We start from the raw sequence: 288,358 nt of genomic DNA, 5'->3' as shown, positions 1-288,358 counted from the left end.
AGTGAACACTGTGAAGAGAACGGACTTCTCTGTGTTATTGACTAAGTTCAGTGCAAGACTTCAGGAAGAGTGTACTGCAAGTGCTTCAGGAAATCGTTCTTACTGTCAGAGTCCGAGAGGAGGTGGTTATTCATTGAGGTGGCCAGGCACTTGCTGTAAGTAGCCAGAATGTTTCATACTGTACTTTTTTCCATACTATACTTACCAGAATGTTTCATACTGTACTTTTTTCCATACTATACTTACCTCATGCATGTGCAGTAGGAATGTGTTTTTCTGAGTTAGGCTAGGTTAGGGTCCATAAGTACCAGAATGATTATTAATGTATGAACATACTTCTAAACCTTCATTTTATGTTTCTTTTGCATTTATTTCAGTCATTTATGTGCCTTGTTGATGTGATTTGGGTGTTAAATAAGTGCTATGCATGTCCAGAGGGAGTTGTATAGGTGTTTCTCTGAGTTAGGGTCCGTAAGTACAAGTCCATAAGCTGGGGCCCAATATCCGGACAAAACCAATAACCGGACCTACCAATGGCTCTATTACGTCAGATATTGGAGTGATTACTGTACTCTCATACTACATATACATTCGTACCAAGTAAATAAATAAATACCGTTTATGAGTGGATAAAATAGTTACCCTCCCATAGAGCTCGTTTTCTTTGGTGCCAGCATGTTAGAAAACCCAGTCAGGTAAGGAGGAACTCCGACCTGGATTGGGTATTTTAAACCTCAGGTGAGCGATTTCTCTATGAATTTTCGATGTTTCTCACCAAAAGCGAAGGTTTTAGCCAAAAAAATTTTTTTCGAAAATACCTCGGGATTGAGGGATGTCGGAGGTGCGGAAAACCTCGGGACGTGACGGGTTAACCATACAATTTATCATTTTGACGGTTGTATTCAGTGTGTAACATTAAACAGCCGGAAGCTAAAAGCAGATGTTTGTAGTGGTCGGTGGTGTGTGGGGGGTGGGTAGCTGGCCGTCACACGTTGTGGTGGGGTCATGGGGAGAGGAAAATGGGCCCTGGGTCGACAGCTGTGCCCGGGGTGGAAAAGCGTGTGTTCTTACCTAATTGTTCTTACCTAATTGTATCTTTACAGGAATGAGTCAAGTTCGTACTGTCCTGTGTCTTAAACCATATTTATCGTACATATCCTTAAATTTGTGAATTGTTTTGGCACACACTATTTCATTCGATAGTGCATTCCATTGATCAATTGCTCTGTTTGGGAAACTGAATTTCCTTACGTCTTTATCGCCTCTCTTCTTATGCAGTTTTTTGCAGTGTCCTCTTGCTGATGCTTCTCCATATGTTAAGTAATCATTTATGTCTATTTTCTCCTTCCCTGATATGCACTTATATAGCATTATCATGTCACCTCTTTTCCTTCTCTCCTGTAGTGTTGGTAGATTCAGTTTATTTAGTCTTTCTTCGTAGCTTAGGTCCCTTAAGCTTGGTAACCATCTTGTAGCGGCCCTTTGAACTTTTTCAATCTTGTCTATGTGCTTTTTGAGATGAGGACTCAAGACTACTGATGCATATTCCAGGGTTGGTCTAATGAATGATGTTATTATCCTTCTTAGCATGTCTTCATTTATGTATGTGAATGCTATTCTCATATTTGCAAGCAGTGTATACATGTTCCGTACCTTCTCGGTGATGTGGTCAGCCGGAGATAGTCTGTTATTGATGATCACACCTAGGTCTTTCTCTCTTTCTGATGTGTATAGGGTTTTATTTCCTAACTTATAATCCCAATCAGGTCTTTCTCCACTTTTACCAAACTTGATTACATGACACTTGTCCACATTGAATTCTATTTGCCATGTACTACTCCATTCATGAAGTTTATTTAATTCTTCTTGTAGCTCTTTACAAGAGTCTGTGTTAGTAATTCTCCTTTGTATTTTTGCATCATCTGCAAACATATTCAGATAGCTCTCATTTCCAGTGTTACTGTTTATATCATTTATATACACTAAAAACATGATTGGTGCCAGCACTGAACCCTGTGGTACTCCACTAGTCACTTCTTTCCATGATGAGTAGTTTCCTCTTAGTACTGTTCTCATTTCTCTTTTTATGAGAAAGTCTTGCATCCAACAAAACAGTTTGCCTCGAATTCCTCCTTGATGGTACAGTTTCCATAAAAGTCTTTGGTGTGGTACTGTGTCAAAAGCTTTCTTGAAATCTAAATAGATACTGTCCACCCATCCTTCCCTTACCTGTATTGTGTTTGTTACTCTGTCATAGTAGCTCAACAGATTAGTAACACATGATTTTCCTTTTCTAAAACCAAACTGTCTTTCTGTTATCATACTGTGTTCTAGATGATTTACCCAAGCTTTTCTTATAAGCTTTTCTAATACCTTGCTTACAACACTGGTCAGTGATACTGGTCGGTGTTGAGTGGATTTTGTCTATTTCCTTTCTTGAATAAGGGGACAATATTTGCTTCTTTTTTTTTTTTTTCCAAATATCAGGTAGTTTACCTTCATTCATGGATTTCTTGAAAATTAAAAATAATGGTTTACTTAACTCCTTTGCACATTCTCGTAGTACCCAACATGAAATTTCATCAGGACCACTTGCTTTTCCTCTGTCTAATCTACTTCACTCCTCCTGTATTACTTTTTCTGCTATTTGTATATCTGGTAGTATGTGTGGACATACATGTTCCACATAGCCCCTCTCAAAATTTTTTTCTTCTGTAAAAACTAATTGGAAATGCTTATTTAGTGCTTCACAAATATCTTTCTCTTGTGTATAAGTGATTCCTTCGTCCGTAATTGTTTGTATTATATCTTTTACTTTGGTTTTGCTTCTGATATAGCTGTAAAACAGCTTTGGTTGATCACTACTTTTATTTATTATATCCTCCTCAAACTGTTTTTGGGCTTCCCTCCTTATTGTTATATAATTGTTTCTTGCCTGTTTGTAATTATTATACGCCCTTTCACTATTATGTCTTCTGTATCTATTCCACAACAAATCTCTTCTTTCTTTTGATTTTTTACATTCTGTATTGAACCATTTCTGTATTTTCTTATCTGCTTCTTTGTGCTGTGGGATGTACTTCTGGACTCCTATTTCATAAAATTCACAGAACTTTTTATATACAGCATTTAAATCTTGTCCTCTAAGCTCATTTTCCCAATCAACTTCTAAGAAATACTTCTTTAGGTCTTGATAATTTCCCTTTTTATAGTTTAGGCTCTTTTTGTAACTATCATTGCTGTTTACTAAGTCATATGCTATCCTGAAGTTATAATTTAGTACTGCATGATCGCTTTTGCCGAGTGGAGGGTGATATATTAAACTGTCAATATCATTTTCTTGCCTAGTAAATATTAGAAATAGCACTGAAGGTACATCAAGTCCTCTTTTTCTGGTGGTTTCCCGTCATATGTTGCGTTAGGAAGAACTCTTGTACGAGATCCAGGAGCTTTTGGTCCCAACAGCTTTCTTGGCTAATTATATCTAGAGTATTCCAATTTATATTTGTATTGAAATCCCCAGTTAGTATAATTCTTTCTTATTTCTCTTCCATTTTATGTAGTAATGATCTTAAACTCTGAATTGTGCTCTCTGCCAGGTCCTCATATTCCTCTCTTTCCCATGTGTTTGATCTGGGTGGCATGTACAAATTGGCTACAATTACTTTACCTTCGGATGTGTTGATCTCTACTGCAATCAGTTCTACTTGTGATGGTATATCTAGTTTTATTTCATTGGCTTTTAGATTTTTCATAGTTAATATTATAATTCCTACTCCTTTTTTTAAATTTCTGTCTCTTCTCCATATATTGTATTCCTCTAGGTTTAGTATGTCATTGGATATCCTTGGTGTTAATTTTGTTTCAGTTATGCATATTATTTGTGGTTCATTTTCTCTGACATAATCATTCATCTCTAGTAATTTAGATACCATTCCATCCACATTTGAGTACATCAACTTTATCATCTTGTTTATATACTTGTCATGACATGGTTCTACTACCTTCCTCCTTTTTATTCCATCCTGTTTGTGTACCACTTTCGTACCTGGAACCCTATTACTTTGTAAAAAAAAAATTCTTCTTCTCCTCTTCTGATCTTCCCTCATTTTTTGTTTTTGCTTCCTCCCTTTTCTCTTTCAGTAATTCCAGTTCCTCTTGTGTTAGGCATCTTTTTATCCATACATTTTTGAACTCCTCTTTTTCCATAAGATTCTTTGCATTTTTTAGTATTTCTTCCACAGTGTTTACACTCTGGAAAGTCACCTTTAGAGGTCTTGTCTTGCTTTTCTCATATTTCCCTAACCTTTTGTGTTCCTCTAAGTCTTTACTACAGATTTCCTCTGATACATCTTTCAGTAAGCTCATTACAGTTGCCATCTCCTTTTTGTCTCTTGTGATCTTGTTTTTTACTTCTTCCTCTTCTATACCAGTGATTACTATTGATTTGTTTATATCTACTGAATCTCTGACTAACTTTGGATTGTTTTGGATTATTCTTTTCACTTCCTTTTTAATGTTTTTTTCCTCCACCTTTGTTTCTAAGTCTTTCTTTACTTTCACCATTTCAGCATACGTGGTTTCCACATCATTTTTGTAGCTTTGCACAGCTTCATTCACCTGTGTTATCTTCTCCTCAATATCACTGCTCTGGTCAATAAGACTGCTTACTTGCCTAATTGTCTCTGTGTCATTTTTGAACTCTTCCATAGCACTCTCGTGATTGACTACTGTACTTGCCATTTCACTCATTTTCTTCCTAAGTGTACTCAATTCCACTGTTAGTTCACTGATGGTTGTGTCTTTCTTATTGGCCTCCCTTCCTAGTTGTTCTATTTCTTCCTTTTGCAAGTGCATCTGCTTCTTTAATTCATCAATTTCATTTTTGAAAGCCATTTCTAGTTTGTGTACACATTCAACCAGTCTATTGTGGGTCTCCACTTCAACCAGTTCTTGGTAGAAATCATCATTTTGCTTTTTAACTTTATCCCTTTTCTTTTCCAAATTTGCTTTACTAAAGTATCTATCCATTTTGCAATACTAAAAGTGCAGAATATGTACTTACAATCCCCGTGTTGTTGTAGTCTAAACAAACCTCAGATGACTCAGTGTATTCTTTTGTCTTGCTTCTCTTTCCTGTTTGAACAAGTCTTGTTTAAACTTATTATTTTTTTCCTTTTAAGAATGAAAAATCATTTAGTCTAATCTGGTACAGAGCTTGACTTATACAAAGATACTAATTTAGGTAATGCCACTGGCCAGTGTTGGTTCGGTACGGAGCGCCGATGTCGCACGTCCGTCTCGGTTGAATTCCTCTGTGTGTAATTCACCGGGTCGGTCAGGATCACTTGATGGTAGTGATCGCCAGCTTTTACCCTCCCGGAAGGGAGTTGACAGCTCATGTAGTCCGATCTAAGGGCAAGGCTGTGACCTTCACACATGCACACACCCGTCCCCTTGCTCGAGGGGGACAGTAACCACCCACTTCGTCAGCGAAATTTTTCGCAACCTGAGCGAGGCGCGAACTCCCGTCCACCAGTTGGCAAGCGAGAACGTTACCACTGCACCAGCGAGCGGTGTGTGTGTGTGTGTTTTCAACCAATGCTCATAAACACGTCTTTATTATCACCATGAAGTGTGCATTACAATATTGTCCACAGCGCCATATAACAGTGATATAGTTTAACAATATGGCAAATAATCATTATTTTTTTAATGCGAGGAAGAAGGAACCAAAGGCCATGAGCCCGCAATAACAGTTCCCTGCAAGAGAAAAACAAAATACAATAGAAAGCCAAATTCAAGATCCGATCATTTTGAGATGCCTGGACACACTGCGTTTGAAAGACTGGAGATCGTAGGTATAAAACCAAGGTTTGGGTGGGGTCTGGCGCTGGGTGCACCCATGCCATACTTCCCAAACGAGCGATGAGTAGATTCTGTTATATATGTAATAGGCATCACAGATAGGTACACACATACTAATACAATTTAAACGTAAGTATTCTAGCATATCAAAGGAAGGTAAACTTGTAATGCATATGGCTCTTGTACATCAATAAAGAAACGTGGCATACATATTTTACAGTGGTGCTAAAAAAAAAATTAGTTACTTTTACCGACTTTCACGGTAGTTCTAAGTTGGGTAAGTAATGTAACAATTACTTTTATAATATAATTTGAAGGAATCAGTAGAACATACGCTATTTTCTTAACAGAAATAATTAAGTTAAAACACTCACGAGCGGCAACATCCAGATCCACTGGAGGGAGATTTAAGCTTCTGTCACGTGCTTCCACTGTTCACTTTGTTATATATATAGCTTAAATTATATTTATAACTTAAATTAGTTTGTCTTTACACACACACACACACACACACACACACACACACACACAGAAGTGGGTGAAGTCATGTCAGGCCAGGTGGCGAGGTGTGAGCGGACGAACTCTAACGGTGTCAGGTCAGCCACTAGCCAGAGTATAGGAAACAAGGCATCGCTGTACGCCGGGAAATCCCCAGCTGGACTCCACCCAAACCTTGGTTTTAGATTGGTGAGACTATAGCAGGAAATACAGACAGAGGGAGACAGTTCCAGAGTTGACCTGTTGCATAAATGAAGGACTAGGAGTAATGGTTAACTCTTGCATTAGAGAGTTGGGCAGAAAAGGGATGAGAGTTTGCTGTTAGATGGGTGCTACGTGCCCGTCATAGAGGTGGAGGAATGCATGCAGACAGTTCAGAGAAGCAGTGACCATTGAAGTAGCGATAGAAAAGAGATAAAGATGCAACAGTGTGGCGAAGAGACAGAGGTTGAAGGGAGTCAGTAAGAGGAAGAGAGTTAATGAGACGAAAAGCCTTTGACCCCACCCTATTGAGAAGAGCTGTATGTGGGGAGCCTCCCCACACATGAGAGTTGTACTCCACACAGGGGTGGATAAAACCCCCGTATAGAGTCAACAATTGTGCAGGGGTAAAGAAAGAATGGAGTCGGCTTACCACACCCAATCTCTTGGAAGCAGATTTTACAAAAGATGTAATATGATCTTTCCACGATAAGTCCCGTGTAAACGAAACCCCAAGCATGTTCAACGATGATGCAGGATTAAGCTGAATATTATTAAACATTAGTGGGTATACCTGTGGAAGATTTTGTCGGGTTGATAGGTGTAAGAACTGACGGCCGTATGCTTAAACACATATGGAGAGGTCCTACTTTGGTCCCTACTTTACACACTAAGGAAAGCACATGCAAGCCCTTAATTTTTACATGGTATGCTAAGAGAACATTAAGGAAAAGGGGGTGGTTGGTAGCCCTGCGTGACCAGTTGGTACGTCGGAAGTGCTCCCGTGGGAGTCGCCGTGACTATTCTTTGTCCAGACGATGTCAATCAGCACCAAAATAAAATAATTTTCCGTCATTTTTTTATATGTCAGCACTTATTTGTACGTATACTTTATATACTATTACAGTAATAAACTTTTCAATCAATACTTATGTTGTAAATGTGATAGCGCTGGAGATGGGTCAGGTTAGGTTAGGATAAATTTGGTTAGGTTACCTTAAAACTGGTTAGGTTAGCTTAAAACAAGTTAGGGTAAATAAGGCAGGGTTGAATTACGAAAATTTATGTTAGGTTTGGGTAAATGAGCACTGATAAAGGGCAATTTCGCTGAAAAATAGCGTTCTAAGATGGCGTTTGTCAGTCTTCGCGCACAGATTAGGATAAGTTTGGTTGGGTTAGCATAAAATTGGTTAGGTTAGTCTCAAATAGGTTAGGTAACGTTAAGAAAAATAAAGTTGGGTTTTTACGAAAGTTTAGGTTAGGTTTGTTTAATTAGGCCTGCAAGGGTAAGTTCGATCGTATATGGCGTTCTAAGATGGCGTCCATCGGTCTTCATGCACAGCAAGATAGTGGCTGTCCATGAACAAACACCGCTTTTTAAAGCACTTTTTACCATATTTAAAAGAAATGAAAAACACTGTAACTTGAAAACACAATTCGAGAGTACATGAAGAATTCCATAAAGGGCTAAAGCAAGGAAAAAATGCAAAATAAGGTGGTCTTATGTCTCCTTAACGATTACCAAGAAGTATGAATAGAATGCTGCTGAAATATAACAAAAAATGGTATAAGAAAATAAAAAACAGTTTGCAGTGCCTGAGATTAAAACGCAATGATGATCCAATGCTGGCACGACGCTTCATAGTTTGGCCTATGCGAAGAACAGCACCTTTCTCGTTACATATATTAACGTATATTATTATCTTTACCATTGACTGAACGTTCTATATTCAGTTAAATCACATGCGTAACGTATAAAAGTGGTTTACACATGTCAGTTTTAGGATCTCGCCTACTGTCAACTACTCTTAAAAAAATATAAATGACAGTGCGTGTCTCCGCCATGGCAGAGACGGGCCCGAGTTTGACCTACTACTCGGTAAGGTACAGCCCACGTGTTTTAATAACCAACGGTTCAGTTCCCGTGTATGTTTGCATTGCACTTTTAGCAAGTTAAAATATTTTTTACATAAACTATTTACATTATTCTATGCCTTCTGGAGGTACAAAGTTACTTTGTTACGAATAATTAAATATAGGGTTTGTGAAAGCCAAGCATTCCTCCCCTTTAAAAAATGTTGGAACAACCCTACATATTGAGTGAAGTCTTTCCCTACTTAAACTTTTAGCATACCGTTTTGATATAGGACCCTTAGGAAAGGCCCTACATTAGCTTTAAGCATACGGCCGTGAGTTTTAGGTGCATTAAAAACAACCAGATTATTTTTACCCCAGTCAGAGATACGAGCCAAGTCAGACATTAGGTGTGCCATAGCCTCATCCCTTGTTTGTTGAAGTAACTGCTGAGATGGACCTTGCGGGAACTGAATGGAAAGGTGAAGGGTGGAGTCATCAGCTTATGAGTGGATAGGGTTAGATGTACAGCTTAGAAGGTCATTGATGAATAAAAAGAAGAGAGTTGGTGATAGGACAGAGCCCTGAGGAACACCACTGTTGATAGATCTAGGAGAAGAACGATGGCCATCTACAACAGCGGCTATAGAACGACCAGAAGGGAAACTAGCGATGAAGGCACAGATAGAAGGATAGAAACCGTAAGAGGGCAGTTTGGAAATTAAAGATTTATGCCAGACTTGATCGAAAGCCTTTGAGATGTCAAGTGCAATGACAAAGTTTTCGCCAAAGTCCCGAAAGGAGGATGATCAGGAGTCTGAAAGGTAGGTGAGAAGATCGCCAGCGCAGCATCCCTGACGGAACCCGTACTGACGATCAGAAAAAAGGTTGTGATAGGAAAGATGCCTTAAAATTTTTCTATTGAGAATTGACTAGAAAACTTTTGAAATACAGGACATTAAAGCAATTGGACGATAGCTGGAGGGTTGGGAGTGGTCACCCTTCTTTGGGACTGGCAAAATGAGAGCAAACTTTCAGCAAGAAGGAAAGGTACTAGTTGACAGACAAAGGCAAAAGAGTTTGCCTAGGCAGGGTGTAAGCACAGAAGCACAGTTCTTGAGAACAACAGGAGGGACTCCATCAGGCCCATATGCCTTTTAGTATTGAGGCCAGTGATAGCAGAAAATACATCAGCTGAAGAAATTTTAATGTCAGCCATGAGGAAGTCAGAGAGGGGAAGTGATGGAGAAACAGCACCGGAATCGTCTAAGGTGGAATTGGAGGAGAAAGTCTGTGCAAAGAGATCTGCTTTATCAGTAGAAGAAGTAGCTACAGAACCATCAGAGTAGAAAAGAGGAGGGAAGGACGATGAGGTAAAGTTGTTAGAAAGGTTTTTGGCAAGGTGCCAGAAGGAGCGGGAAGATTTCGAGTTGGAGAGTTGAGTGCACTTAGTACGGATGAAATTATTTTTAGCAGAGCGAAGAACAGACTTAGCACGATTCCGGGCAGAAACGTAAAGATGATGTGATTCAGAGTTGGGTTGGCTCTGGTACCTTTTGTAGGCCCTCTCCTTGTTGCGGACAGCATTAGAACAAACGTGATTAAACCAAGGCTTTCTTGCGTTAGTCAGAGGATATGAGAGAGGAATGTATGCTTCCATACCCGAGAGAATAACCTCTGTAATGCACAAGGCACACTCAGATGGCTCCCGGCCATGGAAGCAATAATCATTCCAGGGAAAATCAAAGAAGTACTGCCTGAGGGCCTCCCAATCCGTGGCTCCAAAATGCCACAGACGACATTTCCCTGGAGGGTCCACAGGCCCTACCGGAGTGATAGGACAGGTTAAGGTGATAAGGTTGTGATCAGAGGAGCCAAACGGAGAAAAAAGATTAACAGTGTAAACAGAAGAATTAGTTGTAAGGAAGACGTCAAGTATGTTGGAGCTCTCTCCAAGGCGGTCTGGGATAACAGGTAGGGCGATGTACAAGCTGCTTTAGGTCATTAAGGATAGAAAAGATGTAGGCTTGTTCACCAGGTGGATCATTGTTCACCAGGTGGATCAGTGAAAGGAGAGGAGAGCCAGAAGTGGTGGTGAACATTGAAATCTAGAATGGAGATTTCAGAGACAGGAGCAATGGATAGAATGTGTTCCATCGTTGAAGTAAGATAGTCGAAGAATTTTTGATAGTCAGTAGAATTAGGGAATACGTAAACAGCAAAGATATATTTAGTAAGAGAATGACACGAAAGCCGAAGCCAGAGTGTATAGAATTCAAAAGAATCGAGTTCAGGAACACGAGAGCAAGATAAGTCGTTGCTTATATATACACAACAGCCACCTTTGGCTTTGAAATGAGTATAGAGAAAGTTGGAGGATACAGAAAAGGGTTTGCTGTCAGTTGCCTCAGACAGCTGAGTCTCCATTAGAAAAAGAAGGTGAGGTTTAGAGGAGGAGAGGTGGTGCTCAACAGAGCGAAAGTTAGAGGAAAGGCCGCGAATGTTGCAGAAATGAAGAAGAAGAGAGTCAGACAGTGGTTCCAGGCATCTCAAGTCGTCACCGGGAGAGGGGCGGAAGGTGGGGGCATTTATGGTCCCCCTCCCTGGGGACTTCGAGGCTGGGTGATGAGACGCCATGATTTTTTCTTTGAATTTCGGAAAAGGAAGAGTAGTGTGTACTGTGCATGTAGTTTGGTGCAGATAGTTAAAGAGATTTGCGTTGGAGAGCATGCTGGCCTACTCTCTGTGTAAATGAGACACTGAAAAAGTTCAGCAAAGGAGGATGGTCAGGAACTAGTCCTGAGGGCTGATGAAACGGGAGCTCCAGCACTCCCTGTCATCAGCTTTCCATCCACCTCGGGAGTACTGCCCTGCTCGACTGGTGCTACAGTAAGACCTTATTTTCTAAATGTTATTCGATCAGATATGCAGGGCAATAGCGGATTATAATACATTAGTTTGAACGCAGCCTTTAACTCTGCTGGGTAAGTCAGGCTAAGACACCACATCTCTAGTAAAACATTCACTATTGTCACTATACCACATGTTACTGTAGGGCAACTGGAACAGGTCGATAGCAAAGGTGGTCCTACTCGGCGTTGACAGGGTTACCTTATCACTTCCTAAGTTACCCACAACATTCCATTATCATATAAATCCGATGTCTGACCCCATTGTGTTTAAATTCACCGGTAGTCAGTTAGTCTTCCTTTTTAAATATTTGCATAACCAAAACCGTGTGTCCATGCTAACATCCTTCCCTCTCTGAGGCAATTGACGTTTCAGCTCACGATAGCTAATGGGAAAAACCATGGCCACACAGAAATAAAGGAAAGTAGTAACAGACATGGGACACAAGTTGAAGAGCAAATAATCATAAGGTTAACCTGACCGCTACGTCTATTACGTTGCTATAAGTAACACTGACCAGTGTGAACTATAACTCATCAAACCTTTTTTGAAAACGTTGGGAGTAGGTTTTTTTTTTTTTTTTTTACAAGAATACTACCCCAGTATCCCTGTTGTAAAAGGCGACTAAAAGGGTTGGTGGAGGGTTAGTGCCCCTCCCCAGAAAACAACTAACTAAAAAGACAAACAATAAGCCTCGGACAAGGACTGACCAAAAGATAACAACCAAGGACCGGACAAAGGACTTGGTAATCGGAACGTGGACTGTATGGGGGGCGAATGATGAGATGAATGAGAGAGAGATTGTCCAGGTGCCTGAGAGTGCGAAAGTTGATGTATGCGGAATAACTGAAACAAAATGGAGAGGTGAGAGTGTGAGAGAATGGGAGTATGGATGGGGTATATGTGCAGGAGTAGGTGAGAATGAGAGGGCAAAAGAAGGAGTATGTATAGTCGTGAGTAAAAGATGGAAGAAGAGCATAAGAGAGTTTGGATCAGTTGGGTCCAGGATTGTGTGGGTAAGATTGAAAGTTAGAATACAAATGTGGGCGATTGTGTGTGTGTGTGCGCCAACGCAAGATCGTCCAAGCAGAGTGAGAGAAGAGTTCTGGACAATTGTGGAAGTGTGCACGGAAAAGTTTGCAAGGAATGAGAGAGTGTTTTTGATCGGTGATATGAATGGTAAAGTAGGGAATGTGAAGGTGGATGGAATAGTTGGTGAGTGGGGTGTGCCTGCTGTGATAGATGAGATTGGCAGTGTGTTAGTGGACATTTGTACTGGGAGGGGGTTGGTGATGGCCAATACCCTCTTCAGGCACAAAATGATCCACAGGTATACGTGGCGAGTGATGAGAAGGGTGGATGGTGAACTGAATGAAAGGAAGGCAATGATTGATTATGTGTGTGTGGATGAAAGGATACTAAAATGTGTAATGGATGCAAGAGCTTATAGAGGTTGGGGGAGTGGACTTTCTGACCACTACTTGGTGGTGGCCAGAATCAAGGTCCATTTAGGATGGAGAAATAGAAGAAGGGAAGGACGGGAAGAAGGAGTATTTGTAAGGAGAGTGGAAAGGTTACAAGAGGATGAGAAAGAGGCAGAGTATAAGAGAGAAGTGGAGGAACGATTGGGCAATTATGAATTGGAGCAGATGGGGGACATGAAAGGTGTGTGCAGGATATTTACAAAAGAAATATGTGCAGCATGTGATGTGGTGTGTGGGATGAAGAGAAGATGGAGGGGTATGCAAGAAACAGCGTGGTGGATTGAAGAGGTGAGACAGGCCATGGCACAAAAGAAGAAAGCATACAATGAATGGATGAGAAATAGGGGCGTGGAAGAAGTTCAGAGGCGGAAGAGAGAGTTATATGTAGAAAGAAAGAGAGAGGTGAAAAGATTAGTAAGAGAGAGTAAGAAGAGAGTGGATGAGGAATTTGGAAGGAACTTGAGTGTAAAGTGGAGGGACTATAAGAAAATGTTCTGGAAAGAGGTGAAAAGAGTAAGACAGGGTGGAAGTGAAGTTAGTAGGGGAGTGAAAGATAAAAATGGTGGATTACTAGTGGAGAAGGGCGAAAGAGTAAGCAGATGGAGAGAACACTTTAAGAATTGTTGAACATAGAGGATGGAACTAATGCGAGTATAAGTGGCTGGGGAATGGCTGGGAGAAGGAGGGAGGTGAGAAGGCAGGAAGAAATCAGTAGGATAGAAGTTGTGAAAGCAATGAAGAAAGTGAAATTGGGGAAAGCCCCAGGAATTGATCGAGTGTGTGGTGAAATGCTGAACTATGGGGGAGAGATAGTAGTAGAATGGATGTGGAAAATGTGCAGATTGGCCTGGGAGGAAGGTAGAGTCCCGGAGGATTGGAAGTCAGGTATAATTATTCCCTTGTACAAAGGAAAAGGGGAAAAAGAAGTGTGTGGTAATCATAGGGACATCTGTCTTCTAAGTATAATAGGAAAAGTGTATGGTAGGATATTTATTGACAGAGTTAGAGAAAGAACAGAGGAATTAGTTGGAGAAGAACAGGGAGGCTTTAGGAAGGGAAGAGGTTGTGTAGATCAGATATTCATTCTTAGACCTTTAGTGGAAAAGTTTCTAGAGAAGGGAAAGAAATTGTATGCGGCTTTCATGGATTTGGAGAAAGCATATGACAGGGTGGATAGACAAGGATTGTGGAAAGTATTAAGAATATATCGAGTAGATGGGAAGTTGTTGAATGCTGTGAAGAGTATGTATGATGGTGCTAAGGCTGCAGTGCGTGTGGATGGTGAACTGAGTGAATTTTTCTCTTTGAAAGTTGGGTTGAAACAGGGATGTGTCATGTCTCCATGGTTATTCAATCTGTACATGGATGGGGTAATAAAAGAGGTACAAGGTAGGGTAGTGGATGTTGGAGTGGCCCTGGTGAGAGAGGATAGTGTTTGGAACTCCCTGTACTGTTGTTTGCAGATGATACTGTGTTGTCAAGTAAAGACAAGGAGAGCTGCAAGGCTTGGTGGATGAGTTTCGGAGAGTATGTATGAAACGGAATCTAAAGGTGAATGTAGGGAAGAGTAAAGTGACGGTCTTTGAGAGAGGTGAAGTCAGTGAATGTACAGCGAGGTTGGATGGTGAGGAACTGGAAAATGAGAATACGTTTAAGTACTTGGGTAGTGTGATGAGTAAGAATGGAGATTTGGAGGGTGAAGCACTTGAAAGGGTACAGCAGGGAAGAAAGGTTGCTGGTTCCTTGAAAGCAGTGATAAGAAGCAGGGAAGTGAGCATGGAAGTGAAAAAGTTACTACATGACAGTATGGTGATACCAGCTCTAACATATGGAAGTGAAGCTTGGACGTTGCTGGAAGGACACAAGTCAAGAGTGAGAGCAGTGGAAATGAGTTACTTAAGAGGAGCCTGTGGAGTCACATGGAGAGACAGGCTGACAAATGAGGATATAAAGGAGCATTGTGGTTCTTACCAAATTCTTCTTACCTAATTATATCTTTATAGGAATGAGTCAAGCTCGTACTGTCCCGTGTCTTAAACCATATTTATCGTACATATCCTTAAATTTGTGAATTGTTTTGGTACACACTATTTCATTCGGTAGTGCATTCCATTGATCAATTGCTCTGTTTGGGAAACTGAATTTCCTTATGTCTTTATCATTTGTTGAACGAAAGGCAATGATAGACTACGTGTGTGTGGATGAGCGAATGAGATGACAAGTGTTGGATGCAAGAGTGTGGAGAGGGTGGGGGAATGGAGTCTCGGACCATCACTTAGTGATGGCCAAGGTAGAGCTGCAAAGAAAGTGGTTGAGGAGACGAAGGGGAAGACAGGAGGAAGCAACTCCTATGAGAAGAGTGGAGAAATTGCAAGATAGTGAGAAAATGACAGAGTATAAGAGCATAGTGGAAGAAAGATTGGGAAGGTATGAGCTAGCGCAGATGAAAGGAGTGGAAGACGTATGTAAGATATTCATGGAAGAGATAGGCGCAGCGTGTGAGGCGGTTTGTGGACTGAGGAGGAGATGCAAGGGTGTGCAAGGGACAGCATGGTGGAATGATGAGGTGAAACGAGCTGTGGAACAAAAGAAGAAGGCATATAGTGAATGGTTAGCGAGTAGAGGTAGGGGAGAAGATGAGAGAGAGAAGAGAGAGGTATATGTGAGCAGGAGAAGGGAGGTTAAGAGACTGGTGAAGGAGAGTAAAAAGAACGTGGATGAAGAGTTTGGGAGGAATCTGAGTGTGAAATGGAGGGAGAGTAAGAAATTGTTTTGGAAGGAGGTAAAGAAAGTAAGGCAGTGTGAAAGGGGAAATAGCAGGGGAGTGAAAGATAGGAATAATAGATTGTTGGTGGAGAAGAGAGAGAAACTGAGGAGATGGAAGGAGCACTTTGAGGATTTGTTGAATGTAAAGAGTGAGAGCAGTGCGAGTATAAGTGGTTGGGGAATGGCTGGGAGAAGAAGAGATGAGAGGAGGGAAGAAGAGATCAGTAGGGCGGAAGTAGTGGAAGCGATGAAGAAGATTAAGTTGGGAAAGGCCCCAGGAATTGATGGAGTGTGTGGTGAAATGCTTAGGTATGGGGGTGAGATTGTTGTGGAGTGGATATGGAAGTTGTGTAGATTGGCTTGGGAAGAGGGAAGGGTTCCAGAGGACTGGAAATCAGGTATAATTTTCCTTTATACAAAGGAAAAGGGGAGAGAGAATTATGTGGTAACCATAGGGGTATTTGTCTACTTAGTGTGACTGGTAAAATATATGGTAGAATACGCATTGATAGGGTTAGGGATATGACAGAGGAGCTAGTTGGAGAAGAACAAGGGCGATTTAGGAAGGGAAAAGGGTGTGTAGATCAGATATTTGTTCTAAGATGTTTAGTGGAGACGTATCTGGAGAAGGGAAGGAAAGTGTATGCTGCTTTCATGGACTTGGAGAAAGCTTATGACAGAATAGATAGGCAAGGTATGTGGAAGGTATTAAGAATATATGGAGTGGAGGGGAAATTGTTGAGTGTTGTGAAGAGTATGTACGAGGAAGCTAGGGCTACGGTGCGAGTGGATGGTGAGCTGAGTGAGTTCTTTGATCTCAATGTGAGACTGAAACAGGGTTGTGTGATGTCTCCATGGCTGTTTAATATATACATGGATGGGGTTGTAAAGGAGGTGCAGGGTAGGGCAGTGGATGTGGGAGTGGCTCTAATGAATGAGGGTGAGATTTGGAAGCTTCCGGTGTTGCTGTTTGCTGATGATACAGTACTGTTGAGTGAAGGTGAATGGGAGTTGCAAGGTTTGGTGAATGAATTTGGGACACTGTGTAGGAGGAGGAAGCTGAAAGTTAATGTAAACAAAAGTAAAGTTATGGTGTTTAAGAGGAATGAAGTCACAGAGTGTGCAGTGAGGTTGGATGGTGAGGATATGGATAATGTGAGAGCATTCAAGTACTTGGGTAGTGTGATGAGTAGGAATGGAGCTTTGAGGGATGAAGTGCGTGAAAGGGTACAGCAGGGAAGGAAGGTTGTTGGTACTGAAAGCAGTGATGAGAAATAGGGAGGTGAGTATGGAAGTTAAGAAGTCACTGCATAATAGTATTGTGATCCCTACCCTGACGTATGGAAGCGAGGCATGGACCTTGCAAGAGGGGAACAAATGAAGAGTGAGAGCAATGGAAATGAGTTACTTGAGAGGAGCATGTGGAGTGACGTGAAGGGACAGGTTGACGAATGAAGAAGTGAAGGAACGCTGTGGGGTGGATGTGGATGTGGTTGAGAAGATTAGGAGAAATACACTGAGGTGGTTTGGGCATGTGAAAAGAATGGAGAATGATAGACTGACTAAGAGGATGTATGTAGGTGAGGTGGAGGGAGGGAGAGGGAGAGGTAGACCGAGGATGAGGTGGAGGGATGGAGTTGAGAGGTATATGAGGGAGGGGGGTTGAGTTGGGGGGAGGGTAGTCAAATGGTGGGTGACAGAGCGACTTGGAGGCGTTTTGTCTGCGGCCACCCTTTGCGGGATTAGGGTGTCGGGCTATTGATAGATAGATAGACTTTATCACCTCTCTTCTTATGCAGTTTTTTGCAGTGTCCTCTTGCTGATGCTTCTCCATATGTTAAGTAATCATTTATGTCTATTTTCTCCTTCCCTGATATGCACTTATATAGCATTATCATGTCACCTCTTTTCCTTCTCTCCTGTAGTGTTGGTAGATTCAGTTTATTAAGTCTTTCTTCGTAGCTTAGGTCCCTTAAGATTGGTATCCATCTTGTAGCGGCCCTTTGAACTTTTTCTACCTTGTCTATGTGTTTTATTAGATGAGGACTCCAGACTACTGATGCATATTCCAGGGTTGGTCTAATGAATGATGTTATTATCCTTCTTAGCATGTTTTCATTTATGTATGTGAATGCTATTCTCATATTTGCAAGCAGTGTATACATGTTCCGTACCTTCTCACTGATGTGGTCAGCCGGAGATAGTTTGTTATTGATAATCACACCTAGGTCCTTCTCGCTTTCTGATGTGTGTAGGGTTTTATTTCCTAACTTATAATCCCAATCAGGTCTTTTTCCACTTTTACCAAACTTGATTACATGACACTTGTCCACATTGAATTACATTTGCCATGTATTACTCCATTCATGAAGTTTATTTAATTCTTCCTGTAGCTCTTTACAAGAGTTTGTGTTTGTAATTCTCCTTTCTATTTTTGCATCATCTGCAAACATATTCAGATACCTCTCATTTCCAGTGTTACTGTTTATATCATTTATATACACTAAAAACATGATTGGTGCCAGCACTGAACCCTGTGGTACTCCACTAGTCACTTCTTTCCATGATGAGTAGTTTCCTCTTAGTACTGTTCTCATTTCTCTTTTTATGAGAAAATCATGCATCCAACAAAACAGTTTGCCTCGAATTCCTCCTTGATGGTACAGTTTCCATAAAAGTCTTTGGTGTGGTACTGTGTCAAAAGCATTCTTGAAATCTAAATAGATACTGTCCACCCATCCTTCCCTTTCCTGTATTGTGTTTGTTACTCTGTCATAGTAACTCAACAGATTAGTAACACATGATTTTCCTTTTCTGAAACCAAACTGTCTTTCTGTTACCATACTGTGTTCTTCTAGATGATTTACCCAAGCTTTTCTTATAACCTTTTCTAATACCTTGCTTACAACACTGGTCAGTGATACTGGTCGGTAGTTGAGTGGATTTTGTCTATTTCCTTTCTTGAATAAAGGGACAATATTTGCTTTCTTCCAAGTATCAGGTAGTTTACCTTGACTCAAGGATTTCTTGAAAATTATAAATAATGGTTTACTTAACTCCTTTGCACATTCTCGTAGTACCCAACATGAAATTTCATCAGGACCACTTGCTTTTCCTCTGTCTAATTTACTTAACTCCTCCTGTATTACTTTTTATGCTATTTGTATATCTGGTAGTATGTGTGGACATGCATGTTCCACATAGTCCCTATCAAAAATTTTTTTCTTTTGTAAAAACTAATTGGAAATTCTTATTTAGTGCTTCACAAATATCTTTCTCTTGTGTAATGGATTGTATTATATCTTTTACTTTGGTTTAGCTTCTGATGTAGCTGTAAAACAGCTTTGGTTGATCACTACTTTTATTTATTATATCCTCCTCAAACTGTTTTTGGGCTTCCCTCCTTATTGTTGTATAATCGTTTCTTGTCTGTTTGTAATTATTATACGCCCTTTCACTATTGTGTCTTCTGTATCTATTCCACAACAAATCTCTTCTTTCTTTTGATTTTTACATTCTGTATTGAACCATTTCTGTATTTTCTTATCTGCTTCTTTGTGCTGTGGGATGTACTTCTGGACTCCTATTTCATAAAATTCACAGAATTTTTTATATACAGCATTTAAATCTTGTCCTCTAAGCTAATTTTCCCAATCAACTTCTAAGAAATACTTCTTTAGGTCTTGATAATTTCCCTTTTTATAGTTTAGGCTCTTTTTGTAACTTTCATTGCTGTTAACTATGTCATATGCTATCCTGAAGTTGTAATTTAGTACTGCATGATCGCTTTTGCCGAGTGGAGGGTGATATATTAAACTGTCAATATCATTTTCTTGCCTAGTAAATATTTGATCTAGCACTGAAGGTACATCGAGTTCTCTTTTTCTGGTGGTTTCCCTCACATGTTGCGTTAGGAAAAACTCTTGCACGAGATCCAGGAGCTTTCTTGGCTAATTATATCTAGAGTTTTCCAATTTATATTTGTATTAAAATCTCCAGTTAGTATAATTCTTTCCGATTTCTCTTCCATTTTATGTAGTAATGATCTTAAACTCTGAATTGTACTCTCTGCCAGGTCCTCATATTCGTCTCTTTCCCATGTGTTTGATCTGGGTGGCATGTACAAATTGGCTACAATTACTTTCCCTTCAGATGTGTTGATCTCTGCTGCAATCAGTTCTACTTGTGATGGTATATCTAGTTTTATTTCATTGACTTTTAGATTTTTCTTAGTTAATATTATAATTCCTCCTCCTTTTTTAAAATTTCTGTCTCTTCTCCATATATTGTATTTCTCTAAGTTTAGTATGTCACTGAATATCCTTGGTGCTGATTTTGTTTCAGTTAGCCATATTATTTGTGGTTCATTTTCTCTGACATAATCATTCATCTCTAGTAATTTAGATACCATTCCATCCACATTTGAGTACATCAACTTTATCATCTTGTTTATATACTTGTCATGACATGGTTTTACTACCTTCCTCCTTTTTATTCCATCCTATTTATGTACCACTTTCGTACCTGCAATCCTATTACTTTGTAAAAAAAAATTTGTTCTTCTCCTCTTCTGATCTTCCCTCATTTTTTGTTTTTGCTTCCTCCCTCTTCTCTTTCAGTAATTCCAGTTCCTCTTGTGTTAGGCATCTTTTTATCCATACATTTTTGAACTCCTCTTTTTCCATAAGATTCTTTGCATTTTTTAGTATCTCCTCCACAGTGTTTACACTCTGGAAAGTCACCTTTAGAGGTCTTGTCTTGCTTTTCTCGTATTTCCCTAACCTTTTGTGTTCCTCTATGTCTTTACTACAGATTTCCTCTGATACTTCTTTCAGTAAGCTCATTACATTTGCCATCTCCTTTTTGTTTCTTGTGATCTTGTTTTTTACTTCTTCCTCTTCTATACCAGTGATTACTATAGATTTGTTTATATCTACTGAATCTCTGACTAACTTTGGATTGTTTTGGATTATTCTTTTCACTTCCTGTTTAATGCTTTTTTCCTTCACCCTTGTTTCTAAGTCTTTCTTTACCTTCACCATTTCAGCATACGTGGTTTCCACATCATTTTTATAGCTTTGCACAGCTTCATTCACCTGTGTTATCTTCTCCTCAGTATCACTGCTTTGGTCTATCAGACTGCTTACTTGCCTAATTGTCTCTGTATCATTTTTGAACTCTTCCATAACACTCTCGTGATTGACTACTGTACTTGCCATTTCACTCATTTTCTTCCTAAGTGTACTCAATTCCACTGTTAGTTCACTGATGGCTGTGTCTTTCTTGTTGGCCTCCCTTCCTAGTTTTTCTATTTCTTCTTTTTGCAAGTGCATCTGCTTCTTTATTTCATCAATTTCATTTTTGAAAGCCATTTCTAGTTTGTGTACACGTCTGCTATCTGTGACTCCCACTGTGTGTGTGGATGTGGATGTGATAGGAAGCGTTAGGAGGAATACACTGAGGTGGTTTGGCCATGTGGAGAGGATGGTGGGTGAAAGACTGATGAAGAGAGTGTATATGAGTGAGGTGGAGGGGAGAAGAGGGAGGGGGAGGCCGAGGATGAGATGGAGGGATGGGGTGGAGAGGTATATGAGAGAGGGGGGTGTGGGTTGGTAGCAGGGCAGTGAAGTGGCGGGGGACAGGGCTACGTGGAGGCGATTTGTTTGTGGCCAACCCGAACGGGATTGAGGCGTCTGGCAATAGATAGATAGATAGATAGATCTCTTGTATGGCACGACAATGTTGATTAGCGTAAGCTGCAATCGAGGCAAGTTTGTTTGGCTACTATGTAGATCACCCATTTGGCCAATTTAGTTACTGGTTACCTTTTTCGACATACGTCGTGTTATAATCGTGTGATTCGCAAATTACACCCTATTGCAGTTATAACTATATAAGGCAAGGTTATATTCCTGATAGTTATCACGTAGTGGCGGGTCTCTTGCTGGAGTGAGTGGCGATAAGTGGCTGAGGCAAGGGGTGGAGGGGGTTGGTTGTATGCAGCGCTGGATTAACCATGCTGTGGCTTGGTAGCCAGTGCAGACTGTTGGCCTACAACATATAGATCTCTTTTTTCCGTTATTTCCAGTGAACTGTTGGCATGGCCTAAATGGCCCTTTTTGATGGCCAGATGGATGATGGCACTTATGTGGATGCCCAAAGCGTATATTTATTCCGCTCTGGAAGTCTGGATGGCCTGTGATAGGCCGTGGCCCGGTAGGCAGTTGCCCAATTTGCCTATACCTGGGTCGGTAGTATGGTGTGCACGGGGTCATCACACCACGCGGCTCACTCCACAGTTGGCTGTCCTGTGTATGAAACTGACCTTGATACTTATAATACTGTCAGGAGCAATAAATGGCGTCTAAATAGTGACTGACCTTTAGTAATGCCAGCAACCACGTCATGGCCTCGGCTTGACCAGTTTAATCAGTTTAACCACCAGACAAGCTGTCATCCAGTCCCTATTGCCCAGCGCTATCCGATATCATGTATTAAGACATCAATAACAAAGATAATACTGATCATGTGTTTTACTTATCAGCAACACTTTGCTATTATCACACATGGAGTATTAGTAGTAAATAATGGTAATGACCTATGATAGAGTTTGTAAAATAACAGTGATTACGTCGAGTAAAGGGACGAGCACACCACCGACAACTACAAATATCTGCTTATAGCTTCCGGCTGTTTAATGTTACACACTGACTGGAGACAACCGTCAAAATGATAAATTGTATAATTACAGAGCTCACTATCATACGAATATACTACTATTTTATATCACCCAGCATTCAGATGGTGGTGTATAAATAAGTATACCATGGAGTAAAACACTGTGTAATGTGTTTTTATTCATTTATCATAACAAAGCAGCTCCTGTGGGAAGAGTGGAGAAATTGCAAGATAGTGAGAAAATGACAGAGTGTAAGAGCATAGTGGAAGAAAGATTGGGAAGGTATGAGCTAGAGCAGATGGAAAGGGGTGGAAGACGTATGTAAGATATTCATGGAAGAGATAGGCGCAGCGTGTGAGGCGGTTTGCGAACTGAGGAGGAGATGCAAGGGTGTGCAAGGGACAGCATGGTAGAATGATGAGGTGAAACGAGCTGTGGAACAAAAGAAGAAGGCTTATAGTGAATGGCTAGCGAGTAGAGGTAGGGGAGAATATGAGAGAGAGAAGAGAAAGGTATATGTGAGCAGGAGAAGGGAGATTAAGAGACTGGTGAAGGAGAGTAAGAAGAAAGTGGATGATGAGTTTGGGAGGAATCTGAGTGTGAAATGGAAGGAGAGTAAGAAATTGTTTTGGAAGGAGGTAAAGAAAGTAAGGCAGTGTGAAAGGGGAAATAGTAGGGGAGTGAAAGATAGGAATAATAGATTGTTGGTGGAGAAGAGAGAGAAATTGAGGAGATGGAAGGAGCACTTTGAGGATTTGTTGAATGTAAAGAGTGAGAGCAGTGCGAGTATAAGTGGTTGGGGAATGGCTGGGAGAAGAGGAGATGAGAGGAGGGAGGAAGAGATCAGTAGGGCGGAAGTAGTGGAAGCGATGAAGAAGATTAAGTTGAGAAAGGCCCCAGGAATGGATAAAGTGTGTGGTGAAATGCTTAGGTATGGGGGTGAGATTGTTGTGGAGTGGATATGGAAGTTGTGTAGATTGGCTTGGGAGGAGGGAAGGGTTCCAGAGGACTGGAAATCAGGTATAATTGTTTCTTTATACAAAGGAAAAGGGGAGAGAGAAGTATATGGTAACCATAGGGGTATTTGCCTTCTTAGTGTGACTGGTAAAGTATATGGTAGAATACTCATTGATAGGGTTAGGCATATGACAGAGGAGCTAGTTGGAGAAGAACAAGGGGGATTTAGGAAGAGTAAAGGGTGTGTAGATCAGATATTTGTTCTAAGATGTTTAGTGAAGAAGTATCTGGAGAAGGGAAGGAAAGTGTATGCTGCCTTCACGGACTTGGAGAAAGATTATTACAGAATAGATAGGCAAGGTATGTGGAAGGTTTTAAGAATATATGGAGTGGAAGGGAAATTGGTGACTGCTGTGAAGAGTATGTACGAGGGAGCTAGGGCTACGGTGCGAGTGGATGGTGAGCTGAGTGAGTTCTTTGATCTCAATGTGGGACTGAAACAGGGTTGTGTGATGTCTCCATGGCTGTTTAATATATACATGAATGGGGTTGTAAAGGAGGTGCAAGGTAGGGCAGTAGATGTGGGGGTGGCTCTAATGAATGAGGGTGAGATTTGGAAGATTCCAGTGTTGCTGTTTGCTGATGATACAGTATTGTTGAGTGAAGATGAATGGGAGTTGCAAGGTTTGGTGAATGAATTTGAGACAGTGTGTAGAAGGAGGAAGCTGAAAGTTAATGTAAACAAAAGTAAAGTTATGGTGTTTGAGAGGAATGAAGTCACAGAGTGTGCAGTCAGGTTGGATGGTGAGGATATGGAGAATGTCAGAGCATTCAAGTACTTGGGTAGTGTGATGAGTAAGGATGGAACTTTGAGGGATGAAGTGCGTGAAAGGGTACAGCAGGGAAGGAAGGTTGTTGGTACACTGAAAGCAGTGATGAGAAATAGGGAGGTGAGTATGGAAGTTAAGAAGTCACTGCATGATAGTATTGTGATCCCTACCCTGACGTATGGAAGCGAGGCGTGGACCTTGCAAGAGGGGAACAAGTCAAGTGTGAGAGCAGTGGAAATGAGTTACTTGAGAGGAGCATGTGGAGTGACGAGGAGGGACAGGTTGACGAATGAGGAAGTGAAGGAATGTTGTGGGGTGGATGTGGATGTGGTTGAGAAGATTAGGAGAAATACACTGGGGTGGTTTGAACATGTGAAGAGAATGGAGAAAGAAAGACTGACTAAGAGGGTGTATGTAGGTGACATGGAGGGAGGGAGAGGAAGGGGTAGACCGAGGATGAGGTGGAGGGATGGAGTTGAGAGGTATATGAGGGAGGGGAGGGTTGAGTTGGGGGGAGGGTAGTCGAATGGTGGGTGACAGAGCGACCTGGAGACGTTTTGTCTGCAGCCACCCTTTGCGGGATTAGGGCGTTGGGCTATAGATAGATAGATAAAAGAACCATTATTTCCCAAGACAAATGGATGACGGAAGAGTGATTGAGACGATGCGACAAGGCCTTACTCTTATACCTTTGAATGTGGGGAGGGTGAAGGGTAGACGAATGAATGGGAACGAGGGAGGGGGTGGGAGGGGTTGAAACTGGGGGTGCGGCAGTGCCACATATACCAACCTGCTTGTCGAGCAGGTCGCCCGACTTTTGCTGGAGACTGTACAAGAGTTGTAAACAGAAATTCAGCTTCTTTTCATTTTTCCTATTACTCTTCAGTAAAATGTATATAATTAAATGATGTATCTAATTTAATTATTGCTGCTCTTCAGAAGTTTGTCACTAATTTTGGTCATTATTTGCAAAAATAATTATGTTTTAAGTGAACAAATTTCCAGGTACTTAACCCGCCGCATACCGGCTATTTTTAGCCCTATGGGTCACCTTAGTGCCGGCCATTTTTCAACCTTTTTTTGGGGGGGGCCAAATTATAGATTTTGATGTAGAAACAACGAATTTCACCATTAAAATGCTCACCAAGGCTCGGAAATGGGTTTTATTCAGTCCGGCACACTCATATATAGGTATAGCCACTCTCTCACGCTCACTATGTACGTGAAAGCCGTTTTCTATGTAGGGTATACTCAGGTATTTATGCTGGGAAGGTATAGCAATGTTCAGTATACTTTTCTGATTACTTATTACTGCAGCATCTATCACAATTTGCATGTCTTTCTTACTGTGAATACATTATCTTACACTTACTTGGAGATAGGTACAACTTGACTTCATTACGTACAGTCCTGGCACTTACAAGAAGGTATTTACAACTTAACTTCACAATATAGTCCTTACACTTACAAGAAAATATTTACAACTTACACTTACATGAAAACATTTACAAAATGTAGAGCACTGGGTGAGGCACACAGGCAGAATGAGGCAGAGCGAGCGTGAGCAGGGAAGCGAGTGAGTGTATGGCCTTGACAGCCTGGGGGATGGTAGAGGAGCAGTTACCTTACATGCCTGCTAATTTTTACTCGCGAATCTTGAAAAATGTGGTCACAGTGAAGTTTGTTATTTTAGACCATTTTAAAACGGCACTGGCACTGAGCACACATTTACGTCAGACCGTTTTGAAACTGCACTGGCACGGGGTGGGTTAAAATATACATGGTATATTAATCAAAATGCAGTGCAGTCTCGCAGAGGACAGCCCAACATCCCCAGAAGGAGCCTACGGAGAGGCAAATAGAGCGCGACCTGACTCTGGGCAACAGGGACATAAGTCCGCCCGGGCTGTGAGCCCCTATGACCCGGAGCTCACCCGCCGCCACCATAGCAGGAAAACAAGACTACCTTCCAGGCAAGCCGACCACCGACAACCACGGGGTGGGGTTATTACTTTAACTCCAGGCAGCATCCCTGAGACAGCCAGTACCTGCTCAACTCTCCTACAGGAGACAGCCTGCAACTGCTTTGGAGGCAATAAGGAGACGGCCGGTAGCCTCTCCCACCTTCGTCAGGAGATGGCCAGAAACCACTCTGAAGGTGCCCTTAAAGAGACGGCCTGTAGCTGCTCGGCCCTCCTACAGGAGATGGCTGGTAGCCGCTCTTGAGGTAATAAGGAGACGGCCAGTAGCCACTCTGAAGGTGCCCTAATGGAAACAGCCTGTAGCCGCTCAACCCTCCTGCAGGAGACAGCCGGTAGCTATTCCAGAGGTAATAAGGAGACAGCCTGTAGCCGCTCAACCCTCCTGCAGGAGACAGCCGGTAGCCACTCCAGAGGTAATAAGGAGACAGCCTGTAGCCACTCAACCCTCCTGCAGGAGACGGCCAGTAGCTGCTCTGGAGGTATTAAGGAGACAGCCGGTAGCTGCTCCTGCCTTCATCAGGAGATGGCCGGTAGCCGCTCCGAAGGTGTCCTCAAGTCGGCCTGTAGCCGCTTCCTCCCCCAAGCCATGGCCAGTAGCTGGGCTTTAGTGATGGCCAGTAGCTGCGCCCCTAGAAGGCCACAACCAGTAGCCAGGCCCTACAGCAGGAGACAGCCAGTAGCCGCTCCTCCGTCAGGTGCTGACTCCTACCCACGAGACTACGATACAGAGGGAGACCCCAGCCTGGAGAACTACTGGAGAGGCCCTGTGACCACCACTGGGCTCTTCTCACTACAGCCGGTTCCTAAGAGGACTCACCTGACGGACCCCCAACGTAGGCTGATGTCGCAGCCCACTCCTGATGGCATCCCAGAGCACTGGAGCCTGCAGCCCACGGGACCTCCAGACCACCTCCAGGACCCCCGGGTGGCACATCCCTACACCCCGATGCTGGAGACCCTCGTCCTCTGTCAGGAGCCTGAGTGAGAGGTTCAGGCAGCTGTTTGGCCCCGGCCCAGAGGGCCAGACTCCCGCCCCAAGCCCCAAGAGTGCGGGACCCTTGCCACCAGTAGCCCCAGATGAGAGACAACACCCCTATGCATGATCCCTTGGCCCCTGAATATGGAGGCCTCTGGTGGAACTCAGCCCCATCAGTAGTGAGGCTGAGTCGTCCCGGCCGTCCTTGTACCTGACCGTCATTACACCCAGTCCCAAAAGTGAGTGACAGTGAAAGCACAGTGTCAGTGATATAGTCAAGCAAGGGCAGAACAGTGAATTATCAGAATATGGGAAGTCAGTGAGAAAGCATCAGTAGTGATGTAAAAGAAAGGTGGAATAAATAAGATAACAGTGAGACAGTGAATACAGCAGGGCAGTGGAATCAATGTCTGTCTAAGTGAACACACTATCATATAGTGATTTAGCCTCACATTAAGATCATACGGAGGCCCCAGTGTAAGAACAATAATTAACAACACGACGGACAAACCAGTTAGACTGCCAACAGTGAAAACAGTGCCACGAACTCCACCCGATAGACAAAACCTAGACTTCCCCAAGTAATAGCGTTTGGCTTCACTGCCCTAAGACTCCTGATTATAGTGCTGTTCACTTTACCCAATCTTATCCCAAGTAGTATCCTGCGTGATGCTAACATCCATAACCTAGGCCTAAGGATTATAATTGTTCAGTATAATTACCCTTGTGACATCTACCCATTCCACTATAGAATTTAGCAATACACTCGTAAGGTTGTTGCCCTGAGTTTTTGTGTCCTGCCTCTCTTATTTGTCTAAGCTCCAGTCTAGAAAAGAGAACCCAGCTACGCGCTAGGCGGTAGAGGGACGGGAAGCCAACCCTAAAACACCTAGCATTACACTGGTGGCAGCGGTGGGATCTTGACCCAGGCATATGAGAGAGGTAATCAGGAAATACCGGCAAAATGGCAACCAAACCTCATGTGCAATTGCCTAAATTCGACCCTGAACAGTATGATGTTCACACATACCTGGCAATTATTAAACATTTGATAGACATTGGGTTCGAAGATGACAAGCAAAAAATCATGGTTACACTCCCGCTACTGGGTAAAGCGGCAGCCAATATTGCACCCAAAGATCGTTCCGGGGCTCACCTGGCAGAATTTCACAAAACTAGTGATTCAGGCCATCACCTCATCACTAGGTAAAGTGGTGGCGCTATCCCAATTGGATAGCCTAACTTTTGATGGCAATTTGGATGACACTCTAATCCAGGTCAGACACCTGGTCACTGCTGCCTACTCGGAGGCAGATGATGAAACCCGGGAGCAACACACTTTCAATACTCTCTTCAGAGTGCTCCTCAGCATGGTCAAGGAGCATTTTACAATCCATGACCCTACCGGAGACATGGATAAGGACATCCAACTTATACGCCGCCTCCTGACCTTCTGCCCTACACCCCAGCAAATCAACATGGTGTAAAAGTCCCCCACGAACATCCCGGCTCCTCCAGTCAAGCCACGTCCACCTATGCCCCACACCAGCCCCACACCAGCCCCACACCAGCATCCAGCATGCCTAGGGCACACTTCACCCACCGACCCCCCAGTCACAAGAAGAATCCCAACCTCATTCTGATGAATCCCTGTGAGTTCTCTTCTTGCAGCTCCAGATGCCCACTACATGATATCAAGGACCAGTTAAAAACTGCCACGAGAAAAACAACCACCCCAGGCCAACGCAAAGTCTCCTCCTTGGAGAACGAGGAGCCGCATGACGAGCCCGCACCCACGGAGGATACTGAACCCGGGGAACAGGAGCTAGAGGAAGAAGAGGGAGGCCCTGGCATTTGGATTTTTAAGACCGCCCCCGCACCTTCCCATGGTGGCGGGGGCCACTTCCCCCAAATACCTCAAGTTGAAGCTGAACGGGGTGAAAGCAAGACTTCTGGATGACACGGAAGCGGCCAGATCCTGCCTGTATAGCCACTACTTCTCCCGTCACAAGTTGACCTTTGGCCCACTATTCCCGATGGCTACTCATCTTGTGGACGTGGGGAATGGTCCCCTGCCGATCTGTGGGGATACACGTCCCTGTGTGTCGAACTGTCGACAACCATCAACTGGCATCAACAAACCACAAGTTCATTGTGTTCGACTCTTTCTGCCGCAATTACGATGGATATCTGGGGCTGGACCTGCTACAGAAGTTAGGATCCACCATTGATTGCTGCAACAGACAGCTCCAGTTCCAGAAATCACTCGATCCCCCCTCCCCCTCAAGTCATTTGCACCTGCACGCCACGGCCCCGGCTGGAAGACTCCATCCCCCCACTTCCTTTTTCCCCCCTCCCCCCTTGTTCCCCACCACCATTTCCTCCACTGTCACCATTCATTCCCACCACGAAGCCTGGGTGCCGCTCAACTGGCCCTCAGGTACATCTGTCCTGTTATCCCCACACCTGCCACCCGGAACCCTCTCGACCTGCCTCCTGCCCCCAACCTTCCTTCCCCCTCATCACATGGCAGTCTGGATTGCCAACCTTGCCCCCTCTCCCCTCACCCTCCCTAAAGGGCTCATAATCGGAGCGATGGAGGAAGCCGGGCCCCTGTGCCCAATTACTTCCGGCTCCCCCACCCCTCTGCCCCCAATTACCGACCATCTCTCCACCCACCAATCAGACACCCTCCGCCGCCGCCTCCTGGATTTCCAGGACCTTTTCGTGGTGGGACCTGCCGATATTGGACTTATACCACCTACCTGGTTCACGAGATCTACATGACGGGCCCACCTATCTGACAACCATCCTGGCGGAAGAACCTCAAACAGCGGGTAGAGGAAGACCGCCAGGTTCAAGAGATGACTGAAGCTGGAGTCATCTCCCCCTCCACCAGCCCCTGGTCCTCCCCCTTTGTCCTAGTGAAGAAGAAGGATGGCACGACGCAGTTCTGAGTAAATTACCGCCGGCTTAATGATGCAACCACCAAGGACGCTATCCACTCCAGCACATAGATGACTCCCTAGATTCCCTGTATGGCGCCTCTTGGTTCTCCACCCTCGACCTCCAGTCAGGGTATTGGCAGGTCCCGGTGCGACTGGAGGACTGAAGCAAAACTGCTTTCTCGACCAGCAATTGGAAACATTATGAATTTATTGTTCCACCCTTCGGCCTCTGTAGCACCCCCGGCACCTTCTCAAGACTAATGGAATCTGTCCTCAGCAGCCTCACATGGGAGATATGTCTAGCCTGCTTGGACAACGTCAACATCTTTAGCAAGACCTGGGCCAACCACCTTCAGCGCTTTCGTCTGGTCTTCACCCAAATCCAACAAGCAGGCCTCAAACTCCGGCCCTCCAAGTGCGTCCTGCCTGCCAGAACTGTCTCATTCCTGGGACATGTCATCTCCCAGGCTGGCATATCTCCCAACCCAGACAAGCTCTGCGCCATCGTGGACATACCTCCACCACAAGACATTCACGGAATTCAAGCCTTCCTTGGCCTAACGTCCTATTACCGACATTTCATGAAAGAGTTTGCTCACATCGCTATACCACTCCACGACCTGACCCTAAAGGGAGAACCATTTGTCTGGACGGACAAGAGATGAGCCGCCTTCCAACAACTTAAGGACAAGCTCATTTCCGCCCCAGTTGTGGCCTTTCCTGACTATGCCCTCCCATTCCGGCTCTACACCGACATCTCCTTGATTGCGATTGGCGCTGTCCTGGCCCAAGTCCAAGAGGGCCACGAGCACATCATCGCAAGCACCAGCCATTCCCTCAACCAGGTGGAAAAGAATTACACCACCACGAAGAGGGAATGCCTAGGCATCATCTGGCCACTGGAGCACTTCTGGGTATACTTATAAGCGACTCAATTTACCATCATTACTGATCACCAGTCCCTCCAATGGCTGAGGCAGTCTGACACTGACAACGCCCAGCTCATCAGATGGCGCAAGACAATGGAGGAGTTCAACTATGAAATCTCGTACTGCCCCGGCAAACTCCACACCAGCACGGATGCTCTCTCCCGGCTTCACATCAATGCCATCCAGCTGAAGACAGATCTCCAACAGTGGCATCATAAGGAATAACCTCACTGGATTCCCCAGCATCTCTTCAAGAAGCTATATCATCAGGGCAACCACCTGCTCACTCCGTCCAGGCATATCATCCTAGCCCCTGACACCGCCCTTGACACCCACTGACACCTGCATACCCACAACGGAATTCACCTGGGCACAAAAAAACTCCTGCAGGTCTTTAACAACACCTACTGGGCACCCAGTCCCTCCACCCTTGCCAAGGAGATTATCCAATCTTGCCGAGCTTGCGCCTTGGGTAAGGACATCACCCGCACCGCTGGTCCATCAGGGCGCATTACTGCCCACAAACCTTGGCAGTTATTGGTGATCGACATAGTGGGACCTCTACCCCCGAAATCAGGCTATCGGTACGTGATTATGTTCACTGATACGTATTCATAATTCGTCGTGGCCTGCCCAGCAAAAGAACACCATGCTGTTGCAGTAGCTGATGCTGATTCTGCACGTTTTTCCATACTTTGGTATCTCACAGGCAATCCACTCCGATAACACACCAGACGTTCACCAGCAAAATCTGGGAAGAGCTAGCCCACATCTTCCGCTACATCTCTCACTCATCCCCTTACTGGCCCCAAGGAAATGCCATCTGCGAACAAAGCCATTGTACATTGATGAATCAACTCTGTACCCAGATAGAAGCCACAAAAGACGACGACTGGCCCACCCATATAAAAATTGTGCAATGGGGCATCAACTCCTGCCCCAAAGAGGACAGAATTTCACTGTACGAGTGAGTGTTTGGGGAAACACCTCTCCTCCTACCCCTACGACAACACTTACAGCCCCCACCTCTTCTCCCACATCTGATCCCCTACACCACCTCAAACGGCAGCTATCCCACTTCAGAACAACCTGGCCCTTCGCCCCAACACTGCTTCCAACCCCTACAAACCGGGTGACACCGTCATGATAGCACAGCTCCCCACCCCCCACAAGCTTGTGCCATGGTTCAAGGGGGCCCCATACCATCATTCGCGTCCCTAACCCCTACCAAGTGATGGTTGAATATCACGGCACCTCTCACACTCTCAGAAACTGTCAGTTACGCCCTTTTCATGCTCCCACCTTCCCCTCCCCTGCCTCGCGCCCCGCCTCACCCGCTACCCCTGCTCCACTCCCCTCTACCTCCTATGACTGCTACTTCTCCCCCTCACTGTCTCTCTCTCTTTCCCCTTCTCCCACTGCCTCTACCTCACCCCCCGCCATCCCGCCTCACACCTCACCTGAGGGTTCACTAACACCACCAACTCCAGACCTCTCCCCCACCTCCTCGCCACCAACTACTCAATCCCCCACGCCCAGCACCACATGCCCCACCCCACATGCCGGCACCTCCTCCACCCACCACACCCCCGCTCCAACCATCGCCCACCCCTGGCCCCGAATCTCCCCATCCATCGCCCACCCCCGGCCCCGAATCTCCCCATCCATCGCCCACATGCCCCCCTCGGCCATGCCAGCCCCATCCCCCACACTGGAACCCACCTGCGCCATCCATGTACCCACTACACCACCACCCACTAGGCCTACACCCCACTCAATGCCCTGTGCCACCCCCTCTCCTACCAGCTCACATCTGCCCTCACACACCCCGCATACCTCACACACACATGCCGACACCACACCCACATCACCGCCCACACCCACCCTTAGAACAACCATCACACGCTCCAGCTGCCTCTCATGCCCACCTGCCCAATACACCAACACTCCCACCCCCACCCACCTCCACCTCCTTCCCTAAGTCATCTCACATTCATGCTACACCAGGCCCAAATCCCAGCCAACTACACTCCCCAGACTTCTTGCCACATCACTCCGGCACAAAACCCCACACTCGACGTCCATCTCCAGCATTCAGCACAGCCCTCTGCCAGAGACAACACCTGCCATCATGAGGATTTGCCGAGCCATATGGGTGCCGCCTTTCGGAAGAAAACATCGAGTCCGTGGACACCTCCACCTCCTATGACTCCTGTGCTCCTCCACCAACCCATCCACCCTCTTCATCACCTGACACTCAGCCAGACGAGAATCCTGCCACCACAGCCTGGCATGCCCTCCCTCAACACCTGCAGCCAGTCTACCACATCTACGACACAAAAGTTTAAAACCTCCAGTCACAGGGACGTGACTTTTTCCCACAAGATGGTCGTAAAAAGCAGTGCACTCTCACAGAGGACAGCCCAACACCCCCAGAAAGAGCCTACGGATGGGCAAATAGAATGTGACATGACTCTGGGTGACAGGAACTTAAGTCTGCCCAGGCCGCGTGCCCCTATGACCCGGAGCTCGTCCGCCACCACCATACCAGGAAAACGAGACTACCTTCCGGGCGAGCCAACCACCGACATCCATGAAGTGAGGCTATTACTCTAGCTCCAGTCAGCACCCCTGAGACGGCCGGTAGCCGCTCAACCCTCCTATAGGAGATGGCCTGCAGTCGCTCTGGAGGTAATAAGGAGACAGCCAGTAGCCGCTCCCGCCTTTGACAGGAAATGGCCAGAACCCGCTCTGAAGGTGCCCTTAAAAGGACAGCCTGTAGCCACTCAACCCTCCTACGGGAGACGGCTGGTAGCCTCTCTTGAGGTAATAAGGAGATGGCTGGTAGCAGCTCCCGCCTTTATCAGGATACGGCTGGTAGCCGCTCTGAAGGTGCCTTTAAAGAGACTGCCTGTAGCCGTTCGACCCTCCTACAGGAGACAGCTGGTAGCCACTCTGGAGGTAATAAGGAGACAGCCGGTAGCCGCTCCCGCCTTTGTCAGGAGACGGCTGTCAGCTGCTCTGAAGGTGTCCTGACAGAGATGGCCTGTAGCCGCTCGACCCTCCCGCAGAAGAGAGCCGGTAGCCGCTCCGGAGGTAATAAGGAGACGGCCGGTATCTGTTCTGAAGGTGCCCTCGAGTCGGCCTGTAGCCGCTCCCTCCCCCAGGCCACAGCCATTAGCTGAGCCTTAGCAACGGCCAGTAGCCACACCCCTAGAAGGCCACGGCCAGTAGCTGCGCCCCTAGAAGGCCACAGCCGGTAGTCGGGCCCTACGGCAGAAGACGACCAGTAGCCGCTCCTTCGTCAGGTGCTGACTCCTACCCACGAGACTACGATCCAGAGGGAGATCCCAGCCTGGAGGACTACTGGAGAGGCCCTGTGACCACCACCGGGCTCTTCTCACTACAGCTGGTTCCTGAGAGGACTTGCCTGACAGACCCCAATGTAGGCCGACGCCACAGCCCACTCCTGAAGTCGCCCCTGACCACCACAGACCGCAGCCCACGGGACCTCCAGACCGCCCTCGGGACCCCTGGGTGGGACATTCCTAAACCCCGATGTCGGAGACCCTTGTCCTCCGTCAGGAGCCTGTGCAAGAGGTTCAGGCAGCTGTTCGGCCCCAGGGCCAGACTCCCGCCCCAAGCCCCAAGAGTGCGGGACCCTTTGCCACCAGCAACCCCGGACGAGAGAGGACGCCCCTATGTGTGATCCCATGGCCCCTGAATATGGAGGCCTCTGGCAGAACTCAGCCCCCTCAGTAGTGAGGCTGAGTTGTCCCTGCCGTACTCGTACCTGACCGTCATTACGCCCAGTCCCAAAAGTGAGTGACAGTGAAAGGACAATGTCAGTGATATAGTGAAGCAAGGGCAGAGCAGTGAATTATCAGAATATGGGAAGTCAGTGAGAAAGCATCAGTAGTGATGTAAAAGAAAGGTGGAATAAATAAGATAACAGTGAGACAGTGAATACGGCAGGGCAATGGAATCAATGTCTAAGTGAACATGCTACCATATAGTGATATAGCCTCACATTAAGATCATACAGAGGCCCCAGTGTAAGAACAATAATTAGTGACACGATGGACAAACCAGTTAGACTGCCAACAGTGAAAACAGTGTCATGAACTCCACCCGATAGACAAAACCTAGACTTCCCCAAGTAATAGCGTTTGGCCTCACTGCCGTAAGACTTCTGATTATAGTGCTATTCACTTTACCCGATCTTGTCCCACGTAGTATCCTGCGTGATACTAACACCCATAATCTAGGCCTAAGGATTATAATTGTTCAGTATAATTACTCTTGTGACATCTACCTGTTCCACTGTAAAATTTAGCAATACACGTGTAAAGTCGTTGCCTTGAGTTTTTGTGTCCTGCCTTTCTTATTTGTCTAAGCTCCAGTCTAGAAAAGAGAACCCAGCTACACACTAGGAGGTACAGGGACGGGAAGCCGACCCTAAAACACCTAGCATTACGTTAATATTAAACTACAACGAAATATCACTGTTCCTTTAGCTTATTTTTTTTTTGGATTTTTATTTTAAATAAGTGTAATGAAACTTCGACCATCCTTAAAAGTATACACCACTCAAACATTAGACAATAGTAACCACATAACACTGTAGCTTCTAAACCTAAGCCAAATCTTGGTAAATAATAATATGAAACACAACGTATGTAAACTTCTGGTCATTACCCCAAAAATAAAATACAGCATTTGTACCTGAAAGTGCTGTACGTAAAATCTTGGCAAGCCGACAGTTACTCATAAAATGCAACAATATTTGTACTTAACTGAAATACCCACCCGATGAAGCAACCCCAGGGAAAGCGTGACACCCACCCCAAGAGAAGACCACGGGGAGGCGCACAGGGGCTTCGAGCCACACTGGTCCACGTCCCCAGTTACCTTATGCCTCTCTTCCACCCAGCAAGACAAGTGGGAAGTGCATCGCCCAGGTGCATTACCCTCCAACCAGGACAGCACTCACCAGACTCAGAGTGGGACTTGTTTTCACGCGATCCCACATAGGCCCTTGGCAGTAGAGTCTACCGGACCTGCCACCACAAGAGGAGGAACGACCACCGGTCTTCCCAGACCTGCATACCCCAAGGGGAGCAGTGGTGCAGTAGAGTCCACCGGACCTACTGTAGAGGAAGAGTCAATCGGACCTCCCTCTTCTGCCATCCACCTTCAGGAGCAAGGGCATCAGAACGTCCATTGGACTTCCCCCACATGTAGTCCCAGGGGAGGGAGCAGAGCCTTTGTTGAGTCCACCAGACCTGCCATAGAGGGGGAATCCACAGGATACCCATTGGCTGCGACTTTCCCCTGGGAGCAGGACAGTGGTAGAGTCCACCAGACCAGCTGCAGGAGTCGGAATGTCCATCAGACTTCCTCCTCCTGCTGTCCCCGGGACGGGTGGTGCCCCACCAAAGTCCACCGGACTTCCTTCCTCCACTACCCCGGGAGGGAGCCTTGGTAGAGTCCACCAGACCTACCAGGCGGAAGTAGAATCCACCAGATCTCTTTCCACTGCCCCAGAGTGGAGTTCTGGCACAGTCCACCGGACCTGCCAAGCCGAGGGAAAGACCACTGGACTTCCCTCCTCCGCTACTCCGGAGGCTCCCGTCGAGGGCGACTTCCTTGGCTCGGCCCGCCCTTCCAGGGGCTGAACGAGACACCTCTCACGCTCCCCCTGTACCACTGAAGGTGGAGATTGCTTCCCTACAGGATTCCTGCTGGAGAGTGCCTGGAGCAGACCTGTAGTAAGCCTGGGAGTCCTGTCTCTGCAGCCGAGCCCTCGACGCCCCCAGCAGTCGTCGGACTCTCCAGGAGCGAGCGGCCACAGACGACCCCTGACAGCCTCACCCTCCCAACGAGACTGCAGCCCCTGGCCCTTGAGAGGCACCCTGACAACCCCGGGCCCGGACCACCCTGGACCCTCCACCAGGACTCTCACCACAGCCAAGTGCAGGTGCCGAGCAGTGCACCTACTGGCCCTATTTGGCCCCAGTCCCGAGGGCCACCATGCCCCTAAGGCCCCCACCAGGAAAGGACCTCCAACGATGCCGCCCTTCAGCCTACACCGGATGCCCAAGTATGTAGCCCAAGACCAGCACCTCTCCTGAGAGCCCACCCCTGACGGCCCCCCTCCCACACCTGGCCATTACCTCCACCTACCTGTGACCTAGACTCTGTGCTTCACTTGTGTACCATATATAGTAGTGCTGTATTGTGTTCTGTGTATTGTGCAAGTCCACTGTATTTTTTTAAGTTAATATACGTTTAAGACTGGTTAGCCTGTATTTGAGCCCTAATCTTTTGTTGCATGCTCTCTCCCGGTCCTGAACAAACGAACCCAAGTCGATGCCTGTATGCTGAGTTCAAGAAGTTTAACCCAGAATATGCTGCATAACATTAACATTTTGATCATTAACCAACTCAGGTGAAACTGACATAAAGTTAATGCATCTTTACACACACACACACACACACACACACATCATATATATATATATATATATATATGAAATATCCACGAGGCGAGATGAGCTGGACACCACCACGCCAGGAGGAGAGTACGGGGGGGTAATACCCATCCCAATAAGAGATGACAGGGAGGCTGGTTTACCTGTCACGTCTTCCAGTCAAGAGCGTCATATCGCCCTCGCGCCCCGATGCCCCTCTTCTCCGCAGCCAGATCACACGGCAGTGTGCAGGGACAAGCTTCCAAGCAGACCCTCAGAAGCCAAGCCTCTGGATCAGCCTCCTTCTTGAAAGAGGACTCAGGAGGAGCCTCAAGGGCTGCTATCCACACCAAGGAGCAGCGGACGTGCCTGAACCGTCCACCAAAGTTGTCTCCAGGGAAGGAGACCCAAACCCAAAGGCAGGAGAGCAGTCTCCATCAGCACTGTGGCGATAGCTGGGCGAATCCATCGGGGACTTCTCCCTGCCTCCAAAACAAGGGCCGTAGAGCACTCTCCATCGGCGTTGTGGCAATAGCCAGGCATATCCATCGGGCACCTTCTCCCTACCCTTGAAACGATGGTTGGAGAGCAGTCTCCATTGGCACTGTGGCAATAACCGGGCGTATCCATCGAGTGCCTTCTCCCCGTCGTCAGGGCCTGTAGCAGCAGGCGGGTTGGCTCCAGGCTGCTCTCCCCATGCCCATAACTGGGCTCCTGCAGAAGGCGGCGCATCCCGCCCCGACCACCACCGAGTGCTTCTCACCCTGCCCCTCAGTATCCAAGGGCGACTCTTGCTCCTTTTCAGGGGGACCTCCAGAGACCAGAGTGGGCAAAACATCCCTGAGGGCCGGTGTCTTGTCGGTGCAGCCCAAGGTGTTGTCAGACTCCCCCTGGATGAGAGGCCACAAGTCACCCCTGACGGCATCCTCCCGACGGCAAGACCACAACCCCCAGAGACGGCAGGCCTCCCCCAGTGTCTGTCGCAGCAGCCGAGCCTCCTCAGACGTTAGCAGCCACAGCCCCTCCCTGATGGCCGCCCCCGAGGGGCGTGATCGCTGTGCGTCCAGGACGCCACCCCCTCCATGCCCGACCCCAGCCCTGGGCCTCCCCGGGTCCTCTCCCAGAACCCTGACAATGATGAAGGGCTGGCGCTGAGCTGCATGCCTGGTGGCCCTCTTCAGCCCCACCCCCGAGAGCCCAGCCCCCTGTCTGGCCGTAGCAGCTAGGGATCCTCCCCACACACCACCGGCCCATTCTTCCCGGACTTGTGGCAACCCGATTGACCACCTGCCTCTAAACTACTCACCGGGCAGCCCTCCTACGCCAGGCTGCCACTTATAACTCCCGTCGTAGTGGGCCCTGTCCTCCCCTCTGTCAGAAAACTGTGAGTAATAGATCCTCCCTTTATATTCCCCAGTGTCACCATCCCTGCCCCACAGTGGACCCTCCCCGTGACCCCTCCCCAAAGAATGTGTAACTCTTCCCCAGTATGCTCACCTTCCCCTTGTGAATTCTAGTGTACCATATTACTCAAAGTGCTGTTACGTGGCGTGCTCAACATACCTGCATGGGTCAGTTACCCCCCCTACCTCGACTGATATCTCCCCAGTGTCACCTTCCCCACAGAATAGCAGACGTCAGTGTAACTTGCACCCGTGGACTCCCACTAACTCCCCTCCCTCCCTCCCTCCCCATGAGAGTACGCCCACCCTAGCCTCATTAACCCCCCCCCCCAAGTGACTGCCAATGTGAGACCATATATATATATATATATATTTCCCCTTACATGTGACGCAGTATGGACTAAGTTAGCCAGGGCTTCATTTATGTGACGTGAACATCTTGTATTAGCTAGGCTTTCGTCTCTGTGACGCGGACACCTAGGCTTAAGGTTGAGTATATGTATATTGTCATCTCTATTGTGCTGGAGACACTGAGCTCTGTTGTGTATGTATGGTCACGTGTTATGTGCCTAAACATTTCTGTGGAATATTCATTGTGATACTGTGGGGACATATTGTATAATTACTCAAGTGCGATCCCATATTAGACAAGCTGAACTAAGAATTGAGAGTGATCCTTGTAACTTCTATATTGTACCATTGTATCCTTCTGGCTTTGATCACGGAACAGTGTATGTATGCGTTCTAAGATAATAGATAAGTGTACTGTTTGACCCAAGATGTTTGTGTTTTTCCCTTCCTGGCTGATCCTGACCCGGTCTGGAACAAAGAACCGCACATTGCACTGTACCTATGACCGAGAAATCGGAACCTAGAATTAACTGCATAACACTGGTGGCTAGTGGTGGTTCTTGACCCGGTGGTGGAACAGCAGGGAACAGAAAATCCGCAGACATGGTGGCCAAACCGCATGTACAACTCCCTAAGTTCGATTCTGAACTGTATGACATACATACATTTATGCCTATGTTCAAGGCCATACTTGATATATGTTTCGAAAATGACCAAGAAAATATAGCAGTCACACTCCCCCACCTTGGCAAAGTCGTCTCCAGTATAGCCACGAAAATAGTCCCAAATTTAAAATGGGACCAGTTTCATCAAATTGTGACCGAAGCTGTCACACCCTCGTTAGGGAAAGTAGTTGTTTTCTCCCAGTTAGATGCACATACGTACGATGGGAACTTAGATGATACCCTCATCCAGACGCGATGCCTCGTCGCAGCTGCCTACCTGGAGGCAGATGTACAAACCCGGGACCAGCATGTATTTAATACCCTGTTGCGGATACTCCCCAGTGTTGTCAGGGAACACTTTACTATCCACGACCCAACTGGGGATATTGACAGATACCCAGCTGGTGAGGTGCCTCCTCACTGCCCACACCACTCCCCAGCAAATAGGGGCAGTAAGCAGAGTTCCCACCTGCAAGCCACCCCCCAGCATGCCTTGGACGCCCACCCCGAACCCTCTGCCCCAGGAACCGCCAGCCCTACCATGAGCCATCCCCACCAAGAAACAACACAACACCAAGGAAACGTCCAATTTGACCTCTATCAATCCCTGGGAATTCACAGCATGTAGCCATTGCTGCCCCATACACGACATTAGGGAGCAGCTGAAAGCCACTCGGTGGAGGGCCGCCAACTCAGGGCGCTGCAAGGTGTCGGCCATCAAGGACAACCCCCCTGATGAACCTACCCCTCTCACCGACACCCCTGACACCGAGGAAGTTGGCGTGGGCGACGAAGGGGAAGGCTCCTCACCGCACCTGGATTTTTAGGACCTCCCCTGCACCTTCCCACGGTGGCGGGGGCCACTTCGCACAAATACCGCCCCCCAATCTATGATAAGGCCAGACTGAATGGGGTAAAGGCACGGCTACTAGTCGATACGGGAGCAGCCAGGTCCTGCCTACAGTATATCATCACTTCTATTCCCACCATGCCAGAGCCTTCGGGCCCCTCCTCCCACTTAGGCCCACCTCATAGACGTGGGGGATGACCCCCTGCCTATCCATGGGGAGACACAGGCCCTCTGTGTCCAAACACATCAACAAGCAATCGCCCCACACCAGTTCATTATATTTTATTCTACCTGCCGTGCATATGATGGTTACTTGGGGCTGGATCTGTTGCAAAAACTCCAGGCCAACATTGATTGCCATGGAAGGTGGTTGCACTTTAACAAGGCACCAGATCCACCCCCCCAGTCTCTCTGCACGTGCCATGCTATGATACCCACCCCTTACTCTCCCTCCCCTCCCTCACCTCTCCCCCCTTCCTCCATCACCCCTCCCACCCCACCCCCCCCACTTTCCCCACCACACTCTCGTCTGCCGTCACCATTCCTCCCCACCATGAGGCCTGGCTCCCCTTGCACCGACCCACTGGCACCCAAGTAGTATTCTCCCCAGTCCCACCAGCGGGCACCACCACCTCCTGCCTTCTGTCTCCCACCTTCCTTTCCCCCCACCTCGCCGCAGTCTGCGCAGCTAATCTTTCCACCTTGCCCCTTACGCTCCCTAAGGGCCTAGTAGTGGGCGAGATTAAGCAAGCTGAGCCCTGCACAAATCACCTCCCCCCACTTCCCCCACCCCCCCAACCACCTCTCCCCACAACAAACCACCGATCTGCGAGTCCCCCTCCTGGACTTCCAGGACATCTTCTCGTCGGGACCCACGGACATCGGCCATACCTCCCTTCTGTCCCACGAGATACACACGACGGGCCTTCCCATCCAGCAACCGGCATGCCGGAAGAATCCCATGCAACTGGAAGAAGAAGATCGGCAGGTCCAGGACAAGCTTGATGCTGGCGTTGTGTCACCATCAACCAGCCCATGGTCGTCCCCCGACGTCCTCGTCAAAAAGAAAGATGGGACGTTGCGGTTCTGCGTGGGCTACCGTCGCCTTAACGATGTCACCACAAAAGACGCCACCCCCCTGCCGAGGGTCGATGACTCCCTGGACTCCCTGTATGGGGCATCTTGGTTCTCTACCCTGGACCTACAGTCAGGATACTGGCAGGTCTCTGTGCACCTAGAAGATCAAGTGAAAACTGCCTTCTCAACCAGTAATGAGAAGCACTACAAGTTTAACGTACTTCCCTTTGGCCTGTGCAATCCCCCAGCTACATTTTCCTGCCTGATGGAGTCTGTACATATTGGCCTCACATGGGAGATTTGCCTTGCCTACCTCGATGATGTAATCATTTTTAGTAGGACCTGGGCAGACCACCTCCATCGCCTACACCAGGGCTTCTCCAGGATACGCCAAGCCGGACTCAAACTCCACCCATCCAAGGGCGTCCTGGCTCAGAAATCTGTCTCTTTCCTAGAACACATCATATCGAAGGAAGGCATCGCTCTCAACCCCGAAAAACTGAAGGCTATAGCCGAACTCCCCCTGCCTAGGAACGTGCATGAGATACGTGCATTCATGGGCCTCGCCTCCTACTACTGGCACTTTGTAAAGGGGTTCGTGACTATTGCCAAGCCACTACACGGCCTCATTAAAAAAGGTGAGCCTTCAACTGGACAGAAAAACGCCTCCAAGCCTTTCAGACTCTCAAGGATAAGCTCATCACGGCTCCCATGGTGGCATTCCCCGACTACACCCTGCCATTCCGCCTATACACTGACGACTCACTAGTGGCCATCGGAGCTGTACTAGCTCAGGAACAAGACGGCAGGGAGCACATCATCGCCTGCACCAGCCGCACCCTCAACCAAGCAGAATGCAACTACGTGGCCACAAAACGGGAGTGCTTCGGAATCATTTGGGGCCTTGAATACTTCTGTGCTTACCTGACGGCCACCCACGTTACCATCATCACAGATCATCAGTGCCTCCAATGGCTCCGCCAATCCAACATCAAGAATGTGCAGATGATCTGATGGCAAGAAACCCTGGAAGAATTCAACTCGATATCTCCTACCAGCCAGGAAAACTCCACACAAGTGCCAACGCCCTTTCCTGGCTCCCCGTGAATGCCATCCAAGCCGTACCTACCCTCATGCAACACTGGCAATCCAAGGACCACCCCGATTGGATGCCTGCCCATATTTTCTCCAACTGCAATGGCACGGTGACCTGCTGTACTCCCACTCTGGCCACATCGCCCTTGACCCTGATGCCGCCCTGGACACCCTCACCATCTCCACGCCGACAACGGAATACATCTGGGCACAAAAAAATTGCTTCAGACTTTTAGTGACACTTTCTGGGCCCCGCACCCCCCCAAATTCGTGCAACAAGTCATCCAGGCCTGCCAAGCGTGCGCCCTTGGAAAGGACACCACCCGCACACCGGGCCCCACTGGCCACCTAGTGGCCAGCAAATTGTGGCAGCTACTATCATTTGACGTTGTCCGTCCCCTTCCACCAAAATCAGGCTACCGCTACATCATTACGTTCGTTGACACATATTCCAAATTCCTGATAGCTTGCCCGGCAAAAGAACACCATGCCCTTGCCGTCGTGGACGCCCTAACTTGCCATGTGTTCCCTTACTTCGGCATCCCCCACGTCCTCCACTCCAACAGTGCGCCCGAATTCGCAGGAAAAATTTGGACTGAACTTTCCAATCTTTTCAGATACAATATTTCCCACTCTTCCCCCTACTGGCCACAAGAGAACAGCATCTGTGAGCACAGCCACCGCACACTACTCAACCAGGTGAGGACTCACATACAAGCCACATAGAGCGATGACTGGCCTCCACACGTCAAGGTAGTCCAGTGGGGCATGAATACCTGCCCACATGAGGACGGCATTACACCCCACGAGTGAGTGTTCGGGGAACCGCCCATATTGCTCCCCCCCTGCCAACACCTCCAGGCCCCCACAAACCCTACTCCTTCTGACCCCCTCCACCACCTCAAGTGGAAACTCCAATACCTGCAAGACAAGCAAGAGCTGGTCCCAGACACCCCACGTGCTAACCCCTACAGACCTGGCGACCTCGTCATGGTTGCCACCCTATCCACCCCTCACAAACTCACTCCGAGCTACACCAGTCCCTACGAAATAATAAGCATCCCTAACCCCTATCAAGTCACCGTCAGATACCACCACACCACTTGCACCTATAGAAAAAGACACGTGTGCCGCTCCCCCGCATCAGGTGCACCACCCCCTCAACCATGCCACCCGCCGACCCCTTCCCCCGCCGCCTCCCCCTCACCAGATAACTCCTACGCCTGCTACCTTTCCCCCTCCTCCTCCACCCCCACCCCAGACACCACCCCACCGTCATTCACACCTAGTCCCACAACATCCTCCCCCTCTCCAACCTCCATCCCCACCCCGCCCCCTCGCTCTCCCTCCACCCCCTCTCTGCCTCCGTCATCCCCTCCAACTACCGCAGCCCGTCCAGCCCCAAACCCCACCTCCACAACCATCTGCCCCATACCTTCCCAACCCCCATCACCACAACCGCAACCTATGCCCCCACCTCCCGCACATCCATCCTCCACCCCACCCTCACCCTTTTCCACTACCACACCCTCTCCTCCTTCGTCCCCTTCAACCACCTCCACCCACACCACCCCTCATCCCCCACCACCACTGCAACCACCCACCACACCGCCCCTGCACCACCCCCCAATCCCCACCCCCACCGATGCTGACCACCACCCGCACCTGTTCAGGCCGCCCGTCCCGCCTGCCAGCCCGCTGCACCCAAACACCCTCCCCGCCCTCCACCCCTACCCCTAACCTTGCCGGCCTCACCTTTGCACCACACCACCCCGTGGATAATATCCCAGTGGCCCAACCCACTAAGCCGATTTACCACAGGCGCCCTCATAAAAGCACAACAGTGTCATCACTTTCCAGACTCCGACTCGACTCCATTACAATCGCCCCACCACCATCACCCGACATGAAGATCACAGCCGTATTTTGGACCTCTCACCAAGGGCACAGACACTGCATCCAGGGCACCAACCAACTTACAACTCCTTCGTCACATCCCGGACTCGTCATCCCTCACCGTATATTACTCCCAGAACCTCCAGCCCAACCCACGAACCACATACTGGAAAAACCTCCTCAGCCACTTCACCCCCTCCCACCACACCGCCAACACCAAAACGTTCCGGCTCCAGTCACAGGGACGTGACTTTCACCCCCAACAGGGTGGTGAAATATCCACACGGCGAGGTGAGCCGGACACCACCACCCAGGGAGGAGAGTACAGGGGGGCAATACCCACCCCACTAGGAGGTGATGAGGAGGCTGGTTTATCTGTCATGTCTTCCAGTCAAGAGCATCATATCGCCCTCGCGCCCCGATGCCCCTCTTCTCCGCAGCCAGACCGCACAGCAGTGTGCAGAAAAAGCACACTACACTCCGGCAGAGGGAACTCTTGTCAGAATCGGGGTGGGACTTGTATTAACAAGCTCCCAAGCAGACCCTCGGATGCCTAGTCCCCTGGATTGGCCTCCTTATTGAAAGAGGACTCAGGAGGAGCCTCAAGGGCTGCTATCCCCACCAAGGAGCAGCGGACGTGCTGCCGTCATCCACCAAAACTGTCTCCAGGGCAGGAGCTCCAGACCCAAAGGCCGGAGAGCACTCTCCGTTGGCGTTGTGGCAATAGCTGGGCGTATCCATTCTTCCTGCCCTTGAAATGACGGTTGGAGAGCAGTCTCCATTGGCACTGTGGCAATAGCTGGGCATATCCATTGGGCACCTTCTCCCTGTCGTCAGGGTCTTTAGCAGCAGGCGGGTCAGCTCCAGCCCGCTCTCCCCCTGCCCATAACCGGGCTTCTGCAGAAGGCGGTGCCTCCCGCCCCGACCACCACCTCGGTGGCGAACTGAGGTGCCCCTCACCCTGCCCCTCAGTATCCGAGGGTGACTCTTGCTCCTTTTCAGGGAAAACTCCAGAAATCAGAGCGGGTGAGACATCCCCAAGGGCTGGTGTCCTGTCGGTGCAGCCCCAGGTGTTGTCGGACTCCCCCAGGATGAGAGGCCGCAACCCCCGGAGACGGCAGGCCTTCCCTCGTGTCTGTCGCAGCAGCTGAGCCTCCTCAGATGTTGGCGGCTGCAGCCCCTCCCTGACGGCCGCCTCCGAAGGGTGTGATAGCTGTGCGTCCAGGGTGCCATCCCCTCCACGTCCGACCCCAGCCTTGGGCCTCCCCAGCTCCTCTCCCAGAACCCTGACAATGACGAAGGACCAGCACCAACCTGCGCGCCTGTTGGCCCTCTTCAACCCCACCCCCGAGAGCCTGGCCCCCTGTCGGGCCATAGTGGCTTGGGAGCTGCCCCACACTCCATCGGCCCATTCTTCTCAGACTTGTGGCAACCAGACGGACCACCTGCCTCTATGCTACTCACCAGGCAGCCCTCCTTCTACACCAGGCTGCCACTTGGAACTCCCGTTGTAGCAGGCCCTGTCCTTCCCTCCATCAGAAAACTGTGAGTAATAGATCCTACCTTTATATTTGCCCAGTGTGACCACCCCTGCCCCACAGTGGACCCTCCCCGTGACCCCTCCCCAAAGAATGTGTAACTCTTCCCCAGTATGCTCACCCTCCCCTTGTGAATTCTAGTGTACCATATAACTCAAACTGCTGCTACGTGGAGCGCTCGACATACCCGCACGAGTCAGTTCCTCCCCCCTCCCTACCGCAACCGATATCTCCCCAGTGTCACCTTTCCCACAGAATAGCAGACGTCAGTGTAATCCGCACCCGTTGACTCCCACTAACTCCCCTCCCTCTCTCCCTCCCCAAGAGAGTACGCCCACCCTAGCCTCATTAACCCCTCTCCACAGTGACTGCCAGTGTGAGACCATATATATATATATATATATACTGTATATATTCCCTTAGATGTGACGCAGCATGGACAAAGGTAGCTAGGGCTTCGTCTATGTGACGTGAACATATTATACCACCCAGGCTTTCGTCTCTGTGACACGGACACTTAAGCTTAAGGTCGAGTACATATATATTGTCATCTCTACTGTGCTGGAGACACCGAGCTCTGTTGTGTACGTCCCCACCGAACAGTAGACGTTAGTGTAACCCACACCCATGGACTCCCACTAATTCCCCTCCCACTCTCCATTCCCACGAGAGTACACCTACCCTAGTCTCATTAAACACCCCCCTCCCCCCAGTGACTGTCAGTGTGAGACCATACTGTATATCTATCTATCTATCTATCTATCTATCTATATATATATATATATATATATATATATATATATATTCTCTATATATATATATATATATATATATATATATATATATATATATATATATATATATATATATATATATATATAATATATATATATTCCCTTATATGTGACGCGGTATGGACTAAGTTAGCTAGGGCTTCGTTTGTGTGACGCGAACAGCTTGTATTAGCTAGGCTTTCATCTCTGACGCGGACACCTAGGTTTAAGGTTGAGTATATATTTATTGTCATCTCTACTGTGCTGGAGACACTGAGCTCTGTTGTGTACGTATGGTCACGTGTCATGTGCCTGAACATTTCTGTGGAATATTCATTGTGATACTGTAGAGACATATTGTAAAATTACTCAGGTGCGATCCCATATTAGACAAGCTGAACTAAGAATTGAGAGTGATCCTTGCAACTTCTATATTGTACTGTACCATTGTATCCTTCTGGCTTTGATCACAGAATAGTGTATGTATGCATTCTAAGTTAATAGATAAGTGTACTGTTTGACCCAAGATGTTTGTGTTTTTCCCTTCCTGGCTGACACTGACCCGGTCTGGAACAAAGAACCCCACACTGCACCGATAGGACCGAGAAGTCGGAACCTAGAATACGCTGCATAGCAATATATATATATATATATATATATATATATATATATATATATATATATGGGGGGGGAACACAGTTTGGCTGCACTATGGGGTGGTACTACTACTCTGCGGCCAGGTTGTGTGAGGAAGAATTCTGCCACCATAGTCCCTGCGTGTCGTAAAAGGCGACTAAAAGGAGCGGGGTGAGGGAACTAGGGACCCCCTCCTCTTTTTTTTTTTTTTTTTTTTTTTTTTTTTTAGTTCCTACGATGCGAGAGGGAATAGAAAGGCATGGGGAATTAAGTTATCCCACTACCCTGATGATTGGGTCTATGGATGTGCGTGGATGTAGTACGATTGAGGCTAAAAGGGAGGAGATTGGGAGAATGTTTGTGAGAAGAAAGTTGAATGTGTCAGCTTTAAGTGAAACAAAGATGAAAGGGAAAGGTGAGTCTAAGTTTGGAACTGTGAATGGAAGATTGTCAGGTGTTGATAGAGGACGGACAAGAGAAGATGTGGCCCTGTTCGTGAGCCCAGAAGTGCAGCAATGTGTGACTGAATGAAAGAAGGCTTTATCGAGACTGATGTGGGTGAAGGCGAAATTTGAATGTGAGTTGTGGGTATTTGTGAGTGCATATGGGCCTGGTAGCAAAAGGGACACAGAAGAGAAGGAGTCTTTCTGGAATGATGTTGATCAATGTCTGCAGAGCTTTGGAGGGAATGTGAATGTGGTAATGATTGGAGATGTGAATGCTATTGTGGGAAATGTAGCAGCTGAAGATGTAGTTGGTATGCACGATGTGCCTGGAAGAAATGAAAATGGGGAACGAATGATAAGGATGTGTGTTGAGCGAGAGATGGTGATTGGAAATACCTTGTTTGAGAAGAATGATATAAGTATACATGGGTGAGACAGGAGGGTGGTAGGGTTCTTGATGGAGCATTGATGGACTATGTGGTTGTGCCCATGAATGTAATAAGATTGTTGGATGTGAGTGTTTTGAGAGGGCAGGGTGGAGGTATGTCTGACCTCTACCTGGTGGAGGGAAAGTTGAGAGCAGGTGAGTGATGGATGAGAGCTAGGAGAGTTAAGTGTGGCAGGGAGGTTTTGAAGGTGAGTGAGTTGGATAAAAGTGAGAAAATGGTAGAGAATCAGGAGATATTGAAAAACGAGTGGAACGTGGTGAAAGATCAGGAGAATGGCAATGTGGAGGAGGAAAGTCAGTTGTTCAAGAGTGCTGTGTTGGGGCATATTGTAGAGGTGTGTGGTGTGAGACGGTTGGGTGGTAGTGTAAGAAAGGGACGTGAATGGTGGTGCGAGGAAGTGAGTATGGCTGTGGCTGAGAAAAGACGTGCTATGAAGAGTGCCTGCAGAGGACGGATGACGTGTCATATGAGAGGTATAAGGAAACGAGGAATAGAGCGAGAAGGGAGGTGCGTGATGCTAAAGTGGCAGCAGATGAGAGGTGAGGTAGGCGGTTGACTGAGAATTTTCAACAGAATAAAAAAACAAAAAATTTGGAAGGAGGTGAGAAGAGTGAAAAAGGGAGAGTCTGGGAAGGAAGAGTGAGTAAAAGCAGAGGATAGAAGGATGTTAACTGAGATGGATGCAGTAAGGAAGAGATTGACGGAGTTTTTTGAAAGACTGTTAAATGTAGAGGAGGAAAGGGAAGCTGAGATTGTAGCAGATGGAAGGGTGCAAGGAATAAATGTTTTGAGAGAGCTGAATGATTCTTTGATCACAATGGAGGAAGTGCAAGAGGCAGTAAAGAAGATGAAAACAAGGAAAGCTGCAGGTATGGATGGGTGTGCTGTGGAATGCCTGAAAAGTGTTGGAGCGACTATTGTTGAGTGGTTAGTTGGGTGTGCTGTGGAATGCCTGAAAGGTGGTGGAGCGACTATTGTTGAGTGGTTAGTAAGATTGTTGAATATTTGTTTTGTGAGAGGTTTATTGCCAATTGACTGGGCAGTGTTAAGAGAGTCAGAGAGGGTAAAGAGGAAGTGATTGGTGATGAGCAGTGTAGCTTTAGGAGAGGGAGGGGATGCATGGATCAGGTGTTTGATGTGAGACAGGTGTGTAAAAAGTATTTAGCGAAAGGTAAGGATGTGTTTTGGGCGATCATGGATTTAGAGAAACCGGATGATAGAACTGATAGGGAGGCTTTGTGGACTGTTTTAAGACTGTATGAACTTGATGGTAGGTTGCTAAAAGTTTTGAAAAATTTTTATGTAAATAGTAGAGCGTGTGTAAGAGTCGGAAATACTGTGAGTGATTGGTTTCCCGTGGGACTGGGGCTGAGGCAAGGATGTGTGATGTCCCCTTGATAGTTTAATATTTATATGGATGGGGTTGTAAGGGAGGTGAATGCAAGAATCTTGGGTGAGGTTTGAGTCCGGTGAATGCTGATGGTACAGAGTGGATTCTGAATCAGCTGCTGTTTGTGAATGATACTGCATTGGTGGCTGATTCAGAGGAGAGACTGAGACAGTTGGTAGAGAAGCTTGGAAAGGTGTGCGGAAGGAGGAAATTGAGAGTAAATGAGAATAAGAGTAAAGTGATGAAGTGTATGAGATTGGTAGATGGTAGGAGGATGAACATAGTTTTGAATAATGAGTTGCTTGCGGCGGTAGAGTGTTTTAAGTATTTAGGGTCACATGTTGCTGTGGATGGAAAAATAGATGCAGAAGTGAAGTTTAGAATGAATGAAGTAGGAAGGGTGCTGGGAGGAATGAAAACGTGTTTAGATGTCGTTCACTTAGAATGGATGTAAAAAGAAGGCTGTTTGAGGGTGCTGTGGTACCGACTACGTTATATGGGGCTGAAGCATGGAATATGGGTGTAGCAGGGAGGAAAAGTTTGCAGGTAACTGAGATGAGGTTTCTGAGGAGTATGTGAGGAGTGATGCGTATGGATCGAGTGAGAAATGATGAAGTGCAAAGGAGAACAGGAGTTGTGTGGGAGATGGCTGATCGAGTTGAGCAGAGGGTGCTGTGATGGTTGGGGCATATAGAGAGAATGGATGATAAGCGATTGGTGAAAAAGATAACTGAATCGGATGTGAGAGGTGTAAAGCTGAGAGGAAGACCATGAATAGAATGGATGGACAGTGAAGAGAGCGTTGGATACGAGAGGAAAGTCTGTTTGGCAAGGATGAGTGGCTGCGTGTAATAGAAATGATTGGAGAGAAATTGTGAATGAATAAATGATGATGCGGCCCTGAGATGATATTCTTCCACTGTTGGTCTGATCAGCTATCAGGTCAGGTGCGGGTGAGGGGATGAGTCTATTATGACGTGGCAGGGGTAAACCGGCTCTACTGTCGGGCCCTGCTGCGGATGTCACTGATTCCACTGCGCAGCTGACCCTCAAGCGGTGTGTTTCGGTGAGGATCTGTCCTTTCTGCCCTTGGGGCTAAGATGCGGATGAATGTGTTTGTGTGAATGAGTAAATTGGGAGTGTGTCGTCCTGTCTCGGCTACCTCCCTTCTTGGGTGAAGCAGCCTAAGTATATATATATATATATATATATATATATATATATATATATATATATATATGTGTGTGTGTGTGTGTGTGTATATATATATATATATATATATATATATATATATATATATATATATATATATATATATATATATGTATATATAATATATATATATATACTATATATATATTGAAATACCCATTGCGATGAAACACCACCAAGACATCGTGACACCCACTCCAGGAGGAGACCACGGAGGGGCTCTGAGGGCGTATGCAATACCCAGGCAGTATGGGCCTATGTCCCCTACTACCTTGCGCCCTTATTCCCCGCAACGGACCTGACCAGAACTACACAGTGCTGGTGCATTACCCTCCAGCCGGACCAGCCTTTGCCAGGTTCAGTCCCAGACAGCACCCGAGTGACGGCCACTAGCTGCAATAGGCTCGAGACAGCCACTAGCTGCATCCTCCCCCTCTGCAGAAACCAGTGACAGCCACTAGCCACACTAGGGGAGAAACGGCCACCGACTGCTCTCCTACTGCAGCTGCCTCCAGGAGCTGGACCTCGGTGATGGCCACAAGCCGCACCAGCAGGCACGTGACACCTACTAGCCTCACTTTGCCTTCCATTCCCTCCCTTCCCTGGACTTTGGTGACAGCCACCAGCTGTGCTCAGCCCACAGTCCATTCAGAGAACAAGGCCCCGGTGACGGCAACTAACCGTGCCAAAGGACAGGCAACAGTCACAAGCAGTGCCTCCCCTTGCAGGATCTCAGTGAAGGCCATTAGCCACACCTGTGGACAGGTGATGGACACTAGCCACACCTCGCCCTCAGTCCTGTCAGGAAGTCAGGCCCTGGTGACGGCCATTAGCTGCACCGACAGAAGAGGGCCGGCCACTAGCCGCCCTATCTCTGTTGCCCTTGGGACCTCGGTGACAGCCACCAGCCATGCCAGGGAGAGACCAGACACCATCCATCTCTCGTCCCTACTATCTTGCGCTCTTATTCCCGCAATGGACCCGATGAGAACTACACAGTGCTGGTGCATTATCCTTCAGCCTGACCAGCCCTCACCAGGTTCGGGGTGGGGCTGATACTTCAGTCCCAGACAGCACTCGAGTGATGGACACTAGCTGCACTAGGCTCGAGACAGCCACTAGCCGCTTGCTAGCTGCATCCCCCCTCTGCAGAAACCAGTGACGGCCACTAGCCACACTAGGGGAGAAACAGCTACCACCCGCTCTCCTTCTGCAGCTGCCTCCAGGAGCTGGACATCAGTGAAGGCCACAAGCCACACCAGCAGGCAGGTGATGGCCACTAGCCGCACATTGCCTGCCATTCCCTCCCCTCCAGTACCTTGATGACGGCCATTAGCTGCACCCGTGAGCAGGTGATGGCCACCAGCCGTGCTCAGCCCACAGTCCATTCAGAGAACAAGGCCCCGGCGACAGCCACTAGCCACGCCAGAGGACAGGCAACGGCCACTAGCCATGCCTCCCTTCGCAGGACCTCGGTGACGGCCAGTAGCCACATCTGTGGACATGTAACGGCCACTAGCCGCACCTCACCCTCATTCCTGTCAGTCCACCCCTGAAAGCGACCCAACCCAAGGGAGGCCACGGCCTACGGACTCCCCAAGGTGCCCACAAGACCCCAGGGCATGACCTCCCCAGCCCCAGAGGATGACGACTTCCTTCCCAGTGTGGGCGTAGACAAGCGCTCCTACTCTCCCGATCAGTCCCAGCCCTGAGGACCGAACGCCTCACCGAGGCCCCACTAGAGAAGGACATCTCTCCACGCTGCCCAGCACCCCACTCCAGATGATGCAGCCCCCAAGGGTAGTCCCGTGCTCTCTGAGGGAAGGCACACCTGACAGGACCCCTCCCACACCTGGCCGACACCTGTAAGAGCCCAAGACTTCAGTAGCCCTGTTGGAGTCCTCCTGCCTAGATAGTGACTTTGTACCTGAATAGTGTATTGTGCCTTAATTGTATCCATGTTGTATTCAGTGCTGTGTGAATTGAAGATAATATACATTTAAGGTTAATTGACCAGAGTTTTTATGCCCTGTTTCTCTCATGGTGTATTCTAGTTCTGATCTCGAAAGAGAACCCATGCTCAACAGCTAGTGTTCTTTGGGTGAGAAAAAAAAAAAAAAACACCTAGCATAATACTGATGGCCAGCAGTGATTCTTGACCCGATCAGAATACAGGGAGAAGCAAAAGAGGGAAGTTAACAAAATGGTGACTAAACCTCACGTGCAATTACCTAAACTCATCCCCGAGCAATGTGATATTACCACGTGCCTATCCATGGTCAAACCACTCCTGTACATAGGATTTGAAGATGACAGGCAGAAGATAGCAGTTACTTTGCCTCATCTGGGCAAAGCAGTGGCCAGTATTGCACCCAAGATCGTTCCGGAGCTGACATGGGCGAATTTCACCCAAATAGTGACCCAAGCCATCATGCCATCCTTGGGAAGAGTCGTAGCATTGTCACACCTTGACATTCTAACCTACGATGGCAACAGGGATGATACACTCATCCGGGCCAGGTGGCTCATCACCACCGCATACCCGGAAATTGATGCAGCAACCACGGAACAATACATGTTTAACACACTCCTAAGGATCCTCCCCAGTGTCATCAGAGAACATTTCACAATACATGACCCAGTGGGGGACCTAGACAGAGACATCCAACTGGTATGACATCTAGCAGCCCGCTCCACTCCACAGCACATCGGTGCTGTGAATAAATTCCCCACTCAAAAGACGTCATCACACCACAAACCACAGATGCCCCCAGCCCATGCAAGCCCTCCACCAACACCCAGGGCACACCCCACCAACAGATGCCCCACCCCCAAGGAAAACACAAACTTCATTTCTATCATCCCGTGGGAATTCTCTGCCTGCAGCCACAGATGTCCCCTCCACAATATCCGAGAACAGATAAGAGCTGCCCGGCACAGGACAGCCACCGAGGGGCGCCGAAAGGTCTCCTCCCTGGATAATGAGGGCACCAAGAACGATGCCTCGCTGGCCATGTGCACCAACCCCTGGGAAATGGAGCTGAAGGGAGACAAGATCCTGCAGCAGCTGGATTTCTAGGCCTGCCCCTGCACCTCCCCACAGTGGTGAGGGCCACCTCACAGAAATACTGCCCTCCCAGTCTACGATAAGATGAGACTATATGGAGTGAAGGCAAGACTGCTGGTCAACATGGGATTGGCCAGGTCTTGCCTCTACAGCCATTTTTTACTTCCGTCACAAATCGGCTTTCAGCCTGCTTTTCCCTACCTCAGCTCATCTCATAGATGCGGCAGATGGACCCCTGCCTATACATGGGGAAACCCAGGCCCTGCGTGCCGACACCCACCAGTAAGTCTCTGCCCAACACAAGTTCATAATTTCTGACTCGACCTGCTGTGCATATAAAAGTTATTTGGGACTGGACCTCCTGCAGAAGCTATGTACAATCATTGACTGTCACAAGAGATGCCTCCAGTTCCAGAAGCCCCCGGACCCCTTCCCCCAGCCACTCTGCACGTGCACGCACCCCCTCCACCCTACACCCCCATGTCTTCCACCCCATCCCCTCCCACCCTCCTCCACACCCCACCTTCCCAGCAGCCATCGCCTCTGCCCTGACGATTCTACCCCAGCACGAGGCCTTGCTACACCTGAACAGGCCCACCAGAGTCTCCATCCTGTTCTCCCCAACCTACCGCTCGGAACCCTCTAGGCCTGTCTGCTGTCCCCCACCTTCCTCCCCTACCCCCACATTGGGGCAATACGAACCGCAAATATCTCCACCGCTCCCTCACTCTACCCGAAGGATTAGTGGTGGGAGGAATGGAAGAGGACGAGCCTTGTGCACCCCACACTCCCTCCCTACTGCTCTACCCCCACTACCTGAACACCTCTCACCTCACCATGCAGCAGGTCTCCTCCACCTCTTCCTGGACTTCCAAGACCTCTTCACGTCAGTGCCAGCTGACACTGGCCACACCACGTACCTGACACAGGAAATCCACACCACGGGACCACCTATTCGCCAACCATCATGGCAGAAAAACCCCAAAGAACAAGCTGAGGAAGACCAGTACGTCCAGGAAATGCTCAATGCCGGCATCATATCACCTTCCACCAGTCCTTGGTCCTCCCCCCTCATTCTGGTCAAAAAGTAGGATGGCACCATGCGTTTTTGTGTGATTACAGACCACTGAATGATGTGATCACCAAGGATGCCACACCCCTCCGAAGGATAGACGACTCCTTTGACTCCCTATAAGGAGCATCCTGGTTCTCCACCTTGGACCTCCAATCAGGATACTGGCAAGTCCCCGTACACCCCGAGGACAGAGGAAAAACAGCTTTCTCAACCAGCAATGGAAAACACTATGAATTCAACATCCTACCATTCGGACTCTGAAACACCCCCGCTATGTTTCCAGAATAATGGAGTCAGTCCTTAGTGACTTTACCAGGGAAATCTGCCTGGCATACCTGGATGTTATCATTTTCAGCCAGGCATGGGCAGACCATCTCCAGCACCTTAAAAAGGTTTTCCTGCGCATCTGCCAGGCTGGCCTAAAACTCAGACCATCAAAATGTGTCCTGACTGCACGAACTGTCTCCTTCTTGGGACACATTATATCAAAGGAAGGGATATCACCTGACCCTGACAAGCTGTGCACCATTGCAGATCTCCCCCTACCCCAAGATGTCCACGAATTGCATGCCTTCCTGGGACTCGCCTCTTACTACCAGTGCTTTGTAAAGGGGTTTGAAGACATTGCCAAACCTCTCCCTGACATGACCAAAAAGGGTGAGCCTTTCACCTGGACCAACAAGCAGAGAGCAGCATTCCATGACCTGAAAACCAAGCTAATCACTGCCCAAATTGTTGCATTCCTTGACTACACCCTACCATTCTGCCTACATACAGACATGTCCCTGATAGCGATCGGCACCATCCTCACTCAGGTGCAAGAAGGGAGGGAGTACATCATCACCTGCGCCAGCTGCACCCTCAACCAAGCCCAGAGAAACTACGCTGCCACCAAAAGAGTATGCCTTAGCATAATATGGGTACTGGAGCACCTTCAAGCCTACCTCTCAGGTACACGTTACCATCATCACCAACCATCAATCGCTCCAATGGTTACGTCAGTCCAACATCCACAACACCCAACTCATCAGGTGGAGGGAAACCCTCGAAGAGTTTAACTACAAACTATCCTATCGCCCCGGCAAGTTGCACATCAATGCCAATGCCCTGTCCCGACTCCTGATTAACTCCGTCCATGTTCAACCCAATCTCTTACAACAGTGGCACAACAAGGATTGCCTCCACTAGATACTGCCACAGATATTCTCCAGGCCCCACCAACAAGGTGATCACCTGTTCACCCAGTTGGGGCATATAGTGCTCGACCCCAAAACCGCCCTTGACACAATGACCCACCTCCACTCAGACAACGAGATTCATCTCAGCACTCAGAAGCTTCTGCAAGCATTCAACGATGCCTATTGGATGCCCAGTCCCTCCAACCTGGCCAAGCAAGTCACCCATGCCTGCCATGCCTGCACGCTAAGCAAGGACATCACTCGCATATCTGATCCATTGGGAAGCATCACCGTCCACAAACCATGGCAACTGTTGTCCGTGGATGTAGTGGGCCCTCTGCCACCTAAAGCCAGCTACAAGTATATCATCACCTTCATGGATACATACTCGAAATTCCTCATCTCCTGCCCGGCCAAGGAAAACCACGCTGTCGCCATGGCCAACGCCCTCATCCGCCACATCTTCCCATACTTTGGTATTCCCCAAGCCATGCACTCAGACAACGCCCCAGAGTTCACCAGCACAATATGGCAAGAACTCACCACCATCTTTGGCTACTGCATCTCACACTACTCCCCCTACTGGCCCCGAGGGAACAGAATATGTGAAAGGAGCCATGGCACCCTCCTCAACCAGGTGCAGGCTCGAATAGAAGAGACCAAGAATGAGGACTGGCCAGCTCACGTCAAGATTGCGCAGTGGAGGATGAATTCTTGTCCATGGGACGATGGCATCTTCCCTCACAAATGGGTATTCGGGGAGGCCCCCCTCCTCCTACCATTGTGACAGCACCTCCAGTCCCCCTCCATGTCCCCTACGTCTGACTCCCTTCACCACCTAAAGAGGCGACTGCACCACTTGCAGAAACATCAGGACCTACAACCAGACGTTGCCCCATCCAACCCCTACAAACCAGGTGACTCAGTAGCAGTGGCCAAACTAGCAATGCCCAACAAAGTCTCACCACGGTTTGTGGGACCCTACGTCATAACCCAAGTCCCCAATCCGTACCAAGTCACCATCGACTACCACAACACCTCTCACACTTACCGTAACTGTCACGTACGCCCATTCCCAAACAACGCCTACCCATGACACCACCCCCCTACCCGCACCTGCCACGCCACCTCACAACCACCCGCCGCTGCAAACTCCCCGTTAGACTCATACACTTGCTACTTCATACTCTCCTCCTCCCTACCATCCTCCCCCACTCCCTCCCCTCCAGTCAACTTCCCCGCCACACCTCACACCTCACCTCCCACCACCACAGCACCACTGCAAGTCCAACCACCTGGCCCAGAGACCCCCAGCCCACCCCCGGCCACCCTGCCACGTCTCCAGCATCACACACCACCAGCTGCCACCTCTACACACGCACCATCTCCCCCCCCTTCCCTCCTCACTCCATCACCCGCCCCACACCACCCGCCCACGCCCCAACCACCATCCCCGCTGCCCCACCACCAACCACCCTGACCACCTCAGCACTCACAGCCACCACACCGTGAGGCTGCACTCCCCCCTCACCACCACGGCCACCTGACCCAGCTGCCTATTGCACCCGCCGGCCAGAAAATCACACCATCATCAAGACCCTAATCTCACCTACACCACCTGGACAGCCCACCCCTACCCCCCACACGCCCAACACATCCCCCATAACACTACCTCTATACCAGGCCCAGTGGAAACTCCCACCAGCCCCACTCCCCAGGGAGATGAGCTACGCCTACCCCCAGTGACTGCATAAAACCACGACCACATCACCAGTCACCAGCATTCACCTAGGAAGCACTGATCACCTACCACCTCCAGCTATGAAGATACAGTATATCACCTGGGCCCCAGCCCACAGGAAGAAACTGCGCATCTGTAGGACACATCACCTTCTCCAACTCCTTCAGGAGACATCACAGACCTCCGCCTTGTACATCACGTATGCCTACCACTGGGACCTGAACACAGCCACCCCCCTGCTGGACCGCCCTCCTCCATCACCTCACACCAGCCCACAGTACCACCACCACAGACACCTACTGCCTCCAACCACGGGGACGTGACTTTCCCCCCCATGACGGTGGTGAAATACCCACGGCGATGAAACACCACCAAGATGTCGTGACACCAATACCAGGAGACCACGGAGAGGCTCTGAGGGCGTGTGCAATACCCAGGCAGTATGGGCCTATGTCCCCTACTACCTTGCGCCTATATTCCCCACAACGGACCCGGCGAGAAATACACAGTGCTGGTGCATTACCCTCCAGCCGGACCAGCCCTCGCCAGGTTCAGGGTGGGGCTGATACTTCAGTCCCAGACAGCACCCGACTGATGGCCATTAGCCGCACTAGGCTCGAGACGACAACTAGCCACTTGCTAGCTGTGTCCCCCCCTCTGCAGAAACCAGTGATGGCCACTAGTTGCACTAGGGGAGAAACAGCCACTGCCTGCTCTCCTTCTGCAGCTGCATCCGGGAGCTAGACCTCGGTGATGGCCACAAGCTGCACCAGCAGGCAGGTGATGGCCACTAGCCGCACTTTGCCTGCAGTTCCCTCCCCTCCCAGTACCTTGGTGACGGCCACCAGCTGCGTTCAGCCCACAGTCCATCCGGAGAACATGGCCCTGGCAACGGCCATTAGCCTCACCTGTGGACAAGTGACGGCCACTAGCCGTACCTTGCCCTCAGTCCTGTCGGGAAGTCGGGCCCCAGTGACAGCCATTAGCCGCACAGACAGGAGAGGGCTGGCCACTAGCTGCCCTACCCCTGTTGCCCTTGGGACCTTGGCAACGGCCACCAGCCATGCCAGGGAGAGACCAAACACCACCTGTCTCTCACCCCCTGTGACATCCCCTCTGGAGGATATCCCTTGCTTGGCTCACCCCTCGTGCAGCCGAGTGGGACACCCCTCCTGTTCTCCCCACAGGGGCAGCCCCCAGGATGAACTACCCTGTCTGGAGGAGGTCTGGCAAGGCCCCATTGTGACCCCGGGAGTATGAGCAATGCAGCTGGCACCCAGGCGAGACCACCCGCTGTCAGATTCCCGAAGGAGAAGACGCCGCAGGCCACCCCGACCTGAGGGAGACTGCAGTCCCTGGACTTCCCAAGGTGCCCCCAGGACTCTGGGGCGTGATCTTCCCAGCCCCAGAGGACAACGACCTCCTTCCCAGGGTGGGCACAGACAAGTGCATCTACTCTCCCTATTCGGTTCCAGCCCTGAGGACCGAACGCCCCACCAAGGCCCCAATAGAGAAGGACCCCTCTCCATGCCGCACAGCAGCCCACTCCAGATGACGCAGCCCCAGAGGGTAGTCCCATGCCCCTTGTGGGAAGGGACACCTGACGGGACCCCTTCCAAACCTGGCCGACACCTGTAGGAGCCCAAGACTTCAGCAGCCCTGTCAGAGTCCTCCTGCCTAGATAGTGACTTTGTACCTGAGTACAATTGTATCAGCGTTGTATTCACTGCTGTGTAAATTTTAGACAATACATGTGTAAGGTTAACTGACCAGAGTTTTTATGCACTGTTCTTCTTGTGGTGTATTCTGGTTCCGGTCTCGAAAGAGAACCCCGGCTCAACAGCTACTGTAGTGTTCTTAGGGTGAGAAGTCGACCTAAAAACACCTAGCAGAATATATATATATATATATATATATATATATATATATATATATATATATATATATATATGTATGTATACAGTAATCCCTCCACTATCTGACATAATAGAGCCAAAGGCATGTCCAGAAAGTGGTCCTGTCTGGATAGTGGGCACCAGCTTCCTGGACTGGTACTTATGGACCCTAACTCAGCCTAACTTTGAAAGCCACCTAAATAACTACCTACCGGACATGCATAGCACCTATTTAAACATATTTAAGACCCTATTCACACCAATAATGGACATAAAGCATGAAATAAATGAAAAGGAACCAAAGAATGAGGAATTAGAAGTGACTGTACCTCAGCCAGGGTACTTACATCACGTTTGTGGCTGCCTTTCTAAGGTTTTGGCAGTGGTGAAAATGCTCTTGAAGCAAGTACAGTAATCCAGTGTTGTGCTGCACTTAATTCTTTGCACTGTGAGTTATAATTGTTTAACACTGCACATTGTTCTTAACTGCACCACTGCAGTTCTACCGCCAGTTTAAACTGCCAATTTGCACTCCACAGTTGATCCTTTGCACACTAAGTTCAAATTTCTTAACACTGCACAACACTGTAAATTCCCCTGTGGTCTAGAGGCGAGGTATTGCAGTATATTCACTGTTTATTCACAAAAAACGAGCATGTGTGGCTTCCAGTGCGATAAGCATCTATTCACAATCGAAGTTAGGGAGTAACTATTGATGTCGGAGAAACAGAGTGGGCAGATCGCAACAGCCACATTACCAATCTCCTCAACTTTCATTACCAAATTTAACTTTTCATCACCAAATTCGTAAAGCTAGCATTTATTCTTCACTAATTATATATACAAGTGGAAATACATGTAATCACTCTCCTTATAATTAACATGTTGATTATTTTCACGCTATGTAGGGTAGCAGATTAATCAGAGAGAGCAAACAATCCACCATCTCCATCCTGTGTATCCTCATACATGTGATAAATCCGTTTGGTGATGCATTATTCTGATTCATTACCAAACGAATTTTTCATTACCAAATTAGCTCACATTTGGTAATCAAAAATAACAAACGGCAAGCCTGACAGGGAAGGGGAGAGGGGGGAGGAAGGAAGGGGTGAAGGGGCCGTGGTTTAAGCAGCTGTTTGGCGCTGCGCGGCAATTTCAAATTACAGGTGGGAATAAATTCGGATTTTGGGGGGGATTTTTTTTCTTTTTTCGGCCATTTTTCGGTTCCAATGGTCCAGGCCCACAATGTCCGGTAAGTGGGGATGCCTGGAAAGTGGGCGTCTGGAAAGTACAGGGATTCCTGTATGTGTATTATATATATATATATATATATATATATATATATATATATATATACATATATATATATATATTGTATATATATATATATATATATATATATATATATATATATATATATATATATATATAAACAGTATATAATTCATCAGCTAATCCAGTGTTGCTCCATGAGGAGCGTAATACCCTGGGTCTAAGGAAGTTGGTCCTGACATTTAAGATGAGAGTGACAAGCCTCACTCATCTCTAAGTGACATTACTCGAGCAATAGTCCCCAACTACCCCTTGGATAATCATAAACCTGCACCGGCACAGCCTGATTGGAGCGCCTTAATTACCCACTAAGCCACCAGGCGGCACAACTTAGTTATATGGTTACCACCCAATGCAGTAATTGGTTCCTAGTGCACAAGAAACCATTTGGCTTGTCACCCATTGTAAAGTCACCCATAGATAGAAGGAACATACAGTTTTTATTCAAATCGCTCCGACCTTCGTAGCCTTCTTACCCAGTATTGTCCTTTGATTATGTACCTTCAGGAGACCTGCCTCTCTGCTCCCCCTGCTTCAGTTCAAATTGAACCAGCCAAAAGTTCGGTTGTATGGTATGTCAATTGGTCCTCCTTCAATCCATGACTGCTGCAAGCATTTGGCCTTGTAAACAACACATGAACTAAGGTGCTTTCCACTGGCAGTGATGGAGAACATGATAGATGTTGAACTCTTCGTCATACTCATGATATGCTCCCCATGTTTTATACCACACCGGAATATCTGGAGCTTTCCCTTAAGATCATCCATGGTGTTGGTTTCGTCACAGTTAATGATATTTGCAAGAGGCACTCCCGTAAGTCTCTCTTCTAATTTTTCAAAGTAGGACACTACAATCTCTTCATAAACAGCTGACCACTTCCTCGAAATATTTTGGCATATGGAGGACAGCAAGTCTTTATGTCTCTTCAGGAACCCATGTACCCAGTCTGTACCTGGGAGATTATCCTTGAAATCAGCGATGTAGTGTCTACGACTGTCCATATAGTACTTAATGAAGTTGCAAAAAATAAATTGCCCCAAAGTACCAAGTCAAATTACCCCAAAGTGCCAAGTCAAATTCCCCCATTAGTCTAGAATCATAATATTTTATAAACTAAACCAGCTTACTTGCTTTTGCAGGTGAATAAACTTTAATGACACGTAGCTTTTTATTATATATCCAAAGGACAGCAGAAGAAAATACAATTAATCTTGTCTTTATTGTTGTAAATCACAGCTCAAAAAAATCTGAAAATAACAGGAATGAAACATTGATCACAGTTCATTTACCTTCAACAAGCTATGCCTAAATTTCATTTACAATATAAATTAGTGATTGTAATATATAGTGCCACATGAAAAAGTCAAATACACCCATATTTACACTCTGGACCACCCAAGTCTCATTAGCCCTCAATAGGCCAAATTGCCCCAAGTGAGTTGAATAGCCCCATCTTACAGTATTATATATATATATATATATATATATATATATCATTTTTGTTTTCATTTTTAAAGGCCCCAACATGCATGCGTCGGCCTTGGTCACCTAACGGCCGCTCTCCATGCTGCACGATCTATTGCAGCCTCCCTGTTCAGTCCCTTAACCCTGTGGTCACACTTATAGACCTCGTCCCATGTCTTTCTCGGTCTACCCCTCATAACCCCACCCCCAATATTAACACCTCTCACCAACTGCATCCAATTATCATCCCCCATCCTCTCCACATGCCCAAACCATCCCAATCGACCTCTCCTCATGACATATATACTGTATATATATATATATATATATATATATATATATATATATATATATGTAAACACACACACACACACACAGTAATCCCTCCAAGATCCGACGTAATAGAGCCAAAGGCATCTCCGAGACTTGGCCTTGTCCAGGGCTTGGGAAAATGCCCCCCGGATGGGTACTTATGAGCCCCAATCCAAACTGACATTGAAAGCCACCCTAATAACTCCTTACCGGACATGCACAGCACCTATTTAAGACCCTATTCACACAAATAAGGGACAGAAACCATGAAATAAATGAAAAAGAACAAGGGAATGAGAAATTAGACGTGAGTATGGAAAATATTTAGCAGTGTACGTCCATGGCCATCGCCTCCTCTCAGGCTCTGACAGTGGTGCAAGTGCACTTGATGCATGTACAGTAATCCATTTTATTGCTGCATATGATCCTTTGCACTCTGAATTCTAATTTCTTAACACTGCATATTCTGTTCTTCTATGCGCTGCACTTGAAACTCGCCAGTGTTGCACTCTGCACTTAATCCTCTGAACTCTGAATTCTAATTTCTTAACACTGCACATTATTTTCTTACTTGCACTGCACTTGGACCACGCCAGTGGTGCATTCTGCACTTAATCCTTTGCACTCTGAATTCTAATTTCTAAATACTGCACATTCTGTTCTTAACACTGCACAACACTGTAAATTCCCATGTGGTCTAGTGGCGAGTTTTTGCTGTTTATTCACTGTCAGAGTCGGAGCATAGGTGTGGCAGGTGGCCGAGGGATGCGTCGCTGGGATGTGGCGATGGACTACCCACTGCAGACGACTCTGAAGATAGCCGCACACTCACGTCCAGTGGCGACTCCACCATGGCTGATGTGCTGGACTGTGGCTCGGAGGTAGAAGGCATCTCTTGGTGAGGCAGTGGTGTGGAGCCAAGGCTGGACACAGCTGGGGTCACGGGCATGATGAAGGTGTCAATGGTTGACTGGTGTAAGGAACGGTGATTCTGGCGATTAATGATGCGCTGCCTAAAAGCACGACTTCCTCCACACCCCATCTCCCGGTCGCAGTCAGGGTTTTCAAGGTAGTCCAGAACGAACTCTACGTGCTCCCCGGGTTCACTCAGCTTGGAGATGGCTGGAGTAGTGGTGCGCTGAGAGAAGTCCACATCATCCTCCATGTCCTCGTCGGAATCTTCCAGCTGGGTACTTGTACCTGCACCTGAAGATGCGATCTCGATATCAGACATAATCTGATACCCAGGACTGCCCTGATCATCATCTAACCACTCACGCACTCGTTGCCAGCCGCACGAAAACGTACATGGAGGTCATCCACGTCAAAACCTAGAAAGTCATGCACCACATCGGTTCTGAGAAGCTGATGAGACCAATCACTTTCCAGAGTCTTGATAGGGATTTCCCTCCATGCACTGGCCCAGTTGTAGATAGCTGACTTGAGGCTGTAGCGGTGAAGGTTTTCCAAAGTCTGCTGGCCTCGCGTGTCCAGTCCCTCCCTGCGCTCGTCCTCGTCCTTGAGGACAACCATCACCTCGTCTGGGAACTTCCAATGGTACAGCCTCTTTGTAGACACAATCACTCCTTGGTCCATTGGTTGGTTGAATGCAGTCATATTAGGTGGCAAAAACAAACACCTAATGCGGCCATTCTCGGCCACCAACTTCTTGTCAGATGGATGGGCAAGTGCATTGTCCAGAAGAAGGAGAGCCTTTACCTGGTTGAGTGGTGTTCCCAATGTATTCGTCTAATAATGGATAGCCTCCTTGATGAAGAGATGGTGAAACCAGTCTTTGACGATCTTCGTTGTGAGCCAAGCCTTCACAGAATGGTACCAAATGACAGGAAGGACATCAATCAACCCACGAAGACATCGAGGCTGCTTTGCACCAGCTTGAACCGGTGCCTGCTGTTAGCACCGGCATAACACAGAACAGTTATCTGTTGCATGGAGAGCTTGCGTCCAGGTACACGCTTCTCCGTCTCCTCTGCTAGGGTGTTCATTGGCAGTTAGCAATAGAATAGACCAGTTTCGTCAGCATTGTAAACCTGACTGAGAGTGAGGCCTTCCCTGTTGATCAAGCCCTTCACCTTCTGCCAAAACTCTTCTACTCCCTCCTCGTTGGCATCTAAAGCTTCGCCATGGGCCTTACAGTTATTAAATCCATGTTGAAACTTGAAAGCGAAGAGTCAACCCTCACATGCCTTGAAGTGTAATCTTGTGAACTTCTCGGCAGCAGCCTTCAGCTCTGTACCACGCACCAGCAAACCAGCAGTATGTTGTTGACGATACCAAATCAGCATGGAGCGGTCGACTTCTGGAAACATGGGAGGGTACATAATCTTCCTCTGCACATTGCGTTTGGTCTGCAATGCAAAGTCTGTGGTGTACTGGGTGAGTCTTTCCCAGGATTTCTTGATATCGGACAAGGTAGAGCAGGCCAGGTTGAATTCTCAGAGGATGCGGGAAGTTGATCATCCCGCATCCACCTTCTCCAATATCTCCCTCTTCTCCAGAGTCAGAACCTCTCGTTTCCTCTTGTTGGGCAACGGGGCAATCATGATACACACAAGTAGGAGGCAGCAGAGCAGCAGCAGGGCCTGCAGCAGGTAGGACACCACCACAAAGGTGAGCAAGTGGGCATCCACTGCAACATATGTGCAGTCAAGATGGTAGGTAGGCGAGAAGTGGGGAGGATGCAGGGGCGCTCTACCGGATGTCGGTGTAACTAAGCACCAGAACACAGCTGCTAGGCACGGCGCGGCAAGATCAGTGTACGGTTGAAAAAAATTTTGTTTTTTTGCATTTTTTATGGTTTTTGGCCATTTTTGGTATCCGAGGACTCGAGACCAAAATGTCCAGGACATGGGCGTCCAGGTTTTACAGGGATTACTGTATGTATATATATATATATATATATATATATTTATATATACGTGTATATATATATATATATATATATATATATATATATATATATATACGTGTATATATATATATATATATATATATATATATATTTATATATACGTGTATATATATATATATATATATATATATATAGACACTACACACACGACTACCAAACAGCAAACCTTGTACATATAGCGTAGTAATGAAGGAGCATAAGCAAGATCTATAGGTAACATTTTCTATTAAATTAAGGAATTGTTTCGTTGTTGGACTGAGTTTAAACAAAGTTGCCAAATGTTGTCCATCTCCTCACCTCAAGAGTTACTCTACAGTTATTGGCCCCATTTACTGCCTTCGTTCTTATTAGATGCAGTAAATTACTTTATTTACACCACAGACAGAAGAGTGAATGCAAATATTAAAGCTAAATAAAGAATATATAAAAACTAATGGATGCGAGCAGTTCGTGCTTAGTTTGACAGCGTGTGTACCCACCTTATGTATTGTACATAAACCCACACAGCCACCAAACTTACACACCACCAGTATGCGGAATACCTCACTCTTAGCTCGTTGCTTTCGAACTTCAGTCTTATCTCTCTTTTCTTTTCTTCTTTCCCATCTACTCTTTTATTATAATTAACCTTTAATAGTTATTGGTAAGACTTTATAAAGCTGCAAAACAGTGTCAGGGTAACAACATTCTTTCAAACAGAATTGGGCAAAATAATTAATGAAATCTTCAATAAAAGTCACTTTCAATTTTCTTTCGTCCGTAACTGTTATCCCAATATCGGCAGTAGATATCAGTATCAGAAAAAATGCAAATATTGGCGGTTCAGTGAATCGTATCACTTAAAGCACTGCTGCCACGTAACTCAAAAACCTCAGAGAAATTTTTACATCGACTAAACATTTTACTATTCAAAATTTTGTGTCAGAAAAGTAACCATCATCCATCTGTTTGTATCCTTATCTGTATCAGTCCATATCAAATGAACTGCAGGCTTGAACTTTCTCCTCCAAGGGACAGTGATAGCCAGAATGGACTCTTCACTATGATGGTGAAGTATGAACATAGTAATGTCCCTGTAGTTGTCCTGCAAGGGTGCCCCAAGGCCAATGCCACAGCCACTGGCCACAGCTGGTGGGCTATAGGTCACAGATCCCATGCCTGGACTTGGGACTGTGCAGGCAGGTGAGGCCTGTGGTCTGTCTCCTTCTCTATTTACCGACTTAAGACAAAAATGAAAAGAAAAACAAGAAGACGAAGAAAAAGAAGCAAAAGAAAAAAGAGGTGGGGTTTGTAGTAGCAGAGGTTATTGTAACCCTGGGTTCATATGAGTGTGAGCCCAACAGACTGCAGGGTATAAGCAGAACCTCCAGATACACAGCTGAAGTGTTACCCTACAGTACTGCACAATGTCCGCATCCCATTACAAAAATCTAATGTCCTGACAAACCCTCTGGCCTGACCCCAACTTACTAATGACCCTCTATGACTCCAGCAAGACTACAAATATGCTTCCTATGGGCACAGTCTACTGTACAGAGGTACAGGAGACATAAGACAGTGACACTGAAGAGGTTTAGGCAAATGAAAATGTGGAAAAATCCACTATGACATATCCAATTTGTTTACTAAAAGCTCTCTATGACCCTACCTACATTACAGCCTATTGTACGGAGGTAAAAAATGGACATAACACAGTGGCATTAAAGAGATTAAAGAAAATAAAAAAGTGGGAATGGCTAACACACCCAGGTGGTTTCAACTGTTGGGGACCCCTCTCCTGAGGATCACTGCACAAGCAGCATACTTTTTTTCCCCCCCTACTGTGCAAAAAGATTCCATGTGTGATGAATCTGCATGCCTAGAGGGACCACTGCGTATGAAAAGACATAAGCACCCACTTAAACTGTCTGCTGTGTAGGCTGTGAGACATAAATTACTTATTATATTGTAGTGTTTTTCTCTAGGTTGAGATATAAATTACTAGTTATAGTGCAATGTTTTCCCAGTAATACTGTACTAGACTTCTCTTCCCATGACTCTTGCCTACATTTCTCAACAGCTGCTTGCTTACTCTTGAGTGTTCATATTAGTATTCTCTGTTTTCCCCATATGTATTTTTATTTGTATGTTGTGTACAGGATGTTACTAAATACAACCCCTCTTAATTATAAAATTAAACTGAAGTGTGACACTTTTCTCTATCTCTGTACATGGGACACTGGGGTTGTAAGGTGACTCTTAAGAGATTTATAGGTAAAATTTTTAGTTGTGGTCAAAGGTCACAGCCCATAGACAGTGCAAGACACCAGCCACCCACAGTTTTACACGAGCTATGACAGTTTGTGTGTGTATTGACAGGAGGACGAGTTTCCACCTTGTACAGTATACTGTGCATACAGTTTACAGTTACTGCCTACACAGATTCATGTTTATATATACAATCATTTCCTTACAAACCATATCCCTTACAAAGGGAGGGGCAACTACTGTTAACAATACAGTGAACAGTAATGCCTTCTACCAAGAGATGCAGGCATCAAGATCTTCAATTACAGGAAACTCTGTTTCATACATCATATACTGTACCAACCCATGCATGCAACAGGGCTTGAACCCCAGACTAAAGGCATATACATCATGAGATAAATTATATCCACTACCAGTAAGCCATCACCATCTTTCGTATCCATATATACATGCTTAACTAAAAACAACCCAAAGTGTATTATGTACAGCATTTCTACTTCCATTTCATGGAACTAAAACCTGTTAGGGCCAAGTTTGAGGTTCTGGCTCTTATAAATAACATCACTGATTTCTTCCTCAGTTAACAGATGGAGATGATGAAGGGTAAGAAGAAGTTGCTGCTTGGCTGTCCCTACAAACTTGTTGTTGAGGAATGCCGGCAAACCGTTGTACATGTTCTCCATTGTATAGAGTGGAACACGTACACTGCCAAGTACCTGAAACATTATGCACTGTAAGAAACTTGCTTCAGTACCTTGGATAACAAAAATATAATTGCTGTACAATCGCTGAACTCCATGATATCAAAGCTTTCACTGTTCATGGAATGTGACAACAATTAAAACTCTCCCAGACTTTCAACTAGGCCTATATTTTCTTCTTATAAACGACTCTGATATACAGTAACCAATGATATGCAAAGCTATTCTCATTTAACAGACTCTGTTTAATATATCATCATCATCATCATCATGCTGTGTGGTAGCGAGATGTGGGCATTAAAGGAAGAGGATATTCATAGGCTCAATCATACAGAAAAGACAATGATTAGATGGACTTATAGTGCATCCTTGAATGCGAGGCCTTGGCGGGGGAGGGGGGGGGGGGCGTTAGGATTGCAACTGCAGAGTTCAGAATATGGACTGGACCTGATTGTATCGGTGTTGTGATGAGGTGTGGTAGATTGAGATGGTTTGGACATGCTGAGAGAATGGAGGATGACAACTGGGTGTGAAAGGTTAGAAGTGTAAACAATGGGGGTAGGGTTGCAAGGGAATGGGGGGAAAAACCTGGATCGAGGTCATAAAGTGTGACTTCAGGGTTTAGAGACTGAACAGGGAGGCTGCCAGATATATCAAGCTGTGAGGAGAGCTGCCATTAGGTGACCACAGCTGATGCATGCAAGTATGCTGCAGTCTTTGTAAATGATATTACTGGTATATTATATGATCATCATCCTGCCTTTTTTCCCCACCTGCAGGTTGGATGATATTGGGTACACAAAGCCAGGGAAAGGAAAGAATAGCATAGTAGGAGACCTTACCAACAACGTTCAAAAGGGTCACACACCCACTCATTCACCATTCAAGCTCCACGAATCCTGGCTCTACCTGACAAATACATCTGTCCACATGTAGCTTCAAAACTACCTATCAGACAGTGATTCTGATGACAATCAAGACAAACAAGGAACGCCATACCTTTGTCATACACTCCTCCATACAAAATTAATCCAGCCAGCTTTATCCCTTGTCAGTTCCCTAGCCTCATCAGCTTCCATACCTCTCCCCACACAAATTTACCATAACTATCCACCTAGCCTACCACACCTCCTCCCACCTTGAAACTCACTCACATATACTGTATCCTTTTCACCACCCTGTTTATAATAATTCAGTCCATATTATCATACCTTCTAAGCATGCTCTCTTCAACTCTGTTATCCATCTTTCACGAATCACAATACTGAATACTAAACAGTAGTAGCTGATTTAATGAACTAATTTAGCCAACCTCCATGCCATTATTTTGAAATTTTCGCTGAATCAAGTTCTGTAACCAAGGCTCACTATAAAGGAAGCTTTTCCGGTAGGTGGAGGAACTTTCCGCAAATCTTTGAAGGCAACTGTCGAGCCGAGTTCCAGACAAAGCACACACACATGGAGCAGATGTTGAGAGATCCGGGATCGGATCATGTGAAGACTGGGTCAGGCGAGAGATGCAACCCAGGTGACGTAGTGGGAACATGTTGCAACACTGAACAAGAATGATCACCCGTGCTGGTGAGGGAAGTGTTCCTGGTATTGGCTCTTGTATGCACTCGCTTTACTGGTCTTTTTCTAGTAAGTCAGTAGGTTTGGGAAAAGAACTTCCTTAACAGAATTATACTACTGTTAATGGAAATTTTCCCTTAAACAGGGTGAATAAATACCGGAAAAAAATGCTTCTGCTTTTTCGGCCTCCTGTTATATCAGGCTTCAACTGTATTTACCTAGTTGTGACATACAGGACATGAGCTATGCTCATAGAGTCCCATCTCTGATTCTCAAAAGACCAAATTTTTTTTTTGAACTCATTTAAATTTTTAGACTGGATGGTCTCTTTGCCTGGGCTATTCCACAAGTCTATGCATCTCTATGGAAAACTACGGTACATTTCTTGATATCCTTCAAACTTGGCTTTTGCAGTTTCATTCCGTGTCCTCTCGTTACTCTCTCATCCCATACAAACAGATCTTCTCTGTCAATTTTTTCTACTCCCATCATGGCCCTGAACACTGTAATCATGTCGTCCCTCTCTCTCCTTTCTTTTAAGGTAGGCAGATCTAGCTTTTCCAGCCTTAACCTTTACAGCAGATCTGCCAGGCTTGGGACCATATTGATGTTCTTTGTATTCTCTCGATCTTATCTTTCTTATTATGTGGGGATGACACTACTGCTACATACATCCACCGCAAATTGACTTAGGACCTACACACACAATTGCTATGGGAGAGTTGTCTGTCTCTGCTTTGTGTTTCCACCCCTACCAAGTAAATTTTTGAGGCAAGAAGTAACTGGCAACTCCTCTGCTGTTGGCGAGAGGTGGTGACTGGTGAACCGTGAAACACTCAGTACGTCAGTTCTTGCTCAGAAACAAGCATGAGAGTATATGTTCCCGTTGATCCAAACTTGCACCTCCCTCTTTTTTCATATGCATTACTATTTGCCCTGTTATTTTCCTAGAGTCAAGTTGTCATGCCTGGAAAGTACTGCTCAAGGGATGAGAGGGTTCGTATCACTGCATGGAGGCAAGATAATGTCCCTATCAACATGATTTGTGAAAATACTGGAAGCGCAAAGTCGACCACCATGAATATTCTCTCTGCAGCGTGCGATCTGCCACCTGCTGTCGTACCAGAGCACAAGCGTGGTGGTGGAAAGTAGAGGACGACTTCCAAAGATACAGATACGTTTCTGAGGAGGGAAGTAATCAAGAATCCTCGACTGGCAGCAGCAGAATTGAAGAGAATGCATCACCAGCTGTTACAAGACGTCTCAATTCGAGCTATCCAACACTGCTTGCAGAAAAAGCTGTGTCTGCCATGCCGCACTGCAGCCATGAAACCGCTTCTCACTGACCGCATGAAGAAGCAGTGCAATCAGTTTGCCAAGAAGTATGCACACTGGACATCGGATGAGTGGACAAAAGTTATGTTTTCCGGTGAAACCACATTTCCAGTGTTCCAGGTGCATTCTGCCAAGGTTCGTCGCCCTGCCTCCCGTAGTCAATATGACCCTGCTTACAGTGCTGACTGTTAAGCACCCACAATCAGTAATAGTACGGGGGTGTTTCTCAGTTTTTTTTTTTTTTTTTAATGCGAGGAAGAAGGAACCAAAGGCCATGAGCCCGCAGTAACAGTTCCCTCCAAGAGAAAAACAAAATACAATAGAGAGCCAAATTCAAGATCCGATCATTTTGAGATGCCTGGACACACTGCGTTTGAAAGACTGGAGATCATAGGCAGCAGGAAATACAGACAGAGGGAGACAGTTCCAGAGCTGACCTGTTGCATAATGAAAGACTGGGAGTAACGGTTAACTCTTGCATTAGAGAGTTGGACAGAAAAGGGATGAGAGTTTGCTGCCAGACCGGTGCTACGCGCCCATCGTAGAGATGGAGAAATGCAAGCAGACAGTTCAGAGGAGCAGTGACCATTAAAGTAGCGACAGAAAAGAGATAAAGATGCGACAGTGCGGCGAAGAGACAGAGGTTGAAGGGAGTCAGTAAGAGGAGGAGAGTTAATGAGACGAAAAGCCTTTGACTTCACCCTATTGAGAAGAGCTGTATGTGGGGAGCCTCCCCACATATGAGAGTTGTACTCCACACAGGGGCGGATAAAACCCCTGTATAGAGTCAACAATTGTGCAGGGGTAAAGAAAGAGCGGAGTCGGCTTAGCACACCCAATCTCTTGGAAGCAGATTTTACAAGAGATGTAATATGATCTTTCCAAGATAAGTCCCGAGTAAATGAAACCCCAAGCATGTTTAAGGATGATGCAGGATTAAGCTGAATATTATTAAACATCAGTGGGTATACCTGTGGAAGATTCTGTTGGGTTGATAGGTGTAAGAACTGAGTCTTAGATGCATTAAAAACAACCAGATTATTTTTACCCCAGTCAGAGATACAAGCCAAGTCAGACATTAGGTGTGCCATAGCCTCATCCCTTGTTTGTTGAAGTAACTGTTGAGATGGGAGTTGCGGGAACCGAATGGAAAGGTGAAGGGTGGAGTCATCAGCGTATGAGTGGACAGGGTTAGATGTACAGCTTAGAAGATCATTGATGAATAAAAGGAAGAGAGTTGGTGACAGGACAGAGCCCTGAGGAACACCACTGTTGATAGATCTAGGAGAAGAACGATGGCCGTCTACAACAGTGGCTATAGAACGACCAGAAAGGTGAAATGGGAAGGGGAGATCTCTACTTTTTTCCTAAGAACCTGATGATGAATGGTGGCCAGTACATTCAAGTTCTGAAAGGTTATTTGTTAAACTTTTTTGCCATTTATGGGTGTGACTTTTTCATCCAAAATTCAGCTCCATGTCACAAGTCAAGAAAGGTGACAAAATGGCTTCCGGATAATCGGATTGAGGTCCTCGAGTGGCCTGGCAACAGTCCGGATCTAAAGCCGGTAGAAAACTGCCAGGCAAAGATGAAGAAAATCATGAAAGAGAAGAAGACACCCAATATGGACAACCCCAAGACTGAACTGACGAATGTTTGGTGCAAAGAAATGTCCTTAGATTACTTTTGAGATCTAGTGTTTCCATGCCAAAACGCATCCAGCTGGTCCTGAAAAAAAAAAAGGGAAACATGATTTCATATTAATGAATGGTATTTCATGAACAAACATTGTGATATACTATGATTTCTGTGTTTTTTAATAACTTATGGGGGGAGGTCCTAAGCCATTTTGTGGTAGCTGTACTTCAACCTGGGCCACTATCAATTCTTTCATCATCTCACTCATGTGGTGAAATGCTACTCTTATGTTAGTCAAGAGACTGTACGTCTCTCTAACAATCTTGTTAATGTGTTTTTCAGGTGACAAATTATCCTGGACCAACACTCCCAAGACCTTCTCTTCTCTTGCTTTTGTGACTGGTTCATTACCCATCAAATAATTCAGTGATGGCCTCTTGGTACTTTTACCCATTTCCAATATTTTACATTTTTTTGCGCTGAATTTCATTTCCCACATCCGCATCCAATCATGAATCCTATCCAGGTCCTCCTGTAACATTATACAGTCTTCTTCAACTTCTACTCTCTTCATGATCTTTGTCAGCAAACAGACTTGCATAACTGTTCATTCCATACCAAATCATTGATGCAAAATCAGGAACATTACGAGCACTAACGCCAAGCCATGTGGGACTCCACTTGTTACTTCTCTCCATCCTGATATCCTGTCTTTTATTACTGTCCTCATTTGCCTGTCTCTCAAGAAGTCTCTCATCTACTCCAAGAGGTTCCCCTTCAGTGTAATCCAATTTCCATATTAGTTGCTTGTGGGATACCTTGTCAAAGGCTTTCTCCAAATCTAAATACACACAATCCACCCAACTATCTCTCTCCACTAGCAAGTCAATTGCCCTTGAGTTGAAGTTCAACATGTAAACACACGACCTTCCACTTCTGAATCCAAACTGACTTTCTGCCAAAATGTCCATCTCCTTCAGATATTTTATCCATCTGTCTTTCAGAATTCTCTTGCACAATTTTGCAACCATGCTGGTCAGGGGCACTACTCTATACTTCAGGTGTTTTTTCCTTGTTCCCTCCCTTATAAATTGATACCACACTGGCCCTCTTCCATTTCTGAGGCACTTTCCTTTCTTCCAAAGCACACTATTAAACCGTGAATCTTATTCGCCAGTTGTTCTCTGCATTCCTTTAGTATCCAATTAGAGATCCCGTCTGTTGCAGGGGCTTTCCTCACATCATGAGTTTCCAGTAATTTGTACACTTCTTGCACTTCAACTTTTACATCCATTAACACTACATTTCTATTCACTCCCTCCTCCTCCACAAGTCACTTTCTCTAGGAAGACTGATAGGAAACATTTGTTCATTACCGTATTTCAGCTTGCATAACCGCACCTTTATAGACATTTCCTTCTACTTTCAGCTTATTGATTCCTTCCTTTTGTTTCAAACTGCTATTAACAAACCTGTAAAGAAATTTTGGTTCTTCCTTACATTTGTCAACTATATATACTTTTTTCGAAATTTCTTTCTTCCTTTCTATGTACTCTTGTACAGTATATTCATTTCTAGTTCTTCATATTCTCCTTTTGTTCTACCATCCCCTTTCTTTTTCCATTTGTTCTATGCCTTATTTTTTTTATTTTTTTTTTATTTTTTGCTATCATACACCTTTTGTTGAACCAGTCTTTTCTCCAGTTCTCTTTCCCACTAACTTTTGGCACATACTTTTCCACATCTGTATTACAAAGTCTAAAAAGATATCCCACTTCCGTATCTCTCATGTTTCCCTAAATTTTCACCAACCCACTTTGAAAAATTTTCTCAATCCTGTAAAGTTTGCTTTCCCAAAGTTGTATCTTCTATCACTGTAAAGCTCATCTACTGTCTCCCCGTTTCCTTCTATTGTTTGGAACTCTATCACTACATGATCACTTTTTCCTACGGGACAGTTATTTCTGAGATTCAATTGCATTAGGTTCTTTGGTTAGAATTAAATCTAGTTTTGCTGATGTGTCATCACCTCTAAATCTTGTCTCTTCTTTGATCCACTGGGTCATTACATTATCCACCGCAATATTTAACATTCAGGTGTGGGTAAGGGGATGGGTTCACTATGATGTGGCAGCGGTAAACCAGCTCCGCTGTCAGGCTCTGCTGCGGATGTCACTGGTTGCACTGCACAGTTGACCCTTGTGCGATGTGGTGCGGTGAGGATCTGTCCCTTCTCCCCTTGGGGCTAAGATGCGAATGAATGTGTGTGTGTGGGTGAGTAAATTGGGAGTGTGACGTCCTGTCTCGGCTACCTCCCTTTCTTTGGGAGAAGCAGCCTAGGTATAATGGGCTTTAATAGACTGGATTCGCTTTTATAGGACTAGAGGAGCTACCGAACTAAATTCCTATATTTCAGAAAAAGTCCGATAAAGCCAGAAGCAGTCCAGACTGCCTGACCACTTCAGCTATGTTCACCACAATAAAGTAAATAAAAGACATGTTTATCAGTGTACAGTACAGTATTATTATACATATTTTACCATTTGATTAATGTAGTGAAGTTATAACACAGTATAGTACCACAATAGTAGTCCAAACAGTTGAAAAACCATTGGTGTAATCTGGACTAATGTCTGACAAATCGGAAAAAGTCCAGGTTAGCAGGGGGAAGTCCGGATGCCGCTTTTATCGGAATTTCGCATTTATCTGAATGGTTTGGGCCCCAATTAGTCCGTTATAGCGAGGTCTTACTGTAGACAGGTAGATATTTAACAGTGTAGTGCCCGACGAATCTTCACTACATCCTGAGTCCCACTTTTCTCAGTTTACCTCTTTACAATAGGAGCGTTGCGTGACTGGAGAAATGCCAGATATCACCGGTATTTTAATTTTTCGGACGGAAAAAAAATTCACGTCAGGCAATGATTGAATGGCCTTTTTCATGCATCTTATATATTGTAAAAATATGTAAATATTCTATTTCTTCTCTATAAAACAGTGCTTTGTCAATGCAACATGAAAAAATATAGTAATATAAAAAATATTTCACAGCGGTTGCAGCCTGGTTTATGCATGCACAGAAATATATACGTATATCTTTAACCAACTGTAATAGTTGATTATAATTCATACTAACACATTAAACTCCCTGTAAGAATAAAACTTAATTCACTTCAAGAAGGGAGGGAGAGGGAGGGGTAGACCGAGGATGAGGTGGAGGGATGGAGTTGAGAGGTATATGAGGGAGGGGGGGGTGAGTTGGGGGGAGGAGTCAAATGGTGGGTGACAGAGTGACTTGGAGGCGTTTGTCTGCGGCCACCCTTTGCGGGATTAGGGCGTCGGGCTATAGATAGACAGATAGATAGACTTCAAGAAAGCATGTCGATATTTAGTTGCTGCCTCCGGTACAATTTTTCCAAGCAAACCAAAACAGTTGTGTCTTTCCTCACTGTGACCTACTCCATCAGCTGGCTTGCTTTGTACGTCTGGCAGCGCTAGGCTTTGATACGCCGCAACATTTTAGTCTAATAAATATTAAACTATGGATAGACCATATTTGCCATTTTTTGTACAAGTCAGATTATATACGAATGTCATTATTCATACGCCTTTTTTGCTTCTTACAGTCCAGAAACAGTCTTACTGACAGATACTGCCCTAACCTTCTTAGGGAAGAATATATAAATATACGAATTTTTAGGCGATATTTTGGGTGAAGGTATTTGCTTAACCAATATCGTAAATATCGATCAGAAAAAGAACACTGAAGTTTAACTAAGACCCCCTTAGCCCGTCAAAACGAAAACGAGACATGGTTTCTGGTGGTGTCTTGCAGATTTTCCTCTTCACACGAACGCTCCTATTAAAGTCACACATCAGGATTATGCCGCTGCTTTTCATAATCACTTCCTGTAGGTACAATATCTAACCAAGTCTGACAACATCTGCTGGTATTCCTCCTCATTCCATGCCCTTGTCTTGGAGGGGACATATGCCACTGCGATGTCTCTCTTCCTCTTCCCTCTGGTTTCTAGTATCATGTTTATTACTTCAGCCATACCTTCTCCCAGTTCCACAATATCCACCTTTAGGCTATTTTTCACTGCTATCATTACTCCTACTCCCATTTTTTTTCTTTTCTATCTCTCCTTAGTTTTTATTTCCCATCTCCCATTTGGATTTCAATATTCTCTATTAGCTTAGTCTCTACAAAGTACATATAGTCTGGTTCATATACCCTCAAGAAATAATCTATTTCTAGCCTTGTTGAGATTAGACCATCCACATTAGCGTATGCCACTTTCAGTTTTTTGCATTGTTTTTTATTCTGTCCTCCTCTCTCCCTCAGTACCGCTTTCTCAATTTCTGATCCATAACTGTCCAACAGAACTCTGTCTTCTCTTTCTCCGTTCTCTGGTTGTTATTTTTTTCCTTAGCTTCATTAACAGGTTCCTATATTTTAGCTCCCTCTCCCTCATTTGCATCTCTCCTCATCCTGATATTTTTTAATCCTTCCTTACCTGCTAATTTCCAAGTCTTGTTGATTATTTCATTTACTGTGACCTGAGACTGAAAAGGGCCTTGCCCTTCCTTCCACATATTTTCCCAGCCTAAACACTTCTCCAATCTAATCTTGTTTTATGTCATATCCTTCCATAACTATTGACATTATTTCCTTCGCCCTTCTTAGTTCTTCCTTTTCTCTTTCTGATCTCACTGACATCGGTTTTTCTTTCAAACCACAGATGAACACGCATTTTTTTCTTGTCTGCTGCATCTCTGACAAGTGATTCTTTTCTTTTTAGTACCCAAACCACTTCCTTCTCAACCTTTTCCTAGCTTTCTTTTCTTTGTTGTTCTATAATTTTCTTTATATTTATTTTCCCTTCCTCCTGAATTTTCTTCCACCCCTTATGCTCATCTTTGATTTCCTCAATGTGTTCATCGTGCAACTTTGTTTCTGATTCATACTCTTCGAGTTTACTTTCATCCTAGCCTTTTCTTCCTCCAACCCCTTACTTTCTCTTTTAAGCTGTTTTACTTCATTTGAGGCTGAATCATTACTCATTTTTAATTTTGATACTTCTCTTCCTTGCTCATCATTGTGTACACGGACTTTGTCTAACTCAGTTTGAAGCTCTCTAATTCCAGACCATATTTTTGTTTAACTCTTTGGAATTCTTCTCAGCCATTTTCTCTATGCCTGCAACTCTTGTTTGGTTCAATCTGATACTTTCGTTGGAAAAACCTGTAAATTCAGATTCGCTGGATGTAAACAACTTATCCTAACCACTCTCCGCACTCAACACGTTTCTCAAGAATCTCTTCACTTCTCTAACTCTTGACTTTTCATTTTTATACCACACCACAGTCTCACAGACATTTAGTGCGAGCACTAATACTTCTTCATGCAATCCTCTTGCAGCTATGCTTAGACTTTTATTTTGTATCAGGGCCTTCATGGCACCAGCCACTTTCCTTCCCTCTGCCACTCTACTTTCCACTTCCTTTGCATATTTACTTCTCCTTTACATAACTGCACCCAGGTACTTAAATACTCTCACCAAGTCTTCCCTCCTCATTCACAAGAACATCACAAGAGAGCCACTTCTCAAAAACCATTACACCTATACCCTGATATCTGGCGGTGTTATGTACCGGTTGGAGTGTTCAGTCACCGAGTATGTCAGATATCAATACAACTTTCCCCATAAGATACTGAAGAAAAGCCCGAGATGCATTCCAGGCCCAAACCCAAATTCTAATATACCTTATTCAACAGAGACTCACACAGAAACACCATAGGTGAAGCTATTATCCTCATAAACAATACCACTGCTAAAAAATGGGACATCAAGCATCACATACGTAGGAAGGTAATGCAGGAAGGTAAGGTGGTGGGTGGTGCAGTGGCGAGATACATTCAAGTCAAGACACAGCAAGAGCGAGGCCAGACAGACAGCTGCGCTAGCGTGGGTGGAGGAGGGAGAAACACCGATGACAGCAAACAAGAGGGGAAACGAAGGAAAGAAGATAAATGAGGGAGATGGTGTCACCACCTCTCTCTCTCTCTCTCTCTCTCTCTCTCTACATTTTCCACATCCTCCTTCATCTCATTCTCTCTCTGTTTCTTCTTTTCCACACACTCTTCCTTTTTTTTTATCCTTCCCCTTCTTTCCCTCCTTTTCCAATATTCCCTCCCTACTTATTCTTTCTGTCTCATGTTTTTCGCACCCTCTTTCTCTCCTCTAATGTCATTTTCTTCCTTTTCTCTCTCTCTCTTCTTTCCCTCCCTTTGCTTCTCACAGCTTATTATTTTCCCACTCTTCCCCTTCTTTTCACCCTCTTTTTCCTTCCCTTCCTCCCTAGCCTCTCTCTCTCTCTGTTTTCTTCTCTCCTCACTTTCTCCCTCTCCCTCTCTCCCCCATTTTCTTCTCCTTCCCTCCCTCTGCTTTTAACATTTTATCTTCTCTTCTTCCCTCCCTCTTCTTCTCATGTTTTCTTTCTTTCCCTCCCTCCTTCCCAGTTCTCTCTCCCTTCTCTCTATTTCTCCCACTGTTTTCTTCTCTCCCTTCACTTTCTTCCTTTCCTTCCCTCTCTCTTTTTTCCCTTCCTTTGCTTCTCACACCTCCTCCCTCCCTTCCTCCCTCCTCCTTCTCGCACTATTTTTTTTCCCTCCTTTCCTCCCTATTCTCTTTCCCTCCGTTTTCTTCTCTTCCCCTCACTTTCTCCCTCTCTCCTTCCCCCATTTTCCTTTTCTTCCTTCCCTTTGTCTTTTTTCACTCCCTCTGCTTCTTACACTTTATCTTCCCTCTCACCCTCTTCTCATATCCTCTTTCATTCCCTTCCTCCATAGTCTCTCTATCCCCCTTTGTTTTCTTCTCTCCCCCTTACATTCTCCCTCTCCCTCCCCCATGCTCCTTTTCCTCCCACCCTCTCACTTCTTTCACTCCCTTTGTTTCTCACACCTTCTCCTCCCTCCTCCTCTTCTTGGCCAGGCGACTTTGACCACTGGGTAGGGAGGCAACATGGCCATTTTTGTTCAGCTGATGGGTTAGGGTATTACCAGCGCACGGCTTGAGGCTGGCCAGGCGACTCTGACCATGGAGGTAGGAAAGACCTCCATGACTCTGACCGTTCGGTGAGGAGAAAGACAGCCATTTTCACTCTGCTGGTGGAGGGGAGGGTGATGAGGGGAAAAGCAAGGGGATGGGAGGAGGACAGGGAGAGCCAGGCACACTACCACATCCGCATTTGGACGCACGCGTTTCAAACTTAGGGAGCGGCACAGTGTTCAGACTAGCAAGGCGACAGACGTTCGGACTGTGAGAACGTTCCCCAATTTCTTCTATTCAGTCCAGCAACTCATCAGTTATCGACCTGCCTGATATTGAAGTATGGGTGTACTGCACTTTACACTATCCACATTTACTTTCAAGGCATGATGCTCAAAGACATTAACAAAGCTATGCACAAGTCTGCAAAGCTCTTGTTCAGTATTAACCAGCAGCACATCGTCTTGGTGGAAGGTGGTGGCAACTATCATCCACTCACTTGATATAGTGCTGTCTACGAGGTACTACCCAAAAGTTCCTGAAATTTGAATGCAGGGTGGAAACCGCTTGTCGTACGGTGCGTGAATGCTAGGTGGCAGTGCATGCAGCCATGCATCCTTTGTTAGAGTGTCACGTGGCATTGTGCAGGGTGGATGCATTTGCTGCATGTGTTTTTTTTTTTTTTTTACTGTTGTGCTTCAGTTCGTTTGCAAATTTTGTGATCTCAAAAATGGATGATGTGAAACAGCAATATGTGTGCATCGTTTCGTGTGAAACTCTGGAAGAACATGGCAGAAACTCATTAAATGTTTAAACAAGCATTTGATGAAAATGCATTGGGGATTACACAAACCTGCGACTGGTTTAAGCATTTAAAAATGGCCAAACATCAACAGATGATGTTGCACGTTCTGGTCACCCTTCCACCCATTTAATTCCTGACAATGTGGCCAAAGTTAGTGCAACCTTCCTTGAGAATCACAGGAGGACAATCTGGGATGTTTGTGACATTGTTAGCATATTGTATGGAACCTGCCAACGCATTCTGTCTGCCGACCTTGACATGAGACGAATCGCCACCAAATTTGTCTCAAGGTTCCTGACTGATGAGCAAAAGCAGCATCACATGGAGATCTGCACAAAGCTCAAGGAAAATCTTTCCACTTCAGGTGGTTCTACACTCAATGGCAAACCTATTGGTTTCCTATATCCCAGGAAAACATTTACAATGCTGGGTGGTTACCATATATCCACATAAGAGGGTGATATGGAGTGCCTTTGTTAACTGGGTAGAGAGATGCAAATGTGATATCTATCCAGGAACCAAACCTGCACACCCTTCCCACCAGCTCATTTTGTGGCAAGGAATGGTCTATCACAAGGGTACATCAGTTCACTGCACAGGACGACTCTGCAGGGGCGGAGGGTTAGTGCCCCTCCCCGGAAAACAACTAACTAAAGAGACAAACAATAACCCTCGGACAAAGACTGACCAAAAGATGACGACCAAGGACTGGACAAAGGACATGGTAATTGGAACGTGGAATGTAAGGTGAGCGAATAATGAGATGAAAGAGAGAGATTGTCCAGGTGCTTGAGGGTGCGAAAGTGGATGTATGCGGAATAACTGAAACGAAATGGAGAGGTGAGAGTGTGAGAGAATGGGAGTATGGATGGGGTATATGTGCAGGAGTAGGTGAGAATGAGAGGGCAAAAGAAGGAGTATGTATAGTTGTGAGTAAAAGATGGAAAAAGAGCATAAGAGAGTATGGATCAGTTGGGTCAAGGATCGTGTGGGTAAGATTGAAAGGTGGAATACAAATGTGGACGATTGTGTGTGTGTAGGCACCAGTGCAAGATCGTGCAAGCAGAGTGAAAGAAGTGTTCTGGACAAATGTGGAAGTGTGCATGGAAAAGTTTGGAAGGAATGAGAGAGTATTTTTGATCAGTGATATGAATGGTAAAGTAGGGAATGTGAAGGTGGATGGAATAGTTGGTGAGTGGGGTGTGCCTGCTGAGATATATGAGAATGGCAGTGCATTAGTGGACATTTGTGCTGGGAGAGGGTTAGTGATAGCCAATACCTCTTCAGGCACAAAATGATTCACATGTATACATGGTGAGTGATGAGAAGGGTGGGTGGTGAACCGAATGAAAGGAAGGCAATGATTGATTATGTGTATGTGGATGAAAGGATGCGAAAATGTGTAATGGATGCAAGAGCTTATAGAGGTTGGGGGAGTGGACTTTCTGACCACTACTTGGTGGTGGCCAGAATCAAGGTCCAATTAAAATGGAGAAATAGAAGAAGGGAAGGATGGGAAGAGGGAGTATTTGTAAGGAGAGTGGAAAGGTTACAAGAGGATGAGAAAAAGGCAGAGTATAAGAGAGAAGCGGAGGAACGATTGGGCAAATATGAATTGGAGCAGATGAGGAATGAGATGTGTGCAGGATATTTACAGAAGAAATATGTGCAGCATGTGATGTGGTGTGCGGGATGAAGAGAAGACAGAAGGGTGTGCAAGGAACAGCGTGGTGGAGAGAAGAAGTGAGACAGGCTGTGGCACAAAAGAAGAAAGCATACAATGAATGGATGAGAAATAGGGGCGTGGAAGAAGTTGAGAGGCGGAAGAGAGAGTTATATGTAGAAAGAGAGAGGTGAAAAGATTAGTAAGAGTGAGTAAGAAGAGCGTGGATGAGGAATATGGAAGGAATTTGAGTGTAAAGTGGAGGGACTGTAAGAAAATGTTCTGGAAAGAGGTGAAAAGAGTAAGACAGGGTGGAAGTGAAGTTCGCAGGGGAGTGAAAGATAAAAATGGTAGATTACTAGTGGAGAAGGGAGAAAAAGTGAGCAGATGGAGAGATCACTTTAAGGAATTGTTGAACATAGAGGATGGAAGTAATGCGAGTATAAGTGGCTGGGGAATGGCTTGGAGAAGGAGGCAGTTGAAAGGACAGGAACAAATCAGTAGGAGAGAAGTTGTGGAAGCAATGAAGAAAGTTAAATTGGGGAAAGCCCCAGGAATTGATGGAGTGAGTGGTGAAATGCTGAACTGTGGGGGAGAGATAGTAGTAGAATGGATGTGGAAAATGTGCAGATTGGCCTGGGAGGAAGGTAGAGTCCAGGAGGATTGGAAGTCAGGTATTATTATTCCCTTGTACAGAGGAAAAGGGGAAAAAGAAGTGTGTGGTAATCATAGGGGCATCTGTCTTCTTAGTATAATAGGAAAAGTGTATGGTAAGATACTTATTGACATAGTTAGAGAAAGAACAGAGGAATTAGTTGGAGAAGAACGGGGAGGCTTTAGGAAGGGAAGAGGTTGTGTAGATCAGATACTAATTCTTAGATCTTTAGTGGAAAAGTTTTTAGAGAAGGGAAAGAAGTTGTATGTGGCTTTCATGGATTTGGAGAAAGCATATGACAGGGTGGATAGACAAGGATTCTGGAAAGTATTAAGAATATATAGAGTAGATGGGAAGTTGTTGAATGCTGTGAAGAGTATGTATGATGGTGCTAAGGCTGCAGTGCGTGTGGATGGTGAACTGAGTGAATTTTTCTCTTTGAAGGTTGGGTTGAAACAGGGATGTGTCATATCTCCATGGTTGTTCAATCTGTACATGGATGGGGTAATAAAAGAGGTACAAGGTAGGGTAGTGGATGTTGGAGTGGCCCTGGTGAGAGAGGGTAGTGTTTGGAAACTCCCTGTACTGTTGTTTGCAGATGATACTGTGTTGTTGAGTGAAGACGAAAGGGAGCTGCAAGGCTTGGTGGATGAGTTTGGGAGAGTGTGTAAGAAACGGAATCTAAAGGTGAATGCAGGGAAGAGTAAAGTGATGGTCTTTGAGAGAGGTGAAGTCAGTGAATGTACAGTGAGGTTGGATGGTGAGGAATTGGAAAATGTGAGTACATTTAAGTACTTGGGTAGTGTGATGAGTAAGGATGGAGGTTCGGAGAGTGAAGTGCTTGAAAGGATACAGCAGGGAAGAAAGGTTGCTTGTTCCTTAACCCTTTAACCATGGGCTGGTTTTGCTTTTTCTTGCGGCACACGCGGGCATATTCGCGCTCCGACAGACTCTCTAAAAATATTTGATAAAAATCAGTTATTAGTCCTAGAATATTAAAATCATATATGCTTATGGCACATACCTTCAGCTTTCTCCTGGGGTGTTTGTTGAGCCTTCGTTGAGTACCGTAGGACTTGTGGAGACCTCTGAAGTTGGGTAACGAAGTCTCCATTTTACACTTCCCGACAACCCGTAATATGATTACCACAGCCTGATATTATCACTAGAAACACTATTCTATGATTCCCAAATAGTTTGGAATCCATATTCCAAAAAAAAAAAAAAACACTGTGAAAGCAATGAAAATTACGAGGGCGTATGACCTTCCCACTTGCGCTAGTTCGCCGCTGGTGTTGTCATTTATTATTCATAAAAACACTCACAGTTTATATTTCTATTACTATATAACACTTATATATATATCTAGTCTTTATCCATAAGTTTCCTTCAGTAACAGTAGTTTATTGTCACTGTAGGCATTCAATTTCTTTCAGTAAAATACATAGCATTCACTTTCTCATCCTGTATACTAGCATTGAGAGTGAATGTCACTTTCACCTTCACTCTCATAACTCATAGTATTCATACATGCTAGAGTGAAACTTTGACTTTCATTACTCCTAGTATATATACTCGTATTCTTATAATACTACTCATGTACATTTCTATTTACGTTCTCTATTTTATTTACATTATCTACATTTCTATTTTATTTACACTGTGTTATGCACTGTCACTTGAAGTAACTTATAAAACTATTTTCCACTGTTCACTTATATTTACATTCATTGCTTTCACTTGCTGTTTACACATTATTTACACATTATTTATAATTCCACTTGCACTGTTTTACTCAACAGAAAGATCGTAGTCACTCTCTTTCAATTGTCAGCCCTATACCTCTTTCCACACGAGGTTTAGTAGGGGGTAAGGGTCACAGGGCCCTTTGCATGGGGCTAAAAAGCGTCGGAAGTTAGCAGGAGCGAACAGACGTAACTTCACCTTGGAAGATGACAGTGAACTGATAGGGGTGGGCCGGGGTCGCCTACCTAAGGAAATGCATTACTGCCAACGTCAGCCTCTTGACAGCTGCTAATATATAGCAGTGAAATGACTGGCAGGAAATCTAGACAATACATTATAAATTAGGTAGTTCCAGGTGAATGTAAATATCACTTAGGCTTCTCCCTTCCCTCCTTATATATATTTTTAGTACAAGAATACATTATACGGCATATTTCAAGGGGAAATAAACAGCGAAAATTAGCGAATGAGTGCACGTGAGGTGTTGTCAGGTGATAATTAGCCAATTCCAGGTGTATGGCACTCTCACTTACCTTATCTCTTTTTGGTATATATTATTTGGTATAAGAATAGGGCATAGGGCTTATTTCAATGGATGAAATCAGTGGAAAATTCCAGGGAAGATTTACTTATAGTCTCACCAATCTAAAACCAAGGTTTGGGTGGAGTCCAGCCGGGGATTTCCCGGCGTACAGCGTTGCCTTGTTTCCTATACTCTGATTGGGTAGTGGCTGACCTGACACCGTTAGAGTTCGTCCGCTCACACCTCGCCACCTGGCCTGACATGACTTCACCCACTTCTGTGTGTGTGTGTGTGTGTGTGTGTGTGTGTGTGTGTGTTTTTGTGTGTGTGTGTTTTTTTTTTGTGTGTGTGTGTGTAAAGACAAACTAATTTAAGTTATAAATATAATTTAAGTTACCGGTATATATATAACAAAGTGAACAGTGGAAGCACGTGACAGAAGCTTAATCTCCCTCCAATGGATTAACTCCCAGTATGGGCCTGGATGTTGCCGCTCGTGAGTGTTTTAACTTAATTATTTCTATTAAGATAATAGCGTATGTTCTACTGATTCCTTCAAATTATATTATAAACGTAATTGTTACATTACTTACCCAACGTAGAACTACCGTGAAAGTCGGTAAAAGTAACTACATTTTTTTCAGCACCACTGTAAAATATGTATGCCACGTTTCTTTATTGATGTACAAGAGCCATATGCATTACAAGTTTACCTTCCTTTGATATGCTAGAATACTTACGTTTATATTGTATTAGTATGTGTGTACCTATCTGTGATGCCTATTACATATATAACAGAATCTACTCATCGCTCGTTTAGGAAGTATGGCATGGCTGCACCCAGCGCCAGACCCCACCCAAACCTTGGTTTTAGATTGGTGAGACTATAGCGTAGTACGGCTGGGCAGGCGAGAGGAGAGGGTAAAGGAGGGAAGGTAGGGAGGGGAGTCGAGAACGGGGAGAAATGGCTAAATTGTCAACAATGGATGGGAGTACAGATGAGATTAGGAGTGCTGACTAGTGTTGGACATTGGCAGTACTGATAGATGATACAAGCTACCACTTGAAAGCCTGGGCGAATTCAAAATAACACAGAATTGCAAAAGTGACACCCCGCGGTATGATCCCTTGCTCCCAAGTGTCACGAAAGTGACGACCTGCGGTTAACGGGTTAAAAGCAGTGATAAGAAGCAAGGAAGCGAGCATGGAAGTGAAAAAGTTACTACATGACAGTATTGTGATACCAACTCTAACGTATGGAAGTGAAGCTTGGACGTTGCTGGAAGGACACAAGTCAAGAGTGAGAGAAGTGGAAATGAGTTACAGTAGAACCTCGGTCCTCGAACACAATCCGTTCTGGAAGGCTGTTCCAGGACCGAATTGGTCGAGGACCGAACTAATTTTCCCCATAAGAAATAATGTAAATAATTTTAAACTGTTCCAAGACCCCAGATGCTTACCTATTTAAGTTTCAGCACTGGTACCAGTGCTTTCCTTTACGAGGTGACTGTATATTTCTCTTGCCTTTTCACAAATTATATACTCACTAACACTGTCTCCTGCTAACTGTTTCTCATTGATGAAGATAAGCAATAATTTTTCCACTTCTTCAATTATTTTCCGCACTACTTTCCTCTTTTCACTGCCAGTAGCCGTACTGGATGAACTTGCTTTCTTTGGAGCCATTATTAGGGGCTAATACTGCACTGAATCAAGAAAAATGTGAAGCACAGCAGGACGACCACGTTGACGAACAACAAAGGTGGACACGTGACTGTCGGTCGGCCAGCTTCCCTTCGTTTGGCTACGTTCAGGTTGGTCGAGGTCCGATATTTTGGTCGACCTCTGGAGCAAAAATTTCTTGAATTTTTTGGTCGAGGTCCGATTTGTTTGACATGTGAGACGTTCACGGACCGAGGTTCCACTGTATTTTAGAAGAGCCTGTGGAGTCACATGGAGAGACAGGCTGACAAATGAGAATATAAAGGAGCATTGTGGTGTGGATGTGGATGTGATAAGAAGCGTTAGAAGGAATACACTGAGGTGGTTTGGCCATGTGGAGAGGATGGAGGGTGAAAGACTGACGAAGAGAGTGTATGTGAGTGAGATGGAGGGGGGAAGAGGGAGAGGGAGGCCAAGGATGAGATGGAGGGATGGGGTGGAGAGGTATATGCGAGAAGGAGGTGTGAGTTGGGAGCGGGGCAATGAAATGGCAGGGGACAAGGCGACGTGGAGGCGATTTGTTTGTGGCCACCCCGAACGGGATTGAGGCGTCTGGCAATAGATAGATAGATAGTAATAATAGGATTAATCGATCCTTTTCCAGAATTTGGCTTGATGCCAAATAGGATTGATAGAGGAGCCTTTGTAAAAAACTGCGGACACTAGGCTTCAGCCTGATTGTGACGTATATCAATGAAAACCAATAAGAACTATGTCCTGAGTAGGGAGGGAGGAGGATCCGGGCCACTATCCATGTGCACATGATGGGGGGGGTGATTCCCCCACTACCCTCTCGCCACCTCCCTCTATCCCAAACCTTTTGTTCTCTCTCCCCCTCCCTTGTTTGTGACTGGACTCACAGCTCCTCCTATCAACTCTATAAAGCTGATTTTTCCATGCCACACTCCCCCCACCATCCTCCCTCATTCTCCCCCCTCCACCCCTTCATACTCTCTCCACCTCCAGCTACTTTCTTGCTGTGGTTACGTGGTAAACATTTGATATATGACAATGATACATACATTTTCTGGTGTGTAAAATCAAGATCTTTCATTCTGTAATACCAAAATTAATGTTGGTGCAATTTTTTTTGTTTCTCTCCTTATATGCAAAGATTGCCAGTGTCAATTTTTGACAATCTTTGATAGGCAATAGCTCAATAACCAGTTGGTCTAGAATGCCCTGGTTTGCGACATAAGGCGTGTAAATTCAAGCTCTCAACCTTGGGCATAAAACTTTTTACTTCTGTAAGAGATGAAAAATCAGCTCCATATACAGGTTTTCATGAAAGTTCAGTCGATCATACTGCGTATCCTTAGGGTTAAGGCTGAATAGTTGTAGTTTATGATATGTTCAAAAAAGGAAAACAAAGAAAATAAAAGGTGAAAATGATGAGTTGAAATTAGGTGAAAATAAAAATTTTTATATCTTGACATAGATATTCAGCAAAAAAAAGAAATTATGGATACTTCTGCATTTTATTGCATGGTAAAACAAAATGAAAGAGATGCACAATATTTCATGACTCTTGGCCGAATATTCGCTTCACAATCTTTTTCTTTGATCGGTTAGAGTAAATACATTATTTATGATAGATTACTGGCTTGGTGTTATTCTGAAGCTGAAGAGTTGTACTTTATCGCAGTATTTTCAAAAATGGAAAGCAGAAAATTAAGTCAAAATTATAAGTTGGGGTTGGGTGAAAACCAAAAATTTTATACCTTCCATCCATCTCTATCTATCTATTGCCAGATGTCTTAATCCTGTAAGGGCTGGCCACAAATAAATCACCTCCATGTCGCCTTGTCCCCTGCCATTTCACTGCCCTGCTCCCAACTCACACCCCCCTCTCTCATATACCTCTCCACTACATCCCTCCATCTCATCCTTGGCCTCCCCCTCCCTCTCCCCCCCTCCACCTCACTCACATAAACTCACTTTGTCAGTCTCTTGCTCTGCATCCTCTCCACATGGCCGAACCACCTCAATGTGTTTCTCATGATGCTTCCTATCACATCCACATCCACACCACAGCGCTCCTTCACTTCCTCATTTGTCAGTCTGTCTCTCCATGTGACTCCACATGCTCCTATCAAATAACTCATTTCCACTGCTCTCACTCTTGACTTGTGTCCCTCCAACATGGTCCAAGGTTCACTTCCATTCGTTAGAGTTGGTACCACAATACTGTCATGAGGTAACTTTTTCACGTCCATGCTTAACTCCCTGTTTCTTCTCACTGCTTTCTAAGAACCAGCAACCTTTCTCCCTCTAAACTTCTATCTTTACTCATCACACTAAAGTACTTAAATGCACTCACATTTTCTATTTCTTCCTCATCCAACCTCACTGTACGATCAGTGACTTCATTTCTCTCGAAGACCATAACTTTACTCTTCCCTTCATTCACCTTTCGATTCCGTTTCTTACACACTCTCCCAAACTCATTCACCAAGCCTTGCGGCTCCCTTTCGTCTTCACTTATCAAAGCAGTATCATCTGCAAACAACAGTACAGGGAGTTTCCACACACTGCCCTCCCTCATTAAGGCCACTCCAGTATCCACTGCTCGACCTTTTATCTCTTTTATAACCCCATCCAGGTACAGACTGAATAACCATGGAGACATGACACATCCCTGCTTCAATCCAACTTTTAAACAGAAAAATTCACGTAATTCACTATCCACACACACTGCAACCTTAGCACAAAGCAAATAAAAAGTCAAAATGACAAGTTGAAGTATGGAAAAAAAACAAAAATTTTATACCACCCCTTAGAAAAATATTCGCCAAGAATAAAGTAATAAAGTAACGAAGCCACGAGTCATAACAGCCGCGCAGTACCTGCCATGCACAGAGCAAGCATTCTGCGACATCATGCCCGAGTCTCATTGTTATGACACGTAAACACGATTTATGGTAAATATAGTATTTTACAAAAGTATCATCTATCTATCTATAGCCCGACGCCCTAATCCCGCAAAGGGTGGCCGCAGAAAAAATGCTTCCAAGTCACTCTGTCACCCACCATTTGACTCCCCTCCCCCCAACTCACCCCCCCCTCCCTCATATACCTCTCAACTCCATCCCTCCACCTCATCCTCAGTCTACCCCTCCCTCTCCCTCCCTCCACCTCACCTACATACACCCTCTTAGTCAGTCTTTCATCCTCCATTCTCTCCACATGTCCAAAAGTATCAACCCTTTGAAATTCCGACGATGTGATTTCGCATCATCATAAATCCAACTGCTGAGATTCTGAAGACCCTAATCCAAGTCATACGAAACAATGTATATATATATACTGTATATATATATATATATATATATATATATATATATATATATATAAGCAACGTTGGGTCTGGTTAGTACTTGGATGGGTGACCGCCTGGGAACACCAGATGCTGTTGGCATCCCTACGTGTAAAGTGGGGTTGGTGGAGGATTAGTGCCCCTCCCTGTAAAACAATTAACTCTGAGCCCTTGGCCACCCCGTTTCGGATACATGGCGTCTGGCAATGAATGAATGAATATATATACTGTATATAATATATCTATATTTTTTTTCATATTTTCCATCTCCTATCTGGGTTTTTTCCACATACAATATCCTGTTTATCCTTTTCCAACAATTAGTTTTTACGGTGACGAGTATATCAGATGGATATGCATAATAAATAGGTTTTTACCATAAATAATATCAGTATTACCAGTATGGATATTTGCCTGTGACAGCGAGAGCGCGATGCTGATGCGCCAACCGGAAGTATAACTTTCTGTCAGTATATCTAAGGATAAATTGTAATGCTAGGTGAAATTAGGCTCGACTTCTCGTTCCTATTACACCTAACGTGGAGCGGGGTCCTCTTTCGAGACCGGAGCTTAGTGCAATAAAGAGAGGCAGGACACAAAAACTCTAGGCAACAACATTTACACGTATATTACCACAATCAGACACAGGACAAGTCAGCAGATATTACAGCACAATACATAGCAATATAAAACCTTATCTAGGATATGGGTATCTCGCAGGATACTTGCTTCTCTGACAGTAATGACAACACAATCAATCCTAGTGTATCAAGGGTGCAGTGAATATAGGCACGCGCGGGAGGTGCGGGGGGGGGGGGGGTGAGTCTCACGAGGAGGAGATAGGGGAGGGTGCGGAGAGTGACTTGTGACGGCTAGGGGAAAGTTATGGTAATACTAGAGAGAGGCAGATATTAGCAGTGAAGTATATACGGTTTCCACCAGCCAAGGGACTTTGGTAATTGATTTTATTCTTGATTCACACTTACTCGGGATATTGGGATGAGAGAGAGCGATATACAAGATTTATGGGCAGCGTGGGGGGGGGGGGAGGGAATACCATTAATACTCTCCTTCATAAGATTCCTTTAGAGCTCACAGTATTAGGGGTATGTCACTACAGAGGAATCTCCAGGCAACACAGGCTTACTAATTGTATGTAAGGGACGTCACTCATAAAGGTAGTTCATCAGATCCTGTTCCACACACTCGTCCTTTAGTTTCTCACTAGGATCTTACTCGCCCCGATATTCACTATATTAAGTTACTGCACAATACTATACTAGGGGAAATCACACTTAACCTAAATCACTCGTACTGCAGCATCACACGTATTCATCATGGGGATAGGCGGGAACATGCCGTCGGCGATCCTGCCGGGCTAGGGGCACTGCCAATGTGAGGCGTGCCAAGAGGGCACGGGACAACTCGTAAGGGCGTCCTCTCACGTCCTGGGCTACCCGTGGCTTCCGGGCTGGGCTCAGGAGTGTGGCCCTCGGGACTGGGGCCGAATAGCTCCAGGAACCTCTGTTGTAAGTCTCGGCCTGTGGTGAGAGCCTTACGGCGTCGTGGGGGCGTAGGGAGATCGCACCCGGGTGTCCTGGGGAGAATCGAGAGAGACTGCGAACTGCGGTCTCCAGCGTCTAGGGGCGCCGACAGAGGAGGGCTGCGGCATCGACTTCCACTAGGGCCCGTCAGGTGCATCTGCTCTAGAGCCAGACGTAGGGAGCAGAGGCCAGGGGAGGCTGTGAGGCCTGTCTGGGTCACTCTGAGATGGGAAGCCTGGGCTCTAGTCTCCTGCCGTAGTGACGTCTCTCTCCTTACCTTTTTCTGTGTAACCTCGGAGCGACAATAGATCGTCTCACGAGGAAGGGAGCGACAATAGGCCGTCTCTACCAAGACACTTTCGAAGCGACAATAGGTCATCTCACGAGGAGGGGAGCGACAATAGGCCATCTCTACCGCAGCACTTTCGGAGCGACAATAGGTTGTCTCATGAGGGTGGGAGCGACAATAGGCCGTCTCTACCGGAGCACTGTTGGAGCGACAATAGGCCGTCTCACGAGGGCGGGAGCGACAATAGGCCGTCTCTACCGGAGCACTGTCTGAGCGACAATAGGCCGTCTCACGAGGGTGGGAGCGACAATAGGCCGTCTCACGAGGGCGGAAGTGACAATAGGCCATCTCTACCGGAGCACTTTCGGAGCGACAATAGGCCGTCTCACGAAGAGGGGCGCCGTCTGGAGTGCCTATGACAACTCCACCCCTAGCTAGCTCAACAATCCCACTCCATGAAGGTAGTGTCTTTCTCCTACGGCGGCGATGGCGGGGTGGCTGCGTGACATTGGGGCGCACGGCCCAGGCTGACATATGTCGCTGTTGCCGGGAGTGGTTCTGACTGGTGGCGGCTACCCCGTGGGGTCCGTGTGGGGGTGTCGGTACATTCCCGGGCATACTGGGCTGTATCTGGCTTGCCCCGTTGTCGGGGGCACTATGGTATATTTCGGGGGCACTGTTCTTTAAGTCACGCATTTTACCACTCTCCCCCTGTAAAAAGTCACGTCCTCGTGGCTGGAGGTGGAATGCTTGTGCGTTGGAGGTGGTGTACACGGGCTGGAGGTGTTGCAGCGTAGTTTGCCAGGCGACGGTGTAGGGGTTTTCTTCTTGTTCTGGGTCGCAGGTGAGGAAGAGTGTGGAGGTGGCGGTGGTAGACTGGAGGAGGGTTAGCAGGTGGTGTGGCCCGCGGAGTCTGTGGTTCCTGTCAAGGGTAGGCGCCCATACGGCCCGCTTCACTCTCATCTTGCTTGGTGTTGCTGTAGGTGTAGTTGGAAGCTGAATGCTGGATACTGAGGGTAAGGGCTGGGTTTTGTGCCGTAGTAATGCGGCGTTGAGTCGCTGGGGAGTACAGGTAGAGGAGATTTGGGCCTGATGTAGCTTGATGGTGTGAAGTCGTGGAGAGGTGGGTGGTGTAGGGGTGTGTGTGTGTGTGTATCGGGCGGGCGGGCGTGAGAGGTGGCCTGAGCGGGTGGTGGTGGTCTTGAGGGTCAGGGTGGGGGGAGAAGTGGGCGTATGGGGTGGGCGGGTTGTTTTGTGTGTTGTGGGCGCGGTGGGGCGTGGTGTTGGCGGAGTGGGTGTATGGATGGTGGGTGGGGGAGGGGGGGTGGTAGTGGGTTGTGGTGAGGGCGTAGTGGCGTGGGCGGAAGAGGTGGGAGTGGGCGTTGAGGGGGGGGCCACGGAGGGATGGGGTGAGGGTGAGGAAGGGGTGGCGGGGGAGGCGTCAGGTGAGGTGATGGGGGTGGTGGCAGCCAGGGAGGTGGAGGTGGTAGGGAGGTGGAGGTGGTAGGGGGGGGTGGAGTGGGAGGGTGAGGAGGAAACATAGCATTCATATGTGACTGTAGAGGGTGTTGCGGGGGCCGGAGGGGGCTGGGGGTGTGGGGCCAGAGCGGGGGAGGTTGGCATGCGGAAAGGCCGCATGTGACGGTTGCAGAGGGTATGGGGAGTGTCGTGATAGTCTATGACCACCTGGTATGGGTTGGGGACTCGGGTGATTGTGTGGGGCCCCGTGAAGCGGGGGGCGAGCTTGTGGGGAGTGGGGAGCTGGGCGATGACGACTGTGTCACTCAGGTTGAAGGGGTTGGAAGCTGTGTCGGGTCCAAGGTCTAGATTCTTTTGTAGGTGGTATATCCGCCCTTTTAGCAGGTGTAGCGGGTCTGTAGTGGGAGCGGAAGTGGGCGGTTGCAGGTGGTGGCGTAGGGGTAGTAGGAGGGGAGTTTCTCCAAAGATTCTTTCATGGGGGGAAACCCCGTCTTCTCGGGGGCATGAATTCATGCCCCACTGGACAATTTTTACATGTGCCGGCCAATCGTCGTCTTTTGTAGCCTCGATTTGGGTGCGTAGCTGATTGATAAGGGTACGATGGTACATTCACATACGGCGTTCCCTTGAGGCCAGTATGGTGAGAAGTGGGAGATCTTATATCCGAAAATCCTGGCTAGCTCCTCCCAGACTTTTCCGGAGAACTCGGGGGCATTATCGGGATGGATGGCTTGGGGGATGCCAAAGTAAGGGAACATGTGTCGGAGAAGGGCATCGGCGACAGCGACGGCATGATGTTCCTTAGCCGGGCAGGCTACTACAAATTTGGAGTACGTGTCTACAAAAGTGACCACGTATTTATATAGAGATTTAGGGGGAAGAGGGCCTACTACGTCGATCTCCAGGAGTTGCCAGGGCTTGTGGGCGGTGATATGGCCTGATGGCCCGGCGGTCCGGGTGATATCTTTTCCAAGCGCGCACGCACGGCAAGTCTGAATAATTTCCTTGGCGAGGGTGGAGAGATTTGGGGCCCAGTAAATATTGTTGAACACCTGTAGTAATTTTCTGGTGCCCAAGTGGATGTCGTTGTGGGCATGGAGGTGGCGCAGGGTGTCACATGCCGCATCGGGGGTCAAGAGGATATGCCCGGACGGGGTTAGAAGGTGGTCGCCCTGTTGGCATAGCTTAGGGAATAGGTGAGCAGGGATCCAGGGGGGCCATTCCTTGTGGTGCCAGAGTTGTAGGAGGTCGGGGTCCAGTTGTATCGCATGGATGGGGAGGCAGGAGAGGGCATCTGCATTGGTATGGAGCTTTCCGGGCCTGTATGAAATCTCATACTGAAACTCCTCTAGGGTGTCGCGCCACAGGACGAGTTGGGGGTTATGGGAGTCTGATTGGCACAACCACTGGAGTGATTGGTGGTCGGTGATTATCGTGACTTGGGTCCCGGAAAGATAAGCCCTAAAATATTGGAGGGCCCAGATTATGCCGAGGCATTCTCACTTGGTGGCAGCATAATTCTTTTCGGCCGGGTTCAGAGTTCGACTGGCGCAGGCAATGATGTGTTCTCTGCCGGCCTGTACCTGGGCTAGGACGGCGCCTATCGCGGTAAGGGGCACATCCGTGTAGAGGCGAAAAGGGAGGGCATAGTCGGGGAAGGCGACGATGGGGGCAGAGACGAGCTTGTCTTTTAGCTGTTGAAAAGCAGCTCGCCGGTCCTCGGTCCAGAGGAAAGGTTCCCCTTTTCATGTCAAGTCATGAAGAGGCTTGGCGATCTGCGCGAATCCCTTCATGAAGCGACGGTAATAGGATGTGAGTCCCAGGAAGGCGCAGACGCTGTAGACATCCTGCGGCGGCGGTATGTCCGCTATGGCACGGAGCTTGTCGAAATCTGGGGAAATTGCTACTTGGGAAATAGTATGTCCTAGGAACGAGACGGTCTTAGCGGCCAGGACACATTTAGAAGGATGTAGCTTGAGGCCTGCCTGGCGAATTCTGGTGAAAACTTGACGGAGGCGCTGCAAGTGGTCAGCCCAGGTCTGGCTAAGAACAATGACGTCGTCAAGATAAGCTAAACATATTTTCCAAGTGAGGCCGCTCAAGACAGATTCCATTAGTCTGGAGAAAGTGGCAGGGGCGTTGCAGAGGCCGAATGGCAGAACATTAAATTCGTAATGTTTGCCATTACTGGTGGAAAAGGCCGTCTTGCCTCGATGGTCCGGATGGACGGGGACCTGCCAGTATCCAGACTGGAGGTCGAGGGTAGAAAACCAAGACACCCCGTAGAGGGAGTCTAGGGAATCGCCAATGCGGGGGAGGGGGGTGGCATCTTTAATGGTGACGTCGTTCACACGGCGGTAGTCGATGCAAAATCGCATCGTGCCGTCTTTCTTTTTTACTAGAACGACGGGGGAGGACCATGGGCTGGTGGAGGGGGAGATAACACCTGCCTCTTCCATTTCGCGCACCTGGCGGTCCTCCTCTTCTCTCTGTCGGGGGTTCTTACGTCGGGAAGGTTGTCGTATAGGTGGGCCTGTTGTATGGATTTCGCGCGACAGGTACGTGGTATGCCCTATATCTGCCAGTCCTGTCGCAAAACAAATCCTGGAAATCCAGGAGGCGGCGGCATAGGGTGTCTGACTGCTGGTTGGAGTGATGGTCAGGGATGGGGGGTAGAGAGGTAGGGAGGTGGGAGGAGGATGGGGCACAGGGCTCGGCTTCCTCCATCTCTCCGATGATAAGCCCTTTGGGGAGGGTGAGAGGGGACGGGGCGAGATTGGCGATGCGGATGGCGGCGTGGTGGGGTGGGAGGAAGGTGGGGGACACGAGGCAGGCAGAAAGGAGTCTGGAGGGGAGGGGGGAGAGCAAAATGGATGGACCTGAGGGCCTGTTAAGGGGCACCCAAGCCTCATGGTGGGAGGGGATGGTAACAGCGGCGGAGATGGTGGCGGGGAAAGAGGGAGCAGGAGTGGGGTGGAAAGGCACGGGAGGGGGAGGAGAGGGGGGTGGAAAAAGGGGGGGAGAAGGGGGGCACTGGGGGGAGGAAGAGGGCAAATCCTCCGGCCAGGGCCACGGCGTGCATGTGCAAACGGCTGGGGTGGAACAGGGTGGGAGGCGGAACTGAAGTTGTCGGTGGCGACAGTCGATCGTGGCTCCGAGTTTTTGGAGCAAGTCTAGCCCTAAATACCCGTCATAACTCCGGCAGGAGGAATAAAAAATGATGAATGGGTGTTGGGTGGACACCGGCTGGTGGGTGTCGACCCGTAGGGCCCAAGTTTCCCCATGGATGGGCAGGGGGCCATCCCCCGCGTCCACAAGGTGAGTGGTAGTAGGGCGGAGTGGGCCAAACCGCAATTTGTAGCGGGAGAAATAGTGGCTGTAAAGGCAGGACCTGGCCACTCCCGTATCAACTAGTAGTCTGGCCTTCACGCCGTTTATTTTCATCTTGTGGTATACTGGGGGGCAATACTTAGGGGTCATGGCCCCCGCCACCGTGGGTTGGTGCGGGGGTGGGCCTAAAAATCCAGCTGGCTAAGGCTTTCGTTCTCCTGTTCCTGCTCTAGTTCTCCTGAATGGGGCTCGTCTACGGGCGTCAGCTCGTCCCCTGGGGCCTCGCCTTCTAAGGCGGACACTTTACGCGAACCCGGGGCTGTGATTCTGCGGCGAGCAGCTTTAAGCTGGTCCCGTATGTCATGAAGGGGGCAGCGGGAGTTGCAGGCTGTGAATTCCCACGGGTTGATAAGAATTAGGTTCGGGTTTTCTCGCAGGGCAGGGCGCCGACGGGAGGGGTGTGCCCTGGGCGGGCTAGGCGCCGGGGTCGGGCTGGTGTGAGGCAGAGGTGGACGTTGTGTGGCTGGGGGAGCCGGGGGTCGGGTGGGGAATTTCTTAACAACATTAATTTGTTGTGGAGAAGGGCAGGCGGTCAGGAGGCGCTGCATCAGCTGTATATCTCTATCCATGTCTCCTGTTGGGTCATGGATAGTGAAGTGTTGTTTCACAACACTTGGGAGTACTCTGAGCAGAGTGTTAAATGTATGCTGATCCCGGGTTTCCTCATCTGCCTCCGGGTAGGCAGCAGTAACCAGGCGTCTTGCCTGTATCAGGGTATTATCTAAATCCCCGTCAAATGAAAAACTATCCAATTTGGATAGAGCCACTACTTTCCCTAATGATGGGGTGATGGCTTGTACAGTGAACTTTGCAAAGTTCTGCCAGGTGAGTTCTGGGATGATTTTCAGCGCTATGTTCGCTGCCGCTTTACCCAACAGTGGTAGTGTGACTGCAATTTTTTGTTGGTCATCTTCAAAGCCAATATCCAGTAAGGGTTTAATTATTGCCAGATATGTGTGTATATCATACTGGTCGGGGTCAAACTTGGGTAACTGGACGTGCGGTTTAGCTGCCATTTTGCCAAATATTTCCTGATTACCTCTCTTTTACGCCTGGGTCTAGAACCACCGCTGGCCACAAGTGTAATGCTAGGTGAAATTAGGCTCGACTTCTCGTTCCTATTACACCTAATGTAGAGCGGGGTCCTCTTTCTAGACCGGAGCTTAGTGCAATAAAGAGAGGCAGGACACAAAAACTCTAGGCAACAACATTTACACGTATATTACCACAATCAAACACAGGACAAGTCAGCAGATATTACAGCACAATACATAGCAATATAAAACCTTATCTAGGATATGGGTATCTCGCAGGATACTTGCTTCTCTGACAGTAATGACAACACAATCAATCCTAGTGTATCAAGGGTGCAGTGAACATAGGTGCGCGCGGGAGGCGCGGAGGGGGGGGGTGAGTCTCACGAGGAGGAGATACGGGAGGGTGCGGGGAGTGACTTGTGATGGCTAAGGGAAAGTTATGGTAATACTGGAGAAAGGCAGATATTAGCAGTGAAGTATATACGGTTTCCACTAGCCAAGGGACTTTGGTAACTGATTTTATTCTTGATTCACACTTACTCGGGATATTGGGATGAGAGAGAGCGATATACAAGATTTATGGGCAGCGTGGGGGGGGGGAGGGAATACCATTAATACTCTCCTTCATAAGATTCCTTTAGAGATCACAGTATTAGGGGTATGTCACTACAGAGGAATCTCCAGGCGACACAGGCTTACTAATTGTATGTAAGGGACGTCACTCATAAAGGTAGTTCATCAGATCCTGTTCCACACACTTGTCCTTTAGTTTCTCACTAGGATCTTACTCGCCCCGATATTCACTATATTAAGTTAGTGCACAATACTATACTACGGGAAATCACACTTAACCTAAATCACTCGTACTGCAGCATCACAAGTATTCATCATGGGGATAGGCAGGAACATGCCGTCGGCGATCCTGCCGGGCTAGGAGCACTGCCAATGTGAGGCGTGCCAAGAGGGCATGGGACAACTCGTAAGGGCGTCCTCTCGCGTCCTGGGCTACCCGTGGCTTCCGGGCTGGGCTCAGGAGTGTGGCCCTCGGGACTGGGGCCGAATAGCTCCAGGAACCTCTGTTGTAAGTCTCGGCCTGTAGTGAGAGCCTTACGGCGTCGTGGGGGCGTAGGGAGATCACGCCCGGGTGTCCTGGGGAGAATCGAGAGAGACTGCGGACTGCGGTCTTCAGCGTCTAGGGGCGCCGACAGAGGAGGGCTGTGGCATCGACTTCCACTGGGGCCCGTCAGGTGCGTTTGCTCTAGAGCCAGACATAGGGAGCAGAGGCCAGGGGAGGCTGTGAGGCCTGTCTGGGTCACTCTGGGATGGGAGGCCTGGGCCCTAGTCTCCTGCCGTAGTGACGTCTCTCTCCTTACCTCTTTCTGTGTACCCTAGGAGCGACAATAGATCGTCTCACGAGCAAGGGAGCGACAATAGGCCGTCTCTACCAAGACACTTTCGGAGCGACAATAGGTCGTCTCACGAGGAGGGGAGCGACAATAGGCCATCTCTACCGCAGCACTTTCGGAGCGACAATAGGTCGTCTCACTAGGGTGGGAGCGACAACAGGTCGTCTCACTAGGGTGGGAGCGACAATAGGCCGTCTCTACCAGAGCACTGTCGGAGCGACAATAGGCCGTCTCACGAGGGCAGGAGCGACAACAGGCCATCTCTACCGGAGCACTGTCGGAGCGACAATAGGCCATCTCTACTGGAGCACTGTCGGAGCGACAATAGGCCGTCTCTACCGGAGCACTGTCGGAGCGACAATAGGCCGTCTCACGAGGGTGGGAGCGACAATAGGCCGTCTCTACCAGAACACTTTCGGAGCGACAATAGGCCGTCTCACGAGGGCAGGAGCGACAATAGGCCGTCTCTACCGGAGCACTTTCGGAGCGACAATAGGCCGTCTCTACCGGAGCACTTTTGGAACGACAATAGGCCGTCTCACGAAGAGAGGCGCCGTCTGGAGTGCCTATGACAACTCCACCCCTAGCTAGCTCAACAATCCCACTCCGTGAAGGTAGTGTCTTTCTCCTACGGCGGCAGTGGCGGGGTGGCTGCGTGACATAGGGGCGCACGGCCCGGGCTGACATATGTCGCTGTTGCTGGAAGTGGTTCTGACTGGTGGCGGATACCCCGTAGGGCCCGTGTGGGGGTGTCAGTACATTCCCGGGCATACTGGGCTGTATTTTACTTGCCCCGTTGTCGGGGGCACTATGGTATATTCCGGGGGCACTTCTTTAAGTCATGCATTTTATAAATAGCAAAAAAATGATGTAACCTACATATTAGTAGAAAGAAAATTTACTGTAGACTGACATGGTGCAATCAGAATTCATGTGAATCTAAAACCTATTTTTTGCAATTTTTTTTTATTGGCTAACTTCAACTCGTCCCATTGGCCTTTTATATATCGTTTTAATCTATTTCAATGATACTAGCATGAAGAGCATCTATTCAGCTTTACAATGACACCCAACTTATTATTTTACCATGAATAGTAAGTGTGCAGGAAGCATTTATATGAAGCTACTTCACAGCGAGCTCGCGCAGCATGAAAACTCAAAAATTTTCTTATCACTTTACAGTAATCACTCCAATATCCGGATCAATAGAGCCATCGGTAGGTTCGGATATTGGTTTTGTCCGGATATTGGGCCCCAGCTTATGGACTTGTACTTACGGACCCTAACACAGAGAAGCACCTATACAACTCCCTCCGGACATGCATAGCACCTATTTAACACCCAAATCACACCAATAAGGCACATAAATGACTGAAATAAATGCAATAGACACATAAAATGTGGGTTTAGAAGTATGTTCATACATTAATAAACATTCTGGTACTTATGGACTCTAACCGAACCTAACCTAACCGAACCGAACCGAACTCTGAAAAACACATTCCTACTGCACATGCATGAGGTAAGTTTAGTATGGAAAGAAGTACAGTATGACACTTTCTGGTAAGTATAGTATGGGAAAAAATACAATATGAAACATTCTGGTAAATATAGTATGGAAAATAGTACAACATGAAACATTTTGGCTACTTACAGCAAGTCCCTGGCCACCTCGATGAATAACCGCCTCCTCTCGGACTCTGACAGTAAGAACGATTTCCTGAAGCACTTGCACTACACTCTTCCTGAAGTCTTGCACTGAACTTAGTCACTAACACACAGAAGTCCGTTCTTTCACAGTGTTCACTTTAGTCCAAATAATGTTCCATTAAATTTAAGTGTTGCACATTAACTTTTCCCAAGTTTTTTTAAGTTTCCAAAGCCAAAACAAAGAAGGTTAGTTACGTTAAATTTCTTTTCTACTTAGTTTTTTCTCCCAACTTGAAAACCTTAACACAACACACCGTTTTTTTCACTGCACAACACTCAAAATTCCCGTGTGGTCTAGTGGAGAAGTTCTTGCTGTTTATTCTCTGTCAGAGCCCGAGAGTATCACTGGCAGGCGTCCAAGGGGTGCATCGGTGGGTAGTGGTGATGGTGTACCGACTACAGAAGACTCTGAAGACAGCCGCAAACTCACGTCGAGCGGTGACTCCACTGTAGCTGATGTGCTGGGCTGTGGCTCGGAGCATGAGGGCCTGTCTTGGGGAGGCAACGGAGTGGAACCAGGGCTTGGCACAGCGGGGGTCACGGGCCTGAAAACTGTCAATCGTTGGACTGACGCAAGGACCGACGATTCTGGCGATTGATGATGCGCTGCCGGAGCACGCACTTCCTCCACGAGTCCCAAGGGCCCCATCTCCCTGTCGCAGTCCGGGTGTTCCAGGTAGTCTAGGACGAACTCTAGATGTTCCCGGAGTGCGCTCAGCTTGGGGATGGCTGGAGTAGTGTCCTGCTGGGCGGAGTCTGCATCATCATCACCTTCGTCGTCGGAATCTTCAAGTTCGGGACTGACACCAGCAACCGAAGACGCGATCTCGATATCAGACAACGTCTGATACCCAGGATCGCCTCGTCGCCGTCCAACCACTCACGAACATCGTCCACATCAACATCGTCGCCGTGCGTACGCAGCCGTGCATGGAAGTCATCCACGTCTAACCCTACGAAATCGTACTCCACATCTGTTCCGAGAAGCAGACGAGACCAACCATTTTCAAGAGTTTTCACAGGGACTTCCTTCCATGCACTAGCCCAGTTGTACAGCGCAGACTTGATGTTGTAGCGGCGAAGGTTTTCCAAAGTCCGCTTGCCTCGAGTGTCACGTCCTTCCCTGCGCTCGCGTCCTCGCCCTCGAGAACCACCATCACCTCGTCCAGGAACTTCCGACGGTACAGGCACTTTGTTGCCACGATCACTCCTTGGTCCATTGGTTGAATGAGAGCAGTCGTATTAGGTGGCAGAAACATGCACCTAATACGGCCATTCTCAGCAACCAAGTCCTTGTCAACGGGTGGGCAGGTGCATTGTCGAGGAGAAGGAGAGCCTTTACCTGGTCGCGAGGAATTCCCAGTGTCTTCGTCTGGTAATGTATGACCTCCTTTGACGAAGTGATGGTGAAACCAGTCTTTGAAAATCACAGCTGTGAACCATGCTTTCAAAGAATGGTACCATACGACAGGAAGGACATCCATCACCCCACGAAGGCACCGAGGCTGCTTTGCACGGCCAACAATAACGGGCTTAAGCCGGTGCATGCCGTTAGCATTGGCACAACACAAAGCAGATATCCGTTCCTTAGAAAGCTTGCGGCCAGGTACACGCTTCTCCGTCTCATCGGCGAGAGTGTTCGTTGGCACCGAGCGATAGAATAGGCCAGTTTCGTCAGCGTTATAGACTTGACCGAGAGTGAGGCCCTCCCTGTCGATCAAGCCTTTCACCTTGTGCCGAAACTCGTCCACTCCATCCTCGTTAGCGTCCAATGCTTCGCCATGTGCTTTACGGTTAGTAAGGCCATGTCGCAACTTGAACGCGAAGAGCCAACCCTCGGATGCCTTGAAGTCTAGGGCGTCGTGAAGCCTTGCAAACTTCTCAGCAGCAGCCTTCAGCTCCGTTCCACGTACCATCACACCAGCTGCACGTTGCTGTCGATACCAAATCAACGTGGAGCGGTCGATCTCTGCATACTTGGGAGTAAACATAACCTTCCTCTCCACGTTGCGTTTGCTTCTCGACGAGAAGTCAGCCGTGTACTGCATGAGCTTGTCTCGGGAACGCTTGATATCAAAACAAAGTCGACCGGGCCAGGTTGAACTCGCGGAGAATGCGAGAGGAAGACCAACCCGCATCAACCTTCTCCAATATCTCCCGTTTCTTCTCCAGAGTCAACACCACTCTCTTCCTTTTCTCAGGAGGCGGGGCCATCATCACACACACTAAGAGTAGGGCAGAGAGCAGCAGGAGGCCTTGCAGCAAGTACGGCACCACCACAAAAGCGAGCACGTGGGCAGCCATGACGAAGAGCGTAGGTCTTGTCGCGGTGAGAGACAGGCGGGAAGTGGGGAGGATGCAGCGGCGCTCTATCGGACGTCGGAGGAATGACGAACCAAAACAATGCTCTCACGCGGCGCGCGCGGCAAGTTCAAATTACGGACGGCAAAAAATCGATTTTTTTTCCAATTTTTTTGGATTTTCGGACCATTTTGGGAATGTTTGATCCCAGGACGATAAGGTTCGGTTAGTGGGGATGTTCGGTTATTGGGCGTCCGGATATTAGAGGGATTACTGTACTTTCGCTTTTCTCTGTGAAAACTAACATAAACTGCTATAATCTATATATCAATAGAAAGAGAATTTACTGTAGACTGAAACGGTGCTATCAGATTTCACATAACTATTTTTTTTTTTTTTTACAAATATTTTTCTCGGGAGGGGTGTTCGATTTTTCCTTTTCGGCTAACTTCTACTCATCCTATTGTCCTTTTAGCTATCGTATTTTCCTTTTTCAACCATACCATGATAAAGAGCAACTATTCAGCTTTAAAACGTTACTACATTAATTAGTCTAACATAAAAGGTAAGTGTACAGTGGCTGATTAAGTACAAATATCACAGTGCAACGGCACGCTCTATGTGCGCCTGGCTGAATCTGGCACAATCAGCGGAGGGACGAATATCTCAAAGGGTTAAGATGATGAATAAATCCGTCATTGGAAATGGTTGGATTTGAAATGATACCATAAAGCATTATCGGAATCTCAAAGGGATGACACTACCATCAACTACATACATCAGAAATTGAGGTACTCCATCCTTGCCATTCATTAAACAAGTTAACAGAAAATGATAATTATTCCCCTGGACAAATGAAAAGGGGAAAAGGAACGATGTGGTAATCATAGGGGCATGTCTTCTTCGTATAACAGGAATAGTAGGCCTATATGGTAGGATACTTATTGACAGAGTTGGGGAAATAACAAAAGAATGAGCTGGATGAGAACAGGGAGGTTTTAGGAAGGGAAGAGGTTGTGTAGATCAGATATTCATTCTCAGGTCTTTAGTGGAAAAGTTTCTAGAGAAGGGAAAGAAGTTGTATGCAGCCTTCATGGTTTGGAGAAAGCATATGACAGGGTGGATAGCCAAGAATAAGGAAAGTATTAAGAATATGTGGTGTAAATGGGAAGTTGCTGAATGCTGTGAAGAGTATGTACGAGGGTCCTAAGGCTGCAGTGCATGTGGATAATGAACTGAGTGCATTTCTCTACTTAAAGGTTGGATGAAACAAGGACGCATCATGGCTGTTCAATCTGTATACGAATGGCGTCATAAAAGAGATACAAGGTAGGGCAGTGGATGTTGGAGCGGCCCTAACGAGAGCAGTGTGTGGAAACTCCCAGTACTGTTGTTCACAGATGATACTGTGTTGTTAAGTGAAGACGAAAGGGGGCTGCAAGGTTTGGTGAACGAGTTTGGGAGAGTATATAAGAAATGGAATCTAACGGTGAATGCAGGAAAAAGTAAAGTTATGGTCTTCGAGAGAAATGAAGTCACTCAACGTACAGTGAGGTTGGATGAGGAGGAAATGGAAAATGTGAGTGCATTTCAGTACCTGGGTAGTGTGATGAGTAAGTATGGAAGTACAGAGGGTGAAGTGCTTGAATGGGTACCGTACCAGGAAGAAAGGATGCTGGTTTTTTGAAAGTAGTGATAAGAGACAGGGAAGTGGACATGGAAATGAGAAAGTTACTACATGACAGTATTGTGTTACCAACTCTAACATATGGAAGTGAAACTTGGACCTTGTTGGAGGGACACAAGTCAAGAGTGAGAGCAGTGGAAATGAGTTATTTGAGAGGAGCAAGCGGAGTCACAGGGAGAGACAGACCGACAAATGAGGAAGTGAAGGAGCATTGTGGTGTGGATGTCGATGTGATAGGAAGCATTAGGAGAAACACTTGAGGTGGTTTGGCCATGTGGTGAGGATGGAGAGCGAAAGACTGACGAAGCGAGTGTATGTGAGTGAGGCAGAGTGGGGGGGGGGAAGAGGGAGGGGAAGGCCAAGGATGAGATGGAGGGGGAAGGGGAAGGCCAAGGATGAGATGGAGGGATGGAGTGGAGAGGTATATGAGAGAGGGACGCATTAGAGGGAGGCAGTGAAATGGCAGGGGACATGGCAACATGGAAGCAATTTGTTTGTGGCCACCCTTTACAGGGTACTGGCATCTCGCAATAGACAGATGGATGAAATGCGCACAATAAAGGAGACTACTAAATCTGTTACTTGGTACATGTACCCACTAAAATAATTATCGGCATCCCATGGCCCGATACCCATTGCAACTCTCATTGGCACATATGCGGTAACAGCTGGTACACCTGATTCTCCCCCTTCCTCTATATCTCTGCCCCCCTCCCCCATCTCCCTCTCACTAGTTATAATTCCCGTTGCTTCATGTCATCTATAATGAATAATTCATAGCACTGAACATAATACTGTACTGGAAGGAAAGCCTCAAGGCATATTCATTAGATACTATACAGTAGAAATCAACAAGCTATTATTCTGCTTGGCACCCATCATATCCGAGGTTCCAGCTTTGGAATTTCTGACACGTCGTGATACAGTGCCAGCCACCATTAGCATTTAAAGAATGAGCTGATGGCAAACTCAACTAAACACGTCAGCTTCCAAAGAAATATACTACAGCATTATATCTCTGAGCTGCCTCTTTCTTTTTTTTTTTTTTTTTTTTTTTTTAAATCTCAACATACTTCCCCTTTATGCATATCAAGCTGTATTATTCCCCCCTTAGTACCAATCTTTAATATCATCCTCTCTGATCAGCTGTTTTCTTATAATGTTCTGAAGTTTCATTCTATATTAGTTTCGTATTTTTACTGGAAATCTCCTGTAACTGTAGCCAAGCTTTTTATTGGGCCTGTCTTTTACCCTCATTCACACCAATGAACTAGAATTTTAAATCAGGTATACTATGCATTACTTTAACCATGGACAGATCGGCACTCTCTCAATCATTAACCCTTTCATACACGGGGGCATGGTGAAGAATCCAACTGCTCACACTCTTTCGACGCAGGATTCATCCAAGTGAAATCCAACTGCTCGCACTCTTTTGGCTCAGGACTCGTCCAAGTGAAATAAACTGCTCACACTCTTTCGAAGTAGGTTGAGTCCAACCATATAATTTGCTATATTTTTTTCACGACAATTTGTTGTTGTGAAAAAATACAGTGTGAGTACTGTATATGAGTATATGTCAGTTAGTAAATGAATACATTACTGAATGATAAAGTATGGTTTTATATCCTTTATTTATTTATTTTTTTTCATGCATTAGGAAGAACATTCAATCATTGGTAACATGTATCAGTTTCAAAACAATACAGTTAAAAATTAGGGCAGGGGAATGATATGATTGTAATCATTTTTTGATGCAGCACAAATCACTGAGTGAGGAATGTGGGAAGCGTGAGGTCTGGGCGCCGGGCGGGCGAGAATAAAATGATAGCAAACAGTTCACTCAGAGTGGCCAGGCATGATGAGACTCTTGTTATTCCATATGCCATAAAAAATTTTCTAGTAGAGCTAGAAGTGTCATTTTTTTACAAAATGGATTGCAGATAAATGCTCTACAATATTCTATAATCATTGCCGAAAAGTTTATATGTCTGAATAAATGAGCACTGAATTCATGTGAATGATACAATATAGTAATTCCTTTATTTTTTAGATTTTTTTTTCATTCATTAGGAAGATCATTCATTAATTCATAACATAAACAAGTTTCAAAACAGTTATAATAAGGGCGGGGGAATGAAATGATTGAAATCAGTTTCTGATACCGCACAAATCGCTGAGTAAGAAGTGTGGGGAGTGTGAGGACAGGTCTGGGCTGGCGAGAGACTGTCACTCAGAACTTGGAAGTGAATGGTCTCAGGTGGCATCGAAAGAGTGCGAGAGGGCTAATATAAAGGTAAGACAAGAAATCACCACTACTGTATGGTACCAGCCACAAAGAACTTTATTGGATATTATGATAAGCCATAGTATTGTCTATTAATAATGCCATTAAGGTAAAGGAGATAACCTACAAAATTATAAAAACTCTGCTAAATTAAATGCATGAACTTCACCTGTAGATACAAGTTCATTGCATTTTCCCTTACGAAAAATTTCATGGTTTATGTCCGCCCTCAACTTGAAATTGTTATACTCCAAAACACCCTCAGACCTACTGAATCTAATTCTGTAGCAAAAAAGGGCGTGTAGTATAGGAGTCTTCTGTAAGCATTCAGCCCAATGGATGACACACATCAGTTTAATAGCTGAAATATATAACATTCTGATGGCAGTCATATATACTGTACTGTACTTAAAAAGACATGGACTGAAATTGGTAACATATGTTCATTCATATGTTTCAGCAATACCGGTAATAATGTCCAGTTAAAGTAGAAATACATTCGATTCTCAAAGCACGTGCTTGGATGCACAGTATCATCACTGATTTAAAAAAAAAAAAAAAGTAGTCAATCCTCGCATAACACTATCATTTAACACGGATTAGTACTTGTGTGGTCACAAACCGATATACCGCGGCGAGTTGTCAGGCACTGGAGCTAAGACGGCCCGCCAAATGTCAAATGCCGCATGTGATGACATCAGCACTATAGGGAAGCAAAGTCTGTCATCAATTTTTGGAGGTCACTCAATATAAAAATTGGAGTGGTCACCATTGCTGAAGCCTGGAATGAGCTGACGCAGGCCATGGGGCATCACGCCTGGCACAACATTTTGCAAGGTTTGCCAGGCCACAGGCTTGACTTTAAACGAACGAGCTACAAAGCATTGATGCAGTGGTTGACACAGCGATGAAGGCCGCAAGGAGAGTTGCTGGCAAAGGAATAACTTGATGCTGCTGACATACAGGTGCTTCTTGCTCCAAACTCTACCCTGGACACCAGGGAACTGTTGGACCAGCTGCAGAAACAGAGTGAAGAACATGGAAAAACCCAGAGGAGAGGCCGCCGGGAGGGACAGCAATGAGCTCGTTGAGAGAAATTGTGGAATTGTATGAAATGCTCACCTTCGTCATCACCAAGCAAGACACAGATAAGGAGTGTGCCGAGCAAACTGCTGCATTAGTGGCCAATGATGTGAGGCAATACACTGAGATGTTTGGGGATAGAGTGAATGCTTGGCAACAGAACAGGATCACAAACATATTCTGAGTTCGCCAGGAAGCTTCATAATAACCATCCTTTGGTGACAATTCAAGCCCAGAAGACAGTGTTGAACCTGTCAAAGAGGTTATGTCCATCTTTTCCTCCAGGGACTTTAAAGTGTTTGACTCCGATGACAAAGGGGACCAGCCAACCACACCTCAACAGGGACTACAGAGGATGGGGTCTGGCGGCGCCAGGGACAGCGAGTGTGGCCAGCAAAGTCAGTCAGGTTAGTGACTTGAACTTTGTTTATTAATGTGTAGGAACCTTTCTTATATGTATTTTTAATAACTTCCTGTGTATGAGGACCAAAATGAATGTCAGTAGGTGTTTTATGGAGGGTTTGGGAGGGATTTGATGTAAAAAGGGCAACATTGGAAAAACTCCACTCTAGGTTAGCCCTTTATAATGGAAACATGTTGAACGTGTAACGTGGAAGAGTATAGCTTGGCATGTTGTCAGTCTAAATTTGCCATTATAGGAGGGGCAGCTGTAATCATGTGCAACAGAAGTCTAAAACATACTTTGCTTGCATCTGTCTGATTCTGTTCGAATGGTAACAAGAACAAATGAAGCCATCTGTAGTGTGCCAGAATTCATAGTTACAAGTAAAGTTGCCAGGAAATTGTTTGAGCAACAAGAAGAATGGTGCTGACTTCAATTAAGGGGCCTCCCGGCAAATTTTAATAAATTCAGCCACTTGCTGTGACCAGTAATGATGTATGGAGGTTAATAACCCAATGGATAATTGAGTGTGGTAGGTGGGGGCGCTCATCATCCACTCACTCAATGTAGTGCTGCTCTCGGGTGTCTGCCCTTTCCTCTCCTCCCTCCATTCCTTCCTTCCTCCTCTGTCTTTCTTTACTTCATTCTTTCCACGTCCTTCTGCCTGCAGGTGACTTTACACTCCCTCTTTTGTCTTTCTGTCCTTCATTTTTTCCTCTTCCTTCTGCCTGTGAGTGACTCAACACTGAGTGACAAGCCGAATGGTTTCCTGTACACCAGGAAACCATTTACTACTCTGTAACCATATAACCAAATTATGGCACCTGGTGGTTCAGTGGGTAATTACAGTGCTCTAATTGGACTGAGCTGGTGAAAATTTATATGCAAGGGGTGGTTGGGGTTATTGCTCATGTAATGCCACTCAGGGATGAGTGAGGCTAGTCACTCTCATTTAAAAATAATGTCAGGACCAACCTGCCTAGCCCTGGGCTCCTATGCTCCTCATGGGGCAATGCAGGATTGGTTGATGGATGGATAGGTGGATAACTGAGAGTTTACTGTACAGCAAATGCTCAATTATTCCTGTTCGGCATATCCAGGCCGTGACCGAATGCTACAATGGTATGGTAATACATAAAGTTATCCGTACGATAGCTCCCGTTTAAACAGTCAGAGTCTGGTTGTTAGCAAAGAAGCCACGGGCAGGAGGGAGTGGATCTACCCCTCCCGCTCAATACCCGTTCATGACAGGTAGTGGGGTGGAGTGTGGTGAGGTGACTGATAAGGAAAGGAAGCCAGCACCAGAGAGATGCACTTGTTTGCTCATTCTTTTGTTCATTCTTGTGTATGTGAAAGAGAGAGCACTGATACAAACAATAATGTATTCCATTAAAAAAAAAATCAATCTAACAGCTACTTGTGTTTTGGGTAAATGTACGCTTTACTTTAGCGGCAGAAAGACCTTACCAATTCAATTCACATTCCTCCAATTAGTTTTCTGTATTTGTAAGGACTTGGTAATGAGTACATGGAATGTAAGAGGAGCGAATGATGAGGTGAAAGAGAGAGAGATTGTCCAGGTGCTTGAGGATGCGAAAGTGGATGTATGTGGAATAATTGAAACAAAATAGAGAGGAGAAAGTATGAGAGAATGGGAGTATGGATGGGGTATATGTGCAGGAGTAGATGAGAATGAGAGGGCAAAGGAAGGAGTGTGTATAGTTGTGAGTAAAAGATGGAAGAAGAGCATAAGACAGTATGGATCAGTTGGGTCAAGGATTGTGTGGGTAAAGTTGAAAGTTGGAATACAAATGTGGGCGATTGTGTGTGTGTATGCGCCAACGCAAGATCGTGCTAGGAGAGTGAGAGAAGAGTTCTGGACAAATGTGGAAGTGTGCATGGAAAAGTTTGGAAGGAATGAGACAGTGCTTTTGATTGGTGATATGAATGGTAAAGTTGGTAATGTGAAGGTGGATGGAATAGTTGGTGAGTGGGGTGTGCCTGCTGACATAGATGAGAATGGCAGTGCATTAGTGGACTTTTGTGCTGGAAGGGGGTTGGTGATAGCCAATACCCTCTTCAGGCATAAAATGATCCACAGGTATACATGGCGAGTGATGAGAAGGGTGGGTGGTGAACTGAATGAAAGGAAGGCAATGATTGATTATGTGTGTGTGGATGAAAGGATGCGAAGATGTGTAAAGGATGCAAGAGTGTATAGAGGTTGGGGGAGTGGACTTTCTGACCACTACTTGGTGGTGGCCAGAATTAGGATGCAAGTAAGATGGAGGAATAGAAGAAGGGAAAGACGAGAGGAAGGAGTAGTTGCAAGGAGAGTGGAAAGGTTACAAGAGGATGAGAAAAAGGCAGAGTATAAGAGAGAAGTGGAGGAACGATTGGGCAAATATGAATTGGAGCAGATGGGAGACGTGGAAGGTATGTGTAAGATATTTACAGAAGAAATATGTGCAGCATGTGATGTGGTGTGTGGAAGGAAGAGAAGACGGAGGGGGTGCAAGGAACAGCGTGGTGGACTGAAGAGGTGAAACAGGCTGTGGCACAAAAGAAGAAAGCATACAATGAATGGATGAGAAATAGGGGCGTGGAAGAAGTTGAGAGGTGGAAGAGAGAGTTATATGTGGAAAGGAAGAGAGAGGTGAAAAGATTAGTAAGAGAGAGTAAGAAGAGAGTGGATGAGGAATTTGGAAGGAATTTGAGTGTAAAGTGGAGGGACTGTAAGAAAATGTTCTGGAGAGAAGTGAAAAGAGTAAGACAGGGTGGAAGTGAAGTTAGCAGGGGAGTGAAAGATAAAAATGGTAGATTACTAGTGGAGAAGGGAGAAAAAGTGAGCAGATGGAGAGAACAATTTAAGGAATTGTTGAACGTAGAGGATGGAAGTAATGCGAGTATAGGTGGCTGGGGAATGGCTGGGAGAAGGAGGGAGGTGAGAAGACAGGAAGAAATCAGTAGGATAGAAGTTGTGGAAGCAATGAAGAAAGTTAAATTGGGGAAAGCCCCAGGAATTGATGGAGTGTGTGGTGAAATGCTGAAGCATGGGGGAGAGATAGTAGTAGAATGGATGTGGAAGATGTGCAGATTGGCCTGGGAGGAAGGTAGACTCCCGGAGGATTGGAAGTCAGGTATAATTATTCCCTTGTACAAAGGAAAAGGGGAAAAAGAAGTGTGTGGTAATCATAGGGGCATTTGTCTTCTTAGTATAATACGAAAAGTGTATGGTAGGATACTTATAGACAGAGTTAGAGAAAGAACAGAGAAATTAGTTGGAGAAGAACAGGGAGGCTTTAGGAAGGGAAGAGGTTGTGTAGATCAGATATTCATTCTTAGATCTTTAGTGGAAAAGTTTCTTGAGAAGGGAAAGAAGTTGTATGTGGCTTTCATGGATTTGGAGAAAGCATATGACAGGGTGGATAGACAAGGATTGTGGAAAGTGTTAAGAATATATGGAGTAGATGGGAAGTTGTTGAATGCTGTGAAGAGTATGTACGATGGTGCGAAGGCTGCAGTGCGTGTGGATGGTGAACTAAGTGAATTTTTCTCTTTGAAAGTTGGTTTGAAACAGGGATGTGTCATGTCTCCATGATTGTTCAATCTGTACATGGATGGGGTAATAAAAGAGGTACAAGGTAGGGTAGTGGATGTTGGAGTGGCCCTGGTGAGAAAGGATAGTGTTTGGAAACTCCCTGTACTGTTGTTTGCAGATGATACTGTGTTGTTGAGTGAAGACGAAGGGGAGCTGCAAGGCTTGGTGGATGAGTTTGAGAGAGTGTGTAAGAAACGGAACCTAAAGGTGAATGTAGGGAAGAGTAAAGTGATGGTCTTTGAGAGAGGTGAAGTAGGTGAATGTACAGCGAGGTTGGATGGTGAGGAATTGGAAAATGTGAGTACGTTTCAGTATTTGGGTAGTGTGATGAGTAAGGATGGAGGTTTGGAGGGTGAAGTGCTTGAAAGGGTACAGCAGGGAAGAAAGGTTGCTGGTTCCTTGAAAGCAGTGATAAGAAACAGGGAAGTGAGCATGGAAGTGAAAAAGTTACTACATGACAGTATTGTGATACCAACTCTAACATACGGAAGTGAAGCTTGGAGATTGTTGGAAGGACACAAGTCAAGAGTGAGAGCAGTGGAAATGAGTTATTTAAGAGGAGCCTGTGGAGTCACGTGGAGAGACAGGCTGACGAATGAGGATATAAAGGAGCGTTGTGGTGTGGATGTGGATGTGATAGGAAGCGTTATGAGGAACACACTGAGGTGGTTTGGCCATGTGGAGAGGATGGAGGGTGAAAGACTGACAAAGAGAGTGTATGTGAGTGAGGTGGAGGGGGGAAGAGGGAGGGGGAGGCCGAGGATGAGATGGAGGGATGGGGTGGAGAGGTATATGAGAGAGGGGGGTGTGAGTTGGGAGCAGGGCAGTGAAATGGCGGGGGACAGGGCGACTTGGAGGCGATTTGTTTGTGGCCACCCCAAACGGGATTGAGGCGTCTGGCAATAGATAGATAGATAGATAAGATAGTTTTCAGGGTGGTAAATAACCTTTTCCTCCTGGAGAAGTTCCTGCATTATTATCATCAAATTCCTTAAGCTGTACAGGCAGTCCCCACTATCTGACTGGGATGCGTTCTATAAAAAAATGGTTGAATAACAAATTGGTCAAATAATGAACCTATTTTTCCCATAAAATAGTTAAGAAATAGGGGGTTTAAGTTCCTGAACACCTTCGTCATTCAAAAAATATTCAAGAACAACAGAAAAAATACCAATATTTATCATTTAACACTTTTCATTTATTAAACAGAAATGTTTTTCATCCATCCATCATCCAATCCTATGTTGCCCCATGAGAAACGTAGGAGTCCAGGGCCAGGCACAAGTTACTCCTGACATTAAAGATGAGACTGACCAGCCTCACTCATCCCTGAGTGGCATTACATGAGCAATAAACCCCAACCACCCCTTGGATATAAACCTACACTGGCTCAATCTGATTGGAGTGCCTTAATTACCCATTAATCCACCAGATGCCATATTTTGGTTATATGGTTATCATCCAGCATAGGAAATGGTTTCCTGGTGTACAGGAAACCATTTGGCTTGTCACTCAGTGTAGAGTCACCAATAGGCAGAAGGAAAAGGAATAAAGGAAGGAAAGAAAGACAGAAGAGGAAGTGTAAAGTCACCCGTAGGCAGAAGGATGAGGAACGAATGAAGGAAAGACAAAAAAGGAAGGAAGGAAGAGAGGAAAGGGCAGACACCCAAAGCAGCACGACATCGAGTGAGTGGATGGTGAGCGCCCTCACCTGAATGTTTTTAATCTGTTTTATTTCTAACACAACAACAAGGAAAAAAAAACAGTACAGTACATAGTGTACTACATCAGAATACTCCCCTCTTCTCTCTCTCTCTCTCTCCACAAATGATAATCAAAGGTCACACACTTATGTAAACACTCACTCAATCCCCTTAAAAGTTTAGTCATAATTCTCCATTCTTAGCTTGAAGAAATCGCTCATATTTGTTTGCTTGGCCTGTACTCTCTTCTCCTTCAGAAGCTCCTGGTAGAATTTGATAGCCTTGTTGATGTTGTTTCGCACCTGGAAGCTTCATATTGCATTTGGATCATTCTCATAAATATGACAGGGTAGTAGTAAGGGTGTTGGGCAGAGCCATGGTGGTGCTGTGGTATTCCACATGGTCAGAAAGAAATGCAGACGGATGAAGATGCAACCGATCAGCAGGGCAGAGCATAGGAGACTGAGGCAGCTCAACCGGTCTGTCTGGTGGCACACGGTTTGAACTGCCGAAATGGTGGTGATAACCATGTCGAAAAACAAAAACGGGTACAGATTTATAAGTGTCAAAAAAATGAATTGCTGAATAATGACTGGTCGAAAAATAAGGGCTTCCTGTACCAATGACTGTTTGTTTCCGTCATAATGGAAGAAAGTTCAACGTACTGAAAGGTGGATTTCCTTTCCCAATTTCCCAACTGGAGGTTACATTAGGTTAATTTGTTAAGTACAGTTAACCCTCTCAGGAACAATGACGTAAATTGCGTCACATCAGAGTTGGTGAAAAGTACTTGTTGATGCGATATGCGTCATTATCAGTGATGGGCTGAAGAAATAGCAGTCAGACAATTTTGGACAAAAATATTCACCAAAAACCAAGTTTTTGCAGGAAGTGCAACAAACCTTGGTGTACCATAAAGGAGGGTGTCTATTTCAAGGCTAGCACTCTATGATCTCCAGTCCTTCAAACGCAGTGTGTCCAGGCATCTCAAAATGATCTCAAAATGATCGGATCTTGAATTTGGCTCTCTATTGTATTTTGTTTTTCTCTTGGAAGGAACTGTTACTGCGGGCTCATGGCCTTTGGTTCCTTCTTCCTCGCATTAAAAAAAAAAAAAAAAAAAAAAAAAAGTGTCCTCTTGGCTTTCGGTGGGGTGGGTGGGTGTGGGGTTGTGATTATTGACGATTTACTCAAAAACCACTGATCATACTGAAATTCCAAAAACACCATGTGAAAGCTTGTGAAATTCTGCATCTAGAAATATGCTTTGCTCTTACATTGTGCAGGCAAAATTTTGTGCTAGGATGTTGGGAAGTTATTTGAAGCTACCGTATTTTTGCTCTTGAACAAGTTTATTCTCACCGCATTTCTGTACTTTTACTCATAAGTTTTGTGTGTTTTTTATCAGCTTACCTTGTAGTATAAACATCAGTGAAGATGTTGGTATACATTTTATACCAATATAACCAATTTCTGGGGGCAAATAAAACCCATGCGAAGGTTTTCTTTGTGCTTGAGTAGGGGCTGCATTTGTTCACTACATTCTCGCTGATCATGTTCTTGAAACTCACTGAAAACTTGCAGCTCCTTGAGAGGGTCAAGCTAGGTTACGTTAGGTTTAGTTAAACACTTTGGTTAGGACAGTCCCTTCCGCCATTACGCTGAAGAATCAAACGAGCTGTCACAGCAGAATTGCTAAAAACAACAGAGAAACAGATTTAACAGGAAACGTTTATTTACCACCCCAGAAATAATCAGAAAAATATAACAGATTATCAGGAAGAACTGATTTGGTAAGTTGCTTCTACTGTTTATGGTAGGTGCGGGCACTCACCATCCACTCACTCGATGTAGTGCTGCTCTCAGGTGTCTGCCCTTTCCTCTCCTCCATCTTTCCTTCCTTCCATCCTCTTCTGTCTTTTCTTTCCTTCATTCTTTCCTTGTCCTTCTGCCTACAGGTGACTTTGCATTCCCTCTCCTGTCTTTCTTTCCTTCATTCTTTCCTCTTCCTTTTGCCTGTGGGTGACTCCACTGAATGACAAGCCAAATGGTTTCCTGTACACCAGGAAACCATTTACTATGCTGGGTGGTAACCATATAACCAAACTTGGCGCCTGGTGGTTTATTGAGTAATTACGGTGCTCCAATCAGATTGAGCCTGTGAAGATTTATATCCAAGGGATGGTTGGGGCTGACTGCTCATGTAATGCCACTCAGGGATGAGTGAGGCTGGTCACTCTCATCTTAAATGTCAAGGCCAACTGCCTAGCCCCAGGCTCCTACACTCCTCGTGGGGCAATGTAGGATTGGATGATGGATGGATGGATGGCTTCTACTGTAGTAGTAGTAGTAGTTGTTCCCTAGGCAGTCTGGCCGAACAGCCCCGAGTCCCTTAGGAAGGCCATGGCCGAGACCGGGCTTTCCCAAAGAGCTCTCAAAGAGTGTATGTTGTGTTGTTGGCGTAGGTGATTGTGTGCAATGCAGTCTTCCATAATGTGCTTAATAGTGTGGGGTGCTGTGCTGCATCCTGGACAGGCATCAGTGACAGAGTCATCCAGCCTCTTCTGGTAGATTAAGAGGGCTGGATGGTGCCCACATCTTAGCCTGGCCAGGTGGACCCTGTCCTCATGAGGGAGATAAGATTCAGAAGGGTGGATGTCAGGAGGCCTTGCATGCAGCTGTGTGTTGTCTTTAAGTGACTGAATGGAGTGTCGAGTGATCTGAGTGTGGATATGCTTCTGGAAACCGGTCTGAGGTGAGCGAGGGGGGAGAGATGACAGTATTTGTGTATGGTAACGGGAGCTGGGTGTTGTTTTGATGTTCCTTGGTGTGGGTGGATGTGCTGCCATGTAATATAGTGGATGTTGTGGGTTTGTGGAGGCTGCAGCAAGAAACCAGGTGCCTCTCATGTCTAGATGATCCTTGACTTTGAGGACTTGTTTCTTGATGTAGGTGGTCTGTGGGTGTAGTAGCTGTGCAGCCTGTGATTATTTTTAGGGCCTTGGTAGATGCGGACGCTCACCATCCACTCACTCGACGTAGTGCTGCTCTCGGGTGTCAGCCCTTTCCCCTCCATCCTACTTTCCTTCCATTCTCTTCTGTTTTTCTTTCCTTCATTCTTTCCTTGTCCTTCTGCCTATGGGTGACTTTACACTCCCTCTTCTGTCTTTCTTTCCTTCATTCTTTCCACTTCCTTCAGCCTGTGGGTGACTCTACGTTGAGTGACAAGCCAAATGGTTTCCTGTACACCAGGAAACCATTTACTACGCTGGGTGGTAACCATATAACCAAATTATGGCACCTGGTGGTTTAGTGGGTAATTATTGCACTCCAATCGGTTTGAGCTGGTGAAGGTTTATATCCAAGGGGTGGTTGGGGTTGATTGCTCATGTAATGCCACTCAGGGATGAGTGAGGCTGGTCACTCTCATCTTAAATGTCGGGACCAACTGCCTAGCCCCAGGCTCCTATGCTCCTCATGGGGCAATGTAGGATTGGATAATGGATGGATGGATGAATGTTCTGTATGGTCTGTAGAGTGTTGTAGTGTGTTTTGGTGAGGTTAGAAGTCCAGGCAGGGCTTGCAATTCATCACTGAACGTATGTATTGTTTGTATACTGTGGTGGTGGTTTCTTTGTTGTGTCTGAATGCTGTATGGGCAAGTGACCTCAAAGCACTGAGACTTGGTGTTATTTTATTTTTAATGTTTGTGATGTGTTGTTTAAATGACACTGATGTACTGTATGTTACACCAAGGATTTTGTGTGTGTGTGTGTGTGTGTGTGTGGTAGGGGAGTGTTGTTTATGGTGAGGTGTGGGATGTGACTGTGTTCTGCTGTCCAGTTTGTGAGAAGGGTCACTGTAGATTTGGCTGGGGTTATTTTGAGCCTGTTTGTGATGAACCATTCATGTAGTGTGTTGAGGTAAGGTTGAATGATGTGTGCAGCTGTGTTTGCGTTTTGGTGCGTACATGTAAGTGTTATATCATCTGCATAGGAAGCTATGTGTATCTGTGGTGTGTGGGGTGTGGGTATGTCATGCATGTATAGGTTAAAGAGTATAGGGGACAAAACAGATCTTTGGGGATGCCGTTTGTAAAGTTTCTGATGTTAGAAGACTGACAGGCAAATGTTACATGTGCACATCTGCCTGCTAAGTAGTCTGCCAGCCATCTTTTTGTGTTATTGTGTATGTTTGTGTTGAGTATTTTGTTTGTGAGGTTGTGGCAGGGGATACCATCAAAAGCTTTGCTAATGTCTAGTGTGATTAGGATTGTTCTGTGTGGTGGCCTAGCTGAATTCATGCCATTGAAAACTCTCTGTGTAAGGCCTGTAAGAAGGGTGTTTGTGGAATGTAGTGGCCTAAAGCCATGTTGTGACTGGGCTAGGGGAATGTGAGGTGTGACTAGTTGTAGTACCAGTCGTTCAGTGACTTTAGAGGGGGTGCAGAGGAGCATGATGGGGCGGTGTGAGGAGGGTAACGTGGGGTCTTTGTTGGGTTTAGGGATAGTGATGATAATGCCGTGCTTCCAGATGTTGGGTATTATGTTGTGTGAGTAGCTGTAGTTTGATATGTTGGTGAGTGCTTGTATGCCTTGTGGTCCAAGGTGTTTAAGGTAAATGTTGCTTATGTTGTCTGGTCCACAAGCAGATGAGTGCTTGAGGTTGTTAATGATGTGCTTTGTCTGGTTGTAAGTGAAAGGTGCGTAGTCTGGGTCTGTGGGGAACTGTCTCTTACGTCGGATGATACGTCGGCCTTTGGGATAGGGGTTTAGATGGCTGACTTGTGAATAGTGATTGATGGGAGTGTTTGCTTGTTGTTTGTTTGAGGGTATGGTGTCTGTTGTTGTGATGGCAGCATGTGATTGTGTGGTGTTGCTGTTGGAAAGTGTGATGCTGTTTAGTGTTTTGTATAGTTTGTTGATGTTTGTTTTGTGGTCAAGTGTTTGGAGGTAATTTTTCCAGTTTAGTGTTTGCTGTTCTGATATTTTATTGTTTATTTGAGTGTTGAGTTCTTGTATTTGTTGTACAGTGTCTTGTGTATGGGGTGTTGGGGAGTGTGTCCCGTTGTCTGATGAAGCCTTGAATTTCTGGTGTGAAGTTGGGATTGCGTCTCTTTATGTTGCCTCTAGGGATGTGTCTTTTGTCTGCATTTTGTATAATTGCACTGAAAGTGTGTACAGTGGTGTTGATGTCTGTGATAGGTGTACTGTTTAGTGTTTTGAAATGTTGTTCTGTTTCAGTTACAAAGGCCTCCCAGTTGGCTCTCTTATAATTAGTGTATGTGTGTTTGTGGCCAACTGGGGTGATTCTGGTTTTGGCAGTGAGAATGATTGGGCAGTGATCAGAACTTAGAGTTTTGACCACTTTCCACGATGTAGAGGGGGCGAGGTTTGGGGAGCAGAAGGTGATGTCTGGAGATGATGGGAGGAAGAGGGCTTGGTGTGGGATATGGGTACCGGTATGTTGGTCTACATTGTTCAGTATGAAAAGATGATCTGTCTGGGATTGTAGTACCAGCCCTCTGTCTGTGTCAGAGTTATTAACATGCCAGACCGACGACTTGGCGTTGGAATCATCACCCAGGATGATGTTGGGTATGTTACTGATGTGGTGTATCTGTGGAGAGTAATTGTGTGGTACTGTGGGGGACAACTGGGGGGGAATGTATGTGTTAACGATTATTATGTGTGATTTGTTACGAGTGCGTATTTTCACTAATTGTATTTCTGTTGTGGTGTCATGTGGGGGGAGAAGTGACTTTGTGTGTGCACTGGTATCTGCAAAGTTGATGGATTTGTGTACCAGGATGATAGAGCCCACCGCCACTGCCGTTGGCCCAGTCTTGTATAACGGTGGTAAAGTTATGAAATGTCGGTGTTTTCTGTGCTCTGTGTAGTTTTGTTTCTTGTAAGATGGCAGTGTGTATGTTCTGTTGTTTGATGAATTGTGTGAGTTCTTGTTGATTGGTGTTTAGGCCATTCTATGTTTAAATGAAGGATGTTTATGTTGTGTGTGTGATGTATGTTGGCTGCTGCAGCACGGGGGGGAGGTGGTGTGGGTGGAGGGGAAGGGGTAGGAGGAGGTTGTGATGGAGGTAAGGGTTGAGGTGGATTAGGATGGGTTGGAATGGGAGGAGTTGGGGGACTGGATGGTGTGGGAAGGATCGGTTGGTTTGGCTGTGGAGGTGTGATGGAAGTAGGAGTAGGATTGGTAAGAGGGTTGGTGAGTGGGGGGAAAGAGCATAAGGAGCAGGTCCAGGTGTTTGTGTAATGTTTTCTGGATGCAAGTGTTGTGCAGGTGTAATGGGTCCAGTTCTTGCAGGAATTGCACTGAACTGAACCCTTTGTCTGTCAGCTCGACGTGATATGTTTTGAGAATGTCTGACATATGTATTTGTTGGTGGGTCCTGGATTGCTCTCAATGTCCCCCCGAGAAATGACAGCCGGGGAGTCATTTCTCGGTGTAGTAAAAACGGTGTTGTTGTGTGTGTTGTGTTGGGAGATGTGGTATTTGCCCGGGCGACCGAAGCCACTCCCAGGTAGGCCTACTCGAGCCCCGTGAGGGGCCGGGGGGGTTTGTGGTGTTTGGCCCCCATGCTGTCCTCCTCTTCTCTTCGACAGCCTCAGGGGGGTAGACCCACGACGAAGATGCCACCACTCCAGGTCCTTCTTCTACTGTTTCAAGTAATGCATATGTTTACCTGTGTTTTGTTTCTGCTGGATTAATTGTGATTTAGGACTATTTGGGCTTCACACTATACAGTGCTCGTCAGAATTATTGAGCGCCCTGTGTCCCTCCAAAGAACCAAACCTTTCAAAATTGAAACAACATATAAATAATGCATTTTATTTACCTTTAGTGCTTTGTAGTGTAGCCTTTACGTTTCTTCACGGACTTGAGACGTCTTGGAAATGAAAGGGCGAGGCTCCTGAGGTGCTGGAGGGGTATTTTGTCCCAGGAGTCACGAATGGCAGCTTCCAGCTTAGGCAGAGAGCTAATGTCCTTCCCTTGGAGACTCTTCTTTACGAGGTACCAGAGGTTTTCAATCGGGTTGAGGTCTGGGCTATTTCCTGGCCAGTCTGTCATGAATGATACCTCAGTGTCACGAAGCCAATTGGTGACCGATTTGTCCTTGTGAGCAGGTGCACCGTCCTGCTGAAACACTCGTGCACCTGTTAGCTCAAATGAGTCTAGTAAATGATCACACAGAAGCTCCAGGTAAACATCCTGATTCACTCTAACATTCTTGGGAAGCACAACAAGCTTCCCCAAAACTTGACCCGAGAAACAAGCCCACACCATGAGTGAATCAGGATGTTTAACTGTGCTTTCTACATACCATGGGTCAAGTGGGTCACTACCTTTGCGTCGATACACACGTGCTCCTCTGTTACAGGTAACACTAAACGTTGCCTCATCAGACCTCAACACTGACAACCATTGCTCCTCACCCCAGTTTAGATATTTATTAGCAAACGCAAGCCTACGAATTCTCTGGCTCTTGGTGAGAAGAGGCTTTTTCACAGGCCTATGACTTGTGTAACCAAGCTCATGCACCCTATGAGACACTGTTCTCACAGACACCTCACCAAACACTTCCGGGTTGCTCTCCTTAATTTTCCTTGCACTCACACGAGGATTAAACTCCACTGCACGTTTTAAAACATTAACAGACCTTGGAGAAGTTTTCCTAGGCCTACCAGACCTCGGTTTCTTTGTGGGAACTTCACCACTGTTTTCCAACCAAAACCGCGCACACCAACGACGAACTGTCGATCGTGCCACACCAACCAATTCACTAATTTCCTTTGTCTGGTGGCCTGCCTCCTTTAGAGCAATGATCTGGGATATGATTTCACTCGATAGTTCACGGGTAGGTGTCATAACAAAGTGGTGAACCCCAAAACACTGCAGGACACTCGGTAAAAAATGGCGCAAGTTGAGAGGGACACACGCGGAGTTCCTCTCTCTCAGGCAGCCCGTGGGCGACTGAGGCGGGAACCAACCAGCGTGTCGGAAGGCCTCAGGCTACCGTGACGTCATGCTTGCGGTGCAAACTTGTGGCTCAATTTTTACCCCCAAAAATGGGTGATTCTTTTTTGGCCATAAGTATTGTGCGCCCGGCAGACAACGCTGAATAATTTTGACGAGTACTGTACAGCCCAGATAATCAGGCTATCACTAAACTCTTTTCTCTTTAACCCCTACACCGCGGGCTTGTTTACCAATGACTTGCGTGTCCCGCGGGGTTATTTGGGCTCCGACAGACTCTCAAAAAATATTTGCCAAAAATCAGTTATTAGTCCTAGAATAATAAAATTATATATGCTTATTGCACATACCTTCAGCTTTCTCCTGGAATGATTGTTGAGCCTTCGTCAGTTTCCGTAGGACTTGTGGAGACCTCTGAAGTAGGGTAACTAAGTCTCCACTTTACACTTCCCGACAACCCGTAATATGATTACCACAGCCAGATACAAACACTATAAACACTATTCTACCATTTTCAAGTAGTTTGGGATCCATACTAAAAAAAAAAACACTGTGAAAGCAATGGAAATTACGAGCGCGTCTGATCGCCGCACTTGCGCTAATTCGCTCTAGGCACTCTGTCCTTTATTATTCATAAAACCCCTCACACTCTATATTTCTATTACTATATCACACTTATATATATCTGGAGTCTTTCTCCATAAGTTTCCTTCAGACGTATTATTTTATTGTCACTGAAGTCATTCAATTTTTCAGTCAGTAAAATACGTAGAGAGCCACGGATTCACTCTCACTGTTATAACATAAATTATTTGTACTCATATTCTTATATTACTAATTACTTACATTGCTATTTACATTTTCTATTCTATTTTCAATATTTACCCTTCTATTTTACTTACAATATGTTATTCACTGTCACTTTCAGTAAGATAAAACTATAATACACTGTTCAATCATATGAACTGAACATCCATTGCTTTCACCTGCTATTTACACATTATTTACACATTATTTCCAAATAATTCTGCTTCCACACTTGCACTGTTAGAACTGCTTCTGGCTGTGATAATCGAAGAAGCAGGTTACACAGAGGGGAACCTGGCATTCAGCGCACTGCCAAGAGGTGCGTTTATGCTCAGGTGTGCGGCGTGTGGTATGCGCACATACCTGACACCTGCGAATCGCAGCCTTCCTTTTCCCTGTGGCAGGCATTATCTCAAGTCTGTGCCGATCCATATACGCCCTCTGCTCAAGTCGGTTGGGAAGTGTAACTGGATGGCGCCTTGGAGTTGCTGCTTGCACCCTACCATATATTTCCAGCAGCTGCTGGACACAAGTCCTGGCGAACAACCTCAGGGAGAAGGACTTGGGTGGCTTTACCTTCATCTTGTACAGGATGAAGGCGTTCAGCATCGTCATATCTATGAGATGCAGAAAAACTTTCCTGTACCACCTAGTATTCTTCCTGAGGCAGTCGATCTCACCAATCATCATGTCGGACTTGTCCACCAGCCGCATGTTGATATTATAGTCCAACACAGCATCGGGTTTCATCACAGGTTCGCCTGTCCTACGGTCGACCTTCCCACTGTCTCTCATCTCCCCCTTATGTACGGTGGTGAGCATGTGCACGACTCTCTTGTCATGCCACCGTATTGCCAGCATCTTCTCACACTTGCGTAGGTGCACGTCTCCTCGCTGCGAGTTTCCCGCCTCTGGGAATTTGGGGAAGTTGGCACGATTACTTTTCACAGTGCCGCAGGAGCCAATGCCGTGCTCAGAAAGGTATTTGGCAAGTTTCGGTGCTGTATAGTAGTTGTCTGTATACAGCACATGATTCCCACCAAAATACTTTTCTAGGAGCACTTTCACTACACAGCCTGAGAAGCCAAGGGGGTGAGTTTTATCGAGATCGACAGTGCTGGCTGAATATATGACGAAGTCAAGGATGTACCCCGTCTTACAGTCGCACAGTACAAAGAACTTAATTCCAAAGCGATGGCGTTTGCTTGGAATGTACTGAACAAACCGAAGACGTCCTCTGAACAAAACCAAGGATTCATCAATGACAACCTTCTGAAATGGGTGGAAGAATGACATGAACTTATCCTTCATTCTGTTCAGAATCTCCCGGATCTTCCAGAGTGGGTTGGTTTGGGAAGGTACATCATTATCGGCAAAGTGCAGGTTTCCCATGATGTTCCGGAAGCGATCTCTGGCCATGTACTTATTGAAGGTCGGTGAGGGTAGTAAGGGGTCCATGGACCAGTATTCTTCCAACTCATGCTTCTTGGAGTGTGGCATAAGAAGCATGAGGGCAAAGAACACATACAGCTCCTGCACTCCCAGCATGGTCCACTGTTGCATCTTGGCTGCACCTGTACCACTAGCAGCACGTTGTGATTCGTACCTGTTGGTCTCATCACATATGTGATGCATGACTTCGTCATCTAGGAAGGCCAAAAGGTAGTCGACACACTCAGCATTTTCGTCCATAGTGAAGGCAGGCTGAACTCCTGACGAGCTCTCATCGAAAACCAGGTTTTCGGGGACAAACTCTGACCCTTCCGTCCACGCGAAGGCGTCCAGGATTCCCTGGCGTGGCGGTGGAGGGCTGGTGGTGGTGGTGGTGGTGGAGGTTGGATGAGAGGGAGGCTTATCTCTGTCAAGGTCACTCTCACTGACCCTAGGTTGCCGTACAGCACTAGCAGCCCTTACCCTACTAGCTACACTACTTTTCACTCTCTTAGATCTACCTCTACCTCTACGGCCGGCCTTCACTGTTGATGCTGGTGGTGACTCCGACGACGAAGACTCCGGAGATAACTCAGCCGACGATGATGACGAGATGAGTAAAGCGGGGCTTGGGGAACGGGGAGGTGAATGCACTCGTGACACATGGCGGGCTGGGTCACGTGGGGGCATTGTTCTGGGGCTAACACGCCGCCTTTTCACTCCCTTCCCAAATTCTTGTCCTTCCTGCACTAAAGGCTCCTTTCCCTTGGAGCTAGACACTAATTCACTGGTAGAAGCACTTGTTGTCGCTGTTTCTGGCGCGATAACCTCACCCGACTCATCACACGATTCACCCGAATCGTCAAAATCACTGTCCATTATTATCATGGACAATTCTGCAAGTTCTCGTGCCACTGCAGAGTCACTGAGGCCTTTCCTGCTTGCCTCAACACTTTTCTTTGACGTAGAGGTCACGGGGCCCTTTGCAATGGGCGCAGAAGCGGCAGGAACGGCGGGGCGCGAGTGCGACATGTTGTCTCTGCAGTGGAGGACAAGGAACTAAATGCCGTGGCTTATCTGAGAAGGGAAGGGTTGACAATGACACTTTAGGCTGACTGCTGCTAACTTACAGGCTAATTTTTTATAGGTAGAAAATCTCGGCAATAAATAAAGAAATAGGTAGTTCCAGGTGAATGTAAACGTCAATTAGGAATCTCCCTTCCTTTCTGATATATATTTTTATTACAGACATCGATTACAAGGCATAAATCAAAGGGGAAATTACCATGGTAATGTAGCGAATGAATGCACGTGAGGTTTTGTCAGGTGATAATTAGCCAATTTCTGGAGTATAACACTATCACTTACCTGTTTTTGTTTTGGTATATATTATTGGGTAAAAATATAGGGCATAGGGCTTATTTCAATGGATGAAATCTGTGGAAAAAGAAGGGGGAAATTTCCGTAGCGCAGCGCGGCGTGGGAGGTGAGAGGAGAGGGTAATGGAGGGCAGGTAGGGAGGGGATTCACGAAGGGGGTAAATTATCTGAGAAGGGAAGGGTTGACAATGACACTTTAGGCTTACTGCTGCTAACTTACATGCTAATTTTTTATAGGTAGAAAATCTCGGCAATAAATAAAGAAATAGGTTGTTCCAGGTGAATGTAAATGTCAATTAGGAATCTCCCTTCCTTTCTGATATATATTTTTATTACAGACATCGATTACAAGGCATAAATCAAAGGGGAAATTACCGTGGTAATGTAGCGAATGAATGCACGTGAGGTGTTGTCAGGTGATAATTAGCCAATTTCTGGAGTATAACACTATCACTTACCTGTTTTTTTTTGGTATATATTATTGGATAAGAATATAGGGCATAGGGCTTATTTCAATGGATGAAATCTGTGGAAAAAGAAGGGGGAAATTTCCGTAGCGCAGCGCGGCGTGGGAGGTGAGAGGAGAGGGTAATGGAAGGCAGGTAGGGAGGGGAGTCACGAAGGGGGTAAAATAGCTAAAATGTCAACAATGGATGGGAGTACAGATGAGATTTGGAGTGCTGACTAGTGTTGGACATTGGCAGTACTGATAGATGATACAAGCCACCACTTGAGAGCCCAGGATAATTCAAAATAACACAGAATCACAAAAGTGATGCCCCGCGGTATGATCCATTGTAGCCGAGCGTCACGAAAGTGACGCCCCGCGGTTAAGGGGTTAAGCAATGTCTCTCAACCCCACCCTCCATTTTGCCATACAGTAATCCCTTTACTATCCAAATCCCCACAATCTGGACTCCCCACTTACCAGACATTTTGGGCCCGGGCCCTTGGAACCTAAAAATGGCCAAAAAAATGTAAAAAAAAAAAAAAAAAAAAAAATCCAACATTTTTTCAACCATAGTTTTAAATTGGTGCGCCACACCAAACAGCTGAGTTTATGCTCGCTGCTTGCTTCCCCCATCTCTCCCCAGTTGGGAGTTACCATCTAACTACCATCCTGACTAGACGCTCATTCAGTGGATGCCACACATGCTCGTTTTTGTGAATAAACAGTGAATAAACTGCAATACCTCGCCATTAGACCACATGGGAATTTACAGTGTTGTGCAGTGTTATGAAATTACAATTCAGAGTGCAAAGATTAAGTACAGAGTGTAAACTGGCAGTTGAAACTGGCTTGGTGCAATGAAGAACACAATGTGCACTGTTAAACAATTATAACTCAAAGTGCAAAAGATTAAGTGCAGCACAACACTGGATTACTGTAAATGCTTCAAGAGCATTTTCACTACTACCAGGGCCTTAAAGGAGGCGGGTTAACCTTCGTAACGAACGGCCATGGACGTGTTGTACGTACCCTGTACACTGCTAGATATTTTCGATACTCACGTAATTCCTCATTCTCTGGTTCCTTTTCATTTATTTCATACTTTCTGCCCCTTACTTGTGTGAACAGGGTCTTAAATAGGTAGAGAGTTATGTAGAGAGTTATGTAGGTGGTTTTCTGAGTTAGGCTGGGTTAGGGTCCATCAGTACCAGTCCTGGAGGCAGGGGCCCACTTTCCGGACGGACCCACTTTCCGGATATGCCTTTGACTCTATTACATCAGATAGTGGAGGGATTATATTGCACAATATAGCTCTCAGATATTTTACAATATCAAATTCCTCAAGCACCTCAACATTTATTTGGACCTTGTAATTCAATGTTTCTACCTTCTACCCTGAACTGCCTGCCAAAACCTACTGAGTCATGTATCTTACATTTCTTCACAAGTACTTATAATTTCTTCTTGTGCTAACTCTATGAAACTTACACCACTCCAAACTTATCTATCTATTGCCAGATGCCACAATCCTGTAAGGGGTGGCCAATGACTTTAAGTTATTTGTTTTATGGGATGGGACACTAACCCTCCACCAACACTTGTTGACACGTAGGAAGCACGTATGGTTTGGTCCACTCTCACTTTTACTCATTAAAATAGCATCATCAGCTGATAAGCACGGTCCACGACTCCTTTCACCTCATTAAACGTCAGTTTTACTCCTATACCTGCTGTCCTCACTTTCAACTCTGACTATTCCAATCATTGATATATACTGTACTGAACAATCAAGGTGAAATTACAAATCCCTGTCCCACACCTACATTAATGCAAACAGGATCACTGACCTTCTTCCCAGCCTTAAGACATGCAATAATATCCTAGCACCTGTAATAGGATTTTGGTGCCTTCAGCAAACTCCCCCTTTTACACAATATATGCCTAACATATTCTATAATCCTCATTAGGATATGAGAAACTTTCAATGTGCATCATGTATTGGCATCCATCATAGATGCTATGGAAAATGCTCATTAGAGAGACCGCTCTGAATACATCATTAGTTTTGTTACGTGGAAGGCACTTTGAATGCAGAATGAGGAGCAAAGGCATACTCCATTACTAATGGGTGAAGTGGATGGAAATAATTTTGGGAACCACTGTCTCTTGTGACAATAAAGATATTTTACTGAAGGCAAGGATACCCTCAACAAAACATGAATGAGAAGTGTTATGCAGTATGACACTGAGACTTAGCCAGTGAGAGAAAATCATATGAGCAGACTGGAAGGAATAGGAATGAAGAGGATCTCAATGAGTGACAGATTTGACAAAAGCATGCTGTGAAAAAAATTCTGCATCAGAAATATTAAAGAGATGATAAAAACCTGTATGATGAGATGGATTGGATATGATGGCAGGATAAGGGAGACAAATGGCTGAGGAGGGTTACACATGTGAATGAGGAGGGAACAATGCTCAAAGGCAGATCAAAAGCCATGGGATAAGATCCTATGTGGAGACTTCTGGGCTTGGTGAATGAGCAGGGAAATGGTTCACAATCATGGGACAAAAGGAGCTGCCATCGAGTGAAAGGACTTACACATGCTAGCATGGTCAATGGTTTCTAAACATAAAGGTGATAAAACAGATAACTGTCATAACAACTGTCACTAACTTCATGCTGGTTCAGTGACCAACAAACACAATGCCACTTTCCTCACTCTACTCTGATCAGTGACCAGATGCCTAACTATATAAAATTATTTTGGTACACCATTACGACGACATTTTTTACTGTCAGTGTAGTCCTTTATTGAGACACTGTACTGTTTGCCATGAGTCAGAGTAGGGCAGTGCGAATGTAAGACTGTAATAGAGTGATACTGTGCATGGCAGCCAGGTGGTCACTGTGCATCCTGAGTAAAGGTCAACATTCTTATTTTAGATGTCAAAGGCATTCTCCTACCTTAAGCCTTGGTTTAATAAACATGCATTTTATTTTTTACTGTTTTGCCACAATATGCAATGTTCTTAAGGATAGCAGGTGCCTCTCATTCTCAAGCATCTCACCTCATTTCCATATTCTGAAGCAAGAAGAGCACCCCTCTCTAATGCCACAAACTGCTCAAGGGTCAACTGCTTGATGAAGAAATGCAGCACCAGTTGTCGGTTGTGATCCACCTGTCAACAAGTATACAGTAAACCCTCAACATGTCACTTTTTTTATATCATCATCATCTGGACCTCCTTTCCCACCCTAGGGCAGGGTGAGAAGTAGCAACGTCCAGACAGCCCAAATTTGCCCAATCCAATGGGCCACGCTTCCATGCACTAACCATTCAAGTCCCCAGAATCCTGGCTCTATCTGATATGCCAAAAACATTCACCACATTCTGTAGCTTCACATAAACGTATCCGATAGAGTCAGTACGGATGCTGTCACGTTACAAAGGAGCGCCAAATCCCTGATCATGCACTTCTCCTCAAATATTCATCCAGCCAGCTCAATCTCGTCAGTCACCTAGCCTCACCGACTTCCAAACCTCTCTTCCTCACACACTCATCCACCATATCCCTCTACCTCCTCCTTGGCCAACCTCACCTCCTCCTTCCTTCAAATTTGCTCAGATATACCTTTTTCACCACACTATTGTTATCCATTCTCTCCACATGACCATACCATCTCGGTACACTCTCTTCGATTCTGGTGTCAGCATCTTTCACAAATCACATATTTCATATCCTACCCACTCTCTGTACTCCACATACATTCCTCAGTAGTCCCACTTCCACTGCTCTCACTCCTGACTAATCATTTTCATGCCATACCATAGTCTCACATCCATATGTTAAAGTTGGCACTAACATTCCTTCATGTAAGCCTCGTGCAGCTGCAACACTCAAACCTCTGCTTCTAATAAAGGCCTTCATTGCACCAGCTACTTTCCTTCCTTTTGCACATATTTCTCTCTTTTCTTTCACTGTACCCAGGTATTTGAACACTCTTACAAAGTCCAGTCTCTCTCAGTTCACTGTAACATCACACTAGGAGTCACCGTCTCTCTCAGTAACCATCACTTTACTCTTTTCTACGTTTACTCTCAAGGCACAACACTCACAGACATCAGCAAAACTCTGCACTATCTACCAAGTTCTCGTCCGGTATTTGCAAGTAGTATTGCATCATCAGCATACAACATATTTGAGATACTCCATCCATCACCATTCATTACCAACGCCACCCTCCTCTCCATTACTCATGTTTTTACTTCTCTCATCACCCCATCCATATATATAATGAACAACCACAGGGACATCACATAACCTTCTTGCACACCCACACTGATCATGAATCATTCACTTAGATGCCCATTTACACTTACATTTGTGGTTGGTGGTGGCGACCATCATCCACTCACTTGATGTAGTGCTGCCTACTCCTTCCTTAGCCTTTATCATTCTTTTTCTGTGCATGCCCTCCTCTCTTCCTGTTTCTCCCATCTTTCCTGTCACTTCTTATTGCTTTTCTTTCCTTTACATGTGGCTTTACATTGAGTGACAAGCCAAATGGTTTCCTGTAAGCCAAGAAACCATTTACAACGCTGGGTGGTAACCATATAACCAAACCATATATGTTCCCTACGTGTCAACAAGTGGGTTGGTGGAGGGTTAGTGCCCCTCCCTGTAAAACAACTAACTCAAAGACAAATGGCCACCCCTTACAGGATTATGGCATCTGGCAATAGATAGACAGATAGATAGACATGCTTCACTACCACCATAAAAACTCTTGACAGCTCCTAGCATACATGCCCAAAACTTTCCACAATCCTTCTCCGTCTACTTTGTCGTATGTTTTTACCAGATCCATAAATGCCACAAACATATTATAGTCCTTCTCACAAGCCCTCTCCACTATCTGTCTTACTGCAAGTATTTGATCCACACATCCTCTGCCACTACTGAAGTCACCCTGTTCATCACTCACCAGGACTTCTGATATCTCTCTTACTTTCTCTATAATAATTCTTCCATATATGATAATTCTTGCACTCACTTCGTTCATCTTTATTTTTGGACAGGGATACAATCACAGTCTTTTTTTTTTTTTTCTTACTCTGCTGGCACACCATGACTTCTTACATATCTACAACAAGCACTTCATTCCACTCTCTCCACTACACTTAATCACCTCTGCATACACCTCATCAACTCCAGCAGTTTCACAGCATTCTTCACCTGTGCCAGTGTCAAGTTTCCTATCACTGCATTCCATCTCTGCACACACCCCAGACCAATCATGTTTACAGTGGCTCCGCTTTCTCTATTCCCATTCATTAGGCTTTCAAAATATTCTTTCCATCTGGTCCTTACTTCATCCCCATGGGTTAATAATCTGCCATACATCCTTCACACTTTCACATTTCTTTCCGCTGTGACTTCTGGATTTCTGCACCTCATTCCAGAATAACTTCCTATTTTCAGAGTAATTTGCATTCATTTTTCTTCCTAAATCATCATCTACCTCCTTCTTTTTCCTCTTCACTAGTCTCTTTACATGCATCTTGCTCAATATTTTCAGTTCTTATTTCAAATGAACCCGTCCTGTAACCACTCTAACCACTTCTTCCTCTTTTCCTCCACTGCTCTCTTAACCTCTTCATCCCACCATGCTATACAGTACCTTTCTTCTTTATTGTTACTCTTGCCACACCACACACCGCTTTAGCATTTCTAATTAAGCAATCCCTAAATTCATTCAACAGGCTGTCGAGATCCATTTCATTCCAATTCACTGATTCAAACTCCTCCCCTACCTTGGTCCTGCATTCATCTGCCATTTCTTTGATCCTCAGCTTCTCGACTTTCAGTCTTTCTCCCTAACCGCTCCTCTCTTTCCTGGTCTACCTCACTCCTCTCAGCTTGATCTTGCATACCACAATCATATGATCTGACAGCCCTCCACATCGTCCTCTCACTTTGCTAACTCTTAAGTCCCTACTAATTTACAGAATGACTGCATTTCCAGGTTCCATTGTTACCTAAAAGGCTTATCTGCCAGTTCCCTTCAGTTTGCAGAACCAACTGTATGGGAAAATTAAGATACTTTAGAACACATCCCTGATTTTAAATGAGGACTTTCTGTATATGAATTCAACAGTATATCAAAACCATTATTATCATCCCCGATACTGAACTCATCCCTGATTTAAAATGTGGCTTGTCTGTTCAAGTACAAGAATTCAACAGTATATTCCATTACCATCATCATCTCCAATACTGTATTTCCTACTGGAAACCTCATGGCAGAATGGTTGTGACAGAACTGCCTCCAGGCAGTTTTATTGCAACCATACATACCTCTCTGTCTCTCACTATCACTCCTCTTGCTTTTTCCTCTCTCCCATCAATGTATGGTCACAGACAAAAGTTTGCCTACTGTGCCATCTCTTGTAAATCTACCTTTCCTCTGTTGGTTAAATATTCCTAAGCTGGGAGAGGTATGGTATGTGTCTTTGCTCAGTTTTTTTTTATCATATAATGCATCAATGAGGAAAGCAATTTTCACTCCCTAAGCATGAAGTACATGTAGAGGAAGAGTAAGCAAACTTTTCTCCCTCACTGTACTGTTCAACTCTCTTTTTATAATTTTACCTTTGGTCTTCCTTTCAAAAACCTGCTTTGGCAATAATCATGTGTCTCCATACCACCTCAGAGTACTTCTCTCTACCCAAAAAGGAACTCCTACCACTCCCATTGCTCTTTCCTCCAAAATACTAAAAAAATTCTCAACCACTTTCCATTCATCCTGTTTATGCCTTCAACAGTTCTGAAAACAGTCCTCTCTATGGCCTGTAACTTAAAGAGTTTTGTCATTCCCAAACAAGAGTGTGAGAAACAATGCACTTTCAAGGAGGTGGTGCTCTTCCCTTCCAAACTAACCAACTTTAATTACCCCTTCTCTCACAGCCATCCCACCCTTCAGAATACTGCCAGATTCTAAAATTACTGTACTCTTTTCTCCTAACCATCCTACTCTTCAGAATCCTGTCAAGTTCTCCAATTACTCTTCTCCCCTAAACATTCTACCCTTCAGAATACTGCCAAGTTCTCCGAGTACTCTTCTCTACGGCATTCCATTTAGTCATGCTTACACTATGCAGTTCCCAACTACAATGAGTCTTTGTTTTACATGCATAATGTGTCACAACCTCACTATATGTAATCATCTACACAAAAATGATACAATACATTCTCCTATTACACATTTTTGCACTGCACTATACACCTAGTACAAGAAGAGAAAGGGAAGGGGGACAACAGTTTCCGTTTAACCCCAAGTACACTGTATCTAATCTTACACCAACTGAGACAAAAGCAGGCCAAAACTCTGCACATAACTCTGCAGGCCTACAGGTGCAAGGAGTTGGAGGTTAAAGCTGACCAGATCTGATTATTAATCATACATCTTGCCTGAACCTCTCAGCCTTGGGGTATGGGAGAGGGACACTTTCACATTGTGACACTGATGAAACTGTGTAGCTCTGCTGTCCATCTATATACACATCCCTCAACTTGCACCCTATCTCCCTAAAGGAGAATAGTGTACTGCAGGAGAAGAACAATTACAACCTACATCCCATCAGGTTCATGTTTCAAATGAGTCTGAGACAACAACAACTTAGTGCTGGAAGCATCACCTCATCGAAACCTATCACCATCAGTCATGGTAAATACCACTGATTTGTTACCTAACAATATTTTACTATTACCATTTTATGTCTACATTGTCTCTAAACAATCACATTATCCACATGCTGAGGGCAAAAATTGTTCTTCTGGGATTTCTGTAGGTCAACTGGTCAGCATTTGTATTTCCATGAAACTGCTGATGAAACAACCATTCTCATGGTACCAGTTGCTGTACACAGTTTTCTGATATGCAGTTATGGTACATTATCCATAAAGCAACGAAGAAAAGTTCCTATTTCAATTATGCCTCTCATCACAACATTCCACACTACTTCAACACCCTTCCTTTCAGTAACTTGCAAACTACAATACAGCACAGATTAAAATTTTTCAAATCAGCATGAAGAAAAAACAAAAAGTATATTCAGGAAGGGTATTTGCAGTCGTTTTACCTTAACCTGGGCTAGCTTTCTGTCCTTTCACAGCTTATTTTCAGTGGCAGAAAAAGACAATATTATGGCTCTGCATCCTTTCAACAGCATATCTTTGTTACCGGCACCACATTCTAGCATTAATTAATTGCTAAAACTCGGCATTCAAGATGGAAGGAGAGCAGTTTTATGCCAGGTTACAATAAAGATGGTATAATTACCAGTATAATAATTCTGGCTGCAATATAACAGCTGTACAATATCAAGCTCCATGTAAGATAAAAGGACTGAGAAAAGGACTCATAATTCCATCACTCAGGTTGACTTTTTGTCATTATTGTTGTTCCCATCAGATGCTTTAATTCAACTTATGATTGGCCCCTTGTACACAGGGGATTAATTATGGTTATATCTAATCTTCTCTGGTAGCAGGAATAAAATAAGTACAGTTAATATGTCATCTTTATAAAGTGGTCAACCCATTCAATCCAATGGAGTTTTTTAAATTTTATGTTCGTTACTTCCCTGACAACTTTATTCAGCTATGGAGACTTTCTAAACTGAACTGGTTAGATATAGTCTTCATCTGCCTTTCAGATATAACACATCTCCCAAACACTGAATAAAATGGTCTGGGTATAACAAAATTAAAACAACAGAATAAAACAATACAGTTGTCCAAGTCAGTGGATTGAATTGTGTAACCCCTTCCATCTCATGAAATATTTAAATATTTCAGTTTTTTACTACCAGACAATTTTTTTTCACCTTAGGACATAATACGAGTATCTCCTTCAATTCACGAAATCTCTCCAAAGTAAACTAAAATAATCTAACGGTAAAAGCATAATTAAAAAATACATTCTTCCTGTGAAATCATTACCGTAATGGAACCTTACATGTGTGTTGTAGTAGTCAGACCAGGTGACTGGGTTGGCAGTGGGGGACCAACCAATTTCCTCTGCCATTTCTCTATTGACACCAGCCACAACATCTTCACCCGCATCAATCAGACCACCAGCAAAACCAAAAGTCCCATCAAATCGTAAATGCATCTGTAAAGTTTAAAACCATAAGTTCCATAAGTCTTATGTAAATTTGTAAAGTTCAAAACCATAAGTTCCATAAAATTTCACATGCACCTGTAAAGTTCAAAACCAAAAATCCTATATAGCCTAATATTAAAAGCACATGTAAAGTTACAGAAAAACATTTATGTTTTCATAAACTTCATCACTCAACTTCTGTTCAGTACAGAATGTATATTACCATCCTGGAAATTGATCATTATTTAGCTTCTGGTGTCATCATACTGACAGAGTTAATAAAGACAGTCTCAAACAACTTCACCTAAATGAGGGAACAAAAGCATTCAGGGGCTGAATCCTAAGCACAGGCCAAAAGCTACCTACAAACCAAATTTAAAGAAAATATCTCTATCTGTTTCTGAGATACTGGCCAAAATACAATCTGATATAAGGTGGTTGGCATTCAGTCGTCTTTGATCAAATCCTCACCAAAAGTTAATCACTTCTGCCCATCCACATAGTTGCTATTTCTTGAAAGTTTGGTGAAAATTCTTCCACAACTTTCTGAGATATTTAAGGGACACACACACACAGACACACACACACACAAACTACATCACCTCGCTTTGCGATAGTAACACTAACTGAGGTTAGCCATAATATCGTTTATAGACAAAACACATTAAAAAAATATATATATATCTCATAGAAAAAAAGGTACTGATAGCTCAGGAGCATTAACCCCTTACCCACGGGGACAGCTGGACCGCGCCGTGCCCCTCCCGCGGGGATAACAGGAAATCTAGACAATACATGATAAATTAGCTACTTCCAGGTCAATTGAAGGATCATTTAGCCTTTTCCCTTTTTTTTTTTAAATATATTTTAGTACAAGAACAGGTCATAAGGGACATTTCAATGGCTAATGAACAGGTAAAATTAGTGACCAAGTGCATGTGGGATGCTGCCAGGTGATAAATTAGCTACTTCATGGCCAATGGCAGTATCAGTAAGCCTAATCCCTTTTTTTCATATATTTTTTACCATAAGAATAGGGCATACGGCACATTTCAATGGAAAAAAGAAATGGAAAAAACCAGTTGGGAGTTGCGTTGCGCGGCCAGGCTGTAGCTAGGCGGGGGAGGGGGTAAGGGAGGGAAGGTTGGGAGGCGAGACAAACACAGAAAAATGGCTAAATTGGTAACACTGGATGCGAGAACTAGCGGTATTTGCAGCACTGCCTATAGCTAAATACTGGCAGTAATGATAGATGATACAAGACCGCACTTGAAAGCCCGGGCGATTTTTAAAATCCCTGGATCACAGAAGTGACACCCCATGGTATGGTACATACGGTATGTAACAAGCGTCACAGTAGTGACGGCCCACGGGTAAGGGGTTAAGGATACACCTGGAAAAAAATTTGAGAGAGCTGACTTTTTCAGGATAGCTACATAGAAGCAACCTAAGTAAAAATCAACAAACATCCTAAACATTCCATGTAGGCTAAGCTAACCGTGTGGGATAAAAAATTCAAGACGGCCACCATCAGCTTGGGGCATGAAATTCAAGATGGCCACCACTGGCATGGGGCACAAAATTCAAGATGGCCACCATTGGCATGAGCCACAAAATTCAAGATGGCCAGATGGCCACCATTGGCATGGGGCACGAAATTTTAGATGGTCACCATCGGCATGAGGTGCGTATATACCTTTGTGACTAAAATTCACACTTGGTCACGTAATACCACCTTTTATGGGTTTACGGAGTGATAATTCCATTTCTGCTATTATTATAAGAATTCTAGGTCACTGATACACACAGAGAAGAAACAGCAAATGCAAAAAATTTAAAATCTGTTTTGATGATTTTACTATGAATTATATACTAGTATACTTCATCAGAAGTTTTTATTTTTCAGGTGGGATACAGATTGAACTGTAGAGGCAGAAGTACATAGAAGCACACCAAACTCACTGCAAGAATAGGTGGATTCCATCTGATTATGTCTTACACGGGAGAAATGGGTAACATCATGAGTGGCAGGTGTGCAAAGGCAGTGGGAAACTGTCTATGCGCTTAACTTAGTACAGTAAAGCAAATGTTGACAGGTCATGCCTATGCTCGTCCTCTACATGCAACATGTTTTCTGCCCCCTTGGTTGTGTCTGAGATGCTTGATACACCAAACCGTTTGAATGGAGTTAACCTGAATGAATTCAGAAACCTAAATGAGAAGCTCCTAAAAAAAGAATGCCCACAAGACAATGTTCTCCATAAACAAGTTGTCACTCAGCTTACTCAGATCTTAAATGAACTTGAATAGGAATTATCTCTGAACAGTAGAACTGGGAAACTATGGACTGAATACATGTAAATGGTGTTCATCCATGCTGAATGCACTGGTGATTGGGAACTACATCTGTTTTGCATCTCAAAAATGATCCCTGGCCTTCATTCTGGGGGACATGCTGAATACACAGAATGTACTAGACTTTATCCAGACCACAAAAAGCAGCTATCTAACCTGATGGACAAGAAGTATGAGAGGTATACAATCTGTGTACCATCAGAAGAACCCACAGGTTCTGGTCTGGAGGCTTCACTGACCAGACAATTGGGCAGGTGTTGATGCAAATGCTGAAGACACATGGAGGTCTAGCACATGGTTGTGGAATTACTGGCAGTACACAATCCAAGATGGTCCATGTGCAGCCACAAACAGTTCCTGTTTGTGAGTCACTAGAGGCTTTCTGTGGTCTATAATCTCAGACAGTTGACTAACATATGAACCTCCAGGAATCCACTATTGCATGTGACAGCAGACACTTTCCCACCTCTTGGAATTACCTATCATACAATTTGTCATTTGCCTACACAGGTGAATATCTCAAAAGACTGGTCTGCACTGATACTGGAGTCATGGCATCTATCTGTGCTAATACACACTGAGCAGTCAAATAACATGAGGATGAAGCATCTATCACTGGCCTGAACTACGATGATGTTAAGCTCAAAAGGAGTGACAAGCTTATAACTATTGGTGCTGCAACCTGTGCTGCCTTGTCCATGGCAAAGACATTGAGGTCGACCCCACACTACCCTTCATGCGAGTCACATGTGTGATAAAGAACCATTCAGAGATGGAGAATCACTTTAAATATGAGTGTCGCAAACAGCCACCGGCACTATTTGACACGGGGACAGTGTGCAAAAACAACAAGTGGTCTTGTCCAGGTGCTGAAAGCTCCTGTAGTCCCAATATCCACAGAAGCTCTTAAGAACTCATACTATGTGATAGATGGAGGACATTTGCTGCAAAATGCAACATGGCCTGTGGACTGCACATATGGTGGTGTGTGTGACAGCTATGTGAATCACATTATCAATAACTACGGCAAAGTGTGCACTGTCTGCTTTGATGGCTACACAAATCTTATCCTGTCAACCAAGGTTGCTGAACAGAACCATCACAATGATACAAATGTCTCTGCAGATATGCTGTTTGATTTCAAGACATCGGTCACGGGCAATCAATGCTCCATTTTAGCAAATGGTAACAAGTCACTGATAATCAGTAGGCTGAAGCACCGGCTTACATCTGAAGACATTGCTTGCTGTCAAAGTCAGGCTGATGCTGACTACTTAATAAATAGCACAGCATTGGCATTTGCTGGGAATATTGCACGACCTGTTGCACTTATGGCAAAGGATACAGATCTGCTTGTCATGTTGGATGACAGGGCCACAACAGACAATATCTACATGCAGTATGAAAGAGACTTTGTTTAAAGCAGACACAGCATCCAGCAGGCAATGCATTCACACACCCAACAACACATACTGACAGCACACGCTATCACTGAATGTGACACAGTCTCTGCCTTATCTGGCTTTGACAAAAAGAAGGCCATGAGAGTCTTGGAAAGTGAGGATTCAAGGACGTTGCATATGTTTAAGAAGAGCGATGCCAGCCATGAAGAAGTAGCTAGAGTGAGAGAAATCTTCTTACTGAAGTTATATAATGCCAATCCAACATGTACAACACTTGATAAGGTGAGATTTGTGAGGTACATGCAGAGGACGAGCAAAGCATCCAGCAGCTTCCAACATCAGAGTCTACCTCCCACATCCTCAGCTACAATGTGCCACTCATACTGAGCCTACTTCGCAGTTCAGGAGTGGCTGGCCAATGTTGAGGATCTAAATCCTACTGACTGGGGTTGGGAGCTTCAAGGTGGAATGCCCAATCCCATTTTGACTGACAGAACAGTAGCAGCAGAGCATGTGCTTCTCATAGTGTCATGTGGGTGTAAACAAATGCCTGGCAAGAGATGCAAATGTCGGAATGCAGGACTCTACTGTACACCTATATGTTCCTCGTGTATTGGCCAATCTTGGGCAAATTCATGCCCACCTGTTGGAGAAGATAATGAGTTGCCATCCTATAATTGTGACCATAAATAGTTATGATACTAGAAAAATATTTTTATTCAGAAATACTTCAATAACTGCTACTGGCAAAAGTTTATGCTGGTAGATGGCTTTACATGTGTTGAATTTACAATTTTGTTTAAAATACTACACTACCTTGACCATATCTCGAACATGCATCAATAAATCACCGAAATAATCATAAAAATGGTTTCCCTATATCCAAAAACCCTTAAAAAGAGGTATTACATGACCATCTGTGACTTCTGGTTCCAAAGCTAAATAAGCATCCCAGCCATCAGCAACCATCTTGGATTTTCCTCCCACATGGTTAGCTCAAGTGGAATGTTTAGAATGTTTGTGGATTTCGATTTAGCATGCTTCCAAGCAGCTTTCCTGAAAAAAATTGGCTTTCTCATATTTTTTTCCAGGTTCCCTTCAAATTGGAGCTGATGCTCCTGGCCTATGAAGGGGTTCATCCAAATATGAATGTGTAGTGAATCTTAACCCGCCCCGTCCCGACCACTTTTTGACCACTGGTACCCCCCAATCCCAACCATTTTTCGGCCCTTTTTTTTTTGCTAAAACTTTCGCTTTTGGTGAGAAACATCGAAAATTCATAGAGAAATCGCTCACCTGAGGTTTAAAATACTCATTACAGGTAGGAGAGCCTCCTTACCTTACTGGATTTTCTATCAGGCTGGCACCAAAGAAAACGAGTTCTATGGGAGGATAACTATTTCACACCACTCATAAACGGTATTTATTTATTTACTGTTACGAATTTATATGTAGTACAAGAGTATATTGGTTTTCAAGCAGTAATATAGGCATTATAAGCATTGTTTCACTCACTAATACCTGACCTTTTTTTGCCACATTACCTGATCATCATTTCTAACTGTTTCTTCCTCTAATGCTATGTAAAGTTTGTCCTCCACATTGTCATTGATTGGGGAATCACTCTGGCCCTGAATTTCGTACCGTGGCATGACATGGCTATACTGGCCAGGTCACTGATAACAGGTGAATTGCTGAGAAAAGGGCATGCTGGAGGGGGGAGGAGGTCATGCTGGGTAAGGCATTGTCTCTGCCTGGCATCTTGTTGAGGAAGGTGTCCCGTGTATACGTACCAAAAATGACTCACGAAAATTGAAAATTGTGGAAATTATGAACCTTGCAATTGCAGGACGTTGAAGTACGTCCTCGGGATTAGCTGTGACAAAACGTGAGGACGTGGAAGTACGTCCTCGGGACGGCGCGGGTTAATGTACACACATCTCCATCACACTGTGTTGGTACTATCGCACTCAAACGTTTCCCGACAGTTCCCCACTGGCTGTGATGCAGGAAGGTGGTACATGAATATTTTCATGTGACAGCTACATGAGGCACAAATTAAGAGAATATGAGAAGAAAGGGTACAGTCTCATGTACAGGGAGGGCTGTGGAAATATGGATGGCACGACACAATGCCAGCACAGGACTGTCAAAAAACTTTTGTGATGGTACTGAACTAACATCTGTAATCTGGTGTAAGCATTTTTTATTCATTTGTTTTTCCTTCTGTTCTGTTATTAAAAAAAAAAAAAATCTGTCACAAATTAATAATAACTATGTTGTCTTTTTCGTACTGCCATTACTTATTATAACGGTTTTATATTGTTGTGTTTTCTGTCTAGTCTGCACAGTGAAGTGGACCGGAACATAGCATTCAGACCCTGGTAAGCTTGAGAAACTCATTAGTGCTGCTCAGGAAAACATCTGTAAAAAATGAATGTCGCCTCATTTGGCTTGGCAAAAAGCTGTGCAAACTTCCTACATTCACTTTATTCAAACTTAACCAATCTCATGGGTACAAAGATTCTGGTAGTAGTGGTGTACCAGCTCCTATGTTTGGGCCTATGACTGGTTGACTGCTCCTGATTCTGTGTTCAATACAATTCCATGTACTAAAACTTCTGCATCTGACTATACACGGACCAATACAGTAACAAATGACCCAACCACTGCACTTTTTCCTGTTCTAGGCCTGACCACAAACAGTGTACCAGTTTCTATTTTTTTTTTCTTTTTTTAATGCAAGGAAGAAGTACCAAAGGCCAGGAGCCTGCAAATTGTTCCATCCACAAAAAAACAATAACAAAATAACAGACAGCCAAATTCAAAATCCATTCATCTTGAGATGCCTAGACACACTGTGTTTGAACAACTGGAGATCATAGGCAGTAGAAAATACAGACAGAGGGAGACAGTTCCAGAGTTAACCTATTGCATACATGATGGACTAAAAGTACCAGTTAACTCTTGTATTAGAGAGTTGGACAGAAAAGGAATGAGAGTTTGTTGCTAGACAGGTGCTACAAGCCTGCCGTAGTGGTCGAGGGGTGCAAGCAGACAGGTTATAGGAGCAGTGACCACTGAAGTATCGATAGAAAAGAGATAAATATGCAACAGTGCGGTGAAGAGACAGAGTTTGAAAGAAGCCAGTAAGAGGAGGAGAGTTAATGAGATGAAAAGCCTTTGACTCCACCTTGTTGAGAAGAGCTGTACACGGAGAGCCTCCCCACATATAAGAATTGTACTCTACACGGGTGAATAAAACCCGTGTATAAAGTCAACAACTGTGCAGGGGTAAAGAAGACCTGGAGTTGGCTTAGCACACCTAATCTCTTGGATGCAGATTTTACAAAAGATAAATCCCAAGAGAATGGAACCCCACGTATGTTTAAAGATGATGCAGGATTGAGTTGGATACAGTAATCACTCCATGATCTGACACTACAGAGCCCAAGCAACGTCTGGGAATTGGTCTTGTCCGGGACTTGGGAAAAATGCCCCTGGACGGGTACTTACAGACCCCAACCCAACCTAACTTTCAGAGCCACCTAAATAACTCCCTACTGGACACACACACCACCTATTTAAGACTTTAGTCACACAAAGGGGCAGAACCAGAGAACAAGAAATTAGAAGTGAGTAAGGAAAAATTTAGCAACGTACAGGGTACTTCCGACACCTCCGTGGCTGTCACGAAGATTAACTCGCCTTCTCAATGTCTCTGACGGTGGTGAAGATGTACCTGAAGCACGTACAGTAATCCGGCGTTGCGCTGCACTTAATCCTTTGCACTCTGAATTATAATTCTTTAACACTGTACATTCTGTTCTTACTTGCGCCTCAACAGTTGCAACACGCCAGTGTTGAACTCTGCACTTAATCCTTTGCACTGTGAACTCTAATTTCTTAACACTGCACAACACTGTAAACTAGACACTTCACCAGATCCTATTCCAGAAATCTGCCACTAGGTTCACTTCCGTCACCCAGCTCTGATGTGGGGTAGGCACTGAAAAAGTATCCAGTGCTTAATTCCTTTTTAATTTTGACACAAAGTAAAAAACCCCAAAACATATTTTCTCATCAAATTACTCAGATGGCATGATATGCTACAAAGAAATTACAATATGGGAGCCTTTTGATTATAATATTATATAATGTATTATAAGTATCAATTTGTAAACTCAGCTTTCGTCAGTTTACTCATCTCTGTAAGCATTACATAGAGACAAACCCTAGGCAATCTTACTGGAACCATCCATAAAGCAAGATAACAGTGATTAAAATGTTTGTCATTCCTTAGTATCCACAAAAGATAATAGATATGTAGCCACAGATTTGGCAGTACCTTTCGATGTGCTGCCCTGCCTGATGTATGACTTTCCAAAACAATACGGACCTGTTGGACATCTTGATCATCTTAGTAGCCCAAGTTTAACATAAAGAATTCTTTTAAATGTTTCCCTGGCACCATTGCACAGTTTAGTAAGTTTACACTTCAACTCCTCGTACTTCGCTATGGTTAAAGTGTCGTACCGCACTGCCATTTGTTTGGATTAATATGGCTGACTCACCAACTAAGCAATCATTAAGTACATTACATTCAATGCAACAGCTTACTTCTTTAAAGCATGCTAAAATACACACATCAGAAGTCCTGAAGGTAATCTCCTTCTACTAGCTGCACACGATATATTCAAATAATATATATAAATTGACAGCACACTATTTTAGTCCCCAAGCTAAGATTCTCTGAGAGCCTGGTTAATCTTTCTTTACAGGTATATATATTCACTTGATTGAATAGGAAAAAGAGATTCCTATAAATAGCAATATTATTATAAACTTAGTATTAGTAACAAGTATCAGCAACAATTTCACAGGTTTTTAAAACCCCGCAAAAATATTTAATCGAGGCTGGGGGATGCTAGATCACTTGGTGGCAGACCTCTGAAACAGGGTTTGGTGAAGCCTCTAATTCCCATGTGGTCTAGGGGCGAGGTATTGCAGTTTATTTATAGTTTATTCACAAACGCGAGCACGTGGGCAGCCATGGCAATGAGCGTGTAGTCATGATGGTATGTAGGCAGGAAATGGGGAGGACGCAGGGATGCTCTAGCGGATGTCGCTGGAACTACATGCCAAAACACAGCTGTTAGTCACTGTGCAGCAAATTTAAAGTAGGGATGAATAAATATCGTTTTTTTTTTTCTTTTCTTTTCTTTTTTTTTTCTTTTTTTTTTTTTTTGGCCATTTCTGGTGTCCCAGATCCCAAGCCCAAAATGTCCGGGACTTGGGGTGTCTGGGTCTTGGGCGTCTGGGTCTTAAAGGGATTACTGCATCATTAATAATTAGAGGATACTCATGCGGAAGATTTTCTTGGTTTGATAGATGTAGGAAACGAGTTTCCGATGCATTAAAAATAACAAAATTACTTTTAACCCAATCACAGATATGAGCTAAGTCAGACATTAGGTATGCCACAGCCTAATCCCCTGTTTGTAGTAGTAGTAGTAGTAGTAATTGTTCCCTAGGCAGTCTGGCCGAACAGCCCCGAGTCCCTTAGGAAGGCCATGGCCGAGACCAGGCTTTCCCACAGAGCTCTCAAAGAGTGTATGTTGTGTTGTTGGCATAGGTGATTGAGTGCAATGCAGTCTTCCATAATGTGCTTAACAGTATGGAGTGCTGTGTTGCATCCTGGACAGGCATCAGCGACGGAGTCATCCAGCCTCTTCTGGTAGCTTAAGAGGGCTGGATGGTGCCCACATCTCAGCCTGGCCAGGTGGACCCTGTCCTCATGAGGAAGATAGGATTCAGAGGGGTGGATGTCAGGAGGCCGTGCATGCAGCAGTGTGTTGTCTTTAAGTGACTGAACAGAGCGGCGAGTGATCTGAGTGTGGATATGCTTCTGGAAGCTGGTCTGAGGTGGGCGAGGGGGGAGAGATGACAGTATTTGTGTATGGTATCGTGTGCTGGGTGTTGTTTTGATGTTCCTTGGTGTGGGTGGATGTGCTGCCATGTACTGTAGTGGATGTTGTGGGTTTGTGGAGGCTGCAGCAAGAAACTGGGTGCCTCTCATGCCTAGGTGATCCTTGACTTTGAGGACTTTGGTTTCTTGATGTAGGTGGTCTGTGGGTGTATTAGCTGTGCAGCCTGTGATTATTTTTAGGACCTTGTTCTATATGGTCTGTAGTGTGTTGTAGTGTGTTTTGGTGAGGTTAGAAGCCCAGGCAGGGCTTGCATAATTCATCACTGAACGTATGCATTGTTTGTATACTTTGGTGGTGGTTTCTTTGTTGTGTCCGAATGTTGTATGGGCAAGTGACCTCAAAGCATTGAGTCTTGGTGTTATTTTATTTTTAATGTTTGTGATGTGTTGTTTAAATGACATTGATGTATTGTATGTTACACCAAGGATTTTGTGTGTGTGTGTGTGTGTGTGTGTGTGTGTGTGTGTGTGTGTGTGTGTGTGTGTGTGTGTGTGTGTGTGTGTGTGTGTGTGTGTGTGTGTGTGTGTGGTAGGGGAGTGTTGTTTATGGTGAGGTGTGGGATGTTGACTGTGTTCTGCTGTCCAGTTTGTGAGAAGAGTCACTGTAGGTTTGGCTGGGGCTATTTTGAGCTTGTTTGTGGTGAACCATTCGTGTAGTGTGTTGAGGTAAGGTTGAATGATGTGTGCAGCTGTGTTTGCATTTTGGTGCGTACATGTGTTATATCATCTGCACAGGAAGCTATGTGTATCTGTGGTGTGTGAGGTGTGGGTATGTCGTGCATGTATAGGTTAACGAGTGTAGGGGACAAAACAGATCCTTGGGGGACGCTATTTGTGAAGTTTCTGATGTTAGAAGACTGACCGGCAAATGTTACGTGTGCACATCTCCCTGCTAAGTAGTTTGCCAGCCATCGTTTTGTGTTATTGTGCATGTTTGTGTTTATTTTGTTTGTGAGGTTGTGGTGGGGGATGGCATCAAAAGCTTTGCTAATGTCTACTGTGACTAGGAGTGTTCTGTGTGGTGGCCTAGCTGAATTCATGCCATCGAAAACTCTCTGTGTAAGGTCTGTAAGAATGGTGTTTGTGGAGTGTAGTGGCCTAAAACTATGTTGTGACTGGGCTAGGGGAATGTGAGGTGTGACAAGTTGTAGTACCAGTCGTTCAGTGACTTTAGAGGGGGTGCAGAGGAGTGTGATGGGGCGATGTAAGGAGGGTAACGAGGGGTCTTTGTTGGGTTTAGCGATAGTGATGATACTGCTATGCTTCCAGATGTTGGGTATTATGTTGTGAGTAGCTGTAGTTTGATATGTTGGTGAGTGCTTGTATGCCTTGTGGTCCAAGGTGTTTAAGGTGAATGTTGCTTATGTTGTCTGGTCCACAGGCAGATGAGTGCTTGAGGTTGTCAATGATGTGCTTTGTCTGGTTGTAAGTGAAAGGTGCGTAGTCTGGGTCTGTGGGGAACTGTCTCTTATGTAGGATGATACGTCGGTCTTCAGGATGGGGGTTTAGATGGCTGACTTGTGAAAAGTGATTGATGAGAGTGTTTGCTTGTTGTTTGTTTGAGGGTATGGTGTCTGTTGTTGTGATGGCAGTGTATGATTGTGTGGTGTTGCTGTTGGAAAGTGTGATGCTGTTTAGTGTTTTGTAGAGTTTGCTGATGTTTGTTTTGTGGTCAAGTGTTTGGAGGTAATTTTTCCAGTTTAGTGTTTGCTGTTCTGATATTTTATTGTTTATCTGAGTGTTGATTTCTTGTATTTGTTGAGTTCTGTTTGTTGAAGTAACTGCTGAGATGGACACTGCGGGAAGCGAATGGAAAGCTGAAGGGTGCAGCCATAAGTGTATGAGGGGATAGGGTTAGATCTACAGCTCAGAAGGTCATTGATGAATAAAAGGAAGAGAGCTGGTGATAGGACAGACTCCTGAGGAACACCACTATTGACAGCTCTATGAGAAGAATGGTGGCCACCTACAACAGCTGTTATGGAACAACCAGAATGGAAGCCATGGATGAAGGCACAGTCAGAAGGATGGAAACCATAATTGGGCAGTTTGAATATTAAAGGCTTATGCTAGACTCACTCGAAAGCCTTTGAGATGTCAAGTGCAATGGTAAAACTTTCACCAGTGTCCTGAAAGGAGGATGACCAGGAGTCTGAGGGGTAGGTGGGATGATCACCATAGAAGCGTCCTTGGTGGATAACATACTGACGATCAGAAAGAAGGTTGTGAGAGGAAAGATGCTTTGAAATTTTTCTGAAGAGATGAAAGAGAGAGAGATTATCCAGGTGCCTGAGGATGCAAAAGTGAGTGTATGTGGAATAACAGACAAAATGGAGAGGTGAGACTATGAGAGAATGGGAGTATGGATGGGGTATATGTGTGGGTGTAGGTGAGAATGAGAGAGAAAGAGAAGGAGTTTGTACTGTTGTGTGCAAGAAATGGCAGGAGAAAATAGAAGAGTATGGATCTGTCAGCTCAAGCATTGTGTGGGTAAGATTGGAGGTTGGACTACAAAAGTGGGTGATTGTGTGTGTATGTATGCACCAATCCAAGATCGTGCTAGTACGGTGAGAGAAGAGTTCTGGAAAATTGTCGAAGCATGCATGGAAATGTATGAAAGCAATGAGAAGAGTGTTTTTGATTGGAGATATGAACGGAAAAGAGGTGGATGGAGTAGTTGGAGAGTAGGGTGTGCCTGCAGACGTGGATGAGAATGAGAGTGCTCTAGTAGACATTTGTGGAGGGAGGGGGTCGGTGACAGTCAATGCCCTCTTTAGACACAAAATGATCCACATACAAGTGAGGAGATGGGTGGGTAGTGATATGAATGAATGGAAGGCAATGATTGATTACGTGTGTGTGTGGATGACAGAAAGTGTGTAATGGATGCAAGAGCATACAGAGGTTGGAGGAGTGGACTTTCTGACCACGACATGGTGGTGGTAAAAGTCAAGGTTCTAATGAGATGGAGAAGTAGGAGAAAGGATAGACAGGAGGAAGTAGTCCATACATGGAGGGTGGAAAGGTTGCAAGGTGATGGAAAAAATGCAGAATAAAAGAGAGAAGTGGAGAAGCGATTGGGTAAATATGATCTGGAAAAGATGAGGGACGTGGAAGGTATGTGCAAGATATTCATAGAAGAAATCTGTGCAGCATGTGAGGTGGTGTGTGGGGTGATGAGAAGACAAAAGGGGATGAAAAGAACTACATGGTGGAATGAGGAGGTAAGACAAACTGAGGTGCAAAAGAAGAAAGTATATAGTAAGTGGATGGGAAACAGGGACGTGGAGGAAGTTGAGAGACAGAAGACAGAGTTATATGTAGAGAGGAAAAGAGATGTGAAAAGATTAGTAAAGACAGTAAGATGAGAGTGGATGAGGAATTTGGAAGGAATCTCAGTGTAAATGGAGGGAATGTAACAATATGTTCTGGAAAGAGGTAAAGAGAGTTAGACAGGGTGATAAAGAAGTAAGCTGGGGAGTGAAAGATAAAAATGGCAGATTGCAAGTGGAGAAGGAAGAAAGGGTAAGCAGATGGAGAGAACACTTTTTGAGGTATTGTTGAACATAAAGAATGAAAGTAATGCAAGTATAAATTGTTTGGGAATGATTGGGAGAAGGAAGGAGGTGAGAAAAGAGGAAGAAATCAGTAGGATGGAAGTAGTGGAAGTAATGAAGGAAGTCAAAATGGGGAAAGCCCCAGCAATTGATGGAGTGTGTGGTGAAATGCTGAAGTATGAGGGAGAGATAGTAGCAGAATGGATATGGAAGATGTGCAGATTGGCCTGGGAGGAAGGTAGAGTCCTGGAGGACTGGAACTCAAGTACAGTGTAATTATTCCCTTGTACAACGGAAAAGGGGAACAAGACGTGTGTGGTAATCATAGGGGCATTTGCCTTCATAGTCTTAGCATAATAGGAAAAGAATATAGCACGATACTTATTGACAAAGTTAGGGAAATAACACAGCGATTAGTTGGAGAAGAATAGGGAGGTTTTATGAAGGGAAGAGGTTGTGTGGATCAGATACTGCATTCATTCTTAGGTCTTTCGTGGAAAAGTGGTTGTATGCCGCCTTCATGGATCTGGAGAAAGCATATGACTGGGTGGACAGACAAGGAATGTGGAAAGTATTAAGAACATATGGAGTAAATGAGAGGTTGCTGAATGTCATGAAGAGTATGTATGAGGGGGCAAAGGGTGCAGTGCATGTGGACAGAGAACTGAGTGAATTTTTCTGTCTGAATGTTGGATTAAAACACGGATGTGCCATGTCCCCATGGTTGTTCAATCTGTATACAGATGGGATTATAAAAGAGGTACAAGGCAGTGGATGTTTGAGCAAACCTACTGAGAGAAGGCAGTGTTTGAAAACTCCCTGCACTGTTGTTTGCAGATGATACTGTACTGTTAAGTGAAGACGAAGGGGAACTGCAAGGATTGGTGAATGAGTTCGGAAGAGTGTGTAAGAAACAGAATCTAGAGGTGAATGTAGGGAAGAGTAAAGTTACGGTCTTCGAGAGAAATGAAGTCACTGGATGTACAGTGAGGTTGGATGATGGGGAAATGGAAAATGTGAGAGCATCTAAGTAATTAGGTAGTGTGATGAGAAAGGATGGAAGTGGAGGATTAAGTGCTTATTAAGTTTGAGGGCAGTGATGGCAGAAAATACATCAACTGAAGAAATTTTAATGTCAGCCATGAGGAAGTCAGAGGGAGGATGTGATGGAAGAACACATCGTCTATGGTGGAACTGGAGGAGAAAGTCTGCACGAAGAGTTCTGATATATCAGTATAAGAAATAGCTACAGAGCCATCAGAGTGCAGGAGAGGAGGGATGGATGACGAGGTAAAGTTTTTAGAAAGGTTTTGGGCAAGGAGCCCAATGGAGCGGGAAGAATTTGAATTGGAGAATTCAGAGCATTTAGTACGACTGAAATTATTTTTGGCACTACGAAGAACAGATTTTGTACAATTCCGGGAAGAAACATAAAAGTGATGAGATTCAGGGGTGGGTTGGCTCCGGTACCTTTTGCAGGCCTTCTCCTTGCTGTGGACAGCATAAGAACAAGCATGATTAAACCAAGGCTTTTTTTGCATTAGTCACAGGCTATAAGAATGGAATGTATACCTCCACGCCTGAAAGAATAACCTCCATAATGTGCAAGGCACGTTCAGATGGCTCTCGTTCATGGAAACAAATATCATTCCAGGGAAAATCAAAGATGTACCATCTGAGGGCCTCCCAATCAGCAGCTCCAAAGTGCCACAGCTGCCACTTCTTGGGAAACTCCACAAGCCTTACTGGAGCGATAGTACAGGTTAAGGAAAAAGATTGTGATCAGAGGAGCCCAACAGAGAGAAAAAATTAACAGCATAAACAGAAGGATTAATTGTAAGGAAAAGGTCAAGTATGCATGAACTCTCTCCAAGGCAGACAGGGATACAGGTAGGGTGTTGTACAAGCTGCTCTAAGTCATTAAGGATAGAAAAGATGTAGGCCTGTTCACCAGGTGGATCAGTGAAAGGAGAGGAGAGCCATCGAAATCTTCTAGAATGGAGATTACAGTGGAAGGAGAAACTGAGAGGATGTGTTCTATCTTAGATGTATGATGTCCCTGCATCTGATCATGCACATTTACAGATTCCCAACCTCAATTCCTGACAGTGTTCTAACCTCTGCTCCCGCCACCCTATCTGCCCTAACATCTGGCCCTGCAACTGCCACAAGATCTGATGCTGTACTTTCACCTAACTCTGCCCACTCATCAGATGCTCCTCAAGAAAAGATGGTAGCACAGGGCACTATTTGCCCTGCATCTGCCACAATGTCTACAACAGCTGTTCCCATACCAGCATTATCTGTACCTGTCCCTATCCAGCATCCTTTAACTGGCCCAAAACTATCCAATCAGCATCTTTCTTGTTGTCTATCTCTGTTCCTGCTGAGGGACCTGAGCCAGGGGTTGTACAGGTCTCTAAAACTACAGCTGCCTCTTTATCTACGTATGCAGCAGTAACTACTATGCACCCATACCTGCACCTAACCAGATATCTGCAACAAAGGCTGGAATCAAGTAAGTTACGGTGGGGTCTCTCAATATGCGAGTTCTCAATTTGCAAAACACCTAGTACACAAACTCGACTCAGGAAAAAAATAACCTCTACAACTCGGCATAATACATGTGCTAGCCTTGCCGAGTTAGCCTATTTGCCGAGTTGTAGGCATGAACTTTAAGTTCCCCCCAGCACACACACACACAAAAGGAAAAAATGGAAAAAAAATTAAAAGTTTTTACAATAAATAGTAAAAGCTGCCTTACCATGATTCCATGCAGTTGTAGGGTGTATTCCAGGCATGGAGGAGGACTTTTGATAGTTTTTGGAGGTGTTAGGGGGGCTTAAGATCATTTTTGGGCACACCTTTACTGTACTGTACTTGACACTGTACCCTATGTAAAGCACAATTAACACTATAAAGGCCATACTGCAATGTATTTATCATTTGTACTATACTGGGGAATTAAACACTAAACATTTAAACATTACTGTACAACTCGACATCTTACCGAGTTGGAGGGATTTTTGCCGACTCTCTTCCTCTCACGTGTGCATTTTTGGGAATTTTTGAATTTTGATCTTTTAAATGAATATTTTGGAGCCATCCCAAGTTGTAGAGGTTTCCGACTTGAAGGATGCCGAATTGTAGAGGTTTTACTGTATAATTCTAAAATGCGAATTCATCACCTGAAAGCAAGGGAAAAATGGTATTCCGCTCAAAATGGTACGGTATTATGCAAAGTCACCACCAGATGGCTGATTGGTTTCCCGCACTTTCTCTCCCTCACGGCATCTCTCAAGTTGTCTCAAAACTCTCAGTCTCTGTCTGACCTCGCATACTGTAGTGTTTTTAGCATTGTACGAGACCCGCTTTTGCTCACCTGTTACATCATGGTGGCCCCACCGCTTCATTCCAAGAATGAGAGAATTACTTTGGAGCTGAAAATGAAGGTTATAGAGTTGAATAAAAAATGTAAAAGGAATTCAAACACTAGACATGAGCTTGGCTTAGGTGAATTGACAGTGAGGAACATTCTGAAGAACATGGAGCAGATTTTACAAATCATCAAGACTTATGGAGGCCCACCCCCCTCCTTTCCCAGCAAGTCCAGCCTTCCCTAAATAAATGTAAGTTTCTTGTTTTTGTTGTTTTATTTACTATTCTACAGTTCTATAATCTTTCTTTTATCAAAAGTCTTCTATAAATGCTAGTCAATAATGGGGAAGTACTGTAAATGATAAAGACAGGGTGAGGTGTCAACCATATACTGTACATTTATTTCCATTGATTCTATGGTTTCTAACATGCAAATTTCCAATATGTGGCACATTCTGTCCTCCAAATTCTCACATGTTGGGAGACCTCACTGTATATAAATGGGAAATGTAGGATTATACCAGTGAATGGTAATAATTCTTCAAATGGTGGCAATTTAGGCAGTAAATGTCACCCCCCAAAAAACAGGTTTATCATTGGCAAGGATGCTGATGGTGGCCGGGCAACCACTCCCATGTAGACAGTCAGGTTCTTTGTAGCCCATTTTGATTCTTCAGCCACTGAGCAGGATGTGAAGGATCATCTATAGAGAAAACTAAACTTGGAAATGGAGGCTCAAAAAGTGAGCATGGGATAAGTGGAGCTCATTTCTTATAAATGGTGTGTTCTAAACAGTATGTCCTTACAAAAGAATCTGTCGGGCCACAAGGTGCTCTTGTGAAATGGTGGAAAGACTTATGACACCTGGTTGAAAATACCAAATTTGGTGGCTTTGACAGCATTAGCAGTAGTGCCAGTTCTGTCTGTCCTAACATTATGATTTAACTTTTGTAATGTTGTAAAAAATGGAATCTGGAATTATGTTGCGGAACACTCTTCTAACAGGTAGCTATAAATGTAGAGGCTTACCTAAAACCAAGAATGAACTACCTTTACAACCTGATTTCTTAATATTATAAATAAAGATTATGCAATTAGCCTACATGAGACCTGCCTTGCCAAACAGTATCTTTTATGTATCAACAGTTAACATAAAAAATTTCATGGGGTTGGTGTGTAAAGACCGTATGAAACTTGCTAAATTAATCACTGCACTGGCCAGGATTTGAATGCAGCCAATAGAACTCCACATGCGCACAGGCTACGTTGAAGCCAAAAAAAGGATCCCTACAATGCCTTTGGCATCACAGGCTTATATAAATGCCATTACATGTGTATCAATCATGGATCCTGAAGATGGCTTCTTATATGGTCATCCAGAGGGGTGTTGCCATCTTGTGGAACACCAAGTAAGAGAAATATATTAAGCCCCTTGATTTTCAGGTAGACTGAAGTGTCAGCACTGAAATGAATCTTGGTTATAATATAACTGTAATCACAGTTGTGTACCTTCCATAATAGTTTCAACATACTACACATGAGGACAGTTTTATGAACTGGATGCTTTGAGTGCCATAATTAATGAACTGGATACAATGAAGATAGTTAAATTGGGGAAAGCCCCAGGAATTGATGGAGTGTGTGGTGAAATGCTGAAGCATGGAGGAGAGATAGTAGTAGAATGGATGTGAAAGATGTGCAGATTGGCCTGGGAGGAAGGTAGAGTCCCGGAGGATTGGAAGTTAGGTATAATTATTCCCTTGTACAAAGGAAAAGGGGAAAAAGAAGTGTGTGGTAATCATAGGGGCATTTGTATTCTTAGTATAATAGGAAAAGCGTATGGTAGGATACTTATTAACAGAGTTAGAGAAAGAACAGAGGAATTAGTTGGAGAAGAACAGGGAGGCTTTAGGAAGGGAAGAGGTTGTGTAGATCAGATATTCATTCTTAGATCTTTAGTGGAAAAGTTTCTAGAGAAGGGAAAGTAGTTGTATGCGGCTTTCATGGATTTGGAGAAAGCATATGACAGGGTGGATAGACAAGGATTGTGGAAAGTATTAAGAATATATCGAGTAGATGGAAAGTTGTTGAATGCTGTGAAGAGTATGTATGATGGTGCTGAGGCTGCAGTGCGTGTGGATGGTGAACTAAGTGAATTTTTCTCTTTGAAGGTTGGGTTGAAACAGGGATGTGTCATGTCTCCATGGTTGTTCAATCTGTTCATGGATGGGGTAATAAAAGAGATACAAGGTAGGGTAGTGGATGTTGGAGTGGCCATGGTGAGAGAGGATAGTGCTTGGAAACTCCCTGTACTGTTGTATGCAGATGATACTGTGTTGTTGAGTGAAGACGAAGGGGAGCTGCAAGGCTTGGTGGATGAGTCTGGGAGAGTGTGTAAGAAACGGAATCTAAAGGTGAATGTAGGGAGGAGTAAAGTGATGGTCTTTGAGAGAGGTGAAGTCAGTGAATGTACAGCGAGGTTGGATGGTGAGGAATTGGAAAATGTGAGTACATTTAAGTACTTGGGTAGTGTGATGAGTAAGGATGGAGGTTTGGAGGGTGAAGTGCTTGAAAGGGTATAGCAGGGAAGAAAGGTTGCTGGTTCTTTGAAAGCAGTGATAAGAAACAGGGAAGTGAGCATGGAAGTGAAAAAGTTACTACATGACAGTATTGTGATACCAACTCTAACATATGGAAGTGAAGCTTGGATGCTGTTGGAACGACACAAGTCAAGAGTGAGAGCAGTGAAATGAGTTATTTAAGAGGAGCTTGTGGAGTCACATGGAGAGACAGGCTGACGAATGAGGATATAAAGGAGCGTTGTGGTGTGGATGTGGATGTGATAGGAAGCGTTATGAGGAGCACACTGAGGTGGTTTGCCCATGTGGAGAGGATGGAGAGTGAAAGACTGACGAAGAGAGTGTATATGAGTGAGGTGGAGGGGGGAAGAGGGAGGGGGAGGCCGAGGATAAGATGGAGGGATGGGGAGAGGTATATGAGAGAGGGGGGTGTGAGTTGGGAGCAGGGCAGTGAAATGGCGGGGGACAGGGCGACGTGGAGGCGATTTGTTTGTGGCCACCCCAAACAGGATTGAGGCATCTGGCGATAGATAGATTGATAGATACTACTAGAATTGTCGCTATAGGTGACTGGAACTCAAATCTTGTTAATATCAAGAATTCTCTTTTTGTTGGACATGTGATTAGTTTCTGCAATAATAATACACTCAATCCTTGAGTAACACGCGGCTGAGTAACATGTTCTTGTTCTAATGTGCTCAGCATAATAAGACAAGCCATGCCAATACAAGGAAAAACTCAAGCTCACATGGGGAGTCAGTTGGCCTGGCGACAAAGTATGAAAGTCGCACGCGATGATGTCACCCTGTAGACTCTGGGTACCTTTCTTGGACACATATTTCCATTCTATATGGGTATTTGTCTCAACACCACAGCCAGCCACCTCAGCCAAGCAGCCCTTGTGGAATAGGTTAGGCTAGGTTGTTCAGAAAATTTTGCCTGGGAAATACATTGAGCATAAATTTATTTTCGAGAAAAACCAATGGTTCATTTTGAAACAACTGGGTGAGCATCGTTCCTGGCTAAAGGTTCCCAGTGGTGCAATGAATATGCATACAGAACGGAAATATGCTTCCTGGGCACATTCAAGGCCAAATGGTTAGACAAAAATTTTTGGGTTTCGCAATTTCAGGGGACAAAATGGAACAAAAATGTATGCTAATCAGAAAAAAAACAAAAAAACTTTCATCCATGTGTTCTTGTAAGTTAGGGTTCAGTTCCACAGTCTTCGTTCAATATCATGCTTCCCAACACATTTTGGACCAACTAGGCATATGATTATCAGTTCTTTCTCATGCCTCACTTAGTTCTTCCCCACACTCATGATGGGTTTTGCAGTTTCAAGGGACGAAATGGAATGAAAATGTTTGCTAATGGGAGAAAAAAAAAATTACTCTTTCATCCATGTGTTCTCATAAGTTCCACATTCTTTGTTCGATTTCATGATTCCCAGCACATTTCCAACTGACAGAGCATACAGTTATCAATCATTTTTCATGCCTCACCTAGTTCTACCCCACACTCATAATGGGTTTCGCAGTTTTGGGGGACGAATTGAAATGAAAATGTTTGCTAATTAGAACAAAAATACTTTCATCCACGTGTTCTGATGAGTTAACGGTCAGTTTCACATTCTTCGTTCGATATCACGCTTCCCAACACATTTCGGACTGACTGAGCATTTAGCCATATGCTTAGTCAGTCCGAAATGTGTTTTCAAACGTGATATCAAATGAAGAATGTGAAACTGAATGCTAACTCACCAGAACACACAGATGAAAGAGTAATTTTTTCTAGTTAGCACACATTTTTGTTCTTTTCATCACCTAAAACTGCCAGACTCATAAATTTTCGTCTAACCACATGGCCTAAGGTCTCTCCCAAAGGCCACCTGACACGAGAGAAGGAGAAACTTTGACAACAACATTGGGGGTGGGGGGCAGGAGGAAAGTACAGTACCAGGGAGCTACTTATCAACAACATAAGGGTACCCAGCCCAACTTCTGTTTTGTTAATGCTATTTTTAATACCACTGATGTTCTTAATTACAAGTTATATCTCTTTCAATGTTTTACCTGACGGCGGGTATAAATGAGGGTAATTTACGGGGGGTAGGGTGGTAAGAAGGGGTAAAAGTGAGTTTTGGAAAGTTGCCAGAACACATTGTACCAATATACATGCAAACATACTGTCTGAGTGACGCGGATTAAAGTACCACGGTCCTTTTCCAGATCCTACTGCCCGCAGTACTCGAGGTTTTAGTGTAATCCCTTCATATCATCCCAATTGCTTTTTTCCCCCTATTTCCTAATTCCTATATCTTTATGAGCAGTTCATGGGGTACTGTGTCTTGGCTTAACCATTTGATCTGTGGCGCAGACTGTCAGCACTGATTATCATACATTGGATTAAGCAACGTTGGGTCTGGTTAGTACTTGGATGGGTGACCGCCTGGGAACACCAGATGCTGTTGGCATCCCTACGTGTCAAGTGGGGTTGGTGGAGGATTAGTGCCCCTCCCTGTAAAACAATTAACTCTAAGCCCTTGGCCACCCTGTCTGGGATACATGGCGTCTGGCAATTTTTGGGGGATGAAGACCACGTTCCCTTGGCCTCCAGTTTCTAGTTGAACAACATACATGGGCTGAACGCAACAGTTCAAGTGGCATCGAGAATCTATTTGAATAGATTATGTGATCAGGCATTTCATAGATATACATTAACTGAAAACCTTTAAGTCAAATTATTGTTTATAAAGCAGAAATCTGCTGAGTACAGTGTATAAACAATAATAATTTCACTCCATTAGGAGGAAGGATAGGACTGAAGTGTAATGGCGTTGTGATGAGGAGGGGCAAATTGAGATGGATTGGGCATGTTGAGAGGATAGAGGATGACAACTGGGTGCGGAAGGTGAGAAGTATGAATGTCAGGGATACATTTGCAAGAGGCAGACCAAAAAAGACCTGGGACAAGGCCATAGAGTGTGACTTCAGGGATAAGGGACTGAGCAGGGAGCTGCCAGAGATCGAGCAGTGTGGAAAGCCGCCATTAGGTGACCAAGGCCTACACATGCAAGCATGTTGGAACCTTAATAAACAATATGATAGGATGGGATTAGGAGATTACATAAAGACATCCAATTGTGTTCAAAACAGGCTGGTTGCAACTTCTTGTAAAGACAAAGCAGGAGCAACTTCTGTAAAATTGGCTAGGTAAATCACATGGGTGATTTGTATTAAGTTTCACAGGATCCTTGTGCTCTACAGGTCGATGCCAGGAAGTCAACACGGCTCAAACTTTGCTAATTATATACAAGTATATCTCAATGCAAATCCATGCATGCTATGCATTATATCAAGTGAGATGAAGATGGTATCCACAGAGTAGCTCTCACCAAAAAAAACAGCCAATTGAGACGTACAAAAATTTTGCAAAATAGTTAATAATATCAACAGTCCCCATTCTCTACTTCCTACATGTGTATATGGGGTTTCTGACAACCATGCCATTCAGGACCTATGGAATGCCTCTTTTCAATCTCTCTTTAACTGTTAAGAATGTAAGGCTGTGAGTTTCACTGGTGGTAGCCTGATATATAATGTTAATAAAAAGAAATGTCCAACTAAGGTTAACAGTGAAATCAATGACCCAAAACTTAACATAGTCTGTAGTGAAGATGGCATTTAAACTGAATATTTCAGATATGCCTCACCTGTGTTGCATTCCCTACTGGTTGTATGTATCACAAGTTTCCTTGTACATGGATTGATTCCAGACACAATGATTTCTGTGATACCTGCCCATATAATAAAAGACAAACCAGGTAAAATAACTCCCAAGGAAAATTACAGGCCAACTGCTCTTGCTACAAAAGTAAGTAGGGTGATGGAAGGTGTCCTGCTCAGTCATATGGAGGGATATTTGCCTACCTAGGGAACAACTACTACTACCCATGATAATCAATCTGACTTTAAAATGAGGAATGGAACGGGTCAATGCACCTTTGTTTTTAAAGAATTAATTGAGTCCTGTCAACTGGTGGGTGGCATTGTTTTGCTTTGTTTCTTTGATGCTTTAAAGTCTATGACAGGGTTGATCACTGAATTCTGCTAGACAAAACTTAGTAACTGAGATGTCCCTGGATAACTCATAAGAATAATTATTAACTTACTGGTATGTAAAGCAGAGGATGTGCATCTAGTGAGGTAATGATCACTTTGTATTTTAGGACCACAAATACGGTGAGAAAGGGTAGGATACTGTCACCTTACCTATTTAATGTTTATATTGATGATCTAAGCATATCTCTAAAACCTCTCAAGACTGCATGCAACATTAATGATCAAGTAGTAAATCATAATTATAGTGTGTAAGTAATATATATATATGATCTACAGTACAGTATATGTCATGGCTCCTGATGCCGGACTAAACAAGCTACTTAAACTATGTGGAAAATTTGGGACTAGCTATAATGTTAAGTACAGCAGTGCAATGATTTGTCAAAGGAGACACACACAAAGGTAGAGATAATGCCCATATTCACTCTATCAGATGAGCCCTTGAATGAGATGGGCAAGGTAAAATATCTTGGTCACATAATACCCAAAGATCTCTCTGATGATGCAGATATGGGAAGGCACGGTAGGTAATTATTTGTACAGGGCAATATGTGGCTGCACAAATTTTACTTGCGTAGTTGGGAGGTTACGATTAATCTCCTTCATATCTACTGATACCCCTTGTGCACTGCCCATCTCTGGTGCAGATACACAAAAGTCACCATGAAGAGGCAGCAGTCTGCTTATCACAGTGCACTGAAACATTTCTTAAGCCACTGCAAGTATACAAGCATCATTTTACTGTTTCTTTCATTCCATTTCATATACAAAGGATCCAACATATTGCATGCATCAGCCTTAGTCACCTAATGGCAGCTTTCCAAGCTGCTCCATCTCTGGCAGCCTCCCCATTCAGTCCTTTATCCCTGAGGTAACACTCTATGACCCTGTCCCAGATCTTTTTCAGCCAGTCCCTTGCAAACCCACCCCCACTGTTCATACTTCTCACTTTTTGCATCAAACTGTCATCCCCCCTTCTCTTTACATGCTCAGACCATCTCAATCTACCTCTCCTCATCACAACACCAGCACACTCCAGTCCCACCCTTCCTCTTAACTTCTTCCTTCGTAAACCTAGCGCCCCCTCCCCCAGGCCTCACATTCAAGGACGCACTGCACATCCACCTAATCTTTGTCATTTCTGTATGTTTGAGCCTGCGAATATCCTCTTCCTTTAAAGCCCAGGTCTCACTACCATACAACATTACACTCAAACACATGACACATACAAAGAGAATGGAGGAGAGCCCTCTCAATGTCGGGCGAGGTAACAGCTCCCTGAACTTTCTCCAAAGTAATCCCTCTAATATCCAAACGCCTAATATCCTAACATCCCCACTAACCGGACACAATCGTCCTGGGATCCAATATTCCCAAAATGGGCCAAAAACCGCAAAAAATTCGAAAAAATTCTGACTTTTTTCCCTCCCGTAATTTAAAATTTCCGCGTGGCGCCGAACAGCTGTTACACCATGGTCCCTTCACCCCTTCCTTCCTCCCCCTCCCCCCTCCCCTGTCAGGGTTGCCATTTGGTATTTTCATTGCCAAGTGTGGGCCAATTTGGTAATGAAAAATTCGTTTGGTAATGAATCAGAATAATGCATTACCAAATGGATTTTTCACATGTATGAGGATAAACAGGATGGAGATGGTGGATTGTTTGCTCTCTCTGATTAATCTGCTACCCTACATAGTGTGAAAATAATCAACATGGTGTTAATTATAAGGAAAGTGATTACATGTATTTCCACTTGTATATATAATTAGTGAAGAATAAATGCTAGCTTTACGAATTTGGTAATGAAAAGTTAAATTTGGTAATGAAAGTTGAGGAGATTGGTAATGTGGACATTGCGATCTGGCAACTCTGTTACCCCGCCATCATCAACAGTCACAGCCAAACTCCGATCGAGAGCAGATGCTTATAGCAGTGCAAGCCACAGGTGCTTGTTTTTTGTGAATAAACAGTGAATAAACTGCAATACCTCGCCACAAGAACACATGGGAATTTACAGTGTTGTGCAGAGTTAAGAAATTAGAATTTAGAGTGCAGAGGATTAACTGTGGACTGCAAACTGGCGGTTCAAACCAGTCCAGGAGCCAGGGACTGGCTTTCACGGATCCACCTGGTGAACAAGCCTACATCTTTTCTATCCTTAATGACCTAGAGCAGCTTGTACAGCACCCTACCCGTATCCCTGACCGCCTTGGAGAGAGCTCCAACATACTTGACCTCTTCCTCACAACTAATCCTTCTGCTTACTCTGTTAATCTTTTCTCTCCGTTGGGCTCCTCCGATCACAACCTTATTACCTTAACCTGTCCTATCGCTCCAGTACGGCCTGCGGACCCTCCAGGGAAACGTCGTCTCTGGCATTTAGGAGCTGCGGACTGGGAGGCCCTCAGGCAGTACTTCTTTGATTTTCCCTGGAATGATTATTGCTTCCATGGCCGTGAGCCATCTGAGTGTGCCTTGCGCATTACGGAGGTTATTCTCTCGGGCATGGAAGCATACATTCCTTTCTCATATCCTTTGACTAACGCAAGAAAGCCTTGGTTTAATCACGCTTGTTCTAATGCTGTCCGCAACAAGGAGAAGGCCTACAAAAGGTACCGGAGCCAACCCACCCCTGAATCACATAATCTTTACGTTTCTGCCCGGAATCGTGCTAAGTCTGTTCTTCGCTCTACTAAAAATAATTTCATCCATACTAAATGCTCTCAACTCTCCAACTCGAATTCTTCCCGCTCCTTCTGGCACCTTGCCAAAAATCTTTCTAACAACTTTACCTCATCATCCTTCCCTCCTCTTTTCTACTCTGATGGTTCTGTAGCTATTTCTTCTACTGATAAAGCAGATCTCTTCGCACAGACTTTCTCCTCCAATTCCACCTTAGACGATTCCGGTGCTGTTCCTCCATCACTTCCCCCTCTGACTTCCTCATGGCTGACATTAAAATTTCTTCAGTTGATGTATTTTCTGCCATTACTGGCCTCAGTACTAACAAGGCATATGGGCCTGATGGGGTCCCTCCTGTTGTTCTCAAAAACTGTGCTTCTGTGCTTACACCCTGCCTAGGCAAACTATTTCGCCTTTGTCTGTCAACTTGTACCTTTCCTTCTTGCTGGAAGTTTGCTCTCATTCAGCCAGTCCCAAAGAAGGGTGACCACTCCCAACCCTCCAACTATCGTCCAATTGCTTTAACGTCCTGTATTTCAAAAGTTTTCGAGTCAATTCTTAATAAAAAAATTTTAAGGCATCTTTCCTATCACAACCTTCTTTCCGATCGTCAGTATGGGTTCCGTCAGGGACGCTCCACTGGCGATCTTCTCACCTACCTTTCAGACTCCTGGTCATCCTCCTTTCGGGACTTTGGCGAAAGCTTTGCCATTGCACTTGACATCTCAAAGGCTTTCGATCGAGTCTGGCATAAATCTTTAATTTCCAAACTGCCCTCCTACGGTTTCTATCCTTCTATCTGTACCTTCATCGCTAGCTTCCTTTCTGGTCGTTCTATAGCTGCTGTCGTAGACGGCCATCGTTCTTCTCCTAGATCTATCAACACTGGTGTTCCTCAGGGCTCTGTCCTATCACCAACTCTCTTCCTTTTATTCATCAATGATCTTCTAAGCTGTACATCTAACCCTATCCACTCATACGCTGATGACTCCACCCTTCACCTTTCCATTCGGTTCCCGCAACGCCCATCTCAACATTTACTTCAAGAAACAAGGGATGAGGCTATGGCACACCTAATGTCTGACTTGGCTCATATCTCTGACTGGGGTAAAAATAATATGGTTGTCTTTAATGCTTCTAAGACTCAGTTCTTACACCTATCAACCCGACAAAATCTTCCACAGGTATACCCACTAATGTTTAATAATATTCAGATTAATCCTGCATCATCCTTGAACATGCTTGGGGTTTCATTTACTCGGGACTTATCTTGGAAAGATCATATTACATCTCTTGTAAAATCTGCTTCCAAGAGATTGGGTGTGCTAAGCCGACTCCGCTCTTTCTTTACCCCTGCACAATTGTTGACTCTATACAGGGGTTTTATCCGCCCCTGTGTGGAGTACAACTCTCATGTGTGGGGAGGCTCCCCACATACAGCTCTTCTCAATAGGGTGGAGTCAAAGGCTTTTCGTCTCATTAACTCTCCTCCTCTTACTGACTCCCTTCAACCTCTGTCTCTTCGCCGCACTGTTGCATCTTTATCTCTTTTCTATCGCTACTTTAATGGTCACTGCTCCTCTGAACTGTCTGCTTGCATTCCTCCACCTCTACGACGGGCGCGTAGCACCCGTCTGGCAGCAAACTCTCATCCCTTTTCTGTCCAACTCTCTAATGCAAGAGTTAACCGTTACTCCCAGTCTTTCATTCATGCAACAGGTCAGCTCTGGAACTGTCTCCCTCTGTCTGTATTTCCTCCTGCCTATGATCTCCAGTCTTTCAAACGCAGTGTGTCCAGGCATCTCAAAATGATCGGATCTTGAATTTGGCTCTCTATTGTATTTTGTTTTTCTCTTGGAGGGAACTGTTACTGCGGGCTCATGGCCTTTGGTTCCTTCTTCCTCGCATAAAAAAAAAAAAAAAAAAAAAAAAAAGTAGCCAGAATGTTTAATATTGTATAAACTCACCTCTAAAACCTCATTTTATGGTTCTTTTGCATTTATTTCAGTCTTTTATGTCCCTTATTGGTGTGATTTGGGTCTTGAATAGGTGCAATGCATGTCCAGAGGGAGTTGTATAGGTGTTTTTCTGAGTTAGGGTCCATAAGTAAAAGTCCAGGAGGCTGGGGCCCAATATCCGGACAGGATCACTGTCCAGACATGCCTTTGGCTCTATTACGTCGGATATTGGAGGGATTACATCTTCACTTCAGCCACAGAGCTAGCTCTAGCCCCACCTCCAGCATATAACACGTCCCCTAAGGAACAAAACTCTTCCACGCACTCTAGAGATTCGCGAGCATGATCAATCTTACCACACTTGACAATCTCCACATGCTCTCTCCAACATACCGCACACATGAAATCAACATTACCTCGCAATTTACCTTTTTTTTTTTTTTTTTTTTTTTTTTTTTTTTTTTTAATGTGAGGAAGAAGGAACCAAAGGCCATGAGCCTGCAAAACTGTTCCTTCCAAGAGAAAAACAAAATACAAGAGAGAGCCAAATTCAAGATCCATTCATTTCGAGATGCCTGGACACACTGCGTTTGAAAGACTGGAGATCACAGGAAGCAGGAAATACAGACAGAGGGAGACAGTTCCAGAGTTGACCTGTTGCATAAATGAAGGACTGGGAGTAACGGTTAACTCTTGCATTAGAGAGTTGGAGAGAAAAGGGGTGAGAGTTTGCTGCTAGACGGGTGCTATGCGCCCGTCGTAGAAGTGGAGGAATGCATGCAGACAGTTCAGAGGAACAGTGACCATTGAAGTACCGATAGAAAAGAGATAAAGATGCAACATTGCGGCAAAGAGACAGAGGTTGAAGGGAGTCAGTAAGAGGGGGAGAGTTAATGAGACGAAAAGCCTTTGACTCCTCCCTATTGAGAAGAGCTGTATGTGGGGAGCCTCCCCACACATGAGAGTTGTACTCCACACAGGGGCGGTTAAAACCCCTGTATAGAGTCAACAATTGTGCAGGGGCAAAGAAGGAACGGAGTCAGCTTAGCACACCCAATCGCTTGGAAGCAGATTTTACAAGAGATGTAATATGATCTTTCCAAGACAAGTCCCGAGCAAATGAAACCCCAAGCATGTTCAAGGATGAAGCAGGATTAAGTTGAGTATTATTAAACATAAGTGGGTATACCTGTGGAAGATTTTGTTGGGTTGATAATTGCAAAAACTGAGTCTTTGATGCATTAAAAACAACCAGATTATTTTTACCCCAGTCAGAGATACGAGCCAAGTCAGACATTAGGTGTGCCATAGCCATATCCCTTGCCTGTTGAAGTAACTGCTGAGATGGACGCTGTGGGAATCGAATGGAAAGGTGAAGGGTGGAGTCATCAGCGTATGAGTGGATAGGGTTAGATGTACAGCTTAGAAGGTCAATGATGAGTAAAAGGAAGAGCGTTGGTGATAGGAGAGAGCCCTGAGGAACACCACTGTTAATAGATCTAGGAGAAGAACGATAGCCGTCTACAACAGCGGCTATAGAATGACCAGAAACGAAGCTAGAGATGAAGGCACAGAAAGAAGGATAGGGCAGTTTTGAAATGAAAGATTTATGCCAGACTCGATCGAAAGCCTTTGAGATGTCAAGTGCAATGGCAAAGCTTTCGCCAAAGTCCCCGAAAGGAGGATGACCAGGAGTCTGAAAGGTACATGAGAAGATCGCCTGTGGAGCGTCCCTGACGGAACCCGTACTGACGATTAGAAAGAAGGTTGTGATAGGAAAAATGCTTTAAAATTTTTCTATTAAGAATAGACTCAAAAACTTTTGAGATACAGGATGTTAAAGCAATTGGGTGATAGTTAGAGGGTTGGGAATGGTCACCCTTCTTTGGGACTGGCTGAATGAGAGCAAACTTCCAGCAAGAAGGAAAGGTACAAGTTGACAGACAAAGGCGAAAGAGTTTGCCTAGGCAGGGTGTAAGCACAGAAGCACAGTTCTTGAGAACAACAGGAGGGACTCCATCAGGCCCATATGCCTTATTAGTACTGAGGCCAGCAATGGCAGAAAATACATCAGCTGAGGAAATTTTAATGTTAGCCATGAGGAAGTCAGAGGGGGGAAGTGATAGAGGAACAGCACCGGAATCGTCTAAGGTGGAATTGGAGGAGAAAGTCTGAGCGAAGAGATCTGCTTTATCAGCAGAAGAAATAGCTACAGAGCCATCAGAGTAGAAAAGAGGAGGGAAGGATGATGAGGTAAAGTTGTTAGAAAGGTTTTTGGCAAGGTGCCAGAAGGAGCGAGAAGAGTTCGAGTTGGAGAGTTGAGACCATTTTGTACGGATGAAATTATTTTTAGCAGAGAGAAGAATAGACTTAGCACGATTCCAGGCAGAAATGTATAAAAGATGTGATTCAGGGGTGGGTTGGCTCAGGTACCTTTTATAGGCCCTCTCCTTGTTGCGGACAGCATTAGAACAAGCGTGATTAAACCAAGGCTTTCTTGCGTTAGTCAAAGGATAAGAGAAAGGAATGTATGCTTCCACGCCCGAGAGAATAACCTCCGTAATGCGCAAGGCACACCCAGATGGCTCCCGGCCATGACAGCAATAATCATTCCAGGGAAAATCAAAGAAGTACTGCCTGAAGGCCTCCCAATCCACAGCTCCAAAGTGCCACAGACGACGTTTCTTTGGAGAGTCCGCAGGCCGTACCAGAGCGATAGGACAGGTTAAGGTGATAAGGTTATGATCGAAGGAGCCCAACGGAGAGAAAAGATTAACAGTGAAAGCAGAAGGATTAGTTGTAAGGAAGAGATCAAGTATGTTGGAGCTATCTCCAAGGCGGTCAGGGATAAGGGTAGGGTGCTGTACAAGCTGCTCTAGGTCATTAAGGACAGAAAAGGTGTAGGCTTGTTCACCAGGTGGATCAGTGAAAGGAGAGGAGAGCCAAAGGTGGTGGTGAACATTGAAATCTCCAAGAATGGAGATTTCAGAGAAAGGAGAGATGGATAGAATGTGTTCCACCGTAGAAGTAAGATAGTCAAAGAATTTTTGATTGTCAGTAGAATTAGGAGATAAGTAAACAGCACAGATATATTTAGTCAGAGAATGACAGGAAAGCCGAAGCCAGAGTGTAGAGAATTCAGAAGAATCGAGTTCAGGAACACGAGAGCAAGATAAGTTGTTGCGTATATATACACAACAGCCACCTTTGGCTTTGAAATGAGTACAGAGAAAGTAGGAGAATACAGAAAAGGGTCTGCTGTCAGTTGCCTCAGACAGCTGAGTCTCAGTTAGGAAAAGAAGGTGAGGTTTAGAGAAGGAGAGGTGGTGCTCAACAGAGCGAAAGTTAGAGGAAAGGCCACGAATGTTGCAGAAATGAAGAAAGAAGAGAGTCAGATACTGGTTCCAGGCACCTTGAGTCATCACCGGGAGAGGGGCTGAAGGTGGGGGCATTTATGGTCCCCCTCCCTGGGGACTCCGAGGCTACATCTCTCATGCACTCACTTATCACAAACACTGCAAAAGACGAAATTACTTCCCACACCCTAGTGGCAAACCATACATGGAGACTCTCCCTCTGGACCTGGAGCGGTGGCGTCTTCGTTGTGGGTCTAACCCCCAGAGGCTGTCGAAGAGATGAGGAGGACAGCATGGGGGCCAAACCACCGCAAACCCCCCCGGCCCCTCACGGGACTCGAATACCTGTGAGTGGCTTCAGTCGCCCGGGCAAGTACCACATCTCCCAACACAACACACACAACAACAACATTTTTTCTACACTTAGAAATGACTCCCCAGCTGTCATTTCTCGACGACTTCTTCTAGCCGGGGACATTGAGAGCAATCCAGGACCCACCAACAAATACATATGTCCAACATGCTCAAATCCTATCACGTTGAGCCGACAGACAAAGGGTTCAGTTCAGCGCAATTCCTGCAAGAACTGGACCCATTACACCTGCACAACACATGCATCCAGAAAACATTACATAAACACCTGGACCTGCTCCTTATGCTCCTTCCCCCCACCCATCAACCCCCCCTTCCAATCCTACTCCTACTTCCTTCACACCTCCACAGCCAAATCCACCGACCCTTCCCACACCATCCAGTCCCCCAACTCCTCCCATTCCAACCCATCCTAATCCACCTCAACCCTTACCTCCATCACAACCTCCTCCTACCCCTTCCCCTCCACCCACACCACCTCCCCCCCGTGCTGCAGCAGCCAACACACATCGCACACACAACATAAACATCTTTCAGTCAAATATAGATGGCATAAACACCAAAATACATGAACTCACACAATTCATCAAACAAAAGAACATACACATTGCCACCTTACAAGAAACAAAACTACACAGAGCACAGAAAACACTGACATTTCATAACTTCACCACCAATCGACAAGACCAGGCAGACGGCGGTGACGGTGGACTCATCACCCTGGTACACAAATCCATCAACTTTGCAAATACCATTGCACACACAAAGTCATTTCTCCCCCCACATGACACCACAACAGAAATACAATCAATTAAAATATTGGTACGCACTGGTAACAAATCACACATAACAATCGCTAACACATACATTCCCCCCCAATCGTCCCCCACAGTAACACACAATTACTCTCCAAAGATACACCACATCACTAACATACCCATCATCATCCTGGGTGGTGATTTCAACGCCAAGTCGTCGGCCTGGCATGTCAACAACCTTGACACAGACAGAGGGCTGGTACTACAATCCCAAACAGATCATCTTTTCATACTAAACAGTCTAGACCAACATACCGGTACTCATATCCCACACCAAGCCCTCTTCCTCCCATCATCTCCAGACATCACCTTCTGCTCCCCAAACCTCACCCCCACAACATCATGGAGAGTGGTCAAAACCCTAGGTTCTGATTACCTCCCAATCATCATCCTTACCAAAACCAGAATCACCCCAGCTGGCCACAAACACACATACACTAATTATAAGAGAGCCAACTGGGAGGCCTTTGTAACTGAAACAGAACAACATTTCGAAACACTAAACAGTACACCCATCACAAACATCAACACCGCTGTGCACACTTTCAATACAATCATACAAAATGCAGACAAAAGACACATCCCTAGAGGCAACAGAAAGAGACACAACCTCAACTTCACACCAGAAATTCAAGGTCTCATCAGACAATGGGACACACTGCGACACTCCCCAACACCCCATACACAAGACACCATACAACAAATATAAGAACTCAACACTCAGATAAACAATAAAATATCAGAACAGCAAACACTAAACTGGAAAAATTACCTCCAAACACTTGACCACAAAACAAACATCAGCAAACTATACAAAACACTAAACAGCATCACACTTTCCAACAGCAACACTACACAATCACATGTTGCCATCACAACAACAGACACCACACACTCAAACAAACAACAAGTAAACACTCTCATCAATCACTTTTCACAAGTCAGTCATCTAAACCCCCATCCAGAAGACCGATGTATCATCCGACGTAAGAGACAGTTCCTCACAGACCCAGACTACGCACCTTTCACTTACAACCAGATGAAGCACATCAATGACAACCTCAAGCACTCCTCTGCCTGTGGACCAGACAACATAAGCAACATTCACCTTAAACACCTTGGACCACAAGGCATACAAGCACTCACCAACATATCAAACTACAGCTACTCACACAACATAATACCCAACATCTGGAAGCATGGCTATATCATCACTATCCCTAAACCCAACAAAGACCCCACGTTACCCTCCTAATAACACCCCATCACACTCCTTTGCACCCCCTCTAAAGTCACTGAACAACTGGTACTACAACTAGTCACACCTCACATTCCCCTAGCCCAGTCACAACATGGCTTTAGGCCACTACACTCCACAAACAGCCTTCTTACAGACCTTACACAGAGAGTTTTCGATGGCATGAATTCAGCTAGGCCTCCACACAGAACACTCCTAATCACACTAGACATTAGCAAAGCTTTTGATGCCATCCCCCGCCACAACCTAACATATTTAAACAAAATTACACAAACATGCACAATAACACAAAAAGATGGCTGGCAAACTACTTAGCAGGGAGATGTGCACACGTAACATTTGCCAGTCAGTCTTCTAACATCAGAAACTTCACAAATGGCATCCCCCAAGGATCTGTTTTGTCCCCTATACTCTTTAACCTATACATGCACGACATACCCACACCCCACACACCACAGATACACATAGCTTCCTATGCAGATGATATAGCAATTACATGTACGCACCAAAATGCAAACACAGCTGCACACATCATTCAACCTTACCTCAACACACTACATGAATGGTTCACCACAAACAGGCTCAAAATAGCCCAAGCCAAACCTACAGTGACTCTTCTCACAAACTGGACAGCAGAACACAGTCACATCCCACACCTCACCATAAACAACACTCCCCTACCACATACACACACACCCAAAATCCTTGGTGTAACATGCAATACATCAATGTCATTAAAACAACACATCACAAACATTAAAAATAAAATAACACCAAGACTCAATGCTTTGAGGTCACTTGCCCATACAACATTCGGACACAACAAAGAAACCACCACCACAGTATACAAACAATACATACGTTCAGTGATGAATTATGCAAGCCCTGCCTGGGCTTCTAACTTCACCAAAACACACTACAACACTCTACAGACCATACAGAACAAGGCCCTAAAAATAATCACAGGCTGCACAGCTACTACACCTACAGACCACCTACATCAAGAAACCAAAGTCCTCAAAGTCAAGGATTACCTAGACATGAGAGGCACCCAGTTTCTTGCTGCAGCCTCCACAAACCCACAACATCCACTACAGTACATGGCAGCACATCCACCCATACCAAGGAACATCAAAACAACACCCAGCACACGATACCATACACAATTACTGTCATCTCTCCCCCTTCGCCCACCTCAGACCAGCTTCCAGAAGCATATCCACACTCAGATCACTCGCCGCTCCATTCAGTCACTTAAAGACAATACACAGCTGCATGCACAGCCTCCTGACATCCACCCTTCTGTATCCTATCTTCCTCGTCAGGACAGGGTCCACCTGGCCAGGCTGAGATGTGGGCACCATCCAGCCCTCTTAAGCTACCAGAAGAGGCTGGGTGACTCTGTCGCTGATGCCTGTCCAGGATGCAACACAGCACCCCATAATATTAAGCACATTATGGAAGACTGCATTGCACACAATCACCTATGCCAACAACACAACATACACTCTTTGAGAACTCTGTGGGAAAGCCCGGTCTCGGCCATGGCCTTCCTAAGGGACTCGGGGCTGTTCGGCCAGACTGCCCAGGGAACAACTACTACTACTACTCTCCCTCTTCTTTGACAGTACCACAAGCAACCCTGGATACTATCACCTTTGTTTTATCTGCATTTATCCTCAAGCCCTTGTGCCCCAAACTAACTCTCCACTTTCTAAATCTTTCCTTCATCTCCCCTTCACTCTCTGCAATCAACACCAAATCAGCAACATAAATCATCCCCCATGGAAGTCCATTTCTGAAGTAACATGAGAGGGCTTCAAGCACCATGATAAACTATAAGGGCTCAAGACTGATGCAAACTAACACTTGCAGAAACTCATCATTCACCTCCATACACTCTCATCTGGGGGCAAGCACCCAAATACATAGTTATAACCACTCTAACCAGCCAATCCTCAATCCCAGGCTTTCTCATTGCCCACTTCACCACTTCCCTACAGACTCTGCCAAAGGTGTTCTCCAAATAAACAAAAACAAAGTACAGATCGCTTTTTTCTTCCTATATATTTTTTCTGAAGCTGCAGAACATGAATATGGCATCAGTGGTCCCTTTGCCTGGCATAAACCCAAACTCCACCTCAGCAATATTAACTCATCCTTTAATCACAACTTTTAGAACTCTCTACATTACTTTCATTATCTAGTCCAAAAGTTTTATGCCTCTATAATTTCCTCTTTCCAGGGCATCACTCTTTGCTTTGTATTTACAATCACACTCTTCACCCAATCATCTGAGACAACACATTCATATATAATTGTACTTATCAAATCAGTAACTAATGCTACTTCTATATTTCTTGAGGCCTTCAGCATTTCAGCAGTCACCCAGACACACCTCAAGCCTTCCCCACCTGTATCCTGCCTATTGCCCTGCTCACAGTTGCAGCATCAATCAATGACCAACGGCCAAACACCAGATTCGCTGACTTCAAATCATCCCTGTACCACTCAAACTACTGATTCAGCAACCGGTTATAATGCTTTTTCCAGACAACTTTAATATCCTCATTTTTCACCACTACCATTCCTTCATCATTCTTCACATACTGCTCACCAATGATACCCCTGTTTTCCCTCTTCATCTGAATTGCCAACATAAATATCTTCTTCTTCCCTTCAACACTATTTAGGTTATCAATTTACTGTTTGCTTTAATTAATCTTAGGACCTGTTAAGGAGAACTCAGGAATCTTGTACAGTAGATTCTCAATTTAGACACCATTTGGTAATGTAAAAACCTAGTGAAATTTAAGTCATCCAAATTTAAATGGCCTTTTTAAGGAGGAAAATAACCTTGTGCTAAGGCTGCCCAGTGACAAACAAATAAAATAAAAGCTTTTTCCTGTTTCATTTTTTCGTCTTACTCTTTTGCTTAAACATGAAATTCTCTTAACACAATTATAGCATACCATTTCCACTACCTCCCTTCCAATATATCACCAAATGAATAATTACTTGCCACTGGATTATTAATAACAACATAATCATGAAGTCAAGTTGTGGAGGTGTTTCATTTTTCATTCATTGCCAGACGCCATGTATCCCAAACGGGGTGGCCAAGGGCCTAGAGTTAATTATTTTACAGGGAGGGGCACTAATCCTCCACCAACCTTAGTTGACACGTAGGGTGTTAAAAAATATAAAATAAAGCTGAAATGAGTCATTCAACTGAAGCATACAGGGACCTCCCAGCTATCACGTTTGTAAATGTCTGATCACTGATTTGTGTGGTCGTATCTCTGTCTCTCATCAGTTTTGGTTATCATGCATTATCTCTTTTATTTTGGCTCGTGTCACCTAGCATAGTTATATACAGTGAAATATGGGCATGGTAATTCAATTATTACTGATACATTGCTGCTCTCCAGTGTCTGCCCTTTCCTCTCCTCCATCCTTCTTTCCTTCCATCCTCTTCTGGCTTTCTTTCCTTCGTTCTTTCTTCGTCCTTCTGCCTACAGGTGACTTTACACTTCCCCTTCTGTCTTTCTTTCCTCCATTCTTTCCTCTCCTTTCTGTCTGTGGGTGACTCTGCATTGGGTGACAAGCCAAAATGTTTACACCAAGAAACAATTTACTATGCTGGGTGGTAACCATATAACCAAATTTTGGAGCCTGGTGGTTTAGTGGGTAACTATGGCACTCCAGTTGGATTGAGCCGGTGAAGGTTTATATCCAAGGGGTGGTTGGGGTTTATTGCTCGCGTAATGCCACTCAGGGATAAGTGAGGCTGGTCACTCTCATCTTAAATGTCAGGACCAACTTGCCTAGCCCTGGGCTCCTACACTCCTCATGGGGCAACGTAGGATTGGATGATGGAGGGATGGATATTTTTATTCATGGTGGCATCTGGCAATAGCCAGCTAGCCCTCTTGAAAGCAGTCATTATCCACTAGTTCAGAATCATTTGTTCTGGTTTGTGTCCAGTGGCACATAAATACATTCTGTTATAAAAGAACAAATACCTGTATAAAGAATGCACATTGCTGGTACCTGCACAATTGTTCACTCAGTGTTTTTATTACACTCATTTTCAAGGCTATGTTACCCATAAATGATAAAATGAACATGATGCTGCTATTCATGTCATGCTTTGACATGGGCTAGACTGGGAGTGAGACATCTTAATTTCTAAATGAAAGAATACACACAGCTGGAACCTGCACAGTGTACAACCATTAAATCAATGCCTTTATTTCACACATTTTTACAGCTACTCTATATAATGTGTGACATACTGTATGACACTAATATTCACATGTTTCAGCAGAGTTGGAGCATTACTGTTCGCATCCTGGACCCATAAGAGACTGCTTCCTTGTCCATGTGAACAGCTGACACAATAACACCATTGATGATGCAGCTCATGTTATATTTCTATCTCTACTGTATCATTAATTTTGAATTGCAAAATTTCAACATAAATACAAATTCTACCATACCACTGAATCATTCGGTCATGGACTGGATATACCGAAACCTGGATAATCCGAATCCAGATAATCGAGCTTAAAATGTATTTCACTTAATACTGCACAATGCACTATCGTATTTGTTAGGCACGTGAACTGTTTCTTGGCAATAAAAATGATGTTTCAGTGGCCATTAATGCACAAAATAGAATGAAAGGCCATGGACACAGCTGATGTAAACACTGAGTAGGCATCTTGGCTTGGGTGCATCACCGCATCTATTAGAGATTCTCGGAGGCGGCCGTCAAAAATATCGTAGTAGTGAAATCATGACTAATTTTTCATGGTTGTATCATGACAGGGTATTACTTCTGATTTATCACTGTGGTGATTTATCACATAACAAAGTTCATATAACAAGGCTGTGCTGTATAGGACTGAGAATCGAACCTGGCCAAGGTCCTTTTTTCCGAAAGGACTGTGACTGGGACTGTCAGTCCATTTTAAGGAATGGGCTGGGACTGGGACCAATGGTTGTTTTTAACCCCTAGGCGCCAGGGATGGATAAACCTATCCACGTCCCAGAACCGGGTTATTTTCAGGAAAATCGATTTCCCCCCAATTTTTTTTTTTTCATTACAAATCATAAATGACAAACACATAAAAATCGCGTACTTACTCTCTGCTGGCGATTTGGAGGTGGTGGTGTGGTGTGAGGGAGCAGGTGCGTGGTGGCTGGGCTGAGCATGTTCAAGGTCGCAGTGGTGTGTTGGCGGTGGTGGTTGAGGAAGGAGGGATGATTATCTCGCACCAAAAATAAGTGTTGAGTGTGTCTTTGTTTCTCTCATTAACTCACAATGCCGTATGAACACAACTAAATTAGCAAAAAAACACAAGAAAGTAACTAATAAAGATCAGCTTATTTTATGTTTTCCATGATACTTATTTTCTAACAAACTTATGTCTATTTAGGCATTCACAATTATTTACACATTATTTCACTGTTTTTAGTACTTCTTGACAGTGTTATACTCCCTAAAGCTAGGCAGGCATAGGGCAACACCATTCTTACACTCTCCCCCACATCCCTCAGGGACCCCTAGTAGCCCTCCCCACCACCCTACCCCTCCTGACCCCTACCCCTAACCCGAACCAGTATCAGCTGGTTCCAAGGCCACACTCTCCCTATGCCGGCCTACCACCACCCTCCACCACAGCCCTCCCCACTGCTGGGCTGCCCTCCCATCCCTCCCCCGGTCAGCAAGCATGACCCCGCACACCAGCCATGCCGGGACAATACTCTGAGTCCATATGGCACACTATGAAGTTCAAATATGCCCGTTAAAAATTAAAACGTCATATGATATGGACCGTAGGCCTCTACCAACATGTCATATGACATGGACCGGCGCCTAGAGGTTAAAGGTCACATGCCCACCTCTGATGAGGTATCCATCTGGGAACCAAACTACACACTTCCTTGCACCTCGCCACAACAAGGAGCTGTCTGCTGCAAGGGAACACCTGTTCACTGCATGGGACATGCAGAGGCGGTTGCTTGCCTGCTGCTGAAGGGCCTGCTTAGCCAGACAAACCGAAGTTACTCAACAACAATAACAACCTACCATGATGGCTGCACGAAGTTGTCCAAAATTTGAGGCTCCTTCCTGTGGTGCCCAAACACAAGTATGCGCTGCCACACGATAATTATCAAACTGCTGGGCCTCTGTATAAGAAGTAAGGCTTTTCATCACGGTGCGGATCTGCAGGCATTTTGGTATCTGAAAAAAATGAATAAATTTGTTAATTAATAATAAGAATAATAACTATACAATATTCAACTCTTTAATAGTGGTAGGTGGGGGCACTCAACATCCACTCACTCAATGTAGTGCTGCTCTCGGGTGGCTGCTCTTTCCTCTCTTCCTTCCTTTTTTCCATCCTTCCTCATATGTCCTTTCCTACTTTCTTTCTTCTTCCTTTCTGTCTGCGTGTGCTCTACACTGAGTGACAAGCCAAATGCTTTCCTATGTACCAGAAAACCATTTACTACGCTGAATGGTAACCATATAACCAAACTATGGCACGTAGTGGTTTAGTAGGTAATTAAGGCGCTCCAACCGAACTGAGCCTGTGTCAGTTTATATCCAAGAGGTGGTTGGGGTTTATTGCTCAAGTACTGTCACTCAGAAATGAGTGAGGCTGGTCACTCTCATCTCAAATGCCAGGATCAACTTCCCTAGCCCCGGGCTTCTACGCTCTTCATGAGGCAACACAGGATTGGATGATGATGAGTTCTTAAACAGTGCTGGAGAATCCCACCCCTCTCCATCCAATTTTCTTTCTTTACTATGAACATAACTAAGCTTCTGTGATGGCAAAGTCATAGGGCACACCCCCCACCCCAGTTTGGCTAGATAATGTTAAAAAGTATACAATCCATGTAACTGTCAAAAACAGCAATACAAATAGGGTACAGTACTTTTATAATACAGGGGAGAATTTGAACTGAACTGCATTATTTCATAAGGTTCATTTACAATGAAACAAACCAAAATTTTTGATGAAATTCAATAAACTTCAAGGGCTGCTCAAAGCCACCAAAATTTTACAAATTATAATGCAGTAGTGTAACTGAAACATAAAGCACTGCCTGCCCCAAATCCATTTCATTATTTAATGTGTGCAGAACCATGCTTGGGCATGTGGAAAGTGGAAAAGGTAAATCCTCTTGGTCCCTCCCACTATCTGACCCAGTAAACACATCCAAGCCAGTAAAAAACAATAAATAAATAAAAAATAAAATATAAATAAAAAAAGGGTTTACTAAAACTGGTATATCTCCTCATTATTTGCCAGAGCATGTACTTTAGGTCCCAGCGTACTTCCACTTTTTTCCTTTATTATAAAAATACAAATTGTCAATAAAAAGTTATAAAAAGAAAATTTAAATAATTCAATGGCTTTTTACATTAAAATTAAAAAATTACAGTACAGTGCTGAATATTAGTTCTGCAGAAAACTTGTGAGGCTTTTGTGAATGCTGTTCTGTGCATCTTATCTACCTGAAGGAGATATTGAATCTGTGCCTATTTGCTCTTGTGGAGGACTTAATGAGTGACACCCCTCATTCTGCACTGTCACTGACAACATGGAAAGAGGAGAACTTCTGCCATGTCTTGACGAATGATTCATTCTGCTCCCAGTCAGTAGGATCCACATCCAGAAATAATGAATGGAACTCTAAAATCTTGAAAAAATCAAGTGATTGGATAGAAAAGAAAAAAAAAAAAAATCAACCAGCATTTTTACTGATGCTTCAAGGACCAAATACTTTGTGCGGGCTTTTCTATCTTTCAGCATTTTCAATGTTCTCAGTCATACACAACTTCACAGTGACATCAACTGATGGATCAAAAGAGTGCAAATGCAATGTTCTCCCCAAAAAGATAACACAGATGGTGACTGATGCACTTGAATCCACCTGTGTGAAGATCACAAATTTCACATTTCTCCAGACATTTAAGAGGTAGAAGGTCCTGCTTTGGAGCAGAAGGCAGATTGCAGACAGTGTGACTGGGATAGAAATAATACTTTGAGATGAAGAGGCAGAAGTCTCTCATTCCTTTACAGTTGAGTTAATTTTGCAATGAACCTGCAGATGTGGATAGTGATTGGGAATGAGCTCAAGCAAACTGTGTGTGGAACATCCACATCTTTAAGGTAATACGGTACTGCTCGAGTCATATCCACATCTTTAAGGCAATACGGTACTGCTAAAGCCATCCATCAGGCTTGATACACTGCACCTAGAGCCAAGGAGCTGGCATTTTTCCTTCTATACGGCACTCCTCCAAGGAAAATACTGTAATCACAAACTCTTGAAGGTCTCCATAGTTATGCCTGGGATGTTTCTCTCGAAGGAGCTGCTGTGTGTTGCATGGTTTCATCAGACCATAGTTGGAGAAGAACTGCTGTATCAGGATCCGCAATACCTGTTGTATACTTCGGTATGTCCAAAGCTGGTCATATATTGTGAAATTTCTCAAAGGTTTTAATACTGGGGCTCTTGGATTTATCTTAATCCACCAGCGATGAGAATGCAGCCCCATGCAGAAGTCCAGAATGTCATGGCAGCAAGTGAAGTAAATGTGATCTCACGAGAACACACACACATCACCACAGATTCCTGGATTGGCAGCTGTTGTGTCAAAGCACAAAGCTGTGATTCTGTATCACAGACCTCATCATGCAATATTTCAATGATAACCTCTGATGTTCCAGCTGCTAAAGAATTTGTTATCTTTAGTACTGCAAGAAGTCTGCAGCCTTTACCCCCAGAAATAAGCATTGGCAAGTGGTCAACTTTTTCCTTACCATCAAATCCATCACTAATTATCAATCCCAATGCAGGACAAGTGGGATTTGTGTGGTAAAAAAGGCCTTGCTCTCTTCAGTACATGCTTCCTTGTCCTGAACCTGACTTTTATGAATAACATTTGGACTAAGACACAGTTCATCCACATCTCCCATATGAAAACTAAGAGGACTAAGCATATGGCTTGCTGACCTGTCACTTCTCTGTGCACAATCCTGAGCTGTTGCAACATCAGAACTTATTTCAGTTGTACCCCTGCTTTTCTATCATGGACGCTTTGCTGGCCTCTACTCAAAATATGACTCTGGCTCTTCACTTTCACGTGAAGATGATGAGGATTGTATAGCTGCAGTAGCAAATCTGAGTGTAACTTTGTGTTCTTCTCTTCACACACTTCTGCCTCAGTGTCAGGGATTCATGGGGACTCCGTGTGGAGGAGTAAAGGATATCCAAAGGTTTTTATAATTTACACTTTAATGATGCATCAATAATATATACAAACATATAGGAACACAAATAATCCTTGGCAAAAAAAAGTCTTCTTCACAATCTCCAACAATCTGCACGATCACCATAATCAATCCAGATCAAAATCCAACGGAGAGGTACAACACTAGTGTCTTGTCTCTGTAGGGATTCAATTTCTTTCAGTAAAATATGTAGCATTCACTTTCTCGTCCTGTATACTAGCGTTGAGAGTGAATGTCACTTTCACCTTCACTCTCATAACTCATGGTATTCATACATGCTAGAGTAAACTTTCACTCTCATTACTCCTAGTATATATACTCGTATTCTTATAATACTACTCATTTACATTTCTGTTTATGTTCTTTATTTTATTTACATTATTTACATTTTTATTTTATTTACACTGTGTTAGGCACTGTCACTTGCAGTAACTTACAGAACTATTTTCCATTGTTCACTTATATTTACATTCATTGCTTTCACTTGCTGTTTACACATTATTTACACATTATTAACAATTCCACTTGCACTGTTTTACTCACCAGAAAAATCGTAGTCACTCTCGATCATTTGTCAGCCCTTTACCTCTTTCCACACGAGGTTTAGTAGGGGGTAGAGGTCACAGGGCCCTTTGCATGGGGCTAAAAAACGGCGGAATCTAGCAGGAGCAAATCCAAAGTACTTTCACCTTGAAAGACGGCAGTAAACTGATACTGATGGGCCCGGGGGTTGACCTACCTAGGGAGAGTGCATTACTGCCAACGTCAGCCTCATGAGAGCTGCTAATATATAGCAATGAAATGATTGGCAGGAAATCTAGACAATACATTATAAATTAGGTAGTTCCAGGTGAATGTAAATATCACTTAGGCTTCTCCCTTCCCTCCTTATATATATTTTTATTACAAGAATAGATTATACAGCATATTTCAAGGGGAAATAAACAGCGAAAATTAGCGAACGAGTGCACGTGAGGTGTTGTCAGGTGATAATTAGCCAATTCCAGGTGTATGGCACTATCACTTACCTTATTCTTTTTTTTATATATTATTAGGTATAAGAATAGGGCATAGGGCTTATTTCAATGGATGAAATCAGTGGAAAATTCCAGGGAAGATTTACTTAGCATAAAATACAGTGTGGTGGCCTGCAATAATTAGGTAGTTCCAGGTGAATGTAAATATCACTTAGGCTTCTCCCTTCCTTTCTTGTATATATTTTTATTACGAGAATAGATTATACGGCATATTTCAAGGGGAAATCAACAGCGAAAATTAGCGAACGATTGCACGTCAGGTGTTGTCAGGTGATAATTAGCCAATTCCAGGTGTATGGCACTCTCACTTACCTTATTTCTTTTTTGTATATATTATTTGGTATAAGAATAGGGCATAGGGCTTATTTCAATTGATGAAATCAGTGGAAAATTCCAGGGAAGATTTACTTAGCGTAGCACAGCCGGGCAGGCGAGAGGAGAGGGTAATGGAGGGGAGGTAGGGAGGGGCGTCAAGAACAGGGAGAAATGGCTAAATTGTCAACAATGGATGGGAGTACAGATAAGATTAGGAGTGCTGACTAGTGTTGGACATTGGCAGCACTGATAGATGATACAAGCCACCACTTAAAATTTAAGCCCGGGCGAATTCAAAATAACACAGAATCACAAAAGTGACGCCTTGCGGTATGATCCCTTGCTCCCAAACATCACGAAAGTGACACCCTGCGGTTAAGGGGCTAATATATCACTGTTTACAAAACGTTCACAACATTGCTCTACACAAACTGAGCACCATTTTATTATACCATATCATATTGGCAATAGTCTAACCTCATCTGTGCTAACAAATATCTGACTTTATGTGTGGATTGCTTCCACACTCTATAATGCAATTCTTCACATGTTTATACAGTCTCAGAATCAGTCCATTATTATTATTTTTTTTTATTTACTTTTTTTCAGGTGACCCTGCAGTATGTTTTAAGCTTCTGCCCTTAAGTATGACTGTCAATTAGGGGTTGTTCAACGATTACAACTCACCAGTAGGAACAACTCTGAGACAGTTCCATCAGAAATCTGTATTAGCTAACTGACATAGAGTCAGTGGTGTAGCCAGGTCTCCACAACTGAAGGGGCCAAGGTGAGGCCAAGTCCTATTTTGGAAGGGCCCACTGCCACTCAATGTGCACACAGAAAATAACAAAATTTCATGTGGAGGGCCAGTGGGAAAGCTAAGGGTCTGATGGGAGGGGTCATGGGTCTGACTAGGAAGGGACCAAGGCTCTGACTAGGGTGAGGCCATGGGTCTGACTTAGGAGGGTGTATGCTCCCCAACTGTCCCCCACAGCCACACTACTGGATAAATCCCTTGGAAAATTCAAAAATATCTTGCCTGCAGCCACCATTTCTTAGGGTTTGGTTTTTCCACACTCTGATGAGAAACTCTAGCAATCAAGCTGCCTCTAGCAACAATGACTCGGGCAAATCAGTCATGATTTTGTCGTGTGATCTACTGTAGCTTATCAAAATACAGCAGCTCTCCTCTTTCCCTCCTGCATGAATTTCAAATCAGAGCAGTCATGGCGTCTAAGTGTGACAAGTGTCATGCGACTCCTGTATGTGTGTTAACTCAATGCTTTGAAAATAAAACCAGCCTGCATTTTTTTATTTTTTTTGCACAAGCATGGTGTTCTGACTCTGATCAAGACAAATTGCATGGGGTCTAAGTTAGGTAACACAGAATCTGGGTAGGTCACTGCTTAAGATGTCTTGTAATTCACTCATTTTTGTTGATACATTGGATGTGAGTTGCACAGGGTTAGTAGGTGACATGAGGACTGGACAGGTTACTACCTTAAATGGCTTTTTTAATTCATGTTTAGCCAAATTTTTGGAAATTACACCCAACTAACTGACACTGAAATTAATACAGTAAACTCTACATTATCCAGTGTAATTCACCCAGGCCCTGTGCCGAATAACGTGAATCACCAGATACTGCATAGTACCCCCCATCGGCTCAATATTCTGAGTCAAGCCGGGTATTGCATTACTATTCATCTCGACCCTGTATCATAAAAACTCTCCCATGAGTAAAAGATGAAAATTAAATATAAATTACAATAAGATAATAATACAATACAGTAATACAGTGCCAGTTGACTACTGCTTATGAGCTGGTTGATAACACCTTGACGCCAGATATTGCATAAACCGCAAACTATGTCCTGTTTCAGCGTCTAATAATGCATTACATACTTTAGCCGGACATTGCTTTAATTGAGCCAAGCCAGTAAAACCAGATACTGATTTAACAGAACCGAGCCAACAGCATCGGATGTTGCATTGGGCTGGATATTGCTATGACAGATAATTATGAGTTTACTGTATGCTCATAACTAAACTTTAGCAATTAAAAGCATTTTTTACATGCTGCACTTGCTTTTTGACGTGCTATACATATTTACTAACAAGGTGGGGGAAGATTCTCTAGCTCCCATCTCTGTCTTTTACTGTACCTACATTTGAATAACCTATTCTAACCTAACCTAACCTAGCCTGGCCTTCCCTAGCCTAACCTAATTTTAATGTGGATGTGATAATGGAAAGAGGTAGGAGCTGGACAATCAAACCCTTCATATTTACTTAGTACTAAAAAGTAAATTTGAAATGGATGTGTATACTGTGCAAGAGAAACTGCTTACAATTGCATAAAATACAGTGCAGCCTTGTTATATGACATCCAGTTATGTGAAAAATCGTAACAATGATAATTCAAGAGTTATACCCTGTCTCGGTACAGCATAAAGAAATTGTGATTTCGCTTGAAAAATATTTTCAATGGCAGCCTCTGACAATTTCAAGTGGACATGGTGACTCACACAAGCTGATAGACAGCTGTCAGAGCCAAGATGGCTACCCAATGTTTACATGCACAGAACCCCCATCTTGGGTTTGTGAAGGCAAACAGCCTTTGCACCAAATCTTTGATTCTTGCTCAGTCACTTGCTCAGGTGTCTTGCATCTGTGAAAATCTCCAATGCACTCTTTGAATTACGTGACCTTCCCACTTGCATTGGACCCTCACAAAGTTATTACTGGTACTAACATCAAGTGAAATAAGAGCAAAACTCTGTGAACTTTGAAATCATGTCTAGTGCTAACCCTAGTGGAAAGAATGGTGCAATTGATGCTGCTGAGGGTAAGGCTAAATGTCCAAGGCATAGCCTTTCCCTTGACAATAAACTGGACATTAATGTGTCTTACAGAGGCGCAAGGACTGAGTAAGATCACTGATGCCCTAAAGCTGCAAAGTCCATGGTCTTGCATTAACCCCCCAATGGCCATAGGTTCAGAAATTTGTGGGCCCCCCTAACTGGCCCCAGGACCATTTTTTCAGTATTTTAAAATCAATTTCGTTTTCTTACAAATGTGAAGAGAATTGTCTGGTGCACCTACAGTAGCAATGTATTTTTTAGCTTCCTAAACCCACCCTGTGATTTGCTGTGATTCAAGGAAGATATAAAATTACTGCACATGTGCCATTAACATGGAAACATATGGGCGAAAACATCTGAGAAAAAGTGACCACCTGAGTGTTTGGGATGGTAGAGTAGGGTTGGGCAAATGTTCCACTGACCTTCGCTCCTTCCCATTATTGTTCACAGTTTTTTATAGCTCGCACTATTTCGATGTCACTAGCACGTTTACGGTAAAGAGTCGCTTGACGCAGGCAGCCATTAAGAAATCTGAGGCAATACTTTCAGCGTCAAAGAACATGCCTTCCCTCACAGCGTAACAGCTAACTAGAGCAAAGGAGCCTATACTGGAGGAAATGGAGCAGCTACTGGCTCTGTGGGTTAACCCCTAGGGTACACAGTTCTCCAGCCTCGACTACCCCCCAGGACACAAAAACAGGCCTATTTTTGGACTATGTCAAAGGTTAAACATTTTATGCCCGATTTATAGAGCTTGAATTTACACACCTGAAAACGCAAACCCCACTCTCCTAGACCCAATAGTTAACAAGCTATGGCCCGTCAAAGTTGATAATATTTACCCGTCACAGCCCCGGCAAGAAAGAAAATACGCCGCTGTTTTTTTCACAAAAATATGTACAAAAATCACCAAAATAATTTTTTTCGGTGTGTACAGATGTTATAAACCATTGTAATGTGCTTAGAAAAAAATAAAATGGTGACAAACCCCTGAAATAAATATGATGAATAGTAAAAATTATCCTCCCCTCCTCTCCCTTCACCTAACCTCCCCTCCCCCTTTCCCCTCCCCGCTGAGTTGTCAAATCTAGCTAGGGAAAATAATCATGAACCCCTCCCAATAAAAATATGATAAATAGTAAAAATTATCCTCCCCTCCTCTCCCCTCCCCATACCTCCAGTCCCCTCCCTCCCCTTCCAATCCCTTCCCTCACCTCCTCGCTCCTCCCCTCGCCTAACCTCCCCTACCCCCTTTTCCCTCCCCCCTCCCCTCCCTCCGAGCTGTCAAATCTAGCTAGTTTTCATTTTGTTTCATTTCGTTCTGTTTTTGAAGGCTCCAACATGCTTGCATGCGTCGGCATAAAATAAAATTTCTTTTTCGAGTGGGTTTCAAATAAAGACAGTTAAAATAATTGTGGTGTGCATATCTGTATGCAAAGACACAAATAAATTATAGGTAATGATTCAAAAAACAAGCACCATAAAGCGTAAAAAATATGCAAAATATTCGAGGCCGAGGAGGTAAAGATACTGCGTGTTAGAGGGTGGGGGTGGGGGTGGGGGTGAGGGTGGGGGGAGGTGGTAAGGCCAGGAGTGGGTGTATGGGGATGGAGGGATGGGAGGAGACCACCACCAGACACAAAGCAAGGGCCCCAGTGGAGTCAGGGACACGGAGGGAGGGTAGGGGGGAAATACCCTCCCCCCAGATGACTGGGAGGGGGGACATGGGGAGGATCCACATGGGCAGGGAGGGATGCATGAGGGGGGAGTGGGAGGGGCAGTAACAAGGTAGTGGGGTAATGGGAAGTGGCAAGAAGAAGGTGGGGGTACACCCCCCACCACCTGGGTATGGGCCTCGGCAAGGCCTTCTAAAATTAGAAGGCCTCGTCAGTAGGGGGGACGGTAAGCCGTGACGTAATACTAGGTAGGTCTAGGTAGTGTTGGGTCAGCTATGGTCGGGAGAGGTCACGCTGTGTGTTCAATGACAATAAGGACGGAAAAACATTGTATTATATATTGATATTTACATTACTTGTATGTTTTATTAAGGTAATAATGCCTTACATGTGTTGTGTTCCCAGATGTAAGGCAAATTATAAAAATGGACCAAAAGTAAGTGTATTTTCCTTCCCGCAAGATAAAGAACTTGCCTCCAAGTGGCTACGTGCCATTAAGCGCGACCAGTTCACTCCAAATCGGAACAGCAGGGTAAGTACAACATTATTTTCTGTTCATTATTACCAGAAAAGTGTAGAGAGTACAGTGAGAACCTTTAAGTCATCATAAGTGTACTGAATATAAGAAAAATGAGGCTTTAGCCATGCTAGGGTGTAGGACCAAAGCCATTATGCAGACGTGGCTGGAGCTGGATAAGAGAGGAAAATATAACCCTTCATGCCAACGGCCATACCACGTTGAGTACACCGCTTCCCATCCGATCAGCGAGTTAAGCTACGTTGGGTCTGGTTAGTACTTGGATGGGTGACTGCCTGGGAACACCAGATGCTGTTGGCATCCATACGTGTCAAGTGGGGTTGGTGGAGGATTAGTGTCCCTCCCTGTAAAACAATTAACTCTACGCCCTTGGCCACCCCGTTTGGGATACATGGAGTCTGGCAATGAATGAATGAAAATTTTTTCTACATATCTCCACAGCTTTCCTCTATAAAGAAACTGAATCGAATTCAAACGAAATCTGCATTACCTTGTTCACCCCGTATATAAGAGGCCCAATATAACACCCCCAGTATACCATCAATATAACACCCCAATATACAGTAACACTCAGGTATAACACCCCAATATACAGTAACACTCAGGTATAACACCCCAATATACAGTAACACTCAGGTATAACACCCCAATATACAGTAACACTCAGGTATAACACCCCAATATACAGTAACACTCAGGTATAACACCCCAATATACTACCAGTATAACAGCCCCAATATTCCACCAATATAACAGCCCCAATATAACATCGCAATATACCACCAATATAACAGCCCCAATATACCATCCCAATATACCACCTATATAACAGCCCCACTATACCACCAATATAACAGCCCCAATATACCACCAATATAACAGCCCCAATATACCACCAATATAACAGCCCCAATATACCACCAATAAAACAGCCCCAATATACCACCTATATAACAGCCCCACTATACCACCAATATAACAGCCCCAATATACCACCAATATAACAGCCCCAATATACCACCAATATAACAGCCCCAATATCTATCTGTCTATATACCTAGGCTGCTTCCCCCAAAGGAAAGGGAGGCAGCCCCAATATACTACCAATATAACAGCCCCAATATACCACCAATATAACAGCCCCAATATACCACCAATATAACATCACAATATACCACCATTATAATTTGTGTGAATTTTTTTTTTTTTTTCACCGGGTCGGTCATGATCACTTGATGGTCGTGATTGTCAGCTTTTTACCCTCCCGGAAGGGAGCTGAGAGCTCATATAGTCCGATCTAAGGGCAAGGCTGTGACCTTCACACATGCACACACCCGTCCCCTTGCTCAAGGGGGACAGTAACCACCCACTTCGTCAGTGAAACTTTTCGCAATCTGAGCGAGGCGCGAACTCCCGTCCACCAGTTGGCAAGCGAGAACGTTACCACTGCACCACTGTGTGTGTGTGTGTGTGTGTGTGTGTGTAAATATGTATGTAGAGGATATATATATATATATATATATATATATATATATATATATCTATTGCCAGACGCCTCAGTCCCGCTTGGGGTGGCCACAAACAAATCGCCTCCAAGTCGCCCTGTCCCCCGTCATTTCACTGCCCTGCTCCCAACTCACACCCCCCTCTCTCATATACCTCTCCACCCCATCCCTCCATCTCATCCTCGGCCTCCCCCTCCCTCTTCCCCCTCCACCTCACTCACATACACTCTCTTCGTCAGTCTTTCACTCTCCATCCTCTCCACATGGCCAAACCACCTCAGTGTGTTCCTCATAACGCTTCCTATCACATCCACATCAACACCACAACGCTCCTTTATATCCTCATTCGTCAGCCTGTCTCTCTACGTGACTCCACAGGCTCCTCTTAAATAACTCATTTCCACTGCTCTCACTCTTGACTTGTGTCCTTCCAACAAGGTCCAAGCTTCACTTCCGTACGTTAGAGTTGGTATCACAATACTGTCATGTAGTAACTTTTTCACTTCCATGCTCACTTCCCTGTTTCTTATCACTGCTTTCAAAGAACCAGCAACCTTTCTTCCCTGCTGTACCCTTTCAAGCACTTCACCCTCCAAACCTCCATCCTTACTCATCACACTACCCAAGTACAGTACCCTCGCGTCCAGCACGCGTTAGTCTAGCACGATTCGAGTCCAGCACGGTGAGCAATTAATTACTATTATTTGATACGATTTAATTACTGCAACACGAGTATGTTAGCATAACACGCACAGAGCTCCAAGAAGTGGGCCAAATCCGCAGAATTCACTCTAGCACGATCACCACCGGTCCAACATGGCCATACTGGACATTCCCATGATGATGATAGCTAATGAAAAACTTCTGATCAAATAGCCTTCCCCGCCCGCTATCGTGACGTGATCGTGCCCAATTAAAAATGCTTCTGGTGTCACGTGATGTTTTGTTTACATTTCTCCTGCCACAGAACCACTCACTCGCATAATTGCATTGGAAGGTGTTTTTTTCTTGCTGCATTTTCTCCCCTTGTTACTGCATTTTACCCTGCTCATGATGCTTAGGAAGCCTTCTGAGAACCCCAAGAAGCGTCGGCACCTCCCTCATGCCACCAAGCTAGAATGCATCGAGAGGAAGAAGAAAGGGGAGAGGAAAGTTGACATTGCCAAGGCATACGACATGAATGAAGCCAACGTGATCATAATAAAAAACTTAAGACAAGATCCTGGCAGCCGAAGGCCATCACACGGCACTTGATACCAGGTTTGCCGAGGATACGATGGTAAATCGGAACGGTAACATGGTAAAATTGCCGATGATACCACGGGCATTTGGAATTCATCTGGATGGATTCCTGCCGACGATATGATGGGGAAAACAGTGTGACCAAAACCCAGGCGACTCGACAGAGAATGTATCGTACTACAGCACTGAACATTTAGCCTGACACTGAATACATATTCATATTTTAGAATAAATATCAATCATTTTGAAACCCTTCTCATCGGCGTGCGTACCAGTTTATAAACAAAGTTGCTTCTCCTTATTCTCTATCTAGTCAGCGACAGCGATCACTTTCCACAGTCACGAGACGGGGCTCTGGCAACAGTGTGAGAAGCATGCACTTTGCCGAGGATTAATGGATGAAGATGGTGATTCTGAGTGTGATTTCGAAGGATTTATGAGGGAGGTTTGATTTCGAAGGATTTATGAGGGAGATTGAGGAGAAGCAATAGCCATTACCCGCTAGTGACGCCAGCAGCAATCCTCCGGGGACCCAGTAGGACTAACTACAGCCTTGGATACCACCTTCCATTCCCAGCAAGCCCACCAACACTATCCTAAAACGTTAGTTATCATTCATAGCACAGTACCATTTATTATAATTACAATAGTACCAGTATATGTATAGGTATATGGTAGGTATTTAGGGTGACTTTTCCGAGGGTTGCTGACATAATTCATTTTTCCCCATAAGCTCTATTCTTAGTCCAACACGTTTTTGGTCCAACACGTGACCCATGCATGACAATATTACCGTGCTGGACGCAAGGGTACTGCACTTAAATGTACTCACATTGTCCAATTCCTCACCATCCAACCTTGCTGTACATTCACTAACTTCACCTCTCTCAAAGACCATCACTTTACTCTTCCCTACATTCACCTTTATATTCCGTTTCTTACACACTCTCTCAAACTCATCCACCAAGCCTTGCAGCTCCCCTTCGTATTCACTCAACAACACAGTATCATCTGCAAACAACAGTACAGGGAGTTTCCAAACACTATCCTCTCTCACCAGGGCCACTCCAACATCCACTACCCTACCTTGTACCTCTTTTATTACCCCATCCATGTACAGATTGAACAACCATGGAGACATGACACATCCTTGTTTCAAACCAACTTTCAAAGAGAAAAATTCACTTAGTTCACCATCCACACGGACTGCAGCCTTAGCACCATTGTACATACTCTTCACAGCATTCAACAACTTCCCATCTACTCCATATATTCTTAACACTTTCCTTGTCTATCCACCCTGTCATATGCTTTCTGCAAATCCATGAAAGCCACATACAACTTCTTTCCCTTCTATAGAAACTTTTCCACTAAAGATCTAAGGATGAATATCTGATCTACACAACCTCTTCCCTTCCTAAAGCCTCCCTGTTCTTCTCCAACTAATTTCTCTGTTCTTTCTCTAACTCTGTCTATAAGTATCCTACCATACACTTTTCCTATGATACTAAGAAGACAAATGCCCCTATGATTACCACACACTTCTTTTTCCCCTTTTCCTTTGTACAAGGGAATAATTATACCTGACTTCCAATCCTCCGGGACTCTACCTTCCTCCCAGGCCAATCTGCACATCTTCCACATCCATTCTACTACTATCTCTCCCCCATGCTTCAGCATTTCAGCACACACTCCATCAATTCCCGGGGCTTTCCCTGATTTAACTTTCTTCATTGCTTCCACAACTTCTATCCTACTGATTTCTTCCTGTCTTCTCACCTCCCTCCTTCTCCCAGCCATTCCCCAGCCACTTATACTCGCATTACTTCCATCCTCTACGTTCAACAATTCCTTAAAGTGTTCTCTCCAGCTGCTCACTTTTTCTCCCTTCTCCACTAGTAATCTACCATTTTTATCTTTCACTCCCCTGCTACCTTCACTTCCACCCTGCCTTACTCTTTTCACCTCTCTCCAGAACATTTTCTTACAGTCCCTCCACTTTACACTCAAATTCCTTCCAAATTCCTCATCCACTCTCTTCTTACTCTCTCTTACTAATCTTTTCACCTCTCTCTTTCTTTCTACATATATCTCTCTCTTCCGCCTCTCAACTTCTTCCACACCCCTATTTCTCATCCATTCATTGTATGCTTTCTTCTTTTGTGCCACAGCCTGTTTCACCTCTTCAGTCCACCATGCTGTTCCTTGCACCCCCCTCCGGCTTCTCTTCCACACACCACATCACATGCTGCACATATTTCTTCTGTAAATATCTTACACACACCTTCCACGTCTCCCATCTGCTCCAATTCATATTTGCCCAATCGTTCCTCCACTTCTCTCTTATACTCTGCCTTTTTCTCATCCTCTTGTAACCTTTCCACTCTCCTTGCAACTACTCCTTCCTCTCGTCCTTCCCTTCTTCTATTCCTCCATCTTACTTGCATTCTAATTCTGGCCACCACCAAGTAGTGGTCAGAAAGTCCACTCCCCCAATATATATATATATATATATATATATATATATATATATATATATTTATATATATACATTATATATATATATATATATATATATATATATATATATATATATATATATACTGTATATATGTAAATAATGCTGTAATTTATACCAGATCTCAGATATGTCACTATATAAGTTTCTTTAGTAGTAACTGTTCTTTTACCATTATAATGTATGTGTGTGTGTATGTGTGTGTGTGTGTGTGTGTGTGTGTGTGTGTGTGTGTGTGTGTGTGTGTGTGTAAATCCGTATGTGATTTAAATATATATATATATATATATATATATATATATATATATATATATATATTGTATATATATATATTGAGTACACCGCTTCCCGTCCGATCAGCGAAGTTAAGCAACGTTGGGTCTGGTTAGTACTCGGATGGGTGACCGCCTGGGAACACCAGATGCTGTTGGCATCCCTATGTGTCAAGTGGGGTTGGTGGAGGATTGGTGCCCCTCCCGGTAAAACAATTAACTCTAAGCCCTTGGCCACCCCATTTGGGATACGTGGCGTCTGGCAATGAATGAATGAATGAATAAATCATGCCAGATTTCAGATGTCACTACATACGTTTCTTTTGTAGTAATTCTTCTTTTACCATTGTAAATTTTTCACATGAATAAAATTATGAGTACCAATAAGTCTATTAATATATAATATCATTTAAACAACACACACACACACACACACAACAGAGAGTTAGTGAGGCAGAACCTTGACCGCTACCTGACCACGCACCTTGCCCCTGACCTACGCGGCTGACGTCACAAGAGGATTGGAGAGGCCTTCTAATTTTAGAAGGCCTTGGCCTGGGTCCCTCCTCCGGTGTGTCCAACACTTGTTCTGATTGGTTAGAAACCATTTACATCACAACTGGAGTGGAGCCAGCTGCCGCCAGTTTTCTGTGGATGTTGCATGATCAGCGCTGCTCGTCCTTTTAAGAAACTGTACAAAAAGCTCGATCGACAAGCTTAGTACTTTAGGGGTTAATGACCTAAACAGAGTAAGGCAGTCTCTTCATCACTCCTTCATTTCCACCATGGTTCTCGATTTTTGTAAACACTTACACGAGATGGAAGATAGGGAGGCCAAGGAGGAGGTCATGGTCAATGCAGGCTGGTTTGAACATTTCAAGGTCCATGCAGGCCTTAAACATGTGACAATGCACAGGGTGGTGGCAAGCACAGACCATGTGACGGCTGAGGCCTTCCTTGCACGGCTCAAGGTCATTATCAAGGAAGGAGGTGACCCTCCAAATTTGATGAGACTAGCCTGCTTTGGAAACAGGTCTTGAAGACCTACATTAGCCAGGAAAAACAGCATGTGCCTGGCTTCATGGCCACAAAGTACTGTCTCACCCTCCTTGGTGCCAATGCAGAGGGGGCACTGAAGCTGAAGCCACTTCTCACTTTTCACTGGGAGAACCCCCAAGTGCTGGGAGGTTTCATAAAGGAGAACCTTGGGGTTATTGGAGATGCAATCCCAGGGCCTGGCTGACGTCTGCAGGTCCTACATGGCAGGGTACCTGTCCCCCCACCTGCACAACTATGCCAGCAGAAACAACCTTGCAAATTGTTTCCCGCTCCTAGTTGATAATCCCCCAAGCCACCCAGAGTGCACTGAGAACTTGGCTGACAATATCAAGATGGTGCATCTACCCCCCAACACAGCATCACTGCAGCAGCCCACGGACCAGCGGGTCATCGCGGATTTCAAGGCACGTTACCTCTGCTGTACCGTAGAGCAGATGGTGAGGGTATGTGATGCTGGGGCAAGAAATGAGGTGTTGCGCTTTTGGAAAAAAATGTAACATAAAGCATGACACTGACAACATCAAAGCATTCTGGAAAGAAGTGCAGCAAAGCTCACTGAACGCAATGTGGCATATGGTGTGGCCAGAGTGTGTGTACTCCTACATGAGGTTCCCAGTGGTTGAAAGAATCTATTGAGGTATCCTTGACCTCTCACACGAGGCTGACTTAAAGGATGAGCAAGAAGTCCTGGACAGCCACACCGAACAGATGTCGACAGAGGAGCTCACTGAGATCAGGGAACAAGTGGCAGAGGCACATAAGGGTGGTGAGGATGGGCACCTTTGTGTTTTGGACATAATCACTTTGAAGGAGTTCCTTCCAATTATGAACTAGGGCATAGTGTTCATCAAGGACAAGGACCCAAATCTGATGAGGAGTGACACATCAGTGCATGGAAGTGGGCAACACTTTCGAGTGTACAAAAGCTGCTTTTATATAAGAAAAAGGCACCATGCCAGACCACCATTGCATCCATCTACCCTGCCAGGAGCACCAAGAAAGAGCCAATGACATCAATGACTGGTCTTCAAAAAGAATGTCCTGCAACATCTGCCTTTGTCATGTCTGTCTCGTCTTCATCACCACCTGACAAACCCGCACACAACTTTGCCATGTTCTCTCTCACCCACAACCCCATGTTCTCCCATACCTGCACCCCCATGCTCTTCCTCACCCGCACCCCCGTGATCTCCCTCACCTGCACCCCCATGCTGTCCCTCACCTGCACCCCCATGCTGTCCCTCACCCACACCCCCACGCTGTCCCTCACCCACACCCCCACACTCTCTCTCACCTGCACCCCCACGCACTCCCTCACCTGTACCCCATGCTCTCCCTCACCTGCACCCCCACCCTCTCCCTCACCTGCACCCCCACGCTCTCCCTCACCCGCATCCCCACACTCTCCCTAACCTACACTGCTCAGCTCTCCCGCGGCCTCACCACATTACTTGACCGTCATCGCCATGTCACTCTCCCCATCAATCGTCAGTTCTTCACCTCCTTCTGAGGGCCTGGAGTGATCATCCAAGCCTTCCAACTGTCCTCTGACCTTGGGAGGTATCCTCGGTGACAACTCGGAATGGCACAGGAAAAACTTCAGGTGGGTGGCAGAGGGTTTTTCATCATTTTAGGTTTCACAACTGAGGTCACCCTCTCTAACTCTATTGAACCCATGTTATATCAACCCATCATGTGATAAATCAGTATATGACAGGCCTTCACTTGATGTAACCTTATTGCATAACAATAGCAGCACTGTGAATGGTGAACACTTAAATTTAGCCCTTGTTAGCTGGGCATAATGCCAAACAAGTATGTATGATCTCCTGACCCACACCCCCTTTTGTGTGATTCATGTTATTTCTAGCCTCTATGTATCTATCTCTTGTCAGATGCCTTAATCCTGTAAGAGGTGGCCACAAATTAATTGCCTCCATGTCATCCAATCCAATGCCATTTCAAAGCCCTGCTCCCAGGACACACACCCCTCTCTCATACACCTCTCCATTCCATCCCTCCATCTCATCCTTGGCCTCCCCCTCCCTCTCCCCCCCTTCACCTCACTCACGTACACTCTCCTCGTTAGTCTCTCACTCTCCATCCTCTCCACTTGTCCAAACCACCTCGATGTATTTCTCCAAATGCTATTTTTCACATCCACATCCACACCACAATGCTCCTTCGCGTCCTCATTTGCCATTTTTTATCTCCATGTAGGCCTAACTCCACATGCCCCTAGCAAATGGCTTAATAATTTCCACTGTTCTCACTCTTGACTTGTGTCTGTCAGGACTACATATTATAATAATACAATTCATAATAGATAGGAACAAAAATGTGTTGGCTGAAAGGTAACATGATAGTCAAGCTAGGTGTGGGAAAGGAAATGTGTCTGAAAATTTCAGTAAAGGAATGCCAGATGTGCAACGAAAATGCTATATACATACAGACACACACAAGCTTCTAGAACATGTACATAAGCCCAGTACACGTGACACAAGCTCTCCTACACAAGAAAGGAGGAATTAGAAAGGTAGAAGGAGGCTAGCTACAGAGGCGAGAGGTAGTAGAGAGAGGGAGAAGAGGGGTCTAACGAGACAGTCTGGGAAGTAACAGCAGGACTCCATACTTCAATCATGTGTGAGAGACTTTAGTTAATCTTTTCAAGACAATAAAATTATAAATAGTCCCATACTCATCTTTACCTCTCCTGTCACTGCATGACAAAGGGAACTAGGATTATCTACATTCACTACTCGTTTTACGTTGATTCGGTATACAATAATTCGCTACAACGATAATAGAAAAGTTCCACCCCAAAATCCGATTTACAATAAATTTCCCGCTATAACGCTTTTGCCATCAGAAAATTTCGTACAAAGCACCAGGCACACGCAACGTGACCGTCGCTTGTCTCAGGCAAGATGGTGGCCCCAGTGTGAAGAGCACTGTTTTGGTTCAGTTGTGGTCCCGCCACCCCTTCAAAGCCCTGCCTTTTCCACTTGTTCATGTGTGCCCCCCAGCTATTGTCACCTCTCTGCCAAGCATCATGCTATTGTAGGCCTATATATCATTTTGCACCAGGCCAATGTTGCGCAAGTGTGTTTGTTGTGTTGTTGCAAAGATTTACTGTACAGGTAAGCCCTTAATTCACATGAGGGTTATGTTCCCAGACCCTTCGCGTACCGTATGTGGTAAATTCGCGTATATGTTCTGCCCTTGTGTGCACATAATTATGCATGTCTACTAAGTATATTACATCTGAATAATACTGTTTATGCACTACATACACCTTATAAACTAGCATACAGTATGAAAAACAACAAAAATGTAAGAAATTTAACACTGAAACCTGACAAGCACAGGCGTAGGTGGAGACACTTCAACAGTCTGGTGCACAAGCCCTCACTCCTCCCATATGCTACATTCTGCCTTCTTTATTGTCCAAACAGTTGACTCATTCACCCCAAACATACGGTTCCGAGCCAGTTCACATGAGTAGGTGGAGACACTTCAGCACAGTCTGGTGCACTAGCCCTCACTGCCTCCCGTATGGCGTATGCTACGTTCTGCCTTCTTTATTGTAAGAACAGTTGACTAACTTGACTCACCCCAAACACACGGTTCCAAGACAATTCACCACGAAGTCAATTCACCATCAAAACGTGGACGATTTCCTGTCATTCTATAAATATACTTATTACTGATTAATTAATACTTTAGTAACTAATTTCCAGGGGGATTTTATAACTCATATAAGTAAAAAACTAGTGTACTGTACTTGCTAAATAAATTGGTATGTAAATAAATGACGGGGAATCGTCCTGACGGAGAATTGTCGCCAACATTCCTCCATTAAGTTTGTCCAACACTTTAACTTTCTCTGTCAGCAACATCACTTTACTATAGTGTTCCTCCTCGTAACATAGGGTTTGGGTGGAGTCACCCCCTCCCTACACTATTGCCATGTTTCCTAACCCTACGATGTATAACGCCTGTGGTTTGTGTAGTAGGAATGATACATAAACATAACTCATACTAATATAACTGTAATGAAAGTGCTGACATGTATCAAGGAAGAATAAAACTATTCTGCATACTATATTATACGATAATAGAGAAACGTGGCATAAAAATTTGGCAGTGTTGCTCTAAAAATATTCTAATTATTATTTACTTCCCCAACACTTCTAACATTGCTAATTAATTTAGCAAGTATAATTGCAAGAAAATTTGAAGGGATAAAAGTGGGAAGAGGCGATCCTTTCATAATTAAAATAAATATATCAAACAGCTCTGGGGTGGCAGCACTCACGCGACACGTGTTTGTGTGTACGCTGTGGGAGGTCACCAACCCCTACAGGATTTAGGCCTATTGGGGAAACCTCTATAAAAAAAACGCGCCGTGACTTTTACCTCAAGGGTGGTGCGGAAATAAAGTCAAAATTATAATCCATACATAAAAATGGAAGTAAAAAACCATGGATGACACATAACAAAATCTAGCGAGAGAGAGAGAGAGAGAGAGAGAGAGAGAGAGAGAGAGAATAATAATAATAATAATAATAATAATAATAAAACTTTATTTCCACTAAACAGTGGGTATTCTTATACATTATACAGTAGTACAGCATACAGTATGAAAGTTCTATACACAATATAATACAAGTTGATACATATGGTGGAGAATAGTGACAGAGAGGTAAATGGTTTAAAAGGTGTGGGGACACTTAGGTTAAAAATAGATCAATTAAGGGATTTAGGAACGAAGGCAGTGGGAAGGATTAAGACAGATGGGATTGTAAGATTAGGGAGTTTGAGCAATAGGGTAGAATGTATGCTCTCAATAAAAGTATAGCAATTATCAACGGCTAATTATTATACAGGTGTTGATGGTGGGGGTCTATATTTATAGGAGGTGTTGGTGGTGGAGGTATAGCGGGTGTTGTTGATGGGGGTGTTGTTGGGGGTAGGGGTATAGGGGGTGTTGGTGGCAGGGGTATAGGGGGTATTAGAAAAACGGAGATCACAAGAGGGAAACAGTGTCAAGGTCATCGCTGATGGAGAGGTCAGCTCGGAAACGTGGCAACAGTGCAGGGAGGGGGTGACTCCACCAAAACCCTACGTTTCGATCTGTCAGACTATAGTCCGTTTTGGTGTGTTACCACATGCATCACTAGCACTACGTTTAGGCCCCATGTTTGCAGACAAGGCAAGCAGCCACTGGAAGGCAGAAAAATAAGCCACAAATAACGATTCGCAAGTCACGCATACAGTATTTCGACCGTCGGATTCAAACTGACTGCGTGGTGCATGGTAGACCGACCTCCCACACACACACACACACACACACACACACACACACACACACACACACACACACACACACACACATGTATGCACATGGGCAGCAGGTAGGCATTTTTATATTTTATTTATTTCTCTTGTATATTAAGATTATTTAATTGAATACTATAATTTTATGTTTTAATTATTGTACGAAAAATTCGTGGATAACCGAAATCGCATGAAAAACGTTCGCGTGAATTAAGGGCTTACCTGCACGTGAGTAACGTTGCCTGTATTGGTGTGGTAGTGTTTGTTTTGGTCTTGGAGACAACTTGGGCCGACACCGGAAGTAATTAAGGTGGACTGTCATTTTTGTTTCAGTCTTGGGTAGGTGACTTTGGGAAGCTGAGCTGACGTACCCCCCTTTTATAATGTGTTTCAATCACCCAATTCACAATAAAATCGTTATACGTTAAGGTATGACCTGATGTAACCCCATAGTAAAACGAGTAGTGACTGTACTTACAAACCTACTCACGTATAAAAACAGCTCGTCCAGGAGTACGATATATGCATAACTGATCTACAAAACCCATTACAAGAAGCTATGAAGTTACTACATGTCCCTCCAACAAGGTTGAAGCTTCACTTGCATACGATCAAGCTGGTATCACAATAATGTCATGGAGTGACTTTTTTACTTCCATGCTCACTTCCCTGCTTCAAAGAACCAGCAACCTTTCTTCCTTGTCATATCATTTCAAGCACTTCACCCTCCAAACTTCCATCCTCATCACACTACCCAAGTACCGTACTTAAAAACACTCATATTTTCCATTTCCTCATCATCCAACCTCACTGTACATCCAGTGACGTTATTTCTCTCAAAGACCATAACTTTACTCTTCCCTACATTCACTTTTACATTCTGTTTCCTACACACTCTTCCAAACTCATTCACCATGCCTTCCATTTCCCCTTTGTCTTCACTTAACAATACAGTATCATCTACAAACAACAGTACAGGGTGTTTCCAAATGCTGCCCTCTCTCATTAGGGCCGCTTCAGCATCCACTGCCCTACCTTATACTTCTTTTATAATCACATCTATATACAGATGGAACAACCATGGGCATATGACACATCCGTTTCAATCCAACATTCAGACAGAAAAATTCATGCAGTTCACTATCCACATGCACTGCAGCATTAGCCCCCTCATACATACTCTTCAAGGCATTTAACAACTTCCTGTTTACTCCATATATTTCTAATATGTTCCACATTCCTTGTCAATCCACCCTGTCATGAGCTTTCTCCAAATCCATGAAGGCTGCATACAACTTCTTTCCCTTCTCTAAAAACTTTTCTACTGAAGATCCAAGAATAAACATCTGATCTACGCAACCTCTTCCCTTCCTAAAACCTCCCTGCTCTTCACCAACTACTTCTTTTGTTATTTCCCAAACTTTGTCAATAAGTATCCTATCATATGCTTTTCCTATTACACTTTGAAGACAAATGCCCCTATGATTACCACACACTTCTTTTTCCCCTTTTCCTCTGAACAGGGGAATAATTATACCTAATCTCCAATCCTCTGGGACTCTACCTTCCTCCCAGGCCAATTTGCACATCTTCCATATCCATTCTACTACTATCTCCTCCCCCCCCCATGCTTCAGCACTTCATCACACACTCCATCAATTCCTGGGGTTTTCCCCATTTTGAATTTCTTCATTGCCTCTACTACTTCCATCCTACTGATTTCTTCCTCTCTTCTCACCTCCCTCTTTTTCCCAGCCACTTATGTTCACATTACTTTCATTCTCTATGTTTAACAGTTCTTGAAAATGTTCTCTCTATCTGCTCACTTTTTCTCCCTTCTCCACAAGCAAAGTATGGTATCATTTTTATCATTCACTCCCCGACTAACTTCTTTATCACCCTGTCTAACTCTTTTCACCTCTTTCCAAAACATTTTCTTACATTCCCTCCACATTCCACTGATTCCTTCCAAATTCCTTATCCACTCTCTTCTTACTGATTTCTTCACCTCTCTTCCATCTCTCAACTTCCTCCATGTCCCTGCTTCCCATCCACTCACTATATGCTTTCTTCTTTGGAGTCACAGCTTGTCTCACCTCTTCATTCCACTATGCTGTTCCTTGCACCCCTTTCATCTTCACCCCACACACAACCTCACATTTCTTCTGTGAATATTGTATCTTGCGCTCACCTTCCACCTCCCCCATCTGCTCCAAATTATATTTACCTAATAGCTCCTCCACTTCTCTCTTACATTCTGCCTTTTTTTTATCCACCTGCAACCTTTCAACCCTTCTTGTATGAAAAACTTTCTCCTGTCCTTCCCTCCTTCTATTCCTCCATTACATTTGAATCTGCACTTTCACCATCAGCATGTGGAGATCACAAAATCCACTTCCCCAACATCTTTACGCTCTTGCATCCATTACACATCTTCTCATTCTGTCATCAACACACACATAATCAATCACTGCCTTCCGTTCATACAGTTTACCACCCACCCTTCTTATCACTTGCCACGTATACCCAGCACCTGTGGATCATTTTGTGCCTAAAGAGAGGATTGGCTATCACCAATCCCTTCCCTGTACAAATGTCCACTAGAGCATTGCCATTCTCATCCACTTTTGCAAGCACACCCTACTCACCAACTACTCCATCTATCTTCAAATTCCTCACTTTCCCATTCACATCTCCAATCAAAAACACTCTCTCACTCCTTTCAAACTTTTCCATGCACGATTCCGCATTTACCCAGAAATCTTCTTTCACTCTACTTGCAAGATCTTGCATTGGCACATATACGCAAAAAATCGCCCACATTTGTAGTCTAACTTTCAATCTTACCCACACACTGCTTGAACCAACTGATCCATACTCTCTTATGTTCTCCTTCCATCAGCTGCACACAGCAATACATACAGTACTTTTATTGCCCTCTCATTCTCACCTACTCCCGCACATATACTCCATCCAACCTCGCACTCTCACCATACCATTTAGTCTCGGCTATTCCACATACGTCCATTTTTGCATTCTCAAACACCTGAACACTCTCTCTCTCTCTTTCATCTCATCATTCACACTCCTTACATTCCAGGTCACAATCCATACCATGTCCTTGTTTGGTACTTAGTCGTCACCTGTTGGTCAAACCTGGTCCAAGGGCTCCTGTCTGTATTTTTAGTTTGTTGTTTTCTGAGGAGGGGCACTAACCCTCTGCTAACCCACTTGTTGTCCCATAGGGAATAAGTGTTGGTTGGTTACAAGTTACCATCCAGCAATGTAAATGATTTCCTGGTTTAGGAAATCATTTGGCTTGCCACTCAGTGTAGAGTTACTCCAAAATACTATAAACCCTCGATATAACGAACCCCGGTATTGCAAATTTCGGATAAAACAAACGGCCTAATTGCGACCAAACTTCCCCCAGATTCTGTGAACGAAGGTCACTAATGTGGAGGAAGTTCGTAAATCAGCCCACCGTGACAAGAGCATCCCTTTCTGGCACAGTAAATGTACTTCAACAGCATCCCTTTCTGGCACAGTAAATGTACTTCAACAGCATCCCTTTCTGGCACAGTAAGTGTACTTCAACAGCATCCCTTCCTGGCACACTAAAAGTACTTCAACAGCATCACTTTCTGACACAGTAAATGTACATCAACAGCATCACTTTCTGGCACAGTAAGTGTACTTCAACAGCATCCCTTCCTGGCACAGTAAGTGTACTTCAACAGCATCCCTTCCTGGCACATTAAGTGTACATCAACAGCATCCTTTCCTGGCACAGTAAGTGTACTTCAACAGCATCCCTTCCTGGCACAGTAAGTGTACTTCAACAGCATCCCTTCCTGGCACAGTAAGTGTACTTCAACAGCATCCTTTCCTGGCACAGTAAGTGTACTTCAACAGCATCCCTTCCTGGCACACTAAAAGTACTTCAACAGCATCACTTTCTGACACAGTAAGTGTACTAAAACAGCATCCCTTCCTGGCACAGTAAATGTACTGTAACTACTACAGTACATTATCCTGTACTCTTATTATAGGTATTGTATTTATGTGTACAACTTCATACAGCACATACAGTACCGGTACTGTATTTACATGTACAACTTCATAAACCATTGAATTTTCCATAAACAACTTCATCGAGTTTATGTGTAAGCATGAGGGAATGGTAGTGCTTTGGTGGACATCTGTGCAGGTAAGGGGTTGGCAATAGCCAACACCTTCTTTCAGCATAAGATGATCCACAGGTATACAGTACATCAAGAATCATGAGGAGGATGGACGATGAACTTGTTGAATGAAAGGCAATGACAGATTACGTGTGTGTGGATGTGTGAATGAGAAGACAATTGCTGGATGCAAGAGTGTGGAGAGGGTGGGGGAATGGAATCTCAGACAATCATTTTGTGATGGCCAAGGTAAGGCTGCAAAGAAAATGGGTGAAGAGACGAAGGGGAAGACAGGAGGAAAGAGCTCCTGTGAGAAGCGTGGAGAAGTTGCAAGATAGTGAGATAATGGCAGAGTAGGCTGTAAGAGCATAATGGAAGAAAGATTGGGAAGATATAAGTTAGAGCAGATGGACGGGCTGAAAGATGTATGTAAGATATTCACGGATGAGACAGGTGCAGCGAGTGAGGTGGTTTGTGGAGTGAGGAGGAGATGCAGGGGTGTACATGGGACAGCATGGTGGAACGATGAGGTGAAACAAGCTGTGGAACACAAGAAGAAGGCATATAGTGAATCGCTAGCGAGAAGAGGTAGGGGAGAAGATGAGAGAGAGAAGAGAGAGGTATATGTGAGCAGGAGAAGGGAGGTGAAGAGATTGGTGAAGGAAAGTAAGAAGAAAGTGGATGAAGAGTTTGGGAGGAATCTGAGTGTAAAATGAAGGGAGAGTAAGAAATTGTTTTGGAAGGGGGTAAAGAAAGTAAGACAGTGTGAAAGGGGAAATAGTAGGAGTGTGAAAGATGGAGATAACAGATTCTTGGTGGAAAAGAGAGAGAAACTGAGGAGATGGAAGGAGCATTCTGAGGATCTGTTGAATATAGAAAGTGAGAGCAGTGTAAGTGGTTGGGGAATGGCTGGGAGAAGAAGAGATGAGAGGAGGGAGGAAAAGAACAGTAGGGTGGAAGTAAGGGAAGCAATGAAGAAGATCAAGATGGGAAAGGCCCCAGGAATTGATGGAGTGTGTGGTGAAATGCTGAAGTATGGGGGTGAGATTGTTGTGGAGTGGATATGGAAGTTATGTAGGTCGGCTTGGAAAGAGGGAAGGGTTTCAGAGGACTGGAAATCAGGTATAACAGTTCCTTTATACAAAGGAAAAGGGGAGAGAGAAGTATGTGGTAACCATAGGGTATTTGCCTACTTAGTGTGACTGGAAAAATATATGGTAAAATATATTGACAGGGTTAGGCATATAACAGAGAACCTAGTTGGAGATGAACACGGGGGATTTAGGAAGGGAAAAAGGGAAGGAACAACATAAGTGAGTATGGATCAGTTGGGTCAGGGATTGTGTGGGTAAGACTGAAAGTGGGCGATTGTGTGCGTGTATGTGCCAATGCAAGATCGTGCAAGCAGAGTGAAAGAAGAGTTCTGGACAAATGTGGAAGTGTGCATGGAAAAGTTTGGAAGGAATGAGAGAGTGTTTTTGATCGGTGATATGAATGGTAAAGTAGGGAATGTGAGGGTGTATGGAATACTTGGTGAGTGGGGTGTGCCTGCTGAGATAGATGAGAATGGCAGTGCGTTAGTGGACATTTGTGCTGGGAGAGGGTTAGTGATAGCCAATACCCTCATCAGGCACAAAATGATCCACAGGTATACATGGTGAGTGATGAGAAGGGTGGGTGGTGAACTGAATGAAAGGAAGGCAATGACTGATTATATGTGCATGGATGAAAGGATGCGAAGATGTGTAATGGATGCAAGAGCTTATAGAGGTTGGGGGAGTGGACTTTCTGACCACTACTTGGTGGTGGCCAGAACCAAGATCCAAGTAAGATGGAGAAACAGAAGAAGGGAAGGACAGGAAGAAGGAGTAGTTGCAAGGAGAGTGGAAAAGTTACAAGAGGATGAGAAAAAGTCAGAATATAAGAGAGAAGTGAAGGACCGATTGGGTAAATACGAATTGGAGCAGATGGGGGACGTGGAAGGTGTGTGCAGGATATTCACAGAAGAAAAATGTGCAGCATGTGATGTCGTATGTGAGGTGAAGATAAGAAGGAGGGGGGTACAAGGAACAGCGTGGTGGAATGAAGAGGTGAGACAGGCTGTGGCACAAAAGAAGAAAGCATACAATGAATGGATGAGAAATAGAGGCGGAAGAGAGAGTCTATCTATCTATCTATCTATAGCCCGACGCCCTAATCCCACAAAGGGTGGCCACAGACAAAATGCCTCCAAGTCACTCTGTCACCCACCATTTGACTACCCTCCCCCCAACTCACCCCCCCCTCCCTCATATACCTCTCAACTCCATCCCTACACCTCATCCTCGGTCTACCTCTCCCTCTCCCTCCCTCCACCTCACCTACATACACCCTCTTAGTCAGTCTTTCATTCTCCATTCTCTCCACATGTCCAAACCACCTCAGTGTATTTCTCCTAATCTTCTCAACCACATCCACATCCACCACACAGCGTTCCTTCACTTCTTCATTCGTCAACCTGTCCCTCCATGTCACTCCGCATGCTCCTCTCAAGTAACTCATTTCCACTGCTCTCACTCTTGACTTGTTCCCCTCTTGTAAGGTCCACGCCCCGCTTCCATATGTCAGAGTAGGGATCACAATACTATCATGCAGTGACTTCTTAACTTCCATACTCACCTCCCTATTTCTCATCACTGCTTTCAGTGAACCAACAACCTTCCTTCCCTCCTGTACCTTTTCACGCACTTCATCCCCCAAACTTCCATCCTTACTCATCACACTACCCAAGTACTTGAATGCACTCACATTCTCCATATCCTCACCGTCCAACCTCATTGTACATTCTGTGACTTCATTCCTCTCAAACACTATAACTTTACTTTTGTTTACATTAACTTTCAGCTTCCTCCTCATACACACTGTCCCAAAATCATTCACCAAACCTTGCAACTCCCATTCATCTTCGTTCAACAATACTGTATCATCAGCAAACAGCAACATCGGAATCTTCCAAATCTCACCCTCATTCATTAGAGCCACCCCACATCCACTGCCCTACCTTGCATCTCCTTTACAAACCCATCCATGTATATATTAAACAGCCATGGAGACATCACACAACTCTGTTTCAGTCCCACATTGAGATCAAAGAACTCACTCAGCTCACCATCCACTCGCACCATAGCCTTAGCTCCTTTGTACATACTCTTCACAGCACTCAACAATTTCCCCTCCACTCCATATATTCTTAATACTTTCCATATACCTTGCCTATCTATTCTGTCATATGCTTTCTCCAAGTCCATGAAGGCAGCATACACTTTCTTTCCCTTCTCTAGATACTTCTCCACTAAACATCTTAGAACAAATATCTGATCTATACACCCTTTTCCCTTCCTAAATCCCCCTTGTTCTTCTCCAACTATCTCCTCTGTCATATGCCTAACCCTATCAATGAGTATTCTACCATATATTTTACCAGTCACACTAAGAAGGCAGATACCCCTATGGTTACCACATAATTCTCTCTCCCCTTTTCCTTTGTATAAAGGAACAATTATACCTGATTTACAGTCCTCTGGAACCTTTCCCTCTTCCCAAGCCAATCTACACAACTTCCATATCCACTACACAACAATTTCACCCTCATACCTCAGCATTTCACCACAAAGTCCATCAATTCCTGGGGCCTTTCCCAATTTGATCTTCACTGCTTCCACTACTTCCGCCCTACTGATCTCTGCCTCCCTCCTCTCATCTCTTCTTCTCCCAGCCATTCCCCAACCACTTACACTCGCACTGCTGTCACTCTCTACGGTACATTCAACAAATCCTCAAAGTGCTCCTTCCATCTCCTCAATTTCTCTCTCTTCTCCACCAACAATCTATTATTCCTATCTTTCACTCCCCTACTATTTTCCCTTTCACACTGCCTTACTTTCTTTACCTCCTTCCAAAACAATTTCTTACTCTCCCTCCATTTTACACTCAGATTCCTCCAAAACTCATCATCCACTTTCTTCTTACTCTCCTTCACCAGTTGCTTCACCTCCCTTCTCCTGCTCACATATACCTCTCTCTTCTCTCTCTCATCTTCTCCCCTACCTTTACTCGCTAACCATTCACTATATGCCTTCTTCTTTTGTTCCACAGCTCGTTTCACCTCATCATTCCACCATGCTGTACCTTGCACACCCTTTCATCTCCTCCTCACTCCACAAATCACCTCACACGCTGCGCCTATCTCTTCAGTTAATATCTTACATACGTCTTCAACTCCTTCCATCTGCTCTAGCTCATACCTTCCCAATCTTTCTCCCACTATGCTCTTATACTCTGCCATTTTCTCACCATCTTGCAAATTCTCCACTCTTCTCACAGAAGCTGTTTCCTCCTGTCTTCCCCTTCGTCTCCTCAACCATTTTCTTTGCAGCTTTACCTTGGCCATCACTAAGTGATGGTCCGAGACTCCATTCCCCCACCCTCTCCACAGTCTTGCATCCAACACTTGTCTTCTCATTCGCTCATCCACACACACGTAGTTTATCATTGCCTTTCGTTCAACAAGTTCACCATCCATCCTCCTCATTACTCTCCATGTATACCGGTGGGTCATCTTATGCCAAAAGTAGGTGCTGGCTATTGCCAACCCCTTACCAGCACAGATGTCCACCAATGCATTACCATTCCCATCTATTTCAGTTGGCACACCCCACTGACCAACCACTCCATCCACTCGTACATTCCCAACTTTGCCATTCATGTCTCCAATCAAAATCACTCTCTCGCTCCTCTCAAATTTGTCCACACATGCTTCTACTCTCGCCCAAAACTCATCTTTCACTCTTGCTACTCGGTCCTCTGTCAGAGCATACACACAAACAATCGCCCATGCTTGTATACCTACTTTCATCCTCACCCATATAATCCTTGCACCCACTGCTCCATACTCTCTTATATTCTTCTTCCACTTCTTACTTATCATCAGACATACTCACTCTCTTGCCCTCTCATCCTCATTAACTCCCGCACATATACCTAAACCATATTCCCATTCTCTGACTCTTTCACCTTTCCATTTAGTTTCAGTCAATCCACATATATCCACTCTTGCATCCTCAAGCACCTGAACAATCTCTCTCTCTTTCACTTCATCATTCACTCCTCTCACATTCCCCGTTCTCACCCTCAGAATGTCCTTTGTCTGTTTCTTAGTCGTCAACGTATGGTCTGTCCTGGTCCGAGGTGCTTTATTCGCTTGTTTAGTTAGTTCTTTTTACGGGGTGGGGCACTAACCCACTACCAACCCTTTTAGTCACCTCGTACGACAAGCAGGGATACTGGGGAAGTATTCTTGAAACCCCCCTACCCCCAGGGGTAGGGGGGTTTCAAGAGAGAGTGATATGTAGAAAGGAAGAGAGGGATGAAAAGATTAGTAAGAAAGATTAAGAAGAGAGTGGATGAGGAATCTGGAAGGAATTTGAGTGTAAAGTGGAGGGACTGTAAGAAAATGTTCTGGAAAGAGGCAAAGAGAGTAAGACAGGGTGGCACTGAAGTTAGCAGGAGAGTGAAAGATAAAAATGGTAGATTACTAGTGGAGAAGGGAGAAAAAGTGAACAGATGGAGAGAACACTTTAAGGAATTGTTGAACATACAGGATGGAAGTAATGCGAGTATAAGTGGCTGGGGAATGGCTGGGAGAAGGAGGGGATGTGAGAAGACAGGAAGAAATCAGTAGGATAGAAGTTGTGGAAGCAATGAAGAAAGTCAAATAGGGGAAAGACCCAGGAATTGATGGAGTGTATGGGGAAATGCTGAAGCATGGGGGAGAGATAATAGCAGAATGGATGTGGAAGATGTGCAGATTGGCTTGGGAGGAAGGTAGAGTCCCGCAGAATTGGAAGTCAGGTATAATTATTCCCTTGTACAAAGGAAAAGGGGAAAAAGAAGTGTGTGGTAATCATAAGGACATTTGTCTTCTTAGTGTAATAGGAAAAGTGTATGGTAGGATACTTATTGACAGAGTTAGGGAAAGAACAGAGGAATTAGTTGAAGAAGAACAGGGAGGCTTTGGGAAGGGAAGAGGTTGTGTAGATCAGATACATTCTTAGATCTTTAGTGGAAAAGTTTCTAGAGAAGGGAAAGAAGTTGTATGTGGCTTTCATGGATTTGCAGAAAGCATATGACAGGGTGGATAGACAAGGATTGTGGAAAGTATTAAGAATATATGGAGTAGATGGGAAGTTGTTGAATGCTGTGAAGAGTATGTATGATGGTGCTAAGGATGCAGTCAGTGTGGATGGTGAACTGTGTGAATTTTTCTCTTTGAAGGTTGGGTTGCAACAGGGATGTGTCATGTCTCCATGGCTGTTCAATCTGTACATGGATGGGGTAATAAAAGAGGTACAAGGTAGGACAGTGGATGTTGGAGTGGCCCTGGTAAGAGAGGGCAGTGTTTGGAAACTCCCTGTACTGTTGTTTGCAGATGATACTGTGTTGCTGAGTGAAGACGAAGGGGAGCTGCAAGGCTTGGTGGACGAGTTTGGGAGAGTGTGTAAGAAACAGAATCTAAAGATGAATGTAGAGAAGAGTAAAGTGATGGTCTTTGAGAGAGGTGATGTCAGTGAATGTACAGTGAGGTTGGACCATGAGGAAATGGAAAATGTGAGTACATTTAAGTACTTGGGTTGTGTGATGAGTAAGGATGGAAGCTTGGAGGGTGAAGTGCTTGAAAGGTACAGCAAGGAAGAAGGGTTGCTGGTTCCTTGAAAGCAGTGATAAGAAACATGGAAGTGAGCATGGAAGTGAAAAAGTTACTACATGACAGCCCTGTATTGTGATACCAACTCTAACGTGTGGAAGTGAAGCTTGGACGTTGTTGGAAGGACACAAGTCAAGAGCGAGAGCAGTTGATACGAGTTATTTAACAGAAGCCTGCAGAGTCACATGGAGAGACAGGCTGACAAAATGAGGATATAAAAGAGTGTTGTTGTGTGGCTGTGGATGTGAAAGGATGCGTTAGGAGGAACACACTGAGGTGGTTTGGCCATGTGGAGAGGATGGAGGGTGAGAGACTGACGAGGAGAGTGTATGTGAGTGAGGTGGAAGGGGGGAGAGGGAGGGGGAGGCCAAGGATGAGATGGAGGTATGGGGTGGAGAGGTATATGAGTAAGGGGGGTGTGAGTTGAGAACAGGGCAGTGAAATGGCAGGGGACAGGGTGACGTGGAGGGGATTTGTTTGTGGCCACCCCGTACGAGATTAAGGCATCTGGCAATAGATAGATAGACAGATAGGTAGATAGATAGATAGAAAAAGGTGTGTAGATCAGATATTTGTTCTAAGACTGGACAAGTATCTACACAAGAGAAAGAAAGTGTATGCTGCTTTCATGGACTTGGAGAAAGCTTATAACAGAATAGATAGGGAAGGTATGTGGAAGGTACCAGTATTAAGAATATATGGAGTGAAGGGGAAATTGTTGAGTGCTGTGAAGAGTATGTACGAAGGAGCTAGGGCTGCAGTGCAAGTGGATGGTGAGCTGAGTGAGTTCTTTGATCTCAATGTGGGACTGAAACAGGGTTGTGTGATGTCTCCATGGCTGTTTAATATATAGCCTACATGGATGTAGTTGTAAAGGAAGTGCAAGGTAGGGCAGTGGATGTGGGGGTGGCTCTAATGAATGAGGGTGAGATTTGGAAGATTCCAGTGTTGCTGTTTGCTGATGATACAGTATTGTTGAGTGAAGATGAATGGGAGTTGCAAGGTTTGGTGAATGAATTTGGGACAGTGTGTGGGAAGAGGAATCTAAAAGTTAATGTAAACAATAGTAAAGTTATGGTGTTTGAGAGAAATGAAGTCACAGAATGTACAGTGAGGTAGGATGGTGAGGATATGGAGAATGTAAGTACTGTACAGTACATTCAAGTACTTGGGTAGTGTGATGAGTAAGGATGGAACTTTTGGGGATGAAGTGCTTGAAAGGGTACAGCAAGGAAGGAAGGTTGATGGGTGATGAGAAATAGGGAGGTGAGTATGGAAGTTAAGAAGTCACTGCATGATAACAGTGTAATCCCTACCCTGCCATGTGGAAACGAGACATGGACCGTGTTAGAGGGGAACAAGAGTGAGAACAGTGGAAATGAGTTACTTGAGAGGAGCATGTGGAGTGACATGGAAGGACAGGTTGATGAATGAAGAAGTGAAGGAACATTGTGTGGTGGATGTGGATGTGGTTTTGAAAATTAGGAGAAATACACTGAGGTGGTTTGGAAATGTGGAGAGAATGGAGAATGAAAGACTGACTAAGAGGGTGTATGTAGGTGAAGTGGACGGAGAGATAGGGAGGGGAAGACCGAGGTTGAAGGAGGGAGTTGAGAGGTATATGAGGGAGGTGGGAATGAGTTGGGGGGAGGGCAGTCAAATGGTGGGTGACAGAGTGACTTGGAGGCATTTTGTTTGTGGACACCCTTTGTGGGATTAAATTGTTGGACTATAGATAGACAGATAGATATAGGACTGAACAACTCCCCCTATATGGCGAACTGAGTTCAGTAATCCCTCGGAAATACCGAACCCCACGGATCTAGCGAACTTTTGGACATAGCGACCCCCCCATCCCCCCAATTAGTTCGTTGTACCAAGGGTTTACTGTACAGTACCACTAAAGTGGGTGGGTGATGGGGATCCCAACCTACCAAATTTCTAGCTTAACTGAAAATTACCAGTTTTTCCATTTCCCCCACCCAAAAACCACAAAACCTGACTACTGATGGTTGGGTTGGGTAATTTAAAAAGCTGTTAACATCCAGCAGAAATGATGGTTAATATGAAATAAAACATGGCAAAAATTATGGTAAAAAAAAAAAAATTCTTTGGGGGGGGGAGTGAGCAGTTAAAACGACAAAAATTAATGATTCACTTTCTCTTCATTAGTGGTAGGTGGTGGTGACCATCATCCACTCACTTGATGTAGTGCTGCCTACTTCTTCCTTGGCCTTTATCATTCTTTTTCTGTGCCTGCCCTCCTCTCTTCCTATTTCTCCCTTCTTTCCTGTCACTACTTAATGCTTTTCTTTCCGTTACAGGTGGCTTTACATTGAGTGACAAGCCAAATGGTTTCCTGCAAGCCAAGAAACCATTTACAACACTGGGTGGTAACCATATAACCAAACCATACGTGCTCCCTACATGTCAAGTGGGTTGGTGGAGGGTTAGTGCCCCTCCCGGTAAAACAAATAACTCAGAGTCAAATGGCCACCCCGTACGGGATTATGGCGTCTGGCAATAGATAGATAGATAGATAGATAGACTTTCTCTTCATCCTTGTTGATTTCTACATTTCTCTAATTACAGGAATTGATGGAGTGTGTGGTGAAATGCTTAGGTATGGGGGTGAGATTGTTGTGGAGTGGATATGGAAGTTGTGTAGAATGGCTTGGGAAAAGGGAAGGGTTCCAGAGGACTGGAAATCAGGTATAATTGTTCCTTTATACAAAGGAAAAGGGGAGAGAGAATTATGTGGTAAACATAGGTGTATTTGCCTTCTTAGTGTGACTGGTAAAATATATGACAGAATACTCATTGATAGGGTTAAGCATATGACAGAGCAGCTAGTTGGAAAAGAACAAGGGGGATTTAGGAAGGGAAAAGGGTGTGCAGATCAGATATTTGTTCTAAGATGTTTAGTGGAGAAGTATCTAGAGAAGGGAAGGAAAGTGTATGCTGCCTTCATGGACTTGGAGAAAGCGTATGACAGAATAGATAGGGAAGGTATGTGGAATGTATTAAGAATATATGGAGTGGAGGGGAAATTGTTGAGTGCTGTGAAGAGTATGTACGAGGGAGCTAGCGCTACGGTGCAAGTGGATGGTGAGCTGAGTGAGTTCTTTGATCTCAATGTGGGACTGAAACAGGGTTGTGTGATGTCTCCATGGCTGTTTAATATATACATGGATGGGGTTGTAAAGGAGGTGCAAGGTAGGGCAGTGGATGTGGGGGTGGCTCTAATGAATGAGGGTGAGATTTGGAAGATTCCGGTGTTGCTGTTTGCTGATGATACAGTATTGTTGAGTGAAGATGAATGGGAATTGCAAGGTTTGGTGAATGAATTTGGGACAGTGTGTAGGAGGAGGAATCTGAAAGTTAATGTAAACAAAAGTATAGTTATGGGGTTTGAGAGGAATGAAGTCACAGAGTGTGCAGTGAGGTTGGATGGTGAGGATATGGAGAATGTGAGTGCATTCAAGTACTTGGGTAGTGTGATGAGTAAGGGTGGAACTTTGGGGGATGATGTGCGTGAAAGGGTACAGCAGGGAAGGAAGGTTGTTGGTACACTGAAAGCAGTGATGAGAAATAGGGAGGTGAGTATGGAAGTTAAGAAGTCACTGCATGATACGGTAGTATTGTGATCCCTACTCTGACGTATGGAAGCGAGGCATGGACCTTGCAAGAGGGGAACAAGTCAAGAGTGAGAGCAGAGGAAATGAGTTACTTGAGAAGAGCATGTGGAGTGACTTAGAGGGACAGGTTGACGAATGAAGAAGTGAAGGAACATTGTGGGGTGGATGTGGATGTGGTTGAGAAGATTAGGAGAAATACACTGAGGTGGTTTGGACATGTGAAGAGAATGGAGAATGAAAGACTGACTAAGAGGGTGTATGTAGGTGAGGTGGAGGGAGGGAGAGGGAGGGGTAGACCGAGGATGAGGTGGAGGGATGGAGTAGAGAGGTATATGAGGGAGGGGGGGGGTGAGTTGGGTGGAGGGTAGTCAAATGGTGGGTGACAGAGCGACTTGGAGGTGTTTTGTCTGCGGCCACCCTTTGTGGGATTAGGGCGTCAGGCTATAGATAGATAGATAGATAGATAGATCTAATTACTTTTATAGTAGTAAGTGGTTGTTTACTGTTGATTTTGTTTTCCTGTTGTTTTTATCAGCATTCATTTTCATTCTTTCAATTTATTTCTCAAGTGTAATGGCAGGCATAGCAAAACCTATTGTACTCACATCAACCAAAATTTATTACGGTACTGCTGTATTAGACTAACCTTACATATTAGTAATACAGCCTAACAAACAATATCTTACCCTTACCAAAATAACCTAATCTAACTGGACAACCCAGTCAAATCTAACCTAACCTTAACCCAACCCAATCTAACCTAACCTTAACCCAACCCAATCTAACCTAACCTTAACCCAACCCAATCTAACCTAACCTTAACCCAACCCAATCAAACCTAACCTTAACCCAACCCAATCTAACCTAACCTTAACCCAACCCAATTTAACCTAACCAATAGTAATTTAACCAAACATGCCAATAAGGAAAACTGAATGAACTTAGGTACATTGACGTTGCTGGTACTTGTGTGGCTAATAGTGTCCACCACTATACCCTGTTTTTTTTTATGGAGGTGAAGATGCACTTGGCAGGTTGGTGATGACTGGCTGAATGCAGCATTAGTTCATGATCTCTCTACTCATTAGCATTATTAATTGACAACTTATATCTGAGGGGGAAATTTGGGTTAGTAAATGTTATTCAGACATGTTGCATTCAGCCAAGCATCACCAACCTGTTCAGTTCATCTTCACGTCAGTAAAAAAAAACAGAGTATGGGTCCACAAAACCACGCATCAGGAAAACAAAACATGGATAAAACAAAAGAGGAAATAAAATACCATGAGGAAGTTGCTCACCACCATAAAAAGTGCCTAAACGAAACCAAACTTTTTTTTTTTTTTTTCAAAGCAAATACAAAATGTCATAGTGTGGCTATATAATCATACCACATTTTTTTGCCTATCCCCCACCCAAATAACAGAGGTACTTGCTACACCCATAACGATTACCAAAGTCAATACCTCGGGAATGGGCAGGGTCTCTGATACTAGCCCGCCATTCACTTCCGAGTCCGACATTCTTCGGATGATGCCTTTTCTGTCGCTGACTTCTTTCACTCCTCCAGTACCTATGGTAATACTTGTTTTTGTCACGGTGACGTAAATATTCTCATCTGTTGCTGCTTCTTATGGTTTCGGGACGATTCTCCGTCAATTTGCCGTCACAACAATAATAAGACAATTCGCCGTCAGGACAATTCCCCGTCATTTATTTACATATCAGTAAATGTGAGTACGTTTAAGTACGTGGGTAGTGTGATGACTGATGAGGTAGGATGGAAGTTTGGAGGGTGAAGTGCTTGAAAGGGTACAGCAAGGAAGAAAAGTTGCTGGTTCTATGAAAGCAGTGATAAGAAACAAGGAAGTGAGCATGTAAGTGAAAAAGTTGCTACATGACAGTATTGTGATATCAACTCTAACGTATGGAAGTGAAGCTTGGACCTTGTTGGAGAGTCACAAGTCAAGAGTGAGAGCTGTGGAAATGAGTTATCTGAGAGGAGCCTGTGGAGTCATATGGAGAGACAGATTGACAAATGAGGATGTGAAGGAGCGTTGTGGTGTGGATGTGGATGTGATAGGAAGCGTTAGGAGAAACACATTGAGGTGGTTTGGCCATGTGAAGAGGATGGAGAGTGAGAGACTGACGAGGAGAGTGTATGTGAGTGAGGTGTAGGGGGAGAGAGAGAAGGGGAGGCCAAGGATGAGATGGAGGGATGGAGTGGAGAGGTATATGAGAGAGGGGGGTGTGAGCTGGGAGCAAGACAGTGAAATGGCGGGGGACAGGGCGACGTGGAGGCAATTTGTTTGTGGCCACCCTGTATGGGATTAAGGCGTCTGGCAATAGACAGATAGTTGCTCAAGTACTCGTATACTAGTTTTTTTTATTTATATGAGTTATAAAAGTGATGGTGGTTTACTGGTTTATTCTTTTATAATAAATGTAAATTATGGCATCAAATAGTCGATATTAACTGAAAAAATAAAAAATATATTGAAACATGAATCAGGCGATGTGCGATGTTTCACTTCATTATTGAACATAAGGCTACATATGAGACATTGGCATTTATATCTAATATACTATAGCAGTGTGTGTGTGTGTGTGTGTGTGTGTCTGTGTGTATTTTGGGCAGCCGAAACTACACATTCAAATCGCACCAAAATTGGCACAAAAATCGCAAAAAATTAGCTGATGTGAAAAAACTTGGTCCCATCACGATTGAAAAACTATTACTATATTTAATGAGCGATCACATTTTGACCAAAAAACGCTGCTCCCGAAGCCAGGCATAGGATCTCCGCAGAAATTTTTGGCCAGAGGTAGAACTAAAATAAACGTGGGTTTCATTCGGCTGAATGAGAGCAAACTTCCAGCAAGAATGAAAGGTACAAGTTGATAGACAAAGGCAAAAGAGTTTGCCTAGGCAGGATGTAAACACAGAAGAACAGTTCTTGAGAACAACAGGAGGGACTCCATCAGGCCCATATGCCTTATTAGTATTGAGGCCTGTGATGGCAGAAAATACATCAGCTGAAGAAATTTTAATGTCAGCCATGAGGAAGTCGGAGAGGGGAAGTAATGGAGGAACAGCATCGGAATCGTCTAAGGTGGAATTGGAGGAGAAAGTCTGAATGAAAAGATCTGCTTTATCAGTAGAAGAAATAGCTACAGAGCCATCAAAGTAGAAAAGAGGAGGGAATGATGATAGTCCCAAAGAAGGTTGATCATTCCCAACCCTCTAACTATCGTCCAATTGCTTTACATCCATTATCTTCAAAGTTTTCGAGTCAATTCTTAATAGAAAAATTTTAAAACATCCTTTTTATCACAATCTTCTTTCTGATCATCAGTATGGGTTCCGGCAGGGACGCTCCACTGGCGATCTTCTCACCTACCGTTCAGACTCCTGGTCATCCTTCGGGACTTCTGCAAAAGCAAAAGCTTTGCCATTGCACTTGACATATCTCATAGGCTTTCGATCGAGTCTGGCATAAATCTTTAATTTCCAAACTGCCCTCTAACGGTTTCTATCCTTCTGTCTGTGCCTTCATCTCTAGCTTCCTTTCTGGTCGTTCTATGGCCGCTGTTGTAGACGGCCATCGTTCTTCTCCTAGATCTATCAACAGTGGTGTTCCTCAGGGTTCTGTCCTATCACCAACTCCCTTCCTTTTATTCATCAATGACCTTCTAAGCTGTACATCTAACCCTATCCATTCATACACTGATGACTCCGCCCTTCACCTTTCCACTCGGTTCTCGCAACGCCCATCTCAGCAGTTACTTCAACAAACAAGGGATGAGGCTATGGCACACCTAATTCTGACTTGGCTCGTATCTCTGACTGAGGTAAGAATAATCTGGTTGTTTTTAATACATCAAAGACTCAGTTTTTACACCTATCAACCCGATAAAATCTTCCACAGGTATACCCACTAATGTTTAATAATATTCAGCTTAATCCTGCATCATCCTTGAAAATGCTTGGGGTTTCAAATTACTCGGGACTTATCTTGGAAAGATCATATTACATCTCTTGTAAAATCTGCTTCCAAGAGATTAGGTGTGCTAAGCCGACTCCGTTCCTTCTTTACCCCTGCACAATTGTTGACTCTATACAGGGGTTTTATCTGCCCCTTTGTAGAGTACAACTCTCATGTGTGGGACGGCTCCCCACATGCAGCTGTTCTCAATAGGGTGGAGTCAAAGGCTTTTCGTCTCATTAACTCTCCTCCTCTTACTAACTCCCTTCAACCTCTGTCTCTTCGCCGCACTGTTGCATCTTTATCTCTTTTCTATCGCTACTTCAATGGTCACTGCTCCTCTGAACTGTCTGCATGCATTCCTCCATCTCTTCTACAGGCACGTAGCACCCGTCTAGCAACAAACTCTCATCTCTTTTCTGTCCAACTCTCTAATGCAAGAGTTAACCGTTACTCCCAGTCCTTCATTCATGTAACAGGTCAACTCTGGAACTGTCTCCCTCTGTCTGTATTTCCTGCTTCCTGTTATCTCCAGTCTTTCAAACGCAGTGTGTCCAGGCATCTCGAAATGATCTGATCTTGAATTTGGCTCTTTCTTGTATTTTGTTTTTCTCTTAGAAGGAACAATAATTGCGGGCTAGCGGCCTTTGGTTCCTTCTTCCTCGCATAAAAAAGTACTTAAATGCACTCACATTTTCCATTTCCTCCTCATCCCACATGGACCTTTTTTTTGTTTAATATGTACCCATACGTTTTTTTTTTTTTAAATTACAGAATAGAGGAAGGAAAAACAAATGAATTAAAAAAAAAAAATCCATACCAGGTTGCTGGCGTCCTTCATTCATAAAATATCTGTAACAGTTGGACTTCAACAGGTGTAGGTTGAAGTTTGGGGGGAATCAACTCCGGGGAAGTGAGTTCCAGAGAGATGCAGTTCGGGGAATAATAGAATTGTGATAGGCTGAAATTCTGCAATATGGCTGAGTGATATTCCAGTCGTGAGCACTACCAGATGCCCGTGTAGCACGAGGGAAGGCATGTGGCACAATGGACACAATTTCGTCTGAGCATTTGCCATAAAAACATCTGTAAAATAATACAAGGGAGGCAACATTCCCTCTTACTTGTAGGGGAGGTAGTTTATTTATAATAGCAGGGTTATGAATAATTCCAACGGCTTTGTTCTGAATTTTGTTTAGTTGTTTTAGTGCAACCTCTCCACATCCATTCCACAAGGATGAGCAGTATTCAAGCTGAGAGCACACATGACTCTTATAAGTTATAGCTAACTGCTCGTCAGTGAAGAAGTTACGGACTGTACAATAATCTAAGTTTCTGTGGGAGGGGGGGGGGTTAGCAAGCGATCTGACATGAGATGTGCAGCTGAGGGCATTGTTAGGGGATAAGACACCGAGAATTTCAGTAGTTTTGGAGATTGGAATATTAGTAGCACTGAAGGTAATATACGAATCTGGCAATATCTGTCTATTAGTAAATTGTCCATATTTGGTTTTACTAGCATTAAATGAGACAAGGTTGTTTTGTCCCCATTCATTGATCTTAGATAAGTCTTGATTTATGGAGATGGCTGTACCGAGTTGAGTTAGAGATATTAGACTTTGTAAATGGATGTTTGAGTGTGAATGAAGTATGAAGTGTGAGTCATCTGCATATGAACGGATGGGATTGTGGGTGACAGATAAGAGATCATTAACATGAACCAGGAAGAGGGATGGCCCCAGAGCTTTTCACTGCGGCATGCCGGCTTTAATTGAGTGGAAATTGGAATATTCATCATCTACTTTTACTCTTATTTTTCTGTTGCTGAAACATGAAGAAAACAGAGGAACAAAAGGCGTTGGTCCATAACAAAGGAGTTTGGACAGCAGGGAACAGTGCCACATTCTGCTGAAAGTTTTAGTAATATCAAGGGCTGCTGCATGAGTTTAACCATGTCAATGGTGGATCTTTCGTGGCGAGAACCACATTGTCTATCACTAATTAAATTGTTGGATTCAAGATGTTTAATTATGTGCTTATTAAATAAAATTTCATATGCTTTACCAAAAGAAGATGTGACAGCTATTGGTCTGTAATGAGAGGGGTTAGAGAAACTTCCTGTCTTTGGAATTGGGTGGTTATTGGCTTCTTTCCACGAATTAGGGAATGAAGAAGTACGTATGCATAGTCAGAATGATTTAGCTAGAACAGAGGCAAGTTTTGGGGAACACTCTTTCAAAACAATTGGAGGAATTCCATCTGGGCCCAGAGCCTTGTTGCCTGGTAAATTGTCTAGGACGGCTTTAACGTATCTTGTCTGTAAGTGGAACAATTCTGGGAGAGTCAAATTCTAGTAGGCTACTGGGACGTTCTGGCTGACTTCTTTCATGGTAGAATTTCTGGCAAATACACTGGCAAAGATATTTGCTTCCCCACGCGAGTCATTTGCAATGTTGCCATCTGAAGATTTTAGCGGGGGAATGGATGATGACTTGTTAAAGTCACCATTGAAAGAACTGAGAGTTGACCAGAATATTCCATTGTCATTAGGGTTGTTAAGTAGTTTTGATGCTTGATTTTGAAGAAAGTTTGATTTAGTGTGATTTACTACAGCTTTTGCATGGTTTCCAGCAATTTCAAATTGACAGAGTGATTCAGATTTTTTTTTTTTTTTTTTTAAGCAAGAACTATATACTAATGGCTTTTGGGCTTTTGATTCAACACAGCTGCTATCAGACCAGAACATTCAATTGTCATTAGGATTGTTAAATAGTTCTGATGCATGATTTTGAAGAAAGTTCGATGTAGTGAGATTTACTACAGCTTTTGCATGGTTTCCAGCAATTTCAAACTGACAGAGTGATTCAGATTTTTTTTTTTTTTTTTAAGCAAGAACTATATGCTAATGACTTTTAGGTCTTTGCTTCAGCACAGCTGCTATCAAACCATTTTGGAGAGTTCCATCCTTCAGTGAACTGTTTACTTTTCATGACCAAATCCGTACCAACTAGCATTAAGTCACCAATGTGGGACTGGGTAGGACTGACATCAGTAGAGAAGAAAGACTGCCATGGGAGGTTAGCAAGTTAATTTCTAAATCCATTTCAGTTTGCCCTAACAAAGTGCCATCGGGTCACACTGGCAGGTTCAGAATGGGTAGGTTTGGGAGGGGGGGGGGCTAACTAATGAGGCTTCTGATGAGATTGTGGTCAGAGGATCCAGTGGTGACAGTACCTCTATCCTGCATTGATCTGTGTTATTTATCAGGAATAGTCCCAGGAGACGGGCATCATGGTCAGGATTATCTGGCATTCTGGTTGGTTGCCCTGCCAACTATGTGAGATTTAAACGATTTTGCAAACAGCTCACACTCTAGACCAGCATCGTCAGTCCTGGCAGAATGCAACAACCATTCAACATTATGTACGTTAAAATCACCCAAAATGGTAATTTCGGTGCTAAGGGCAAGGTTAAGGTTACTCAACTGTGCAGATGTGGAGTCAAATACGAGTACATTGGGTTCTGAAGAAGCATTGGGGGGGCGATCGACTACAGGGATGTATTTGATAATATTTAGATAATTTAGTTTATACAACGAGTAATCAAAGTTAGCTGAAGTTTAAAACAGTGTCAACTGCATATTCAGATTTGGTATAACAACAGGTGCCACCCTTCTTGCAGAAGTCTACGTGGAGATGGCAACCAGGAAAACAAAACAGGGATACAGTATTTTGGTAGAAGGAGAGGTTTGTGGTTCTGTGAGGAACAGGGCCAGAGTGGATATGGACTGTAGGAAAAAATGAACTGAATTCAGATTGGTGTTGAGATCACGAATATTGGTGAAGAATTAGGCAGCACCTTCACTTTTCTGCTGACGATCATGAATGGAATTTGCAACAGTCTCTGCCGGCACAGTCACTTGATGGCGACCGGGATGATCATGTGCCACCAGCCCTATCCTGTCGGTGGTGGCAATCCAAGATACCACCTCGTTTGTTAGTAATAATGCAGCGGCCATTGCTCAAGGGAGTGGGAATAGAAGGTGTGATATCTTATGTGCATGTAGTGTGGTGTAGATAGTTGAAGGTAGAGGTATTAAGAGAGTATGCTGGCCTACTCTCCGTGTAAATGAAAGCACTGAAAATGTTCAGCAAAAGGTGACGGTCAGGATCAAGTCCTGGTGGCTGGTGAAACGGACGCTCCAGCTCTCCCTGTCACTAGCTTGCCATCTACCTCGGGAGTACTGCCCTGTTCAAATGGTGCTACAGTCTATATCTTGGTTTGTTTGCTTGTGTGTGTGTGTGTGTGTGTGTGTGTGTGTGTGTGTGTGTGTGTGTGTGTTGTGACGATACAACTCACAAGCTTTCATCTGATTTTAACGAAACTTTCGAGAAGGAGTGAGTTCTTTCCACTGATTTTTTTTTTTTTTTTAAGAATGTGTCAAAGGATCAAGGTCACTAAAATGCATGGCTTGAACAGTGCCCCCGAAGAATACCATAGTATCCCCGATGACAGGGCAAACCAAGAACAGCATAGTTTGCCCGCAAATATGCCGACACCCCCACACGGACCCCACGGGGTAGACGCCACCAGCCACCACCACTCCGGGCAACAGCAACGCATGTCAGCCCGGGCCGTGCGCCCCTGTGACATGCAGCCACCACGCCACCGCCACCTTAGGAGAAGGACACTACCTTCGCGTAGTGGAATTGCTGAGCTAGCTAGGGGTGGAGTTAGAAATTAAACTCCAAATGGCGCCCCTTTGGTAGAGACGATCTATGGTCGCTCCCAAAGTGTTTCGGTAGAGACGATCTATGGTCACTCCCAAGGTGTTCCGGTAGAGACGATCTATGGTCGCTCCCAAAGTGTTCAGGTAGAGACGATCAATGGTCGCTCCCAAAGTGTTCAGGTAGAGACGATCAATGGTTGCTCCCAAGGTGTTCCGGTAGAAACGATCAATGGTCGCTCCCAAAGTGTTCAGGTAGAGACGATCAATGGTCGCTCCCAAAGTGTTCAGGTAGAGACGATCAATGGTCACTCCCAAAGTGTTCAGGTAGAGACGATCAATGGTCGCTCCCAAAGTGTTCAGGTAGAGACGATCAATGGTCGCTCCCAAAGTGTTCAGATAGAGACGATCAATGGTCGCTCCCAAAGTGTTCAGGTAGAGACGATCAATGGTCGCTCCCAAGGTGTTCTGGAAGAGACGATCAATGGTCGCTCCCAAAGTGCTCCGGTAGAGACGATCTATGGTCACTCCCGTCCTCGTGAGACGATCTATGGTCGCTCCCGTCCTCGTGAGACGATCTATGGTCACTCCGAGAGTGTCGTGGTAGGAACGACCTATTGTCGCTCCCTCCCTCGTGAGACGATCTATGGTCGCTCCGAGGGCGTGCAAAGGAGAGGGACGTCCCCACGGCTGGAGACTGAAGCCCAGGCTCCCTGTCCCAGAGTGACCCAGACAGGCCTCCCAGCCTCCCCTGGTCTCTGTTCTCTACGCCTGGCTCTAGAGCAGACGCACCTGACGGACCCCAGTGGAAGTCACTGCCACAGTTCTCCCCTGACGGTGCCCCTAGACGCTGGAGACCGCAGCCCACAGTCTCTCTCGGTTCTCCCCAGAACACCCGGGCGAGATCTCTCCACGCCCCCACGATGCCGGGACCTGTCACAGAGGTTCCTGGAGCTATTCGGTCCCAGTCCCGAGGGCCACACGCCGGAGCCAAGTCCGGGAGCCACAGGGAGTCCAGGACACGAGAGGACGCCCTTGCGAGCCGCCCCGTGCCCTCTCGGCACGCCCCGCATTGACGGTGCCCCTAGCCCAGCAGGATCACCAATGTCATGTTCCTGTCTATCCCCCTGATGAATACGAGTGATATTGTAACGTGAGTGATTTAGGTTAAGTGTGACTCTCCCCTAGTGTAAGTATTGTGCAGTGATTTCATATAGTGCATATTGGGGCAAATCAGATCACAGTGAGAAGTTAAAGGGCGAGAACGTGGACTAAGATCTGATTGACTAAACGTGCGAGTGCCATCCCTTTTATATGATTAATAAGCCTATGCCTCTAAAGACATACCCCCATTGCTGTGAGGGAATATTGTGAAAGGAAGTATTATATAGTATTCTATCTTTCCCCCACCCTGTGAAACGAGATCTATTGACTATACCCGTGAGTGACATCTCTGTTATATAATTAATAAGCCTGTGCCTATAAAGTCATACCCCCCATTACTGTGAAAGAATATTGTGAAAGGAAATATTAACAGTATTCTCTCCTTCCCCCACGCTACCCATAAAATCTTGTTTACCACTCGCACTCACTCCCAAATCTCAAGTAAGTGTAAATCAAGGACCAGATTCATTTACCAAAGTATCTTGGCTAGTGGAAACCATATAAACTTCACGGCTAATATCTGCCGCCTTCTAGTATTCTCATAACTTTCTCTTAGCCGTCCCAAGTCACTCCCCGCACCTCCCCTATCTCCTCCTAGTGAGTCACAACTCCCCCCCCCCCCGCGCCCCCGCGCGCGCGCCTATATTTACTGTACTCCTGATACACTAAGATTGTTGTGTCGACATTAGTATCAGACAAGCAAGTATCCTGCGAGATACACATATCTTAGATAAGGTTTTATGTTGTTATATATTGTGTTGTAATATCTGCTGATTTGTCCTGTGTCTGACTGTGGTAATATACGTGTAAAGGTTGTTGCCTAGAGTTTTTATGTCCTGCCTCTCTTTATTGCACTAGCTCCGGTCTCGAAAGAGGACCCCGCTCCACTTTAGGTGAAATAGGAACGAGAAGTCGAGACTAATTTCACCTAGCATTACACTGGTGGCCAGCGGTGGTTCTAGACCCGGGCGTAGAAGATAGGTAATCAGGAAATATTTGGAAAAAATGGCAACTAAACCGCACGTTCAGTTACCGAAGTTTGACCCCGACCAGTATGATATACACACATATCTGGCAATAATTAAACCCTTACTGGATATTGGCTTTGAAAATGACCAACAAAAAATTGCAGTCACACTACCACTAGTGGGTGAAGCGGCAGCAAACATAGCGCCGAAAATCGTCCCAGAACTCACCTGGCAGAACTTTACCAAGTTCACTATCCAAGCCATCACCCCATCACTAGGGAAAGTAGTGGCTCTATCCAAATTGGATAGTTTTGCATTCGACGGGGATTTAGATAATACCCTGTTACAGGCAAGACGCCTGGTTACTGCTGCCTACCCGGAGGCAGATGAGGAAACCCGGGATCAGCATACATTTAACACTCTGCTCAGAGTACTCCCAAGTGTTGTGAAGCAACACTTTACTATCCATGACCCAACAGGAGACATGGATAGGGATATGCAGCTAATACGGCGCCTCCTGACCGCCTGCCCTTCTCCACGACAAATTAACGTTGTTAAGAAATTCCCCACCCGACCCCCGGCTCCCCCAGCCACACAACGTCCACCTCTGCCCCACACCAGCCCGACCCCGACGCCTAGCCCGCCCAGGGCACACCCCTCCCGTCGGCGCCCCGCCCCGCGAGAAAACCTGAACCTAATTCTTATCAACCCGTGGGAGTTCACAGCCTGCAACTCCCGCTGCCCCCTTCATGACATACGGGACCAGCTGAAAGCTGCTCGCCGCAGAATCACAACCCCGGGTTCACGTAAAGTGTCCGCCTTAGAAGGCGAGGCCCCAGGGGACGAGCTGACGCCCGTGGACGAACCCCCTCCAGGAGAACTAGAGCAGGAACAGGAGCACGAGAGCCCTAGTCAGCTGGATTTTTAGGCCCGCCCCCGCACCAACCCACAGTGGCGGGGGCCATCACCCCTAAGTATCGCCCCCCAGTATACCACAAGATGAAAATAAATGGCTACTAGTTGATACGGGAGCAGCCAGGTCCTGCCTTTACAGCCACTATTTCTCCCGCCACTATTTCTCCCCCTACTACCACTCACCTTGTGGACGCGGGGGATGGCCCCCTGCCCATCCGTGGGGAAACTTGGGCCCTACGGGTCGACACTCACCAGCCAGTGTCCGCGCAACACCCATTCATCATTTTTTATTCCTCCTGCTGGAGTTATGACGGGTATTTAGGGCTAGACTTACTTCAGAAACTTGGAGCCAAGATCGACTGTCGCCACCGACAACTCCAGTTCCGCCCCCCACCCCGTTCCACCCCAGCCGTTTGCACATGCACGCCGCGGCCTCGGTTGGAGGATTCACCCTCTTCCTCCCCCCAGAGTCCCCCTTCTCCCCCCCCTTCTTCGCCTCCCTCTCTTCCCCCTCCCGCACCTTTCCACCCCACTCCTGCCCCCTCTTTCCCCGCCACCATCTCAGCCGCCGTTACCATCCCCTCCCACCATGAGGCATGGGTGCCCCTGAACAGGCCCTCAGGTCCATCCGTTTTGTTCTCCCCCCTCCTCCCCTCCAGACCCCTTTCTGCTTGCCTTGTGTCCCCTACCTTCGTCCCACCCCACCACGCCGCCATCCGCATCGCCAATCTCGCCCCGTCCCCTCTCACCCTCCGCAAAGGGCTTATCATCGGAGAGATGGAGGAAGCCGAGCCCTGTGCCCCATCCTCCTCCCACCACCCCGCCCCTCTACCCCCTATCCCTGACCATCTCTCCAACCAGCAGTCAGACACTTTACACTGCCTCCTCCTGGATTTCCAGGATTTGTTTGCGACAGGACCAGCAGATATAGGGCATACTACGTACCTGTCGCACGAAATCCATACGACAGGCCCACCTATACGACAACCTTCCCGACGCAAGAACTCCCGACAGAGAGAAGAGGAGGACCGCCAGGTGCGCAAAATGGAAGAGGCAGGTGTTATCTCCCCCTCCACCAGCCCATGGTCCTCCCCCGTCGTTCTAGTAAAAAAGAAAGACGGCACGATGCGGTTTTGCATCAACTACCGCCGTGTGAACGACGTCACAATTAAAGATGCCACCCCCCTACCCCTCATTGACGATTCCCTAGACTCCCTCTACGGGGTGTCTTGGTTTTCTACCCTCGACCTCCAGTCTGGATACTGGCAGGTCCCCGTCCACCCGGACCACCGAGGCAAGACGGCCTTTTCCACCAGTAATGGCAGACATTACGAATTTAATGTCCTGCCATTCGGCCTCTGCAACGCCCCTGCCACATTCTCCAGACTAATGGAATCTGTCTTGAGCGGCCTCACTTGGGAAATATGTTTAGCCTATCTTGATGACGTCATTGTTTTTAGCCAGACCTGGGCCGACCACTTGCAGCGCCTCTGTCGAGTTTTCACCAGAATTCGCCAGGCAGGCCTCAAGCTACATCCTTCTAAATGTGTCCTGGCCGCTAAAACTGTCTCGTTCCTAGGACATACTATTTCCCAAGCAGGAATTTCCCCAGATCCCGACAAGCTTCGTGCCATAGCGGACATAGCACCTCCGCAGGATGTCCACGGCGTCCGTGCCTTCCTGGGGCTCACGTCCTACTACCGTCGCTTCGTGAAGGGATTCGCGCAGATCACTAAGCTGCTTCACGACTTGACACGAAAAGGGGAACCTTTCCTATGGACCGAGGATCGGCGAGCTGCTTTTCAACAGCTAAAAGACAAGCTTGTCTCGGTCCCCATCGTGGCCTTCCCCGACTATGCCCTCCCTTTTCGCCTCTACACGGATGTATCCTTTACCGCGATAGGCACCGTCCTAGCCCAGGTACAGGCCGGCCGGGAACACATCATCGCATGCGCCAACCGCACTCTGAACCCAGCTGAAAAAAATTATGCCTCCACCAAGCGAGAATGCCTCGGCATAATCTGGGCCCTTCAATATTTTAGGGCTTATCTTTCCGGGACCCAAGTCACGATAATCACCGACCACCAATCACTCCAGTGGCTGCGCCAATCAGACTCCCATAACGCCCAACTCGTCTGGTGGCATGACACCCTAGAGGGGTTTCAGTAAGAGATTTCATACAGACCCGGAAAGCTCCACACCAATGCAGATGCCCTCTCCCGCCTTCCCATCCATGCGGTCCAACCGGACCCTGACCTACTACAACTCTGGCACCACAGGGAACGGCCCCCCTGGATCCCTGCTCACCTATTCCCCAAGCTGTGCCGACAGGGTGACCACCTTCTAACCCCGTCCGGGCACATCCTCTTGGCCCCTGATGAGGTACGTCACACCCTACGCCACCTACACGCTCACAACGGCATCCATTTGGGCACCAAAAAATTACTACAGGTATTCAATGACATTTATTGGGCCCCGAACCCCTCCACCCTCGCCAAGGAAATTATCCAGACTTGCCGCGCCTGCGCACTTGGGAAAGATATCACCTGGACCGCCGGGGCATCTGGCCATATCACCACCCACAAGTCCTGGCATCTCCTGGCGATCGACGTAGTAGGCCCTCTTCCCCTTAAATCTGGATATAAATACGTGATCACTTTTGTAGAAACGTACTCCAAATTCGTAGTAGCCTGCCCAGCTAAGGAACATCATGCCGTCGCTGTCGCCGATGCCCTACTCCGACACGTGTTCCCTTACTTTGGCATCCCCCAAGCCATCCATTCCGATAATGCCCCCGAGTTCTCCGGAAAAGTCTGGGAAGAACTGGCTAGAATTTTCGGGTACAAGATCTCCCACTCCTCACCATACTGGCCCCAAGGGAACGCGGTATGTGAACGTAGCCATCATACCCTTGTCAATCAGCTACGCACCAGAATCGAGGCTACAAAAGACGACAATTGGCCGGCACACGTAAAAATCGTCCAGTGGGGCATGAATTCATGCCTCCGAGAAGACGGGGTTTCCCCCAACGAAAGAATCTTTGGCGAAACCCCCCTCCTACTACCCCTACGCCATCACCTGCAACCGCCCGCTTCCACTCCCACCACAGACCTACTACACCTGCTAAAAGGGCGGATATACCACCTACAAAGGAGTTTAGACCTTGAACCCGACACAGCCACCAACCCTTTCAACCCAGGTGACACAGTCGTCGTCGCCCAACTTCCCACCCCCCACAAGCTCGCCCCCCGTTTCACGGGGCCCACACCATCACCAAAGTCCCCAACCCATACCAGGTGGTCGTAGACTACCACGGCACTCCCCGTACCCTCCGCAACTGGCACGTGCGGCCTTTCCGCACGTCCACCTTCCCCGCTCCGACCCCACACCCCCAGCCCCCTTCGGCCCCCGCCCCACCCTCTACAGTCACATGTGAGTGCTATGTTTCCTCCTCACCCTCCCACTCCGCCTCCCCTACCACCTCCACCTCCCCAACCGCCACCACCCCCAGCACCTCACCTGATGCCTCCCCCGCCACCCCTCCCTCACCCTCACCCCTTCCTTCCATGGCCTCCCCCTCAATGCCCACTCCTACACCTTCCGCCCATGCCACCACACCCTCACCACAACCCACTACCACCCCCCCTCCCCTACCCTCCATCCGTACACCCACTCCGCCCACACCGCTTTCCACCACGCCCACAACATGCAAAACAACACGCCCATCCCAGCCACCCACTCCCACATCTTCTGCCCACACCACCACACCCTCCCCACAACCCCCTACCACCCCCCTCCCCCTACCCACCATCTGTACGCCCACTTCACCAACACCGCGCCCCACCGCGACCGCAACACGCAAAACAAACCGCCCATCCCCGACGCCCACTTCTCCCCCCACCCAAACCCTCAAGACCACCACCACCCGCTCGGGCCGCCTCTCACGCCTGCCCGCCCGATACTCGCACACCCCTACACCACCCACCTCTCCACGACTTCACACCATCAAGCTACATCAGGCCCAAATCCCCTATACCTGTACTCCCCAGAGACTCAACGCCGCATTACCACGACACAAAACCCGGCCCTTACCCGCAGTATCCAGCATTCAGCCCCCAACCACACCGACAGCCACACCAAGCAACATGAGAGTGAAGCGGGCCGTATGGGCACCTACCCTTAGCAGGAACCACCAACTCCGCGGGCCACACCACCTGCTAAACATCCTCCAGTCTACCACCGACCCCTCCACACTCTTCCTCACCAACGACCCAACACAAGAGGAGAACTCCTACACTGTTGCCTGGCAGACTACACTGCGACACCTCCAGCCCGTCTACACCACCCCCAACACACAAGCGTTCCACCTCCAGCCACGGGGACGTGACTTTTTACAGGGGGAGGGTGGTAAAATGCATGGCTTGAACAGTGCCCCCGAAGAATACCATAGTATCCCCGACGACAGGGCAAACCAAGAACAGCATAGTTTGCCCGCAAATATGCCGACACCCCCACACGGACCCCACGGGGTAGCCGCCACCAGCCACCACCACTCCGGGCAACAGCGACGCATGTCAGCCCAGGCCGTGCGCCCCTGTGACATGCAGCCACCACGCCGCCGCCACCGTAGGAGAAGGACATTACCTTCGCGTAGTGGAATTGCTGAGCTAGCTAGGGGTGGAGTTAGAAATCAAACTCCAGACGGCGCCCCTCTGGTAGAGACGATCTATGGTCGCTCCCAAAGTGTTTCGGTAGAGACGATCTATGGTCGCTCCCAAGGTGTTCCGGTAGAGACGATCTCTGGTCGCTCCCAAAGTGTTCAGGTAGAGATGATCAATGGTCGCTCCCAAAGTGTTCAGGTAGAGACAATCAATGGTCGCTCCCAAAGTGTTCAGGTAGAGACGATCAATGGTCGCTCCCAAGGTGTTCTGGAAGAGATGATCAATGGTCGCTCCCAAAGTGTTCAGGTAGAGACAATCAATGGTCGTTCCCAAAGTGTTCAGGTAGAGACGATCAATGGTCGCTCCCAAAGTGTTCAGGTAGAGACGATCAATGGTCACTCCCAAAGTGTTCAGGTAGAGACGATCAATGGTCGCTCCCAAAGTGTTCAGGTAGAGACGATCAATGGTCGCTCCCAAAGTGTTCAGGTAGAGACGATCAATGGTCGCTCCCAAAGTGTTCAGGTAGAGACGATCAATGGTCGCTCCCAAAGTGTTCAGGTAGAGACGATCAATGGTCGCTCCCAAGGTGTTCCGGTAGAGACGATCTATGGTCGCTCCCAAAGTGTTCAGGTAGAGACGATCAATGGTCGCTCCAAAAGTGCTCCAGTAGAGACGATCAATGGTCGCTCCCAAAGTATTCAGGTAGAGACGATCTATGGTCGCTCCCAAGGTGTTCCAGTAGAGACGATCTATGGTCGCTCCCATGGTGCTCCGGTAGAGACGATCTATGGTCGCTCCCGTCCTCGTGAGACGATCTATGGTTGCTCCGAGAGTGTCGTGGTAGGAACGACCTATTGTCGCTCCCTCCCTCGTGAGACGATCTATGGTCGCTCCGAGGGCGTGCAAAGGAGAGGGACGTCCCCACGGCCGGAGACTGAAGCCCAGGCTCCCTGTCCCAGAGTGACCCAGACAGGCCTCCCAGCCTCCCCTGGTCTCTGTTCTCTACGCCTGGCTCTAGAGCAGACGCACCTGACGGACCCCAGTGGAAGTCACTGCCGCAGTCCTCCCCTGACGGCGCCCCTAGAAGCTGGAGACCGCAGCCCACAGTCTATCTCGGTTCTCCCCAGAACACCCGGGCGAGATCTCTCCACGCCCCCACGATGCCGGGACCTGTCACAGAGGTTCCTGGAGCTATTCGGTCCCAGTCCCGAGGGCCACACGCCGGAGCCAAGTCCGGGAGCCACAGGGAGTCCAGGACACGAGAGGACGCCCTTGCGAGCCGCCCCGTGCCCTCTCGGCACGCCCCGCATTGACGGTGCCCCTAGCCCAGCAGGATCACCAATGTCATGTTCCTGTCTATCCCCCTGATGAATACGAGTGATATTGTAACGTGAGTGATTTAGGTTAAGTGTGACTCTCCCCTAGTGTAAGTATTGTGCAGTGATTTCATATAGTGCATATTGGGGCAAATCAGATCACAGTGAGAAGTTAAAGGGCGAGAACGTGGACTAAGATCTGATTGACTAAACGTGCGAGTGCCATCCCTTTTATATGATTAATAAGCCTATGCCTCTAAAGACATACCCCCATTGCTGTGAGGGAATATTGTGAAAGGAAGTATTAATAGTATTCTATCTTTCCCCCACGCTGTGAAACAAGATCTATTGACTATACCTGTGAGTGACATCTCTGTTATATAATTAATAAGCCTGTGCCTATAAAGTCATACCCCCCATTACTGTGAAGGAATATTGTGAAAGGAAATATTAACAGTATTCTCTCCTTCCCCCACGCTACCCATAAAATCTTGTTTACCACTCGCTCTCACTCCCAAATCTCAAGTAAGTGTAAATCAAGGACCAGATTCATTTACCAAAGTATCTTGGCTAGTGGAAACCATATAAACTTCACGGCTAATATCTGCCGCCTTCCAGTATTATCATAACTTTCTCTTAGCCGTCCCAAGTCACTCCTCGCACCTCCCCTATCTCCTCCTAGTGAGTCACACTCCCGACTTTGATGGATGGTTGCGGAGAGTGAAGACGTGTTTCTAAGCTCTCCTCTAGTTGCAGGGTTGCCTCACCGGCTTTAGCTTTTCTTTTCACCCTTCTGGTGACGTTAGGCTAGTTAGTTTCTAACTTTCCTCCCCTCCCTGTTAGTCTTGAACAGTAGGTGTCTGTTCCAATAAACTGAGTTTACTTTTGCTTATCGCCCACGGAGGGTCCCCCCCACTGATCGCTCTGGGGCGTGAATAAACACGGTCGGGCCTCCCTGGAGTGGTTTGAGAGGGCAACCTCAGACTTAGGTGTGTGGTCCCCGGTTGTTTGTCCCTTGCTTGTTTTCTCTCCTTCTTCCCCCTTCCCCCACTAGGGGGGAGTGGTACTATGGAGGATGCCCCTATTGCCTCCCCCCCCCTCAGGGGGGGAGGTAGTCCTGACCGACCCCCGACTTCTACACGGACTGACAGCCCCCATACAGAACGGCCCCAGACTCGTTTGCCCTGTGATGTCCCTGTAAATAATGCGGAATATGTGATCATCACTGCTCTAGGTTCCACTCCCTTGAGCAGTCTCAATCCCTTCATGATCAAGAAGGTTATTGATGGCTGTGCTGGGGAGGTGGAACAAGTCAAAAAACTTGGGAATGGAGACCTCCTCATTAAAACTTGTACCTCATCTCAAATTAAGGACTTGTTGAAGCTGCGCAAGTTTCATTGCTATGATGTCGAAACCAAGATCCCAACATCCATGAATTCCTGCAAGGGGGTTATCACTTGCAGGGATCTCATGGTGATGAGTGAGGAAGAGATCATAGATGAACTCGCTCAGCAAGATGTCATTGATGCTAAATTTATCACCAGATTCTCGGAAGGTGTCAGGACAAAGACAGCGACCATTGTTTTGACATTCGGTAAAGTATCACTTCCTAGCAATGTAAAAATTGGTTACGAAATTGTTCATGTACGGCCATACATTCCCAACCCTTTCCGTTGTTTGAAATGCCAGTTATATGGGCATGGTGCCAAGACTTGTCGGGCTTCCCAGCCAGTGTGTGGCAAGTGTGCAAGCCAAGGTCATGAGGCGGAACATTGCACATCTGAGACGGTCTGTTGCTTCCACTGCAAGGGTGCTCACTCCACTTCCTCTAGGGATTGTCCCAAGTGGAAGGAGAAGGAGGTCTGCACAGTGAAGGCAACGGAGGGCATTTCCTACTACGAAGCTAGGAAAAAGGTGAAGGAGTTGCATGCAACTCCCACGCCGAATAGGTCCTATGCTTCAGCGGTAATGTCCCGTCCTGTGATGTGCTCTGTAGAGACGCAGACTGATCCTGTCCTTCTCCCTACTGCCACTCACAGTACATCTCCATCTCGACCTCCTGTCCGCTCCAACTCTCTCACTGAGATCCCTAAGGTTTCAACCTATCAGGCTGCTGCTGCCTCTCCATCAGTACGGCCTAAAGCGAAACCCGACAAGTCTAGAAAAAGTAACATGACCACCCTCACAAAACAGTCTCGTCCTCACGTTCTTCCAGTTCCCACTCCAGCGAGGGAGAGGAAGGTTAGCTCTTCCTCGGGGGGGTCAGGGAACCTCGTAATTGACGATAATATGGAGGTTTCCATGAACAAGCACCGGGATAGGTCCCCCGGTAGTCGCTCGCCTGCCGGCGGGCGACAAAAAAAGACAAAGCACACTGGCCTCCAACGAAAATCTTAAACCGTCGCTTTCACTGTATTACAGTGGAATTGTAGAGGTATTGGGAATAAGTTACAAGATATAGCAATCTTGCTTTCTATACACAGGCCAGACGTTGTTTGTTTACAGGAGACGCGCCTGGAGGATCATCCTGATCCTCCACAGTTCAAACACTACCACTCGTACAGAAGATATGAAGGTCACGGAGTTGCCATTTACACACACAAATCACACCCACAAACGGAAGTGATTCTAAATTCTACTCTGGAAGCTGTCGCGTGCAGAGTAAAATTTAATAACACGTATCTGTCTATTTGCTCTCTGTACTGTCCTCCACATGGCCCCATTGATAGTGATGCTTTAAATTCACTAGTTGAATATCTGCCTGGAAATAAGTTAGTGTTGGGCGATTTTAACGCCCATCACTATCAGTGGGGTAGCTTGAGGATTGATGGTCGTGGGGAGCAAGTAGCCGACCTAATACTACAGTCCAACCTCTGTCTTCTGAATGATGGTAGAGCGACTCGTGTAGATGATCGAACTGGTAACTTTTCGGCCAATGACTTATCTTTGGCCTCCCCTGGTATACATCAAGATCTCTCATGGGACCCTTACGACGACTCCTTGGAAAGTGATCATTTACCCATCTGTCTTTCTTATACACGCGACATCATTTCGGACCCTCCACCTCCAAAATTTAACTATAAGAAAGCAGATTGGGGATCCTTCTCAAGGATCGCCAATTTAGGTATATCTAGGGAGACCATAAATGTTAAGGTCGAAAATATAACTACTTCCATATTACACACAGCTGAGGCTGCTATTCCCAAGACTTCTACAGTTCATGTGAAGCATAGAGCACATTGGTGGACGCCGGATTGCCGACAAGCATTAAGAAAACGCAATAGGAGATACAGGATTTTTGATAGTCAACCCACTGAGGAAAATTTTATTGCATACAAAAAGGCACAGGCTGAGGCAAGGAGAATAATAAGAAGGGCTAAACGTGACTCCTGGCGGTCCTTTGTGTCCACGGTGACTCGTACAACACCATTACATAAAGTCTGGTCCACTATAAGATTATTAAATAATAAACGCCCATACTTCCCTGTCACCACCTTGCAGGTGAATAACACCATCCATGACGAGCCCGTGGACGTTGCTAACATCCTCGCCAGGAGTTTTTCTCATGTAAGTAGCTCAGCCAATTATGACCCACGTTTCCAACATCATAAACGCACGGCTGAGCTACAGATATTAGACTTTGCCACAGAAGACGTAGACTCCCCGTACAACCAAGAGTTTACGCTAGATTAACTGCTCCTTGCCCTTAAATCCTGTAAAGACATCAGCCCTGGACCAGACACCATCACGTACGGTATGATCCAGCATCTTAATCAGGACAACCTGATTAAGATGTTAGCATTGTACAATGAGATTTGGGCGTCTCGAACGTTCCCAAACTCATGGCACTTTGCGCACGTCATACCGATACCCAAAGAGGCTGGTCGTCTTATGAATCCCACTTCATTTCGTCCTATTGTGTTGACTTCCTGTCTATGTAAGGTCATGGAACGTATGGTTAACAATAGGCTTCTTTTTGTTTTAGGGTCGAAGAATTTATTAAATGATCAACAATGTGGCTTCCGTAAATACAGAAGCTCACTAGATCATTTAATGAATTTGGAGCATTGTATTGCAGAGGCATTTGCCAATAAAGAATTCATGATAGGGGTGTTCTTGGACATCCATAAAGCCTATGACATGACCTGGCGACACGGTATACTAATGAAGCTCTATGCTTATGGTTTAAGAGGAAATTTACCGTTTTTTTTTTTTATTTCTTAAGGGACAGAACTTTCTCTGTCAGATTGCCCCGTAACGTAACATCGGATATATTTATCCAGGAAAACGGGGTGCCACAGGGAAGTGTGCTTAGTCCTACTTTATTTAGTATTATGATCAATGATATTCTGTCATCAGCTTCCATCCCAAGGAATCTTAAATACTCGCTCTACGCTGACGATTGTGCAATATGGCACTCTTCCCGTAATGCACAATTTTCGGCTGGGCGGATTCAAGCAGCCCTTGACTCCATCCACCAATGGGCCTTGCAGTGGGGATTTAAGTTTTCCGTACGTAAGTGTGCCGCTATAGTTTTCACTAATCGTAATGTACCTAATTTGTGCTTAACTTTGGATAATCAGGCGGTACCTTTTCAAAATTCTGTAAAATTTTTAGGAATACATTTTGATCGTAGAATGAATTTTAAACTTCACGTTAATACTTTGCTTGCTCGTTGTGATAAACCGTTAAATGTCCTCAAGTACCTAGCGGGTACTACTTGGGGTGCCGACAGAAAATCTTTATTAATGGTGTATAAGTCCCTTATTCGATCGAAGCTAGACTATGGCGCACAGGTGTATGGCTTGGCATCCGATGCCACTCTGAAAGGATTGGATGTGTTACAGAATAAATGTTTGCGAATGTATCTTGGAGCCGTCCGGTGTACCTGTGTGACTCGTATGGAAGTGGAGGCGAATGTGTCTCCCCTCCGTATTCGCCGTGACCACCTGGCCTTGTCCTACGGCATAAGGACGTTAAGGAAAAGTAATATCGGCAATGTGGCCTGTACCCCCCTGCGTCAATACCACTACCTTCTGCGGGGGGTTCGTCGGCCACTTGCCGCTCGCCTCCACTTACTGACTCAGGAGCTTGATGTGGACCCCAGTGACTGTGACAAGTTGGTGCTTAAAAATATAGCGCCTTGGGAGCCACCCGGCTTTACAGTCGATGTTACATGGCTCCCAGCACCAAAGGCCAAGGCATCGGAGGCGGAGGTCCACCACTTGTTTCGTAACATCATTGTTCGTCACTTGGGGTCCCATCAATTGTACACCGACGGCTCCAAGTCGAGTGAATGTGTGGGTGCAAGTGTGTGGTCGACTGAATGTGCCCTCAGGTATCGGTTGCCGACTCATACATCTGTGTTTACTTCAGAACTTTTTGCTATTGACAAAGCCATAGACTACGCTCTCAATTCTAGGCATGACTCATTTGTCATATTTTCAGATTCAAAATCAGCCCTTCAGGCAATTGCATCTTGCATTACGGACTCTCATGAGATCCAGGGCCGCATCGTTAATAAGTTGCATTCATGCAACAAGTCATTCACGCTGATCTGGGTGCCTGGTCATTGTCGTATCTACGGCAATGAGCAGGGTGACTTACTTGCAAAGTCGGCTGTTGAGCTCGAGGAGACTTGGGACGTTCCTCGTGATCTACGGTCGAGTCTATCTCTCGGAAAGAAATCAATAAATCTTCTGTGGCAAGGTCAGTGGACCAGACTAAATATTCCAACTTGTAAGCCATACCTGGGCGACTGGGACACTGCCAACCGTCCCAGTCGCCTAGAAGAAAAAGTGTTGGCACGGTTACGGCTTAATGCCACCATTTTAACCCACATAAAACCATATATGGAAAGATGCTTCCCACCGCACTGTGACATTTGTAATGCGGTGTTATCTATTAGTCATATCATCCTGCGCTGTCGGCGATTTATTCGTGAACGTGCTTCACTTATAAATTACTGCGGCGCAGTAGACGTCCCCTTCACCCTTTCCACCATCCTGGGTGATGGGGACATTGTTATGACTGATAAATTGATGGCTTTCTTGAGAGAGACCGGACTGATCAGAGTGATGTGACTTTTTTACTGCGTGGTTATGGTTTTTATGAAGAGTAAATATGTATATATTGTAATATTAATTAGGGTTGACAGTTGACATATTTTAAATAGTTCCTCCTCCCACCGATCTATTTCTAATATAGATGTCCCCTACATTAAGCCAAGTTCCTCGCCTGACAGTCACCAGCTGATGAGTGCAAGTGTGCAATATAGGAAGGTATTGGGCACTTGCAGTCGATGGTGGTCTGCTGGGCGAGGTTCTTCACTTTCTGTACAAATTATGTAAATACATTATATTGTCTTGCTTAAGTTATTCTAATTAGGGACGACAGCTGACGTATATGGAAATGTTCCTGACTCGTCTGGTTCCCTTTCATATACTGATGTCCCCTATATTAGGTTGTGCCTCGACTGACAGTCACCAGGTGATGAGTGCAGGTATGTAATGTAGAAAGGCATTACATATCTGCAGTCGATGGTGTTCTGTTAGTCGAGGTATTTTTACCATTAGTGTAGGTCTAGCTATTTGTCTCTGTAGGATTTAGTATAGGTTAGCGATTTGTCTGTTAGGTGATTAGTTTTAGGGTCTTTAGATTAGTTTTTCTTTATAATATAAGGTATAAAAAATATAAAACCAAGAAAAAAAAAAAGATTAAAATTATTATATATATACGTACGTTTACATGAAAGTGTGTCTGTATGTATGCATGGAAGTGTGTGTGTGTGTGTGTGTGTGTGTGTGTGTGTGTGTGTGTGTATGTATGTATATATATATATATATATGTTTGTATATATATATATATATATATATATATATATATATATATATATATATATATATATATATATATATATATATATATATATATATATATATGGCCTTACCAGGGGCTTCGGCCCCAATGGTTGATAGGCCGGAAAAAAAAAAAAAATCCCCCCCCCCCCGCGCCCCCGCGCGCGCGCCTATATTTACTGCACTCCTGATACACTAAGATTGTTGTGTCGACATTAGTATCAGACAAGCAAGTATCCTGCGAGATACACATATCGTAGATAAGGTTTTATGTTGTTATATATTGTGTTGTAATATCTGCTGATTTGTCCTGTGTCTGACTGTGGTAATATACGTGTAAAGGTTGTTGCCTAGAGTTTTTGTGTCCTGCCTCTCTTTATTGCACTAAGCTCCGGTCTCGAAAGAGGACCCCGCTCCACGTTAGGTGTAATAGGAACGAGAAGTCGAGCCTAATTTCACCTAGCATTACAGTCACAGCTAAGGTATGCATTGACCTAGCAAAATCATCTTGAACAAATTTAACTCCAATTCTCACCAAACTTGGAGGATGGGTTTGAAATGTGGCAAGGATGAAATGAGTGAATTTTGTGGACAGTCAAAGGTGAAAGATACTGGACAGGGTCAGTGTTCGGCTTATGTGTCTACTAATGAGAGAGAAAAAAAAAAATCAAATTTTAAACCAATGTGGTGAAATGGATGAAGGTCAATCAAAGAGTAAAATTTATTTTTATAATGAGATGTAGGTCATGTCTCAAGGAATATGACAACGTAAGCTTAATCAGCTTTTCTCTGATTTAGACGAAACTTTGTGGAACAGTTGAGGGGGCTGAAAGAAAAAAGGAGATTCAGTTATGAGAGATGTCAGGCAGAGATCAAGGTCACTTGGAAATATCAAATATCATTTCATTTGTTAACAATTCTGAACACACAATAACCTCATGAAAGCAAATGGGCAAAGCTGCGATAATCGATAATCAGATCCGGCTAAAAAAAAAATTATATATATATACCCCCTGGGGGTAGGGTTTTTTTTCCAAGAATACTTCCCCAGTATCCCTGCTTGTCGTAAAAGGCGACTAAAAGGGTTGGCGGAGGGTTAGTGCCCCTCCCCGGAAAACAACTAACCAAAAAAAACAAACAATAAGCCTCGGACAAGGACTGACCAAACGATGACGACCAAGGACCGGACAAAGGACATGGTAATTGGAACTTGGAATGTAAGGGGAGCAAATGATGAGGTGAAAGAGAGAGAGAGAGATTGTCCAGGTGCTTGAGGGTGCGAAAGTGGATGTATGTGGAATAACTGAAACAAAATGGAGAGGAGAAAGTGTGAGAGAATGGGAGTATGGATGGGGTATATGTGCAGGAGTAGGTGAGAATGAGAGGGCAAAGGAAGGAGTATGTACAGTTGTGAGTAAAAGATGGAAGAGGAGCATAAGACAGTATGGATCAGTTGGGTCAAGGATTGTGTGGGTAAAGTTGAAAGTTGGAATACAAATGTGGGCGATTGTGTGTGTGTATGCGCCAATGCAAGATCGTGCTAGAAGAGTGAGAGAAGAGTTCTGGACAAATGTAGAAGTGTGCATGGAAAAGTTCGGAAGGAATGAGAGAGTGTTTTTGATTGGTGATATGAATGGTAAAGTTGGGAATGTGAAGGTGGATGGAATAGTTGGTGAGTGGGGTGTGCCTGCTGAGATAGATGAGAATGGGAGTGCGTTAGTGGCCATTTGTGCTGGGAGGGGGTTGGTGATAGCCAATACCCTCTTCAGGCATAAAATGATCCACAGGTATACATGGCGAGTGATGAGAAGGGTGGGTGGTGAACTGAATGAAAGGAAGGCAATGATTGATTATGTGTGTGTGGATGAAAGGATGCGAAGATGTGTAATGGATACAAGAGTTTATAGAGGTTGGGGGAGTGGACTTTCTGACCACTACTTGGTGGTGGCCAGAATTAGAATTCAAGTAAGATGGAGAAATAGAAGAAGGGAAAGACGCGAGGAAGGAGTAGTTGCAAGGAGAGTGGAAAGGTTACAAGAGGATGAGAAAAAGGCAGAGTATAAGAGAGAAGTGGAGGAACGATTGGGCATATATGAACTGGAGCAGCTGGGAGACGTGGAAGGTGTGCGTAGGATATTTACAGAAGAAATATGTGCAGCATGTGATGTGGTGTGAGGAAGGAAGAGAAGACGGAGGGGGGTGCAAGGAACAGCGTGGTGGACTGAAGAGGTGAGACAGGCTGTGGCACAAAAGAAGAAAGCATACAATGAATGGATGAGAAATAGGGGCGTGGAAGAAGTTGAGAGGCGGAAGAGAGTTATATGTAGAAAGAAAGAGAGAGGTGAAAAGATTAGTAAGAGAGAGTAAGAAGAAAGTAGATGAGGAATTTGGAAGGAATTTGAGTGTAAAGTGGAGGGACTGTAAGAAAATGTTCTGGAGAGAGGTGAAAAGAGTAAGACAGGGTGGAAGTGAAGTTAGCAGGGGAGTGAAAGATAAAAATGGTAGATTACTAGTGGAGAATGGAGAAAAAGTGAGCAGATGGAGAGAACACTTTAAGGAATTGTTGAACGTAGAGGATGGAAGTAATGCGAGTATAAGCGGCTGGGGAATGGCTGGGAGAAGGAGGGAGGTGAGAAGACAGGAAGAAATCAGTAGGATAGAAGTTGTGGAAGCAATGAAGAAAGTTAAATCGGGGAAAGCCCCGGGAATTGATGGAGTGTGTGGTGAAATGCTGAAGCATGGGGGAGAGATAGTAGTAGAATGGATGTGGAAGATTTGCAGATTGGCCTGGGAGGAAGGTAGAGTCCCGGAGGATTGGAAGTCAGGTATAATTATTCCCTTGTACAAAGGAAAAGGGGAAAAAGAAGTGTGTGGTAATCATAGGGGTATTTGTCTTCTTAGTATAATAGGAAAAGTGTATGGTAGGATACTTATTGACAGAGTTAGAGAAAGAACAGAGAAATTAGTTGGAGAAGAACAGGGAGGCTTTAGGAAGGGAAGAGGTTGTGTAGATCAGATATTCATTCTTAGATCTTTAGTGAAAAAGTTTCTAGAGAAGGGAAAGAAGTTGTATGTGGCTTTCATGGATTTGGAGAAAGCATATGACAGGGTGGATAGACAAGGAAAGTGTTAAGAATATGTGGAGTACATGGGAAGTTGTTGAATGCTGTGAAGAGTATGTATGATGGTGCGAAGGCTGCAGTGCGTGTGGATGGTGAACTAAGTGAATTTTTCTCTTTGAAAGTTGGTTTGAAACAGGGATGTGTCATGTCTCCATGGTTGTTCAATCTGTACATGGATGGGGTAATAAAAGAGGTACAAGGTAGGGTAGTAGATGTTGAAGTGGCCCTGGTGAGAGAGGATAGTGTCTGGAAACTCCCTGTACTGTTGTTTGCAGATGATACTGTGTTGTTGAGTGAATACGAAGGGGAGCTGCAAGGCTTGGTGGATGAGTTTGAGAGAGTGTGTAAGAAATGGAATCTAAAGGTGAATGTAGAGAAGAGTAAAGTGATGGTCTTTGAGAGAGGTGAAGTCAGTGAATGTACAGCGAGGTTGGATGGTGAGGAATTGGAAAATGTGAGTACGTTTAAGTACATGGGTAGTGTGATGAGTAAGGATGGAGGTTTGGAGGGTGAAGTGCTTGAAAGGGTACAGCAGGGAAGAAAGGTTGCTGGTTCTTTGAAAGCAGTGATAAGAAACAGGAAAGTGAGCATGGAAGTGAAAAAGTTAGTACATGACAGTATTGTGATACCAACTCTAACGTATGGAAGTGAAGCTTAGACGTTGTTGGAAGGACACAAGTCAAGAGTGAGAGCAGTGGAAATGAGTTATTTAAGAGGAGCCTGTGGAGTCACATGGAGAGGCAGGCTGACGAATGAGGATATAAAGGAGCATTGTGGTGTTGATGTGGATGTGATAGGAAGCGTTATGAGGAACACACTGAGGTGGTTTGGCCATGTGGAGAGGATGGAGGGTGAAAGACTGACGAAGAGAGTGTATGTGAGTGAGGTGGAGGGGGGAAAAGGGAGGGGGAGGCCGAGGATGAGATGGAGGGATGGGGTGGAGAGGTATATGAGAGAGGGGGGTGTGAGTTGGGAGCAGGGCAGTGAAATGGCGGGGGACAGGGCGACTTGGAGGCGATTTGTTTGTGGCCACCCCAAACGGGATTGAGGCGTCTGGCAATAGATAGATAGATAGATTATTATTATTATTATTATTATTATTATTATTATTACTACTACTACTACTACTACTACTGCTACTACTACTACTACTACTACTACTACAATTATTATCAATAATAATAATAATAATAATAATAATAATAATAATAATATTGTTATAATTAATCATTATTATTATTATTCAAAAATATTTATTAGAATCGAAGGGTGGTCCTTGTGTATGACTTTTCCGTAGCAAGTGCTTCGTGTTCTACCTAGAAAATAAGAATGTATCTGGCATATAGCAAGCATATACAGTACATACTCAGGATATACTCAGGATAAACACATCAGTCGCGTCGTGGCTGCTCTTGAGGTCTATGCCGCGCCCGGATGTGTCGTGGCTCGACATTTTGGCTTCGGTGAGTGACTGTGAACTGACTTATTTCGCCTGGCATAAGCTGGAATTTATATCTTCCACCCAATGACATATTTTTATTTTCATCTTCCTGTCAGTGGACGATTTTATTCGATGTAGGATAGTTCTGGAACTGCGTTATAATTTTTTCACCTAAACTTGGCCCAGATATCACTCCTTTTTGCTGCTGGTTTACATAGCTCATTGTCAGAGACAGTGCAACCTTTCCTTAGCACTTTTCTCCGCTAACATCATATTCTAATGTACGGCACATCTACATCCTTGGATTTCATATGTTTAGCTGACATAATTTTGACAAGTTAGTGTGAACAGAGTATAGCAAATGCCGTTAATTAAGGCTATGTATACCCCTCCAGTTCGGAAAACCTCTCCTACCGTAAATACAACCAACTGAAGGTGGTAAGATTAAAGCAAGAAATGTCATCTGACTTTTTTTATGCAAGGAAGAAGGAACCAAAGGCCAGAAGCCTGCAAATCCGTTTCTTCCAAGAAGAGAGAGAGAGAGAGAGAGAGAATTCAAGATCCATTCATTTCGAGATGCCTCGACACACTGGGTTTGAAAAACTGTAGATCATAGGAAGTAGGAAATACAGACAGAGGGAGACAGTTCCAGAGTTGACCTGTTGCATAAATGAAGGACTGGGAGTAACGGTTAACTCTTGCATTAGAGAGTTGGACAGAAAGGGGATGAGAGTTTGTTGCTAGACGAGTGCTACACGCCCGTCATAGTGGTGAAGGGATGCAAGCAGACAATTCAGAGGAACAATGACCATTGAAGTAACTATAAAAGAGAGATAAAGATGCAACAGAGTGGCGATGAGACAGAGGTTGAAGGGGGCCAGTAAGAGGAGGAGAGTTAATGAGACGAAAAGCCTTTGATTCCACCCTGTTGAGTACAGCTGTATGTGGGGAGCCTTCCCACACATGGAAGTTGTACTCTACACAGGGGCAAATAAAACCCGTGTATAAGGTCAGCAACTGTGCAGAGGTAAAGAAGGAACGGAGTCGGCTTAGCACACCTAATCTCTTGGAAGCAGATTTTACAAGAGATGTAATATGATCTTTCCAAGATAAGTCCAGAGTGAATGAAACCCCAAGCATGTTCAAGGATGATGCAGGATTGAGCTGGATATTATTAAACATTAGTGGGTACTCTGTGTAAGTTTATGTCAGGTTGATAGGTGTAAGAACTGAGTCTCTGATGCATTAAAACAACCATATTATTTTTACCCCAGTCAGAGATACGAGCCAAGTCAGACATTAGGTGTGCCATAGCCTCATCCCTTGTTTGTTGAAGTAACTGTTGAGATGGGCGTTGCGGGAACCGAATGGAAAGGTGAAGGGTGGAATCATCTGCATCCGAGTGGAAAGGGTTAGATGTACAGTCGGTCAAGGTTCCAGACAACCCATCCTCGCTCTGGGACTCGTGGTTTTATCTGGTAACACTTGGTGTAGTAAGCAGGGGTATCTTACAGCGAGTGTGATTGGTGGATGTAGTCTCGACTATATCAGTGTTAGCACATATATTAAACAAGGATAAGGAATCATATGTGTAATATTTATGTATACATTGCTATATGTGATCATCAAATGTCATCGAAAGGTCGTAGATAGGCAGAAATAACTAAGCAAAAAGCGATTTATTGGCAACATATATAAAACCTGCTGGCTGCCACAACAAAATTTCCTCGAGTTTCAAAAATATATATTCGTGTATGATGCTGGTTGCATAATGAAGGTTATATTAACAGTGTAAACTGTTATGCTGGATGTTTTTAGTCCGACCTCTCGTCCTAAGAACACCAGCTACTGAGCGGGGTCCTCTTTCCGGACCGGAAGTAAAGCACCCACAAAGGAACAGGACATAAAAACCAAGCAGTACACCTTAACACATCTATTACCTTAACTCTGACACCGTGACAATATACACAAAGAGATATTGGATATGTGTAAAGACAGGAAACACAGAATTAGCCTTTAATACAATGGGTAAGATTACACACACAGTAAGTCACTCTTCACTTGTACAGGAATAGTTAGTACTAATATTACAGTACCCGAATAATATGCTTTGGCAGAGATGGTGTTTTATTTACTGAGTTCGTTTCACTAGGGGAGGACGTGACCAGGAGTGGGGGGAATGAATATTACCATAAGTGGGTAGAATGGGGTCGCGTCACTCATGGGAGTTACTTAGGCACAGTAGCACTGGGTCACAAGTTTCTGATGAACCCCGCACGCCCCTGCTCTAACCCACGTTTTCTTTATGTCCTCCTGTATATGGTCTTTTCTGTTCTGCCAGGTATCGGGTCACTGTGCACTGAATATGTCTATAGTCATTTATATATCATTCGGGCCTTATTCTGTTATTTCTCACTGTACACTACTGTGTAGATTGTTCACTATGTTAGCCTTATTAATGTCACTACGTACCCGTACTTTCTTTGGGCATCACCTGCTGCGTGTCCTGGGTGTGAGAGAATGGCCCTACGGGGAGCCCTTCTGAAGGGGGCAGCGCACTGTCCGTAGGGGCGTCACTGCCCAGGTGGTAGTCGTCGTTGGGGTGCAGGGAGGCCCTCTGATCTGGGGGCCTCGACCTGAGAGATGGCCCTAGCACTGGGGCCGCGCCGATGGAGTGCAGGGAGGCCCTCCGGTCTGGGGGCCTCGACCTGTGGGGTGGCCCTCGGGACTGGGGCCAAACAGCTGCAGGAGGCGGGCCTGGCACCTCTGGCTCAGAGGAGAGAGGGAGCCTGGGTTGTCTGGGCCAGAGGACTGCTGGCCAGACCTAGGAGTCCGGGGACTGCGGCCGCCTACAGGAAGAAGCGCCGTCAGGGGTGAACTGCGGCGTCGCCTCCGTCGGGTGTCCATCAGGGACAGGGACCTCCCAGGGGTAAGTGGTAGGGCTTGGACTGGGCCACGCCACCACTCCGCCAGCACCTCCGGGGAATTGCTCCTGTGGGGAGACAAAGGGCGTCCCACACAGCTGAGAGGAAAGGGGTCGGCCGCGCAAGGGACCTCCTGCTCCGGGAGAGCCTTTGAAGTCACGAATGAGGGGCGTACGGTGGCCACTCCCTCCCCGTCACGTACGGTGGCCGTGAACGCGGTTTCGTGACTCCTAGGGCTCACAGCTGAAGGGCGTACGGTGGCCGCTCCTTCCCCATCACGTACGGTGGCCGTGAACGCGGTGCTGCTCCCGAAGGAGGAAAAGGCAGGAGAGGGGTGCACGGGGGCAGCGCCCTCTCCGGTGCGAGCTGAGGCCATAGCCAAGGGTCTACTTACCCTTTCATGCACTAAGGCCGTAGCCGAGTGTCTACTTACCCTTTCACGCACTAAGGCCGTAGCCGTGTGCCTGCCCACCTGCTGGGAAGTAACTGAAGGGCGTACAGTGGCCACTCCTTCCCTGTCACGTACGGTGGCCGTGAACGCGGTGTTACTCCCACAGGAGGAAAAGGCTGGAGAGGGGTGCACAGGGGCAGCGCCCTCTCCAGTACGTGCTGAGGCCGTAGCTGAGGGTCTACTTACCCTTGCATGCACTAAGGCTGTAGCCGTGGGCCTGCCTGCCCTTCGGGAAGTAACTGAGGCGGTACTCCTGTAGTAGGAGGTAATAGTGGATGAGGGGCGTACGGTGGCCACTCCCTCCCCATCACGTACGGTGGCCGTGATCGCGGTTCCACTATTCCTCTCTCTGCCAGTCGGGGCGCGTTCAATAACTAATGCCCCGAGGCCGTCCCCAGAGGTGGCTGTGACTGAGGGGCGTACGGTGGCCACTCCCTCCCCCTTCACGTATGGTGGCTGTGATGGCGGTGTCACAGGGGGAAACAACTGAAGGGCGTACAGTGACCGCTCCTTCCCTGGTACGTACGGTGGCCGTACCATGGTGTTGCCTGGGACTGACTCTGGATCAGCCCCACCCTGAACCTGCCGAGGGTTGCCCCGCCTGCAGGGTCGTTGCCTCTTGCCGCTCACCCGGTGTTGTGACAGTTGCGGGGAAGAGGGGCTCTGGGGATAGGTGTCCTGGTGACCCTCTTGTCCTGGGTCACCAACCCCGCCGTGGTGTCCTCCTGGGGTGGTGGTGTGGTGGTGGCTCGGTGGTGGGGTGGGGGGTGGCGGGGTGAGTGGTCCGGCGGCGGCGGGTATTTTATAAACGTTACATAATATTATTTTGCCAGAGGACCGACACATGTGACAGTAGTGGCTAGTGGTATCCCTACAAAGAGGCAAACGACTGGCAAACGAGCGTCTGCACAGTGAAACTCTTCGCTTCCTCTCCCTTCGGTCTTCGCTTTGCTGAACGCGTTAAGTGGAAGTAAATTGTATGGTCCTATAAGTTTTTTTTTTTTTTTTCCATATATACTGCTGATGACAATATTATTATGAGCATCCTAAGCAACCTAAGAAAACTAGAGATGGTGTTACACGTGGAGAAGCATACTTTCAGAATAGGTGTGGGTGAGGGAGATCATTATAATGTGGGAGGCAGAGAGGTATCATGATGAAGAAAGTGAAGGCGAGAGGAAAAGACTTAGAAAATAAAAGAAGCAGAGAGAGAGAGAGAGAGAGAGCAAGTGAAGGGGAGAGGAAAAGACTGAGGGAATAAAAGAAGCCGAGAGAGAGAGAGAGAGAGAGAGAGAGTGTGTGTGTGTGTGTGTGTGTGTGTGTGTGTGTGTGTGTGTGTGTGTGTGTGTCACGTGATACAGAAAGCGAATGGGGTAGAGATCGTGGGGAAGGAGACGGTGTGTGTGACACGCACAAACATACAGTATACTTATTGCGCCATATTTCTAATTTTGTGAGAAGTGTTGTTTACTTCGTATTGAACGATGATGAAGAGACTTATTACTTTGTGAAAGACGATTATTGTATTTTCTGATACATTCTATAAGATCCAAAATTCTTGCCTCTTACTTTCATCAAGATGAAAGATTTGGATATGCATAGGGTTTAGGAATATGGGCGTAAATAATTTGGGGTATTGATAACTTTATCCATCCATCCATCCATCATCCAATCCTACATTGCCCCATGAGGAGCGTAGGAGCCCAGGGCTAGGCAGTTGGTCCCGACATTTAAGATGAGAGTGATTTAATTACAATAAAGGGGCGAATAGCAGGCCGTCGTGCTGTTTGGTGCTTAAAGTAGTAATCGGCATTATTCGTATAATACAGCATAAATGAGAGAGAGAGAGAGAGAGAGAGATTTATATACAGCCCAAAAAGAACACAACAGCAGGGGTGAGGTGAATGTGCTTAAACAAAAGCCACCTGTTGCTTGCCATAATTGATGAAACGATGTTACTGTATGCTTAACACTGCCACATATTATTATTATATAAGCAAATATATTTTGCATATATTACTTCAGATATTATATACTTAGTCGTATATTAACATTTTAACACGAATTCACAGTATGCAGTACTATATTTGTTTAATTTTTTACTTGAATATCATTGTAATTAGACCATATGTATTGGGCTATTATATATCCTAAACTGTAGGTTAATACATGTGCTTAGTAGTCAGAGTTAAGTTTCTCGAACGTTTTCGTAAAAGCGATGGGAATATACTAAATGTTTCATATGATTTCGACATGTCTTATGTGGTTTATACAGGATGTCCCTGGAGGTAAGTCAAAAACTTTGAGAAATGACAGATGAGGGAATTCTAAGCAAAAAATGTTATATGAACATGTGTCCAAATCTCAACCGTTACGGAGCTACAATTACTGATGTCCTTAATGGGCGAATATGGTCTCCATATAATTCACCCATAAGGTCAACATTAATTGTAGCTCCGTAACGGTTGAGATTTGGACACATGTTCATATAATATTTTTTCCTTAGAATTCGCTCCTCTATCATTTCCCAAAGTTTTTGACTTAATTCCCTGGACACCCTGTATATGTAACGTCGGAAATATAAACATTAATATGCAACAGAAATGTGATGAAACTGGATGAAATAATTCAAACTGTATCTTCTCTCTTTCTCTCTCTCTCTCTCTCTCTGGCTTCTTTTATTCCCTCAGTCTTTTCCTCTTCCTTTCACTTGCTTTATCATAATCGGCGACACTCTCTCTCTCTCTCTCTCTCTCTCTCTCTCTCTCTCTCTCTCTCGGCTTCTTTTATTCCCTCAGTCTTTTCCTCTCCCCTTCACTTGCTTTCTCTCTCTCTCTCTCTCTCTCTCTCTCTCTCTCTGCTTCTTTTATTTTCTAAGTCTTTTCCTCTCCCCTTCACTTGCTTTCTCTCTCTCTCTCTCTCTCTCTCTCTCTGCTTCTTTTATTTTCTAAGTCTTTTCCTCTCCCCTTCACTTGCTTTCTCTCTCTCTCTCTCTCGGCTTCTTTTATTCCCTCAGTCTTTTCCTCTCCCCTTCACTTGCTCTCTCTCTCTCTCTCTCTCTCTCTGCTTCTTTTATTTTCTAAGTCTTTTCCTCTCCCCTTCACTTGCTTTCTTTCTCTCTCTCTCTCTCTCTCTCTCTCTCTCTCTCTCTCGGCTTCTTTTATTCCCTCAGTCTTTTCCTCTCCCCTTCACTTGCTCTCTCTCTCTCTCTCTCTCTCTCTCTCTCTCTCTCTCTCTGCTTCTTTTATTTTCTAAGTCTTTTCCTCTCGCCTTCACTTCCTTCATCATGATACCTCTCTGCCTCCCACATTATAATGATCTCCCTCACCCACACCTATTCTGAAAGTATGCTTCTCCACGTGTAACACCATCTCTAGTTTTCTTAGGTTGCTTAGGATGCTCATAATAATATTGTCATCAGCAGTATATATGAAAAAAAAAAAAAAAAAACTTATAGGACCATACAATTTACTTCCACTTAACGCGTTCAGCAAAGCGAAGACCGAAGGGAGAGGAAGCGAAGAGTTTCACTGTGCAGACGCTCGTTTGCCAGTCGTTTGCCTCTTTGTAGGGATACCACTAGCCACTACTGTCACATGTGTCGGTCCTCTGGCAAAATAATATTATGTAACGTTTGCACTGTTAATATAACCTTCATTAAGCAACCAGCATCATACACGAATATATATTTTTGAAACTCGAGGAAATTTGGTTGTGGCAGCCAGCAGGCTTTATATATGTTGCCAATAAATCGATTTTTGCTTAGTTATTTCCGCCTATCTGCGAGCTTTCGATGACATTTGATGATCACATATAGCAATGTATACATAAATATTACACATATGATTCCTTACCCTTGTTTAATATTTGTGCTAACACTGATATAGTCGAGACTACATCCACCAATCACACTCGCTGTAAGATACCCCTGCTTACTACACCAAGTGTTACCAGATAAAACTACGAGTCCCAGAGCGAGGATGGGGTACCTGGAACCTTGACCAACTGTACAGCTTAGAAGGTCATTGATGAATAATAGGAAGAGAGTTGGTGATAGGACAGAGCCCTGAGGAACACCACTATAGATAGATCTAGGAGAAGGACGCTGGCCGTCTACAATAGCGGCTATAGAACGACCAAAAAGGAAGCTAGAGATGAAGGCACAGATAGAATGATAGAAACCGTAAGAAGGCAGTTTGGAAATTAAAGATTTATGCCAGACTCGATCGAAAGCCTTTGAGATGTCAAGTGCAATGGCAAAGCTTTTGCCGAAGTCCCGAAAGGAGGGTGACCAGGAGTCTGAAAGGTAGGTGAGAAGATCGCCAGTGGAGCGTCCCTGACGGAACCCAAACTGACGATCAGAAAGAAGGTTGTGATAGGAAAGATGCTTTAAAATCTTTCTGTTAAGAATAGACTCGAAAACTTTTGAGACACAGGATGTTAAAGCAATTGGACGATAGTTAGAGGGTTGGGAAGGGTCACCCTTCTTTGGGACTGGCTGAATGAGAGCAAACTTCAGACAAGAAGGAAAGATACAAGTTGATAGACAGAGGTGAAAGAGTTTGCCTAGGCAGGGTGTATGCACAGAAGCACAGTTCTTGAGGACATCAGGAGGGACTCCATCAGGCCCATATGCCTTGTTAGTATTGAGGCCAGTGATGGCAGAAAATACATCAGCTGAAGAGATTTTAATGTCAGGCAAGAGGATGTCAGACGGGGGAAGTGATGGAGGAACAGCACCGGAATCGTCTAAGGAGGAATTGGAGGTGAGATCAGCTTTATCACTAGAAGAAATAGCTACAGAGCCATCAGAGTAGAAATGAGAAGGGAAGGATGATGAGGTAAAGTTGTTAAAAAGGTTTTTGGCAAGGTGCCAGGAGGAGTGGAGAGAATTCGAGTTGGAGAGCAGAGAGCAGACTGCTAAAAATGCAAAACAATTTCGTTATTCTCAGCCAGAACGTAAATATTGCAGATGAATAAAATTCTTTGTAAACTCTTTATGTGACAGAAATTTTTTTATTCAGACCCATATCTTTGCAGTAAATAAATTTATATGCCGTAGATGAAACAGTAAAATAGCCAGATCTCTATTTTCAGCAAGAACGTTTACTATGATGGTCGGGAGAACTCTAGAATAGTATTACGATTTACACCCCCAAAATTCATCCAGGTAACCGTTAGTCTGAAGTGCCTGAGATTTTAAATAATGAAACCTGAACCTTCTCATGGTAGAGAGGGCTCTATTACTCAACTACAGATTATCTCAGACGATTTCATTGAGCTGAGAGTGAGTCATAAGAGCCTGAGATTGTGAACTGTGATTGTTTTTGTCATTTGTTGTGCATAAGGATTCTGATGAGCATTGTAAAATCGTCTGAAATCAGCTTAAATATAATGAAGATGAGGTTAACCTCTTCAGTCTGTTGGCGTGTGTCTGATAGTGTTTTGTTGCTAGTTTAATAAAATTTTATTTAGCAGGGGGACGATATCTTCCATACTTCTTTTGCTCTAGATTGACCTAAAATTATTCAGTTTCGAAGAGACGTTATTACTCTTATTCTAACTTGGCATAACTTTTCCATCTCTCCGTCCTGAATGCAGAGTTGTTGTAACAGAGCACCATTAAAACATGTTGTTAGTTTGGAAATAGGAGAAACAAAATCAAAAAGTATACTTATATGTCATGGTAATGCCAAACGTTCAGTAATGTCGTCAGAATAAATTGTGAAATATGTTGTTCTCAGAATTACTGCGAGCTTTCAACGACTTAGATGTACACTGTTGTATAAAGGTGGACCCGTCGCTAGAAAAAGATTGGCGCGTAGCCTACTGTACTGTAATATGCCAAAAGTATTTAGGCCACATCTTCAGTTCTCCAAGGTTATGTTTTATATATATATAGATATATATGTATATAGATATATATAGATAGATTAATATATAGTTAGATAGATATAGATATATAGATATATTGATCATTCATTGCCAGACGCCATGTATTCCAGACGGGGTGGCCAAGGGCTTAGAGTTAATTGTTTTACAGGGAGGGGCACTAATCCTCCACCAACCCCACTTGACACGTATACATAGAGAGAGAGAGAGAGAGAGAGAGATTGATAGATATAGATAAATAGATAGATATACTAAAGGGGAAGGCAAAATGAAAGAGCTAGTGGTGTTGGATTTCTAATTAACGGAAATATTGTTGAAAACATTGTTAAACTCAGCAATGTGCCTGACAAAGTAGCATAGATTATAATCAGACTAGGCAAACGATATGTCCTGCAAGTAATAATAGTATATGCTCTGACTTTCCAAAGCTCAGATGAAGAAACAGAAATATTCTATGACAATATCTCCCAGATTATGGGAGAAGAAAAGACCAGATATAATATACTCATGGGAGATTTCAATGCAAAAGTAGGCAAATCGAAAAATGGAGAAGCATTTATGGAAAAATTCGAAGTGACCATAGATTAGTGGGTTGCACAGCCAGATTCAATGCAGAACTGAAAGAAAGGAGATGATTAAAAATAATAAAGATATGCCCAGTAAACGTAAGCGAAAACAAAGTAGATTTTCAGTCAGAAACAGCGAACAGATTTCAGGCTCAAAGTCATGCTGAGTGTGACACTAAGTTGAATAACAGACTAACAAGAGTTTTAAGAGAATCAGCGGAGGTCGTAGGAAAAGCTCATTCTCCCCTCATACAAGGGGAAATGAGGTTGGAGCTGAAAGAGAGGGTAGAATAAGTGAGGAAAGAGGAAGTATGTAGGCACTGAGTGAGTGAGTATAATGCATGGGGAGGGTGGAGAGGAGTGAGTGATATAGGATGAACAGATATAGTGAATGATGGTGAGGGGAAGGGGAAGAAGATAGACAAAGTGATTGAGGAAGGAGTAATTGACGGCAGAGTGAGGGATGATGTGTAGAATTCAAATGGAGAGAGTCAGATGGGAGGGAGGGAGTGAATGACGGAAATCGGAGGTAACGGAATAGTGGGTGTGACGTGAGGAGTAAAGTCGTATGGGGAGTTTTAGTACGGAGGGAGGGGATGGAAAATATGAGTGCTAGAGTATGCGAAGAGGGGGAAGGAGTTGGGGAAAAGTGGAATGGGGATTTTGAGTTTGTGTTTCGTGGGAGTCGTTGAGAAAAATATGGAGAGAAGAGAAAATGAGAGGATGCTGTGATGGTGAAGATATTGTGGGTTATGGACTGACGAGAGGTTGAGGAGAAGAACGGGTAGTGAAAACAGTAGTTGGGTAGGGAGGGATGAGATGAGGAAGGGAAGGGAAAAGGTATGCCTGCGAAACTGCTCAGAGAGGAGGGGAAAACAGGGGAAGGCAAAAAGAAATAGGAAAGGAAAGGTGAACAGTGTAATAAAGTTTGGGGATGGAAGGAGGGGAAGAGATATGTAGGGAGAGGAGGAGTAAGGGGAGGGGCTGAGTAGTTGAATCGGGTGAGTGGAGGAAAGGAGGGTAAGAGGGTGGGAAATGGGATGAGGAGGTACGAAGAGGGAGAAGGTGAGAGGAGAAAATATTATGACAGGCAAAATGGGAGGGGCGGCTCTCCCCTTAGGTGGCAGCCCACTAGGGTCTAACCTACGTAAAACCTGACGCAAGTGAAACTCTACCACCGTGCACAAAATCATGTTCTATAGGTAAAACGTATGGCCCTGTACACCAATTCTGGCCAGGACCCTCTTAGGCTATCAAGTGCCCCTTCCCCTTGGAGGACGACCCTCGGAGGTCTCACCCTGCTTGAGATTTGACTCATGTGGAAGTCTACTGTTGTTTAAATTATCCAAAAACTACCCCCAAAAGACCTATATCCATTTCTTCAAAAAGCACAGTAACTCACTGACTGACTGAGTGAGGGAATGAGTGACACAGTTAGAGACAAACATTATGTTTGGCTGCCCCTCTGGGTGCAGCAAAATGACGCGAAGGGTTAGGATTATAATGACGTTTATAAATTTTAGTAGTCAGTTATACGATTATAAAACTACTATTTCTAGTTTTTCTAAATTAGTGTACATCATCATCATCATCATCAGATACTATACATGGTTATTGTCTTTGGATTGCTGCCCTCTCGCATCCACGCTCAGCAAAAATTCACTAGAAGTAAGCATAAAACACACACACACACACACACACACACACACACACACACACACACACACACACACACACACACACACACACACACACACACTCACAGACACACACACACACACACACACACACACGGACACACTGTTCTTATCTGTCATCATTATCATCTTCACCATCAACTGTATTATCATCAACACACACACACACACACACACACACACACACACACACACACACACACACACACATTGTTCTTGTCTTTCATCATTATCATTGTCATCTTCACCATCAACTGTATTATCAAACACACACACACACACACACACACACACACACACACACACACACACACACACACACACGCTGTTCTTAGCTTTCATCATCACCATCAGCGTGTTCATCATCACTATTATCAGTCATCAAATCGTCTCGTATCGAATCGTTTATAAAGGCTCCAACATGGCTCATGAGTCGGCCTTGGTCGCCTTATGGCAGTTCTCCATGCTGTTCAATCTCTGACACCCTTCATATTCAATCCCTTGTCCATGAGGTCACACTCTATGGGTATGACCTCGTCCCAGGTCCTTTTTGTTCTAGCTCTCGCAGCCCCTCTCTCAACGTTCACACCTTTCACTTTCCGCACACAGTAGTCATCCTTCATCCTGCCAACATGCCCAAACTGTCTCATTCTACCCCTCCTCATCACAACACCAAAACGTTCAAGTTCATCCTTCCTCTCAGCTCTTCAGTCGCAGTCCTAGCCCCCCAGCCTCGCACTGAAGGACTCACTACACATGTACCTAATCACTGTTATTTCGTTACTTTTAGGCCTACGAATATCCCTTTTCCTTACTTCCCAGGTCAAACTATCATACTGTACTTCTTAACACGGAGGAGCGGGCTAGGGACCCGCGCAATCCTTGTGTTCACTCCTCAAGGGCTTCGTATGAGGTGTACTAGGGTATCTGCTCCTCTTTCCACGCACAGTCGTCTTAATCATTTTTCCCTCCTACCATGAAGATAGAGTAAGGTAGGATTCAGGAGCAAGGAGAGCAAAACTTAAACACTATTAGAACTGTCACAGGTAGGCCTATGCATGACGAAATTTCCCACACAATCACCCAGAAGTCCCGGTTTTATAATTACAGATTATGTTCAGGTTAATTCAGTAGCGGAATAGGTTATTGAATCGGCCCGGGCATTTTCTGGTCATGTCGGCCTCATTTTAAAACAGGGCAACACTGAGTGAGTGTGCTGGGACCGAGGAAGGATTAAGTGAGAACTGAGTAAGTGGGGTGTGAATGAAATGAATGAGTGAGTGAGTGATGAGTGATTGGTGAATAAGTATGTGGTGCGTGAGTGAAAAAATGAAAATTGAGTCGGATTAAAGAGGGTGAGTGAGTGAGTGAAGAGCGAGTAATTGAGGGTGTCGAGTGAGCGTGTGAGTGGGAAGTAGATATATGAGTGAGTGTGTGAGTTAACGGAGATTAGAGAAGTGATTGATTAAGTAGGGGAATGTGGAGGGAGTGACTGAATAGCAGGACGAGAGAAGCGAGTGTTTGAGCAGGGAGTAAGTGATGTAAGTGGAGATTGAAGAGAGCGTTTAATGAAGGAGTGTACCTTAGAATGAACAGAAGCAGAATGAGTATGGTTGAGTAAGAAGAAGTGGATATAGAGAGTGGTGAAGAAGGGGGTAGATGGGAGCGGGAATGGAGCGTAGAATTTTAGTGGATAGAGTGAGTGAGGACGGAGGGAGCGAGGGCAGTGAGAGGGGAAGGAAGAAATGATGGTGGAATGAGTTGTACAGGGAGCTTTATTGAGGCGGAAAGGAGAGAGGTGAATGAGGGAACGAGAGGGAGAAAAAGTGAATGGTGACAGATGGAGTGGATGGTAAAGTGGAGCTTGACTGTTATGAAAGCGTTGAGGAAAATGTAAAGGAAAAGAAAGGGTAGGGGGAAATGAGGGGAGGGAGTGATATTGGGAGCGATGAATTGGTAAAAAGCAGGAAGAAGCTGGGAGGAGAGGAGATACTGAAGAAGACTAGTGGAGGGACGGAAGGAGGAGGTGCATAAGGATAGGAAGGAGAAGGTGAGGGTACGAAACAGGGGAGGGATGAGGGGAGGAAAGGGGGAAGGAAAAGAGGAGGAAACTGGAGGTGAAAAGAATAAAAAGGTGCAAGGATATGGGAAGAAAAACACAGGAAAAGAGGGAGAGGATGGGGAGGCGAGGAAACTAGTAAGGGACTGAGAGAAGGGTGAGAAGAGAGAAAAATATGTTAGGGGACAAGAAGAGGGAGAGATGAGAGGAGAAGAGTAGGGGATGACGAACTGAGAGGGATGGCGAATTGGCGAATAGGAGTCAAGTGTTGGATACGAGCAAGAATGAGAAGAGATGAGGGGGCAAAAGTGATGTAATGGAAAGAGGAATGCATAATGGGGAAAGGGGACTGGGGAATGAGTCGATAGCAATGAGGTGACGGAAGGGGTAGGGAAGAGAGGCAGGAGGGAGGAGAGGGAAAGATGATGGGAAATGAGGTGGAGAAATGGGTGGGTATAGAAGCGGAAGAAGGAGGGGCGGGAAGGAGGGCATCACATGGGAGAAGAATGTAGAGCGAGAGAGATGTAGAGCTCTCTGGAGGACAGTCCACATACCGTAATTACTCTACCAGGTCTTTGGACTCGATTCGATTTGTTGTTGCTCAATCTATTATCTAGATGTAGCTAACCATTTTTTTAAGCTTCTTATCTTGGATGATTTTTCATTTCTAAAATAAATTTGTCGTCTTTCGAAACTCCATTATCTGTGCCCAATAACCAAATACCGGTATCAGGTTTCTTATCTTTATCGAGTTCTCCATTTTGTTGTATAATTTTGCTTCTTTTGACATCCCATTATCTGTAGTCAGCTAAGAATTATCTGTCTTTCATCCTGTTGTGTGTAATGACAGCGAAGTTGCCCCACTCACTCCATCTCCACTCATCTTACCCATATTCACATAGCCCTCTACAGGCATGGGTTATAGTCTAGATTTTTAGTCAAGGGCAAAATTTTAAACATTGGTTGTAGGGAAAAGAAAAGAAGTCTGTATTGGCTGACAAAAAAGATTCCCTTGAGACGTTCAAACCTCCACGACAAACGCAGGTGGATACCGGCCCACCTGGAGACAAGGGCACCGGCCCATCGAGTATTGGCCCTATGGACAATCAGCCACAGGCTTAAGTGTTGAAGGTGATTGAAATTATCTTCTACTTTCATTTTATTATCATACACTCAACAATCATGCACGAGTTAATCTAAAAGATAACATGGAAAAACAAACCTCCAAAAATACTAACTAGCTATGTAAACTGATAAATTTAATAAAACTGTCAGGAGTCCTATGATTTACACTTAATAAACCCCTCTAGCATTAGTTGTTGAACACTGGAGTTGTCCCGACCATGAAAGGATCCACCTTATTATTATAAGCACTCATGTCTCTATGGCCCACTCTCGGGTGAGGAACATGAGTTTGCGTTACTGTAGATGGACCAGTAAAACGCCTTTGTCGGCGAGGTATGAGCGAGGCCATTTAAATCCAAAAGCATTGAAATGTTGCCTTACACCCTAAGGATGCCTAGAGTATATTGATGGCTATCTACCTGCCAAGTTTCATGCCTTCACGACAAACTGTCTGGCCTGCGGCCGTATTTTGAAGATTTTTCGACATGCTGCAATTGGCGTGTCACGTGCCACATGCACCGCCTGTGTGTGATGAAACCTTTCAAAAACAAATCTTAAAGAACTGGGCTATCATATGGTGCAAACCACGCAGTGAGCGGTCCTGTGATTGCTGAGATATAAGCTTCTCTAAAGCGTAATGGTCGGGCCAGATTGGGCCGGGCCGAGTTGGGCCGCTCATATGTGAGAAAATGCCACTACTTGACGAGAGCTTACTGGGGCTTCGTCCTTGCGCATAATTAGAACACTGATTCTTTCACCTTAACCCAGATTTTCGTCCTACTGCGTCGTTACACGTAGGTCAGTGGCAAATTAATGGGTGCTACACCTCTACATCCCGTCGACAACACTCCATCGTGACTAGCTTTATATTTTGTTGTTGAAATATTGTTGCAATTCAGAATGGAAGATGGATAGATTTTAATTTTAGGCCAACTTAGAGTAAAAGAGCATAGTGTGGTCCCGATTGTGAGAAGATAAATTGTACTGTACCTGTATTAACTTTTTCGTTTGTACGGCACACTTAGCTGAATAAAATACTTTCACGTTGGTTTACATTGAAAACTTTACTGATTAACTCCAACACTGCCCGGATTTACAGTACGTTCTTGTGTAGTTTATTTCACGTACCTCAGTAATAGCGAAAGGTAATACAACGATTCTACATCTTTTCCACAGCATTGCTTCGTGACTAGCATCATATTTTTGTGTTAATAAACTGTTACAAATCAGAATACAAGATGGAGAGACGGGAAAATAAGGCCAGTTAGGGTAAAAATGGTTTAGTTTTGAACGGAATATGAGAAAAATAACATCTTTCATAAATACAGACTTTGACTCACCTTCACAAGGATGACCATCAGCACGCATTTTTGCATATATTTACATATACATGAATATTCACAGAATATTTACAGTACACTTATATTTAAATGCTTTGGACTACTGTATTTACTGTGCAAGCGTTTACTGTGTGTGTAATTCACCGGGTCGGTCAGGATCACTTGATGGTCGTGATCGTCAGCTTATACCATCCCGGAAGGGAGCTGAGAGCTCATATAGTCCGATCTAAGGGCAAGGCTGTGACCTTCACACACGCACACACCCGTCCCCTTGCTCAAGGGGGACAGTAACCACCCACTTCGTCAGTGAAACTTTTCGCAACCTGAGCGAGGCGCGAACTCTCGTCCACCAGTTGTGTGTGTGTGTGTGTGTGTGTGTGTGTGTGTGTGTGTGTGAGAGAGAGAGAGAGAGAGAGAGAGAGAGAGAGAGAGAGAGAGAGAGAGATCCTTATTTACAGTGTGTAGAAAACGTGCTGTACAGAGTTTTCCCGTTTTTTTATGTTCTCTTTGTTTTGATGTTAGGTGACCCTTTGTGGGAAACAGTATCATGAAGATGGTGATGAATTGATGATGATGAGAATTACTGATAGCTAAGAACAGTATGTGTGTGTGTGTGTGTGTGTGTGTGTGTGTGTGTGTGTGTGTGTGTGTGTGTGTGTGTGTGTGTGTGTGTGTGTGTGTACTAAAAATAGTGGATATTTGCAGAGTTCAGACGTGCGAGGTCAGAACTTCAGGGATGACAGTCATGATCCTACCTGCAATGATGGGGGGCGGCAACTGCTGGAGGTTTGCAGGTATGTAATCGCTTTATTATTAATTAATATTTGGCGCAGTCCACCTTTAACGAAGTTGATGTACAGTCGGCTTCAAAAGTTCTGTCGCCTCTCATACTTCTCTTGCCATAGATTCTGAATACCACTCTGGTGAATCCTCGGAAAATAACTCTGATGACACTGATATGTGGCCAGCTAAAATCATTTTCAGTTGCTGTGGATTCGCCGCACTACTTTTAAAAGTCGGTGGAGATAGATAGATAGATAGATAGATAGACAGATACAAGAAAGAGAGAGAGAGAGAGAGAGAGAGAGAGAGGCAATGGGACTTTTGATGCTGACTGTACTGTACTTCTCTCGTCAAGTGACATCGGGCAGAACGAGGAGCCAAGAGGTTGTAATTCAGAATACCAATTAAGTACATCGAACTGTAACTGTATAACAAAATGGACACCTGCTGGGCTGGTGGGATGAAGGCACATACGTCCCAAATGGGATGACATCCAAGGGGTGGCTGGGTTTCATTGCTCACATAAGAGCACGCAAGGAAGAACGACCGCTGTCTCGCCTAAAATGTCCGGATATTGTCATCGGATTCCCATCTTATAACAAATGAATACGAAAATTTGGAGACAGCAAGAACAAAATACAGAATACCTCATTATACGTAATAGGTTAGACTTGAATGGAAGATTACATGGGTGTCGGGCTGAACACCTACATTTGTACCTTCCATTGATTTCACTTCCTCACCTTTTAATTCTTTTTCTGTCTCTCTGACTCTCTCTTTCCTTGCGGGAAGCTCCACAGCATTATTGGTACATTCGGTATTAGTTCTTAGGCCTACTTTGACTTGGTCCAGATTTTTGTCCTTTTGCAACTTATTTTACCTGCATCGCTGCCTGGAAAATACAGTGCTATGGCTCTACATCCTATCCGAAGCACTTCTTCAGTACCAGCATCATAGGCTAGTGTTGCTCGCTTGCTACAACTCAGAATGTAAGATGCAAAAAGGCAATTTCAGGCCAAGTTAGAAAGGGGTCTAGTCATGCTTGAAAATTTAAAAGGGACGGAGCATAAGAACACAGCATGGCCAGGCAAGGATTTAGGACGGGGGTCCATCAGGGATATACTTCCCCCTCACTTTCGGTGAACGAATCGTTAATTATTTACAAAAGAACGGTGTTGTTTACCTAAATGTATAGACTGAATATCATACATAACTGTTATCATAGAATCACTGTAAAGAAAAAGAGATCGGGTAGTAATTTTTTAAGGAATCTGGTAATTAATCGATATAAATTCAAACTTGTGACGGATGAGCTCCATAACACATTTACCATACCAGTTTATATCTGTGTGCGTCATTTTAATAACAGCTTTTAGTTGTGCTGTTTATGCAATCTATGCCGATAATACAAAAGCAGAAGTAAGATACGATGGACTAGTAAGGTATACATGAAAAAGTAAATCGATAAGGAATAGGTGTTAATGAACTTCCCCAGCCTACGAAAATACAGGCCAATGTTTCCGTATTGTCGCCGGTTAAGGAAGCTACCTAACACCTGTGCCTTAGCAATTTATTTTTGAATATGGCTGGTTGTTACCCTTTTTATGTTATTTATGCTGAGTATGATGGTATTAGAGTGACTTAAATGGCACAGAAAAGGATAGTAAGGAATATTAAGCAAAATGAATCGATTACAAGCAGGTGATAGGGAGCTTCGTTAACTGACGACAATACAGACCTAGGAATCACGCCCTACCCCCTTTTCAAAAGTGTTGGAACAGGCCATGATGGCGGTGAAGAACCAGCATGAGAGAGAGATAGAGATAGAGAGAGAGAGAGAGAGAGAGAGAGAGAGAGAGAGAGAGAGAGAGAGAGATGGTAGACTAGGGGAGTGGTTGTGAGTAATAGGATTTGTTGTGAGTCAGTGTGAGACAGTGAGTGAGCGAGTGAGTGATAACTTAGACAGTCATAGAGTGTGAAAGGGAAAGCAAGAGTGGTGGTATGAGAGAGAATGAGTCGGTAATGGTACGAAAACTGTGAGATGGTCTCTAGGTACGGCAGAGTAAGTGAATGCGAGAGACCCAGTAAGTGAATGACAGCATGAGGGCTTAGCCTTAGAGGGTCAATAAGTGCGAAAGTGTAAGAGTGACAGTGTGAGAGAGTAAGGGAATGAGTGAATGATAGTATTAAAGCTTAGTGTGAGAGAGCCGGTAAGTGTGAGAGGGCACGCATGAGTGGCAGTATGAGAGAGTACTGAAGCAACAGCGATAGTGACTTTGTAGTGTACCTACCCACACAATGAAGCAAGGCCAATACGGGGCTATACTGTACATAAGGGAGTTGGGTAGGATATATGACCACTTCACTACACTGGCGTCTTTGCACAGTTTACCAGTGTCACTGCCAGACAGTTTTTTCGGTCCATGATATTTCCTTATATCTAATGGACATGCATGTGTTCATAATCCCTTTACCACTTGTTCCTTCCTTTTTCTCCACTCACTCGATGTAGTGCTGCTGTCGGGTGTCTGCCCTTTCCTCTCCTGCATCCTTCTTTCATTCCATCCTCTCCTGTCTTTCCTTCATTCTTTCCTCGTCCTTCTACCTAAGGGTGACTTTACACTCCCTCCTCTGTCTTTCTTTCCTTCATTCTTTCCTCTTCCTTCTGCCTGTGGGTAACGCTACACTGAGTGACAAGCCAAATGGTTTCCTGTACACCAGGAAACCATTTACCACGCTGGGTGGTAACCATATAACCAAATTTTGGCGCCTGGTGGTTTAGTGGGTATTGCGCTCCAATCGGATTGAGCCGGTGAAGGTTTATATCCAAGGAATGGTTGGGGCTGATTGCTCATGTAATGGCACTCAGGGATGAGTGAAGCTGGTCACTCTTATCTTAAATGTCGGGACCAACTGCCTAGCCCCGGGCTCCTACGCTCCTTATGGGGCAATGTAGGACTGAATGATGGATGGATGGTTATTTTCCTTCAGGCTACCGCCAAACCGTTTTACTCGTTTGGACCTCCTATACGAAATATGTTGTTCAATGATATTATATAAAATCCCTCCAGCTTGAAATACGTATGTTAAGCTGAATAAAGTCTGTAGGCGAGGGAAATGAAGTACAAAATACGTTCAAGTGACGAAGTAATTAAATATCAGGACAAGAAGGACAGGACAGTCAGAGAGAGAGAGAGAGAGAGAGAGAGAGAGAGATTATCAGTGTAGGAATGCGTCCGTTTGGCGCTCTGACAACAATAATAAGTTTCTTCTAACCCGCAGCTCACTTTTCCACTCACTCTGCCATTCACCAACGATTTTTTTCAGCTTAGTGTGTAATATATAAACTAAAGGAGTTAAGTACTAAGCCTCAGTTATCGTTTTTACTGTTTGTGCCTTGTTCCAAACGGAATAAAATCGTCTTGTGATAACCAAGATGAAACTTAACAAGCACAGCAAAATACTAGGCCGCGGAATTTCACAACAGGAAACAGTAAAACCTGGATGGGGAAAAATAGTAATACTATGGGTAGCCCTGAAAGTATTCGGTAATGCCTCCGGTTGCCATGACCATACTTTCCCTCAGAACCGCTTCCTCCTCCTCCACTGAACAAATAGAGTGCGTTACATACTCCTCGTGCGTGCTTTGGAGTGGAAAAAATACATAATCGGATTAGAGTACTACTACTTCAATGAAATAATTTTTTTTTCCCCTATATTCTGACTACGGAAGGGACGGTTTTATGCAGCTTAGACAAGACTTATTGTACTGAACAAGTTAAATGAAGGCGTGATATCACTCATCAAATCTGAAAAGTCTTCCTTAATAAGTGAGTCTTAAAAGTACCAGCGTCGTTAAGTTGCACTGATACGATGAAAAACACATGAGACTGAAGCAATTAACACCGCCTCTGCCATACATCCACCTGCGTTTTATCCTTGCTATACCCATGTGATTTTACTCATCTTAGGCGACACGACTCAAATAAAGGGAAGTTAGATTCAGCTGCGTTTTATTTTTGATATTACCTTTTGATTCTATTGAGCCTAAGCGCCATCATTCAAACTGAGATGGCATGTTGTCTCTCTCAACCCATCACTTCCAGATAACACTTACCCCTTCATCCTGAGTAGATGTGAGGCAGTGAGACAAGACAATGTTAATAAGCTAAGTAGAACCCTGTGCTTTTAAAGGAGTTAATGAAGGCTAAAACTAACCCCACCAGATTGAAAAGTCTCTTCTAGCTTAAATGTAATGTTCGGCCGTATCAAGAATGTATTGAAATTTGCTGCTCCCTGCTGACGGGAAGAAGACGAATACAACTGAGTCGCTGCCATAACACACACACACACACACACACACACACACACACACACACACACACACTTCACCGTCAGTTTCTTCAGTCCGATGGCCTACTTTGTTCTTGCTGAGTGCAGACGATTTTCCTCTAAAGACTAAATAAAACCGTTTAGGGGTAAAGAAAAAAATCAGTAAAACAGGTCACTAAAATAAATCGATTAAGAATTTGGCTTTGTTTCGACAAGCTTCTCACAAAATACAACTGTCCGTCTAGTGTCAGTCCATGATACACAATTTTTAATCCTTGCTCAGAATTACTATTTTTGATTTTTTAATGTTTGTCATATTGTTAAAAATTTATTATTATTATTATTATTACTACTACTACTACTACTACTACTGCTACTATTGCTACTACTATTACTACTTCTACTGCTACCTGCAACTATTGTTATTTGCATTTAGATGTCCCAGTTGCTCTCGGCCATAGTATCGCTCGACGACAGCAGGAATAAAATGCAAAGTCGGAGATTCGGAGCAAGAAACTTATGCCCTTCGCTCCGACCGCGTATATATAGATCTTGGTTTTGCTGTCACCGGACGATTTTGTTAAGCGCTGAAGAGATTTTTCGAACAGGAGTACTTAGATGTAGATTACTTTAGAGATCTAAGTGATTACATGCCAGAACACATCCAACTGGTCCTGAAAAACAAGGGAAACATGATTTCATAATGAATGGCATTTCATGAACAGACATTGTGATATACTATGATTTCTGTGTATTTTAATACCTTGTGGGGGGAGGTCCTAAGTCAATTTGTGGTGGTTGTACAGTATACAGTATACACTCTGATGATATGTGTAGTCAGACCTGCTACTTGGAAATCTTGAAATATATGGAATGAACGTTCTCCCTACGTGTCAAGTGGGGTTGGTGAAGGATTAGTGCCCCTCCCTGTAAAAACAATTAACTTTAAGCCCTTGGCCACCCTGTTTGGGATACATGGCGTCTGGCAATGAATGAATGAATGAACAGGAGTACTTAAACCTAGACTTAAATACAGACTTTCCAAACAGGAGTACTTAAACAGGCTTAAATGTATATGTATTTTCGAACGGTGGTGCTTAAGTATAGACTTAAATGCAGACTTAAATATAGACTTTTCGAACTGGAATGTTTTAATATACTGCAGAATTAGAGAGTTGCCGTAAGCTGTGTGACGGTAGTGAAAACATAGTGAAAATATATGTGACTGGATTAGGTTAAAGGAGCATTTAGGCTCGCATGCTTAAACCAGAAATGGCAGGGTGGGATGAAGAACCTAAATTTTTTATGAGGAATTTTGAAGTGTGCGATGGTCAAAGATCGCATCTGGCCTTCCTGAGTGGTTACTGACTGCGTACTGTAATATTGGATACAGGCTGACCATACCCAGTAACCAGGCGTTCCATAAGTGACCTTAAATTATCAGCAGTTTGCATTCCACTCAGCGAGTAGAGGTTTAACTATACGACCTTTAGTCTGACCAAGAATGAAAGTTATGCCACGGTATAGCCACTTCAAACCCACTACTTCTTTTTCTTTTTCTTTTTTTCTTTTCTTTTTTTCAAGATGATTTTGCCCTTTTTTCAAGATGATTTTGCCCACCACAAGAAAGATAATCCAGTGTTAAGAAGCTCCATAAATCCTCAGCCAATACCTTCGGTACCATTTTTTTTTTTTTTTTAACAGGGTTATCATCAGGCAACTTGGGTCAGTGTAAGAGGCAGTAAGGGAAGTGCAAGGGTTAAGCGATACGTTCATTAGCCTCATTACGACAAAATTACGCTAAGCTGTGTGAAGTAGTTTGGAGTGAACTAAAACAGACTTTCCTAATACGTTACCGATAGGGAAGGGGATAATGCCTACCACAAGGGGACTTCCCTTCCCTTTATTTGCTCATGTGTCTTTCATTCATTTATTGTCCAGGTAAGAGCATACAGAGAAAGGGGGAAGGCTTACGTAGTCCAGACCTTTAAGACGCGTAACCAGCCGTTCGTTCCTGAGTCTGTGATGCAACTGTCTCAGTGTGAATGAAGTCATCAGGAAACATCCACACTATTTTAGGGGTCCACCATCTAACTGTGAAGCAGTGGCCACATTATCCCAGTCGGAAGGACGGTCTTGTATAGGTTCAACCCAAGGAGGCGACTTGAGGCTGTTTGGTAACTTAATGCAATAAAAATGAAATAGGCTTCTCTTAAACTTTTAAATGCACTGAGGTACGGTACCTTACTTCGGGCCATTACAACCTGAATTTTTTAATGTAAGAAAAGAAAGAATCATTGGCCGGAAGCTTGCAAAAATAATTATTTTCCTGGAAAGAATGAACACAGGAGAAAAATAAAGATCTGTTGCTTTCGAGGTGTCTGGACACATAGCTTTTAAAAAACTGGACGTTATTGGCTGAGACCAAAGTATAAATGAAGAAGGAGAGTTGCCGAGCTGCCCAGTTGCTTACATAAAAGGGTACCGGTTAACTCTTGCATTAGAAAATGGGCGAAACTGTGTTGGTAAGTGGATAATGAGCACCCGTCGTAAATGGGGAGGGATGAGAAGGAGATAGTTCAGTAGAGCAGGGATCATTAAAACAGCTATAGTAAAGGAAGAATATGTAATAGTGCGTCGAAGCAAAGGAGGCAGAAGAAAATCAGAAACAGGAGACGAGCATGGGAAAAGAAAAAACTGTCTCCACCCTGCAAAAAATCACCAACCCAGCTGGGGTCAGGTAGTGCGGTGTCTTTACAGAGGTAGTTACCAATGATCATTTTACCCAGGACAACCTGGTGGTTGGTGGTGCAGACCATCATCCACTCACTTGAAGTAGATCTGCCTTTTACTTCCTTCACTTTATCACAGTGGGCGATTGTGTGTATGTATGCGCCAACAGAAGATCGTGCAAGCAGAGCGAAAGAAGAGTTCTGGGCAGATGTGGAAACGTGGGTGAAAGGGTTTGAAAAGGATGAGAGAGTGTTTTTGATTGTAGATATGGATGGAAAAGTAAGGAATGTGAAGGTGAACGGAGTAGTTAGTGAGTGGGGTATGCCTGCAGAAGTGGATGAGAATGGCAGTGCTCTAATGGACATCTGTGAGGGGAGGGAGTTGGTGATAGCCAATATCCTCTTTAGGCACAAAGTTATCCACAGGTATACGTGGCGAGTGATGAGTAGGGTGGGTGGCGAATTGAATCAATGGAAGGCAATGATTGATTATGTGAGTGTGGATGAGAGAATGAGAAAGTACTTAATGGATGCAAGAGCATACAGAGGTTGGGGAAGTGGACTTTCTGGCCATCACTTGGTGGTGGTGAAAGTCAAGGTTCAAGTGAAACTTAGGAACAGAAGAAGGGAAGGACAGGAGGTAGTAGTTCATACAAGGACGGTAGAAAAGTTGCAAGAGTATGGAAAAAAGGCAGAATACAAGAGAGAAGTGGAGGAACTATTGGGTAAATATATTTGGAGCAAATGGGGGAGGTGAAAGTTATGTGTATGATATTCACAGAAGAAATATGTGCAGCATGTGAAGTGATGTGTGAGGTGAAGAGAAGACGAAAGAGGGCGCAAGGAACAGTGAAGAGGTAAGAGAAGCTGTGGCGAAGAAAACAAATAGTGATTGGACGGGAAGCAGAGGCATGGAGGACATTAAGAGACGGAAGAGAGAGCTATATGCAGAGAGGAAGAGAGGGCTGAAAAGATTAGTAGGAGAGAGGAAGAAGAGAGTGGATGAGGAATTTGGAAGGAATTTGAGTGTAAAGTAGAAGGAATGTAAGACACTATTCTGGAAAGAGGTAAAGAGAGTTAGACAGGTAGATTAAAAAGTTGGTAGGGGAGAGAAAAATAAAAATGGTTTGTTGCTAGTGTAGAGGGAAGAAGAAGTGGGCAGACGGAGAGAACGTTTTAAGGAACTGTTAAACATAGAGAATGAAAGCAATGTGAGTATAAGTGGCTGGTGAATGGCTGGGAGAAGGAGGGAGTTGAGAAGGGAGGAAGAGATCAGTAGGATGGAAGTGGTGGAAGCAAAGTAGAAAGTCAAAATGAGGAAAGCCCCAGGAATTGATGGAGTGCGTGGTAAAAAGCTTAAGCAGTGTGGAGAGAATTGCAGATTGACCTGGGGGGAAGGTACAGTCACGGAGGATTGGAAGTCAGGTATAATTTATTATTCTTCTGTACAAAGGAAAAGGAGAAAAAGAGGTGTGTGGTAATCATAGGGGCATTTGCCTTCTGAATGTAATAGGAACAGTATATGGTAAGATACTTATTGACTGAGTTAAGGAAATAATGGAGGAATTAGTTGGAAAACAGGGAGTTCTAGAAAGGGAAGAAATTGTGTAGATCAGATATTCAGTCTTAGGTCTTTAGTGGGAAAGTTTCTAGAGAAGCGGAAGAAGTTGTATGCAGCCTTCCAGGATTTGGAGAAAGCATTTGAGAGAGTGGATTGACAAGGAATGTGGAAAATATTAAGAATATGTAGAGTAAATGGGAAGTTTTTGAATGTCGCGAAGAGTCTGTATGAGGGTGCTAAGGCTACAGTGCCTGTGGATAGTGAACTGAGTGATTTTTTTCTCTCTGAATGTTGGACTGAAATAGAGATGTGTCATGTCCCCATGGTTGTTCAGTCTGTATATGGATGGGGTTATAAAAGAGGTATAAGGTAGGACAGTGGATGTTGGATCGGCCCTACTGAGATAGGGCAGCGTATGGAAACTTCCTGTATTGCTGTTTACTGCTGATACTGTATTGTTAAGTGAAAACAAAGGGGAACTGCGTGGTTTGGTGAATAAGTTTGGGAAAGTGTGTAAGAAACAGAATGCAAAGGTGAATGTATTGAAGAGTAAAGCTGTGTTCAGGAAAAATGAAGTCAGTGAATGTACAATGAGGTTGGATGATGAGGAAATGGAAAATATGAGTGAATTTAAGTACTTGGTTAGTTTGATCAGTAAGGATGGAATTTTGGAGGATGAAGTGCTTGAAAGGGTGCAACAACGGAGAAAGGTTGCTGGTTCTTTGAAAGCAGTGAGAATGGTGAAGTGAGCATGGAAGTAAAAAAGTCGCTGCATGATAGTATTTTGATACCAGCTCTAACGTATGGAAGTGAAGCTTGGACCTTGTTGGAAAAACACAAGTCAAGAGTGAGCGCAGTGGAAATGAGTTATTTGAGAGAAACATGTGAAGTTACATGGAGAGACAAATGAGGAAGGTGAAGGAGCGTTGTGGTGTAGATGTGGATGTGATAGATTTTGTTAGGAGAAGTACACTGAGGTGGTTTGGTCGTGTGGAGAGGATGAAGAGCGAGAAACTAACGAGAAGAGTGTACATGAGTGAAGTGGAGGGGGGTGGAGGGGGTGGGAGGCCGAGGATGACGTGGAATGATGAAGTAGAGAAGTATATGAGAGAGGGAGGTACTGCCTGGGAGGAGGATAATGAAATGGCGGGGGTCAGGGAGACATGGAGGGGATTTGTTGGTGGCCACCTCATACGGGATTAAGGTGTCTGATAATAGATAGACTGATAGACTTCATCATAGTTTTTATACTTTATTCATCTTCCCTGCCACTTTTGTTACCCTTCTTCCTAATGCAGATGACTGCATTGAGTGGCAAGCCTGATGGTTTCCTGTAATCCAGGAAACTTGCGGCGGGTGGTCACCATGTAAACAAATAACGGCGTGCTGTGGAGCCTACTATGGTGCCCCCTTAACTGAGTGGAAAGACGCAAATTGCTCCGCCAAACAGACTGGAGATAACCTTAGACGACTGTACTAGGATCAAGAGACACATAGAACACGAAATGTTATAAACTACAACGATTAACGTGTTAAGTACAATATGTGTTGTATTCCAGCTTCTAATTTCATAATAGAAACTCGGAGCAGACAAAAGTTTTGTCATTTCAGCACTATGGAGCAATTTTAAATTTTATTCTTGATATCTCCTGACGATTTTATTCCCTTTAGTCGGACTGGAAATGTTAGATACCCCTTCCATTTTCTTCTTCTCTTCTTCCAGGCTATAGCATACTGTACTAAATAAAGCAACTGGCTACGGTTGGAGGAAATCTAAGACTTTGTCGGACTGACGTGACTAAAAGAAAAGACAGAAGGAATATCTCTCTCAGACTCTCATTTTATTTATTTATTTTTTCAGCAGAATAAAACTGTCAACCACTGGCTGGAGTAGAATGCTAGAGTTGTTTGGCCCATGAGTGGGTTAAAGGTAATATTAATTCTCTCAGGTTCTCATGACTTACCCTCAGTGGGGTAAAATAGTACAGGTTAGCTGGAATAAGGTACAAGAGAGATTGCAACCATGAGACTGATACGCTCCAATTATGTGTTTATTTTGCATTTAATGTGATTGTATTGGTCCCACACTCACCATAACATAAAACCGGACGACTGCAGACTAGGGCAACCATTTCCCTTCACTTCACCATCCTCCTTTCGGTGGATAGGGAGTTTAGGGACATTCACACAATTGGGCAACAGAGCTGTATGGTGATATCGGTGCCACAGCTTGAAGACGTCCTTCTCCAGCACCATTATAAGCCTTGCTGAAGACATTTCATTTCGTTTCTTTTCTTGTACATAGGATCCAACACGCTTGCATGCCTCGGCCTTGGCCACCTTATGGCAGCTTTCCACGCTGATCGATTTCGAGCAGCTTCCCTATACAGTCCTATAGCCTATCCATTAGGGATGACCTCGTCCAGGGTCTTATTTCTGTCTGCCTCTTGCAGTCCTGCCCTCAGAGTTCACAGTTTTTACCCTTCGTGCTCACATGTCATCCTCTATCTCCTCAACATTCCCAGACCAGCACAATATACCCCTTCTCATCACAACACTAATACATTTAAGTTCCATCCTTCACCTCAGCTCTTCATTTGCAATCCTAAACCCCCCGGAACTTCATTCAAGGATACACTACACATCCATCTAATCATTAGTATCACTGTACATTTATGCCTACGAATATCCTCTATCTTTACTGCCCAAGCCTTACTATCGTACAGCGGTATACTTCTAACACATGCTGCATGCAAAACCCCCCCCTAGCACGGAGGAAAGGCGCTCTCAGTGTCAGGAGAGGCAATAGTTCCCTGAGCTTCTGTATTGCTCAGCCTGGTTAAGTATAGTAGGAGTTGAGTGACGACAGACAAACACTCAACTCTGGTAATGAAACTCCTCCACTATGTCTTAACAATTTATTGATAGTGGGCACAATACGCCCTACTTCCTTGGTGTCTAGTTTCCTTCTGACTATTACTAAGCAGCTGGGATAGAACCATAGGGTGATCACGTGATAACATGTGACAGGCACATTTCACTGATCTTGCATATACTCTGATCTGTTCACAACAGGAACTCTCTCAGCAAATATGCTGCGCTTTCTTGCAACTGTATCAAACAACAGCTATACATCTAGGCATTACACATCATCATATAAAACAGTCATACACTTATATACGTTACACTTCTTCCAACCACACCTTACTTTAGCCACTGAGCACCCCACCTCCAGCACATATCATCTCCTCAAAAAAAAAAAAAAAAAAAAATTCACACACACTTAAGAGGCTCTTGAGGAAGGTTAATCCTTTTCCACGTCTCTGCCTCTTCGTTTTTTCTCCCTCACACCGGGCACCCAAAATAAACATTATATTGCATCCAACATCTGATATCACCACACCCCTTATGCACCCACGTATCACAAACATTGCACAATGTGGAGTTACTTCCCACACCTTTATGGAAAACTTCGAATGGACACACCCTCTCTAGTTTGACAAATTATTGTACGAGTACTATTGGACGGGAACCTTCTCATCTATCAGCTATATCTACCATTCAGTCCATAACTGTTTCATTAGGCGCCAGGGGTCCGGGGCTTGATTACTCAGAATAGACCAATGGTTCTCAAGCTTATGCATTCTGTGGGCCCTGTCTTAATACGATAATATCTGTCGCCCTCCACACTTAATACGACATCCGTGCCTTCTCACCCCCCCTCCCCCACCCCTATCCTCGCTCTTATAATTAACGTCATTGACCCAAACCTTTGAATAAGCATACAGATCAACATCATTAAAGGAGCATTTTGGGTACGAGATGATAACAACTCGAGTGACTAAAAATATAGATGTCCTGCATGCACATACAGTATAAGAATACTCGAAAATTGAATTGATGGCTTGGTGGTAAGGGTGAAATTGCTGTAATGTGGGGTGTTTAAGACACAAAAGGTACAGAAGTGAACATCTTCCATCTGAAACCAATTATGATTTTTTACTCTGATGCTAACAGGCCTGAAAAAACTGTTCTTCAGAGAAAGGTAAATGAGGCTGAACAAAACACCCAGAGGAAAAAAAATGACAGCAGGACAGTGTCCCACTCCTACTCCAAACTCCGCCGAGCTCTTCCGTACGAATATGTTTATGGCAAATGAGTTGCTTTTAAATTCGAGTAAATAACCTGCCACTGCCTCTAGGTATGATATACACAAGACGGTTTGACAGAAAAAAAAAAAAAGATTCCTCAATGATATTGCCTCCGGAAAATTGTTATATAAAATCATCACTGGTGATTTAAGATACTTAAGTTGCCCCAAGGTCCACATGAGACTGGGTAATGGCCCTACCAGGGTGCAATGGCCCCCAGTTTGAGAACCACTACCAAGGCTTCTCACTTATTTTCTTTGAAGGTCTCGTCACTATCTTCTGGTGTGAAGAGATACGGTAGAAATATTTTCTGTTTAAAAATCAGTCATGTCATAAAACACTCATTTAAATGTTTCAAAATATTTGCCCATTTCTTTCTTTCATATGTATTGGAAGTCAAACCAATCAGAAAACAAGTGGTGCTAAGCACAATAAACCTCGCCCGAACAAGGTCAAAGGTCATTGTGCCAAATGAAGGTCCATAATGAGACTTGCTGTATCTTGATAATAGTAAATATCTCTATCTCCAGCCAGTTTTGAGTTCTAACCCCCTGAATATCCGTGACCTTGAGTTTGACCTTTCAAGATCACTTAAGGTCAAAGGTTATGGTACCAATTACAAGCCCATATATAACTTCCTATATGTTGATAATGGTCAATATTTATCTGCAACCAGTTTCGAGTTATAGCCCCCTGAATACCCGTGACCTTGAGTTTGACCTTTCAAGGTCACTCAAGGTCAAAGGTCTTGGTGCCAAATAAAAGTCCATATGGCAGGTCCTGTATGTTGATATAGTAAACATCTCTATCTTCAACCAGTTTCAAGTTATAGCTCTCTGAAAATCGGTGACCTTGTTTTTGACCTTTCAGGTTCACTCGATTACCTCCAAAGTTTAATCACTTTCTTTTGAGACCAGTGTCCACATATCCTGTAAGTTTCATGTAATTTCATTAAGCCGTTTTTCCTTAATGTTGCTAACTAACAAAGACATACAAACAAAGAAGCAAACGCGACCAAAAACAATACCTCGCGGGATTCCGTCCAGAACCAGGTAATTGATGGTCCAGGTTATATATCAGGGAATTGTATCAAATTATTACAATATTTCCTGTACATTTGGTGCTGTAAATTGTGGAAACAGGTATATCAGCTTTACAGGTAACTACATAGATTTAAGTGATAAGTGAGAAATGTTCAGCAAGAAACAGTATTAAAAGACCAGATATAGCAAAGAAATCATATAAAAACATGTGTAGGAAAAGTTGATTTCCGGAGTTCAGATGAAATATGTTTTCGTTGAAAATCTGACATCAGAACCATGCATCCTGTCCACATTACTGGCAGTATGCTCTCCTCCACCACACCCCGCACCGAACCCCACACCCCCTACACAACTTACTTCTCCATCACTTCGTCTAATACATCCCACACCTCAGCCCACCATATTTGACAAACCCATAATACACATCCATGACACTCCACACCTCCACCACACCGCACATCTCACAAACCACACCACACCACACCACTTTCCACATACCCTGGACACCCCATAACCCCATCACACCTCGAATGTCCTTGCAACACCCCACACCTAACCTCTGCACCAATTATATCCTTACCACATCAGGATCTACCCCGCCTCATTCCACATCTCCACCATACCCACACCTTCCTCACCAAATTCACACCTCCCCTACCACACCCACACCTTCCACGCCACATTCACACCTCCCTTACCACACCCATTCCTCACCACACCTCACACTTCCCCACCACGGCAATACCTCGCCTACAACACCCCTTGCCCCTCCACCTCTCACACACAACCACATTATTCATACTCTTCTTATCAACTCTCCCTGAGGTCTATATGTAGGGGAGGCGGTGGCTCAATCGGTAGAGAGGTGGCTTGCGACCCTACCGGACCCAGGTTCAAAAACCCGCTGGGGCAGGGAACAGTTTAAGGATTTGAATTTCATTACGGAAGACTTTACCGATCTACCAGAAGACCCGCCGACATGTCGTAAAAATACCCCCGCTAATACCAATACACCAGTCCTGTGTGAGACAGCCCTAGCATGTATTCAATATGGACGGTGGGTGTTAGCGCCGAAGTGGTCACATGTAGAGGTGTACGATATGTAGGAGGACTACTGGGCCTTGGGAACAGGCTGAGAAGCCTATGCCCAGAGTTGAGCACATTAAAAAAAAAAAAAAAAAAAAAGCCAGCGGATGTTTGCTGCTTAGTCGCCATGACTCAAATGCTGCTAGAGTGATAAGAAATGACACTGACCACTGCCTCTGACCAAATCTGCTGAGAACACTGTTTTATGTGTACACAGTTGACAATTTCGTAGCTTCGCGTAATCATGGCATTGGATACGACAAAGGAAACTCTCTTACCTTTACCCAACTGATTTGAAGGAGAGACAGAGAGCTGCTAGACTCCGGGAGTGTAACACAAACCTCTCCCAGTGCAGCATCCACGAGTAATACGGAGTTTTATGAATCACCTGAGATCCTGATGGCATCTTTGGGCCTGCATCCCACGTTTTGGTGACAGCGAGGTCAGGAACACGTTTTGTCTCAGATCTGTTTCCCGTCAAGTCCAATAGCCTGTATACCCACTGTCTGCCATCGGTCACGAAGCCTGGCTGTCATAGAACTTGTCTGTCATCGAGCCCATTTGTCATCGAACCTGTCTGTCATCAAGCCTGTCTGTCATCGAGCCTGTCTGTCATCAAGCCTGTCTGTCATCAAGCATGTCTCTCACCAAGCCTACCTGTCACCAAGCATCTCTGTTGTCAAGCCTGTCTGTCGCCAAGCCTGTATGTCACCATGCCTGCCTGGCTGTTCATTCCCACCACGATTCTGCTGACTGTCAAACCCCAAGTGACCCGGTGACCTGTAACTCGCCCTCTTCACCGCCTACCAGCCATCAGTACCACCTCACGCCACACCCAACACCAGGCGGCTGTATATATCTATACCTACATTATATCAGTCTGTCTACCTATCCATCTATCTATCTATCTAATTATCTATCAATCTATCTATCTATACAGTATATAAATCTATCTCTCTCTACACACACACACACACACACACACATATATATGTACAGTGTATATATATATAAATATATATATATATATATATATATATATATATATATATATATATATATATATATATATATAAAATATACAGTAGATACCATCATCCACTCACTTGATGTAGTGCTATCTTAATCTTCCTTCACCTTATCATTCTTTTTCTGTGTCTGTTCTCCACTCTTCCTATTTCTACCATCTTTCCTGTCACTTTTTATTACTCTTCTTTACTTTTCAGGTGGCATTACACTGAGTGACAAGGCTAATGGTTTTCTGTAAGCCAGGAAACCATTTACAATGGTGAGAGGTAACCATATAACCAACTCACACGCGTTCCCTAAGTGTCAAAAAGTGGGTTGGCTGAGGGTTAGTGCCCCTCCCCGTAAAACAACTAACTCAAAGACAAACGGCCACCCCTTAAGGGATTATTGCGTCAGGGTATATATATATATATATATATATATATATATATATATATATATATATATATATATATATATATATATATATATATATATATATAGTAGAGTAAGTCGTTCTTTCTGTTGTTCAGAGCGGGATTGTCAACTCTTTGTCCCCATGGCTTCATTTGCGCGTCCTTCTTACAAGTTGTATCAAGCTCTGCTGGCCCCTATATAATGAGCTCAGTCTCTACATCAATTGCCACTTAGATCTGCTTCTCATTTTGTTCACATCTCTGTCCTCCCCTGTACAGTTATTATTGAGTGCTCAGGAAGTCTCCAACCATCTAGCAGCTGTGTAATTTGAGTATAAGTGTTGTTTCATTTTTTCTTGTACTGTGTAGCATAAGGTTAATTCTTAGGCCTAATAAGGTTTTTGTAATTTATATAAAGGTTCTTACTGTCAGCCATCATTAATAATATTTTGTATCCGTAATAATTTATCTTGCATTAACTGAGCATTACCCAGTGTATTTTCATTTTATCAGGGCTGACTTAGGTAAATTTACTCATGCTAATTTCATGTTAATAGAGGCTATTGCAGTTAACCATATATTTAACCTGTTTTTTGCCATTACATTATCCTTATGAGTCCTGAATGTTTTGTTGTTAGTTTGAGCATTAAACTTTAACTTGTAATTCTATCTAACTCTTTGTTTTGAACCTGGAACTTTACGGGACAGTAGTGATTTTTAGTATTCTCACTTAAAGTGTACATTATCTTTCTCTGTTCCGTAACATAAGTTTGGCGACCTCATATCAGGATATTCAGGACATTATCATAAGGATATTGCTTGATATTTTGTGACTGTTACTTATTCATGATGTCTACTATTTCTACACTTGATGAAGCCAAAGATTTTTTGTCAAATGTGCAAACAGTGTGTGATGTAGAAAACAGAACAAAGAATGAACTTAAGCTTGTTGCTCAACAATTGGGAATTGCAGTTCACTCTCATCATTCTAAAGATCAAATTGCTGGCATGATTAATAAAAGCTTGTTTAATGTAACTCCTCCAAATGAGCAAACGCAGATTGAATTAGCTAAGTTACAGCTAGCCCTGCAGGAGGCTCGTGTTAAGGAGGCTGAATTTCAAGCACGTGCTAAGGAGGCTGAGTCTCAGGCTAAGGAGGCGGAGTCTCAGGCTCGTATTCAGGAGGCTGAACTTCAGGCAAATGCTAAGGAGGCGGAGTCTCAGGCTCGTATTCAGGAGGCACAGATACAGGCACAAATTGAACTTGCCAGGATTCAGGCAGACCATGAGTATCGCATGAAACAAGGTGGAACTGGATCATCTAGCTCTGATGATTTTGATGTGGCTAAAAATGTTAAACTTGTCCCTCCTTTTAATGAATCTGATTTAACAAAGTGTTTTCAGTTGTTTGAGAGGGTAGCTACAGGTTTTAATTGGCCCAAAAAGTATTGGCCAGTACTCCTTCAAACTGTTCTCACCGGTAAAGCTCAAGTAACTTATGCATCTTTGCCTCAGGATCAATGTGATAATTATGATGTAGTTAAGAGCTTGATTCTTAAGGCCTATGAGCTTGTTCCTGAAGCCTATAGAGTAAAATTTAGGACAACTTACAAGCAAGATAAGCAATCCCATGTTGAGTATGCAAAAATCAAAGAAGATCTGTTAGAGCAGTGGTTAAATTCTAAGAATATGGATTCTGATTTTGGTAAATTTAAGCAGATGATTTTGCTGGAGGACTTCAAGAGGTGTATTTATAAAGATGTAGGCCTATATCTTGATGAGAAAAGAATAGATAATTTGTCTGATGCTGCAGTTTTAGCTGATGAATATGTTCTCACTCACAAGAGATATTCTAAAGAAAAAGGGAAAGCTGAGAGTAAGTACGTTGCCTCTACTCAGAGTACAGGTAACAGGAAAGGGAATAAAGATGATGTTTCTCAGGAAGTAAATACCAGCTTCACCTCTAGATTTCAGAAAAGTAAATGTACTTATTGTAGTAAGCTTGGTCATACTACGGAGAAATGTTTCAGGAGACAGCGTGATGTGAACAAAAAGGAGTCTTTAAATATTCAGTCAATTGGTCTAGTGTCCATTCTTGAGAGTTCCCAGAATGCTTTAACTGAGTTAACTGAACCTGCTTTGAGGGGTAACTTAAATTCTCATGATGGAGCTCCTCTTTTGAGCAGTAACGTGGGTGACTTTCTCAAGAGTTCATGTGTTAATTTGCTGTCTGATGGTTTTGTCAGTCCTCTGGACAGTAATGACAGGAAATCAGTTCAAATATCTCGTGATACAGGTGCTTGCCAATCCCTTATGCTGACCAGTGTTCTAGGCTCTAATGTTAATTCCTCTGATGAAACTGTAATCTTACAAGGTGTAGGGAATAATTACTTCTCTGTCCCTCTGTGCAGAGTGAATTTAGAGTCTGGTTTTGTTAATGGTTCCGTTATGGTTGGGTTGGTTGAGACACTCCCAATGTCAGGTGTAACTTTCTTACTTGGAAATGATATTGGTGGAAGTCAAGTGTGTCCAGCTCCTCAGTTGTCTAGTGAGCCAGTGGCTGCGTCCCAGGATTGTGATGTCCCTGATGTGTTCCCTGCATGTGCTGTCACTAGGGCTAAGTCTAAAGTTACTGGTGATTTAGAGGATAATGATGATGATGATGTTATCCTAGCTGACACTTTTCTTGCTAATTTGGACCACTCACCAGATGAGGCAGTACCCCGTAGTGTTGATAATTTGTCTCGTCAAGAGTTGGTTGAGTTGCAGGTTGCTGACCCTGAGTTGAAAGGTCTAGCTAACTCTGCTTACAGTGAAGAAGAGTCAGCCGGTGCTTCTACTTGTTATTATGTAAAGTCAGGAGTACTTATGAGGAAGTGGAGACCCCCAACAGCATCAGCCGACTGTGAATGGGAGGTTGTACATCAAGTTGTCATCCCTCGTGTTTGTAGGTAGGATATCATTAGAGTGGCTCATGATTCCAGTTTGGCAGGACACCTTGGAGTGAGGAAGACTGTGGCACGCATTTTGAAACACTTCTATTGGCCAGGTATCTTCAGGGATGTTTCCTGGTATTGTAAGTCTTGTCACACCTGTCAAGTTGTGGGGAAGTGTAATCAGACCGAAAAGGTTGCACCTCTAGTTCCCATTCCTCCTTTTGAGGCCCCTTTCACCCGTGTGTTGGTGGATATTGTGGGCCCTCTTTCTAAGACTTCTTCAGGATTTTCTTATGTGTTGACCCTGATTGATATGGCTACTCGTTATCCTGAAGCCATTCCACTTAGAAATATCTCAGCAAAGAACGTGGTTAAGGAAATGCTAGGGTTCTTCACAAAGTTTGGTCTGCCCAAGGAGGTACAGTCAGACCGGGGAAGTAATTTCATGTCAAATGTTTTCAAGCAGTCTCTGAAAGAGTTGGGCATCTCCCAGATCACGTCTTCAGCTTACCATCCCCAGACTCAAGGAGCGTTGGAGAGATATCATCAAACACTCAAATCGATGCTCGAGAAATACTGTTTGGAACATCAGAAAGACTGGGATAAAGGTCTTCCATTCGTTGTATTTGCCGCAAGAGAATCTCCAAATGAATCACTGGGCTTCTCACCCTTTGAACTACTGTTTGGCCATGAAGTAAGAGGACCCCTTAAGTTACTCAAGGAATGCTGGCTGTCGGAGGAAGATGACGTCAACCTGCTGGAGTATGTGATGAAGTTCAAAGAACGGCTGTCCACTGCTTTACAGCTGGCGAGAGAGAATTTAGGAGCTGCTCAGGAGAAGATGAAGACTTGGTATGATAAGAAGTCCAGGTTACGCCACTTTCAGCCAGGAGATCAGGTTTTGATTCTGCTACCAGTGCATGGGCAACCTCTTCAAGCCAAGTTTAGTGGTCCTTATTTCGTGGAGAAGAAACTCAGTGATGTCAACTATGTCATCGCCACACCGGATTGTAGAAAGAACAAGCAACTATGTCACATCAACATGCTAAAGTTATATCACAGGCGGGACGAAAATAATCCAGTCTGCACTGTAGCTGTTCCACCCGAGTCTGCAAGTGAAGCTCTCCCATGCAGTATGAGCCTGAGTGATAGTTTGGGGAAGAATCCTGATATCATGAATGATCTCCAGACTAAGCTTTCTCATCTACCTCCCGAGGAAAGGCAGGAGCTTTCGGCATTACTGCAGGAGTACCCGCAAGTGTTCCGTGCCACTCCAGGAAGAACCACTGTGTTGATGCATGATGTCGATGTTGGAGACGCAAAGCCAATTAAATTGCCTCCTTACCGTGTGAACCCAGTGAAAGTTCCTCTCATCCAGAAGGAGCTTGGCTACCTGTTGAACCACAAGATGATTGAGCCCTGTCAGAGCGAGTGGAGTTCTCCTGTCACTCTAGTCCCTAAGCCAGGTGGGTCACAGCGGCTTTGCATCGACTACAGACGTGTTAATCAGATAACCAAAACAGACACCTACCCTCTCCCTTGTGTGGAAGATTGCATAGACAAGATCGGAAAGGCTAGGTACATAAGTAAGTTTGATTTGTTAAAGGGATACTGGCAAGTACCTATGACTGAACGTGCTAGGGAGATCTCATGTTTTGTAACACTAGGAAAGACTTTTGCATGTTCTGTAATGCCATATGGTATGAAGAATGCACCAGCCACATTTCAGAAGCTCATGAATGTTGTAACAGAGGGTTTGGCAGGGTGTGTTGTTTATATTGATGATGTATTAATCTTCAGTGACAACTGGAAAGATCACCTATGCCATGTCAGTAAATTTCTTGAGCGTTTGGTTCAGGCTAATCTTGTAGCTAATTCATCAAAGTGTGAGTTTGGTCAAGCTAAAGTTCAGTACCTTGGGTATGTAATTGGTGATGGACATGTTGCACCACCAGGAGCTAAGGTTCAGGTTATAAGTGATCTTCTCAGACCTAAAAGTAGGAAAGAGCTACAAAGATTTTTGGGAATGGTAGGTTATTACAGGAGATTTGTTCTTAACTTTTCTATTCTTGTATCACCACTTACAGACCTACTGAAAAAGGGAGTTAAATTTGTCTGGACCGATAACTGTGAATCCTCTTTCAGCAAACTTAAAGCTATCCTATTAAGTCAGCCAGTGCTCGCTACTCCAAATTTTGCTAAGCCTTTTAAGATGTCTGTTGATGCAAGTGATACAGGAGCTGGGGCTGTTTTGCTGCAAGAGGATGATCAGGGTATTGAACATCCTGTATCTTATTACAGTAAGAAGTTCACTCCACCTCAAAAGAACTACTCAACTATTGAGAAAGAGCTTTTGGCCTTGATTTTGGGTTTACAGCATTTTTCATTTTATTTGTGTTCTGGTTTTGACCCCATAGTCATTTATACCGATCATAACCCACTGAAATTCCTAAGTAAGTTTAAAGATAAAAATCAGAGATTGACAAGATGGAGTCTACTTCTTCAGGAGTATTCATTAGACATACAACATGTCAAGGGGAAAGAAAATGTTATTGCAGATTGCTTATCTAGACTTTAGACAGATTGTTTTAGAGTAATAAGAAATTTCCTTTGTAAATTTCTTTTTCTTTGTGGGGAGGTGTTACATAGCCTATGATTTCATCATCCTTTGTGTAATTTTAATGCACAGTATGCTGCATGTTTGATCACGAGCGTGTTCTGCCTCAGTCCCCCCCTTCTACCGGTATAGTAGAGTAAGTCGTCCTTTCTGTTCTTCAGAGCGGGATTGTCAACTCTTTGTCCCCATGGCTTCATTTGCGCGTCCTTCTTACAAGTTGTATCAAGCTCTGCTGGCCCCTATATAATGAGCTCAGCCTCTACATTAATTGCCACTTAGATCTGCTCCTCATTTTGTTCACATCTCTGTCCTCCCCTGTACAGTTATTATTGAGTGCTCAGGAAGTCTCCAACCATCTAGCAGCTGTGTAATTTGAGTATAAGTGTTGTTGCATTTTTTCTTGTACTGTGTAGCATAAGGTTAATTCTTAGGCCTAATAAGGTTTTTGTAATTTATATAAAGGTTCTTATTGTCAGCCATCATTAATAATATTTTGTATCTGTAATAATTTATCTTGCATTAACTGAGCATTACCCAGTGTATTTTCATTTTATCAGGGCTGACTTAGGTAAATTTACTCTTGCTAATTTCATGTTAATAGAGGCTATTGCAGTTAACCATATAAATAACCTGTTTTTTGCCATTACATTATCCTTATGAGTCCTGAATGTTTTGTTGTTAGTTTGAGCATTTAACTTTAACTTGTAATTCTACCTAACTCTTTGTTTTGAACCTGGAACTTTACGGGACAGTAGTGATTTTTAGTATTCTCACTTAAAGTGTACATTATCTTTCTCTGTTCCGTAACAATATATATATATATATATATATATATATATATATATATATATATATATATATATATATATATATATATATATATATATATATATTAGGCTTCTTCGATCAAAATATTATCATCTTAACCTGTTCTATGTCTCCAGTAAGGCCTGTGGACCCTCCCAAGAAGCGACGGCTGTAGCACTTTAGAGCTGCTGACTGGGAGACCCTCAGGCAGTACCTCATTGACTTTCCCTGGAATGAATATTGCTTCCATGGCTGAGAGCCATCTGAATGTGCCTTGTGCCTGACGGAGGTTATTCTTTCGGTCATGGAAGCCCACATTCCTTTCTCATATCTTATGATTAATGCAATGAAAAAATAAAAAAATAAAACTTGTTTGAATTATGCATGTTCTACTGCTGTAAACAACAAGGAATACAAAGGAATCAAAAGAAATCAAACAGCAACAGACCTAATGGTCCATTCGAGGCTGCTTGTTACAGAGTAGGCTATGTCTACAAGAGCTAACTCTACATGCTGAAGGATAAGGATAGTAAAGCAAGTAGGCACCCCCCACCTCCAAACCCTCCAAGAAAAAGTGAGAAAAACCACCATGCAGCATGGAAAAACTGACATGGAAAAATCATAGGAAAGACTGGAATGGAAAAGTTACATTCTACGATACTTTATCTATAAACTACCAGTTTGAATAACCTGAAATAGAGAGTAATCAAATAAAGGAATAACTACGGCATCACATTATGGACGGGTACTTTGAGTTAACGGAGCATCTGTAGACATAACGTGGAAAATGCACAGTGCACAGAATGGATGTTCAGGTGTGGTGCAGCAGGCTTGTCTGGCGCTTTTAACCCTAGATAGGTAATGTGGGGTCTGACAGACCCCAGAGGTTTTCTTTTGCGTGTGGTGTTTATTTTTTTTAATCCAAAAAACTTGTCCTTCCCAGTACCCTCCTGACTCTTGATGACCTTCATGGGAACAGTAGGGTCATTTCTGTATCTGGCTCTAATTTGGCCCTATAGGGCCATTGGGGTTTCTCAGACCCCAGATTACCTAACACGTAACCTGTTCGGGTCTGAGAGATCCCAGATTACCATTCATGTAATATTGTTACCACTTCCTCATATGCATATTTTTTACCTCCAGGGCTCCATTATTAGTCTGTATATACTGCAAACATCAGTTAACATGACAATCCATGAAAAAAACATTTACCTGCACTAGTATCTAACTGCAGTCACTGCAGATGGGAATGGGGTGCTCCTGCTGCCTTCATTGTCAGCGCCTGGTGAGTGCAATTAGATACTAGTGCAGGTAAAAGATTTTCTTTTCATGGATTGTCATGTTAACAGATGTTTGCAGTATATACAGACTAAAAATGGAGCCCTGGACGTAAAAAAATATGCATATGAGGAAGTGGTAATTGAAGGTAGCCAAAAATACGTAGAAATTTGTACGTGATTTTGTTCTTTCTCTATTTCCGGTGAAATATTTATTTGCTTTGTTTCTCCATTTCTCAAAAGGAGTTCCCACCATTGGTGATGTGTGGACCACCCACCGTTGGAAGAAGAAACCTTTCAGTTTTCACAGGGCAATTATAAAAAAGTGTAAAAAAAATGGAAGTTTTTATTTAAAATTAAGTTTAAAAAAAGCATAGTGAAAAATGGACTTTTTTTTTTTTAAATCAAAAAAAGAAATATGATCTAGTTTCACGAAGAAATAGGGTTTCCAAATAAATGCTGTGTATTTTTTTTTTTTTTTTTAATGTTGGGGTCTGTCAGACCCCACATTACCTAAATATGTTAAGTCAGAAACATTACCTATCTAGGGTTAAGATAGACAACAGTCAATCAGACCCCAGCTCCGTTCACTCCACTGAGACAAGGAACTCTCCCATATGGGACAAGTACACAAGTTATCTCCTGAAGCAGTGACCCCTGGTACATTAAAAAAAAAATCCCGATGGTGGTCACCTGGCTATCAGGGACCCTCTGTGATCCACAGCCCTTCACAGGTCGAAAGAAAGAGTACTGACCGTTAACTCAGGGCTATCTGTGCAGATCCCAGTCTGTGCTTATATTACTTTATTTGCATGAAATAAATTGAAAAATATATAATGACATGACGCGATACTATATCTGGGTGCGTTAAGTTTATGGGGTGTCTTGTAGACAAAAGGTGAATGAACTTACACATACCTGGTAAAAGTAAATTATTCGGACAGAAAAAGAGTCAGCTGAGGATTCTCGTGCAAACACTTGTCTATTTTGTTTTTGAATGTCTTCTGTTCCAGATATTTACAGCTCTGTTGAAGAAGAAGTAGTTTGCTTCAATGGACTGGAAAAGCTTTCCCATGATTTTGCAGCCATTACTTCTTTTTTGACTCGACCAGTCTATTTCAAAATATTTATACATGTCTAAGTTGTCATATCGCTTCATGATTTTGAAAACATCAATAAGGTCACCTCTTAATCTGCGTTTCGTTAGGCTAAATAATTTAAGTTCTTCAAGGCATTCTGCATATGGTTTGTTTCGCAGTTGTGGTATCATTTTGTGATTCTTCGCTGTATTTTCTCTAATTTTTCTATGTCCTTTCTGTAGTACAGAGACCATAATTGCATACAATACTCGAGATGGGGGCGCACTAGCGAGTTGTACAAGGCAAGTATGACTTTTTTCCGATTTAAACTCGAAAGTTCTTCCAATAAAACCCACCAGCTTGTTTGCAATTTTAACCACCTCAGTGCACTGCTTACTCGGTTTTAGGTCATTTGATATTATCACACCAAGATCCTTTTCATTGTCTGTACTTGATAACTGGATATTATTCATTTTGTAATTCGCATGGGCATTGTTACATCCAATATGAAGTACTTTACATTTTTCTGTGTTGAATTTCATGTGCCATTTTTCTGCCCAGCTTGCTAAAGTATTAAAGTCATTTTGTAACTGCTGCCACTGTAACTTTGAAGTTACTTTACTGATTATTTTAGTATCGTCTGCAAATTTGGATACTTTACAATTTAGACCCTCATCTATGTCGTTTATATAGATAATAAAAAGCATCAGTCCAAGTATTGAGCCCTGGGGAATGCCACTAATCATATTACGTCATTTGGATTCCTTTCCGTTTATCACAACTCGCTGTTCTTGGTCTGAAATCCAGTCTTGAAACCATTTCTGCATATTTCCTTTTATTCCATGAGCTTCTATTTTTCTCATGAGACGCTTGTGAGGAACAGTGCCATATGCTTTCTGAAAGTCGAGGTAAATTATATCTACTGCTCTTGAGTCATCATATGATATGTAAAAATCATGGAAGAAGTCCAGTAAGGTAGCTGAGCATGAATAACGATGTCTGAATCCATGCTGCGATATTATTTTCTTCTAGATAATTAACTATATTATCTCTTATAATTGTTTCCATTAACTTGCACACTACTGATGATAATTTGACTGGTCTGTAGTTTCCTGGGTGCGACTTATTTCCTTTTTTGAAAATTGGTGCTACATTTGCTAGTTTCCATTCGCATGCATGGAACATTCTCAGGACTTAACAAATTATGGAATAAGACAGAGAGTGGCTGCAGTAACTCATTTTTTGCTTCTTTGTGAATTCACGGTGATATTTTATCAGGGCCAGGGATTTTGTTTATGTTTATACTATTTATGGCTGAAAGGATATCGCTATTATGGATTGTATAGTGCTATTTGCTTGGTTTGTGGGCAACAGTAGGTTTCGGATGGTGTTTTCTACTGTAAAAACAGACGCAAAGAAGTTGTTAAGAATGTTAGCCATTGTAACCTCATTTTCTTTGTGTCTGCCATTGTTCGTTTCTAGAGGGCATATTGCTATAGTCATAACCGTTTTCTTTCTAATGTAACTGAAAAATTCTTTAAGATTTGTATTAGCAATGTGGATCTCCAGTGTTCTCTTGCTTTGTCTGATAAGTCTTTTCGATATTCTGCATAGATTATCGTACTGAATATAAGAGGGATGTGGAGGAGCGATTGGGTAAATATCGATTGGAGCAGATGGGGGACGTGGAAGGTGTGTGCAAGATATTCACAGAAGAAATATGTGCAGCATGTGAGGTGGTGCGTGGGGTGAAGAGAAGACGAAAGGGGGTGCAGGGAACAGCATGGTGGAATGAAGAGGTGAGAGAGGCTGTGGCACAAAAGAAGAAGGCATATAGTGTGTGGATGAGAAACGGGCGTGAAAGAAGTTGAGAGACGGAAGAGAGAGTTATATGTAGAGAGAAGGAGAGAGGTGAAAAGATTAGTAAGAGAGAGTAAGAAGAGAGTGGATGAGGAATTTGGAAGGAACTCTAGTGTAAAGTGAAGGGAATGGAAGAAAATGTTTTGGAAAAAGGGTATGGGAAGTTAGACAGGGTACCAAAGAAGTTAGCTGGGAGTGAAAGATAATAATGGTAGATTACTTGTGGAGAAGGGAGTAAAAGTGAGCAGATGGAGAGAACACTTTAACGAATTGTTGAACTTAGAGAGTGAAAATAATGGAAATATAATTGGCTGAGTGTCACGGGGTTTTTATAATATCACGGTAATTTTGATATAAATGCTTTAAATATTATTTAAATTGATAATAATATTCAATAATATTGAAGAGCAGAGACAATGATTGTCTTGCTACATCAAGCAACGATTACTTTACGCTGGCTTAGCACGATTCTCTGAGAACGAGAATTTATAAACTTCCTCAACAGTACACAGCAGAGACTAATTACTCACAATTGCTGAATTACTGTACTGTTAGCCTCTGGAGAAAGTTACATCACCCCTGACAATAAATAACTAATACTAATAATAATAACATCAGGTTCTTGCTGATGCATTAACTCCTGGCACAACGGATTTTAAGTTAATACAACAAGACTGGTCTAAGTACCAGTTATGAAAGCAACGTTTATGCAAGCTAGGAGCTGTATGGAAAATAAGCTTAATAATGGAGAAATGAAACAAGATTTTTACTCTACATTAAGCTCAAGAAATAGAACTGTTAAATTTATTAATCACAAAAAATAAATTTAACGTTACATTTCAAATCAAATCAATGAGACGCACTCGCTCACTCACACAGAAGCTAAATACTTACGCCTAGGAAAAACACCTTAACTAAGCTCTTAAAACTAGGAAATACACAAAAGAAATACCAGTCGATGAATGCTATGTATCACCACTAAGGTGGGAGGACTGGATTAACTGTCTCAGTGGAGCTTGGGTGCTAGCGACCTCTCACACTTCTTGGAGCACAGGACCTTCCTCCGTCACAGCAAACACAAGACTCAATTCAAATAATGTATAGGCAGGACGCACAAGCTACCAGAAGAAGGCGTGGCTAACGGTTTAGGCAAGCAGAGGTGAACGATAAAGAAACAATAGTATCGCTCAGTAGCGCACTTAGTGACGTGCATCAAATCGGTCACCCCTGAAAACGGTGATGAATGATTTGAAAAGTATACCCCGAAATGGAGAGAGAAACGGTTAACTGAGCGATACACAGTGAGTTTTCCACTAATAGTTCGTGGCTTCTCACAAAAAGGAAATGTTGCGAATTGATTCGTGACATTACGCCCCATGAAAATTAAATCTTTCTTCCTTCAGAAGAATGATTTCAATATACATACATATAAATCCTAACTCAGTCACACAAGATTCACACTGTGGTGTGTGTGCTATCCTGCTACAGGAGAAAGTCGCAGTCGTCAGTGAGCGAAAAAACCTCGTATTTACGTTAATAGAAGCAAGCTTGAGGGAAAAACTCCGTGACGACGGTGAAAATCCTGTACTCAGGTCAAACTGAGCGAAAATTCGCTACATTTACACTGACAACTAATTGTTGTGTAGCGTGGTGTATGTAATACACGGTGTAGGTGTGACAGTTGTAGTGTAACTGTACCTACGTGTAAAATGACACAGTAAATAATATGGCGACGACGAAGGCAGAGGAGAAGAGGCGGCAGCGTGCGGCAGACGATCAGCTGGTCCGCACAGCAAAACTGCTACACCCATTGCTGAACCTGCAAAACCAATTGAGGTGGAGCATCAAAAGTGTCAATGAGACAAAATTCTTATTAAGTTACAATTACTCTCTGCCTAGCAGTCAGTGCTACGACGTACATTCGAGGTCGCCATTAATTATAGCACACGATTATGTTTCGACAAGTTGAGAATCCCTGTGCAAACTCGGGTCTTCCATAGCCTCGAACTGCACACGGGTCCTCAACCTGTGCCTTAACCTACAGTTCTTATATTAATATCGGGGAGCTGAGAATCCTTGTGCAAACTTGGGTCTTCCATAGCCTCAAGTCGCCTCTGCGGAATTCTCACTTCCCCCTTAACCTACAATACAATACTTATATTAGTACCGGGAAGCTGAGAATCCTTGTGCAAACTTGGGTCTTCCATAGCCTCAAGTCGCCTCTGCGGAGTTCTCTCTCGAACTTCCCCCTTAACCTACAATACTTTTATTAGTATCGGGAGCTGAGAATCCTATGCAAACTTGGGTCTTCCATAGCCTCAAGTCGCCTCTCAACTTTCCCTTAACCTACGGTACATATATTAGTACCGGAAGCTGAGAATCCTTGTGCAAACTCGGGTCTTCCATAGCCTCGAGTCGCCTCTCAACTTCCCCTTAACCTACGGTACATAATATGTATGTACAGGCCCTGGACATAATGCGTCCTGTGGGGCCAATGGGCGAGACGTCAGGTCTGCACCCACTTCACCACTACCCTGTCTCTCAACTGACTCAGAGATTACAGGTGTAGTTACAAATGGCACAGGAAGGGCACGTCCCTGATTAGTGGTGATACTTTGGCACACACTGCAAGAACGGACAAAACTATCTATGTCCCGTCCCATCCCTGGCCAGAAAAAGTCAGCTCGGATACGGCCCTGGGTCTTCCTTTTGCCCATGTGACCTCCTGAGGCTGAACAATGACCCCATTGTAACACTGCTAGGCGGTACTTGGCGGGAACGACAAACTGCAGTCGAACCTCGCCCTCGGGTGTTCGTGACTCACGGTAGAGCCGTCCTTGTTTACGAAGGAACTTGGCTCGACCTCCCCGTGAATACTTTATCACTCGACCCTTTTGTTTGTTCCGCACGGTAGCAAGTGACGGGTCAGATTGTTGTTCTTGCACAACAAGTTGGCTACACATCAGATCTTGCGGCGATTCAATGATCACTGGGGTGACACCATCTGGAGCCTCAGCCATGGCTCGTGTTACCGCAGCAGCCGAAGTCTGAGTAGCGTCATCGGAGCAACTATCCTTGACTCCTTGAATATTGCCTACTATTAAGTCAAATAGAG

General features: G+C 44.7%; 1 protein-coding gene and 1 non-coding gene across 2 annotated transcripts; one reads left to right on the top strand and one right to left on the bottom strand.

Annotated features, from left to right (window-relative positions):
• Positions 1-68,735: 68,735 nt before the first annotated feature.
• LOC145394075 (U8 snoRNA-decapping enzyme-like) lies at positions 68,736-213,933 on the bottom strand. Its single transcript, XM_080268042.1, has 5 exons — positions 213,812-213,933; positions 176,193-176,348; positions 136,122-136,277; positions 130,169-130,279; positions 68,736-69,099 (listed from the first exon to the last, which is right to left on the bottom strand). The coding sequence occupies exons 1-5, from the start codon at positions 213,866-213,868 to the stop codon at positions 68,896-68,898; spliced, it is 684 nt and encodes a 227-aa protein (XP_080124168.1). The 5' UTR covers positions 213,869-213,933; the 3' UTR covers positions 68,736-68,895.
• Positions 186,028-186,145, top strand: LOC145394325 (5S ribosomal RNA). Its single transcript, XR_013896397.1, has one exon. It is a non-coding gene; the product is annotated as a 5S ribosomal RNA (ribosomal RNA).
• Positions 213,934-288,358: the final 74,425 nt, after the last annotated feature.

Source organism: Coenobita brevimanus, chromosome 26, assembly GCF_032717465.1.
Source record: "Coenobita brevimanus isolate Jiangsu-jjx chromosome 26, ASM3271746v2, whole genome shotgun sequence".
NCBI classification, from domain to species: domain Eukaryota; kingdom Metazoa; phylum Arthropoda; class Malacostraca; order Decapoda; family Coenobitidae; genus Coenobita; species Coenobita brevimanus.
Note: the sequence above shows the minus strand (reverse complement) of the source record. Positions and strands in the feature narration are given on the sequence as shown.

What these genes read in the sequence shown, in the direction of transcription:
- LOC145394075 (XM_080268042.1), bottom strand. Translation starts at nt 213,868, where the DNA reads ATGTCGGACTCGGAAGTGAATGGCGGGCTAGTATCAGAGACCCTGCCC. An exon ending in AGACCCTGCCCATTCCCGAG is followed by an intron (nt 176,349 to 213,811) that starts GTATTGACTTTG and finishes CATTTTTTTCAG; the next exon opens with ATACCAAAATGCCTGCAGAT. An exon ending in CTTCAGAATATGGAAATGAG is followed by an intron (nt 69,100 to 130,168) that starts GTGAGATGCTTG and finishes ATAATGTTTCAG; the next exon opens with GTACTTGGCAGTGTACGTGT.